General features: G+C 40.9%; 2 protein-coding genes across 5 annotated transcripts in view; both read left to right on the top strand.

Moving 5' to 3' along the window:
- The window catches only part of LOC127583668 (uncharacterized), a 95,213-nt gene extending 1,288 nt beyond the window's left edge, over positions 1–93,925 (top strand). Inside the window, exons 1-39 of one of the 3 annotated variants that reach the window (XM_052039892.1) lie at positions 1–24; positions 843–939; positions 3,552–3,603; positions 4,151–4,313; positions 5,967–6,054; positions 6,143–6,199; positions 6,753–6,876; positions 13,585–13,667; positions 14,929–15,023; positions 18,375–18,437; positions 19,052–19,106; positions 19,343–19,508; positions 20,772–20,808; positions 20,978–21,158; positions 29,479–29,855; positions 33,207–33,315; positions 41,088–41,207; positions 44,511–44,591; positions 45,670–45,791; positions 46,900–47,026; positions 53,986–54,111; positions 55,529–55,630; positions 55,926–56,012; positions 56,887–56,954; positions 60,001–60,089; positions 61,167–61,204; positions 62,079–62,120; positions 64,633–64,679; positions 65,493–65,652; positions 67,440–67,502; positions 72,674–72,823; positions 77,737–77,876; positions 82,343–82,399; positions 82,569–82,665; positions 84,702–84,805; positions 86,446–86,533; positions 87,739–88,490; positions 89,472–89,598; positions 90,414–93,925. The exon at positions 1–24 is cut by the window's left edge and continues 9 nt beyond it. In XM_052039892.1, coding sequence (XP_051895852.1) covers positions 859–939; positions 3,552–3,603; positions 4,151–4,313; positions 5,967–6,054; positions 6,143–6,199; positions 6,753–6,876; positions 13,585–13,667; positions 14,929–15,023; positions 18,375–18,437; positions 19,052–19,106; positions 19,343–19,508; positions 20,772–20,808; positions 20,978–21,158; positions 29,479–29,855; positions 33,207–33,315; positions 41,088–41,207; positions 44,511–44,591; positions 45,670–45,791; positions 46,900–47,026; positions 53,986–54,111; positions 55,529–55,630; positions 55,926–56,012; positions 56,887–56,954; positions 60,001–60,089; positions 61,167–61,204; positions 62,079–62,120; positions 64,633–64,679; positions 65,493–65,652; positions 67,440–67,502; positions 72,674–72,823; positions 77,737–77,876; positions 82,343–82,399; positions 82,569–82,665; positions 84,702–84,805; positions 86,446–86,533; positions 87,739–88,490; positions 89,472–89,598; positions 90,414–90,626 — 4,731 coding nt within the window. In that variant the 5' untranslated portion in view covers positions 1–24; positions 843–858 and the 3' untranslated portion in view covers positions 90,627–93,925. Of the gene's footprint in view, positions 25–782; positions 940–3,551; positions 3,604–4,150; positions 4,314–5,966; positions 6,055–6,142; positions 6,200–6,752; positions 6,877–13,584; positions 13,668–14,928; positions 15,024–18,374; positions 18,438–19,051; positions 19,107–19,342; positions 19,509–20,771; positions 20,809–20,977; positions 21,159–29,478; positions 29,856–33,206; positions 33,316–41,087; positions 41,208–44,510; positions 44,592–45,669; positions 45,792–46,899; positions 47,027–53,985; positions 54,112–55,528; positions 55,631–55,925; positions 56,013–56,886; positions 56,955–60,000; positions 60,090–61,166; positions 61,205–62,078; positions 62,121–64,632; positions 64,680–65,492; positions 65,653–67,439; positions 67,503–72,673; positions 72,824–77,736; positions 77,877–82,342; positions 82,400–82,568; positions 82,666–84,701; positions 84,806–86,445; positions 86,534–87,738; positions 88,491–89,471; positions 89,599–90,413 lie in introns of all 3 variants that reach the window. The other 2 variants (XR_007958286.1, XM_052039891.1) reach the window with 2 other exon arrangements.
- Positions 93,926–108,399: 14,474 nt separating this feature from the next.
- Positions 108,400–237,662, top strand: snx19b (sorting nexin 19b). 2 transcript variants are annotated; one of them, XM_052039801.1, is made up of 12 exons: positions 108,400–110,178; positions 114,057–114,195; positions 115,229–115,329; positions 116,646–116,762; positions 117,848–117,978; positions 118,698–118,791; positions 132,196–132,382; positions 138,670–138,802; positions 209,668–209,852; positions 220,494–220,581; positions 233,114–233,238; positions 234,398–237,662. In XM_052039801.1, exons 1-11 carry the CDS (start codon positions 108,502–108,504, stop codon positions 233,235–233,237), a joined length of 2,976 nt encoding a protein of 991 aa, XP_051895761.1. In that variant the 5' UTR covers positions 108,400–108,501; the 3' UTR covers position 233,238; positions 234,398–237,662. The 2 variants fall into 2 exon arrangements, with proteins under 2 accessions (XP_051895761.1, XP_051895762.1); XM_052039802.1 differs by lacking the exons at positions 209,668–209,852; positions 220,494–220,581; positions 233,114–233,238; positions 234,398–237,662 and adding an exon at positions 167,149–167,229.
- The last annotated feature ends 50,696 nt before the right edge of the window (positions 237,663–288,358 follow it).

Here is a 288,358-nt window from a genome sequence, read left to right as displayed (position 1 = left end):
CCACACTGTCTGATCCTTTCGATGGTGTGTTAGATTGACGTACCATTTGTTGTATCGGGTGGATGTAAAAGGTATGGCACCATGTGTGAACATGAGTTCTCTGTGGTTCCCTGGTCAATATTTATTCCTCAGTCAGCACCAATAAACCAGATTATTTTAGCTTGCTCCACTGCATTGTGAACAGTGACTATACTTCAAAAGGTACTTCATAGCTTTAATGCACTTCTGGATGATCTGAGAAGTGAAAGATACAGCATGACTTCTAGTCTTTTGAAAGTTGCTCAGCACTTTAAAAGTAAGGAACAAAAGGTACTTTTTCCAGAGGTGGTGAGGTTAGGATCGGTGAGGGGAGTGGAGAAGTCAAGGCACTTAATGTCACGTCATCAATTGAAAATGAAAAGGTTAGGAGAGGGTAAAAGGCCAGAAGGGGGTGTTAGAGGGAGTGAAATCGACTATCCCTCTGCCTCCACCAATGCTTTGTGACCCACGAAGTTCCTCTTGCAGATTTTTTTCTTTAAGAGTAACATTCACATACTGCTATTTATTATAAAATCCCATAAATCCCATGGCATGTGGACGTGCACCCACACACAGGGTGAAGTTTATTTTGAGAGGGGTGGCACTTTTCGTTTCATGCTGTTACTTGCATCTTATTTTTGTTTACATTTCAACTGCATGTTAATTTTCAGAAAGTGCATACCTAGCCCAATGAAAATATGTGGGAGGTTTAATTATTTTCATCACCAGCTGAAATTGGTGATTATCTACTTTTGTTTTGTCAGGAGAAAGTTGGTTGCCAGAAGGTGTTGGAAAATATTAAATGTCTAATTTTAATACTCCAGTTCCTTAATTGCAATTATGATTCCTGAGATTTGGGACAGTGATGGTGGTTCTACTTCTGATTCAAGTGATTTACCAAATATAGTTTCCTCTGATGAGGTAAGTAATTATGAAAGAATAGTTTTCCTGATAAAAGTACATTACATTTGACACTTCCTTTTGGTCACTATTTGAATCTTACTACATTTGTGACTCCTTACTTCATTGTCATTATGCACTAATACTTTAAGAAAAACAAAGTTCCAACTGTGAAGATCTTCAAATCTCTATGTGATCATCATCTTTTTCTAAACAACCTGCAGACAACAGAAGATTGTTAATATCTGGGTTTGTGATTTCAGTGAATATGACATCAGCTTTACACTGAGTTTTTGCTGGTCAGTGTACTAAAATGTATTATGGCCATCTAATATAGGATTCGAATGTCAATGTTCCACTAAATGCATGGTTGAGAGTGGCACTGTTTTGGAAACGGGTATCCGGCTAGTGTTTGGAAAAAAGCCAGGCCAAGAAATTTGATAACATTTCAATGCTTCAGTCACTGTTACTTGGATCTTAATTTCAACGTGCTGCATGTTTCCACTGGTTAATGAAAGAGTTAGGTTCCTAAAGAACCTCTTGTTCAAATGATCTGGATGACAGAATTGATGGCTTTTTGGCCAAGTTTGCGGGTGATACAAAGATAGGTGGAGGGGCAGGTAATATTGAGGAAACAGGGAGTCTGCAGAAGGACTTGGACAGGTTGGGAAAATGGACAAAGAAGTGGCAGATGGAACACAGTGTAGGGAAGTGTATGGTCATGCACTTCAGTAGAAGGAATAAAGGTGTAGACTATTTTCTAAACGGGGAGTGAATTCAGAAATCAGAGGTGTAAGGGGACTTGGGAGTCCGAGTGCAGGATTCCCTAAAGGTTAACTTGCAGGTTGAGTCGGTAGTAAGGAAGGCAAATGCAATGTTAGCATTCATTTTGAGAGGACTGGAATATGAAAGCAAGGATGTAATGCTGAGACTTTATAAGGTGTTGGTCAGACCACACTTGGAGTATTGTGAGCAGATTTGGGCCCCATATGTAAGGAAGGATGTGCTGGCATGAAAAGGTTAACATATGAGGAGCGTTTGATGGCTCTGGGCCTGTACTCACTGGAGTTTAGAAGGATGAGGGGGATCTCATTGAAACCTACCGAATATTGAAAGGCCTGGATAGAGTGGATGTGGAGAGGATGTTTCCAGTGATAGGAGAGTCTAGGACCAGAGGGCACAGCCTCAGAATAGAAGGGTGTCCCTTTAGAATGGAGGTAAGGAGGAATTTCTTTAGCCAGAAGGTGGTGAACATGTGGAATTCATTGCCACATACGGCTGTGGAGGCCAAGTCATTTGGCATATCTAAAGCGGAGGTTGATAGGTTTTTGATTAGTAAGGGTGTCAAAGGTTATAGGGATAAGGCAGGAGAATGGGGTTGAATGGCCCAATTCTACTCCTGTGTCTTGTGGTCTAAAAATTTGCATAGCAGCAGGTACAGTAATCCCATCATTTTTGTGGGGATGTCAGTTGTCCTGGATGGTGAAAAAAGCCAGAAGCTGGTCAACCTCCTCTTGGTAAGGATCCAATAAATCAGAAGCAAACCATGTTTGTTTTGACACGTTGAAACACAAATGTTTCACCCAATGGCTGTTATTGTCAGATGGAAGTGGGCAGATGCTTAATAGAGTTTTGTTTTCTATTTTAGAAATTTTGTTTATTTCATTGAGTTCTTCCCATTAACCTGATCAAAAAGACTGTTAAATGTTGCTGGCGTTCATGGAGCTGTGTTTGAAAGAGTCTCCAAATGTGTTCCCTATCTTTCATTGTAGCAAACAAATCCTTTAAGTGACAGATTTATTATAGTGAAGATTTGTTGATGGTCACTATTCAGGTGAAACCTGCACTAACACAAACACAGACACTGCTATGGAACATAACAGGAGTAGCACATTTTTTAATTTGTATGTCATTTTTTGTCAATGGGCTATTCCATTTGAAATGTCAAAAATAAAAATTTGTTCCAGTCATTGTGGTGATCCAATATATTCACTTCAATTCATTGAGGTTGCAAGTAACATGGGTTAGTTCAATTTGAGTTTCCACATCCTTGATGGTTGAATGCTGCTTTGTTTTCTGGAATTTTTATTTAGTGAAAATAACTGAGTGACTAGAAAATATCAAATACCTACATTCATTGTTATAGTACACATATACTACATTGTTTTCTAAATAAATATAAGTAAGAGCAAGACACTGTGTAATGGCATTCAAACACACTTCTGTGCTGTACTATGTTCTAAGCCTGCTGTACTTTCGGTAAGCTGATTTGCAACAGTTTTACATAGCTACCATGTTCTGCACTGTTTTCTTACTGCCCATGAATCTGTTGAATCTCAATCTTAAGTTTATCTGTTGACTGAGCATTCACAACCATCTTAGGTAGAGAATTCCAAAATTTCATAATGCTTCAAGTTGAGAAATCTCTGCTTATCTCTGTCCTTGATGGCTTGCTGCTCATCCTAGAACTAGTTTCTTTAGCTACAGAAGCAGACAATTTACTTTAAAAATTCCTGATTGCAAAGCGGGTTCTAACTTTAGTCCTATCTTGCTGCATAAATTGATCTTCTTTGATGTGGAATGGAAAAGTCACAAATAGATTTGCTTGAATTCTTATTGCATTGTGATTGCAGGAACTGAAACTATGGTTTCCTCCATATAAAGCACCACAGTTAAGCTATGAAGGTAAGACAACTCTGGGAGGTGTGTCAGAATACCAGCAATGACAAAGCTGCAAAAGTTAGCTCCTTTCCCCTGCTGTGCTTTTCTCTCTGTTCCATTCCTTGAGCTAAGCTTGCAACTTCCCTCTTAAGAGTGACAATTGAGAATGTACGGAAGAAAAGTTGTGAGCTTAGCAAAGTTTTGTAAGACGCAATACTATACTTCTGAGTGTCCTTCTGAATGGGGGGCTTTACAATTGTAAAAATTAATGATGTGGCTATGTTGATTTTGGTTAGACATTTCAAATATGGAGTAAAATTCATGGGTTCTGCATATCTGTCATGCACGGTACTTAAATTATTTGACACAGGTAATGTAACAGTTGTGTGAAAAAGTCATGAAACTAACCATGTACTGTAATAGCTTGAAAAGGCTGTTAACAAAGGCAGCACAGGGGAAAAATATGGCTTTTCACATTTGGCTTGATTCCACTGAACTTGTGTTACTAATCAATTAGATTGGGGGTATCCAGTTGCAGTTTACTTTCTAAGGTGCATGTTCTTGCTTCCAGTTCTGATCCCTAAGCGATGGTGTTACCTGAGGACATCTGTTTTGAAGAGATACTGCCACATTATAAAGGTCCAGCTCCTGAGCCCTATTCTTTTTGGTAGGCCTTACACAGACGAACTGTGCAGGAACTGGGCTGTTCAAGCAGAGCTCATCCAACATGAGGAGTAAGTTTTGCAGTAAATATGGCAGCTTTGCAAACTATACAACAAATCAAGCCATTTAAACTTCCGTTGTAGTAGTCTAATTTCAAGGTTAGCATTCCATGAGACCCTTTTGTATCTGAATTATAATGCATGATTGTTATTTTTCAGTGAAAAATTCTATTTATTTGGAAGTCAAATAATCTAAATGACCAAACTAAAAATGACCAAACCAGGTTTAGAAAGGGAATTGTTCCCATTTGGGCTTTACAAATCATCTTCAATGCCCTGTGTCATCCTTCATCTCTGCCCACATTGACATCCCTCATTGTCTGGTCTTGGGAAAGGAGAATGAGAATTTTCTAAAAAAAAATTGTGAAGTGCCTGAGCCCTTTGAGCTTGGGCATAACTGAAGTTATGCAGTGGGCAAACGAATAAAATAGTTATAGAACATAGAACAGTACAGCACTGGACATGCCATTCGGCCCATGATGTTGTGCTGATCTTGTATCATCTATATCCCTCCATTCCCTTCATATTCATCTGTCTATCTGAAAGCCTCTTAAACTTCACCAAACTGCCTGCTTCCGCTATTACCCCTGGTAACTGATTCCAGGCACCACCACTGCGTAGAAAAAAAAAACTTGCCCCTCAAGTCGCTTATAACCTACCCTCCTTCCTCCCCTGCCCCAACTTTAAAAGTATGTCCTCTGGTGTTTGACATTTCTACCCTGAAGAAAAGATTCTGAAGTTCTGAAGAAAGTTGTTGGCATCCTGCATTTGCCCCAATGTACCACATTCAAATAAATGCACTAGAATTGCAAGGCAGTCGAGTACGATGATGTAAACGCAATTACTACAGATGCTGAAAATATAAATTAAAACAGATGGAAATACTTAGCAACATATAGTGGAGAGGGAATATTTCTGCTCTAACCTTTCATCAGACCAATGACCTTTAATTTCTGTGTAAAACTTGCCTATTCTTTTGCATGTTTGCATCTTTTTTTTAAAGCCTGCAGTTGAATCTAACTTGCAGCTAAGATGCTGCTAAATTTGAGTCTATAGCAGTGAGGAACTGCTTGCTTGGGAGGTACTAGAGGGCTTTGGAACCACTTATCCATCGTGGGGTTCACCACTCCTTGGGAGGAAGAGTGAGGAAACAGTTAAAGTTATTAGCATTAAATCTATGTTGTACTGTGCTTTGTGAATACTGCTTTCTGCTGATGGATTTTACTCTTAAAAAGGCTATGACATTTCAAAATGCTTTCATAGATACAGGAACATTATATTTAAAAAAAAATGCTTTGGTTACTTTTCTAATTGCCATGTTTTCATATACAATTGTTTTCATATGTTTTCATATGTGTTCTATTGTTTAGTGGTAATATTATTTATTTTGATGAACCTGAATTCAGCCACAGAAAAGATCAAGAATCAGTGGGTATCTGGATGATTATGCTGATCTTTGTGATAATTTTGACTGGTGTAAAACAAGTGCTGATTTAATATTCATTTACTTGCTGGCTTTGCCAATGCATCCATTGGTAAGAAGGCTTAATATCAGTTTATTATTCCTGTCAATACATCTGATGCACTTAATTATATCACTGTGCTATATTCAGTTTTCTAAGTTTCTTCTGTAGGTGCTGAGCTCATGAAGCTTTTTTTTTGTAGTTATGGTGAACTCCAGGACTTTGACCTCAAAACACTGAAGATCATAGATCTTTTGGAATCTGCACACAGAGCTCTACTTGTTTATGCTGTAAGTATCTAAAGGTTGGCCAAGTGGTATCACTTTTGCTGCTCTTCTAATTCGTGACCTGTCATTTAATTTTCAAATCATTTTGCAGTTGAAGCGACCACTGCTGATCCAGTTTGTTCGTGTTGTTAATGAAAGCCTCGTTCAGGTAAAACCAAGCTATTTTCCAGTTTTGCCAAACTTTTTTTTTAAGCATGAGATGAACTACATATTTAAGAATGTTCTTGAGTAAAATTGGTTGGCAGGTAGAACAGTTAACACTTGGACGAGCAGAATACCCTCCATCAGGCTAGCCACAGTCTCCAGATGTCGCCTCAGAGCCGATTATTGTAATTAGACCTGAGCCCATTTTCTGGGGAGAAGGATACTTCTCATTACTTTCTCCCTCTGTAATGTGTAACTTTTCTGGCTATTCATCACAAAACTTAAAAAAAAAAATCTTCATTCCTGTGGAATGGAGAAACGTGGGTGCTGTGGAATATAAAAGGTTCTTTCATCCAGAGGCTAACATAACTAAAAATAGTATTTTATGTCAGCATTCTATCCAAATTGAGAGAGCTGACTAGTAGTGTACAGTGTATTGAATGAAACAATGTGTGCTTAACATTTTTAAAATGAAAGCTGATTCTCTTGTGCCTCATTATCTTATGGAGAAAGGCTGAGCATTTTCATTCAGAAGTTAAAGATGGTCTTATTTTCAGTGTTCCACTTTGGAAGAGGCAATAAGTGTGGTAAAGCAGCAAATGATTTTTCGAGATGCCTGGGAAATGACTGTGGGAAATAAAAAGCAAGTGGCTACGGTCCTCGCACTTACTGGCCTTCATTGTGAGTACTGCTTGATATCACGTTTGTGTCTGAAGAATTCTGAACTCTGTTTGAAAATTCTAATTGGAAGCATGTGTATTGCTGCAAATGAGGATTTTTTTTTAAACCCAGAAGGATTTTTGCAGTGCTTAGAATTTTTGTTGAAAAAATATTTAATTTAGGTTGCTAATAATTTGAATTAAATGTTGGTTGGCAAGAAAGCATTGGTGCAACGATCTTCCCTCGTGTTGAGCGTAACCTTGTGGATTGTGTGGTATGTTTATGTTTACTGCAGCTGTATTTAACACTTGCTGTGTTATGCATTTTGTGTCTCATGACAGGTTTAGTATTTGTACAGGAGGTTTCAGTTTTGTCAGCCATTGGTTATTCTTCTCTTCATAGCTGCAATTTGGAGGAAAGTTTAGAGGGAGGCAATGAGCTGAGGAAGTGAATGTTTTATAAAATTTGGGCGTATATACAGTAATCAAGGAAATTTTGTTTGCGGATGCATTACATCCCTTTTGATTACTATTTCATGAGACAGGCAAGCTAGTGGAGACAGCTGGCAGATTAAAGCAGGAAAGGATAGAGCAACAAATAACAGGCCCTGGAATGGACAATGCACGAGTGAATGATCAGAAAGTGCCAGCAAATCCCAAAGCACCAAGTAAGTAGGCAAATTAGTGAGACATGGCTTGAGGCTGGCTGGTCTCCAGAGATAGGGAATGATGCATTGATTTTGAAAGGTGGGGATAGGGGGAAAAAACAGATAGCAAACAGTGAACTGTAGTTGGTTTGGAAGCTGACTGGAGAGCACATTGACACGTTGGAAAATAAGAGGAGTGAATTGTAGCAACTTGCAGGCTGATGAAGAATAGACTCTTGGAGGACCATAAAGTGTTCCTGCACAACACACAGTTTAATGAGAGTCATAAAAACTTATGGCAGAAATGAAAGCCATTCAACCCCTTGTATTCATGCTGACACATACAGTCTCATCCCATTACCCAGCCTGTGGTACGTAGTCTTCTTGCTAAAGTTTCTGCCTCTACTTTTGTTCTAGGCAGAGCTTCAGATCATTATCAATTTTAGAAAATTCTCTTCAGCTCCTTTCTAATTCTTATAGCAATTATTTCAAATCTATGTCTCCTTGTTATTGACTGCTCTGCTAATATCCAGTTAAACAGCTTTAAATATCCTGAGGGAAATGTCAAATGATCAGTGAGAACACCTTAGAAATGGGAAGGCTTTTTTATTGTTGGTTCATTACTCGGAATGTGAGAGTCACTGAGAAGCATTATTGCCTATCCTAAAATATCCTTGAGGAGTAGTGAGCTGTTGTCTTGAACCACTGTAGTCCTTCTGGTCAAGGTGCTTCTATAATTCTGTTCCAAAGGACATTCCAGGATTTGGACCTAGTGATGATAGAAATGTATTGCTACTCTGTTGTTAGGGGAGCATGCAACTTGCAGGGGGACCTGCAGATGGTGCTGTTCCTATGCATATGCTGCCCTTGTCCTGTTTGATGGTAGAGGCCATAAGATTGGTTCTATTGGAATAGCTTAAGGCATGTTCCACAGCCTCTCACAAAGAACCTTAATGTGCTTTTAACTGCCCCTGTTAACCCATCTGGACTCACCCTATCAGAGAGAATCCCTTTGTTGTACACATCCCTCCCCCATCTACTACTAAGTACCAGAGATACAAGAGACTGCAGATGCTGAAACCTGGAGTAACACCCAAAGCGCTGGAGGAACTCAATGGGTCAGGCAGCATCTATGGACAGTCGATGTTTCGGGCCGAGACCCTTCATCTGGACTTGGCTTTGTGTCCATTTCTTTGTGTGTTGTTTCGACCAAACACTAATTTGTTTTTCTCCCTTTCCCAGTCCTGATGAAGATTCCCAGACTTGAAGAATTAATTGTTTCTCTTTCCACAGATGCTATCTGACTGTTGAGCGTTTTCAGCACTTTTTGTTTCTTTTTCCTGGATTGTCAGCATCTGTAGTTTTTTGATTTTCTGATTGGGTAGTAATTAGCCCAGTTGGATTTGTTCAGCCTTTTGTGAACCGCACATACCTGGGTAATTTTTCCACATTGTTGCTTAGATGCTAGTGTTGTGACTACTGAAACAGCTTGGCCAGGGGCATGGTTAAATCTCTTGGGCAATTCGTCAACACTGTAGCTAGGTTAGCATTGCATTCCACAGACTTTGTTAGATGCAGTGCCCTCAGACTTCCCTTGATATCACACAGAGCAAATTAGTTTGCCTGCTGGGCAGCCCACTCCTCTTCAGCACCTTCAGACCTGTATGGGAACAACAACTTACCTCACAGGCCAGCTGAATCCACTCTAGGTATTCCAAATCTGCCCTGAAGAAATAGCTAACCTTCCAGTCCATATGCATCTACTCCAGGTCTGTCCTTAAGCAGTCACTTGCCTTCCATTCAAGGTGGCTTCACTCCAGGACTTCCAGACACAGCCACTTACCTCAGAAGCGTGGTAAGAGGGCTGGGCTGTAGGTGAGGCTGAAACAGTGTGGATTCAACACCTTCCCCCCCCCCCCCCCCCCCCCCCCCCCCGCCCCCAAGCTGATATCCAGGCCATTGAGAACAAAGTTGATGAACTAAGGGCAAGACTGACCTACCAAAGAGAATTGAGAGACTGCTGTGTGCTATGTCTTACTGAAACTTGGCTTACACCTGCTCTACGTGACTGTGTCATACAACCTGAGGGCTTCTCAGTTCACCGGATGGGCAGTACAGTATCTTTGGGCGAGGTCTGCTTCTTAATCAACCACTTGTTGTGCTTGGACGTGATGGTTCTGACGAGTTCTTGCTCACCCAGCTTGGAATGTCTAACAGTGAAGTGTTGCCCATACTACCTGCCACGGGAGTTCACTTCAGCTATCCTGATGGCAGTCGACATCCCACCTCAGAGGGATGTGAAGCCTGCACTCAATGAACTATGCTCTGTGGTCAACAGCCTTGAAATGGGATACCCTGAGGCCCTCTCATCGTTGCAGGTGACTTCAACCAGGCCAACTTCAAGAGTGTGTTACCAGAATAGTACCAGCATGTCTCCTCTCCCACCAGGGGCTCAAACACCCTTGACCATTGCAATACAATCATCAAAGATGCCTACTGAGCCACTCCCCACTCTCACTGGTGAGTCAGACCACCAGGCTGTGCTCCTTCTCCCTGCATACAAACAGAGCTGAAATGGGAGGATCCAATACAGAAAGTCATACAGTGCTGGTCTGAGGAAATAGATGAGCTTCTACATGACTGATTTGAGTCTATGTTCGAAGATTCAGCTGCTAGCTTGGATAAGTATGTCACCACCATCACAGACTATCAGCAAGTATGTTGAGGTCTGTATACCAAAGAGGACAATCCAGGTGTTCCCAAACTGGAAACCATGAACCAGGAGATCCACTCCGTGCTGAAGTCCAGGACTGCAGCATTCAAATTAGGTAACCCTGACCTACACAAGACATTGAGATACAACCTCTGTTAAAGCTATCAGATGCCAAGAGACAATGCCAGTCCAAAATCAAGTCTCAGACCAGCCGTCAGTTGTGGCAGGGCTACAAAACAAAGTCTGGCAACAGCACATCCCTTCCTGATTAACTTAATGCATTCTATGCACATTTTGAACAGAAGGGAATTGGTATGTTACCACCCATCCAGCCTCCAATGCACCTGAACCCGTAGTCACTGTTGAGGATGTAAGATCAGACTTCTGGAGAGTGAACCCACGGAAAGCATCAGGCCCGATGGTGTCCCTGGCCGTGTCTTCAGATCCTGTGCAGATCAGCTGGTGGGTGTATTTACAGACATTTTTAACCTCTCCCTGCTTCAATCTCAGGTTCCCACCTACTTTAAAAAGACCACTATCATCCCAGTACCTAAGAAAAACAAGGTAATGTGCCTTAATGACTACTGCTTGGTTGCTCTGACATCCACCATCATGAAGTGCTTTGAGAGGCTGGTCTTGGCATGCATTAACTCCAGCCTCCCAGACAACCTCTAACCATTGCAATTCAAACACAGCCAAAACAGACCTACAGCAGATGCCATCTCCCTGGCCCTACACTCTGAAGCATCTGGACACTAAAGACATAGATGTTAGACTATTGTTTATTGACTACAGTACTATAATTCCAAGCAAACTCATCACCAAACTCCGAGACCTGGGACTGAACACCTCCTTTTGCGACTGGATCCTTGACTTCCTGACCAGCAGAATACAATCAGTAAGAATAGGCAGCAATACCTCCGGTACAATTATTCTCAACACTGGTGTCCCACGAGGCTGCGTCCTCAGCCCTCTACTCTACTTCCTATACACTCATGACTGAGTGGCCAGATTCTGCTCTAACTCCATCTGCAAGTTTGCAGATAATACCACCGCAGTGGGCCGTATTGTAAATAACAATGAGTCAGAGTACAGGAAGGAGATAGCTTAGTAACATGATGTCATGACAACAACCTTTCCCTCAATGTCAGCAAAACAAAATAGCTAGTCTTTGACTAAAGGAAGGAGGGTGGTACGTATGCACCTGTCTACATCAACGGTGCTGAGGTCGAGAGCATTGAGAGCTTCAAGTTTCTAGGAGTGAACATCACCAATAGCCTGTCCTGGTCCAACCACATAGATGCCACGGTCAAGAAAGCTCACCAACGCCTCTACTTCCTCAGGAGACTAAAGTGATTTGGTATGTCCCCTTTGCCACTCACCAATTTTTATCGATGCCCCATAGAAAGCATCCTACTGGATGCATGACAGCTTGGTATGGCAGCTGCTCTGCCTGTGACTACAAGAAACTGCAGAGAGTTGTGGACACAGTTCAGCACATCGTGGAAACCAGTCTCCCCTCCATAGATTCTGTCTACACTTCTCACTGCCTCAGTAAAGCAGCCAGCATAATCAAAGACCCCACCCACCCACCCCAGACATTCTCTCTCCTCCCCTCTCCCATTGGGCAGAAGATACAAAAGCTTGAAATCATGAACTACCAGGCTCAAGGACAGCTTCTATCCTGCTATAAGACTGTTGAACGGTTCCCTAGTACAATAAGATGGAATCTTGACCTCACAGTCTACCTCGTTATGATCTTGCATCTTATTGTCTACCTGCCCTTCGCTTTCTCTGTAGCTGTGATGCTTTATTCTGCATTCTGTATTGTTTTACCTTGTACTACCTCAATGCAATGTTGTAATGAATTGATCTGCAAGACAAGTTTTTCACTGTACATCAGTACAAGTGACAATAAAAAAAAATTCCAATTTTAAATTGGCTAATGACTGGCTTCTGTAATGGGTTGTGGGGAGGAATCACAGGAAGAGGCAGAGATGAACCATCTAAGTATGAATCCTGCTTGAATGTGGTCATGGATGTTTAATCCTTATAACTAGCATCCTCTATTAGCTAGTTAATTGTCCACACTATTCATGAATGTGGTTCCTTATTGCAGCATCACCAGTTTGGCATTTTACTTTGGATATGTTTGTTGCTGTTTATGCATGCCCTTCTGTACTCTGTGAACTCGAATTGATCTCGGCTCTGTCTCAGAATTCTGAGACCATCCCATTTAACACTGCGGTGCTTGAGGAGGCGTACATTTGACTCCAGACCCACAGGAATGGGGGTCAAACAACCCTTTTTAATAATTTCCCTTTCGTATTTACTTGTGTGATCTGTTCCCTCAGTATGTTAATGATTTCATGGGAAATCTGATTCAAGGAGTTGAATTTCAGGGTCGGACATAAAGTGAAGGCAGGGCCCTGGAGGATGTTGTAGAACAGAGAGACATGTACATAGTTCCCTAAAAGTGATGACACAGGTAGGAGTGGTGAAGAAGGGGTATGGCATGTTGCCGTCATCGGTCAGGGTTATTGAATACAAGAGTGGGATGTCATGTTACAGCTGTGCATGTTGTTGGTGAGACCGCACTGGGAGTATTGTGTGCAGTTCTGGTTGGCATGCTTTAGGAAGGATGTGATTAAGCTAGAGAGGCTGCAGAAAAGATTCGCATGGATATTGTTTTAGGGTTAGAGTAAGGAGAGACTGGATAGGCTGGGACTTTTTTTTTCTGGAGCAAAGGGGGTTGAGGGGTGACCTTGCAGGGTTTTATAAAATCATGAGGCGCATAGATAAGGTAAATGATCGCACTTTTTACTAGGGTAGAGAAGTCTAAAGACATAGATTGAAGGTGGGAGGGGAAAGATTTAAGGGGGATCTGAGGAGCAAGTTTTTCCACACAGAAGGTAGTAGGTTTATGGAGTGAGCTGCCAGAGTAAGTGGTAGAGGTGGGTACAGTTACAACATTTATAAAACATTTGGGCAGGTGCATGGATAGGAAAGGTTTAGTGGGATATGGGACAAATGCAGGTTGGCATAGAGGGCCTGTTTCTGTGCTGTATAACTATGATTCTTGAATTGCTGAGTCCAATTGTTCAGGGGAGCTGAGTTAACCAAGAGTGAAATACAAGATTGATATAACTTCTGGGATTATGGATTGGGTCCTGAGTGATTGTAATTTAATTCCTTCACGTGGTTGAAATTGTTAAGTTTATCATGGACAAAACTACCAGACTCTCAACGAAAGCAATTGAACACAAACACCATATAAATGTTATCTGCAGTTGGTTATATTTAAATAATTTGAGGAACATAATAGTTAAAGCTCCTGATGCGAAAATATCATTTCTATTTTTTGTTGTAGATTTCAATCTCATAAAGCAGTATTCTATCGATCAGAATAATCTGTTTGAGCACTTTGAAGATCAGTGTTTTCAGGAAGAGCAGGTAAGAGATTCAACTGATCTGTGTAAATATAACAAATTTAGCCATACTTTTAAGATGTTGTAATTTTAGAAATGTATAATTTATTAATTATATTTCTAGTGCTACTATTGGCAATATAAAAATCAATTTTGAATGAAGTTATATTTTGTAAAAGAATTTGCTCAAGAAACAGCAAAACTTATTTGCATTAACTGATTGCTTTGAAATGCAACAAATCTGTTGATAAGTTCAGTGGGTTTTGGCCGACAGTGAAGTTAAATTTCCCCCTTGCAAGTTCTATTTTGTTTACATGAGAATCAGATCTACCTCATGGTTGAAGTGAAACAAAAATCCGCAAAGCTACACAATGTGTTTTTAGCAGTACTTGGAGAATTTCATCCCTTTTGAACTACTGCTGTGGTAACTTGGTTTATTGTTATCACATGTACCAAGGTATGGTGAAAAACTTGTTTTGCATGCTGTTCATACAGACCATTTCATCACATCAGTACATTGAGGTAGTACAAGGGAAAAGCAATAACAGAATGCAGAATGAAATGTTATAGTTACAGAGAAAGTGCAGTGCATGTAGACAGTAAGATGCAAAGTCATAACAAGGTAGATTGTGAGGTCAAGAGTCCATCTTATTGTACTAGGGGACCGTTCAGTTGTCTTATAACAGCAGGATAGAAGCTGTCTGTGAGCCTGGTTGTACATGCTTTCAGGCTTTTGTATCTTCTGACTGATGGAGAAAAGAGAATGTCCAGGGTGGGAGGGGTCTTTGATTATGTTGGCTGCTTTTCTGAGACAGCGAGAAGTGTAGACAGAGTCCGTGGAGAGGAGGCTGGTTTCCGTGATGTGCTGAGCTGTGTCCACAACTCTCTGCAGCTTCTTGAGGTCACGAGCAAAGCAGTTGCCATACCAAGCCATGATGCATAGGATGCTTTCTATGGTGCATTGATTAAAAATTAGTGCAGGTCAAAGGGGACATGCCAATTTTTTTTTTAGCTTCCTGGGGAAGTAGAGGTGTGGTGAGCTTTCTTGGCCATAGCGTCTACATGCTTGGACAGGCTATTGGTGATGTTCACTCCTGCAAACTCTGATTTGTTGCAATGTTATGCTGGCTGTATCTGTCGTGATTGTACATAGGATTTTTCTACAAACTTGGTTCACTATGAGGTGGGGTAGCTCTATAGAATTCCTAATGATTTTCTGTTTGGATTTGAAAATTAACTGTAAAATTGAAGTTTGTATGATCTTTAATTTTTCTTCTTACGATCAGCAAGCAAAAATATTTCATGAACTTTGGGAAGCAGATTTGAAAAAGCAACATTATGAACCAGCGGTGAAGTCATTGAATGAAGCGATAAAAGTTTGGTAAGAATTTTGATGCTGAGGTTCCATGAATGGTGTCACACTAGTGAATGAGACAAATGAATTACAATGGTTGTACTGTACATGTATTTTGTTATCTTGTGAATTAGGAGTAGTGTACTGGACCCTGTTCTGCTACCTAATAGGATCATGGTTGATCTGACTGTGACCCTCAACTCCACATTACCACCTACCAGCGGTCACCTTTGACTCCCTTGCTTACAAAGAATATCTGCCTCTGCCTTGAAAATATTCAAAGACTCTGCTTTCAGTTCCCTTTGAGGAAGAGTTCCAAATACTCAACCTTCTGAGAATAAATTTCACCTCATCTTTGTCATAAATGATGCCATATTTTTAAACAGTGACTCTAAGTTGTAGATTTTCCCACAAGATGAAAATATTCTCTCCACATCTACCCTGTCAAGACCCCTTGAGGCCCCTTCAGTTAAGTCCCACACTCTTGTAAATGCCAGCAGATACAAGCTTGGGTCTTTCCAACCTTTCCTCCTAACTTAAATGCAGCAGAAAAATTTCAATCTCTCCAGCTGTTGGTTTCTGTATGGTATTTTTGGCAATGTGTGCAAAAGTAAATGAAAAATTTCAGTTAGAGAAAGTGACTGGTTGTGATTTAATCAAGTGGTGTGTCTATGGAGGATTTGATCATAGTGCATTTTAATCTTTTTCTGTGCTGCCTGACTAATAACAAAAAAACTGAGATATCACAAAGTTCCTTCAATCCAACTATCACAACTTTCAGTTCCCCGGCCCTGACCGCCTCATTTTCACTATGGACGTCGAGTCCCTGTACACTTCCATCCCTCATCAGGAGGCCCTTCAGGCTCTCCGCTTCTTTCTCAACAACAGACCCAACCAGTTCCCCTCCACCCCCACCCTCCTCCATCTGGCAGAACTGGTACTCACCCTTAACAACTTCTCTTTCAGCTCCTCCCACTTCCTCCAAACCAAAGGTGTAGCTATGGGCACTTGCATGGGCCCCAGCTATTCCTGCCTTTTCATCGGCTATGTGGAACAGGCCATGCTCCAAGCCTACACCCATAATGCTCCCCAACTCTTTCTCTGCTACATTGATGACTGCATTGGGGCTGCTTCCTGCACCCATGCTGAGCTCATCAATTTCATCAACTTTGCCTCCAACTTCCACCCTGCCCTCAAATTTACTTGGTCCATCTCTGACACCTCTCTGCCTTCATCTCTGGAGACAGATTAACCACGGACATCTTTCACAAACCTACTGACTCCCTCAGTTACCTGGACTACACCCCTTCCCACCCTGTCACTTGCAAGGATGCTATCCCCTTCTCCCAGTTCTCCCACCTCCTCTGCGTCTGTTCCCATGATGTCCTCATTTTTTCAGTAAACGGGGTTTCCCTTCCACCACCATCAATCCAGCCCTCACCCGCATCTCCTTCATTTCCCGCACATCTGCCCTCACCCCAGTTCTACCCCCCCTCCCCCCCCGACATAACTGGGACAGAGTTCCCCTTGTCCTCACTTACCACCCCACGAGCCTCCACATCCAACACATCTTTCTCCACAACTTCCTCCAGCTCCAACAAGATTCCACCACCAAGCACATCTTCCCCTCCGCCCCTCTCTCCGCTTTCCGCAGTGATCCCTCTCTCCGACTCCCTTGTCCACTCGACCCTCCCCACTGACAGCCCTCCCAGCAGTTATCCCTGCAACTACAATAAGTGTTACACCTGTCACGACACCACCTCCATCATCACCATTCAGGGTCCTAGACAGTCCTTCCAGGTGAGGCACCGCTTCTCCTGTGAATCCGAGGGTGTCATTTATTGCATCCGGTGCTCCTGGTGCGGCCTCTACATCGGTGAGACCCGACGCAGATTGGGTGACCAACTCGTCGAGTGCCTTCACTCCGTTCGCTGCAAAAGCAAGGATCTCCCGGTGGCCAGCTACTTCAATTCCACATCCCAACTTCAGTTCCACATCCCACTCTCATACAGACATGTCTATCCACGGCCTTCTCTACTGCCACGTTGAGGCCAGATGCAGGTTGGAGGAACAACACCTCACATTCCGTCTTGGTACTGTCCAACCTGATGGCCTCCACATCAATTTCTCTAGCTTCCAGTCACTCCTCCCCTCTCTTCCCCCCCCCCCTCTCTTCCCCCCCCCCTCTCTTTCCCCCCCCCCTCTCTTTCCCCCCCCCTCTCTTTCCCCCCCCTCTCTTTCCCCCCCCTCTCTTTCCCCCCCCCTCTCTTTCCCCCCCCTCTCTTTCCCCCCCCTCTCTTTCCCCCCCCTCTCTTTCCCCCCCCCTCTCTTTCCCCCCCCCTCTCTTTCCCCCCCCTCTCTTTCCCCCCCCCCCTCTCTTTCCCCCCCCTCTCTTTCCCCCCCCTCTCTTTCCCCCCCCCTCTCTTTCCCCCCCCTCTCTTTCCCCCCCCCCTCTTTCCCCCCCCCTCTTTCCCCCCCCCCTCTCTTTCCCCCCCCCTCTCTTTCCCCCCCCCTCTCTTTCCCCCCCCCTCTCTTTCCCCCCCCCTCTCTTTCCCCCCCCCCCTCTCTTTCCCCCCCCCTCTCTTTCCCCCCCCCCTCTCTTTCCCCCCCCCCTCTCTTTCCCCCCCCCCCTCTCTTTCCCCCCCCCCTTTGTTTTCCCTCATTCCTGAGGCCCCCTCACCCCTTCCCTTTCTTCTCATGACCTGCCCATCTATTCCCCACCTCCTTCCCTTTTATTCCACGGTCTACTGTCCTCTCCTACCTGATTCCTACTTCAGCACTTTGCCTATCACCTCTCAACTTCTTACATCACTTCCTGTTATCACCCTTCCCCCACCCACCTACCTTACCCATCTTACCTGGACTTACCTATCACCTGCCAGCTTGCACTCCTCCCCCTCCCCCGACCTTCTTATTCTGGTTTCTGCCCTCTTCCTTTCCAGTCCCGATGAAGGATCTTGACCCTAAACGTCGACTATTTATTTCCCTCCATAGATGCTGAGTTCCTCCAGCATTTTGTGCGTGTTGTTCCAGCTTCCACCATCTGCAGAATCTCTTGCATCACAAAGTTCTGCAGGTCTTTCTGTTGTGTGAGATTTTCCCAATCCTGCACAAACTTCTTGTGTATATTTGTGATAATTTGAACCTTTTAAAACAATTTCATAAGGCATATAAAAGCTAGGATTATCTATTAGAACATTATTAGGATTATCTATTAGAACATTATTAGAGAGAGAATATAAAATTTTGCTCCTATTTTCTTGCATTCATCATTCTTGTACTGTTTTATTGTTAACAGAAATTCTTAAGAGTTATGATTTTGATACAACTTGTGAAATGTTTCTGTACCAAGAACTGATTTGCATACTTTTTCCGCAGTGCATTCAATCATTTGCTGTATGAGAAAAGATCTTATTGCTATTTGCAATTATGTCAATACAAGTAAGCCTGTGCTCTTTTGTCGACATTCTTTCTTTACTAAAATGTAATTCCAGATTACGTACAACTTTTGGAAAAACCTGTTATTTGAAATGTAATGGCAGATAACTTTCCTCTTAATATGAGGGATGGGAAGTAGTATCAGGGGCATTCTCTGAAGTCAAGTTGGTTTTGTCCAGTAGGTTGATGATAAAGGATTAAGCAATGCACTTTAAGGTATAGGACTGTCGGGGAATGTATGATTGTTCATTTCTAGTTTGGACTAGAGTAAGTTTAGAACCAGCCTTGTAATCATACAATTTGGGAACATTTGGTTAAGCTTGTTTCGACACTTGTTAACATCTGGCTAATTTTACATAGAACTGCCTGTGTATTTCTCTTTAAGAAATAAAACATTCCCATTTATAGATGAAAGGGACTCTTCTGTTATCTTGTTTTGGGATTTCCTTGTTCAGAGAATTCAAAAATGTTCTATCATTAGTTTCCTTGAGTAAAAATATATATAGTGGTATGCTGTCTCAAAATGTAGAAGATTTGTTAATTTTAATACTTGTCATTATGATCATCATTACAATGTTGTCCATATAGTTCACATTGTGCTGCCTTTTGTTTTACAGAAAAGCATGGAGTGATGCAAAACGGTGCATTGTCCTGAAACCTCATTCCATAGAGGTAGGTATAACTTGGTAGTTAAACTTTACTGAGAGTTTTACTTGCTAGCAATGTCTGTTCAAATATCAGTAATGACTGTTTTTCTATCTTGTGTGATTCCAAATATTTTTAAACTGTGTAAGAATGTGGAACAAAATTTTAGAAGGATCTCACAGGAGAGTTTGCTCACCTCCACATTTGATACTAGATGACATTAACTTCAGTTCTTTTTTTAAAATGTTTTTCCCCTCTTTTAGGGCCATTATCTATTTGCTGGAGCACAGTGTGGAAAAGGATGGTATGCACGTGCTTTGAAGGCTAATTCCTTGGCTATTCAAGCATGTCAGAGGAAGGCGCTGAATGTAAAAGGTTTGACAGAACAGCGAGAACTCATTCAAACTGAACAATTACTTTCTACAAAAGGTTAGTCCCTATTCTTGTACTTGATGTATTTGCATGCTGCAGCAGTGCTAAAGAAATAGTAGTGCTCCATTTTAGAACAAAATTTACATTGAAATGACTATTGAACACCTTGGGGAAGGAACTTTAAATGTTCAAATTGTGAATTGATTTTGTGATGAAAATGTTTAATATTGGCTTGAAATATCGTGTAGCATTTACTGAAACTTGTAATATTCTTTCATGTTAAAAGTTCACTGGATATGGTCAAATTGTGCCATTGTTAAAAAAATTAAATGTCTTAGATGAATTAAAAAATTATCATTGTGCAACTTCTATGCAAGTATATTCCCTATAATGCATGTGAATGGCAGTGTGAGCCCACCATTTAAACTGTCCAATGTGGCACGATTGGCAGAACTCTCACCTCTGAATCATAAACCGGGATTTGGTGTATTTTTGTACCTTGAGGTACTGAAGTATCGGTTGATGCTCAAGTGTCATACTGAGACATTGTTGGATGGTAGGAATAGGCATCATTTGGGTGAGATGTTAAAATGGGACTTTGTCTGCTCCCTCAGATGGACATAAATGATTCTGTGGGCCTATCTCAAAGAAGAGTGGGAGAATTATCCCTTGTGTCCAGGAAGTGTTTCCCCTCTCGATCAACAATTCTAACACAGAATAACTGGATATTACTGCTTTACTGTTTGTATGCACTTGCTGTGAGCAAATTGCCTGCTGCATTTCCTACATTACATCAGTGACAGCACTTCAAAACAAAAGCACTTCATTGTAAACTGTTTCAGGATGTTTGGAAAGGAACATGAACAACACTATGTAAAGGCAGTGCATTCTTTCTTCCTGTTTGTCAAAATCATGGTATTCTGCATCAGTGTAATAGACTGCAACAAATCTAAAGAAAACAATTGTTGCTGTATCAGCTTCCAATCAACAGTAAAGCTTAAGGAATCATTACTGGTGACATCAAATGAAAACCTATTTTCCATAACCTAGTTATTGATGCTTGTTTGTATTGTGGCAGAAATAATTAGGTCTCTGCATATGTGACTCCTGAAATGCTATAGTTTATTCAAGAAGAAATAAACAGTAAGCTCTAGTTTTTACAAGTTTTTATTGTGATGGGGTGAGTAATGTTATCTCCAGTATAATTAATTACTAAGGACAAAGTCATTACACCATTTTTGAGAACTGAAGTTTTAACGCAAGTTTTATTAAAACTACTTAAGTGTGTTCTAATTCCAATTATTTTCTGTTTGTGTTCAGAGAAACAAATTGGGAAATGGAAGAGCGACAACACCAGGTAAAACATTTTAAAATCAATGTTTTCTGATTTCAGTTAATCAAATGTTGTCCCAAGTTTTTAAAAAAATTAGGTTGAAAAATGATGCTTCATTGTTTGGCCAAATGTTGGAAAGAACTTATCAAAATGGTTATACATCTAATGTTGGGAAAACTGTGTTCATGTACAGTTTGAAAGAAAGCTCTGATTCTGAGAGTTCTGCAGTTGAAGAGGATGACGAAGAGGGAGATGATGAATCTAGCGAAGATGAAGTGATCCCTTCAGTAGAAGTTGTGGATGTTTGGTTGGAAAAGACTAACGATAATGTACAGGCTGAGCAGGAGCAAAATGACCAATCTCTGCATTTTGATGTAAGTTCACAATTTATCCCCGATGTCTTGTTTAATTTGATGAAGTCAGTTCATCGTCATGAAATTTTATCTTAGTTATTTTAGTCAGGCTACTAGTTGATGTGTAATTTTAGTCATTACAGCTATATTCTACAGAAATTAGTGTTTGCAAAACAGACAATAATGAGGAGTTATTTAGCTCAGTAACTGAAATGTGCAATAGGACTGTAGGAGAGAAACCATGATATTTCATTAATTGGTCACAACTTGTTAATTTGAACTGTGATATTCATCTGTTCTATCTTGTGGTTATCTGTTGTGCCTTCTTGCTGATTGGAGGGTTGTTCTCAATGTATAGTGCTCTGCAGAATAAAGATATAAAACTAATGAAGGTATTCACTACATTTGTGCAGCCACCTTTCATTCTGGGATATTTGTATGTACAAACCTAATTTGAAATACTTTCTGAAATGCAGTGCCACCTTGAATCACAAGTTACTAAAAGTTAGTGCTAAGGTCCGGACCAATAACCTGAAGATATGACATAGGAATTTGAACTGTGCATCAATATTTGCTTTTTACTGCAGTTACTGAAGATGCATTTGCAGGGATTTCTAAATGGTTTTGCCAATAACCGCAGAAGTTATCCTGCATTAATGAGATTTTGTGCTGTTGGTTACAAAAGAAACTAACTCAGTTTCCTTAGTTTTATAGTAAGGAGACTTTATGTAACTTACAGATGGAATAAAGTGGATTTGTTGTGGTGTGAATGTGGTGAAATGATAATCTTTTGAAGGAAACTGTCGTTAATCAAATAGAAAGTTAAATGTAATGTCACTGGAAAACTTTTGATGTATTATTTTAGAAAGACCCTGAAGTTCCTCGGTTATCATTGTCGTACCTTTTGCCCATGTTGGCATTTGTGAAGAAAGTGTTTCCTCACTTGCATCTTAAATTAGTTTTGCCCAATTATATATGATTATAAAATTGTTTCTCGGTCATCCCCTTTCAATGGGGTCAGTTTTGCCTGATTCCCATCCCCTATTCAGTTTGCAGTACTCTAAAATGAATACCATTTAATCCTTGTTTTGAACCTTTCAAATATGCCAAAATACAAGTAATTAAAACAAAGTATTCATTACAGTACTATAACTTGGTGAATTTTCAGAGGTGAAACATCAATTAAAGTCAATAGCTTAGATGTAATGATTTTCTAGCCAAAATGTTAATGTCATGTCTGGAGAGGTAATTTGACTGATACTGCTTTTATCATATGACCATTAAACAGATTCATTGTTTCCAGCAAAGAGGCTGGTCCACTAGGAGTGCATTGCAGAGGCTAGTGTGTTAACGTTATTTTCTCATTAGAAGTTGAATAGTCAAGAAATGGTGTGCTGCATGAACCCAAATTTGTGAGAGTAGGCTGCTTGTCAAGAACATGAAGTCAAAATTACCTCTGTTTGAGTGGGTGATTATTCAAGAGTATGTCATGCTAAAATAGTTCACTTCATCGGGAGATCTACCTTCTCAGTTAGTCTAGCCAAAATATTTCTCTCAGGAATATTTTGCTCCAAATATACATAAGCTGGATACTGGAGTGAATGTTTAACCAAGGTTTAACTGTGTTTAACCAAGGTTTAACTGTGTTTAACCAAGGTTTAACTGTGTTTAACCTGTGAAATCTGCTGAACTTTGCTTTTACCTATTTATTTCAGTGCAGAAAAAAGATGCCAATAATGTAAATGCAATGGACTTATAAATTTGAATTAATTTTTCACTTGTGTACTGTGCGCTATGCAACTTTATATGTAAAAGAATCCCAAGAAATTATAAACACATTCTTAAATTGTTTCTGAATTTGGTTTACTGTAGGAACATCACAATTAAGCTATCTCACAGCCTGTCTTCTTGTCTGTGCTTTTAGAAACATAGAAAAACTACAGCACAATTCAGGCCCTACGGCCCACAAAGCTATGCCGAACATGTCCCTACCCTAGAAATTACTAGGCTTACCCATAACCCTCTATTTTACTCAGCTCCATGTACCTATCTAACAGTCTCTTGAAAGACCCTATCGTATCCGCCTCCACCACCATTTCCGGCAGCCCGTTCCACACACTCACCACTCTCTGAGTAAAAAAACTTACCCCGACATCTCCTCTATACCTACTCCCCAGCACCTTAAACCTATGTCCTCTTGTGGCCACCATTTCAGCCCTGGGGAAAAGCCTCTGACTATCTACCTGATCAATACCTCTCATCATCTTATACACCTCTATCAGGTCCCCCCTCATCCTCCGTCTCTCCAAGGAGAAAAGGCCGAGTTCCCTCAGCCTGCTTTCATAAGGCATGCTCTGCATTCCAGGCAGCATCCTTGTAGATCTTCTCTGTACCCACTCTATGGCTTCCTGTAGTGAGGCGACCAGAACTGAGCACAATACTCCAAGTGGGGTCTGACCAGGGACCTATATAACTGCAACAATACCTCTCGGCTCCTAAATTCAATTCCCCAATTGATGAAGGACAAATACACCATGTGCCGCCTTAACCACAGAGTCAACCTGCGCAGCCGCTTTGAGTGTCCTATGGACTCGGACCCCAAGATCCCTCTGATCCTCCACACTGCCAAGAGTCCTACCATTAATACTATATTCTGCCAACATATTTCACCTACCAAAATGAACCACTTCACACTTATCTGGGTTGAACTGCATCTGCCACTTCTCAGGCCAACTTTGCATCCTACCTATGTCCCTCTGTAACCTCTGACAGCCCTCCAAACTATCCACCACACCCCCAACCTTCGTGTCATCTGCAAACTTACCGACCCACCCCTCCACTTCCTCATCCAGGTTGTTTATAAAAATCACAAAGAGCAAGGGTCCCAGTACAGACCCCTGAGGTACACCACTGGTCACTGACCTCCACTCGGAATATGACCCTTCAACAACCACTCTTTGCCTTCTGTGGGCCAGCCAGTTCTGGATCCACACTGCAATGTCCCCTTGGATCCCATGTCTCCTCACCTTCTTCTCCATAAGCCTTGCATGGGGTACCTTATCAAACACCTTGCTGAAATCCATATACACTACATCTACTGCTCTCCCTTCATCGATGTGATTAGTCACATCCCCAAAAAATTCAATCAGGCTCGTAAGGCAGGACCTGCCCTTGACAAAGCCATGCTGACTATTCCTAATCATATTATACCTCTCCAAATGTTCATAAATCCTGCCTCTCAGGATCTTCTCCATCAGCTTACCAACCACTGAGGTAAGACTCACCAGTCTATAATTCCCTGGGCTATCCCTACTCCCCTTGAATAAGGGAACAACATCTGCAACCCTCCAATCTTCCGGAACTCTCCCGTCTCCATCGACGACGCAAAGATCATCGTCAGAGGCTCCACATTCTCCTCCCTTGCCTCCCACAGCAACCTGGGGTACATCTCATCTGGTCCCAGCGACTTACCTAACTTGATGCTTTCCAAAAGTTTCAGCACCACCTCTTTTCTACTATCTACATGCTCAAGCTTTTCAGGCCGCTGCATGTCCCCACTACGATCCCCTAGATCGTTTTTACGTAGTGAATACTGACGTATTCATTAAGTTCCTCCGCTATTTCTTCCGGATCCATACACACTTTCCCACTGCTGCACTTGGTAGGCCCTATCCTTTCGCATCTCATCCTCTTACTCTTCACATACTTGTAGAACGCCTTGGGGTTTTCCTTAATCCTGCCTGCCAAGGCCTTCTCATGTCCTATTCTGGCTCTCTTAATCTCTTTCTTAAGTTCCTTCCTTTTAGCCTTGTACTCTTCCAAATCTCTAACATTACCTAGCTCTCTGTACCTTTTGTATGCTTTTCTTTTCCTTTTGACTAGATTTATTATAGCCTTCGTACACCATGGTTCCTGTATCCTCTCGTGACTCCCCCGTCTCATCAGAACATGCCTATGCAGAACTCCACACAAACACCCCCTGAATATTTGCCACATATCTTCCGTTTTTCCCAGGGAACATCTGTTCCCAATTTAATCTTCCAATTTCCTGCCTGAGAGCCTCATAATTCTCTTTACTCCAAGCAAAGACCTTTCTAGTCTGTCTGTTCCTATCTCTCTCCAGTGCTAACGTAAAGGGGAGAGAATTATGATCACTATCACCAAAATGTTCACCCACTGAGAGATCTGACACCTGACCAGGTTCATTTCCCAATATCAAATCAAGCACAGCCTCTCCTCTTGTAGGTCTATCTACATATTGTGTCAAAAACCCTTCCTGAACACACCTAACAAACTCCACCCCATCTAAACCCCTCACTGTCTGGAGATGCCAGTCGATGTTTGGGAAATTAAAATCCCCCATCACAACAACTCTGTTATTCTCACACCTTTCTAGGATTTGCTTCCCTATCTGCTCCTCAATAACCCTGTTACTATTGGGCAGCCTATATAAAAAAAACACCCAGTAAAGTTATCGGCCCCTTCCTGTTCCTAACCTCCACCCACAGCGACTCCATAGACAATCCCTCCACAATGTCCACCTTTTCTGCAGCCATGACTATCTCTGATCAACAGTGCCACTGCCCCACCTCTTTTGCCTCCCTCCCTGTCCTTCCTGAAACATCTAAAACCCGGCACTTGAATCAACCATTCCAGCCCTGGACCACCCAAGTCTCTGTAATGGCCACCACATCATAGCTGCAAGTATCGATCCAAGCTCTAAGCTCATCTGCCTTGTTCACAATACTACTTGCGTGAAAATAGACACATCTCAAGCCTGTCTGAACACTTCCCTTCTCTATCACCTGCCTATGGTACTTACTCCTAGCTTCCTCTATTTGAGAGCCAACCACCTCTTCCCCAGTCTCTGCAGTATGGATCCCACCCCCCAACAATTCTAGTTTAAACTCTGCCCCGTTGCCTTAGCAAACCTCCCTGCCAGTATGTTGGTCCCCCTGGAATTCAAGTGCAACCTGTCCTCTTTGAACAGGTCATACCTGCCCCAAAAGAGGCCCTTATTTCTTTTTGTCTTCTAATTGGCTCGGTATCTGCTTATTTTCATCTTGTGGCTATTCTACGTTGAGTTATATAAATTCCCATTGCAGCTTTTGTGCTAATAATGCGACAACAAAAGCAAAATTCTGCAGATGGTGGTAATCTGAAATAAAAAAAACTAGAAAATGATGGAAATACTAAGTTGGTCTGATAATGTCTATGGAGAGAGAGAAACAATTTTTCAAGCAAAAAAAATTAGATGAACATTTTTGTGGCTATGAACAGAAGGGGGAAGGAGAGAACACGTACATTCAAAAGCAAGTAAGGGACGATGGATGATATGCAAGGTCAAAAAGGGTGGTTATAAGGGAACAAAAGATCAGTCTGGGGTAGATATGAATAGTGAAGCTGACACAATATAAGTTGCCAGAGGAAAATATTTTGAATGATGGAAATCTGAAATACAACTGGAATTCTGAAATTGTTGAACTAACTGTTGACTTAAGAACGTAGTATCATATTATTTATCATGTTATTATTTTTCTTGTAAGAAGTCTTGTTCTTGTCAAAAGCCTTTTTAAAAGGGGTTTGAAATTCACACTTCACTCTGTATTTTACAGTTTAAAAACAAAAGAATCCGTGACCACGTAAATTAACTATGAAGCTTCTTTATTATTTTCTGTTGTGGAGCAAGAGAATTAATTCTCAGATCAAACAGAGACTTATACATCTGATCAATCTTTTACCCTGGAGGCAGACAAAGGCCTAATGAACTTATCCACACAATCCCCATGCATTCTCTCTGCACAAAATGCTTTGTACACATTTAGGGATGAGATATATAGCATCTTTGCCAATGTACTGATGTTCAGTTTCACCTTAACCAATCCAAGACAAGAAATTGCTTCTGACATCACTGGCCCTGCAAGATCATCGTATTCTTCCCAGACTTCTGCCTTCGACTGCGATCTGGTGGTCTCATGCTTCAGGTATCACTTTATTCATTTAGGAATAAGCCAGTTATCTCCAGAGACTGATCTTGTCTCTCACTTCTTGCTCTGTCAATTAACTTTTCCCTTTATCTATATTTATATGGGACAATGTTTCCTCCCAATATTTTGTTATTACATATTTTTGTCTATGTGCCTCCCGGTTTCCTGGGGGGTCGAGGGGGCGGGTGCTAACCTTGCTATCATTGAGACTGCTGGAGCTCGCTCCCTCATCTCTTAACACACTAAGACCACTTAGTGTTATGATGGGTTATCTCTAAAGGGACATTCCAATGGGCTGCTTGTTTCTGAGCTTGTTAGTTCAGTAATGTAAACCATTTCTGACTTATTTGATGGGGTAGGGATACTGTGACCTTTGACATGCTTTATAAAATATACAGTATGCAAGTAGATCCTATCACGTGAATATTTCATCCCAAGTTGGTATTCTAGCAGGACTCGACGGGCTAGAAATGGAGTTGATGCTCTGGCTGGAGTGTCTGAAACCAGCAATCTGTCTCAAAATAAATGCTCAACCATTCATGACAGATAATATTTCTTCACCCAGAGGGTAGTGAATCTTTGAAATTGTCTACCCAGAAAGGCTCTGAAAGCTCAGTCACTTGAGATTTTTAGATATTTAAGTAATCCAATGAATATGGGGATAGTGCAGGAAAGTGATGCTGATGCAAACAATCAGCCACAATTTATTGAGTGGTGGAAGATGTGAGGGGCTAAACGGCTTACTCCTGCTTCTGTTTCTTGTATCTAATTCCATCTTCAAAACGAGTTTGTCCTAACAAACTTTGTTGAAGGGAACATGTATGTTCCAGATGTGTCACTTCTAGAGGAGTTTGTGTTCCTCACCCACCTTACTTAAATCCAGATTAATGGATAACCAAATAAATATACAAAATGATACGTTGGTGAGGCGTGGACTGGGTAGGGCGTAGATTCAATCCTGATCTTCTGTTGAGTTAGCAGCTCTTGGTTTTGGGATAGCTGCCCTTTGTACAATATTTCAGTGACCTGCTGCATATCCATCTTAATCCAAGTCAGTCAGTCCAGTAAAGTTAAATGCTTCCAAACTGAGGTCTGTTCATGAAAAGAAGACCCCTATCTGACAGCATTTACTTTCCAAAGACGTTTCAGAAGGATTCAGTTGTTGTCTGATCTTTCCATTTGTCATTGCTTTTTCTCCTCGCCTTGGTCTGTGTCACTGTTGGTAATCACTTAATGAATGTGCATGCTGCTGTAACAGGAGCCACTTCATTGCATAAACCCCTGTCTATGCAGCATTAACACTCAAGCAGATCTTTGACTATTATGTATTCCAGTGCTGATCAATTTTTTCATTTTTCATAAATTCTTTATGAACGTAAAAAATAGTTCGTGCATGAAATCACCAATCAAATGTTGCCTCACTATTAAACAAGTGTTGATAAGTCTTAAACCATTTACTTAAATCAGCCACCCTGAGTTGAGGTTGGTTACAGATACTCCCTGACATATGAGTGTCTGACATACGAACAATAGGTCACTTTGTGCTTCAATAGTTTGTAAGTGTGAGGGTTTGTGTTGGAGTTTCAACATGTAGAAATTTTAAAGAAAAAGGTTAGCAAATGAATTGCAACAGTGAGTGAAATCCCACCTGTGACAGATTGTACTTAGTTGAGGCCACTGATAAGTGACCTTGGGTGCTGGTTTAGTGAAGCTGAAAACTGTCCTTAAAAACAAGCCCATCTGTAGGCTGGAGCATAAGAAAGATAACTCATTCGTATGTTTGGGAGTGGCTGTATTTTCAAACTACTTGTGCTGCAAGCCGACTTTTATGATGAGATGCAGGTTAAGGCATCATAAAACTCCAGAACTGGGAAAGAAAGGGGCTACAGATGCTGCAAGTACTGTTAAACCAACTACTTCCTTCATGTGAACCTTCATGGTGGTAAAAGGTGACACAAAGTCCTATTGAGTTGCTAGGAAAGGGTCATGAATTTTGCCTTGTTTTCAGTGCCTGTATCTATAGATTGTTTATTTTTAAAGAAGAGTGATGTTTGCAATTGTTGACTAGTTATAGAACTGTACCAAGCTCCACAGAGTAGAGAAAAGAGGAAAATGCAAAAGAATAAAGGTTTATATTAAGTTGATATATTTTAATGTTCTTTAGCAAGGGTATGATGCTGGAGGAATAGGTCAAATGGCCCCAATCTGATCTGTAAACTGCTATAATTATTGGATAAAATATTTTGCATGCACTTTATGTCAGCATTGCATAATATATGCTTTCAAGTTAAAGATAAATTGAATTACATATTTTTAAAGCTATTCTTCAAATAACTTTTAATTTTATTTTTCAGATTCCTTTCTTATCAATGAACTTCAAAGCTAGTAGCTCTGACTCTGAAAATGATAGTTTTGACAGATTGAACCAGGGTCATGGGTCAAAGATGTTATCTGGAGGAGGTACTTCTGATTCAGAGTCAGACTCCAGTTTGAAAGAAGAACAAAGAGATTTTGCAGTTCCACATAATTCCGTGGAATCTGACAACCAGGAAAAAGGTTTACCTGCAGCTGAAACAAAAACTCCACCTTTCCCATGTACAGACTCTGGAAAAAATGCTTCTGCTCCCTCTACAGATACTGGAACAACCTCATCATCATCTCCCACTGATCCTGGAAAGAACATGAACTCCCTCTCTGTATCTTCTGGAGCACATCAATCACTTTTTGAAAGGTAGGGTATTCAAAGTCAGCATGTTTTAAGAACTCTCTGGCTTCCAGGTTTAAATCTCTGTTCCTTTTGGAAGTGATTGTGTCAACATTTTGATTGCTCCATTCAATACCCACCAATTTTTGTACATAATTTGTTCATCAGACATCCGAGCCTAGACTTGTTTTAACCAAGTTGTAGTTCCAGTGAATACGCAACAAAATCGCGACTGAATGGAGAAGCCTGTGGAACAAAATTAATTCACTTCTGCTGTTTTAATCATAATCCAGGTGAGCTCTAAACTAGCTCCACTTGGCAACTTGTTTTTTTTTAGAATCAAGAGATTCAATTTTCCTAGAGAAAGAGAGCAATGAAGCAGGCCCTTCGGATCCTGGGTCCATGCCAACCATCACCTGCGTATTTTCACTAATCTTATTTTAATCCTGTTTTTCTTAATTCTGTTCTCCTCCATTCTCATCAGCTCCAGTCCTGTCTCCCTACCCTGCACCCCCCCCCCACCCCCAAGATCCCACCATTCGACTGCACACTGGGGGAGTTTACAGAAGCCAATTGATCTATTAACTGTCTTTGGGTTGTGGGAGGGAACTGGAGAAGCTTGAAGTCCATGGTCACAGGGAGAATGTGCAAACTCCATACAGATAGCACCCAATGTCAGGATTGGACCTGGTCTCTGGTGCTGTGAGACACTTGCTGGCTGCAAGCACTCTGCTGCCTGAATTATGATGCTTCCAATATCACAAACCATCCACAAGGAGTTATTATATTAGTAGCCCGTAATGGGTCCCTTTATGAACCACTGGGGTGGCAGCCCATGACCCTGGTATATAAAGTAGAACTTGGGGAATCAAGAACTTATTTCCAGGGTTGGGGAATCGAGAATTGGAGGGCTTAGATTTAAGGTGAGAGGGGAGAAAATTAGTATGGACCCAAGGAGCAACATCTTCACCTAGAGGGTGGTCCTTATATGGAATGAGCTGCAAGGGGCAGTGGTTGAGGCAGGTACATTAACAACATTTAAAAAGCACATGGATTGGAAAGGTCTAGAGAGATGTGGGCAAATGGGACTTGCTTAGATGGGCATCTTGGTTGGCACGGACCAGTTGAGCCAAGGGGTCTGTTTCTGTGCTGTATGATTCTGATGCAGTGATGTTGAATTTAGGACACTGCCAACAGTAATAGAAATAAATGTCACCCATTTACCAGCACTGACACATTTTCAATTGATGTGACTTTGTTTCACAGTCTTTTGAGTTTCTTCTGGAAACAATACTTCTGGGTACTGAAATCATGACAAATGATAAAACTCTAAATATTACATTACCATTGGACATTACCTGTCACGTTGCTTGCTGCAGGTTTTGTTGAATGGTTATTGAAGTTCTTAGTTCTTTGAAATGTAATTGCTGCATGTTTCTCCTGCCTATGCTTTTATTGAAAGTAACAGCTTCTGGCATCCTGCAAAATATAATTTAGATTCAATCATGGAGTATGTTTTTGTCCTATTTGATGTTCTAAGGCACTTAGCGTTTATCTTAATTTAAATAACTATAAATCTTCATATTTATATACTCTCAAATTTAATCCTATTAAATATTGCACTATAATTAAAAGGGGGAAAGAGTATTTATATGCTACAAAACTAGAAATGTTGGAAAAACGCAGCCAGTCAAGCAGCATCTGTGCAAAGATTTTTTCTTTACATGGATGCTGCTTGACTGGCTGGTTTCTTTCAGATTCCAGCATCTGCGGTTTCATTTTTTTGCCAGTATTTATATGCTGCCCTTCACAGCCTCGGGCCACCCCAGTGTAGATTTGAATTGTCCTAATGCGGGGTTTGGACCTGAAACTTCGACAGTTCCTTTCCTCCCACAGATGCTGCTCAACCCACTAAGTTCCTCCAGCAGATTGTTGCTCCAGATTCCAGCATCTGCAGTCTCTTGTGTCTAGATTGAATTGTTGTTCCTTTTGTAATTTTATAAGTTGTAACATAAATGCATGTCTCTTTCTGCTAGAGTAATCTCTGGTATTGGGCAAATAGTTCTACTCTGAAGGTGTAAAGAATGATTTTGCCTGCTGCTTTGTACTGAATTAGCAAATTATTGACTGATTTCTATTCTTTTCAGAATCAGATTTATTATCACTGACTTATATGACGTGAAATTGTTGTTTTGTGGCAGCAGTATAGTGCAAAGACATTAAAAATGATTATAAATGATAAAAATAGTACAAAAAAAAGGAATAATGTGGTAGTGTTCATGGGTTCGTGCTCAGAAATCTGATGGCAGAGGGGAAGAAGCTGCTTCTGAATCGTTGAGTGTGGGTCTTCAGGCTCTTTTGTGTTGCATTACACCCTCATTCAGTGGCATGGCGGTGCATTGTAGCAGCCTGTTAATGTGCTGGCTGAGATCAGAACCTGGAGGTGAAGTGTGACTTTCCTGGCTTGAATGGTTGGGTTGCAACCAAAGAATGCATTTATATGGAGCTTTTCATGTTCCAGTCAAGGCATCCCAAAACAAACCACAAGTGCCAAGTAAATACTACTTAAATGAAACAGCCAGCTCTCTCAAAACAGAAACTGATAATGATGAGCTAATTTCTTCTTTAGTAGTACGAAGTGAGTAGTGAGTATTGGCAAGAACCCTGGGAGTTAACTCCCCGTTGTTCAGTGAAATAATTTCTTTTGCTATCTACCAGCTGAGAGCACAGACAGGACCTTGGTTCAACACCTTGTCCAAAGACGACAACACTGGCAGTGTTTCACGCTACCCACCTCTTCCCACCAGTGCTCTTTTATGCTCGAGCCTCATGAACTAGGACCATGTGTGCTACCCATCAATCCATGAATGATCCTGTCGTGATGTTCCTGATGATCCTGAATACAGTTGAGAGCAGGAGTGAATGCATGAGGATAAACTTGCAGAGATGTAAAATTTGGTTGTAACGTGCTCTGCAAGTAACTTATGGCAGATGCTGGGAAGGTATAAAAGCAGAAAATGCTGGAAATGCTCAGCAGGTCAACTGGCACGAATGGAGAGAGAAACAGCTTTTGTTTCAGGTCAATGCTCTTTCATTAGATTTGTTTCTTTAAATAGTTGTAAATTGAGGTTTGTATTTTATGTAAGTGATGGAGAATCTGTGTTTGTTGCATTCTGCTTTTTATTTAAAACGGAGGTATCTAGAAATAAGCTGTAACTGTTAAAGTGTAACACTCCTGTATCTTAAGTATATTTATCTTATTAACAGCATTTGTGAATTTTTTAAAATTTTCTTTTAATAAGTTGCACTTCCATTGTGTGCTAATGAAGGTAATTTTGATTTACAACAAATGTGACAAACATTTAAATTTTATTACAGTGGTCTAATGCTCAAGGAAATAGAACAAGTAAGCAGTGAGAGCAAGCAGCATATATCTTATAACACCACAGAACAGCGGGAAAAACACGAATTAGAAATGACTTCAAAGGTAGGAACAGTTTAAAATTGCAATGCTTTGCAAGAATATCTGCAATTATTTATCATTTATATTCGCAAGACACAGTTGGGCTAATGTTCAGAGCTTAGACTAATTTTCGAGAGTTATGAGTTTGAATCCCACCGTGGTAGCTGAATTAATTCAAGCAGTTAAATACATCTGAAAGTAAAAAAAATTGTATTAGTAATGTAAATTTGGTAAAGAAACAGATCGCTTATCTTATCTTATTTGTTCATTGTGTTCTTGTGTGAAGGAAATCTGTCATCCTTGCCTTGTCCTTGTACAACTCCAGATGAATCTTACCTGCTTCCTCAATGGTAAATTGGGAGTAAGCAATTAATGCCAGCAACATCCACACTCTGCAAATCATGAAATGAAAGGATTATTTGAGGCTCCATGTTAGTAGTGATCTTGAGTTGATCTCCAATTTGTAAAAAAAAAATTTAACCTCAAATTTTCTGTTATAAAAGGAGCAAATAGTGACTGCAAGCTTCTTGCAGCCAATCTGTTTTATGTGGATTGACTTGTAAAGCGTAAAGTTTCTTGCACAACAGAAAAGAATGCAGGCTAATAAATTCTTGTTGAGATTTGCATTTGTGTTCCAAATCTACACTGAAGCCTAATATGAGAAAGCACTCAGTAGAATAGAAAGATCAGAAATGTGAAATATATTTTCTACGACATTTAAATCTTATTTTAGAGGCCTTGGATATGGTCAACATAGGATAAAATATCTTTATTAGTCACATGTATATCGAAACACACAGTGAAATGCATCTTTTGCATAGGGTGTTCTGGGGGCAGCCCACAAGTGTTGCCACGCTTCCGGCGCCAACATAGCATGCCCACAACTTCCTAACCAGTACGTCTTTGGAATGTGGGAGGAGACCCACGCAGACACGGCGACAATGTACAAACTCCTTACAGGCAGCGGCCAGATTTGAACCCGGGTCGCTGGCACTGTAAAGCATTAAGCTAACTGCTACAAACTGTTGGAATCTTGGGTTGCCTATTGTTAGTTTTAGCAGTGAAGTTATTCAGTAAGAAACTAGTACATAAGTTTTCAGAATCCACACACAGTAAAAGCTCTGATATCCAGCACACAACAGACTGGATGGATGCCTGTTAATCTATGCCATTTAAATCGATGTCGGCTCACTGCCCCTCGCCATGTCTCTCTTGGTCCAGCTGCTGGAGAGTGCCGATTAGTGATGTGGCAGATAACTAATCTTTTTCTTGGTGTACTGCAAATCAAAAAATTGCAGATGCTGGAAATTGAAATAAAAACAGAAAATGCTGGAAACAGTCAGGAGGTGTAGAAAGAGAAAATGAGTTAACATTTCAGGTTGAAGACCCTTTATCAGCACTGGGAAAGCAATTGGTGGAGAGACAGAAAGGACAACCCCCTCTCACCTTAAATGAGTGCTCTCTAGTATTAGACATTTTGACCCTGAGGGAAAAAGGTACTGGTTGTATACTCTATGCATCTCATAATCATATAAACCTTAATCAGATCTTCCCTCAGCCTCTGCCGCTCCAGAGAAAACAATCTAAGTTTGTCCAACCTCTCCTTATAGCACATGCCCTCAAATCCAGGCAGCAGTCTGGTTTAAAAACTCTTCTGCCCCTTTCCAAAGCCTCCATGGAACACCACTAGTCATAGACTTCCAGGCAGAATAAGTCCCATCGACCACTACCCTCTGTCTTCTATGGGCAAGCAAATTCTGAATCCAAATGGCCAATATACTGTAGATCCCATGCATCTTGATCATCTGGATGAGCCTTTCATGAGAGACCTTGTCAAATGCCTTACTAAAATCCACGTAGACAACATCCTCAACTCTACCTTCGTCAATCACCGTTTTCACCTCCTCGAAAAACTTAATTAAGTTAGTAAGACACAATTTGCCCTGCACAAAGCCATGATACCTACTGATATTGAGACAGAAATCCAGAAAGAGAAGGGAAGGAGAGAGTCAAAAATAGATCACATGAAATCGAGACCAGGCTGGAATTTTTTTTTCATTTACTCCTGCAAGCAAACTCAAAATTTTAAATTTTGTTGAATAGTAAGTATCTCAGCTCCCTCTGTTTTACCTTATGAAGATGTCATCAGAGGTAATTTTGTCCTTCCAATATCACTGGAAAAAAATCCGTTGGCGAACAACCAAAATAAAATAAAAGAACATTAAGATAAAAATGGAACATTAAGAAGGAAAGAGTTTCTGGAAAGCTAATGCCATACAATTTTTACTTTAAACTTTGCTATGACAATGTAAGAATTTTTAAAACTTCCTTTTATTGAAAGGGAAAATAACTGGCATCACTTGAAATTCAATATCTACTTAGCACCATTCAGCCCTAATGCCAGTTCACAGAGCAATCCCATTCTTTCACAATTTTTCCCTGTAATCTATTCACCCCACATTCCCAATAAGTCTACCATCCACCTACACACCCGGGACACTTTATAGCAGATAATGAACCAACCAAACTGAACGCTTTGCAATGTGGGAGGACCTGGGGAAACCCACTCATTCACAGGGAGAGTGTGCAAACTCCACACAGGAGGTTAGGATTGAACCCGGGTCGCTGGAGCTATGAGGCAGCAGCTCTACTAGCTGTGCCTTTGGCAGTATTGAGATTTTCAAGTTTAGTATGTGAGCAGGAAGCAGCATTAATACATTTGCCAATGCACTGGAAAAATAGTTGATGGAGCTGGCCTGAAAAGGGCTAAAAGATGCACATCACAAAACGAAAGGCATAGGTTGAACCTTACAAGTTCCTGTAGCTACACCTTTTGATCTCAAGAAAGTGAATGGAGTTGAAGGAGAAGTCATTTTAAATTCCACTGTTATAAATTAAAGCTGGAGCAGTTAGAATGATCTAAGCAGTGGAATTTTTTTAATAAACTCTGAAAATTGACACATCATAGCAGACAGTGTGGTGGGATCTCTGAATTTAAATTATTTGTTTTAATATTAGAACTACCGCTGATTGTTTCCAATAACCAGAATGCCTGATATTAATTGTGAAGGTAATGCTCCATTTTATCTTATAACTAATTATAAGTATTGAATATATATTCCAGTGGACACTAGCCACTTCTGAAGCCCCTCCAAGTTTTTATGATTTCATGGGATCTGCCCATCACCAGGAAATCCAGCATTTGTTGCCCATCCCGAATTGCTTTTGAAGTTATTGTGAGCCATTAATTTTGAACCTCTGCAACACCTGGTGTAGTATCAGTATTCCCACAAGTACCAGAATTTTGAACAAGTCGTACAAAAATATATCTGAAGGTAAGGAAACCCAAAAGGGGGTTCCTCTATCATATCAAATATCACATTTTTAATTTCTGTATGGTGAGAGACTCAGCAACGATTGCTGGCTGTTCAGCTTGCTACCACAGTGAAGGCTCTGGGCTGAGGAGAGCCATACAGCCTAGCAAAGAGGGGGAGACGCGGCTTGCATTGCTTCCAACAAGTGATGATGAAAAAACCATAGAATCTGGGTGGTCATGGAGGAAGATGCATTCCCCATACTTGTTGTGCTGGCCAGGATGGAAGCCCAAGCCTCACATCTTAATGAGTGAAAGTTGTGGTGGTAGGGGGATGGTTTTGTAACTGACTGAACTAGAGGTGGAGGCAGAAACCCTTGCCACTTTAAAAGGTAGCTGGATCAACACAGCAGGAAAATGGGATTAACTAAAAGTCCATTTTGTCTAGTATGGACTCAGTGGGCTGAATGGTTGCTTCTGGTGCTGTAATTCTGACTTATGGACAATTACAAATGTGATGCTTTGTCGAAAAAAAAATTGTAAATATTTGGCAATGCTTAATGATATCTGAGGCATTTTAAACCACCAGCAGCTGTAACTCATTTACAATGACAAGAAATCCAAATGTGTTATTCTTACAAGATTAATCTGATGAGTGAGAACACTTACAATGCATTATAAAGTTACTCATTCTCAAAACTAATTTTAAAGTTTAGCTTACTTACGGATGGTGATGAGCAGGTTCTTCTTAATTCATCTGTTTGAATGTTGGAGCAGACTGTATTTATAATGGAACTCCACCTACACCCTGATATTTCAGGCAACACGCAAGTTCAAAAAAATGCATATCTGGAAAATGAATTAAAAATTTGAAGTGATGCCAATTAGTTTTCCCATTCATTAGGAGCAAGTTTCATATTCTTGTAATTTCATATTGAAGTTTAAAGTAATAATTGTATAGTATTAGCTTTCCAAAAAGTAAGCTTTCCTCCTTAATGTTCTATTTTTATCTTGGTGTTTTATCTTTAAATTTTAGTTGTTTGTCAATGTGTTTTTTCCCCAGTGATATTGAAAAGACAAAATTCTCTCTGATGAAATTGGACTGCTATAACTTTGTTATTTAAATAATAAAAAAAATCTATGGCTACAAATTTATTTCTGGCGTACAGTGCCTAATTATTCTACGTAGTGTCATGAACCAGCAACAAAAGAAACACACTGAGTCATAATTCAGTGTTTAAAAACTATTTTATTAATCACTACTTATAATAATATGAAAAATAGAAGTAAAAATGTTAGTATGTTAGAAATTCAAAAATGTTAAACCTTGAACATTAACCCCAAAAACTAAACTCTTCGTGTGTGTGTGTGTGTGTGTGTGGCAAAGTCCCAAACTCCAAGTCCAACGAATGGTTCTTAAAGTTCAGTTCCGCAAGCCATAAGGTGAAACATGAGCAAAGGCTTCCTCAACAACCACCGTTGTCTGAAGATAAGACGTAGATGTAGAGAACATAGGGAGAGTAATTACGAAATCCAAATGTTCCACGATGGAACCCAAACGACACTTCATTGTGTCACAAACCAGCAACAAAAGAAACACACTGAGCATGATTTAGTGTTAAAAACTATTTTATTAATCACTACTTATGATAATACGTAAAATAAAAGTAAAAAAAAATGTTAGTATGTTAGAATTCAAGAATGTTAAACCTCGAACGTTAACCCCAAAACTAAACTCTTCGTGTGTGTGTGTGACAAAGTCCAAAACTCCCAGTTCCTGAATGGTTCTTAAAGTTCAGTTCCGCAAGCCATAAGGTGAAACATGAGCAAGGGCTTCTTCAACAACCACCGTTGTCTGAAGATAAGACGTAGATGTAGAAAAACATAGAGAGAGTACATATGAAATCCAAATGTTCCACGATGGAACCCAAACGACACTTCAGTGTTTACTCGGTAGTGACTTCCTCACCCCGAAAAGCATCCGAACCGTGGTCGTCCACACACAAATACCTGTTTCCTTCTACAGGTCAGCAACAAAGTGAACTCCACCGGATTACTTCCAACTTCCATACATGGATTTCAGTGGCAAACACAGTTATTGTTTCTCATCCATCGATAGAGAAAACAAGCAGGCTGGTGTCTCTCTCCCTTCTCTCTCTCTCTCCTTCTTCTTCTGACTTCTTCAACAACGTCATTACGTCCTTTATCTTCTATTGACGTAAGCACGCCCCACACACACATACACACACACTCTCTATCTTAAAGGGACTTTCACTGAGTCCATAACAATTGTTTACTCGGTAGTGACTTACTCACCCCGAAAAGCATCTGAATCGTGGTCGTCCACACAAATACCTGTTTCCTTCTACAGGTCAGCAACAAAGTGAACTCCACCGGATTATTTCCAATTTCCATACATGGAGTTCAATGGTAGACACAGTTATTGTTTCTCATCTATCGATAGAGAAACTAGGTCTCTCCCTCTCTCCCTCTCTCCCTCCCTCCCCCACCCTCCCCCTCTCTCTCTCCCCCTCTCTCTCTCTCTCTCCCTCCCTCCCTCCCCCCCCTCTCTCCCTCCCTCCCCCTCTCTCTCTCTCTCCCTCCCTCTCTCTCTCTCCCTCCCTCCCTCTCTCTCTCTCCCTCCCTCCCTCCCTCCGACTGACCTCTCCAACAATGTCATTACGTCCTTTATCTTCTATTGACGTAAGCACGCCACACACACACACACACACACACACACACACACACACACACACACACACACACACACACACACTATCTTAAAGGGACTTTCACCGAGTCCGTAACAGTAGTCATGGCAATGCATTATATTCTGACCCTGGGATTTGTTTAATGGTGATTGCGAATGGTTTTGTTAGCTCCGTAGAGAAGTCTCCAGGTTGAAGAAAGCCATATAATCAAGAAAAGAATGAGGCAGACAGCGACTTGCATCAAATCCAATATAAAGTGATAGAAACAGTCGGATCTAGGTGGTCTGTCAACCCACAGAAGGGGTGCTTTATAATGCATTTATTGGTGCTAGGATGAATCGATATTTAGGTGGTGGAATTTTGTGATGAAGATCAGAGATTAGCTGTGTAAAGAAGTCAAACAGTACATTCCCAAAATTACTTTAACTCTGACTTGAAAATTTCAGTTGTTTTTATTTTCCCACTGGTCTATGGCAAATAAGAGCAAGAACATAGTTTAACAAAAACAATGGCAAGCATTTTAAATTATCTGAAACGTGTTCCAGACATTCTGATGTAATGAATTGCTTAAAATTGCAGGATAGTTGACTTTTGCTTGACCCATACTAATTTAATGGATTGTTTAGTCTCTTGCTTGTGCATGAGTTGGTTACATCTTCTTTCCTGTGTTCGGATTCAAATACATGATGTCTGTTCTAGGTAGAGAACTAATTTTGACTGTCAGCTTGTTGGGAAGTTGCATCAAGAATGGAGTATTTTGATGGATAGTAACCAACCTTTGTTTGCTAATTTACCAGAACATTAAACATACCTGAAATCACAACCTGTTCTTGATGAGTGCTGCACCTGACTTCTCTATTTCAGATTCTTGGAAAAGAGGCTGGGACAAAGAAATCCAACAAAACCTCCTGGTTCAATCTTTTCTGAAATTAATAGAAACTATTCTTTTTAAATATAGAAGTGTTATAATTTCCTTTATTTTCCAGGAAAAGCATGTTGACTAGCATCATTGCATATTAGACTAAATACTCAAAATAATTAAGTGATCTCAGGAACCATGAGTTTGTGAATTTCACTGATGTTTTACAATCTTCCTGCAAGTATATCTTAATACTGGGAGCTATTGATTATAATTTTCACAGTGGATTGTCTAGGAAATCCTCAAAAGCATTTTTGTCATCTTCATCCAGTAGGTACAATGAACAGGGCAGTTATCCTCAAACTTCTATTTTTGATCACTTACAAGATTATCTTAAATGCCTCAAATTATCCTGCAAGAGGTTACTTGTGTATAAAATGAAGTTTTGAATTTGATTTATCTACTGGACCTAGTGTTGTGCAGAAAAATATCTGGTTCTGTGAACTTTTTTTTGTAGCCTTTTTTTAAGGTTACCAACATATCACTGACTTTTTCAGCACAGGTACATGATACATCACTCTGCTTTGAGGTTTTGTTAATGTAAAGATTAGAAACAAAAGTTTAATATTGGAAAAATTGTAAAATTGCTCCTTTTATAAAAGATAAGCTTATTTCTTTAAATTTTTACAATATATCGTGTTGTTTAGTATTCAAAATGCATTTAGTTTTCAAACTCATTTGAGCAATATTGTTTTGTATTTAACATTATGCTGTTTTATTTGAATCATGCCTTCTGTGACAATGTAAAACAGAAATTTTCTTGAAGACAAAGTGAGAAAGGAATAATCTCATTATTAGGTCAGGTTTACACTTTAACCAGTTTACATTACTGATGAATTTCTTTGTGTTGCAGGTAGAAGAAAGTTTGCTGAAATGCAAATTGAAAGAAGCTTCTGAGGCACTGATGGCGTCTAATTTTAGAAATGCTCAGGAAAACTATTTGCATGCCCTTAACTTAATAAAAGAGAAGAAAGTAAGTTTCATTGTCAGAAAATTAAGGGATATTTCATGATTTGATTTTGTTTAGTCAATGCAGTCCTTCAGATGAATCCTCATCTTTTTCATTGGTTAAAAAACCTGGAAAAGTTCATTATTTAAAACTCATTTTCTGATCAGTGACATGCATTTAAAAATGAGTTAAAAAAAAGTTAGTAAGTAACATATACTTGCCTTTATTGGGAATCATTCACTATCAGTCTGGAAATTGTTTAAGTGAAACTTACTCTGTCCGAAGCTAAGTGAAAAGACTTAACACATCTCAAATTTTCCACATTGTGATTTCCTCAATGAACAAATCTATAGTGCTGCTGTATATGAACTCTTGAGTTTAATGAGATTAACATGGTATTTTTATATCACATTACATGACAAAGTAGCAGATCTTTTGAGGTGTTCTACTTTTTGTTATATTAGAACTTAATTGCTTTCATATAGACACCAAAGTTATTTTATCTTTATCTTTCTTCGTATGGGTTCCGGTGTGCACTTCCAGAATTTTACAAATCCTAATTGTTTCCTACATGCAGCCAAGTGTGGCTTTAAGATATTAAAGTTCAATCGTCCATGACTTTTGTTATTTTTCTAATATTTGTAGTGTTGAAATGGCTCTTTTATTTCGTGGTTTTCCATTGAAGTTAAGTTTTCAGTCTAGACTGACACGATGGAAAGAAATCCCTATTTTTCTTAACAATGATTGGGTCACATGCTTCTGATAGTTGCAAGGAAGGAAGGTCTTCTGTGGTCAAAAAAAATCCGAAATATTGTCTGAACTGTTTATTCCCATGACATCCTCTTTGGAATTTAATTTAAAAGTTGTGAAATGTGCAGAGAAATAACCAAATGAAGTTTCAGAAGGTACATGCAAATGTCTCAATTTATTGCCATTTTATTGATATTATTTAATCTTGGGATATTGCTCAGATAAGCATGTTGTACTGTTACAGTACCTCCAGGTTATTTTGATTGCTTTTCATTCTGGCTGTATCACTGTGCTTTCTCTTTTCAGCTCTTTCCACCACCATCTACGTGTGATTATACTTACAGTCCTTGAGTATTTGATTAATTTGTGCATTTGTTTCCAAGTCCCATTATTTAGCAGGATAGTCTATATACAAAAGTGGTACCGAAATTGAATGGGGAAAAGTGCTATATGTGTTTGTGGAGAAGGAAATGAATGGAATTGAAAAGGGAGAACACTGAGAAATGTTACAACCAGAATAAAAACAAAAAGACTTCTGCTGGAGGGATGTGTATTTCTGTTGGGAGAAATTCAGATTAGTGGCAAGCCATAGGTTGATAGTGTTCTGGTATTTTACTTATGCTGTTGGATCCTTGAAGGCCAGAGTCTGGAGCAGTGGGTGGGGGCAGGCGGGGTGATCATTGATCACCATGGAGTAGAATGAGGAATGTGCAGGCTTGGAGAAAGGAATTCAAGTCTGAGAGATGAGCAGTAGGATAAGAAGTACAAGAAACTTTAGCTGAGCTGCACTGTAACCTCAGCAGTCTATTCAATCTCAAGTTGATTTTCCAAATGTCTTCTCTATAAGATTGTCACATTCACCTCCATAATGTTACTCATCTCCACCCCTACAATCAATCTGAAATCCTCGTCGTTATCTGTGCCACCAATACACCTGTATTCTCTTGGTCTGACTTTCATCCTTCTCCGTCTATAAAGTTTGGCTCTTTGAAAACAAGCTTATACCCTTTGTTGGGTTAAGTCCTCCATCAATTCCTACTGGGTTATCTATCCTGCCCTTGTAAACCTATATTAATTCCTAGTTCTCAACCTCATTTAAATACCTTTGTGGTTTGAACTCTAACTACCTAGTAACTACACCCCACACTACGTTCCCCATATCTTTGTTTTTGACTTGGGGGTTGAATGTTTCCTGTTATGTTCTGGATCCTGATAGTTAATATTTATCATCAATATTGAGTGAGTGAGGATAGAACAGCATAGTTTCAGTGGAATATGCTGCAAGACCAGACCTGCAGTGCCGGAGATGAATAAAACATGGCCTCATTGTGGGGGGGTGGGGGTGGGAACAGAATTTTCAGGGAGTAGGTAGTGTGGACAAATCCTGGAGGAGTTGCACATTCAGCTTTAAAGGTTCCCAGGCTGAGAACTGCAGGGAAAGAGTTGCTACATGTTGCTGTATAAAAATAAATGTGCCTTGGTTAACAGTCAGAAATGTATGAAGTTTATTGCAAATGTTATAGATGATTTTTATTGCAGAATTTTAGAAGTATTCAGAGAAAGTAAATATTCATTATTTTTTTGGGGAGATAATATGTGACTTAACAAAAATCTTTGGCTGCTGTGACCCTTTTTTTGAGGTGGTTAACTGAAATATTTGAAATGATTTTTCATTTTGGAATTCTGTAGCCTTTTTGATATTTTTCAGTTAATGGTATGCATTCTATCCCTCTCGTGCACAAATGCTTTCATTTTGAGCATGTCTTGTGCTTTGACATAACAGTGAACCTTTTCCAGGAATAAGGGAAAAGATCTGGCTACAATCTGAACGATGCTGTTGGACACCTCTGATTCCACCATGTCATTCCAATATAACTGTACATTGCGCCACTTCTTTGGTTGAAGGGAATATGTTTCTGCTGTTTAATTAACTATAGGAACAAATTAATAAACTAAAGTCTGAACTGGTAGCCTGCAGCCCAATGGTATGAATGTTGAATTTTTTAATGTCAGGTAACCCACCCCCTTTCCTTTCCCACTCACATTTATACATCCAGGTCCTCTCTCTCTTTGTTCACCTTATAATCCTTTTGCCCTCATTACCAATACTTTTCATCCACCCCCACTGGTTCCATCTGCCAATCATCCCTCCCTTATCTGATTCCACCTATCACCTACCAGTCTCCATCTCTATCCTCCCCCTCTCCACTGCCTCCCAATGCCACCTGCCAATTTTTTTTCCTTGTCTGTTTCCACATCACCAAGTGTCTCTGTCTCAATAATCCCCTCTCCTGGGCTCCATCTACCCATCATTTCTCCCCTCACCCCACCCCAGTCTGCTTCCACCAGGCCTGCCAGCCTCTGTCTCTCTTCTGTACTGATTCTTTTCCTTCTACACTCTCAGTCCGGATGCAGTGTCTTGACCTGAAATATTGACCATTCCTTTGTCTCCTTAACCTTGAGGTCTTCCAGCTGTTTGTTTTTGCTTCAGATTGCAGCATCTGCAGTCTTTTATGTCTCTGAACTGGATATTAGATGTTAGCCTGTTCATTAATTGTATTTGATATTCCATTCTAGGTATACAACTTGACTACTATGGAGTACATACTTATTGAGTATGCCTGCGGATTGGCCTTTTTAGGAAATAATCTAATTCAGGTATGAACATTTATTCTTTGCTGAAAGTGGGATGGGTCCGATCAGTAAACCCTTTGGCTAGAAATTAAACTGAAAATTGATTTCCTTTGTTGAAGTTAAACTTTACCTGAACCCATCACTTTAGCAACATGCCAGAGCAGGGCACCGATCACATTTGTTGGAAGAAACAGGAATGGATAAAATTGGTGAGAGAGGAGCTGCTGCTGCTTGGCAATACAGAACTGGATTCTAGATTGAAAGATGAAGCAGATAGCAAACCAAAAATTCAGCTTACACTTGACTGGCATAGAGTTAAGTTGTTGTAATGCAATTCCTAGAAATGAGTTTGAGCTACTTGCATACATGAAATTCAGATTAGATCAAGCTGTATTGTATGCTATAAATTTATTGATGTAAGCACCAACTTCCCCTCTGTCTAGCGACCTACAGCACATTTCTAGAGCATCATTAAACAATATAAAGATTTAGTGAATGGAATTCTTTCCCTAAACCCCTCTTGGCTCCCCTTGCTTCCTTAAGGACTTCTTAAAGCCTTATCTTTTTGACCAAGTTCTTGGCCATCCACCCCAATACTTATGTGCATTGTATAAAATTTTGTTTGCTATTCCTGCAGTAAAATTCCCTGGGGTTGTTTTGCTGTTAGAGGTGCTTTTTAAGGTATTAAATCGATAAAACTATCTGCAGTAGAATGTTAGATAGTTGAGAAATTTCCATGATAAATAACTTCTTGTTTTATGATATATATTTAATCTGGAAGTAATTACTGAACCTCAGATTTATTTCAGATTTGCTCCTATGTTGGTTTTATTTCTCATTTTTTTTTACTGCTGGGCACCAGAAGAAAAATATGCCCAGCTTGCTTGGCAAAGAAATAATATAGTTAGAATTGCTACATTGATAAATAGTTTTTGTGTGAGTTTAAATCACTGGATAAAAATTATACTTTAAGGCAGCATCAGAAAAGTATTGTAAGTAAAATAATATAGGTTAAGCTACATTGCCGCCTTAAAACAAAGAATATGTTATGAAATTGAAAGCGAGACATTTGTTTTTATCCTGAATTTATTGATGGTCTTAGGATGTTTTAGAAGCTGAACGGCACTTTAAGAAAATTATTGACGAGTTCAGGGATGACGATTCCAGTCACTTCGGCTGCCTTTCATATTATGGTCTAAGCCGGGTCCACCTCAAATGGAACAGGTATGTGCTTTCATTATGGAAAGTAACCATTTCAGTTAGTGGAGGATGATTTGTTTCATTTAACTTGTTTATCCATTTTATGAAATCATTATTGCCTATATTAAGCTGTGAACATTTTTTCTTTTAAGTTTTGTCTAGTGCAGGCAAATATTAAAATTTGGCTCCCCTTGTAGTTCTACATTTCATTACCTAATGGCTCATTGAACAAATGTATCATTAAAGATATTCATAACTCTTGGTGAGCAACACAAACTAATGGATCACTTTTTCTTTACTGCAGATGTTTAAAGATGGTTGTATATAATTATTGTTGTTGACTTTCCACTAATTATATTCATTTTAATCCTGAATGCACCTTAACCAAGAACAAAACTAAATTTTGTGAATCTATTCAAAGGTTCCTTTCCAATGGGAAAGGTATAGAACTTGGACATTTTGACAGTTTTTGAAATACATGGTGGGGGAATCATGTGTATTTCCAAATGCATAAAGAGTCAAATCAAGAGTGTTGTTATTGAGTATTACAAAATATTAATCGGGGGGGAGGGGGGAGGTGTCCCTGTTAATCATGCTATCTATGCGCATCAAGGAATTGGAAGTCCAGTCAGTCTAGACTGAATATAAAGGTTTCCATTTCTTTCCCTTGTAACTTTAATTGGAGAAATTTCACTCTGAAGGTAGGCACCAGTGATGAAATTCACCACTGCTCCAGTGTGCCAGCACAACTTTCATTTGGTTGAGGAAAAGTATTTGATTATGGTCTACAGACAGCAGTGATCCCCATCTTCCGATACATGATGGAGATCCGCACAACTTAACATTACACAATACTCAATAATAATGCTCTAGATTTGACTTTTTATGCATTCTGCATCTGATTAGATGATCCAAATTTCTACCTAATTCACTTATTTCTGTTTGGCTCTTTCATGTCGGGAGCTGACAATAAATTTAGCAAAGTGGTCTGCAGACAGCTTATGCCTCCATTGATTTTAGGATTATCCAAAATATTGGAGAAACATTGAGTTTGTATTTTTGTCACAGAGGAACAGGAATATTTGGATGTTTCTCTTTTGTCACATTTAAATTCACATTGTATTTATTTTAGATATAAAGAAGCAAGATCATCTATAGAGAAGTCTTTGAAGCTGGTCGAGAATAATTTAGTCCCAGGGCTTCAGACTTGGCCGGGCACAGATACAGCAATTGAAGAAACCAGGGATGGTGTACTGAAAGTAAGGGATCTCAGTGTGTGTTAGGCTAGTTGCTCAATCATTTGTTGATCATTGCTTTGAAACTATACTGAATGGTTTTTACCTATGATAGTGTTACGTGGGGTTATAAAATGTTATGGAACTTGAAACGAAAACTGCAGATGCTGGAAATCTGGAAGAAAAACAGAATATGCCGGAAAAATTCAGGAAGTCAGACAGCATCTGTGAAAAGAGAAACAGTCAACGTTTTGGGTCTGCAACTGACAAAGTGTTGCAGACCAGAAGCATTGACCACATCTCCTTCCATAGATGCTGTTTGACCTGCTGAATTTTTCCAGCATATTCTGTTTTTTCTCCCCAAGAAAAAAATGATCCCTTTTTTTTATTTTTGTTGTTGCCCTTTGTGGCATATAAATAATTGCAATCTGAGCTGTTGCATATTTATATTCAGTAAGTGAAAGGTTAATTTATTAAATAATCTTGCATCCTTAAAATGTTGAATGAAATTGAATTTTTGAATTATAATTGAAGTTTTTGATAATGACAGGATACATGGTGTTTCTGTACTGAGTTGAGAAAAAGTTATTGGATAATTGTTAATTTGAGGAGGATTACTGAGAAAATGACCAAGATAGAATGATATTTGATATAACTGGAAGTGATTACATCTGTTCACTATAATATTTACACATGCTACATTTAAAGAAATTCCCAGACAATATTTAATGGGTGGGAATGTCTGGAAAGCTGTATCTTTGACATACTGGGTTAAAAAGCAGCTGGGAATTAAAAACTTGTGCTGTCCGAACGATATGGGATTCTAAAACACAAAATTTCCATTGAAGGAAAACCCCCTGTAGGAGAGTGAGAAATGAATTCATCCAGACTGGACATTAACAAAAAAATTACATCTATATAATTACTACAAGTGACTTTTGCTTTAGATAGAATTTAAAAAAAATCAAGTTCCTAGAAGGTAGCATGTGCTCTATGCATTGTGGTGGAGGAAAAAATGGTAGACTCAATATATTCACTTTAGATTTGTGTTTATTGGGAGAGGCACCTGTCAATCTCAGTCAAGGAAAAACAGTGGATAGCGACCAGGAGTCCAAATATCCTGAGACCAATTGCAATACCCTGCCCTCATTCTAAGCATGTTCCAATATTCTCAGTGGGATTTCAAACACTTTTGGGCAAAGTCCTATGGACACAAGTGAATTCACATGATGATCAGGAAAGTTAAAGCTACTTGTTACAGGCAAACTTTTTTACACATCAAGTATCATGTAACTCAAGGCCCTGAGGATAAAACCTATGACTAAATTTCTCTTTAGGGAGCTACTACTGAATAGGCATGCTAGAGCAGAACTCTGAGGAATTTGCAGTTACTCCACTGTTATGGACTCAGTGAAAGTCCCTTTAAGATAGAGAGTGTGTGTGTATGTGTGTGTGGGGCGTGCTTACGTCAATAGAAGATAAAAGACGTAATGACGTTGTTGAAGAGGTCAGAAGAAGAAGAAAGAGAGAGAGAGAAGGGAGAGAGACACCAGCCTGCTTGTTTTCTCTATCGATGGATGAGAAACAATAACTGTGTTTGCCACTGAAATCCATGTATGGAAGTTGGAAGTAATCCGGTGGAGTTCACTTTGTTGCTGACCTGTAGAAGGAAACAGGTATTTGTGTGTGGACGACCACGGTTCGGATGCTTTTCGGGGTGAGGAAGTCACTACCGAGTAAACACTGGAGTGTCGTTTGGGTTCCATCGTGGAACATTTGGATTTCGTATGTACTCTCTCTATGTTTTTCTACATCTACATCTTATCTTCAGACAACGGTGGTTGTTGAAGAAGCCCTTGCTCATGTTTCACCTTATGGCTTGCGGAACTGAACTTTAAGAACCATTCCGGAACTGGGAGTTTTGGACTTTGTCACACACACACACACGAAGAGTTTAGTTTTGGGGTTAACGTTCGAGGTTTAACATTCTTGAATTCTAACATACTAACATTTTTACTTTTATTTTACGTATTATCATAAGTAGTGATTAATAAAATAGTTTTTAACACTAAATCATGCTCAGTGTGTTTCTTTTGTTGCTGGTTCGTGACAAAATTGGGGGCTCGTCCGGGATAGTTCCCAAGGTTAACGAGTGTCGTCTGGGATTGTACCCCAGATTGACGAGATTTGTTCGGGATTCAATCCAAAGATTTTGAGGGAGGTCTGATAAATTCTTTTTAATTGGCTTGTGTGTGTGGAAACCAGCAGCAATGGATATTAAGGCATTTTTGGAGTCACCAACCCAAAAGGGATTGGAGGTGGCGAAAAAGGATGATCTGATAAAGATTGCTACAAGGCTAAACCTTACAGAAGTAAAGCAGTCTATGAGAAAGGCAGATATTCAGAGACTGATAGCTGGCCATTATGTGGAAAAGAAGGTGTTTGAGAAGGAAGTGTTAAAACAGTTTCCTGGCAGTGAAATAGCAATTTCTGAGGCACAGGTGCAGCTGGCAAAGATAGAGGCTGAACGAGAGCAAACCCAGTTAAAGATAGAAGCTGAACGAGAACAAACCCAGTTAAAGATAGAAGCTGAACGAGAACAAAAGAAATTAGAGGCCGAACAAGAGGAAAAGAGATTAGAGGCTGAACGAGAGCAAAATAAATTAGAGGCCGAACAAAAGATAACTCAGATGAAGTTAGAGGCTGAACGGGAACGGGAACTAATTCGGTTAAAGTTTGAGGCAGAGGAGAAGGAAAAACAGAGGCAGCATGAGTTACAAATGAAGCGTAGGAGTTCGGAATCTGATTCTGATGATGGTTTTTCAGCCAGCAGGGAGGTTCGATTAGTCCCTCCGTTTGAAGAAGATCAGGTTGATCAGTATTTCCAACATTTTGAAAAGGTTGCTGTGAGTTCAAACTGGCCAAGGAAAGGATGGGCTCTTATGGTACAGAGTGTGATTAAAGGTAAAGCTCAAAAAGCTTATTCTGCTTTGTCTGTTGAGGATGCAGCTGATTATACCAAGGTAAAACAAGCTATTTTGAAGGCCTATGAATTGGTCCCTGAGGCTTATAGACAAAAATTCAGAGACTTGAGGAAATCTGCAGATCAGACTTATATGGAATTTGCCAATGGAAAGAGAATATGTTTTGAACGATGGTGCCTGGCTAAAAATGTAGATGGGGATTACGATAAATTGACAGAATTGATACTAGTGGAAGACTTTAAAAGATGTGTTCCAGCTGAATTAACAACATATTTAAATGAAAAGGCAGTGGAAACTTTACAAGAAACTGCTAGGTTGGCAGATGATTATGCTTTAACCCATAAATCCAAATGGGGACAACCTAAAACCTTTCAAAAGAGTTACAAAGACAATCCAGGGAAACCGGAGAGTAAATTGGGAGGTAATCAAAAAGGAAAAGATGAAAAGAAGCCAGGGCTGGAGAAACCTGTTGAGCGTACTTGTTATTACTGTAGGAAACCTGGCCACGTGATATCTAATTGTGCCCTTTTGAAGAAAAAGAAGGAAGCTGGGCCCAATGCTTGTTTTCAGGCAATTAAAAATCAAAAAGGTTCAGGAGATGCTGTTAAAGATCAGTCCTTGCAAGAGGGAAAAGCGGAAAAGTTGGAGGAGGTGAGAAAGGAATTCCGTTCGTATGTATCAGAGGGTTTTGTTTCACTGAATGATGAGTCACCCCAGGTGCCAGTGAAAATTCTTAGAGATACTGGGGCTAGTCAATCTCTCTTGCTGGACAGTGTTTTAAATTTTGGTGAAGAAAGTGACACTGGTGAAGTAAATCTAGTACGAGGCGTTACAGGTGAGACCATGTCTGTCCCTTTTCACAGGGTGATTTTAAAGTCAAAAACAAGAACAGAAGGCTGTTAAACTGGAGTTTAATTTTGCAAGAGTTTGATCTCATGATAACTCACATTAAAGGCAAAGATAATGTGATTGCTGATTGTCTTTCCCGATGTTAAATGGGAAACATGTATCTGTACTAATCTGATAGTCTGTAGTTGTGTAGCATGATAATTATTAACATTACTAACTGTATGCGCGGTTGAATTTTTCTTGGGAAAAATTTTTTTTAGGTGGGAGGTGTTATGGACTCAGTGAAAGTCCCTTTAAGATAGAGAGTGTGTGTGTATGTGTGTGTGGGGCGTGCTTACGTCAATAGAAGATAAAAGACGTAATGACGTTGTTGAAGAGGTCAGAAGAAGAAGAAAGAGAGAGAGAGAAGGGAGAGAGACACCAGCCTGCTTGTTTTCTCTATCGATGGATGAGAAACAATAACTGTGTTTGCCACTGAAATCCATGTATGGAAGTTGGAAGTAATCCGGTGGAGTTCACTTTGTTGCTGACCTGTAGAAGGAAACAGGTATTTGTGTGTGGACGACCACGGTTCGGATGCTTTTCGGGGTGAGGAAGTCACTACCGAGTAAACACTGGAGTGTCGTTTGGGTTCCATCGTGGAACATTTGGATTTCGTATGTACTCTCTCTATGTTTTTCTACATCTACATCTTATCTTCAGACAACGGTGGTTGTTGAAGAAGCCCTTGCTCATGTTTCACCTTATGGCTTGCGGAACTGAACTTTAAGAACCATTCCGGAACTGGGAGTTTTGGACTTTGTCACACACACACACACGAAGAGTTTAGTTTTGGGGTTAACGTTCGAGGTTTAACATTCTTGAATTCTAACATACTAACATTTTTACTTTTATTTTACGTATTATCATAAGTAGTGATTAATAAAATAGTTTTTAACACTAAATCATGCTCAGTGTGTTTCTTTTGTTGCTGGTTCGTGACACCACCCTATCCCTTGTGCAACATCTGGTTCAAGATTTATTGAATCCTCTATATAGACATGTTCATTGCTTGTTTACACAAGCTACATTTGAAAAATTCCTCAACAAATATCAAAAGGATGGGACAGTCTAAGAAGCAGTTTTTTTCATTTATGGTGCTATCACTTTCTTAAAAAAAACTACTGCTTCGTTTTTCACTTCCAGAGGAGTGAAGGTTCAGTGGTTACTTAATACCACAGAGGACTATCAGACCAAAAATACACCAGTTAATCAAGGTCAAAGAATGAAGGGTTAGAGATCAAGGAGAAGAATGAATTGCTAGTTGGTTTCTGGAGAGAAAATGAGAGTAACAGGAGCCTCTGGCAATAAAATGAGTGGTATCCCACAAGGTTCAGTACTAGGACTATTACTGTTGACAATTTCTATCAATGATTTAGAATAACAGCCATAATTTCTAAGTTTTTGGATCGTATGTAATTGGATGGGGTGGAGGGAATAATCAATACTGAGAATTGCAGCATATTAAAGGAAGACATGCATAAACTTGCAAAATGGGAAAATAACTGTGAATGAAATTCAACACTGAAAAATGCAAAATAATGCAATTTGTAGGAAGAATAGGAAGGTCATTTTTAATTGAAATTGAAAGTTTAGATGGGTTAGATAAACAAAGTAATCTCAGAATACACATATACCAATCACTTAAAGTCTGTGCCACAAGTTACCATGACCATAACAAGTGCAAACCAACTACTTTAGTTTATTTCTAGAGGCATGGAATTGAAAAGCTAGGTAAGTCTGGAGTATTGAATGTCATTTGGAGTACTTAGAGTACTGTGAATAGTTCTGGTTGCCATATTATAGAAAGGATATAGAGAACACTGGAGAGAATGCAGAGAAAATTAGTAAGAATGGTACCAGAAATGCAAAGATATACATATCAGGAAAGGGTGAACATACTAGTTCTCTGAGAGAAGAGGGCTGTAAGTCACATAGTAAGAGGTCTTTAAAATGATGAAAGGCATTGATAGAATGAAATCAAAGAGATCCTTTCCACTAGTAGGGAAGACCATAACTAAACACTATCAATACATAATACTCACCAAGAAACCGTGTATGGAATTCAAAGTATCTTTTGTTTTACCCAAACAGTGAAGAGAAATGTGGAACTTGCTACTCCAGGGAGTGGTTAGATAAATTTTAATGGAAGCTGGGCAAGCATATGAGGGAAAAGGGAATAGAGGGGTTTACTGATAGTTTTAGATGAGAAAAGAGTGGAGGAGGCTTGACTTGAACATAAACTAGCATGGACTTAAGCCAAATGGCCCTCATCTGCATATTTCCCATATAAAGTCAAGAAATAGATATTCAAATTTAATTGCTTTTATTAATGAGCATTAAATGGGGTAGCACCAGTTTATAAAAATTCACTCACCCAATTTGCATAGATGTTTGAGCTGTGGGTAAAATTGCTGCATTGATGGGATACCCAGTCAGTCACCCGAAGCAAACATTGGGACTACTGTCTTTTAAGGATACATTTATTTCCGTTAAGAGGAATAAGCCAGCAACACTACCTTCTTGCTCTAATCATATCTTCCCCTCCCAGGACCTCCCTTTGAGATATTGCCAATGAGCCAGGTGGTTCAACATGTCAAAAAGTATCATATCTAGGAGACACAGTAGACATCAGTTAATGTTGATGAGGCTTGTTGACCACTTCCAGGCTTTCTGGTTAGGTCCCAGGTGCACCACTAGCTAGACCATAACAAACTTTCATCCCAGAGTCTATTCTACACAGCTACTACATGTCACAACCAAGTTTGCCCTGCTATGGTGGAATAACTCAAGTACAGTTATGAGGCTGGTCTGAATTGTGTCATTGACATTAGAGTGTAACTTGGAGAACCAAGCTGGCATTTGTCTGGGGGATAAAAAAGTTTTCCTCCTAAAAGCAATTCTGTTCAGTTAAATGTTTCACACAGGAAGTAAATCCCAGCCAGTGCCTATGGAAGTCAGGTAATCTTACTGTGTTTAATCAAAAACAAATGTACAGTGAAGAACCCTAAGCAGAAATGTCTTCTTGTAACAAGACAATTACTGTTTACAGTATGGGTTCAGTTTGAGTTGTTTTGGAGTTAACTTATTTTATTGTATTTTATAACCTAGCACCTGTTGAACTCACTTCTTAAAGAGTGTTTGTGTCCACCAAGGCCTGATGCTGTCTGCCATTATCGATTCTGTTGTACGCATAACAGCAAACGTGACATTTATAGGTCTGATCCTGACTTCAAGGTAGGGTAATTTGTAAGCTGACAAATATATGGGATAAATTAATATCCATTTGAATTGTCGTAAAGTAAGGTTTGCAGAGAGGGTGGGGGAAGGATGCAGAGGTCAAAGGGTATATCTCTGACAGGGTGAGGCCAAGGTTGCCATGGGGATAAGTATTGGTGGTCATCCAGTCAATGAGTTAGTGGGGGCAGTTAGAGGGGAGTAGATGAATAAAGGGTATGGGGTCAGGGTAGTTAGAGGGAGAATACACACACAAGCAATGTGAGAAGGTGTGAAATGCAGTGCTAAAGGACATTCTCAGCAGGTCAGGTTACGCTAATGGAGAGAGGAAGGCCAGTATCACTTATGGATGACTTGCAGCAGAAATAGCCATTTCTGATACAGATAGTGAAAGCAAATTACCTTAAGATGTAGAATTGAATGTTGAGTCCTCAAAGCTGCCACATGTCCAGATGGTAGATGAGGCATCTTTCCTTGAACTTGTGTTGAGCAACGGTGCAGGAAGCTACAGGCAGATCAGAGTGGGATAGAGAATTAAAGTGGCAGCAGTGGGGAGCTCTACAGAACAAATGAGATTGTGAGGATATCTAATTGAGATATTAAAAATCAAAAGGGTCAAGAAACAAGGGACATGATTGGCAAGAAAACAAAGTGGTTTTAAAAAAAAGTGTTTGTAAATGCAGCAGTTGGTTAGGATCTGGAATGCACTGGCACTTGTGGTTGGTTTTGGAGGCAGATTTAACTGTTGCAGTCAGGAGGAGGCTGGATAAATCTCTCTGCACAGATGCTGCCTGACCAGACAAGTATTTCAAGAACTTTCTGTTTTTATGTCTAATTTATTGTGAATTATCTTTATACAAGGGTAAATTTAAGGTTGGTTCTTTCTCCAGTGATTGTATAGTTTGTTTGCATCTGGAACTTTCATGTTACTAAGAAAAATTAGAGATTTTTGTTTTCATGAAAATAAGCACAAACAGTGAAATTGATTTCAATAGTTACACACAATAAGTGTGAAAAAACATTTTTATTTTATTTAGCATTATACACAAGGCTAAATGTTGCTGTTAATAGGCCTGCACTTCAGGCTTATTAACAGGAACATCCTCTGAAAATTTGCCACTTTGTAATGGTTGAGTACAGTCATTCATTTAGTTCATTTTTGTATTTTACACTGATACTATTTAGCCTTAAAATATAGAATTACAGTATAAAAATGCTATTTAAGAGTAAGGAGATGACATAGTTCAGCAAGACATTCAAAGGTTTATATATAGAATACTTGTGTATGACGTGTAGTAATTATTTTTTGAGCATTTCTCATGCAAATAGCAATTCCCATTTCCCCGTAGGTGCCAGACAGCTGAGAGTTTACCGTACATAATTATAAAAATTAAAGATGCTCTTTCTGTTTCCACAGGGGTTTGTCCGAGTTCACTGCAGCTATGATTGCCATATTGAATACCATTTATACTGCTGGAAACGTTGCAAAATTAAAGAGTTCCAAGATAAAATAGAAAAAGTTAGTATTATGTTGTCTTTTGTAATATTTTTCTGTTTGGAAGCAGTATTCTGTAGGACTCAAATGCAAAATCATGTATTGCAAACAGTCGAATTATGTAATTATTTTCTACAAAGGTACTAGACTGAAAGCAATGGTTAGAAAGGCCTGGGAATCTGGGGGTACAACCAGACTTCAGGTCTGTGCAGTTTGGTTGATGACTGATATTCTTATTTCCTGCATGGACTCATGATAAAAGTAAAGGCATGTTATGTATTTTTCACTTTTAAAACTGATTTTGTGTGGAATGTTGCAGGATATTCTGGGTTTAGACTGCCTCACACCTGACTGCATGGGATATATCCTGAAGTTTGACATTTTTCAGGACTCACGGCAAAAGACAGTGAGTTTACTTTGAATATTTGCTGTTACTGTAAAACAGAATTTGAAATTTTATAATTCAGTCAAATCAGTGGAAAATGATGCCATGGAATGGAGAGAAGTGTTACTGCCAGAGATGAGGTTCAGTAGCTTAGTGATTATGTTAAATTGAGACATGAGACTGCAGATGTTGGAATCTGGAGCAACAAACAAACTGCTCAAGGAGCTAAGTGGATCAGGCAGCATCTGCGGAGGGAGATGGACAGTCGACATTTTGGGGTCGAGACCCTTCATCTGGGCTATAACTGTAGACCAGTCCAGATGAAGGATCTCAACCCGAAATGTAGGAGTCTATTTTCCCTCCACAGATGCTGCCTGACCTGTTGAGTTCCTCCAGTAGGTTGTACAATACTGAATTGATGAATTAAGTGTTCAAATCCCACCACAGCAGTGGGCAAAGTTAAATTCAGTTAATTATGTACCTGGGGAAAGAAAAGCATGAATAGTTGCAATAAGACTACAAGATTCCTTGCTTCATCTTGCCTTCAGTGATTCCATATCCACAAGGTCTTGTATTTGATTCTGAACTACCACTGAGCTGTCCACTTATTTTGAGGGCAATTTGCGGTGCTGATTTTGCCAATAATGTCCACACTTCAAAAGAAAACTCCTTCCCTGTAAACCTCACTGCTTTAAAGAGTGCAGTCAGTTTATAAGATTTGGTCTCTACACAACTTGGCAGGGGGCTTTATAGAAGGTTGAGATATAATGCTCCTTTTAGTAAGTCCCTGATTTTTCAGTCTCATGAATTCTGCATAAAGTTTTTAGATTTAGTCTGATGACTCTATTGTAGGATAAGTTGGTAATGTTTACACACTCTTTCTACCTTGTTGCAGATTGAAAGTTCCAAATCAAAAGAGAGTAAAAGTAGCAGGAACACAGCAACCAAGCAGTCTGGTAACATGTAAGTTCAGTTATTAGCGTGTTTTATTTCCATTGAAAGTACGTATTCAGAATACAATATTTATTTGTAAATTAAGGAAATATAAATAAGTAGGGGATAGAAAAATAGAGGACATGGTCTGGTTAGCTATATTTGTGGGCTTGTACTGCTGCTGCCTACCTGATGGTTGTACAGCATTGGAGGCCCAGATCAGCATGTCCCAAACATTTTTTGGTTCTTATGAGTGTTGATTTATTTTTGAAGATAAGAGGGTTTTCCCCCCCACAACGTTGTGTAAAGTGTATAGGAGTGGTTAATCTCATTGCACAGCTGGGGATAATTGGGTCATGGTGGTTTACATCCTCACACTGAGTCATTCTGCTATTGCAGAGCAGCTTCTCCCTCTAGCATAGGGTCACAAATTCGGTTTCTGTGCTTTGGGCACTGAGCTGGATTTGTACAAGTTACATTAATGCAGCAAATAACGATAAGCAACTTTTGCATTTCTTCGCATCTGCAAAGGGAGAAATCTAGAAGGTGCAATGACCCAGTTGTGCCTGTTTTCCAAATTGTGTTCTTACCTCAGACACTTCATGGAATCCAGTGAGAGAGCTCGATGTGGCAGTTGCCCACCACTCACACTGGGGAATATGCACTAACTCTGTATCAGATTGGATCTGGCATTGAGGCATTTGCTGCTTGATTTCAGTGGAGGAAAATGGCTTCTACGGTCTAAAGTAAATAAATTCTTTCAAACATAAATATGCACAACCCATTTATGTTTTTGTTTTAGGTTAAGCTGTTTTTAATATTTTGAATAGGATTTAATTTTTTTTTAAGTGTTTCTAAATGTGAGAGAACTTTATATTCTCTTCAGCCACAGGCAGTGTCCCAGAGGACTGAAGAATAGTCATTATTCATTTGTTTAAGAAGGGCAATTGGGATAATCCTACAAATTATAGGCCAGTGAGCCTTAGATCAATGGTAGGGAAATTAATGGAGAAGATTGTTAGGGATAGGATCTACTCACATTTGAAAAACATTGGACTTATTAGAGAGAGTGTCAGCATGGCTTTGTGCAGGGGAAGTCATGTCTTACAAATTTGATTGAGTTTTTAGAGAGGTGATATAGGTAGGGCAGTGGATGTTGCCTACATGGACTTCAGTGAAGCTTTTGACAAGGTCCCTCACGGTAAATTCAGAAGATTTAAGGCACACGGAATCCATGGAGGCTTAGTAGGTTGGATTCAAAATGGCTTGGCTAAAGCAGAGAGACCATAGTAGTGGTGGAGGGGAGCTCTGTGACCAGTGGTGTTCCACAGGGATCTGTGCTAGGACTCTTGCTTGTGATGTATATAAATAATTTGGAAGAAAATGTAGGTGGGATAATTAGCAAGTTTGCAGATGACACAAACATTGGTGAAGTTGTGGATAGTGAAGAAGGTTGTCAAAGGATACAGCAGGATACTGATCAGTTGAAAATGTGGTAGATGGAGTTTAATCCAGACAAGTGTGAGGTGTTGCAGTTCGGGAGGTCAGTTGTAAGAGCAGAGAATGTAGTTATGGCAAGACCCTTAACAACATTGATGCACAGAGAGATCTTGGGGTGTAAGTCCACAGCTCCCTGAAAGGGGCAACACAAGTGGGTAAGATGTTAAAGGTGGTGTTCGGCATGGTTGCCTTCATTGCTTGGGGCACTGAGTTTAAAAGCTGGCAAGTCATGTTGCAGCTGCATAGAACTTTGGTTAGGCCACATTTGGAGTATTGTGTGCAGTTTTGGTCGTCGAGTTACAGGAAGGCCGTGGAGGTTTTGGAAAGGGTACATAAGAGGTTCACCGGGATATTGCCAGAGAGTATTAGCTATGAGGACAGGTTGGACAATTTTGGATTGTTTTCACTGGAGTTCCAGAGGCTGAGGGGAAACCTGATAGAAGTTTATAAAATTATGAGTGGAATAGATTGTCAGTCTTTTTCTCTGCATGGAACTGCCAAATGCTAGAGGGCATAGCTTTAAGGTTAGACAAAGTTTAAAGGAGATTTACGAGGCAATTTTTTTTACGCAAAGTGGTGGGTGCCGCCAGGGAAGGTTGTGGAAGCAGATATGATAACAATGTTTAAGAGGCATTTAGACAGGTACATGAACAAGCAGGGAATGGAGGGTAATAGACCATGTCCAGGCAAATGGGGTTAGTTTAAATTGGCATTGTGGTTGTTATGGACTTCGTGGGCTGAAGGGCCTGTTCTTGTGCTGTACTGTTCCATGTCAGTAACATTCAGAAATATTCACAGTGATTGGATTATTGGCCGAGGCAAGGGCTTCAGTTGTCTTCAGTTGTATTCGTTATTTGTGGGTGGCCTCGACCGGCGTCACAAAGCCTTGGTTTAATTGATGCAGTATGTCCAAGATAGGTTGATACTTCCTTTGGACAATACTAATTCTGTGGGCGTCAGTACCCTGGGACAGCAGCTGTTTCGGAGTCATTCATCTTGTGATTAAAGACTTGATCTTTGTAGGCAGGACCAAAGAGGAATTTTGGGGAGGGTAGTTCTGAAAGATTTCGTGTGTACGAGTTCTCTAGCATGTGAAAGCACAAAATAAACAAAATCAAAATTAGCCCATCAAGTCTGTTGCAAAATGAAATTATGTTTTTATTTAATTTGAAGGGAAGTAATTATTAAAATCATTTTAATTTAAAACAGTACACAAAATCACGATGCCATTCTCAGTGATTCAACCAATTGCTCTTCACAAAAGACCAAATAGTGCATCAGCTATGGAGTTGCCCCTTGCCTATCATGTATTGTGCAGAGACGGTGTACATTTCTGCTTTAAACATCTCATTATGAATTGAAATTGCTGTTCTATAGTATTTGATTTGAAACTGTTGAATATCCCAACATCACATTTTGTATTTGGGAAAACTCATTTTAAGTGCAACAGTGTTTAACTGCAATACCCACAATTAAGGAGCCAATGCATGCAGAATTAGTGCTAGAGGATTTTTTTATTTTGAAATGTTTTTCAAGCTATGGTCCAGATTGTTATGACTTGTGTTTCTTTAATTAGTTTTAGCTTGAAGAAGATTGCCAGAAAAAAAGAAAAAAAGCACCAAAATCCAGTAAAGGTGTCATCAAACATCCACCAGGACCAAATTGGTGAGCAGTTTATTAGCAGTTATGTATGTAAGCAATCCTCTTAAATATTTTGTGTTATCACCCTGTATTGACCCTTTATGGCTCAGAATTTATTTTGTCATGAGGGTTATGGGATTTACAGCAAAGTCACATGAATGAAAAAGCCTTGTTTGACTGAAACCATACAAGAACGAAATTTGTTGTTTGAAATGTTAGTATACGAATTGGGGGAAAAGGTAGAAGTGCAGGGTTGTCTCTATTTAGTTAGGATTTGGGCAGTGGGTTCCTTGTCATTCCTGAGAGAGTTCAGTGTTTGCCTGATGTGGTACATTTAAAACTATAAATTTTATAATTAGAGAAGCAATTACAGATTGCTGTCACTGGTCATTAAGGTCTCAGATTTAAGATATTCACCAAAAGGCAGGTAAAAATAATGAGGCCATTCTTTGACTTCTGTCCATTGTTGGCACCATTTAATCACCAGTAAAGAGTGATATGCACAGGTCAGATGCCTTATTCTTTGCCAGATGTGAATGAGTAAGACATTGGCTGATTCCTACCAAGCAAGCTAGTAGGTCAGGCTAGGAAAAGTAGAACTTCGGAAAGCGGGATTGAATGAACTGACAGCAAGCCAGGGTTTTTCTCTTGTGGGGGGGAGGGGGGGGGGTGGTGTTTAGTGGAGTACTCTAGCAGTCATTGAGAATAAAAATTAAACATTTGCTTAGCTGCTTTTTGTGTGACCTTCAGTGGTTCCATTAAGATGCAGCTTAAGCAACTCAAATTGCACTGAGTTTATGTTTTTTGTGTTTTTCTGTTATTATCAACTTGTGATTCAAAACAAAAGCTCTTTCAGTAGCCTTAATCAGAATGGCTTTGATCAGCAATTTGGGTTATGTTTCAGTCTTGTGTCATATAAATTATAAAACTTGTAAATTATGTGTTTATAATTTCAAACAAAATGTCAGCAAGTTTAAAATGAAGCTAGACCAAAGGAAAAGTAATGTTGCTTTGACCTTTAATATCTAGGCTCTTAAGGGAAAAAAAAGGGCGGGCAATATTCGCCTGATAACTTTTGGGAATTTTTTCTTTTTAATATAGATACCCCAAACAAAAAGTCTGATCAGAGTGAACTGAAGGTAAAGTAATATTGAGTTAAAGCTGGATTTTTCTCCCTTTTTCCTTTGCCTATTTCAGAGTAAAAGTTTAAACAGCTGGAGAAATGGTTTGCTATTTTGGTCACTCACACATCCTGTATAAAATTTATTTGTAAGCGTTAAGCTTAAATTGACTCAGTAAATGTTCATTCCTCCTTTCCATCCCACTGAGTTGCATCTCCCTCCCTAATAGCAGCTATTGCTTACTGTCAGGTAGTTTTAATTTCTGGAAGAAAATAATTTCAGTGTCATGCCAGGCTCAAAATTCATAAAGTTGGGATGTAGTGAAACTGGAGACATAGGCTGGGGCTGAGGTCAAAGTAAGTTCAAGACAATTCTGTGGAAGCCGCATTTCAGTGAACGTGTGGTTAATGCGTAGAACCAGTTCCCATTGGAAACGTTGGAAGCAGAATGTATCAGTTCATTGAAGTTCAATTTGTAAAACGTGCTGAAGGAATGTGCCACTGAATGTTACTTCTGTCCCTTGTGGAATATCAGTTATTCCAAATGCATCAGAAGGAGGATTGTTCATAATGAACAGGCAAAGCCCATGTTATATTTCATGTTCTAATCCTTGAGCATCGGATTGTTCATTTAAAGCATTGAATATAAATTTGTTTTGAAAGAATGTTATACATGTGAATGGATAAATATGAAAGGCTTTGGTTCTAGCTCTCCATATTCTAAAGATGGAAATAACACCTGCAGTTCTTCACACTCTCTTGCTTTACAACTTAAGAGCACTTACTGATGCAAGTTTAGATGACAACACATGTTCTGTGAAAATCTTGTTCAATCATTAATATTCTAGATTTGGTTGTCTTCCGAATGTGTTATTTTTGTGACTCTTGAACAGGATGAAACATTTGGAGCCAGAAGGAAGGAAGGCAGAAACAAGGTATTTTAAAAGTTTTCTTGCATGTTAGACTAAACATATTTAAGGTTCCTTCATTCCAAAAATTAATTTGATTGTGAAATGTATTAATCAATTTCCTCAGCATATTATTCCTGTTCAGTTGAATTATTGATACCCACAAGAACAGCCTGATTGATGTATAAACCCACCTGGTTCACTGATCTCCATGTGAGGATGTCTGATATCCTTGTCTTGTCTTGCCCATTGTGTGACTCCAGACCTTTGTGGTTGTCTCTTAGGAGCCTTCTGAAATGGCCCAAGTTGTGCCATCACCACTACGCCTTCAATGCCTTGGCGGTTCAAGTACTTGTCTAGATGCTTCTTAAATATCGTGAGAGTATCTGCCTTCACCCCTTCAGGCAGTGCATTCCAGATTCCAACCACCCTCTGTGTGGGGGGAAAATCCCTTTCAGATCTCGTCTCTCCTCTTCAATAGTTTGCAGGAGTTGGAGATGTAGGGGGACCTAGATGTCCTACTGCATGGATCACAAAAGGCTGGCTGTTTATGTTTCATAATTATTTTTTCTTGTGCTCACCATTTTACATTACATTACTTCTCTCAGGTTGCCTTTCCTTTAAATTATTATTCAGAAACTCTGCAATTGTATGCACTTTTCTTTGCTTATTTTCCGCATCACTGTTCTCAGTTCCCTTCATTTCTCACCTTGTCTTGCATTTCCTGCCTCTGTTCATTTCATTCCCCCATATTCTCCATCTCTCATTGCTGCATCTCTTTCAATTTCTCCTACATGTTACTGGCAGCAATTATTCCATTAAAAATTTCCAATCCAGCTAATGATACCTGACATTTGCCTGCTGGGAGTTCAATGAAGTTTTCTGCTCAATGTAACAACAGTTAATTCATCAAGAGATGCTTTAAAGTTAAATTGGCACCACCTGTGCTAGTGGCATATTTATTAGATTAACAATGAGGTGTTAAAGGCTCAGTCTCAATGATGGAAACAGTTGTGCAGCATGGAAGCAGGCCCTTTGGCTCAACTCATCCATGCTGACCAATTTGCCTAAGTTTGGCCCTTATCCATGTACCTGTCTGAATGTTTTTTAAATGTTGTAATTGTACCTGCCTCTACCACTTCCTCTGACAGCTTGTTATACATACCACAACCCTCATTGTGTAAAAGTTGCCCCTCAGGTCTCCTTTAATTCTTTCCCCTCACCTTAAATCAATGCCCTCTAGTTTTAGACTCCTGTACCCTGGGAAAAAGACTGACTGTTCACCTTATCTATGCCACTCATGATTTTACATAGCTCTGTAAGGTCACCCCTCAGCCTCCCAAGCTCCAGGGAAAAAAGCCTCAGTCCCAGAATCTCTTCTGCACCCATCTACAGGAAGCTTAATGATATCCTTCCTATAGCTAGGTAGTGGTTGTAACATGACATCCCAACTGCTGTATCGGTAGCCTGACTGATAAAAGTAAGGGTGCTAAATGCTGCCTTCACCACCCTGTCTCGCCCCCTTCAGGGAACTATGTTAATTCTGTCCCTCGGTCCCTTTTCTACAACACACTCTCCAGGCCCTACTGTTTACTGTGCAAGTCTTTCCCTGGTTAAAATTCCCAACATCAGATCACAACATGTGGACTGGCAGATGCACAGTTAAGTATGGAAATGAGAGGTTGCCGATGGTGTTTTGTGTGCTGACTTTTCTGGTGTAATCAGTGAATTATTAAGAACAATTATTTGCAACCTTGCTGTACAAAAACTAGAAATCTTGAACATTAAGTGAGCTTTATTTGAGCATTTAATATTGAACTAAGCCATACTTACTGTTCAATGATCTTCCCAGCCCTAAAACAAAATCTAATCTTAAAATATATATTGTCATTCCCCACAATAATTTCAAAACTCCACCTACTGCAACTTTTTTTTTTGAACTTTTTTTTAAAACTTTTTTTTAATGTGCATGATGTCAGTTTCTTGCATAATCTCACAGAATTTACTGATCTCTTCCTCTGTAAAATGATGAAAAAGTTAATCAAAAATTACTGCTCTTCCAATACTCTTCATAAGTATTCTTCTGTGTGATGAGTTTCTCAGCCTGGTTGATGACCACTTTCTCTGCACAGTGGTAATTTAGAACTGACACCTGCCAGCAATAGACAATAAGAAAGGTGAAATACAGGTCTCAAAGGTCACCAGATTTTTGTGTGCTGTAGTGTGCTTTGCTGGCAGCAAAATATGGGCTGTTGGATTTGGCAACTTTACGATCAATGCCCCAGTTCACATGAAGGAATGTGGGGGAAAAAATTGGAGTTCCAGGAATGATTGTTGAGAGCTTTACTGCACAGTAATATTTGAAAAGCCAGAGGTGTTCAACAAACTTTGTGTGAACTTGAATAAGATTCTCGATGTTGCCAAGTGTAACCAGCTGTCTTTGTGTAAAAATAAAAATTCTTCAGTATCCTAATTATTGATAAGCTGTTGATTAGAATCTATTCTAATTTTTATTTGCACCTTTTTCCCCACCAATCAGAAAAATATAGGACCTTCAAATGAATGGATAAAAAATGATAAAAGCGGGTAAGAATTTTATTGTTGTTAAAGGAACTATAGATATTTATTACAATAGGTAACTGTGTGAGCAGTGAAGTTGCAAAATAAGCCAGCGAGCTGGTATTTTTTTGGCATGGTGTTCCAACATAAGTTGACAATGGTATCATCACATGCTGTTCTGACATTTGCCTAAAAGCGAATGGGCTGAACTGGCATGAATTTAACTCACTGCCTATACCTTCTGTCCACCCACACTTACCTGTGGTGGATGATGCCAACTTGCGCTCAGCTGGGGTACCCCTGAGGGCCTCCCTGCATCTGACCGTAAGCACATCACGTATTTGAACCCAAATGCGTGGAACTGCTGACCATCTGTCAGCGTGATTCCACCCTGTTAAATTCGCAATGCTGATACCCTTCACTAAGTATAGAAATAAAGAATGTTGCACATTACTTCCAATTCCCATTCTTTAATTAGCAGTGTTAACTATTATAAAGATATTTCACAAATGTTGTGAGGGCAATATAATTGAAACTGACAATTTCAAGTTGGCAGGCAGCTTCTAGATTCAAGATTGAACTCTGAGTTCAATCTTGAATTACTCCAGCATTACTCCACCTGTGTGTAATCTAGAATAAACTAAGCTAACATTTACTGGGAACTGACTGCTGAAGTAATAGTAATCCTTACCTGAAGTACTTTGAGATGTCTGTGGATATCTTGTTATTTCCTCATTGGGCAAATTCTCATTTCTTGGTTAGGTTATTTGTACCGGGTCATTCATTAAATTTATGGTTGTCTGCAGTATGAGCTAAGTAGCAAAAAATATTATTTTTCAGGTATTTGGAAGAGGCAACAGTGAAAGTGCATGAAAGCAGTTACATGGATTCTAGAATGGCAGATTATTACCAATGGTCAGCAAAAGAGGAAAAGATGGAAAACTTGTTTGCCAACACTTACATTGATGATGATCTTCAGGATCAGCATTCCTCGCTTAATGTGAGTTCATATTCCAATAAAAAGATTAAATACAAAGCTAAACCAAATGGGATATCACAACACACACCAGGAATGTGCTGTCTGCTGAGCTGGACAGATCAGTTTGCTGTAAACTTACTGCATTCTCCTTTGTTAGAGGAAAGAGAAAGGAATAATTTAAATGGACAGACAAAAAGTAGTTTGCCACCCAACTCCTTAGTAACAAAAAAAAATAGTGAAGCCCAGTGAATATACAGATGTGAAAGCCAGTGAAGAGAGGTTGGGTCTGGTGATTCAAATCTGAAAGTCAGCAGAAGACCCAATGAGCACAGTGTTGATTGTAAGGTAAATGAATTATGTTCCTTATAATTAATTTTTGCATTTGCTGTTGTCTTTTGTTGATTTGGTACATAGTAACAGAAGTTGGCTGTTTATCTCTCACGTATGATTCCCCCATTCACTTTCACCAATTTGTGACTGAACTCCTTATACCTATTTTTTTCCTCCATGTCCATTAATACATTTGGTTAGTAATAATTCATCCATGTCAGATTTACCGCTAACAATGAACCCAGGATCAATTGGTGTTTGTGGAACAAAGTTTCAAATTTTAACCATCCTCTGTATGTTGAAGTTCATCCTGTAAAGCCTGGTCTGACTTTTAAATTATGCTCGAGTCCTTTCTAACTAAAGTAATTTTAAAGTTACTTTTAGTAAAGTAAGTTTTAAAGTTTAAATCCTCCTTTGTCAAATAGTGAATAGTGCCATAATGTGATCTTCTTAGATACAATATTTTGTATTGGATTTTAAATATGTTGATCAGAGCATAAACAAGCAATAAGCTTTGTAACATTATTCCCATTCAGCTCTGGTGTGATTGTGTTTGTGCCAAAATGGAATCAAATTGGTGCTGAAAATATCCAGTATTCTGTACAGCTGCCCATGCTGTGGTTTCTTCTTGTCTGAAAGAAAAAAGTTGAGTTTGATATTTCCTCCATGAAATTAATGATTCTGTCTACAAGAATGTCCTGAGTCTGTTAACCCTTGTTGTTTATGGCTGCATTTCATTCAAGATTAGCTTCTCCTGAAACACAGCAGCCATCTGACTTGAGCACAAGCATGATGTCCTATTAAGCCAACAGGATACCTTGCTGGCTTAATCATTATCAATGGATTTTTTTACCAAATTTTAAGGCATTTTCATCCACCTGAACTGTCATGATTTCTGACTGGAAAAACTGAGCAGAAACATGCACTACTCCTTTTATTATTGCACAGCATTTAACTTACTGGTGGATGGTAATTTGAATTCATACAGTTTTCTGCAATAACCAAAATGCTGTAAAACAACATGAGATGCAGCAGAGTTTTGTGCTTTTCCTCTATTTGTTGCCAGAGCTGTGGTAAATTAATTATTTTAATGTAGAGAGGAAAATACCACATTCACAAACCAGGCAGGGTTAAGCTGTGTAGCCCATCAAGCTTGATAGGTGTTTGAAAAGATTATGGAACATTCATTTTCCCTCCTGATTAATGTATTCTCTTTATGTCCAAAAACTATTTTCATACAGTAAAAGTCATAATTTAACAACATTTTGGTGAAAAGTTGATAATAATTGAACATGAGCATTTCAAACTATTAATTTGTGTCTGGGAAACCATATTGTTCAGAACAGAAATACCCATATTATTTCCAACACTTGTGCTACATACCTCAAACACTACATTGCAGCTCATGCAGTCTGTTCCCATTGCTGTATAACTTACAGAAGATGTATTGATTCCTTTTTTCTTTATTCCTTTCATAGAACGCAAAGACTTGTGATGCAGCAACACTCACTGATCCAATAAAACCCTTTGAAAGCAAAGAGGTAAAATTAGAAACTTTAGGTACATCTTTCATTTCAGAAGATTTTGCATGTTAGTAACCAAGAAGTTAAAATTCTATTCTTGATGAAATGCAAAAATAATTTTTTGAATGGAGTTGAGTTTAGAATGATGACATTATTTGCAATATTTAAACCCTCATATTTACTGTAATCAAAAGGCAATAAAAACTGTAGATGCTGTAAATCTAAAATAAAAATAGAAAATGGTGGTAAACAGAGTTCTGATGATAGGCCATCAACCTGAAACACTCACTGTTTCTTTGTCCACTGATGCTGCCTGACAGGCTGAGTATCTAGGGCAATTTCTGTATTTATTTCTGAGATCTACAGTCTCAGCCTTATTCTCTACATTATCTTATTTCTCTAGGACTGTATAAAAGAAAAATATATAAACATTGAGTCTAAATGAAAAGGAGTTTTAGAAAGACTACAGAAATAATAGACTAGATAGCTTCAGTAAATTTCTGTGGTTTAATAATGGATATAGTTTTTCATCAACGCTGAATAAAGTTTACAATTACAGTCAAATCATGAATAATGTACAAGTTATATATCTGGTAGCATAATGAAGGCAATTTTTGTTGATGATGAGAGAGTTTATCTTGCGTGTGCTCTCTCATAGAGCAGTACAGCACTGGAACAGGCCCTTTGGACCCATGATGTTGTGCTGAACTAATTAAATTAGTAATCAAATGCCCAACTAAACTAATCCCTTCTGCCTACACAATGTCCATGTCCTTCCGTTTCCTGCACATTCATGTGCCTATCTAAGAGCCTCTTTAACACCCAGATTTGTATCTGATTCCACCACCATCCCAGGCAGTGCATTCCAGGCACCCACCACTCTGTGTAATAAAAAAAAACTGGCCTCACACATCTCCTTTGAACTTACCCCCTCTCGTCTTAAATGGATGCCCTCTGGTTTTAGGCATTTCCACCCTGGGAAAAAAGTACTGGCTGTCTAATTTATCTATGCCCCTCATAATCTTATAAACATCTATCAGGTCCCCTCAGCCTCTGCCACTTCAGAGAAAATAACCCAAGTTTGTCAAACTTCTCCTTAAATATATGTCCCCTTATTCAGGCATCATCTTGGTAAACCTCTTGCATCCTCTCCAAAGCCTCAATATCCATCTGAAAATGGGGCGACCAGAACTGAATGCAATACTCCAGATGCAGACTAATGAGAGTTTTATAAAGCTGCAATATAACCTCCCGATTCCTGAACTCAGTTCCTCGACTAATAGAGGCAAGCATGCCATGTGCCTTCTTTACCACCCTGTCAAGTCACTTTCAGGGAGCTATGGACTTGGACCCCAAGATCCCTCTGCACATCAGTACTGTTAAGGGTCTTGCCATTAACAGTGTACTGTCACTTTACACTTGAACTCCCAAAGTGCAGCACTTCACATTTGGCCGGGTTAAACTCCATCCCTGTCTGCAACTGATCTTAATCCGGTGTATCCTTGATCTGCATCTTAATCTATGGATGAGCTTCCCATGCAGGACCTTGTCAAGAGCCTTACTAAATTCCATGTAGACAACACCCATAGCTCTACCTTCATCAATCACCTTCGTCACCTCCTCAAAAAAAACTCAATCAAGTTAGTAAAACATGACTTGCCCCACACAAAGCCATGTGACTCTCCCCAATTAGGCCATGGTTTTCCAAATGCTCTTAAATCCTATCCCTGAGAATTCTCTCCAGTAACTTCCCAACCATTGATGTAAGACCCACCAGTCTATAGTTTCCAGGATAATCCCTATTTCCCTTCTTGAATAATGGAACAACATTAGCTACTCACCAATCCTCTGGGACCTCGCCTGTGGCTAAAGAGGACACGAAGGTATTGGTCAAGGCTCCAGAAATCTCATCTCTTGCTTCTCTCAATAACCTGGGGTATATCCCATCAGGCCCTGGGGACTTATCCATGTTAATTATCCACCTTAAAAAGTTTTTAATTGGGGGAGGGCTAATTATGATGGTATTAGGCAGGAATTTGGGAGAGTAAATTGGGAACAGATGTTTTCAGGGAAATGCACATCAAGAATGTGGAGGTTGTTCAGGGAACGGTTGTATGGAGTTCTCTATAGGTTTGTCCCACTGAGATGGAAAGGATGGTAGAGTGAAGGAACCATGGTTGACAAAAGAGGTGGGACATTTAATCAGGAGGAAGAAGGAAGCATACTTAAGGTTTAGGAAGCAAACATCAGACAAGGCTCTTGAGAATTAGCCAAGTAGCTCGGAAAGAGCTTAAAAAGGGACTCAGGAGAGCTAGAAGGGGACCTGAGAAGGCCTTGGTGAGTAGGATTAAGGAAAACCCCAATGCATTCTACACATGTGACGAACAGCAGGATGACAAGAGTGAGGGTAGGACTGCTCGGGGATAAAGAGGGAAATGAGCCTGGAGTTGGGGAGGCCCTTAATTAATACTTTGCTTCAATGCTCACTGTGTAGAGTGACTTTGAATGTGAGGTGAGCATAGAACAGGCTAATGTGCTGGAGCACGTTGAGGTTAAGAAAGAGGTAACGTTGGAGCTTCTGAAAACCGTTAAGATAGATAATTCCCCGGGGTTGGATGGGATATACCCCAGGTTACTACAGAATGCGAGGGAAGAGATTGCTGGGCTGTTGCCGGTGCAGATGACACGGAGATTGAAGGTGTTGTGAATAGTGTCGAAGATTGTCATAGGTTACAATGGGATATAGACAGGATGTAGAGTTGGACGGACAAATGGCAGATGGAGTTCAATCTGGAAGAGTGTGAAGTGATACACTTTGGAAGATCGAACTTGAAGGCGTAGTACAAGGTGAATGGTAGGATTCTTAACAGTGTTGAAGAACTTGTGGTTCAAGTCCATAGATCCCTCAAAGTTGCCACGCAAGTTGATAGGGTGGTTAAGAAGGCATATGGTGTGTTGGCCTTCATTAGTCGAGGGATTGAGTTCAAGAGCTGCGAGCTAATGTTGCAGCTCTGTAAAACTCTGGTTAGACCAGACTTATGAGTATCGTGTTCAGTTCTGGTTACCTCATTATAGAAAATATATGGAAGCTTTAGAGAGAGTGCAGAGGAGATTCCAGAATGCTGCCGGGTTTAGAGAACATGTCTTATGAGGAAAGGCTGAGCGAGCTAGGGCTTTTCTCTTTGGAGCGATGCAGGATGAGAGGCGATTTGATAGAGGTGTATAAGATTGAGGGGCATAGAGTGGACAGCCAGCACCTTTTCCCCAGGGCAGAAATCGCTAATAGCAGAGGACATCAGTTTAAGGTGAGAGGAGGAAAGTTTAGGGGAGATGTCAGAGGTAGGTTTTTCCACACACAGTGCCTGGAACACACTGCCGGGGGTGGTGGTAGAGGCTGATACAATAAGGACATTTAAAAGAGTCTTAGATAGGCACATGGATGTAAGAAAAATGGAGGGTTATGAGCTGTGTAGGAGGGAAGGGTTAGATTGATCATGAAGTAGGTTTATATAGGTTGGCACAACATCTTGGGCCGAAGGGCCGTACTGTGCTGTACTGTTCTATGTTCTTTAAGAGATGCAACACTACCACCTCCTTTACCTTGAAATGCCCTAGCAAATTAGCACGCTTCACGCCGATGTCACTATCCTCCACGTCCTTCTCCTTCGAAAATACTGCTGCAAAGTACTCATTTAGGACCTCACCCACATACTCCGCCTCCAAGCATGTGTTCCCTCCTTTATCCTTGAGTGGCTCTATCCTAGTCATACTCTTGCTCTTGATGTATGTATAGAATGCTTTGGGATTCTCTTTAATCCTTCTTGCCAAGGACTTTTCATGGCCCTTCCTGGCTTTCCTAATTCCCTTCTTGAGTTCTTTTCTGGCTTCTTTATCATCCTCAAGGATCTGTTTGATTTTAGCTTCCTAAACCTTACATACGTTTCCATTTTCTTCTTGACTAAATTCACCACCTCTCTCAACATCCAAGGTTCCCTTCCCTTGCTATCCTTGTCCTTCTTACTGGAACATACCTGTCCTGTACTCTGCAGTTGGTCTTTAAACACCCTCCGCATGTCAGATGTGGACTTGCCCAAAAACAGCCATTCCGAATTAACTCTCCTTAGTTCCTGCCTAATGTTCTCATAATTTGCCCTGCTCCACTTTAATACTCTCCTGCAACGTCCATGCTTATCCTTATCTATAGCAATCTTAAACTTAGAGTTGCGATCACTGTTTCCTAACTATTCTCCCACTGAAAGGTCAGTCACCTGGCCAGGCTCATTATCCAACACCAGGTCTAGTACGGCCCCTCTTGTTGGACTATCTACACGTTGATTTAAGGAACTCTCCTTGATGCACCTAACAAATTCTGTGCCATCTAAACCTCTTGCACTAAGGAGGTCCCAGTTTATTTTGGGGAAATTGAAGTCACCCACTACAACAACCCTGTTGTTCTTGCACCTTTCCCTAATCTGCCTGCATATCTGTTCCTCAATGTCCTGGTGGCTTTTGGAGGGAGTCTGTAGTATAATTCCATCAGAGTGATTGCTCCTTTCTTATTTTTGAGTTCTACCCATATAAACCCAGTTGATGAGCCCTCCATTACGTCCACTCTGAGTGCAGCTGTGATATTGCCCCTGATTAATAGTGCAACTCCCCACCTCACTCTTTACCTTCTTTATATTTTCTAAAACATCAAAACCCTGGAAGATTAAGCATCCATTCCTGTCCCTCTCTCAACCAAGTCTCTGTTATGCCCACTACATTATAGTTCCATGTACTGATCCATGCTCTAAGTTCATCACCCTTGCCCATAACACTCGTAGTATTAACATACATTCACAATTCAACCAGTCTGTCCCATCGTGTCTATTACCTCGCTCCTGCCTGTTCTTCCTTACAGATTGACTGGTCGTGACATCCACCTTTCTCTCAATCCCTCCACTTTCTGACTTGGTGCTCTGGTTACCATCCCCCTGCCAATCTAGTAGCACAAGCAAACCATCCGGCCAGGCTTCACTCTCTGCCCCACCCCTCCCTCCACACTTCCCACCGTCCCCCGCCCACCCCCACCCCCACCCCCACCCCCACCCCCTATGCACGCACAATAGTATGTTTAATTGACCACTTCACGTGAATTGTTCCAAACAAAATGCTAACTGTATATTTTGTTGTTGTTTAATTTACAGAAAACCTTTATGATTCTATACCATGACAAAGCTCAACTTTTGAAGAGCTATGAGAAGTCTCAAAATTTGTATGATCAACTTTGTTCTGCTACTCAGGATGAAATCAAAACCTTCAAGGAAAAACATGAACAGCTTTTGTTCATTGAGAAGGTAGTGTTATCTTTGTTCTGAAACTTAATGCTATAATAAAGTTAACTGTTTCAAGAGCAATGTTTTAAGAATAAAAATTAGACATCCCAGTATTTAGTAGAAGCACGTGACTACAGTATATCATTTTGCACAGATTCTGGAATGCCACTTTAAAGCTATGAATGCTCTTCTCATGATCCAAATGAACACTGGGGATGTGGGACTGGAATTTTCCAGTTGGAGTTCTGTTTATGTCTAGTGTGATTAAAGCACTTTAGACAGACTTCAATGGACTTCAAGATTGCCTTATTAGGAGACTAACAGTGCAGATTTGAACACTGTAGATCAGCAAGTTGTACTGTTACTGGAGTGGAGTGCTTCACAAATGATATTTAGGTGGAGTGCATAAAAGGTGTGTAGGATAGCAAAAAATCAGTATTCAGATGGGCTGCAAAAAACTAGCAGCTTTCACAAGGCAAAAGGTACAGTGATTTCCAAAGATAAAATAACTAATTAAATTGTGATTTTTGGAGTCAATAAAGTTGAACATTGAACACATGAGCAATTAATGGATATGAATGTATTGAGACAAGGTCATTTAGCAGCCTTGATTAACAACTGTAAGTGGATTGGTAATTAAAATATGAATTCCTGAATCTGTAAATGATACTTTTCTTTCATCTGAATATAATGGAGACAGAGGAATTGACAGAATGGAATGGAGTTCTTACAGGAGGCAAGGTGGGAGGATGTATTATCGAGGTAGCTGTGGGAATCTATGGGACTATAATGGATGTCGGTGGCTAGCCTATCTCCTGAGATGGAGAGGTCCAGAAAGGGAAGAAAGAGTCTCTTGCATGTGATCTGATGATAAGACATTCTGCACAAGTCTTCCTTCTTCCTAAACAATGCCTTCCCCTCTACCATAGTGGGCAGGGTCTATCTATTGCCCACATCTCTGCTCTCATACCACCTCCTCCTGGGCAGAACAAGAACAAATCATTCACCAGCTCCAACAAGATTCCACCACCAATTACACATTTCCCTTCACTCCCCTTTCAGAATTTCGTAGGGATTGCTTCCTTTCCAACTCCTTTGTCTGCTCTTCTGTCCCTGTCCACCACTCCACATTGTATGGCACTTTCCCACGCAAATGCGGAAGGTGCAACATTGCCATATCGTGTGTAATTCTGGTCACCACACTATAGAAAGGATATGGTAGCACTGGAAAGAGTGCAGAAGAGATTCACCAGGGCATTGCCTGGAATGGATGGCTTTAGTTACAAGGAGAGATTGGATAGGCTGGGATTGTTCAGTGGTGTGCAGGAGGCTGATGGGTGACCTTATCGAGGTTTGTAAAATGATGAAGAGCATAGATAGGATAAGTAGTCTTTTTCCAAGGGTAGGGGAGTCTGAAACAGAGGACACAGGTTTAAGGTGAGGGAAATACTTAAAGGAAATCCAAGGGGTGTTTTCACAAAGAGGATGGTGGGTGTATGGAACAAGCAGAAAGAGGAGGTGCTAGAGGCAGGTACAGTCACAACGTTCAAAAAGCATTTGGACAGGTACGTAGACAGGAATTAAGGATACGTGGACCAAATGCAGGAAAATGGGATTCATGTAGAAAGGCATCTTTGTCAGCATCGAAGAGTCGGGCTGAAGGGCCCATTTCTGTGCTGTATGACGCTGTGACCTGTCCTCTTACCCCTTCCCTTCTCAGTATTGAGGGTCTCATGTTCTTTCCAGGCGAAGCAGCGATTTCCTTGCACTTTTTCCAGTCCAGTGTACTGCATTTGGTGTTCACACTGTGGCCTCCTCTACACTGGAGAAACCAAACGCAGGTTGGGTGATTGCTTTGTGGAGCTCCTGCGCTCAGTTCTCAAGAATGACCCTCCAATTGCCTGTCACTTTAACTCATTATCCACTCTCACTCCGGATTCACTGACTGCGGCCTCTTGAGCTGTTACAAGCCCCAATGCAAGCTCAAGGAACAACACCTCACCTTCCATCTAGGCACATAGTAGCCTTCTGGACTTGATATTGAATTCTCTAACTTTAGACAACATGGTCCTCATTTCTATCTGTATAACAGCCATTTCTGCCTGCTATCGTTTTCTCTTTTGTGTATAGTCCAGTGTGTGTGACATATCCCAATATACACAGCCATAGTAGCTTAGTCTGATCCCACCTGCCACATGACTTCACACTGTCAAAGATTTCCCTTTGTTCCATTGCTCTCTCCTACCTTTGCTGCTAACTGGACCAACTTGTCTCCCTCTTTCTCACAATCTGTCGAGGCAGAGGGATGGTCAACATTTCAGGTCAATACCCTGCATCAGGACTGAGAGTGTAGGTAGGCAGTATAAAGAGGAGAGAGGGAGGAGTGAGACAGGGCCTGGTGGGTGACAAGAGAAACCAGGTTGATGATGGGCAGATGGAGCCAGGTAGGGGAGGGAGAAGGTAGAGACAGAGGCTGGAAGATTCTGGTGGGGTGGGGGGGGGTAACAAATCCAGGTGAGGGGGAGGGGAAGGTGAACAGAGGGAAACTGAACCTGGATGGGCCATTAGGAATAGGAAAGCGATGTCCATTTCCACTCCCATCAGTCCAATTAGGTTCATCTTTTCCTTTTCCTCCCCCCGCCACCCACCATTATCTAGATTTGTCACCCTCCTCACCTGGTTCTGTCTGCCTGTCATCTGCCCCTGGATTTCTTCTCCCTCTGCCTACCTTCCTATCCCCTCCCTTGCGTTTCACCTATCACTCACCTGCCTGTGTCTTAAAACTCCTCCCTCCGCCTCCCCCACATAACTCCATCTGCCACCTCACCTGGTTTCACGTACCTGTCTCACCCATCCTCCCACATCTTTATACGAGCTATCTTCCCTCTACACTCATTCCTGATGCAGGGTCTCAACCCAAAACATCATCCCTTGACCTACTGATTTCTTCCAACAATTTGTTTTTTGCTTCAGCAACTGGACGTTCCGGTGTCTCCCTCTTCCTCAGGTCTGATGAGCAGTCCCTCAGTTGCTTTTCTTTCCACAGCTCCTGCCTGACCTGCTGACTTTTTCCAGTATTTTCTATTATTTAAGAAAACAGGTAAATTGGTTTGTTGTTGTCACAAGTACTGAGGTACAGTGAAAAACTTTGTTTTGCATGCCATCCATTACAGATCATTTCATCACATCAATATGTCAAGGTAGTACAAGGGAAAAGCAACAAAAGAATGCAGAATAAAGTGTTACAGTTACAGAGAAAATACTGCAGGTAGACAATAAGGTGCAAGGCCATAACAGGGTAGATTGTGAGGTCAAGAGTCCATCTTATTGTACTAGGGGACCGTTCAGTAGTCTTATAACCGTGGGATAGAAGCTGTCCTTGAGCCTGGTGGTACAGGTTTTTGTATCTTCTGCCCAATGGGAGGGTAGGGAAGAGAGAATGTCTGGGATGGGAGGGGTCTTTGATTATGTTGGATGCTTTACTGAAGCAGCGAGAAGTATAGACAGAGTCTATGGAGGGGAGGGTGGTTTCCGTGATGAACTGAGCTGTGTCCGCAACTCTCTTTCTTGCAGTTTCAGGCAGAGCAGTTGCCATACCAAGATTCTTTCTATGATGCACGTATAAAAATTGGTGAGGGTCAAAAGGGACATGCAGAATTACTTCAGCCTCCTGAGGAAGTAGAGACGCTGGTGAGCTTTCTTGGCCATGGTGTCTGTGGTTGGACCAAGACAGTCTATTGGTGATGTTCACTTCTAGGAACTAGAAGCTCTCAACCCTCTTGACCTCAGCACAGTTGATGTAGGCAGGAGCATGTACACCACCCCCCATTCCTGAAGTCAATGGCCAGCCCTTTTGTTTTGTTAACATTGAGGGAAAGGTTATTGTCATGATAACGTGCCACTAGGCTCTGCATCTCCTTCCGACTCATTGTTATTTGAGATTTGGCCTGCTGTGATGGTATCATCTGCAAACTTGTAAATGGAGTTAGAGAAGAATCTGGCCATGCAGTAATGAGTGTATAGGGAATGGAGTAGGAGGCTGAGGTCACAGCCTTGTGGGGCACCAGTGTTGAGGATAATCATGGCATAGTTTTGCTGCCTGTCCTCACTGATTTGCAGTCTGTTGGTCAGGAAGTCAAGGATCCAGTTGCAAAGGGAGGTGTTGAGACCCAGGTCTAGGAGTTTGGTGATGAGTTTGCTTGGAATTATGGTATAAAAGACTAAGCTGTAGTCAATAAATAATAGTCTGACGTCAGTATCCTTACTGTCCAGATGCTTCAGAGATAAGTGTAGGGCCAGGGAGATGGCATCTGCCATGGACCTGTTTCGGTGGCAGGCAAATTGCAGGGTTGAGGTTGCCTGGGAGGCTGGAGTTAATGTGTGCTGTGACCAGCCTCTCGGACCACTTCATGATGGTGGGTGTCAGAGCCATTGGGTGGTAGTCATGAAGGCATGTTACCTGGTTTTTCTTTGGTACCAGGATGATAGTGGTCTTGAAGCAGGTGGGAACATCAGATTGAAGCAGGAAGAGGTTAAAAATGTCTGCAAATATCCCTGCCAGCTGATCTGCGCAGGATCTGAGGACACAGCCGGGCATCACTCTCTGGAACACTGATCTAACGTCTGCAATGGTGACTAGAGGGATTTCCAGCATCTGCAGTCTTTTAAAAAAATTACTGAACGTTTTTGCAATGTGGAAGGAAGCCAGAGCAACCAGGGGAAACAAATGTGGTCATAGATACCAGGGGTCTGAATCGAATTCAGGTCACTGGATCTGTGAGACCACTGTACTCCTGTACCTCCAAAGACATCAGGAACAATTTCTAAGCTAATATTAAAGTTTTGGAGGATAAATGTTATATATTGTTGTAAAATGAGAATGGATACAGAACACAAAATAAAGTTTTCTTGCTTTCTAACCATCTTTGTAATAGAAACTGAGGGATGAGCTCACAACAGTAAAGGCACAGCTAGGGTCTGTAAAAGAGAAACTGCATGATAAGAGAGAATATCAATCGCAAGAACTCGGTACCTTACAAGAAGAACTTAAATCAGTGAAGAATAATTTAGAAAGGTATGATACCAATGTTCATTTCTCCAAGTTATAAAGTTGGGCAATAAATGAGGATAAATTGTTTAAAAAGTTAGGTTGCAATTTCAGATTGCTTGTTAAGATGAGCTCCAGTGTATAATCCTGGCCTCGTTCGTCCTCCCAAAATCCATCACCTCATATTTTTCAGGATTAACTTCCATTTTACCAACTCATCAATATCATTCTGTAGCCGAAGTCAGTCTTCCTTGCTATCCACAACATCACCAATTTTCTTATCATCTGCAGACTAAAATCATACCTCCAATATTCACATCCGTATTGTTAATACAGGTTGAAACTCTAGTCTGGCATCCTTGGGACCTAACTGATGCTGGACCACAGAAACTACCCCCCGATCATCATCCTCTGAGCAGGAGAACTGTTCTTAAGGTAGACACTCCCTGGGTTACAGGAGGCTTCCAAGAATGTCCATAACCCAAAGTTTCCATAAGTCAGAAATGATATCAGCAAGGTCACTGTCGGCTAAGATCGCAGAAGTTGCACTGGTAGGTTAATTAGCTACAGATTAGTACAGATCATAGTTAATTTTAGATTGTAATTAGAATTGGTTAATTACTATTCTGTACTACAGATTCAAAACATTCCAGACCATGGGAGTTGCCAGATCAGACAATTGCAACCTGTGTATATGACAAACGGCAAGGGTCCCAACACTGAATCCTGCAGTACTTCAAAGGCTTCCAGTTGTGAAAACAACCCTCAACCATTACCCTTTGCCTCCTATTACCATGCCAATTTCAGATCCAGTTTGCCAAATTGCCATGGATTCTGTAGGTTCTTATCTTTTGGATCATTTTCCCATGTGGAACATTGTTGAAGGCCTTACTAAAGTCTATGTTGATTAACTACATTACCCTCTTTGAAAATTCGTCGCACAGAACATTTCTTTAATAAAACCATGCTGACTATTCTTCCTTCATCGCTGGCTCTTCATATACAGATTAATCCTGTCTCTCAGAATATTTTCCAGTAATTTCCTTTCCGCTGATGTCAGATTCATTGCGTCATAATTTGAATAAAGGTTCCACACTTGAAGTCCTCCAGTCAAGTGGCACATCTTCTGTGGCCAGAGAACATTTGAGAATTTCTGTCAAAACTGCAGCAACCTTCTCCCTTGCCTCCCAGAAGCAGCCTGGGATACATTTCATCAGACCCTGGGATTTATCCACCTTAACTCCATGAATGCATCTACACCTACTCCTTTGTAAAGGCATTTTTTTCTAGAACTTCATTGTTCCCCATCCTGAATTCTGCGTAGTGAATATAGATGAGAAATACTAATTTAAGACATCACCTACGTCCTCTGTCTCCACACTCAGATTGCCACTTGAACCCCAGTGAACCCTGCTCTTTCCCTTGTTACCCACTTGCCCTTAATATAAAATGCTTTGAGATTTTGCTTAATCTTGCCTATCAGTGGCATTTCCTGCCTCCTCTTTGCCCTCCTAATTATTTTTTTCATGTACTCCCCTGCACTTTAGCTCCTTGCTCATTTTGGTTCTCTAAACCTGCCATAAACTCCTTCCACTTTAGCCAACACATGGCATCCAGGGCTCCTTGGTACCTTGGCCTTGCTCTTCATTGTTTCATCAGTAAATTGGCCCTGAACGTTGACTATTCCATTGTTGAATTACTCCTATGAATTGCATGTAGATCTGCAAATCACTGCTCCCAGTCCACTTTGGCCATATCTTATTGTATTGCAGTTGTCCTTCCCCTAAATTCAGGACCTTAATTTCCAGTCTATTATTGTCCTTCTCTGTGACAACCTTAAAGCTCAAGTTATATTCATTATCCTCCAGTGTGATCTCCAGCTGGCACTCCCACCATTTGCCTGGCTGCTTTCTTTAAGATTAACTCTGGATCACTCTTTCTCTTGGGGACCATCTATGTGCTGTCTCAAAAAACTCTTCTGGATGCACTTTAATAATTACACCCCTCTAAGCCTTTCACACTACATCAATTCCAGTTAATGGGGAAGCTGAAACCATGTGCTATTATTACCTTGTTGTTCCTGCACTTATTTGATTTGCCTAGAAATCTGCTCCTCTGTCTCTCACTGACTCTTTGAAGGCCTGTGAAGCAAAACTATGTTCTAACAACATGACTATGTTTCTAAGTTCTTTCCGTAGGGCCACATTTAAGAAACCTTTCAGGATGTCCTTCTTTGTCCTTCTACTGCAGAGTTAATATTGCACTGCCATCTCTTTCACATCCCACCCCCCACCCCCCACCATCCACCTAAAGATTCTATACCCTGGACTGTTGAGTGGCCAGCCTGCCCATCTTTCAACCACTCAACTACTTTTTCATGACAGCAACAATATCATTCTTCTGTGCTAATCAATACCCTCAGTTCATTTGCCTTACTCGTCAGACTCTCTGTGCTTAACATCCAGCCTTACATTTCTCTCATGTGCTGCATCAAGACTGTATGCTCCATTTAGTGACTTAACCAAGTTTTCTTTCTATATTTGTTTGTTCTTCATTCCTTCGTGAGCTCCTACTCTGAGTCCCATTCCCTCGCCAAAGTAATTGTCCTCGCCAACAGCACGAGTAACTATCCCCACCTCCCCTTTTGTCTTGGAACATCTCTTCATTCACCTAATTTGTTCTACTATTCCATTATTCACCAGCTCTAACGCCAGAAATAATCCAGAGATTGCAACCTCAATCTCGCTCTTTGATCTGCTACCTAACTCCCTGAATTCAAGTTGGACCAATGTGAACCACAGTCTGTTTACCCTATCTTGTTAGAATATCCTGCAACAGTTCTGTGATTTCCTTGACCTCGGTACCAGGGAGGTTTGACACCATTCCCAGATTCTTGTATCTGGCCACAGAAGCACCATTCTATTCCCCCTCATTATCGAGTCACTTGCCACTACTTCCCTTGGATTCACAGAGTTATACAGCATGGAACCTGGCTCATTGGCCCAACTCATCCATGCTGACCAAGGTGCCTACCTGAGCAGTCCCATTTGCCTGTGTTTGGCCTATATCTCTCTGAACCTTTCCTATCCACGAACCTGTCTGAATGTCTTTTAAATGTTATAATTGTACCCGCCTCTACCACTTCATCTGTATACCCACCACCGTCTGTATGGAAAAACTTGCCCTTCAGGTCCCCTTTAAATACTTACCCTCTCACAAACTTATACCCTCTAGTTTTTGAATCCCCTATTCTGGGAAAAAGACTGTGCTCTTCATGATTTATTAACGTCTAAGTTCACCCAAAGCCTCCTTCATTCCAGGGGAACATGTCCCAGCCTATCCAGTCTCCCCTTATAACTCAAGCCCTCCAGTCCCTTTCTAAGTTAATCACATGCTTCCTTTTAGCAGGGTAACCAGAACTGCACACAATGCTCCAAGTGCAGTCTAACCAACATCATCTACAGTTGTAAGATGACATCCCAACTATTGTACTCAGTGCCCCAAGCATGCCAGACGCCTTACTTATCACTTTGTCTACCTGCGGTGCCACTTTAAGGAAGCTATGTACTTGTACCCCTCAGTGTCTCTGTTCTACAACACCCCTAGGGCCGTGCAAGTCCTCTGGTTTAACTTCCCAAAATGCATCATTTCATACTTGTCTGAGTTAAATTCCATCTACCATTCCTTTGCCCACTTTCTCAGTTGATCTGTATCCTGTTGTAACCTTAGACAACCTTCTTCACTGTCCACTATACCACCAATTTTGGTATCTTCCGCAGATTTACCAACCATGCCACCTATATTCTCATCCAGGTCATTAGTATATATGACAAACAATAGGGTACCCAGCCTCGATCCCTACAGAACACTACAGGTCACAGGCCTCCAATGTGAAAAACAATCCTCTACTACCACCCTCTGTCTCCTTCTTCCAAGCCAATTTTGTATCTAACTGGCAAGCTCACCCTGCATCCCATTTGATGTAACCTTCTGGACCAGCCTACCGTGTGCGACTTTGCTCCCCCATTTTACATCTGAGTCAGCCACAATGTCGTGAACTTGGAGCAACATGGACAACCAGTTCCTGAATGGAAGCACTCTGGGGCTTCCCTGACCATGTGACCCGAGACCTCTCCTCACCCACTCCCTCTGACTTACCATAGATGGGGGACGTCAGCACCTATATATAAAGTGCTTTCCAGGCGACTCTCAATCTCGTGGGTGCCTCCAGCAGGCATGCAAGCTCCTATTCCCATCACTCGGTTTGTTCAGATTGGTGACTCTTCCTGGAGATGTGGCCATACAGACAACAAGGAGCATCTGGCATTTCCCCACATGCTGCAGACCATACAACACATGGGACTGTGCTCCCCAACCAAGCATTTAAATTAAAGAGAGACCCTTTAATGAAAATATAATCCGATGTAAAAGCAATATGAAAGATTGAAGATGTGACAGTATTTAGAAAACTTAAGTGTGAATTTCATTTTCAGGAACAAGAAAACTATACATGAAATCGATGGAGAAGTTAAGAAAATAAAAGGAAGGAGGTATTCTTGCTACACTCTAATTGTTTTAAGTTTTTAATGTTGAAAATGATGCAAAATGCTTAAATATATTAATCTAAATTGAGCCATTTTTGAGCCGTAATGTACCTGATATATGGCTGCAGCTAACCCTTCCGAGATTTTCCTCATCAAAATAATTATTGGATTTCAGAGAAAAACAGACCAGTGACAAGAAGAAATTGCAGAAAATGTGTGGCACCACAAAAGGAAATTGCAAAGAGTCAGCAACCAGACTCCTGTCTGTCCAGGTATTTATTACTGGGAAAGATTACACACATGGCACTAAGTGCATACTTGCAGAACTTACAAAAGCAATTGAGCAAAACCTGTTTGTTACATTAGAGAATCTAGTTAATATCATATACTTACGAAGAGTGTGGAACATTTATAGTTTATAGATTGTGAATAGTTTAACTCTATTTTCAACTAATTTCCAATTAACATTTGGATGTTGTGCTGCTTGAAGAGCTGACCTCAGATATGCTAATCAATTTCTTACAGAATGTCATTTTTCTTTCTGTAATTACCATGATCATAGAACAGTACAGAACAGTAGAAACCCTTCGGCCCACAATGTTGTGCCGACCCATATAAATCTACTCCACGATCAATCTAACCCTTCCCTCCTACACAGCCCATAACCCTCCATTTTTCTTACATCCATGTGCCTATCTAAGACTTTTTTAAATGTCATGATTGTATCAGCCTCTACCACCACCCCCGGCAGTGCATTCCAGGCACCCACCACTCTATTCTTTTTATAAAAACTACTTTTGACATCTCCCCTAACGTTTCCTCCACTCGCCTTAAATGTATGTCCTCTGGTATTGGCCATTGCCGCCCTGGGAACAAGGTGCTAGCTGTATGCTCCTTATCTATGCCTCTCATAATCTTGTACACCTCTATCAAGTTGCCTCTCATCCTGCATCGTTCCAGAGAGAAAAGCCCTAGTTCACTGAACCTTTCCTCGTAAGACATGTTCTCTAATCCAGGCAACATCCTGGTAAATCTCCTCTGTACCCTCTCTAGAGCTTCCACATCCTTCCTATAATGAGGTGACCAGAACTGAACACAATACTCTCAGGGTGGTCTAACCAGAATTTTATAGAGCTGCAACATTACCTCATGGCTCTTGAACTCAATCCCCCAACTAATGAAGGCCAACACACATTCCTTCTTAACCACCCTATCGGCTTGCGCAGCAACTTTGAGGGATCTATGGACTTGGACCCCAATATCCCTCTGTTCCTCCACACTGATAAGAATCCTGCCATTAACCTTGTACTCTGCCTTCAAGTTCAATCTTCCAAAGTGTATCACTTGTTCAACAAATCACCTCTGATTATAGCTTTGTTTTTTAAATGTTGCTCCTTAATCTTTCTAATTCCTCAAGTCCCAGGTATTTCAGCAGCTACTCCTGGGCCGCCTCCAATCCTACCCGAAGTACATTGTCAAGGTACTTAGAGGAGTGGCCTGGTAGCAGACACGGCTAACTTTTTTGAGTCTTTGCATTGGATTGTGGCCCTCAGAAAGCAATAATGTGGGATCTCAGTCCTTCCCAAGGTGCACTTATAGGTTGGGTATGTTGCACTATCAGATCACAGATTTTTGGGGTCACTACAATATTGCATAAATCAGTATGTGACTCTGCTTCCACCACTCTTTGTCCGAAAAAGGTTCCCTTCAGATTCCCTCTAAGTCTCTTGCCCCTTACCCTAAATCCATGTCTTCCTGCAGTCCCTGCTATCTATACCCCTCATAATTTTATACCTCAGTCATGTCCCCACTTAACCTCCTCCACTCCAGGGAGAACAGACCCAACCTTTCCCGTCTCTCCTCACAACTGAACCACTACATCCCAACCACATCCTGGTGAATCTCCTCTGCACCTCCTCCGATGCTATTGCATCCTTCCTATAGAACTGCACACAGTACTTCAGCTGAGGTCTGACCAATGTTTTATAAAGTTAGAGCATAAGCTTTATTTCCAGAATACATGAGGGAATTGTTATGTTCCAATATAACTGATACTATAACTTCACTTCTTCAAAATGGATTTACATTCCTCTACTTTGTTGTTATAATATTCATTCTGAATGCAGTATTTGTTCATTCATGGTATTTGCCACAGAAGGTTCAACATTTTTGATGTATAAATTGATATCTGTCTGGATAAATATGGATAGATAATTGAAGAATAAAATCAGTTTTTTGCTGGTGTAGTGTTTAAAAACTAAAAGTGGTAACATTGACATTTGTATACTTTTAAATTTTCTTGCTACAGTCTCAAATTCAGGAATGGAAGAAATACACAAAGTTGTATTTTCTCAATCGCCTGCATCAGGAGGCTGTTGAGAATGTGAAGTTTTACACTGCACAGAAAGCTCGGTAAGTTTCAGTGCACATTTCACTGCTTGCACTGTACTTGTTTTTAAAATGGTAATCAGCAGATTTTTCTGTTCTATCGCTTTAGTGCTGTTTGTTGTGGTTTAGAATTGAAAACATCATTCAGAGCTTGAGAAAACAATCCAAGGAAAAATCTTTGAGGAAAATAATCACACTATGGCGATGTGCCTCAATGGGTGTTCTCAACCTCCTTACACTAACCTCTGTCCTGCATCACTCTTGCTGAAATGGCAATGATTCTGATCCATATGTAAAACAAATATTAGGCTGACATTATGACCTTGTGATAGCCTAAAGCACTTTACAGCCAATGAAGTATTTTTGAATTGCAGTTATTGCTGCAGTGTAGTAAATGTGGCAAGTTCAGTGATGTAATAATGACTGCATTGACTGTAATAGTGACTAATGACTCCACCTGAGGGTGTTCGTTGAGAAACAAATATTGCCCAAGACACCAGTATTCACCTTGCTGCTATAAAAATAACACCAGGGATATTTTGTGTCCACCTGCACTATATGACCTCAAAGACTGCAGCACTCCCTGTGTTGGAGCGGCTGCTTTCCCTTTACAGTAACTTAATCCCTAAATGGAAGTCAAATAAAGGCATTTATACTTTGTTCAGCAGTTCTGCGATCGCAACTTTTAAATAGAGCTTTTAAATAAAATTAAATGTGATCTGTTCAAATATTTACAATGTGTATTGATGCGGATGAAAACAGAAGATGCTTGAAACAGCCGGTCAGACACCACAGATGTTGCCTGCCCTGAGTGTATCCAGCGTTTTCTGTTAATATTTCAGATCTCCAGTATCTGCAGTTTTAGTTTTCAATTAATACTGTTAAGGTATTTTAAATGGCCATGTACATAGCATAACTTAGCTACTTTTCAAGAAAGATAGAGTATATCTATCTAAATGATTCAGCCAAATCACCCTAGATCTGCTACTTTGAACTTGCTAGCTGCACTAATCTGTGAGGGATACAGAGGGCAGGCCAAGATGACTTCAGCATCTGAGACCTGATCTGCAAAGCAGCAGCTAGTCTTGGGTGGGTCTTGAGGTTACTGTCAAAGATCTCCTGAAAATAAGTGTAATTAAAAATACATTAAAGGACTAGAAATTAATACAAAGACATTAGGATTAGGTAAAAAGAATCAATGCTGCTTATGCCAGTCATCCTTGAAATAAAGCTGAGGGACCTGATGCACTTTGTAACTGGTCCTGCTCTTCAGTAAGTCAGCACTGTGCTGCTGGACCTGGTGGTGAGTCCAAAGCACAGGCAGAAAAATAGAGACAAGCTGAAAATGAGCAGATTATAACTGGCAGTTTGCTATGGTGAAGTACAGCATGGTGCATTGTATTATTTTGGCTCTAGTGGACATATATTGCTCGCATGTTTTTTTCACAGCAGAACTATCCAGTTTAAAGTAGTAGGCATACAGCATTGGACTGTCTTGTGTAACTGTTTGTTAGCCAAGAAACCCAAGTAACAATAGGCCAGTACCTGCAGCAAGAATAATACTCCTTCCCTTTTGTAAAATGTTATGACCATTAGGTCCTTAAGATGATTGGAATACCTCATTCTTACTCAATTGTAAAATGTATCTTAATTCATTTTTAAAGGAACGCAAATTCGCCAGAAGTCATCGCTAGCCAGGACATGTGGGAAAAAAGAATGAAAGGAATTCAAGGACAAATTACTCTGATCAATGTGAGCTGCTTTTTTTTCATTTTTTAACATTCTCAGTTTTACCACATCAATGAAAAATTGTGTGTTTCCCTCCATCTTCTGTAAAAACGTCATTGCCAGATCTGTAAATATTGGTATAAATTGAACTATTTGTCCCAGGAGAAAGAAAATCTTCATTAATTCTTTAAGGTTCTTGCAGAAAAATTAAATAAAGACTTAGTATGTAAAAATTAACATTCTGTTAATTTATTAACGATGCTTTGTGAAGTATATTTGGTGAGTTTTTCCATTGATGTTTGTATTTTAGAGTTAATAATTGATTAGATAATGGTAACCTGATAGAGGTTTATAAAATCATGAGGGGCATAGATAAGGTGGATGGTCACAATCTTCTTCCCAGGGTAGGGGAGTCTAAAACTAGAGGGCACAAGTTTAAGGTGAGAGGGGATAAATTTAATAGGGACCTGAGAAGCAAGTTTTTCCACACAAGAGGGTGGTGGATATATGGAACAAGCTGCTAGAGGAAGTGGTAGAGGCAGGTACAGTTACAATGTTTAAAAGACATTTGAACAGATTCAAGGTTTAGATGAATAAGGGCTAAACGCAGTCAAAGTGGGACTAGTTCAGGAAGGCACCTTGATCGGCATGGATGAGTTGGGCCGAAGGGCCTTTTTCTGTGCTGTGTAACTCTATGACTTTGATCTTTGGGCCTTTTTTTGCCTTCTTTTTTTTGTCCTCCAGATACCAACTGATCCTTGTGTGAAAAATATACCTTAGATGTCCCCCACAATTCTCCCAAAGGCCCACTGAGCCCACCCCCCCCTCCCCCACCATCAGTATTACCTCTTTAATTCCTTTATCTTTGTGCTTAGCAGAAGTCAGTGCTAATTTCGCCACTTTCCTTTTCAACCCAGCCATCACTTTTCAACAAATCCACCTTTTCCAGATTAAGTCTCTGCATAATGGTCCCCTCTGCCATCAGATTTCTGAACGGTCCATGAACACTACCTCGTTTTCCCTCTTGTGCACTATTTATTTGTTTTTGTAACATAGTAATTTTTATGTCTTTGTCTTGCACTATACTGTTGCCACAAAACAACAAATTTCATGACAGATGTCGGTGATGATAAACCTGATTCTGAGTTACCCCGTCACGTGTCTAGAATTGAAATGTACCAAAAGATGTGCATTTGACAGGAGGTTACTGATAACTATATTTTGTTTAGGCTGCCTCTTGGCCCCAGGAGACAGGAGAATATACTGATGCCGTACCTTACACTGATTCCTCTAAATTGATGCCATCACAGTTCAGAGCTGTAAACAATTTTACAAATCATCGGAGACTGTCACCATCTCCTACAAGGATTGAAATGGGTAAGAATGTTGGATTAACTGGAACTTCTACCTCTGCTGAGGCTGTATGGTTTTCACAAGGATCCAGAACTCGTGGCATTGATGCAGAAACGTTACCGAGGACAGGAAAAGATGCCTACATACCATCTGCTTGGCCACCCAATTACTCAAACCCTCCAGCAATGCAACCTATTCCATCCACTGATCGCAGCCGGTCTGACCTTGAACTAGAATTTACGATGTTTACTGACCAAAATAAGTCATTTCCTGATGGGTCTCTTCAGCTTGCTGCCGGCGGTTTGGAAATGTCGACTCCTTCAACTGAAGCAAAACCAGTAAAAATCCCAGATATTTCCCTTTCTGGGCTACGGACATCATGTGTTCCTGGAAATTTACAAAACAACTTATTTGAGCATTATGGTGCCCAAATGAAATCCTTTAACAACCACTTCAATCATTTGCCATCTGCACAGCCAATTATACACTCTAATAACGACTTCCAGGCTTTACAGACTCAAAGGCCATTTGGTTTAGCCAGTGGTAACAGTTCACAAACCGATGAGCCACGTTCATCCTATCACACTGTAATGGAACAACTTTTCTTCAAGTTTCCTACAATAAGCAAGTAAGTTGTTTTTTGTTTGACAAGCCTTAAAAAAAAGTCCTTGCCTAGTGTTGAAAAGCAAGTTTTCCCCGAGAGGCAAAGAATCTGATCTCTGCTTTGAACCTTTCCACTTCTAACTAGTGGAAATGCTCCCACTGTGTCTGGGAGGTGTAATCTATTGACATTAAGATGAGCAACGTTTTATGTATTCATTCCCAAGATGCGACATTGGCAAGACCAAAATTTATTGCCCATGAGAAGTTGGTGGGGAGCTGCCAACTTGAACTGCAGAAGTCCTTCTGATAAAGATGTTCCTACAGTGCTGTAGGATAGGGGTCTCCAGAGTTTTGACCCTACAAAGACGAAGGAACAGTGATGTGACTTGGTGGGAAATCTGGAGGTGATGGTGTTCCCCTGCACCTGTATATTGATGCGGGTTTGTGGAAGTCAGATTGAGTGATAACGAGCAGGTCCACCCCATAAATCTGCAGGAATGTGCCCATGATATCAGCCTTTTCTGTTTGGATGCAAGTTCTAGGTTGTCCCAGTAATTGGCTTTGAAACAACAGTAGCAGGATTTTATAATTAGGGTGGCTGTCAGCTAAAGAATGTGCTGAGTTGAGAAACAATAAGGAAAAAAAACGTTATTTTTGGCTTTTGGTGTCAAGATATCCTTTAGTGTGGTTCATTTGTATCTTGTTAACCTGACAATAATCTCAGCAATTGCTAATAAATCGATTTTTCATTCCCCAAAAAATGATTAATGAAAAATACAGAAATCGCTGCTTGGTACAGTTTCCTCCTGTTTGTTTACTGCATGTGCTCAGGAACTATGAAGCACATGGAAGGACAAAGGGAATACGGTACCTTCCGAGGTCTCTTGATTCATTTGGGATGCACAATACATGCTCAATGATTTTCTCACTAGGCTTAAAATTACTTTTTATAGCTTTCACCTTGCCGGGCTGCAATTGGATTAGTTGTACCTGTTTTATGTTACAGAGCGAGATTGCACTCGTTCATTAATAAGGTGAAGGAGGAAAATGGTGGCACTCTCTCAAATCTGTCTGTTGACGAGCTGGTGAGACAAGTCTCTTATTGTGTTCACCAGGGCACCCATCCAGAAATGGTAAGTACCATATTCACTGCATTCCCAATCACATCATATAATTTTAATTCTACAATGCACAAAAGAACAATATCAAGTATGATATAGTAATTATCTAACAAGACATCTGCAAAATATAGTTTAAATTCTGTCCTCTTGTTGCATCTGCTTCCTTTTCCCTTTTGAGCCACTTGATTACTAAACCACCCTTGTCTGTGACTTTGATCTTAACTGCAATTAATGTGCAAATGCAGCTGCACTGTACATTTGTTTCTCTTTATCTTTTCCACTGCTGCAGAACATTAATTTCCCTCACATAGAACAGAAAGAGTATTTAAAACAACCTGTGTGTGAGTAGGACACCATGCTGGTTGGATCACCTGTTAAATATATTTTGTGGTCAGATCCACTTATTTTTGAGATGGCCACTTAGCACCAATGTGATCCTCTCTGTATCATGTTTCTCAGATTTTCAATGTTGTATTAAAATACTATTGTGTCAAATTGTAGAATAAAGGTCACTTTTTCAGTCCAGGCATTGCATAATAACTTAAAATTTCTGAGTTGAATTTTTAAAAGTGGGCTGCTTTGTGGCTATGAATTCTGTAGTTGTCTGATTGCATTTATAGATTTTTTGGGTGTTTTGTTAATTTTGAAACGGCACCCAACAGGAAGGAGAGAGGACCAACCTGAGCTTGGAAGTAGTAACTTTTGATGAAGCTGCTTTAAAAGCCTTCATTCTATGGTTGCCACAGCTGAGCTAGCGTTATTGTCACAGGGTGCATTTAAAATTGTAAACAAAATAAATTAACTTTTGCATTTTATCTGTCTTTCAGACATATGCGTCTCCAACAGATCCTTTATCGTTTGCACCTATAAGTTACGAAAATCTTTTCTTCCCCAGTCATCACACTCTGCATTCTGATCAGTCGCGAACATTACCAGACAGGTTCAGTGGCCTTGTGCCAGTGAATGCAGATGCTTCGGCATTTGAGTCATTACCTCTTGGTGATTTATTGGAATTGGAAGGCTTTTTCGATCAATTGTAGAACTGTAGGATCAAATTCACAATTTAGGTGTGACTTTTGTACATTTATGTGAATGTAGTTGGCTAGCAAGTGATGTTACTTTCTTAAAATTATCAATGTGGCTAAGCACAAACTCCAGAGCTTTTCCCAGGTCTGGTTTTTTTCACCAGTACACATTATTAATTAAGTATTGATTTGCTGTCAAGCATAGTACTGATTTTCTTTGAATTGTAATTGAATTGTTCCTCTCTGTAAATCCTGTTATGTGACTGTCCATGCAGAAGTAGCATCATTGGCTCCACCAAATCCTGATTCACCCATAAACCCTTTGGGGATGTTCTTGCAGTGAAATCCATTCATCAGTGTTTTGAGATGCTAATGAACCCAGAACTTCCCCCGCTAAGACAACTATGTGAGATAATGGTCAAAGCATCATACAAACTGGTCTTCTCTTGAGAATGTGAAAGAACCATTTCACAGACTTGTAGCAAAAGACAAAATTAAGATGGTGATTGGTTGGTGAGTTACGGGGTGAGTGTGGAATATTCAAATTGTCACAATTGTGATCTTTGTATCATTTTTGATGGTTTAGGGCAAATTTTAGCAACTTGCCAGAACTGCAAAATATAATTTCATCTTGTATGTTCTTCTGGCTAACTCTCAGCACGTCACTCTGGCACTCACTCAGAGGAACTTATAAACATTGTCTGCAGCTCCGTGCAGCTTCCCTTCACTTTAAATATGTACGGTTCTCTTCAGCTCTGAATAACTGTGACCATAATTTATTTCACCAATCACTTGGAGGATTCTGTTCCCTTTCTATAGGGGACTTGTCCTGCCTGTGGCTTTTTGCAAGTTGCTTTTAGTCCAAAAATCACACCTGTAACAATTTGATGCGACACCCGCCCCCCCCCCCCCCGCCCCCATTTGTACCATCTTTATCTCTTTTTGCTGCAAATCCATGAAATGGTTCCTTCTTGTTCCCACCATCCTCTCAAGGGAAGGTCATCTTGTTTGATATTTTATGATAGTTTTAAGAGGGGAAGTAATGGGCTCACTAGCATTTTGAAACGCAGGTGAATTGAGTTCACTGCAACTGTTTGAGCAAGAACATCTCCCAAGGCTTTGGGGGTGAATGAGGATTTGGTGGAACTGAAGGATGCTACTTCCCCATGGACAGCCAGACAACAGGGGTTCATTTTCTTCAGCTCAGCATGTGCAAATACTCAGCAGATCAAGCAGTATCTGTGGGGACAGAAGCAGAGTTAATGTTTCAGGTTGAAGACCTTTCATCAGAATTCAATGACAGTTTTGGTGATCTGATGGAAAGTCTTAACTTTATTTTGGGCAAGTCTTGTTTTTAGACAATGTATATGATTCCAAGTAGTTATTTCCAAGTCTGACTTTTTACAAACTGCTTTAATTCTTTAAATTATCCAGCATTCTGACATCAGAATCACTTAAGTGCAATATTGACTCAAAGGCTGAAGATTTGTCCTTCAAGTAAAATCCCATAACTTCAAGGTATCCAGTACATAAAATCAGAGACGGGATTTCCTTTCCTCACATCCCCTCTATGGTAAGCTGCAAGCTCTCCTGTGCATTCACCATCCTGTGAGAATTCAGGCAAATGTTGCAAATACAATCTACTAAACATTTACAGTCCCTCTGACACAGAAACTGGGTTGTGCCTTAACAGTATCAAAGGCCTTGGATTGAGAGGAACAACAGCCAGATTGCTCCTTTGTTTCCTTGCACCCTTAATAATTATGCTCTGCAGAATTAGAATATTCTCACTACAACCCAGCTTCATGGCAATAATACTCATTTGTTTCGCATTCCATGCAATAGCCATTGGCACTACTTTGTCTGTTATTTATGTTAAGACTCATAGTAATATTGACCCATTTGTGATTGGAACTCATTTCTTGGCACTACATCATTTAGCTGGATTGCTAATCTTTGAGACGAGCACTTTTCTTTCTTTTTAACACTCATGGGGATCTTCCCACAATTTAGCAGGTTAGGTAAAAGCAGCCAATATTTAGGGATCCAATTTCTTGATTCCATGTGATTTTAATTTATCTGGGACACTATCTTTTTAAAAACCTTCCAAAGTTGCTTTTATTTCACCATCAATTAGGTGTTGGGAGACAGGGATTAAATTTGTCAATTAATGGAGCAACAAACTATCTGCTGGAGGAACTCAACGGGTTGAGCAGCGTCTGTTGGGGGGGGAGGAATTGTCAACATTTCGGGTCAAATGACAGTAAGTTATGAAATGGTCAGTGGGCAATCAGACTCGAGGCCCCTGTCCACCCCTCCTTCCTTGCTTGCACTTTTCTGATCTTGTAATCCTTCCTTCTTTTGGACACTATTCTTAGAATACATTAAAATTGGGTCTAAATACTCTGCTTTCTAGTTTCTGGATTACTTGTTAATTTTCATATATCACTGATCCCTTCATTGTCACTATTAGTAATTAAATATCATTGTAGATACTTATTTGGTATAAAGTCTTCCTATTGGTATTTTCCTGGGCGGCTAAATTGTTTGCTTGGTTAATCAATGGAAGTAATTGGATTGGAGAAGTCATTCTTTTATCCCAATCTATTTTGGATATATTGCATGTGTTTTGATTACAGTAGCATTATCTGATGAGCTCTTAAAGATTCTACAAGAACCTCCAGGAGAACAATAAATGATATCAGGATTATCACCTAGTTCATTACCACTTGTATCGCTTTGAGTCCCACACTGCTCGAAGTCCTGATGCAGGGTTTCGACCTGAAGCATCAACCTATTCCTTTTGCCTCCATGGATGCTGCTCAACTCGCTGCGTTTTTCCTTCCAGATTCCAGCATCTGCACTTCCTCTTGTCTTCAAGCATTGCTAATAGCACCGGCCTCCGGGGAGTTGGTATTGGTTAATTCCTTCTTAAACATCAGGCGGCCGATCAAACGTGGCATTATCCCACTTGGAATTCCTTTTCTCATTATTTTGGCAGCTGATATGTGAAAGAAGTCTGACTATCATGAAATACTGTTGATTTCTGACTCCCAAGATAACACATTCCTGCACTGCACAGTTGATTGTTAGAAACCCGAAAGACACACCCAGCATATACAGTGACATTAAACATCTATGTTAGAAAAAAACCACAGACTCAGCCCATCAGGTATTTATTTTACTGTTGTGTTCAAGGTGTGTGTGTGATCTTACCAGGACTTTACAACATTCATTAATGATGAAATGACTGCTTGTATACATTGGTTTGAAAATGCTACAGATCTGAAATAAAAACAAAATGTAAGCAAAAATGCTGTAATTTCAATGACTCCAAAGGGACACTCTTTTCAGAGATGTATTTTATTCTACCACCCAACAATGAAGAGATGGTTTGGGTAACTTGGCCAGTTGCTGCCAGTTATTTCAATACTAGGCAGCTTTGTGGGGAACGAGGGCCTAAATGGGAAGTTTGTAACCAAGCCCGAAATCACTGTTTGGACAGAGAAAAAACTACTGTCCCTTCCTCTATTGCAAGAGAGTAACTCTTGTAAATATTGACAATAGAAGATTAATGTGAAGGGGAAAAAGTGAATAAAATGCAAGATTAAGGAAAGAAGAATACACTGAAGTCACCAGCATTGAGTGACTGCGAGAAAGGCTCCTTTTAACTGAGTGTGTCTGCAAGTAGTGAAAAATCTGAATGGGGTGCTTCATGTGAAGCCTATATCTTAAGTTAAAATGAAGAAAAGCTTAGGTAGATTTTATCAATCCTAACCATACAGGCTTGTGAGCAAGATAGGAAGCTGAGCTTGTGATAATGGATAGCAATGTTCTAACCCACTGGTTTTAATTGTGAGTTTGTGGTGAAGATTTCCTCAGTTGAAAAACTATTAAATACATTCTCAAAATTGAAATTTAGTTTATAGCATTTCAAAAAACCTCTGTTTTGGCAAACATTTCAAGTAGAATAATAACTTTAAACCTTTAAGAAAAGTCCTCAAAATATCTGGATTTAAATTATCTCTTGCTTCGGAGTGATTCAGTGATGGGGACAGATGTGAACTGCAGGGTTAATTTAATGCAAAACAGCTGAGTATCTGAACATCTAATTTAGTTTGAAACTTGCTCTGTGAAATTTTTAAAAATCCTGTAATTTTTCCCACTTGTGTGGCTGATGCAATTCCAAGTACAAATGACCCAGTGCCTTTTGGGATCATTAATTATTCCAACTACCACACCCAGCTGGAAAGTTAATGGGTGGAACACATTATCATCTTCAGGAAAGTATGGCTAATTTGGATATAATGTACACCGAGCCAATGGTTAGTTGTAATCAGAATAGATGAGGTTTAACTAAATTCAATTCATGACAACATGCTTCATTATTATCACTAAATTTCCAGAGAAGCAAAACAGTTAAAGACAGGAGACTGCAGCTGCTAGAATCTGGAGCAAAAAGCAAACTGCTGGAGGAACTCAGCAGGTCGAGCAGCATCTGTGGAGGCAGAGAGATGGTTAACATTTTGGGTCAAGTCCCTACACAGGACTGAGGGTGTGGAGGGTAGATAGCTAGTATGAGGAGGTGAGAGGGAGGGGTGAGACAGGGTCTGGTAGATGATGAGTGGAACCAGGTGAAGTAGGGGAGAAGGGACAGGTAGAGCTGGAAGCTGATGGGTGGAAACATTTGGGGAGAGGGGATAGGAAGGGTAAACCATGGGAGAAGGAACCTAGGTGTGTGGGTGATGGGCAGATGGGACCAGGTGGGGAAGGGTCATGAATCTAGGTTGAGAGGGGTGGGTATGGAAAAGGTGAACAAAGGAAGAGAGAACCTCAGTGGACCAGGAGTGAGGAAGGAACACTATGTGTGGGTTACATGAAATTGGAAAATTTGATGTCCATGCCATTGGGTTGTAGGCTCTCCAAATGGTTGCCCAGTCTACAGTTGGTCTCACTGATGGCCACATCGAGCACACCTGTTGAGGTAGACAAGGTTGGAGGAGGTGCATGTGAATCTCTGCTTCACGTGGACGTGCTGGGATAAGTATTGCGCCTTCTACGGTTGCAGGGGAAAGTGGGTGGGGAGGAGTGAGTGGACCAGTGAGTCATGGAGAGCGTGGTCTCTGTGGAAAGCAGAAAGTGGAAAGACGGGAAGATGCGACTGGTGCTGAGGTCCCGTGGCAGGTGGCGAAAAGGATGATGTGCTAAATATGGAGTCTAATGGGATGAAAGGTGATGGCCTAGGGAACTTTTATCTCTGGGGGTGTGAGAGCAGAGGTCTGGGAAACACAAGAAATGTGAGAGAGGGCTCCAACAATTACAGCAGTGGGGAAGCCATAAAGGAGACATTTCAGAAGTCCTGGAAAGGAAAGTTTCATCTTGAGAACAGATGTGGCAGAGTCAGAGAAACTGGAAGGAAGGGATGATGAGGTGGGTTCGTAGTAGATTCAGCATGTCCCCGTTGACCCTCACCAATTTCTATAGATGCACCATAGAAAGTATCCTATTCAGATGCATCACAGCTTGTTACGGCAACTGCTCTGCCCAAGACCGCAAGAAATTGCAGAGAGTTGTGGACACAGCTCAGTCCATCACAAAAACCAGCTTCCCCTCCATGGACTCTGTCTACACTTCCCACTGCCTTGGAAAAGCAGCCAATGTAATCAAAGACCCCCTCCCACCCTGGACATTCTCTCTTCTCCCTTCTTCCATCAGGCAGAAGATACAAAAGCTTGAAAACACGCACCACCAGGCTTAAGGGAAGCTTCTATACCGCTGTTATAAGACTCTTGAATGGACCTCTTTTATGTCCTCACAATCTACATTGTCATGGCCCTATCTACCTGCACTGCACTTTCTCTGTAACTGGAACACTATATTCTGCTTTCTGTTATTGCTTTTCCCTTGTACTACCTCAAAGTACTTATGTTTTGAAGTGATCTGTACGGATGGCACGCAAAACAAAGTTTTTCACTGTATCTTGGAACATGTGACAATAATAAACCGATATCGATGGATAGTTCGTCTTCTGAGACGGAGACAGAGAGATCCAGAAAAGGGAGTGTTGTGTCAGAAATGGTCCAAGTGAATTTGACAGCAGGGTGTAAGTTGGTAGCAACTTGATGTGTTCTGCTCAAGTGCAGATAATGTGGTGAAAGAATAGTTGGGGAGTGGTGCCAGAGTAGGTTTAGAACAAGGAATGTCGGAATGAAGCGATGGAAGAGGAGCTCGACATCGTGCCAGGCCCAGAGGTTGCTGAGGTGCAGGGATACGAAGGTGAGGCTTCTGAGGACAGACCGCTCGGCATCAGAGATGGGCAGTTTCACCTGGAACCAGGTGGGTAGGTGTGTGGGTGACAGGTAGATGGAACCAGGTGGGGGAGGGTGGAAAATGTGAATAAAGGGCGAGAGATCCTGGGTGGACAGGTGGACTGGGAAAGGAACACGAGGGGAGTGGGTTACCTGAAATTGCAAAATTCAGTGTTCATGCCATTGAGATGTAGGCTACATGTAGAACAGGAGGTGCTGTTCTTCTAGTCTGTGTTTGGCCTCACCATGGCAGTGAAGGTCGATGACAGGTTGGTGTAGAAGGGGAAGGGAAGTTGAAGCTGGGCTGGGTTGGTGGTCAGTGAGGCGTGAACACCCTGCTCCTTTGTAAACTCACATCTGACCATCCAGGTGCTGGAACTGCAGTTCCGCAGCTTTATCTCAACTCACGGATTTCCCTGCAGTCAGTAAGCATCTCCCCTTTGGGACGGTGGCTGCCTTTGTGGCATGAGATCTGCTCACTTCAGCCCTGAACACACGAGTGGTTTTAATGTGACGTGTGCAACCAAATGCACAGGTGCATACAGTCTGCGCCAAGCTCCCCTCCCACGCTCCCTGCTCCCAGCCCCAGCTCAGGTTTTCAGATGTGATCGTAGAGTTGTAGAGAGATACAGCTCTGAAACAGGCCCTTTGGCCCACTGAGTCTGCACCTAACACCCATTTCACACATCCTATATTAATCCCTTTTTTTAATTCTCCCCACATTCTCATCAACTCCCCCCGGATTCTCCCCTCTCTACACACTAAGGGCAATTTTACAGCAGCTAATTAACCTTCCAGCCCACACATCTTTGAGAACCTGGTGGAAACCCATGGAAATTTACTTTTCATTCATTTAACTTTAAAAATGCTGTGAGTGGCTTTCAAAATGCTCAGAGAGACCAACTTTTTCCTTCATGGGAAGTCTCAAACGGCTTCTGAAAACAACGTGTGCAAATTCCTTTCAGCAAAACATGGTCACATACAGATATTTTTGTGAAGATGCAAATTTAAAGTTTATGTTCAGATTGCTACTAAACAATAACCCTTTCATGGTTTCCTAATTTATATCCAGTATTTTTATTTGCTAGAAATCATATTGAATTCCTTCACGAATTGCAGTCTGTGATTCTTGATCACACCGACATCTCCTGATCTAACGTATCCCAAAGTAAAATGCTGCAGATGCTGAACATCTGAAATAAAGACAGGAATTGCTGGGAACCCTCAGCAGCTCAGGCAGCATTGAGGGAGAGAGAAACGGATAATGTTTCAGATCGATGACCTTTTAATTGGTGGTGTCATCTTTACAGCAGATCAGAATTAAAGATACTGACATTATGTCTGTGTAGTTTAAACCAATTTCATATGTAGGTGAAAGGATATTAGTCCATTTGGTACAGTCTACTGTCTAGAACATATCCCATGGGGGGAAGAATATTCACCCAGTCTCTGTGGTTTTCCTGTTTGAATATTTGTTTTCTGAGATGATGAAGGCTGCAGAAAATTTTGCAATTCAATGTTTAAGCTGAGAATTACTGCTGATGAGAACCAAAAGTGTTTTTCGGTATTACCCCTGCTTAGACTGACGACAATGTTATGCTGGCAGTAACCTGACCCACTGCATCTATCAGGCATGATTGACGCACTGAGCCGTGAGATTCACATTTAATACTTTTAGATGTGGAGGCAATTTTGATCTGCCCTGTAGATGCGGTCTCGACCCGAAATGTTGACCATCCCTCTGCCTCCACAGATGCTGCCTGACCCGCTGAGCCCCCCCAGCAATTTGTTCTTTCATTTTGATCTGCTCCAATTGTGCAAAACCAGTTTATAAAAAGTGCCTCCCATGAAAAATCTGTCCAGATAGCTGACCCACAGTACAACTGGCCAGTTCTAATGCAGAGAACGCGAGTTACCTGTAGTGGAGTTCAGTATCAAGTCTGGAAGGCTGTGATGTGTCCAGTAGGTGTCTTGTCCCACAAGCTTACACTGGGTCTTGTTATAACAAAGCAGGAGGCCACAGACAGATTGGTGAAAGTGGGGTGGAGAATTAAAACAGGAGGCAACCAGGCACTCTGAGTCACGCCACAAACCAGTCACCCAATCTGTGTTTGGTTTCTCCAGTGTCAGAGAGACTACAGTGTGAACACTGAATGCCATACACTGGATTGGATGACCATAGAACATAGAACATTACAGCACAGTACAGGCCCTTCGGCCCACAATGTTGTGCTGACATTTTATCCTGCTCTAAGATCTATATAACCCTTCCCTTCCACATAGCCCTCCATTTCTCTATCATTCGTGTGGCTATTCTAAGAGTCTCTTAAATGTCCCTAATGTATCTGCCCCCACCACCTCTGCCGGCAGTGTGTTCCACGCACCCACCACTCTCTGTGTAAATAACTTAGTTCTGACATCCCCATTATATCTTCCTCCAATCACTTTAAAATTATGTCCCCTCGTGTTAGCCATTGTCGCCCTGGGAAAAAGTCTCTGACTGTCCACTCGATCTATGCCTCTTATCATCTTGTGCACCTCTATCAAATCACCTCTCATCCTCCTTCTCTCCAAAGAGAAAAGCCCGAGCTCACTCAACCTATCCTCATAAGACATGGTAAATCTCCTCTGCACCCTCTCTAAAGCTTCCACATCCTTCCTATAATGAGGCCACCAGAACTGGACACAATGAAGTGCAAATGAATCATTGCTTCAGCTGGAAGGAATGTTGGATACAGATTAGCTTTTTCAGTCTTCCCTGCAAAGTAGATAACCTCACATTTCCTCACATTAAACTTCACCTGCCAACTTCATGCCACTCATCGACCTCTCTACACCCCTTTGTAGGATCCCTGTGTCTTCCTCACAACTGCTAACCCACCTATCTTCCCATCATCAATGAATCTGGCAACGGTACTCATCCCTTCATCCAAATCATTCATATCGATCACAGACAGTTTGTGCGGCCTGACACCGGCTCACTATTTCCGGCCCATTCAGCTCACAGAACAGCCACATCAATGAAGATGACAGGAACTGCACGGCTGCAGAAAGGTGTATGTGACCAAGCGGATGGTGAGTAGACAAATGTTGGGCATGAGGCAGCTTGACGATGATCCAGACCACTGGCGCGAGAAGGACTGGTGCGGACTCCGGAGATGGCTGCCGAAGGACTTTAAAGGGAATGTTGATACAGCTTGTATTTTGACGTAGGCCTGCCTGTGGTGTTAGACCATGCAACAAAACAAGGTGTTGGACAAGACTTATTCCAACTATTAGTCTCCAGATTGCCTTCCATAAATGTTTAAGAAAATGAAATTAGTCTTCTGTCTTTCCAACATGAGGGAGTTTTTGGGCAGGCAGATATTCCTTCCCTCTGTCCATTTCCCTCCATAGATGCTGCCTGACCCACTGGCTTCCTCCAGCACTTTGTGTGTTGTTCCCTCTGAGAAACAGTTCACTCCAGTTATTCCTTTTCCAATGCAGTTGCTTATCTCAACACACTTCATTCATTCAGGGATTGCGATCAGCTTGTGAGATACTGAGAGAGATACACACACAGACAATATCACAGCAACAAAATTCAAAGTCAAGGGTTCAAATCCCACCATGAGATTTGGGAAAGTTAAATTATTAAAGAAAATATGAAATAAAGAGCAGTCTCAGTTACAATCGGATAATAAAATATCTCAACCATCTCACCGATATCCTTCAGGTGAATAAGTCTTGTGACCTTGCCCAGTCCGGACTGTAATTGACGCCAAACGAAACCGGTTGGCTCTTTAACTGCCCTCTGAAATGGCCCAGGAAGCCACTCAGTGCAAGGGCAGCTGGGGATGGTCTTATAGTGACACCCATACCCAATGGATACGTTCAAAATATTTAGATGAGAATTTACTGCAACAAGGGATGTTTTATACTTACCCATGATGTAGGTAGAATCTCAAGGAACACAACATAAACAAGTAATTGTGGAAACTCAAAATGGATATATCAGATTTTTAGGAAAAATTTATACTTTCCTGGTGAAGCCTTGGTACAGAGCAATCTGATTGGATTGAGTATCTGGAAAGGAATTTATACCATGGTCTTTCCTGCTCATTCCATACAGTAGATCAAGGAGTGACTGTGGAATATCATCCTTATGTCAGTGGAGGGAAAGTTTATTGGAGGGGATTCTGAGAGACAGGGTTTATTTGCATTTGGAAAGGCAAGAACTGACTAGGGATAGTCAGCATAGCTTTGTCCGTGGGAATGTGTGTCCCATAAATTTGACTGAGATTTTTTGCTGAGGTGACCCAGAGAATTGACAAGGGCAGGGTGGTAGACATTGTCTACATGGACTTTAATAAGGCCTTTGATAAGATCCCAGATGGTAGGCTGATCTGGAAGATTAGAACACATGGGATGCAGGGTGAGCCAGCCAACTGGATACAAAATTGGCTTGGTGGAAGCAGTCAGAGGGTGGTAGTGAAGGGGTGTTTTTCAAATTGGAGGCCTGTGACCAGTGGTGTGTCGCAGGGATCAGTGCTGGGTCCACTGTCGGTTGTCATCTATATCAATGTTTTGGGTGAGAATGTGGATGGCTTGGTTACTAAGTTTGCAGATGACATCGAAATTGGTGGTGTAATGGAGAGTGAAGAAGGTTGCCCGAGGTTACAGTGGGAAAGATGGGAAAGTGGGCAAGGGAGTGGCAGATGGAATTTAACTCAGACAAGTGCAGTGATGCACTTTGCGAAATTAACCCAGGACAGCACATACACAGTGAATGGTCGGGTCCTGGGGAGCGTCGTTGAACAGAGAAATCTTGGGGTATAACTACACAATTCCGTGAAAGTGGCAACACAGCTAGACTGGGTGGTGAAGAAGGTGTTGGGCTGTTTGCCTTCACTGGCTGAGGCACTTTGTACAAGAGTTGAGATGTCATGTTACAGTTGTGCAGACCTTTGGTTAGGCTGCACTTGAGGTATCGTGTGCAGTTATGGTGCGATCAAGCTACAGAGGGAGCACGAAAGATTCACAGGGATGTTGCCTGGATTGGAGGGCTTGAGTTATAAGGAGAGACTGGACAGGCTGGGACTGTTTTCTGTGGAGTGGAGGAGGCTGAGATGTGACATGATCAAGGTCTATAAATTTATGAGAGGCATAGATAGGATAGATAACCAGAGTCTGTTACCCATGGTAGGAATGTCTAAAACTAGAGGGCACGGGTTTAAGGTGAGAGGGAGGAGAACGGTAACAAGGTGCAGTTATTTAGATGAAGAGATAGTTGAATTACAGGAAGAAGTGGATAGAGATTGGGATGAAAACAAGAAATTTAGCCAGCAGAGAGAAGAGACTGGAGACAAGTAGAAAATAAGAGGCTCAAGTAAGATATAAGGGTATGAGTAAGGTATTGAGTATAAGAGTAAGGAAGTCACGTTGTTTATATAAAACTTCAGATTGGCCGCACTTGGAGTACTGTGTGCAATTCTGGTCGGCCCATTACAGGAAGGAATGTGGAGGCTTTGGAGAGGGTGCAGAAGAGGTTCACCAGGATGCTGCCTGGATTAGAGCACAGGAACTATAAGGAGAGGTTGGACAAACTTGGGTTGTTTTCTCTGGAGCATCGGAGGCTGAGGGGAGACCTGAAAAAAGTTTATAAGATTATGAGAGGCATAGGTAGGGTAGACGGTCAGAATCTTTTTCCCAGGATAAAAGTGTCAACTACTAGAGGACATGCATCTAAGGTGAGTGGGGGAAAGTTTAAAGGGGATGTGTGGGGCCCATTTTTTACACAGAGAGCGGTGGGTGCCTGGAATGGGCTGTGGTTGTAGAGGTGGAAGCAGATACGACAGTGGCCTTTAAGATGCTGTTGGACCCATGAATACGCAGGGAATGGAGGGATATGGATCTACAGGCAGAAGTGATTTAGTTTAATTTGGCCTCGTGTTCAGCACAGACGTGGTGGACCGAAGGGCCTATTCCTTTACTATAATATTCTAAGTAGTTGAATTACAATGTAGGTGTGGTCATGTGTGCAAAGCACTGGATGAAAGGGAAGAATCAGGTACTTAGGAAGTGCAGAGATCTAAAGGCAGTGCTGCAAGAGCAGAAGTTGGAACATGTTCTGATCAATCAGAATGCAAGGGAGAGACTGAATATCTGCAGCAGAAGTGGCAGAGACAGAGGTGTAACTCGCACTGTGGTGGCTGCAGAGGCAGGGAATTCTGAAGTCACCGGCTCAAAAGTGATGAGGCAGAGCAAGGAGTCAGGTGCTGGGGTCGCCTGGTGATGTTGCCTTACGATGAAACTTTGAATCCCTCACATTTAAGGGAAACCCATGAAGATCTTGGAATTCTCGGACGGGGAGCAGAAGTGTAAGTCGTCTTTTGTGTTTCGAATATAGTTGCAATGCAGGGTTTTAATGAGTAGGAGACATGTCTGCCTTTTAGTTTAGATGGGGCAGTATGGATGGATTATGCAAGATAGTTAGCAGTCCCCAGCCAAGGTGATTTGGGATGACACTAAACAGCACCGTATGGGGAAGAGATCCCATTAAAATCATGGCACAAAGTGATCAGAGCTGGAGGAAAATCCAGAACTGTTCGCTTGTGTCCTGTTTACAATGGGGAAGGGTTAGACTGAGACCAAATAACTGAAGACAGTTCATATTTAGGACCCAGTGAATCACAATTTGTATCAGAAGTGTGGCTGAGGGGACCAAATGCCAGATTTCCAAGTTTGCTGATGATACTCAAGTGGGTGGGATCGTGAATATGGAGGAGGGTCAAGCCTCAAGGGTACATGGACAAGCCAAGTGAGTGGGAACATGACAGATGGAATATAATGTGGAGAAATGTGAGGTCACCCACTTCGGTGAACATAATAGAAAAGCAGAGTATTTATTAAATGGTGAGATACTGAGTAATGTTGATGTTCAGAAGGACTTGGGTGTGCTTGTACACAAGTCACCATAGGCCAACGTACAGGGCCAGTAGGCAAGTAGAAAGGCAAATAGTATGTTGCTCTTTATAACGTAAGAGTTTGGTTACAGGAGTAGGGAAGTCTTACTGCAATTGTATTGGACCTTTGTGAAACCGCAACTGGAGAAATGCATCGAGTTTTGGTGTCCTTGCCTCAGGAGGGATTTACTTGCCATAAAGGGAGAGCAGGAAAGCTTCACTAGGGTCTAGAAGAATGAGAGAAGATCCCATTGAAACATACAAAGTGAGTGGACAGGAGAATCTAGGGGCACCCACTGAGAATATAGGATAGGTTTTTAGGACTGAGAGCGGGAGAAGTTTCTTCACTCAGAGACTGGTGACTGTTTAGAATTCATTACCTCAGAGGTTTGGTCGCTGAGTTCATTCGAAACAGAGATGGATAGATTTCTGGATTTTGTGAATCAAAGGACATGGGGATACTGCAGGAAAATGGCATGAGGTCATTGATGAGCCGCAGTCTTGAGGCAGAGTGGGGCAGGCTGGAAGGGCCTGCTCCTGTCTCTGATGTTAAGGAACTCTGGGACTGGTGGTCTCAGGATCCAAGAGACTGATTAACCTAAATTTTGGAAAAGCTGGTCAGTCAGGCTGGGGTTAGATGCAACCCCAGCAGGGAGGAGATGGAGAGGAACCCAGGCCGACACCACTCGTGCCCCCTGAGCAATGATGGGGTTGTAACTGAAGGTATCACAGCCCTCAGCCCACTAGGTTTGACAGCAGCAGAAGTGAAGGGAGAAGGGGAGAAGTGGGAACATCTGGCAGACACAGTGAGGATCACGTACAGCGATTCATACAAAGGTCCACAGAGATCTAATTGGTTTATCAGTGAATGCTGTGTTTGGAGGGTTTGCAGGAAGTATGCTGCCTGGCACAGTTAGAAACCTGTTCCTATACAAGTGGGGCAACTGAAGACAGAATGAGTGTACATATAAGTGCCAAAGAAGTATTGGGATTAGTGTATGGAAGCCAAAGTTTTGTGATAGATCTGGTCAATGTTTGCGAATGGGAGGCCAGTGAAAGGCAGTGTGTTCTGTTGGTGGAGCAAGAAAGGGTGGGTGTGGTTTCAAAACAGGGGGTGTTTAATTGGGAGGCATTAGTGACAAGAGATCCCAAGTGGAGTCAAGCCCTCTGGAGCAGAATAGGGAACAAACTGGGCATGTCCCTGATGACACTCACCAATTTTTACAGATGTATCACAGGAAGCATCCTACCCGGATGACTCATGGCTTGGCACAGCAACTGCTCTGCCCAAGGCAGCAAGAAATTATAGAGATTTGTGAACACAGCCCAGTACATCACAAAAACCAGCCTCCCCTCCATTGACTCTGTCTACTCTTCCCACTGCCTTGGGAAAACAGCCAACGTAATCAAAGACCCCACCCACCCCAGACATCTTTCTTCTCTCCTCTCCCTTTAGGCAGAACATACAAAAGCTTGAGAACACTCACTACCAGGCTCAAGGACAGCTTCTATTCCACTGTTATAAAACTCTTGAATGGATCTCTTGTACAATAAAGATGAATTCTTGAGTCATTGATGCAATCATGAAGAAGGCTTGTCAGTGGCTCTACTTCATTAGGAGTTTGAGGAGATTCAGTACGTCACCAAATCTTTTACAAATTTCTATAGATGTACAGTGGAGAGCATTCTGACGGGTTCCATCACAGCCTGGTATGGAAGCTCCAATGTGCAGGATCGAAAGAGGCTGCAGAGGGTTGTAGAATCAGCCAACTCCAACATGGGCACAACCCTCTCCACCATTGAGGATTTCTTCAAGAGATGGTGCCTCAAGAAGACAGCATCCATCACCACCCAGGACATTCCCTCTTCTCGTTACTACCACTGGGGAGGAGGTACAGGAGCCTGAAGACCCATCCCCAATGATTTAGGAACAGCTTCTTCCCCTCCGCCATCAGATTTCTGAACGGTCCATGAACCCATGAACACTACCTCATTATTCCATTTTTTTGCACTATTTATTTATTTTTGTAATTTATAGATTTTTATGTCTTGCACTATACTGCTGCCGCAAAACAACAAACTTCACATCATACGTCAGTGATAATAAACCTGATTCTGAACCCACCTCGGCAGCTGAGGAACTTAAATTCTGTTAGAAATCTAGAATTTAAAGGAAATCTGTCTGTCTATTGGATTGTGATTAAGAACCTATCACTGATCTGCTGTCCTTCTGGTTTACCCCTTCTGGTCTCCAGGTGACTCCAAACCCACAGTAATGTGGTTCGCTCTGAAGTGACAAGCTGCTCTATTCATCCTGAAACAAACGGCCTTGGGTTAAACCTGCAGCCCGGCCTGAGAGTGAGGTTGGAGATTCAATCTCACAGCCACAAGAAGGTGCGAGGCTGAGGACACTGAAGGAGACCGGATATCCTTCCCTCTAAGGTGGCACGGTAGCATAGCGGTTATCACGACGCTATTACAGCGCCAGCGATCGGGGTTCGATTCCCGTCGCTGTCTGTAAGGAATTTGTACATTGTCCCGTGTCTGCGTGGGTTTCCACCGGGTGCTCTGGTTTCCTCCCACATTCGAAGGACGTACGGGTAGGTTAATTTGGGGGTTTAAAATGGGCGGCGTGGACTCGTTGGGCCGAAAGGGCCTGTTACCATGCTGTAAATAAAATAAAATTTAAATTTAAAGTAAAATTTAAAATTTAAATTTAAAAGAAACCATTGCTCAGTTTAGGAGTTGTGCTATTAACCCTGCAGTCTGTTGGAAAGAGACCACACCCACACATTGTGTCGGCTGTTTAACACGAAGGATGCTGCAGATCTTGACTCAGTCAATGCACGTGCACTAACCAGTAGCAGCCACTGTGTGGTGAACTGGAGCAAGGGATTCAGTGAACATATCTCCTCTCTGTAATCCAACAAGTCTCTCTTGCTGCTGTGGTCGTGCACCAGCCAGGAATTGTACCCAGCACCTCAATGCCACATCGAACAAGCTGGGATTCAATGCTTCATCTTCCTATTACACTGAGTTGGAAGCGAAATATGCACTTGAGGAGAGGGGACTGGGAGCATTTGAACTTGAAAGAATTTGTTCCATGATTTATACTTGCTTATGTATAATGCACTTATTGATCACCTGATGGTCCCTGCCCATTAGTCCCTCTGTATACACCTATTTGACGGGGAAGGAATGGAAGGGTTTGGTGATCGTATGAGATAAAGTGTGAGAGCATAGACCAGTTGGGCTGAATGGCCTGTTTCTAAGCTGAAAAATGTTCATCATTCTCTAGTGCAACCAGGAGAAAGGAAATCTGACTACAGCTAATTCCTTGAACATGGTTGTTATCTTTATTAGAGCTTGGCCATCCAACTGTGTATCGGTTTGCGTCAGGTTGGATATCAAACCTGTTCCAATTCCTCAAGCAGGCTGAAAATGTGGACTCTGTTTCTATCTCCACAGATGCTGCCTAACCTGCTGAGCATGTCCAGCAATTTCTGTTTTTAGTTCTAATCTACATGTTCCTGTCCTGTACATTTTCTACCTGCTCTGAGTGAGAACACTCATCAGTGGTGAACCTAGAGGGGTTTAGCTCCCTGGGATTGTGCGAGTGAGAACCCCTTTCACCTTCTCTGTAATTTAAAATCACCTATTTAATCTCTCTCTGATGCAGGGACTGATGCAGAGTCTCGACCTGAAACATCAACCATCCTTTTACCTCCACAGATGTTGCCTGACCCGTTGACTTTCTTCAGCAGTTTGTTTTTTTTGGCTCACAGAATTATTAAATGTCTACCAGAAAGTATTTTCCGAGAGGTTTCTGGGTCTCAGCAGATGACTGGCCGAATCATTCGCATCCCTGACACCAGACTTCCCAAAGCCGATGTTCTACCCATAGAACGAGATGACCAGGTGGGCAGAGGAAAACATTCAAGGATGTTCTGAGGGTCTCCTTGGAATTCCTGCAACATTCCCACTGGCTCCTGGACATCTCAGACCTACCACTGCCCAAAGTGGAGAAGGGGCATTCGAGATGGTGCAGAGAACCCTGGAGCTCATGCGTTAGGAGCACAGAGGAACCTAGCCCAGAATGGGAGCAACACACCACCTCATGATCTCCCACCTCATGATCTCCCACCTCATGATCTCCCACCACATGATCTCCCACCTCATGATCTCCCACCACATGATCTCCCACCTCATGATCTCCCACCACATGATCTCCCACCTCATGATCTCCCACCACATGATCTCCCACCACATGATCTCCCACCTCATGATCTCCCACCTGTCCCACTCAGGTAGAGTGGGCGGTTTCCACATTGGCTTCATCTAAGGACAGAATGGTCCTCCAAGCCTGCTGGTGGCGCTGCGGACGAGGTCCTCCAGGGCCGCGGGTGTCGCTGGTGACGAGGTCCTCCAGGGCCGCGGGTGGCGCTGCGGACGAGGTCCTCCAGGGCCGCGGGTGTCGCTGCGGACGAGGTCCTCCAGGGCCGCGGGTGGCGCTGCGGACGAGGTCCTCCAGCGGGCTGTCAGCCGCCGGCCGACATTAGGCGTGAGGGGCCTCCGTCTCCCCAGCGCCGGGCGGCCGGGCTGCAGCCGCGGTCGGCGGGCCCCTGTGGCGGAGGCGCGATGCCGGGGGCGGGGGCGACGCCGGGCCGGGGCCGGGGCGACCTGCCGCTGGCGCACGGGAAGTGGCTGGGCCTCGGGCTCCTGCTGCTGGCCTGCCTCCTGCTCCAGCTGCTGCTCAACATCTGGCTGCTGTGTGCCTGGGTGCTGCTGCTGCTGCTGGGCGGCTGGCTGGGCTCGCAGCTGGTGCTCAGTCCCACCAGCCTGGTGCACCTGGAGAGGTTCGTCAGCCTGGAGCCCTGGCCGACCCAGGCGGACTGCAGGGCGCTGCTGGCCCGGGAGATCGAGGGCACCATCAGCAAGATCATCAGGGACTTCGTCCGCTGCTGGTACCAGACCGTGAGCCAGGAGCCAGAGTTTGTGGACGAGGTGCAGAAAGCAATGCGTGCCATGGCTGTGGAGCTGCAGCGGAGGATGGAGGGAGTGGACAGGAAGGCACTGGCACGGAGGGTGCTCCTGTTATGCGGCCGCCACCTGGAGGTTTACATGAGGGCAAAGAGGACAACGAGCGAGAAGGTGGCCCGCCAGCGAGGGCAGGACATTCACTCCGTGTGGAAAGCGTATTGCAAACTGAGCGAGCCCCACGTTGCCCTTCAGAGCTCTGCAACTGAAGCGAATTATGCACGGGGCATTGTTGATTTGCTCTTGCATGTGTTGGTGCCCTTTCCCAATCTGGAAACTAGGACAGGGAGGTTTGTTGTGAGGGAGCTCATCATGTGCAACGTGCTTCTACCCCTCATTAGAAAAATGTCAGACCCAGATTGGATAAATGGTATAATAATAGATATATTCACAAAGTCGGGCAAGAAGACTGTCGATGTGATGGAGCAGCCTTTGCATCTGGAAGTGCCAACTTCCTTACACTTGAAACCCCAAAAGGAGGCAATTGATGAAAAACTACCAACTCCTAAAGCTGCTGATTCTCTCAGTAATGATGTTGTTGATAGTTTGGAACCTAATATGGAGGAGACTAGTGCATCAGTAGATGGAAGTGTGATTAAATCAAGTGGTAAAGTTGATAGATCTTCAGAAAATATCACCAGTCGGTCTGATCACCAAAGACCAGATAAATTAAACCTTTTCTATTCATGTGAGGAATTCGAACCTGAATCTCCCCATGCTGCTGTGAGAAAAGATTCCACTGAATCTTTAATATTTTTGATGGCTGATGAACTGGCTGTGGACAGGTTGTCTCCAACAGAATTAACTAATGCTTCAGATGGGGCAGAAGATGCAAGCAGTGATGAACTTATCATTGGAGAATCCACACTTTCAGATGCAGATGCTACCTTGCCATCATTTGGCCAAAATCCAGTTTCTCTGAGGCCTGAGCATGTTCTTGATGATAATGATGGGAAAGAAGAGCCTTTAGCTAAATTAGCAAACTCCACATCTGCTCTGGCCCATGAGACAATCCGAATTCTTTCCAGACAACAATCATTTCAGGACAAGGAATCTATTCTAGCAGATGGTTCAACTTGCAACTCCTTAGAAGTTGCCCCTGCAGGACCTGTACATACATTGTCCCCTACTTCAGTGAATGTGCCCACTTACAGCTTTGAACCAATTTGCAGTCCAGATACACCAGTGGTAATTCACAATCTGAGAATCAGTGGAACAATCACAGCAAAAGAACACAGAGGAGGTGGATTTCACCCTTACACTCTATATACCATTAAGGCAAGTCTCTGTCGATGATGCAACAAATCACTACTGTATACCATGTTGCTGGGTTTTGAGAGTTGGTGACTCCTGTCATAACTCTCCGAGTTTAAAGTAGTTGTGTTACTGGACAAGTAATTTCCTTTTATTCATTTACGTGATGTTCGTGTCACTAGTAAAGCCAGCATTTAGCATCTATGAATAATTTCCATTAAGCAGATCGTGGTGAACAGTCACCTTGAAGGTGACAAAGAGATAGAAATGGATTATATCAATGGCCAAAGATAATGGAGTCTGATATGGAAAATGTGGAATTGTCCATCATGGCAGGAGAAATGAAAAAGCAGCGTGTTATCTAATTTTGAGAGATTGCAGAGGTCTGGGATGCAGAAGGGTCTGGGTGCCCTAGGACACGATTCACAAAATGCCAGTCGGCAGCTACAGCAGATAATTAAGAAAGCTTACAGAATGTTATGATTTTTTACTAGGGGAATTGAACACAAAAGTAAAGAGATAGAGCTTATTTAAGGAAGGATGCAAATAAGTTGGATACACAAAAGACTGCAAGATGCTGGAATCTTGAGCAACAAAGACACTGGAGGAACTCAGTGGGTCAAGCAGATCTGTGGAGGGAAACGGACAGTCAACTTTTCAGGTCGAGACCCTTCAACTGGACCTGAAACGTTGACTATCCATTTTCTTCTAGTGATGCTGTCTGACCTGCTGAGTCCCTCCATCATCTTGTTATTAAGCTGGAAGCAGTTCCGGGAACCTTTACTTGTCTAGTACCTGAATTGGATGGGTTATATTTTGAGGAAAGGCTGGTTTCTGCTGGAGCTTAGGTCCTGAACCATGTAAGATTCTGAGAGTTCTTGACAGGGTGGATATACAGACGATGTTTGCTCATGTGGGAGAATATGAAACTAAGAGTCATTGTTGAAAAATTAGGGTTCACCTATTTAAGACAGAGATGAGGTGATTTTTTTCTCTCAGAAGATCGCAAGTCTTTGGAACTCTCTTCAAAGGGTGGTGGAACACTCAGTTTGGATAAAAGGCATTTAGGAGATTTAATCAAGATATAAGTTAAGGCATATGAAATATTAAATGGTATAACAAGTAAACAGAAAGTCACTTTGTTTAGAAAGGAGGATTCAGATTGCAAAGACTTCAGTGACTCTAGGGCAACAGTAACAGAATTAAATAAATAGACCAAGCTAGATAAAGAAGAGAGACAGGAGACTGCAGGTGCTGGAAATCTGGAGCAAAACAACAGCTGGAGGAACCTGTGGGTCAGGCAGCATCTGTGGAGGGAAGTGGACAGTTGGTGTTTGGGGTCGAGACCCTTCATCAGGACTGGCTAAATAGAATATTTACGAGACTATCATTAACACCCACATCACATTATCAGGACAGGAAAAGTAAATCAACCTAATGTAAATATATTGATAGAAAGATTTCCTCTTTCGTTTTGTGGCTCTGTAGCATAGATTTTAAAAGTAATGGAGATTTTAAAACAAGGGGTTTTAAGTGAAATATTACATAAGTTGAAAAAGATGCCTGTTGTTTTTAATCAGAATCAGATTTACTATCACTGACATACGATGCGAAATTTGTTGTTTTGTGGCAGTAGCACAGTGCAAAGACATCAAAATCTATAAATCGCAAAAATAAATAAATAAATAAATAGATAAATAAATAGTGCATTAAAAAAGGAATAACGTGGTAGTGTTCATGGGTCCATGGATCGTTCAGAAATCTGATGGCGGAGGGGAAGAAGCTGTTCCTGAATCGTTGAGTTTGGGTCTTCAGGCTCCTGTACCTCCTCCCTGATGGTAGTAACAAGAAGAGGGCATGTCCTGGATGGTGAGGGCACTTAGTGATGGATGCCGCCTTCTTGAGGCACCACTTCTTGCAGGTGTCCTTGATGGTGTGGAGGGTTGTGCCCGTGATGGAGCTGGCTGAGTCTATAACCCTCTGCAGCCTCTTGCCATCCTGTGCATTGGAGGCTGCGTATCAGGCTGTGATGCAACCAGTCAGGATGCTCTCCATTGTACATCTGTAGAAATTTGGAAGATTCTTTGGCAACGTACCAAATCTCCTCAAACTCCTAATGAAGTAGAGCTGGTGGCATGCCTTCTTCATGATTGTATCAATGTGTTGGACCCAGGATAGATCCTCTGTGATGTTGACACCCAGGAACTTGAAGCTGCTCACCCTTTCCACCGCTGATCCCTTAGTAACATCCTAAAGACATAGTAGTATTAGCCAATATGTGTACATTTAGCACCAAATCAGTGGTTTTGAAAGTAGTTCAAAAAAGGTCCCCTTAATATTTGAAAGTTCAGAATAGATCCAGAAATAGAGCAACGGATCTTCTCTAAATTTAGATATGACATAACATCCCGTAACCATTGAGCATGAGTAGGGGGAATAGTTTCCTTCCATTTAAGCAACACAGCCCTCCTGGCTATAAGAGAAATGAAGGCCAATATGTGTAAGGTGTAAGTCGGAAGTCTCCAGAATTATATCTTTTTCTCCAACGATCCCGAATAATGCAGTTAAAGGATTTGGCTTAAAATTTATTTTAAAAAGTATGGAAAAAGTTTGAAATACCTCTATCCAGAATTTTTCCAAACTTGGACATGACCAAAACACATGGATTAAGGAAGCCTCTCCATTATTGCATTTGTCACAATAAGGAGATATATCTGAATAGAAACGCGATAACTTGTCTATGGACCACTTTAAATTGAAGGAGGGAGTGACGTGCACATAATGATGAAGTATTAACCAGTTTAAAAACTTGATTCAAGTTTCCTCAGAAATTGAAATCTGCAGATCACGATCCCAAGCGTTTTTAATTTTGTTTAAAGGGACCTTATTCATTCCTGATAATCTACCATAAATCTTAGATATTGAAGCATCATAGAAAGGCTTTAAATTAAAAATTACATCTAATAAGTTCTTATCAGGACATAGGGAAGGTATATACTTGAGATTGGAGAAAATCTCTAATTTGCAAATATCGAAAAAGTAAGTTTTTGGCAATTATATTTAGTTGCCAATTGTTCAAACGTTAAGAAATTTCCTCCAACAAACAGATCCTGAAAATGAGTAATACCCAATCTATCCCATTCTTTAAAAACTATATCAGTCATAGAAGGTTTAAAGAAAAAATTAGCAAAAATGGGACTAGACAAAGAATTGACCCCTTAATGAAGACTGGTGTGTGTTCTCCCGACTTCCCCTTCCTGAAGTCCACAATCAGTTCCTTGGTCTTGCTGACGTTGAGTGTGAGGTGGTTGTTGTGACACCACTCAATCAGCTGATCTATCTCTCTCCTGTACGCCTCCTCATCGCCATCTAAGATTCTACCAACAACAGTGTTGTCTTTGGTGAATTTATAGATGGTGTTTGAGCTGTGCTGAGCCACACAGTCATGAGTGTAGAGGGAGTAGAGCAGTGGGTTAAGCACGCATCCTTGAGGTGCACCTGTGTTGACTGTCAGGAGGAGATGTTACTACCGATCCGCACTGACTGTGGTCGCCTGATAAGGAAGTCGAGGATCCATTTGCATTGTGACATTTAACAAAGGGAAAAGAAATTCAGTCCAAAAAAGCACATTCCTCTAGTTTTGGGAATTAGCCAATTTATTAACGTTGCGTTATTAAGGTTTCATTATATTTTTAGAATTTTTCAAAATATTGGCAGCATACATTTACCTGTATTTACAGAGAATAAAATGGATTAAGTGCAGAGATGCTAAAGATTTGCAGAAACTTTGCACGTATTAAATATTCAAAAGGTTTGGTGTTAAAATTGTTTTTTGAAGGCTGTACATTTTGTAGTGATGTCACTTGCTTTGCACTGACAGACAGATTTACATCTGTTCACAGTATGAAACTGCACTGGATACAGACAACCGTGGGACTCTCCAGCAGGTGGCCTATCATACTGTTAATCGACGGTACAGTGAATTCCTGAATTTGCAAACCAGGCTAGAGGAAAAGGCAGAGCTTCGTAAGCTCATCAAAAGTAAGAAACATGACGATGTTACAGGATGTCTGAATGGGCTGCTGGAGGGAGGGAAGGGAAGGGAAGATTTTCCATATTCCATATTCCCTTACAACATGGAAAGAGGCCATTTGACCCATTGAGTTCATGCTGTTCATGGGGAATCTTGTTCCCCCACTCATTTTTCTTGTAACTTATTCACAAGATCACAAGACAAGGGAGCAGAAGTAGGCCATTCAGCCCATCGAGTCTGCTCCAAAGAAAAGGGGGAAAAAAGAAAAGGAATGAGAAATGGGGGGGGGGGATCTATAATAACCCCAATTTCCGGCCTTATCTCTATATCCCTTGATACCTTGACTAATTAGATATCTATCTATCTATCTATCTCCTCCTTAAATGCCTCCAGTGATCTAGCCTCCACTGCTGTACGTGGACATTCTCCGGACATTCCCATCAGCTGTTTCCAGATTCTACCATCGATCGACACCAGGACAATTTTCAGTTAACCTGCTAAGATGACACAAAGCTTTATTTCTCATCTTCTAATTTCTATGCAAAAGATTTGTTCAAGAAACACTTTATTGCATTTAAATTGTGACGTCCTGAAAAGTGCTATAGAAATACAAATCTGACTTTCTTTTCTGTAATGTTCTCTTTGTGTGGATATTTTTGGGTTTAAGCAATGAGGTTTTGATGTTTTTTGATTTTATTGGCTAACATAAATATTATAGTTCTCTGGAGACACGAGACTGCAGATGCTGGAATCTGGAGCAAAAAACAACTTGCTGGAAGAACTTAGTGGGTCAGGCAGCATCTATTGGAGGCAAAGGCATACAATGCAGGGTTCTGATGCAGGGACTCGACCTGAAACGTCGACTGTCCCTCTACCTCCATAAATGCTCTCTGACCCGCTGAGTTCCTCCAGCAACTTGTTTTTTTTTGCTTATAATAGTTCTAAGATTCATCTTCAACTACAGTTTGCAAAATTATTAAAATTATTTTCAATGGAATTTGATTTAGTGTTTCCCAGTAACAGATGTTTGTTGGTTTCCAGATGTAAAAGGACCAAAGAAGCTCTTTCCTGATCTCCCATTTGGAAATATGGATAGTGATAAAGTTGAGGCTCGAAAAAGCCTCCTTGAGACATTTCTGAAGGTAGGAACGAACTAATGCGCAGTAATGTTTCATCCCTGTGTGGGAGATGGTTCTAACTGGTCAGTCAGTCTCTATACAAGCCTTATACCCAATCTTTCATGAGAATTCTTCACGCAGAGTATGTTTCATGGGGTCTGAGTCTAACTGAAGTAATACAGGAATAGGATTTACCTGCTGCTCTGATGCATGAGAAATTGCACAGAGGTTCCAAATTGGGATCCAGGAACACTTTAAAATGTCCATTCTAAACCAGCTCATGAGCGAGTTTGGCTGAGTATTCATTGCCTCCAAATATATCACTGGAATCTGGCCTGTGCATTGTATTACACAAAGAAGAGTAATAATGAGAGATAACTTCTCTTTAAACTTTTATATTGGACTCCATTAACAGGAAGATAGTCTCTCTGAAGTCAACAAGCGAGGGAATTGATGTATAAATTAAATCTTTCTGCAGTTATATAGGACTTTGGTTAGATAACGTCAAGAATATAATGTGCATGTTTCCTTAACTGGTAGGGCGCAGAAAAGCTTTATCAGATCAACTCCTGGGATGAGAGGGTTATCATGTGAGTAGAGATTAAATAGATGGGCCTATATTGTTTTGAGGTCAGAAGAATGAGAGGTGGCTTCATTGAAGTGTATCACGGTCTTAGAGGGTTTGACAATTACATGTACTGAGAGAGAGTTCCTCATGGCTGGAGTCTAGAACTTAAAGATGAGGAAAAACTTCATTTTGAGGACATTAAATCTTTGGAATTCTCCACTTTACATTCCCCAAAAGATGCTCAGTTATTAACTAAAGTCAAGACAGTGGTCAATATATTTCTGAGCAATAAGGACAACAGAGAGAAACAAATAAAACTGCAGATGATAAAATCTGAGGTGAAAACGGAAATGCTGGTAGAACTCAGCTAATCATGCAGCATCTGTGGAAAGAGAAACATTAGCTGGTTTTTCTTTCCACAGATGCTGCTTGACTGGCTGAGTTCTTCCAGTATTATGCTTTTTGTTTCAGGAAAACTAGAGATATGGAAGACGGTGGAAAAGTGGATTTGTTGGGGTATCGAACTATGATATTGAATGGCAGAGCAGGCTGCGGGTGGGGGTGCAGTTCCTGCTTCTACTTCTGTATTTGCTTACAGCTCCCAGGTGTAATTAAATAGCTTATCATAGTTGACTTCTGTGAACATTAAGTTTTGGAATTGAAACTTAAAGAAAGATTATATTTTCCAATTCTGAGAGCTAATTTGAATCATCATTATTTTGTTTCCATTGTGGTGTATTTAAGGAAATAACATTCTCATCTTCTAATGCAGCAACTGTGTGCCATTCCTGAAAGTGCTTACTCTGAGGAGATGCAGGAGTTCCTGGCCCTAAACACCGATGCCAGAATTGCTTTTGTGAAGAAGTCCTTTGTTTCCAGGATTGACAAGGTAGCGTTGTTCATACTATTTGGGAAAGTTTTTATTGATCAGCTCCTGTTTAGGAGCTGCTGTTATTTAGTGACCGCTACACATATTCTTTTAACTAAAAGCTGGGAGTTAAGAGTCTAAATGTGCTTGCTTTTTCTGCTGGGTTCATAGTGATCTGTTGCTGATGTCCTGTTAGCAGGTCAGTTCTTCTTTGACTTCTGTGTGTTGGTAGCATAGAATCAAGATCAAGAGCAGTGCGGTAGCACACCTCCAGTGACCTAGGTTTGATCCAGATATCTGGTGCGCTCTAGCGCTTTTCTCCATGTGACTCTCTGGTTTCCACCGGATGCCCCAGTTCTCTCCCACTTGCCAAAGTTGTGCTGGTTTTAGTCAGCCCAAGTGTAGGCGGGCGGTTGGAGAGTCAGAAGTGGGTAAGACTAGGTTACAGGGAAATAAGTGAGGGAATGGGATTGCTGTGAGAGCTAGCATAGATTTGATGGACTGAATGGCATCCTACGTCATATTAAAATAGCAAGAGTGTTGGAAGTCAAATGCTGCTTCGGCTCTGGATTTACCAGTGAGTCGAGGTGAAGTGTTGATGACCAGGCTTGAATGCAAGCAGTCCTCCCAGATTTACACTGAGAATGGCAGACATATGTATTAGAACCTCATTTAAATGTCATCACTGACATTCATTAGTTTTATTTTACTTTATTTTAATGTTTTTAATGAACTCCTAGTGTTTTAGGGTGCTTTTACGTAAATTTATTTTTAAAAAAAATTCCATTTGAATTGCCTCTGAATATTTCTTATTATCAGATAACTAAGAACTGTCCAAAGGCCATTGACAGTCTGCCAAAAGACCATCAGGGCAGTCCAGAGATGGAGCGTCAGGATCTGTCACCCGAAGCCTAGTTGCTGCTTGGGTATGACTGCATCTCATGGGTTGGCTGCTGTAGCTTGATCAGTCCTGCAGGACTACACAAAGTAAAGGTGGCTATAGAAAAACCAACAGCATTAGGGATTCATGCCAGTGATGAATTTTAATGACATTGATCAGACCAGTTGCAAGGAGATTGTGTTAACATGGGCTGCCTTTCCTACAGATTGTCGTTAGTGCAATTGTGGATACATTGAAGACAGCATTCCCTCGAACAGAACCTCAGAGTCCTACTGAAGAATTGGGAGAGTGCGAAGCAGATGGAAAGTCTCAAGGGGATGGAAAGAAAGCTACCAAGTAAGTATCTGTAAAACATGCTAAAGGCCTTTTGTCTATGAAATCTTTTGTTCTTCCAAGTGGCTGTGATTTTTTTGTCTCTTATTGTTCCTATAAAAACATAAACAGAAGATGTTCTGCTTTACTATTTGAGGTATAAGTGAATTTTCATTTGCCACTTAACAATCTCCAAGGACCAAACAAACAAATTTTATCTGTTTGGATTGTAATTTTCTCATAAATATTTGAAAACATAAATTCTGTTTTTGCTATTTCAGTTTGTGTTAATCTTGTGTGCATGTTCTAATCTTTATTTTGTGCTCTGTAGAATGTTTAAAAAGTTGGTTATGAATTGTCTGTGAAGGGAAATGGACAGCTGACGTTTCGGGTCAAACCTCTGCTGCCCAGATGAAGGGTCTTGATCTGAAATGTCGACTGTCCATTTCCCTCCATAGATGCTGCCTGACCTGCTGAGTTCCTCCAGCGTTTTGTGTGTTGCTCCAGATTCCAGTATCTGCAGTCTCTGGTGTCTTTAGTTTTGAATTGTGCTTTTTATTTCCTGGTTAATTGTGACTTTTCTGCAGTGAGATTCATTTCCTGTCCCACTTGATATCAAGTTGAACACCAGGCTGCCCCTAGAAAGGAAGGCTGCTGTCAACAGATATCAGACAGGGAAAGTCCAGGCCACAGAAATCGATGCTTTGCTAGCAGTTGAAGTATGTTGACTTTATTTCTTTCAGATCTCGTCTAAGGTTTGCCTCCAGTAAGATTGCTCCGGCTCTGAGTGTTGGAGACATTCAAGCAAAAATCACGTACTGTTACAATGAAAATGCTGTAAGTCTCCAGTTTTCTTGTTTTATTCCTGCAATAAAAGCTAAAGTGAAAGTCATTCATTATCACCATGTACAGTCCATTGTAAGATCTGACCAAAAGTAATATTCTTAGTCCTTTCTGGTATATATTTCATTTCCCAATAATGTTCTCACTAGGATTCTGAATATACTTCAAACACATGATGTATATTTTTGTCTTGATTACCCTCTGGCTTGAAGGCCAGTCAGGCAGTTTAGTGAAAAGTATGCTAGACTTATTATAGCTGGAGAGACTCAAGTTGCCAATCATGTAGTCTGTGCTGACCCTCAAACATTGAGCTGAAAGGTTAGTCACGTCCCTATTATGTTGCAGTATTTTTGTTTTGCTTATTTGCTTTTTATTCCCAGTAATTTTAGGAACTGAATTAGCTGACAAGACCAGCATTTATTACTCAACCATAATTAACCATGACAAGGTGGTGGTGAGCTGCTTCCTTGAGTTGCTATCAGCCTTCCATGGGGAGGGATTTCCAGGATCTAATCCCTGCAGGGGTGAAGAACCATTGATATATTCCCAACTTGGAATGGAGCCTGCAGGAAATGGTGTTCCCATGTGCTTGCTTCCCCTGTTCTTTTTGGTGCGAGGGGTTGAGGGTTTGAGCAGTGCATCTCAGAGATGAGTGACTGCAGTGTATTTTGCAGATGGTGCACACTGAAGCCTCTATGCACCGGTAGTGGAGTGAATGAATGGTTTTGGGTGGTTGATGGGATGCCAATCAAATGGGCTGCTTTGTTCTGGATGGTGTCAAGGTTCTTGAGAGTTTTTGGTGTTGCACTCATCCAGGCAAGCTGAGAACATTCCATCACTCTCAAATAGATAGTGGAAAGGCCTTGGGGTTTGAGGACCTGAGTCACTTGCTCCAGGTACTCAGTCTCTGACCTATGATGTAGCTACAGTATTTGTGTAATTGGTTCAGTTGAATTTCTGGTCAATGGTAACCACCTATTGATGGTAGGTAATGCTATTGAATATCAAGGGTAGGTGCTTAGACTCTCCCTTGTTCAAGATGGTCATTGCCTGGCACTTCTGTGGCAAGAATGTTGCTTGTCTCTTATCAGCCTCTGCCCAAATGTTGTCTCGGTCTTGCTGTACGCAGGTAAGGACAGCTTCATTTCAAAAGGAATTAAGCATGGAATTGAACGTTGCTCAATCATCAGCTAATATCCCATTTCTGACCTTGTCATTGAAGGAAGATCACTGATGGAGCAGCTGAAGGTGGTTGGGCCCAGAACACTGTGCTGAGGAGCTTCTATACTGATGTCCTGGAGCTGGGATGATTGACCACAACCATCTTCCTTTATGTATGACTCCAGCCATGCGAGTGTTTTCCTTTTGCCTGTTGACTTCAGTTTTGCCAGGGCACCTTGATGCAACACTAGGTCAAATACTGCCTTGGTGATGGGGCAGTCATTCTCACATCACCTTTAGAATTGTGCTCTTTGGCCTGTTTTTGGGTGAAGGCTATGATGTGGTCTGGAGCTGAGTAGGTCTGGTGAAACCCAAACTGGGCCTTGGTGAGTAAGTACTGCTCGATAGCACTGTTGAAAATAGGTTCCATTTGTTTACTGATGACTGGCTGGACAATAATTAGCAAGGTTGGGTTTGTCCTGCTTTTTGTGAACAGGGACATACCTGGGCAACCTTCCATATTGTCAGTAGCTGTTAGAGTTGTAGCTGTACTGGAACACCTTGGCTAAAGGTGCAGCTAGTTCTGGTCTTCAGTATTACAGTTAGGATGTTGTCTGGTCTTGTAGCCATTGTTGTATTCAGTATTCTCTGATGTTTCTTGATATCATGTGGATCATCATGATATAATGAATCAAATTGAATGAAGACTGACTTCTGTCATGGTGGGAATCTCAGGAGGAAGCTGAAATGAATCTGTCACTTGTGGCTGAATACAATTGCAAATAATTTATCTTTTGAACACTCATATCTAGCACCCGCCATCATTGAGGATGGTGATGCTCTTGGTACCTTCCTTTCCTGTTAGCTGCTTATACGATTCACATGCACCTCCTCCAACCTTGCCTAATGCATTCGATGCTCTTGATGTGGCCTCCCCTACGTCGGTGAGACCAAGCGTAGATTGGGCACTCTGTGTGCAACGGCCATCTTGAGCTCCCAGTTGCTTGCCATTTCAACTTCCCATTCACACGCCAGCCTGTCTGTCTTCGACCTTCTTTACTGCCAGGGTGAGGCCAGGTACAAACTAGAAGAACAACACCTTATATTCCACCCCAGGTATTCTACAACCCAATGGTGTGAACACTGAATTTTCCAATTTCAGGCAAGCTACACAACCTATGCTCCTTTCTTTCTCTTTCTAATCCAGCCAGGTTTTCTCACCCCCATTTTTCCAAACCCCAGCCCCCATCATACACTTTCATTCCCCTTCTCCACCTGGCTCCATCTGCCCATCGTCTCCCCCTCACCTGGTTCCACCTATCACTTGCCAGTCTCTGCCTCACTGCTGCCTCTCACCTCTTTATATTAGTTGTCTCCCCTCTGCACCCAGTCTTGATGCAGGGTTTCGACCCACAATATCAACCATCCCTTTGCCTCCACAGATGCTGCCTGAGCCGCTGAGTTTTCCAGCAGTTTGCTTTTTGCTCTAGATCCCAGCATCTGCCGTCTTTTGTGTCTCCATCTTAAGTGGCCACCACCACTCGCCACTGGATGCGATAGGGCTACAGTCAAACCTGATCAACTTGGTTGTGAAATTCCTTAGCTCTGTCTATTGTTTAATTCTTTCCTGGTCTATCAAGTCAAAGAAATAATAATCCAAAAAAATGTTTCCAAACTCAACGTGTAGTTAGTATAAAAAGATTAATGGGAAGCGGACATCACTGATAATGCTAGCATTTATTGCTTATCCTTACCCTGAGGAAGGCTGTGGTGATACACCTTGAACTACCGCAGTTAGTATGTTAAAAATGCTGCCACTTTGTTGTTGGGTACAATATTGCAGGATTTAGACTCATTGATGAGAAGGAAGCAGCAACATGGTTCAAAGTCTGTAACTCTCTGCCTTCCTAGGTCTCCATTCTCCTTTAAAGTTTTCCTTCCAAACTACTTCTACAATCACTCTTTTGGTCATCTGTCCCTTTGTCTCCTTAAAGAACTGTCAACTTTTGTTTGGTTAATGCAATTTTTTCTTGATTGTCTCACAAAATCTGCTAGCTTTGAAGACAATTTGAAAGTGAGGGTGGAGGGGTTGTGTGTGAGGTTGAAGAGAAAATAAGTTGTGCACTGTCTTTGTACTCTAGTGCAAGCATGAAGTAAGGACAGAGGAGAGCAATGTTGTTTGATGTGATACAGTCATACTCTTGGAGCCCAGCTTGTTTACTGGAGCTTCCAACCCTAAAGATATTTGATTATTTATTGAAAAGCAAAAATGAAGTATAACAAACATTTTATTTGCTGTGTTCAATTAACACAAAACAAATCATAACCTTATGTGAGCTCCCACATATTCTTTCTATATCTGTCTCTCTTTTTTCAACATCTCACTTCTCTTTTCTCCCCCAACACGCCCGTCTACTCCTGTCTTTCCCACCATCACATCCCTTTCTCCTTTCACCCCTTTTCTTTCTCACCGAGCCTCTCTCCCCTGCCCCTCTCTCCCTAGTTCTCTTTCTCTCTCCCAACTCACACCCTTTTTCATACTCCCTCTCTCTCCTGACCCTTTTACCTGCTTCTCCAAACTATCATCCCTCATCTTCTCCTTTTTCTTGCAGATTGAATGGCCAAACTGTCAGTCACTGCATTTAGAGGTGAGGTGCCTGACTGCCTTCTCTCAGGGTGGGTGTCCAACAGTATTGTAGTCCTGTGGAAGGTGGTGGTGGTGAAGGGAATCTGACATTAATCTTGCCCGCTCTCTAGTGCAGGGTTTTAAATAAATGGAGTAATAAGATGCAAGTTTGTCTCTAATTTCTCCTTCCAGTGTTTGCAGTAAAATTCCAATAATCCTGGATGGTATGTTGCCTCCCAGGTGTCTTGGATCAAGTCCACAGCATTCTTAAGGGGGAGGGAGAGCAGCCAGATGTCATGGTCCACAATGGTACCAACAACATTGATAGGAAAAGGGATGAGGTCCTGAAGAGGGAATATAGGGAGTTAGGAAGGAAGCTAAAAAGCAGGACCTCAAGGTTGGTAATCTCTGGATTGTTGCCTGTGCCACGCACCATTGAGGGTAAGAATAAGAAGATCTGGCAGATGAATACATGGCTGAAGAGTTGGTGCAGAGGGCAGGGTTTCAGATTTGTGGATCACTGGGATCTCTTCTGGGGAAGGTATGACCTGTACAAAAGGGACAGGTTACACATGAACTTGAGAGGGACCAGTGCCCTTGCAGGCAGGTTTGCCAGAGTTGTTGGTGAGGGTTTAAACTAAGTTGACTGGGGGATGGGAACCAGAGTGTTAGGTCAGATGATGGAGCAGTTGGTGTAAAGGTAGATGCATTATGTGGAGAGATTGTTGGGAAGGATAGACAGTGGATAGGTCATAAACACAGTCAGTTGGATGGGTTGCAATGTCATTGATGCAAAAAGTATTAAGAATAAGGGTGATGAACTCAGAGCATGGATCAGTACGTGGAATTATGATGATGTGGCCATTACAGAGACTTTGCTGTTGCAAGGGCAGGAATGGCTGCTTGATGTTCCGGGGCTTAGATGTTTCAAAAGGGATGGGGGGGGCGGGGGAGGGAGTGGCATTGCTAATCAGGGACAGTATCACAGCTGCAGAAAGGGAGAACGTTGGGGAGGGATCACCTACTGAGTCAGTGTGGGTGAAAGTCAGAAACAGGAAGGGAGCGACCACTCCATTGGGAGTATTCTATAATAAGCCCCCCCCCCCCCCCAATAGCCACCAGGACACTAAGGAGCAGATCGGGAGGCAGATTTTGGAAAGGTGCAAAGATAACAGGGTTGTTATCATGGGAAACTTCAACTTCCCTAATATTGGTTGGCACCTCCTTAGTGCAAAAGGTTTAGATGGGGCAGAATTTGTTTGGTGTGTCCGGGAAGGATTCCTGGCACAGTATGTGGACTGGCTGACTAGAGGAGAGGCCGTATTGGTTCTCGTACTAGGCAATGAACCTTATCAGGTGACAGACCTCTCAGTGGGCAAACATTTCTGAGATAAGTGACCACAACTCCCTGACCTTTCACATGGCCATGAATAGGGACATGAGCAGACGATATAGGAAAGTCTTTAACTGGGGGAGGGCTAATTACAACAGTATTAGGCAGGATCTTGGGAGTGTAAATTGGGAACAGATGTTCTCAGGGAAATGCACAGAAGATATGTGGAGGCTGTTTAGGGAACACTTGCATGGGGTTCTGGATAGGTTTGTCCCACTGAGACAGGGAAAGGATGGTAGGGAAAGGAACCATTGTTGACAAGAGAGGTGAAATATTTAGTCAAGAGGAAGAAGGAAGCATATTTAAGCTTTAGAAAGCAAAAATCAGGCAGGGCTCTTGAGAATTAAGGTAGCCAGGAAGGAGTAAGAAGGGGACATGAGAAGTCCTTGGCGAGTAGAATTAAGGAAAACCCCAAGGCGTTCTACATGTAGTGGTTAGTATCCCCGCCTGTCACGTGGGAGACTGGGGTTCAATTCCCCTCTGGGGAGGAACGAATTCTTTGAGGGCAGGCACGGTAGCGTAGCGCTATTACAGCACCAGCAACCCAGGTTCAATTCCCACCACTGTCTGTAAGGAGTTTGTATGTTCTCCCTGTGTGTCTGCATGGGTTTCCTCTGGGTGCTCCAGTTTCCCCCCCACACTCCAAAGACATACAGGTTAGGAAGTTGTGGGCATGCAATGTTGGCACCGGAAGCATGGCGACGCTTGCGGGCTGCCCCCAGAACACTCTACACAAAAAGATGCATTTCACTGTGTGTTTCGATGTATGTGATTGATTAAGAAATCTTAATCTTAATGTGTGTGAGGAACAGGAGGATGACTAGAGTGAGGGTAGGATCACTCAGGGATAAAGGGGGAAACATGTGCCTGGAGAAGGTGGAGATAGGTGATATCCTTAATGAATACTTTGCTTCAGTGTTCACTAGGGAGAGGGACTTTGACGAATGTGAGATCAGCGTAGAACAGGCTCATGTGCTGAAGCATGTTGAGGTTAAAAAGAGGTAGTGTTGGAGCTTCTGAAAAATATTAGAATAGATAACTCCCCAGGACTGGACGGGATATACTCCATGTTACTACAGGAGGCAAGGGAAGCGACTGCTGGGGCACTGACGATGATATTTGCATCTACCCTGACCACAGGAATGGTATTGGAGGATGGCTAATGTTGTTCCCTTGTTCTAGAAAGGTAATAAGGATAATCCTAGGAATTTTAGACCAGTGAGTCATGTCAGTGGTGGGCAAGCCATTGGAGAGGATTCTTAGGGACAGAATTTATAAGCATTTAGAGAAGCATAGTCTTATTAGGGATAGTCAGCATGGCTTTGTGAGGGGCAGGTCATGCCTTATGAATGTAATTGAGATTTTCAACAAGGTGACAAAACAAATAGATGAAGGTAGAGCAGTGGAATGTGGTGTATATGGACTTTAGTAAAGCATTTGACAAGGTTCCTCATGGTAAGCTCATCCAGAAAGTCATGAGGCATGGAATCCATGGAGGCTCGGCTGTGTGGATTCAGAATTGGCTTGCACAGAAGGTGGTGGTAGATGGAGAGTATTCTGCCTAGAGGTCAGTGACTGGTGGTGTTGCGCAGGGATCTGTTCTGGGACCCCTACTCTGTGACTTTTATAAATGACTTGGATGAGAAAGTGGAGGGATGAGTTTAGAAGCTTGCAGATGACATGAAGGTTGGAGGTGTTGTGGATAGTGTAGAAGGTTGTCTTAGTTTATAACAGGATATAGACAGGATGCAGAGTTGGGCAGAGAAGTGGCAGATGGAGTTCAATCTGGTAAAGTGTGAAGTGACACACTTTGGAAGAATGAAAATGAAGATGGAGTACAAGGTCAATAGCAGGATTCTGAGCAGTGTGGAGGAACAGAGAGATCTTGGGGTCCAAGTCCATAGATCCCTCAAAGTTGCTGTGCAAGTTGATAGGGTTGTTAAGAAGGTGTATGGTGTGCTGGCCTTCATTAGTCAGGGCATTGAGTTCAAGAGCCGTGAAGTAATGTTGCAGCTCTATAAAACTCTGGTTAGACCGCACTGAGAATATTGTGTTCAGTTCTGGTCACCTCATTATAGGAAGGAATTGGAAGCTTGAGAGAGTGCAGAGGAGATTTACCAGGATGCTGCCTGGATTAGAGAACATGTCTTATGAGGAAAGGTTGAGCGAGCTAGGGCTTTTCTCTTTGCAGCAATGCAGGATGAGAGGTGACTTGATAAAGGTGTATAAGATTATGAGGGACATAGACAGAGTGGACAGCCAGCACCTTTTCCCCAGGGTGGTAATAGCCAATTCCAGAGGACATCCATTTAAGGTCAGGGGAGGAACATTCAGGGGAGATGTTAGAGGTAGGTTCTTTATACAGAGAGTGGTGGGTGCCAGGGGTGATGGTAGAGGCTGATACAATAGGGACATTTAAAAGGCTCTTAGATAGGCACATGGATGCAAGAAAGAGAGGGGGTAATGGCTGTGCAGGAGAGAAGGGTTGATTGATCATGGAGGTGTTCACATAGATCAGCACAACATCATGGGCTGAAGGGCCCATACTGTTGTATGTTGTAATCCAGCATGTCGAGGATTATGGTGGTGATAGACTGGCAGATTTTCTGGACCATTGGATAATATTCCTACTAATAATCCAACACACACCATGTTTTTTTTTTGTAAACCCAGTTTTGACCTTTGAAGCTGTTTAGTCTGTTATCCAAAAAAGTTAGATTGTTAAGTGAAGTTGACTAAGGAGTTGTGAACTTGGTATATACAAGAAATATTTTCTGGTGAATTTGCTAAGTTCAAAGGGAGTGGGAACAGAGTCTCAGTAATTTTAAAGGGAGTGTAGGAAACAGGGCCCCAGTGAGTTCAAGAGAGTAAGGGAAACAGGGCCCCTGTGTGTTTCAGAGGAGCATGGGAAACTTAGCCCCAGTGAGTATAAAGAGGGGATGGGAAACAGGGCCCGGTGGTCTAATGGGACCATAGGATATGGGTCTGTTATGAGACAAGTTTGAGGTCTCAAAAGTAAAGGACTCCAAACACAGTCTGGCAAGGAAGGATTTTATTTAGAAAGACAAACACAGGAAAAGGTCACGAGGGCAACACATGCACTGGTGATAGCACACATGGGGAAAAAAATCACAACAGGTAAAATACACACACACAACAAACTGGGTACAAACAATCAAGGAAAAACACTATGCTACCCACCACCCCATGATTCAGTGCAGGCACAGCTACACACCACCAGGAATCCTAACTTAAGATGCTTCTAAACCTGTCAAGGTGCACAGCTTACCAGTGGTCTCTCCAGCATTGTTGCATAATTCCTCCAGGACAACAAAGAGGCAGAACCACCACATGGGGCACTCTTTATAGTGCTGGAGGGCTTGGGGGTGGCCCAGCACAGGTAATTCGAACAGGCCAATGGCCCGAGGCCAGGTACAAAGGTGCTTAGCAAAGGCCAATCATCAGGTGTGCCCTGATGGGTGGGGGTGGAGCCAGGCCTTGATTGACAGCAGTGTGGTTTTCAACCAGGTGCTGGGTCATGCTGTCATGTGACAGCCTCGGCCCTCCACAACACAGGGTCCTTGGTGTGTTTCAACAGAGTGTGAAAAATGGGGCCGCTGTGAGTTTGAAGGGAGTACAGTATGTGGCACCACAAAGATTTTGAAGGGATGTGGGAAATGTGTCCCTGGTGAGCTTAAAGGGAATAAGGAAAATGGGGCCCGGTGAGTTTATAGGGAAGCATCTCCCATTGACCCAGATGCCACAACTTCAGGGTTTCTGAATAATCAGACAGCAAATACAATATTATCGTGAAAATATAGCCAGTATTAAATTCCCAAATTCCCAAAATGGCTCAAGTCAACTTTCCTTCAAGAAGGGAGGCAAAAGTTTGTGTTGAGGTAATCTGCATTCTTCTTTCGTTCCTCCCCATGGGCAGTGACCTGGGAGAAGTGTCTGCTCTGTAGGTATCAATGGTACTTTTAGCTTCAGACATCGATGAGTTAACTTAAAAGAGACATTTTCATCTCATGGCTTTTGCAGAAAATGAACTGTAAATTATATCACTACATTTCCAGAAAGTATTTTATAAGTCTGGAATTATAGAGGCTGAAAAACGTCACTCTTATTAAACAAGCACATTACCAAAGAGCAGTAAGTATAAACTTTTCTTGATGACTATCACATACACACGAGTGTTCCGCTGAATTGGCTTTTTGAGTTTGTTACAAGTGCAAGAGTAGGTTTTATGCTCATTAGTTCAAAGAGATGTTGGTAATTTTTACAATGGCTGTATACTTGTAGGGTTATGAGTGTCATAGAATCATACAAGTTTATGGCACAGAATGAGGCCATTTGGCCCAATATGTCACACCAGCCAAAATTGAATTTCTTAGATTATTTCCACTCCCAGCTTTCAATCTGTAGCCTTGTAATGCATGACGGAAAGTACATATTTGGTCAAAATTGAGGCTTGGGTCCAGTGTTGTTTATGGTTTAATTTGCAAAATATAAAAAAATTCAGAAAGGAGTAATTGTAAGGGGTGATATTTCAGAGGAAACAAATAGTCAGGTGTATTTTTTCAGACATTGCAGTGCTACTTTATTGAATAATCCAGTGTTTCCTGCTTGGATAATTGAACAGTCTGGGTTACAGGTGGTGACTGACTTTGAATAGTTTGCTTCATCTGTATTCCAACTTAACTTCTGTTGCTTCATTTCTTGTGGTATTAAGTATCTCATTTTCACAAGTTGGCTCATGTGACAAAATCTGTTTGGTTTGCATTCAGAACAAATAAAGTTTTATTTGGAACCGGAAAAGTCTTCCAGTGTTTTTTGCCTGTCCTGGTGATGCTATTAATACAATATTTTTATCTACAACATGCCTAATGGAAATTCCATACGTCATTTGCATTGAACTTTTGGTAACGTAAATTACTGATCGGGTTTGTTTGTTTGCTTTGAGTGATTTTGATCTGAAGTGCATGTCGTTCTTTGGTGCCTTATGATTATGTATGGGGTTGTGAAGGTAGGGATACTGTTCAGTGACTCATTGTAAAAAATGATGACAGCAGGCACTGCATTGCAGAGGGGTGGTCAATTGTACTGCAGCTAAAATTAACTTCAAGCCTTCCAAAAGGAGGATAGTGATTACAGCACATTGTAAAAAAAGAGGTACAAATGGCTCATGATGAGTTACAGGTGCTGCTTATATGCTTCCTTTAATTTTAAAAATAAGGAATCACAGGTGCCTCTGTGGATAGAGTCATTGAGAGAGACAGCATGGAAACAGGCCCTTCAGCCCACTGAGTCCACACCAACCATCAACCAATTATTTACACTAATCCTACCCAACATTTTATTTTCCTCCGATTCTACCATTTACCTACATAATTTACAGTGGCTGAGCGACCCTCGTGTTTCTAGGAAGTGGGAGGAAACCAGGGCACCCAGAGGAAACCCACACAGTCACAGGGAGAACGTGCAAACTCCACACAAGCTGCAGCAGAGGTCAGGATTGAACCTGTGTCTCTGGAGCTGTGAGGCAGTGACTCCACTAGCTTTGCCACTGTGCTGCACACCGTCTTCCCTCCCCCCCTTCCCACTCCCACTCTTCCCCCATCAAACATAGAACAGCCCAGCACAGGGAAAGGCCCTTTGGCCCACCAGTCTGTGCTGACCACGATGCCAATCTAATTAATCCCATCTGCTTGCACATGGTCCTTAGCCATTTATTTCTTGACCATGTGTCTCTCTATGGTGTCTGCTTCTACCACCTCCCCTGGCAATGCAATCCAGACTCCTAACAACTTTCTCCTTCTCACCTTAAACCTTTTCCCTCCAGTATTTGACATTTCTACCCTGGGAGAAAGACTCGGAATGAATTATGCTCTCACAATTTTTTACACTTCTATTGGGTCGCCCCTCAGCCTCAGACACTCCAGTGAAAATGATCCAAGTTTGTCCAACCTCTCCTTATAGCTGATACTCTCTAATCCAGGCACTATTTCTTCTGTATCCTCTACAAAGCCTCCACATCCTTCCTGTGATGTGGCAACCAGAACTCTACACTGTACTCCAGATGTGGCCTAACCAAAGTTTTGTACAGCTGCAACGTGACTTCCCAACTTTTATACTCAATGCTCTGACTGATGAAGGCAAGCAATCTCACTCTCGATCAGCTCTTGAATTTCCTCTATGATCTCCTCTATTCACAGTGGTGGAGGAGCCTGGGTGAAAAGCCTTTGTGCAGGGATTATAATGTTGGGTCTGCTTCACTGCACACAATGCCTTGGGTCCCATACACAATGGAATAATACATGGGGGTCATGTGCAATTCTGGTGCAAGCTCCTGGTGTGGCACCTCCTTAACACTGCCTTTCTTTCACCTTGTTCTTTTTTAGAATGGCTTGTTCTTTGGAAGAAAACCTACTAAACAGTGGATGTGTAGCTATTTTGTGTGGTTGTTGTTTGTCAGAAATTTGGCTTTGCAAGATGGGAAGAAGAGTGAGGATCATTTCTTTGTCTCCGAACAAGGCTCAGTAGAATTTCAGTGATTTTACGTGAATATATACTTGTATTGTTGAATAGTTTCAGATGGTTAGTATAAAGTTCAAGATTCAATTCAGACTGTTCAACTGTTAACTGAATCCTTCTTATCAGTGAGCTGCCTTGTTGTCACTCTTTGCACTCATCTCAGTGGTGGAATTTTTAGTTATATCTCTCCTAATGGAATAACTCATTCCATATAAGCTATTTTGTGTTTCTAAAAAAGTAAATGAAGTGCAGTTTTTTTATGGATAACCTGAGACCATACTGCAGTAGAATATGAAACTACACTGCTGCAGCATTCCACGGTTTTACACTGGGAATTGAAGGTGGATGCAATTTGATTGGAATTCATAAATTGTACAGGTTGGCTCATAGCATTTTTATCTCTAAACCAGAAGGCTGAGAAATCATGTACGTTGCAGGAGTCATACACGGAATTTGGGATGAAATTTTAGGATGTGTTTAATCTGTTTAGGTTATAAGTGAATTCTCGGGGTAAAGTAAGAGTGATTGCCTTTGACATCAAGGTAGCAGTTGACTGATTATAGCATCAAGAAGCCTTGGTAAAACAGAAGTCAATGCGCATCAAGGGGAAAATAATTGTTGAAGTTATACCTTATACAAAGAAAGATGGTTGTGGTTGTCATTGAATGTCAAGAACAGTTCGTTCGACTGTCTTGCCTGGCATGATAGTTCTTTGCCATTTATCAACCAATTCCTGAATCTTTTCTAGTCTAGCTGCGTGCAGGCATGGAATGGTTCATTCTCTGAGGAGTTATGAATGGAATTGAACACTGTGCATTCATCTTTGACTTCCCCACCATCCACATCCTGGGGATCACTGTGGACCAGCCAAGTAAAATCTTTAGTTACAAGAGCAGGTCAGAGGCTGAAAGACACATCTCCTGACACTCCAAAGCCTTTCCACAATCTATAAGGCGTGAGTGAAGACTATGATGGAACATTCTCCATTTGCCTAGATGAGTGCATCCAGGACAAAGCAGACTTCTTGATTAGCACCTAAACATTCATCTGTCTATCAATTTCGTTTGTTTACCTGTGCACCACAATCAGTCTTAACAATTCTAATTGACCTAGCAACCACAGCCTTGTGAGAAAAAAGGAGAGTTCTAGTTTTCTTCTACTATTTTGTGGTAATATGGTTCTTAATTTCATGTCTCAATGGACTAGCTCTAATGTTGTTTTCATTTTGTGGAGTAAGTTATACAGTGAGTTTGGGAAATATAATAGAGCAGATTATATATTTTTAAAACTGAAATCTATATTTTAACAAAGATGGCATTACAAATATTTTTCAGAACAAAGAAATTCTTTCGGGAAGGGAATATTCAGCAAAGTGAAGTAGTTAGAAGTGGCATTTCTCTTATTTTACAATATATTCTACTTAAATGAGCAATAAAGCTGAATTAAGAAACCTAATTTGCATTGTTCTCCCCGCCCCCCCCATCCCCATAAATTTAAAACACCTTGTATCTAGTAAGTCACCCTAACTGTATATAGAGACAAGCTGGTAAGTTGTTAAAATTATTGGACACATTGCATATTTTTCAGATGATATATTAAATTAACTTTTGGTAGAAAGTTATGTTGTTGAGTGATTTTGCCAGAACTTGATCTTGTTACTACATAACTGTTTGGTTTTACTCAGTTATCGGAAGGTCTTTGTGTAGCAGGCATGGAGGACTTTATCTTGGAACAAGAAAAGCTATTGGGAAGAACACAACTGAATTTGAAGGGAAGAGTGTCCAAAGGGGATGCAGTTAAAGAATATGGTTACTTAGACAAGAGACTGCAAAGCAGTGAGCCATCTTATTCCAACCAGCAACTGAATTCTGGTAAGCATTTGACCCTGACTACTCACTGGTATTGTTTTACATTGACTCAACAACAATTGTTAAATAGCACCTTTAAGGTAGCAAGTCATCCAAAGACAATTCCTACAAGCATTATGACACTGAGATACATGAACAAATGTTAGTGTGGATGATCAAAAACCAGACAAAGAGATGGGCTTTAAGAAGCATCTTGAATGTGGTAAGAGAGGTAAAGAGGTGGAGATGTTTATGGAGGGAATGCCATCATTTATGGCCTCCCTGCCTGGTTTCCTGCACTGTTTCAACAAAACTCAATATAAGCACAAGGAGAATTCTTCATCTTCTGTTTACGAATGTTGTGGTCTTGGGATGCAATGTTGAACAGCTCAAAAAAACAAGCTTTCCTGTTTGTATCAGCAGTGACATTAAGATCTCCACTTGAAACATTCACTCAATATTTTTTCACTTTATTAATGATACCTGATCTGCTTGGTATTTTCAAGATTCTCTTTGGTCCAAATATTTTCCAGAAACTTGGAGATGCAGGAGGTTCTGCAGTTGCTGGAATCTGGAGCAACACACATAAAATGCTGGAAGAACTCAGCGGGTCAGGCAGCATCTACCGAGGCAAATAAACAGTCAATGTTACAGGTTGAGACCCTTCATCAGCCCTCCACAGATGCTGCCTGACTTGCTGAGTTCCTCCAGCATTTTGTGTGTGTTGATTCTCCAGCAACTGCTCTGTTCTGCATCTCACAGTTCCAACTTATTCTTTTGATTTTTTTTCCTCTAACTGCTCAATTAACTGGAAGGGTCTAAAGCATTGTGTCACTTGGACAGTCTTGGTCTCCACCCTATCACAACCATTCTCTTTGGTTTCTTGACCCCACCCCCATTTTATGACTTAACAAGTTTGTTTCCCATTTTTCCATTTCTGATGAAGAATATATCCCAAATGAAAAACACATGTAGTAACTGGCTTTCTAAAGCCCTTCTATAGAGTTGTTTTGAATACTTAAGTTTTGCGATTACATTATTCTTATAATGGTTTTGGCTTTGCACTGACGCTGATTATTTAGTATGATAAAATTGCCAAACTAACACTTTGACATTGATGACCAGTGCTTTGCTTGCCTTGATTGGGGTCAAATCTGGAACCTGCTATTTCCCTGAATGTAGCAACACAAGTAGATAGGGTGGTGAAGAAGGCATGCTTGCCCTTTATAGGTCAGAACACAAGAGTATAAAAGTTGGGAGACTATAATGCAACTTTGCAAAACATTGGTTAGACTGCACTTGTTTCTGGTTGCCACAATCTAGGAAGGAAGTGGTTGCGCTAGAGAGAGTGCAGAGGAGATTCACCACAATATTGCCTGGATTGAAGGACTTCAGTTATGGAGAGAGATAGGATAGGTTGGGTTTGCGTTCCCTGGAGCAAAGGAAGCTGAGATGTGACCTGACAGAGGTATACAACATTATAGGAGGCATCGTAGTGTAGATGGTCAGAATCTTCTGGTGGTTGGGGTATCAAAAACAAGAGGGCATAGGTGTAAGGAGAAGGGAGCTTTAAAGAGTATTTGAAGGGAAATTTGAAGAGTGATTGATATCTGGAACTTGCTACCAGAGGAGGTGGTGAAGTCATATACAACACTACGTTTAGAAAGGTAGTTAAATAGGCAAGGCATAGAAGGATACAAATCGAATGTGGGCAAACAGGATTAGTGTGGATGGACAAAAAGGCATGGATGTAGTGGGCTGAAGGGCTTGTTTCTGCTCTGTATAACTCTATGACTCTTTTTTCTATATTGTATCCAGAAATCCAGTTCTGCACTCACCAACATGTGAATCATTAAAATTAATTGGGGAAAGTAAAGAGTCCCATTGTGCGTATGTCTTCCAGAAGTCTGGGTGTTCCTTGGTTTTGAGGTTAAATATGCGACAGCTGATTAATAAGAAAAACATTGTGTGTAAATATTGTATGATTCATTCTTAACAATCTCTTTTGTTTGCTACATGAAGTGCCAACACATTCTTTCCTCTCCTGCTGCATTGTTGAGAAGGAGTTTGTTTTTTTGTGTACGTTGCTGCACATGCCCCATAACTGACTTTAACAAAACAGTCTTTGATTCCGAGTCACGGAGTTGTATGTTACAGACACAGGCCCTTTGGCCCACCACCTCCATGCTGACTTTATTGCCCATTTACACTAATCCCATTTGTCTGCAGTAGATCTATATCCTTCTCTAGCTAATTTAATTACCTGTCTAAATATCTCTTAAATGTATTGATTGTATCTGACTCCACCACCTCCTCTGGCAGCGCATTCCCGATATCAACCATTCTCTGTGTAAAAAAAACATTACCCCTCAGATCCTCTTTGAAACCCTGACCTCTCACCTTAAACCTATACCATCTTGTTTTTGATACCCCTACCATGGGAAGAAGATTCTGTCTAGCCTATCTATGCCTCTTATAATTTTATAGAGTATCAGGTCACCCCTCAGCCTCCTTCAATCCCTCACATTGCTTCTTTAACATTAAGTAATGGAACACATTTTAATCCAAGTGCTTTTATAAGGCCATTGCCAACACAAGTAGAAAATACTTAAAGTACTTGTTTCCTGAGACTAGTTTGAAACCACATCAGGGTATTGATTGTTGTCGGTCAGTTTTGTGTTTTCTAAAACCTCAGCAGACAACCATTTAACATCTGAATTCACTTCCATTAAGTCTATAGTTTGGCAGAATATCCACTTTGTAATTGAGCATGACTAAAGGTAGGCATAAATTCTTACAGTTAATGTGTCCAGAGACAATTCTGTTTTTGCACAAAATCAAAATGACCCATGTTGGACTTGATCCTCTTTGATATCTTGAAGCTTTACCACAGAATGAAAGCCTCGCAAAGGTCATTCAGCTTCCCTTCACTCCATTACATCGTGGCTAATCAATAGCTTAATTCCATTTGTTTGCCACAGCTCTGCAACCATCAGTAACTTAACTTTCCAAAATGTATTAATTCCATTTTTAATTAACCACTAGCCTCATTCGCTTTTTGAGGGAAGGAGCTCCGAATTTCTATTGCCTGTGTTTGTGAACTAGTTCTGTCATTGTTATGACATATTGTTCTGGACTCCCCCACCAGAGCGAATAATTTTTCCCTACCCTAACAAAGCCTTCTAACAACAGTTTTCTGTGTTGTTTTAGTGACTCACAATTTTCTGTTATAATGACCTGATACAGTTTTTCCAAGCTAGAAGAAAGTTCTTGGGGTCAGAGAATATCAGAAACGATGATACCAATCTAAACTGTGAGCAGTGACTCTGTGAGTAGCATTCTTGCCTCTGGGTTAGAAGGCTGTGGATTGAACAACATAATTTAGGCTGACATTCTGGTGCATTGCTAAGGATGTGAAGTGCTGGTTGAGGTGTCAACTTTCAAATGGAACTTTAAACCAAGGCTCTGTTTGTTGTAGATGGATGTTGAAGATCTTCTGGAACTGTTTCAAAGAAGAGCAAGGAGATATCTTATGTACCCTGGCTGTTTTATTAATGCCTCAGTTTTCATCACTTTATCTAGCAGTTGCCACATTGCTATTTGTAGGAGGTAGCTACGTGCAAATTGGCTGTCACTTCTAGATTTGAGCAGTGAGTTGGCTTCAATTATACTTTATTGGTCTTGGAGCTCGAAAAAGACATAAAAATCACGCCGTAAAAGGCTCGTAGTCTTTTTTGTTTGTTGCCTTAAGGAATCCCCTTAATGCACAAATCTCCACTAGGTGGAAGTATTGCACCGTCTTTACCAAACTTGGTGTTGACACACAATGATCTAATTAAAGCCTGTCCACAAATATTTCTTCCTCCTCTGTCCAAATGTTATTTATTATACAGGGAGTTTAATAAATACATTTTCTTCCAAAGCTAGAGAAAGATTGAAATTGCTCATCGAATGTTGAAAAGGTTGTGTTTTAACACTTTTCTGTCTCCCCTCCCCAAAAAAAAGTAACTAGGTTCTATCCCTCCTTAGGATGTTACTGCCTGCAAAAGCATTCGGAATTAAGAGTTTGCCTGACAAAATCTTCTCGAAGTTTTCTCCCATTTTCATTTTTTGGTGATTCATTTATAGAGTTTATGAACCCCCAAGAGGAGTTTGGAGTTCGCAGATGACTGCTGCTTTAAAATTTATTATAAGTATAAGAGGTAGTAGGAACTTGGTAATAAAACACCACTTTTATGCCGGCTACTCCCAGTCAATATGTTTAGTTTGTTACTAGTCAGTTTAAATTGTAATGCTGCTGTCAGAAAGCAACCAGATTAATGAAAATGAAGCATTTTAAACTAAGGGGAATTTGCTCTTTTAATTCATTGGTTATAAGCTTATTATTGCATGTTTTATTTGAACAATGTGTTTATTATTTTATCTAAAGTTAGCTTTAGGAAAACTCTACAGAAGAAACATGTTTTCTACAGTACTTCATCTTAACCTCAGGATATTCCAAATGGTTTTATAATGGGCTGGATTATATTGGATCCAGTTTATCATTTGCCCACATTATCTTGAGCCACATGCAGAGAGCTGACTGCGTCCTCAGAAGAAGCTGAATGTGCTGCAAGTGGTGGTGAAACCTCAGGAGGTGGTTCCTTTCTCTACGCTCTCACATTGACCTGCTGGCCTTTTGCGGCTGTCTAAGTTTTTTGACATTTTTTTGAAATGTCCCTGATGGAGACATTTATAAGTAATTCAAATAGACTGAAGTAATTAAAAAAATAAAACTTACCAAATTAAAGAAAGTTAAAAACTTTAAAATAATAGAAATTCATTAAAATGTTAAACCAAAGTAAAATAAAGAAAAAATAAACCACTAACCTACAGTTAATCTTTTTTGGTCAAGGTATGTAACCCAATTAAAACGAATGGGATTGTGCTGTTTATGCCAGCCATCCCAGATGTAAAGCTGAAAGATCAGATGCAAAGCGCACCAGCATCTGAATTCAGCTCATCTTTGACTTCCGCTTTTTAAAGAGCAGGTGTGAAGTTGGAGATGAGCTGACCTATGAAGAGAGCATCTGCAGTGGTTCTTTATGGAACCCCCAACCAGAGGTAAGTATACTTCGGCCCAATGAATGGATCACTTCTGAAAGGTCCCACATTTAGCTCATTAATAATTAACTGGAGACTATGCTGTGAGCGATGATGGAATGTTTGTCAGGACAGGGCGCACAAAATGACAGCTGCTTTTAAAATTTATCAAACAAAAGTCAGAGAAAATAGGAATTTGGTAGCAAAAAGCTACTTTTATGCTCATCTCCAACTTCACGCCTACTCTTTAAAAAGCGGAAGTCAAAGATGAGCTGAATTCAGATGCTGGTGCGCTTTGCATCTGATCTTTCAGTCAATGATCTTTTATATCTGTTTAATATTCCATCTGAAAGCTGTAATCTGCAGTAGGAATCAGCGTAGGATCTATGCTCAGGCCCACAGTGGGATTTGACTCTCAAACTTCTGAATCAGAAGCAAGAATACTTCAACCTGAGCCATAGATCACTCTACAAAGAGTACCTTGATATAAAAGGAATTTTGATATAAACACCTGACAGTGTAAACCATACTTCTATAACTTTTCTAACATCCATTCTGGATGAGCATCCATAAAGTATATTCCAAGTGCAGCTCTATGACTGTTGTATTTTTGCTATCTCCATCTGACATCAAGTCTTGGGTTAGCCAGGAGATCCTCCAGCTCACAAGAAAAGGAAAGCTATTCAAAGTTTTGTACACAAAAAATTTTCTTTGAATCCTTGTCTGTTTATTCATGCTAAACCCAACTCGGCATCTGCTTGAGTTTGAGATTGTGTCAAAGTCAGAAATTGGGAAAAATCTGTCATTAACTTTCTTTCTAGAATGTTGTTCTTCTGCCCCTCCATCCGTTCTGTGCTGTTGAATTCCTCATGATAACTGGCATATCAAGTCCCAATTTTGGGATGTATTAATTCTGTGGCCATGGCACTCAGTCACCATATTACATCCTTAGTAAATTCTGACTACAAAATTATTAGAAACTGAAGATGCTGGAATCCAGAGCGACAATCTGCAGGAGGAATTCTCAGTGCTGCTCAACTCTGAGTTCCTCCAGCAGATTGATTGTTCCTACAAAAGTATAAAATGTGCCTATTATATGTAGGCTTTGAAATACTTCTTAAGGCTCACATTATGGTGAAGATCTTCAAATTTTGGACTTTTTATTAAAGATGGTAATTATTTATTCTGATCTTCTAAAGTGCATTTGTTTTTATTTCCACTTCTGACAGACGGTTCTGAAACAGTCTTGGCAGATATAGCACTTGATCTTCTCTGCTTATTGATGAAAGAGCACTGGAGCTGGCTGTGTACTGAGAACATGCAAAAGCTCATCCGGCTGCTAAGTGGGACCCTGATAGAGAGGTCAGTGAGTTGTTATGCACAATTGATTCATACACAAAAGACAGTTATTTATGACGCTGAAGTGTGCAGTTTTGAAAGATTTACTTTGTGATGTACGTTGCACGTATATCAGAAGTTCCATGCCACAACCTGTTGACCTGATGCTTAGCTAAGTAAATCAAGGCTATTGTCTCAGTAACTCACAGGTAAAACGCTTTGACAGTTGTGTGCCCAAAATACTTGTGATTAAATAAATTAAACCAATTAGTGACTTTTGAAAAGAATTCCTGAACAGAAATGATGGCGAATAGTAGAGTGACAAAATAAAAGACACTCATGCAATTCCGTCAGTGTACTACCACTGTCTGAACTGAGTATGAGAATTAGGAATTTTGCAGAAGATATTTTAAGTTGAATAAATTCAACTTCCCCAAAATTGGCAGGAATTGATATTTAGTCCAGACAATTGTCTTGCAAGTATTCAAACACCAATAAAAATTGAGAGCAATATGAGGTTAATGATATCTTTCAACTATATTCTAATGAAGATGCAGATTACATGAACAAGTGGAAATACTTTTAGAGAGAGAAAGGATTGAGGCAAAGTTAAGTATATTTTCCTCCAAGCATGAAGCTAAAATGTGATCAAATTATCAGAAAAAATGGTTGTTTTTAAAATGTATGCATTTATTTAAGATCCTTTTTGTGATTTTTAATTCAAAACCACAGAAAAAATGTTTTTTTTTCTAAAGCTAGCCAGGGTGTCTCTTAACAACTAACTTGGTCCTTAGAAATGGTGGTTAAATAAAATGCTCTATTTACAGCAAATACACCGTGGAAGTTCATGTTTATTGAAAATACTGTCATAATATATCTTTTACACATACTATTGCTAACTATTATTAATTGTGAGAATTTGCGGGCCTCAGTAACACGAGTGGTTAATGAGGTACAGAGAGTAATTGAGAACATGAACTGAAGTAACACAAAGAAGGTTTTCTTTGATTTGAGTATATTCCAGTTTCTATGGGTGGACTTGCTACTAAATATATGTTGTGGTGCCTCATCTCTACATGAAGTCCTCTGTGAAAGTGTAAGCACCGTACGAGGTTGGCGGACCAATATGAGATTAGACAAGAAATATGCAGAAGTGGTGCTGATCCCCTGACCATTTTGCCTAAAGACCAGTGACTGGGAGTGCTGGCTTATTGTGTAAGTGAAAGTTGGCCACTGCTGAGGTTAGAGTTTGGATCCAACTTTTGTAATCTGTGTTGTGGTGCAGAAATGTCAAAAGCAAATTTTAACTGGATATTATTGCACTGTGGTGTAAAATATATTTCTTAATATTGGTTTCATATATTGAATACATGCTTTGAGTGAAGAACCATTTTCAAACATCTGGTATAAATCCATTTAATTTAATAAAAATGTTAATAGGTTCTGGATTCTATAGTTTAAACCTTGGGATTTAGTTTCCATGTTTAATTTTCCTTTTCTCTTGTGACAGATTGTTTAGAGCTAGAAATTGTTGACTAGAAATTCAATAACATAATGTTGTATTTCAAGGTATTATCCAAGTGAAATTGATCTCTTTTTTCCAAAGTGAAATGCAGTAGCAACCATTTCTGGGTTATTTTGCATCACTTTGGAAATTTGACCAGGTGTTTCCTGGCGTCAGTCACCCTCCCACCCCAAACACTATTTCCACATCCATAACAATCCTTATGTAACATTGATGGAGAACTTGGACCACATTGCCTTGGGAAGCCGGTCTTTGGGCAGTCTCGAGGCAAGATTGTCTTCCCAGTGCTGCGCTGGATTAGGTTTCTAGCTGGGTCATAACCACTCCACCAACACTCCTTGATGCGACTGACTGCAATAATCTGTGGATCCCACAATCCCACCATAAAAGTTTTGGACCCGGATTTCCCTTTGGTCCAACGGCCTGCTCCCCAGAGTGCGGGCAGTCATACCTGTGGCTGCCAGGCTTTCCAGCCTCGCCTTGAAAAGAATATTTTCGGTGCTGCCAGAGGTTGTGGGCCTTGGGAATTGGCGGATTTCAGCGGAGATTCTGCGATCAAAATGGTCATTGGTGCCCTCCTGCTGTGTACATACACTCATTGGGATGCTTAAGAATTTCTACTTCTGATTCTTTAAAATTTAAAGGATTTTTCATCAATTGGCATATCAATATTTCAAAAAATAATTTGCAATAGATAGTTGCAACAGCTGCCATGTTGTAAAGTCTTGAAATTATACAATTAATATAGATGATGTATCGGTTTTTCAAAGCTTATTACATTTCCTAGCCTCATTGTTGGATGACTTCATGATATGTAATATTCTGATCTTGTTCACCCCTTATTTGAGGCCCCATATTGCAATTGGCTGATATGATAACCTTACTGACTGCTCCTTGAGAAATTTCCTTGCAATCAAATCTAAGGAAGGAAAAGAGGAGTTCTTTAATAGCTGAAGGAGGAGTGTTAATTCAAAGCACCCTATCATTCTAAATTCAATGTCTTATTCATCTGTTTTTGATGTACTGGATATTGCCTTCAAAAGAATGGAATCACAATGAAAATTCATGTCTAAGCTCTAGGAGGTGATATAAACAGTTTATACCTGTTGAACTCTCTTCAAGACTCATACCCTGAGCATTTATCACTTAAAACACAGGAAGAATTTCAATATCTGTGTGTTTATTGGTTCAAAGGAAATAAGGTGCCACCTCCACTGTAGAGCAGTGCTTTTGATCTTTCAGTGTCAGCAGTGCCTCAATGGGCAGCACTCTTGATTCTAGGTCAGAAAGTTGAGTTCAAATTTCATTCCAAAGACTTAACCACAAAAATCTAGGCTGAAACTTTAGTGAGTGCTTAAAGGGTCACTGCTGGAGCATCATTTTAATCTTCTCTCACTTCGTCACTTCTGCAGACAGCCAGAACTGATGAAGTTTGCTGCCTGTGTGTTTTTAGGATAAGCCTAGGTTCTTTTCTGAATGGGAAAATTAGAATAATGAAAGCTATGCTTCAGACATCGTTAAATGTTAATTCAGTGTAAAGTACCCATATTCCTGAGCATTCTCCTACATTATACCTGCATTACCTGAACACTCCACTTTAAGATGCCCTTCTTTTAAGATAAGATAAGATATCTTTATTAGTCACATGTACATCGAAACACACAGTGAAAGGCACCTACTGTGTAGAGCGTTCTGGGGGCAGCCTGCAAGTGTCGCCACACTTCTGGCGCCAACATAGCATGCCCACAACTTCCTAACCTGTACGTCTTTGGAATGTGGGAAGAAACCGGAGCACCCGGAGGAAACCCACACAGACACGGGGAGAATGTACAAACTCCTTACAGACAGTGGCTGGATTTGAACCCAGGACACTGGCGCTGTAAAGCGTTACGCTAACCGCTACACTACTTTGCTTCCCAGAAGTGCCAGCTTCTCTGTAGCACTTGCTGAAGTGCACTGGGTGGTAGAAACAAGGAACATGATGTGCCACAACATAAGACAAAGTTGCAGCGTGGGTTGTTCCCCAGAAACCCAGAAGCAGAAGCAAGTGCAGGCACTCCGGGCCATGTCCAAAAGTTACACTCACAGACGTGGCCAGACCAGAAGTTTAGTCTGGATCAGACCCTCTGCAGGACAGAGCATCTCTGCCACTGCCTGTACTTGAGAAATATTTCACAAGCTGAAAAGCTCTTCTGGCTTGTGAAATATAGACATTATTAGAAATGCTGGTCTTTTTTAATTGGCTTTATTCCAGTGCATGCCTTTGATATATACAATCATTTTTGCTCTTCATCCTTTTGAACATATTTTGCATCACACAGCTGAATGCTCACATCTTTCAAAATTCATGAGGGTCAAGTGCCTCGTTAGATTCCTTAAGAGTGCAGGAGATAACTATTGCATTAACTGTTCGTTAACTAGCTGATACATTTGTATAACAAAATAAATAGAAACAGGAGTGGGCCATTTGACCCCCTGTATCTGCCTTGCCATTTCATAAGATTGTGGCTGATTTTTTACCTCAGTGTGCTTTCCCACACAAACCCATATCCCTTGATTTCCTTAAGAATAAAAATCCATCAATAAAAGATACTGTGAATAAAATAACATTCTGCATAATCAGTACTTAGAAATACTGCTTTGTTTTATTATGCAGTTGCATATAGTTGAAATGGTCACAGAATCACTTTTCTCTTAGCACAAGTATGCAGGTACTCAGATTCCAAAATAATTTTTTTTTTGTCATTCAACATTATTTTTCCAACTGTTGAGTGAGGTACCAGCCCGAACAAGAGGAGACTGGTTAAGTAGAAATAGAGCAGATCATTATTTAGCAAAACTGTTGAGTTTTTATTATGTTATAATAATCCTTGGAGAAATATGAAGATTATTTAAAAAAATGATATGATTACTGTTTCTCAAAAGAAATATTCTGGAATTTTAGGAAATCCTACTACTGAAATTTTCAATTACATAATTATTTATTGCATAGCTTTTCTAAATATGACGCATGTCTAATGCCTATTGAATTTCCAGAGGTTAAAGTCATTGGTATTGGATACTCGATACTCTCCCTACACTTATTTAAATTACTTGATGAGGCTACCTTGCAATTTTATCATATTTATAGAGGATTGTAAAATACTAAGGTTGAGGTAATCTAAATGGTATTGGTTTATTATTGTCACTTGTACCGAGGTACAGTGAAAAACTTGTCTTGCATACTGATCGTACAGATCAATTCATTACACAGTGCAGTTACATTGAGTTAGTACAGAGTGCATTAGGGTAGTACGGGTAAAAACAATAACAGTACAGAGTAAAGTGTCACAGCTACAGAGAAAGTGCAGGGTCGCAACAAGGTGCAGGGTCGCAACAAGGTGCAGGGTCACAACAAGGTAGATCGTGAGGTCAGAGTCCATCTCATTGTATAAGGGAACCGTTCAATAGTCTTATCACAGTGAGGTAGAAGCTATCCTTAAGTCTGGTAGTACGTGCCCTCAGGCTCCTGTATCTTCTACCTGATGGAAGAGGAGAGAAGAGAGAATGACCCAGGTGGGTGGGGTCTTTGATTATGCTGGCTGCTTTGGCAAGGCAGCGAGAGGTAAAGACAAAGTCTAAGGAGGGGAGGCTGGTTTCCTTGACGCGCTGGGCTGTGTCCACAACTCTCTGCAGTTTCGTGCAGTTAAACAATATAAATTAAGGTTATAATGTAGCTAAAAATCCAAAAAAATACATCATGTCTGTTTTATTACTTGAGATCACATTTACAAATTGATTAAGGAAACCCAGCTGTACTTGTTTTAATGTTTTGTTTTACATTTTCTACCAGTAGATGCTGCCACTTTGTCTGGTGGTGTGTGGTGACTTTAGCACAAGCCTAGAGCTAGTGTAGCAATTAGCACAACACTATTACAGTGCCAGCGGCCCGGGTTCAATTCCGGCTGCTGTCTGTAAGGAGTTTGTACGTTCTCCCCGTGTCTGCGTGGGTTTCCTCTGGGTGCTCCGGTTTCCTCCCACATTCCAAAGACATACGGGTTAGGAAGTTGTGGGCATGCTTTGTTGGTGCCGGAAGTGTGGCGACACTTGCGGGCTGCCCCCAGAACACTCTACGCAAAAGATACATTTCACTGTGTGTTTCAATGTACATGCAACTAATAAAGATATCTTATCTTAAATAAAAATGTTTGATTTAGGGCTGATAAAGCTGTTAATACTTCGGATAGTTGTCTTCAATCTGGGAAGTAATCTGTATCAGTGAGCCCCATGATATATTGTGAGCTGTGATAAAGGACCATACGATTTCATTGAAAAAACTCCTGATAGTTCCTTGATTAACAACCTAAGTCTCATCATTGTGTTGTTTCTAATTTTTAAATCAACAGAAAACATGTAGATATGTGGCTGTGTTTATATGTCATGTGATTTCTCAGGCTTATTTTCAATGGAGCATCCTTTCAAAGCGGAGTCCTTGAATTGTGAATCCTTTGGTGAGCCATACCACCATCTCTCACTTCAAGGCACATCTCTAGAAAGAGAAGAGAAATGAGTTATCAGACAGAAAGCAAAGATTGGGAATGAACTGATCCTTCTCAGAATGGCAGGCTGTGACTAGTGGAGTACTTTGGGGCTTGGGGCCATGGGAAAATCTGTTCACAGTCTAAATCAACAGGTTGGCTGAAATTGTCACATTTCCACGTTTGCTGATGATACTAAGTTAGACAGGATTGTAAGTAAGGAGGAAGATGTAAAGAGCTCTAGGGAGATATGGGCAAGAATATGGCAGATGGAAAAAATGTGGAAAATTGTGAAGTCATTCATCTTAGTGAACATAGCAAAAAAGAAAAGTATTTGTTAAATGGTGAGAGATTAGGTTGTGTTGATATTCAAAGAAACCTGGGTGTGCTTATACACAATTTACTGAGGAACAACACTGAGATGCAGCAGGCGATTAGGAGGCAATTGATATGTTAGCATTTATAATGAGGGGGTTTGATTACAGGTATAAGGAAATCTTATTGCAGTTGTATAACTTAGTGAGACCATACCTGGACCATTGTGTGTACTTCTGTTTTCCTTGCCTAAGAAAGGATGTACTTGGCACAGAGAAACTGTGGTGAAGATTCACTAGGCTGGTTCTGGGGATGGTGGGAATGCTATATGAGGACAGGCTGAGCGGACTACCACTTCTCTAATGTTTGGAAGAATGAGAGGGAACCTCATTGAAACACAAAATTCGTACAGCCCTTGACAGGCTGGATGTAGGGAGGATGTTTCACCTGGCTGAGGAGACTGGAACCAGGAGGTACAGTTTGAGAATAAGATAGGCCATTCTGTGAACAATTTCTATGCTCAAAGGCTAGTAAACCTTTGGATTCCCCTACGCAGGAGAGTGGTGAAGGCTCAGTGTTCATTCACTTCCACTTTAAGCCCTTGTTCTTCTTGGTCCTCTTCATATCCCTAACTTACCCTAACTTGGAAATATATCGGTAGTTTTAGAAAATACTGCTGAAGCAGTAAATCAACCATGATCTTGACGAATGGTGGAGCAGACTCGATGTGTGGATAGCCTACTCTTGTTTCTGTTAGGATAATTCAAGATGTATCTTAACACAACAAATTTGAAAGAACTGATGTAAAATTTCTGAAACGGATTTAGTGGGTGAAGAATGAGGTAAAGAAGGAAGAAACAAGAATATAAAAACATTATGAATGCAATGATTTTGAAATAAAAGCAGAAGAGGAATCAACCCGAAACATTAAGTCTGTTTTATGAACAAACAAGAATAGATGGTCCCAAACCCTCAGCTGGGACCTAATCTTTCACATCCAATCTCCACCTTTTTTCATATTGTTCCTGCTCTTATTTTCTTAATATGCTTATTTGAAAAAATGAGTGAGAGGATTTACTTTGTTTTCCCTTCAGGCAGCTTTTCATCCTCTCAAGATGGCACAATGATTGATTCTATTCTCAACTCTTCAACAAATTAGTCAGTCCATGGCCGGGTGCAGCAACATTCAGGCATGGGCTGATAAGTGACAAGTAACTTTTGCACCAAGAGTGCCAGGCAATAATCATTTTCAAAAGACAGAGTGCAACCACCTTCCTTTGACATTCAGTGGCATTACCAACATCCTGTGGATCCCCATTGACCAGTATCCCAACTGTACTTGCTACATAATTACTGTGGCTACAAGAACAGGTCAGAATTTGTTTTTCCTGTAGTGGGTGAGTCACCTCCTGGCAGTCCAAAGCCTTTCCACTGTCTACAATGGACAGATCAGAGTTTAAATGGAATACTCCTGTTTTGCCTGGCTTACTGCAACTCCCAACAATACTCATGAAGCTTGGCACCATTTATTGCAAGTTACCCCTAGGAAGGTTGTGGTGAACCACGTACAACTTGGCTTGACAGGCCTTTTCAGACCATTCAAGCCCTCTTGAGTTGTACCCTATTCACCACCCAAAATATTTAATTTCCTCCATCAATGACACACGATAGCTGTGGTACCATTCAAAAAAATACACATCAGTTGCTTGTCTAGGCTCCACCAGGAAGAACAAGGGCTTCAGGTAGAAGGGAAACCACCTCAGTGTGTTCGTCTCCAAGATGCACAGCATCCTAACTTGGAACCATTTCATTGGTTCTTCATCGTGGCTAGGTCTAAGTCTTGGAACGCCCTCCCCAGTGACCTGTCAGAGTACCTACATCAGAATGGCAGGTGCAGTTCAAGGTGGTGGTTCAACACTGCCTTAAGTTCAGTTTGAGATGGACAATAAATGTTGGTTTTGCCAGCAATACCTAGATCCCAAAAAATGAGTAAAAATATTTCCTGCAAGGAGAAGGATTTGAATGATATGAATTGGCAAAAAGCCGCTTAGCTTTAGCCATGTCAATGAATGTATGTATGATTAGAGAAACAGAATTTTCTTTTATTGTAGGTGGAAACAACTGATTGAAGAAAGCCAAAGTAGATGAGTCTTAAATTTTTATTTGAAGAAGAATAATAAACCTTGAGAAATTTGTAAGACATTGCCATACCACGTTTGAGATGAAGGTGTGGATGATGGTCATAAGGAAAGTTTTTGAGTTTATTGATTTTTTTTGTGATACAGCTACATTCTTGGAATGGTGCTGCCTGCATTCATATAGCTGACTTCCTTCTGTCAGGGAATCTTTCCTACTTTTGGTGGGAAGCAAAAGGCTTTTCTCAGCTATAGTTCTTCAAAGTAATATAGTAAGATTAAAAAAAATCAAAAAACTGCAAATTCTGGGCATTGCTCATGCCTGCAGTTCCTGTGCAATGCGGTAGTGATGCTGGATACAAAAACATGGCTTGTAGTCTCAGACACTCAACTTGAAAGCCAGATACCAAAATTGGCCTGACTGTGTTTTCTATTGCTCTAAAAATAACCTTAGCAGTCTCAATTAACAGCACCAGAAGTAAGTATGATTTTTATCTTAGTCATTGAATTACAACTTGGAGGATAATTATAAACTATTTCATTGATACAGGAATCAGAATGGCTTGCTAGGAAACATAGTTGAAAAAGTAAAAGTAGCCTATTCCTGGTTTTCACCCACATTAAATTAGAAGATCAAAATGGCAGAGGAACAATGTAACTGTATGTTGCTATACAACATTAAAATTTCACCTTAATAAGAATAAGCCCATCTTTTCAAAATGAAGAGGTGAAGTTTCTCCTGCAGCATGAACTTAAACCTGTGGGTATCAGCTGCAATCACTGTGTAGCACCCTTGTCTTCGATTCAAGGTGTGGGTTCAGAGACTTGAACACAGAATCAAAAAAACTGAGGAAGTACTGCACTTGAATGAGACATTAAACCTGGTGGAAGGGAAGTAGCTGTTCCTGAATCTGGTGGTGTGGGACTTCGGGATTCTGTACCCCCTGCCTTATGGTAGATGTGAGAAGACGGCATGGCCGGATAGTTGGGGTCTTTGATGATAGATGCTGCATTTTTGAGGCAGTGCCTCATGTAGATCCCTTCGATGATGGAAAGGGATGTGCCAGTAGTGTATTGGGCTGAGTCCACCACTCTCTGCAGCTTCTTATGTTCCTGTGCAATCGAATTGCTCTACCAGATCATGATGTAACCAGTGAGGATACTTCCAACAGTACAGCTGTAGAAGTTTGTTAGAGTGTTTGGTGATATGCCGAACCTCCTTAATCTTCTAATAAAGTAGAGATTCTGGTGTGCCTTCCTTGTGATTGCGTCTATGTGCTGGGCCCAGGACAGGTCATCTGATATGTTAATGCCCAGGAATTTAAAGCTGCTGACCCTCTCCACTGCTGATTCCCCCAATGTAAACTGGCGTATGGGCTCCTGAATGCTGACTCATCGCCACCCATGATTTGTCCAACAATAGTGGTGTGGTCGGTGAATTTGTATATGGCATTGGAGGTATGATTGACCAGATACCAGTGAGGAAAATGTCCAAACTCTGGTACATGCTGACAGGAGCAATGAAAAATTTACCTGCTGCAGCATCACAGGCACATAGCATCATATAAGCAGTATTCACAAGAACAATATGAACATAAATTATACACAAGTTATACAAGAAAAATAAACACAATTAGAACAAAAAAAAGTCCATTTTAGTGCAAAATGATCAAAGTGGTCATAGTTTTGCTAAACTGTAGTCGTGGTTAGGGTTTTGCTGGTTGGTTCAAGAACCAAATGGTTGAAGGGAATTAGCTGTTCTTGAATCTGTCATGAGTTTAAGTGAATCAATTTCCGGAAACATTATAACTAACCAGGGAGACTTGCACCTATGTGGCTACAACAAAGCCCGATATAAGATCGAGGACAACATCTCACATTCTGACTAGGTAAACTCTAGCTCTCAGGACTCAAACATTGAATTTAATAGTTTCAGATAACCATCCTTTCTGCTTGCGTTGGAACTGGCCAGTTGTCATGAAGAGTCATTAACCTATAACAATAACTCCATGTCTTGCTCCACTGTTGCTGCCTGACTTGTTTACGTAACTCACCATTGGTGTAATCGATGCTTTGTTCAATTTAGCAGCATATGTGACTGCATTTTGAGTAATGTGAAAAATCTAAATTTTGAACAAATTTGCCTTCCTGACTGAAAATATTACATTTGGATGCAGTAGAGTAAGGGCTGTACATTTTCTTCAGTTAACTTGTAAACATAGAAAATTATGGTGATGCAGGCAATGAACACTTGATAGCTAGAGGTGAAAGTTAACTATGTAAGCATGGTTTTCTCAAATGGGCACAGCAGGAATTAAAAGGTTGGTGTCAGTACCGGCTCTGTACAGTACGTGCAGTACTGGCACCAATAAAATGTTTGCTCACTGGGCATACAGTTTTCTTCCAAAATGTAATAAATAAAAGATTTTAAATGATCACATATTCTGTTTAAGTCCTTACATAAAAGACCCAAAAAGCTCATTTTAAGTTACCTACCTTCTTCAAAGGATGTGATTGCCTGGAATCTTTCCTGAAAGTTTTAACGCTGACCAGCTGATGGGATTGATTTGGGAAGGTAGTTCATTTAGAAAGGAGGACTTACTCCATCCTCCCATGCACTCCTGCCCTATACCTCGATACTGCCACATGGGTGGTGACATCTTCTCGAGGCCAAACGGGAGCCTCAGAAATATATTGTCTAGTATTTTATGGTACAGTTAGATATTCCATAATAATTTAATTAAGAATCATCCTATTGTTGAATCCAGCATTGAGGCCATAATATGAAGACATTTTTAATTTCTATCTGTTTCCTTGCATTGTCAGAGCAGCAAAAATACTCTTCTAGGACCGGTAGCTGGTATATATGTAGTGGCTTTAACCCAGTAACCTGGCATACAGAAGTATAATCACATAACATTTGATATCGAGACACATTGGAATATCGGGACTGATAACTAAATTCAGAAAGGTCGATTTTAGAAAGCATCTTAAACGAGAAAGAAGAGATAGGTTTATGGGGGAATTTTAGAACTTAGGGCCTTGACAACTGAGTTACCGGCTTCCAGTGGTAGAGCTCTTAAATTTGGGGATGTTCATAAGGCCAGAATTGGAGGAGTATTGGGCCGTGGGAGTTCCCAGTGATAAGCAAGGGCGAGACCATGGAGAGCTAAGAAAATAAGATAAAGAATTTTAAGGTCGAGGTGTGACTCAACTGGGAGACAGTGCAGGTCAGAAACCACAGGGGTGATGGGTGAACAGGACTTCGTGTGGTTCAGGCCACCAGCAGTAGAGATGTGCATGAGATTAGGTCCAGGGACCTGGGTTTGATCCATAGGTGTTGTCTATATGGAGTGTTCAGCAGAAGGACTGCATTGGTTCGGAAAATATCTCACCACCACCCTCTCAAGGACACTCAGAGATGGGCAATAAGTGCCAGATTGTCGGCGATGCACAGATCTCAGAAAATGAACTAAAAACATACCCCAAGGCATATTGCTTCACACTTGTGTTGTAGGATATTAATTTGCCTTGAGTATTTCAGTTTACTGACCTCATCATTTAGCAACATACTTGCCTCTGCTTACTTTATTGAGGTTATTGAACTTCTGATATTGTACATGATCCTTCAGATCACAGAGTTCTCACTCAAAGCCACATAATACCTTCCAAATGAGCAACATTGCTGTATGGAATAGTTTGTTCCTTGGTAATCCCAAGAGTGGCATTCTTCCATCTCCATATTGGGACAGTACTACTACACATCACCCCAGGAGCAACTTGGGTGTTTGCCTTTCCTCTTCTGCTATAGCAGGCATTTGACTTATTCTAAGAGGTGCATCTAACCCTTTAAGCTTGCAACCTTTTATATGACGACTTTTTGGACCAATGCTTTACACGTTCTGCACCCTTCTATCCCTCACCACTCAGCACATCTGGTCTTAGGCTGATGAGGATTTCACTAGTCTCATGGACAGTCGGAAGTCTGTTAGGGTTGGTCACATACAATCTAAGCAGGCTTAAATCACAGGAAAGGAGAGATGAAGGTTTGAAATTCAAGCACAATGTCTTAATGTTCCTAGTACTTTTTCTTTATATCTTTTTCATGGAACATATAGAGATTAAAAAGGAGGAGGTACTTGATGCTTTACAGCGAATAAAGGTAGATAAGTCCCCAGGGCCTGACAAGATATTTCCTCGGACCTTGAGAGAGAGGGTAGTGTAGAAATTGCAGAGGCCCTGGCAGATATATTTAAAATGTCCTTAGCCACAGGTGCGGTGCCAGAGGACTGGAGGATAGCTGATGTTGTTCCATTGTTTAAGAAAGGCTCGAAGATTAAACCAGGTAATTACAGGCCAGTGAGCCTGACATCAGTAGTGGGTAAGTTATTGGAAGGTGTTCTGAGAGATAGGACATATAAGTATTCGGACAGTCAAGGGTTGATTAAGGATAGCCAGCATGGCTTTGTGCATGGTAGAACGTGTTTAACGAATCTTGTGGAGTTTTTTGAGGAGGTCACTAAGAAAGTAGATGAAGGTAAGGCTGTGGATGTTGTCTACATGGACTTTAGTAAGGCCTTTGACAAGGTCCCACATGGGAGATTAGTTCAGAAGGTTCAGTCAATGGGTATCCATGGAAAGGTTGTAAACTGGATTTGAAATTGGCTGAGTGGGAGAAGACAGAGAGTGGTTGTGGATGGTTGTTTCTCAGATTGGAGGCCTGTGACTAGTGGTGTGCCTCAGGGATCTGTGTTGGGGCCATTGTTGTTTGTTGTATATATCAATGATCTAGAAGATAATGTGGTAAATTGGATTAGTAAATTTGTGGATGACACTAAGATTGGAGGTGTAGTGGACAGTGAGGAAGGCTTTCAAAGCTTGCAGAGGGATCTGGACCAAATGGAAAAATGGTCCAGAAAATGGCAGATGGAATTTAATGCAGACAAGTGTGAGGTGTTGCATTTTGGAAGGACAAATCAAGGGAGGACATACACAGTAAATGGTAGGGCACTGAGGAGTGCGGAGGAACAAAGGGATCTGGGAGTTCAGATACATAATTCCTTGAAAGTAGAGTCACAGGTAGACAGGGTTGTAAAAAAGGCTTTTGGCATCCTGGCATTTATAAATCAAAGTATTGAGTATAGGAATTGGAATGTTTTGGTGAGGTTGTATAAGTCAATGGTGAGACTAAGTTTAGAATATTGTGTGCAGTTCTGGTCGCCGAACTACAGGAAGGATGTCAGTAAGATTGAAAGAGTGCAGAGGAGATTTACAAGAATGTTGCCGGGTCTTCAGGAATTGAGTTACAGGGAAAGATTGAGCATGTTAGGACTTTATTCCTTGGAGCGGAGAAGAATGAGGGGAGATATGATAAAGGTTTATAAAATGATGAGGGGCATAGAGCTAATGCAAGTAGGCTCTTTCCACCTAGATTAGAAGAGATAAGTACGAGAGGACATGGCTTTAGGGTGAAAGGGGAAAGGTTTAGGGGGAACATTAGAGGGAACTTCTTCACTCAAAGAGTGGTGGGAGTGTGGAATGGGCTGCCATCTGATGTGGTAAATGCGGGCTTGCTCTTAAGTTTTAAGAGTAAATTGGATAGATACATGAACGAGAGAGGTCTGGAGGGGTATGGGCTAGGGGCAGGTAAATGGGACTAGCAGAATAATGTTTCGGCACAGACTAGAAGGGCCAAATGGCCTGTTTTTCTGTGCTGTAGTTTTCCATGGTTCTATGGTTATATATGTTTCCTCAACAGGGACATTATGTTGCACTTGGAACATTATGTTTCAGTGTACAAGATGTTGGTGAGACTGCACTTGGAGTATTGTGTACAGTTTTGGTCGCCCTGTTATAGGAAATACATCATTAAACTGGAAAGGGTGCAGAGAGGATTTACAAAGATGCTGCCAGGACTTGAGGGAGTGAGTTACAGGGAGAGATTGGACAAGGTAGGACTTTATTCCTTGGAATGTAGGAGATTGAGAGTGACCTGATGGATGTGCATAAAATCATGAGAGGTGTAGACAGGGTGAATGCACACCTCTCAGTCCTTTTCCCAGGAAAGGGGAACTAAAAGCTAGAAGGCAAAGGTTTAAGGTGAGAGGTGAAAGATTTAAAAGGGACCTGAGGGGCAACTTCTTCATGCAAAGGGTGGTGTGTATTATGAAATGAGCTTCCAGAGAAAGTGGTTGAAGCAAGTACAATAACAGCATTTAAAAGACATTTGGATAAGTACATGGATTGGAGGTGTTTAGAGGGATATTAGCCAAATGGCAGGCAAATGGGACTAGCTTGGTGGGCTGAAGGGCCTGTTTCCATGCTGGTTTACTCTAAGACTACAACAGATATATCTGAAGTTGCTGTGAAACCTAGCATCAGAACCTTCCAAAACTAACCTTTAAGTTCATATTTGATCTGGAACATTGGAAAATTTTTGTTTGAGTCTTCCATTGAGGGAAATAAATTTTCCATAAAGAATGATGGTTTTGGAATTGGTTGATGAAAGGAATCACCAATTTAAAAATTTGCTGTTGTCTTGCATAGAAACGTCCCCTTAGACATGAGAATTCAGCATTAGTTTTGTGATAATTTTAATAAGGAAAGTTTTTGAAATTGCTCCATCAGCTTTGGTGTGTTGTGCACATGCTGAACCTGGCAGCATTGCAACTGGAAGCCCAGATGTAAAGGAGGAAAAAGCTTGAATTTCTGTTACGTGTTTCATGTCTTTGGGACTTCCCAAAACGCTTCACAGCCAGTGACTGACTTTGACTTTTAGAGTCTAGACACTGCTATTTACCAATTGTGAGGAGTGACCAAATAGTACAGCAATATCAAGTGTGAAATGGCCAGTTAATCTCTTTTGGAAGTGTTGATTGAGCAATAACTGTTGGCCAGTACACAGTGAGAACTCAGTGCTATTCCAAGTCCTTTGCAAGAGGTTGAATTTGAAAGAAGAAAACATTAATGAAGATAATAATGCTATAATTATGTAGGGTGATTTAATCACCCTATCCATCATGTGGTTTTGATTGAGAAAGATCATATTTAATATCAGGACAAGTTCAATGACCTCAATAAACTTACTAACGACAAATATGCTGTTAAACAAAGACATAAGAGACTGCAGATGCTGGAATCTGGAGCAAAAAACAAACATCTCCAAGAACTCGGCAGGTCAAGCAGCATCCATGAAGGCAAAAGGATAGTTGATGTTTCAGATTGAGACCCTGCAGCAGGGCTGAGAGTGTAGGGGAAGATAGCCAGTACATACAGCATAAAAGAAAGGGACTGTTGATACCGAGGCTGGTAGGTGAAAGGTGAAAACAAAGGAAAAGGAAAAAAATAATAGAGCAGATGGAGCCAGGTGGGGTGAGGGAGGGGAGGGTGATGGTACTGACAGAGGCTGGGTGGTGATTAGTGGAACCAGATAAAGGAGGGATGATAGGCAGATAGTGGAGAGGATAGGAAAGATGAACCAAAGGAGGAGAAACCCGGGGAGATAGGTACATGGGTGATAGGCAAAAGGAACCAGCTGGGAGAGGGAGGTGAGTCTGGGTTACAAGGGGGAGAAGGATGGATAAAGTGAACAAAGGGAGAGAGATCCTGGTGGATTGGTGGGAATGGGAAAGGAACACAGGGGTCTTAAAAATGCACAATATTTTGTTGACTGTCTTTCCCCAGGTTTATGTAACAGAAGCATTATACATTTATAAATTTTTGCATTCACATGTTTTGAAGTCCATGAATTTAGGAGAAGGGAAAGCGTACTTTTGGAGGCATGTTTTCCCAATTGAAAAGCACACAGATATACCCCATTCAACCTGTATTAGACCCTTTTAAAGCTAATGGAAGAGTCTGTTAAGTTAAAAATATTTTTTTCCAGTTGCATCAAATTCCAAAATCAATGAATATAAGTTTAAGATAAAGATAATTAATGTAAGTAAGTAATTAAAGACAAATTGGAGGAGAGATGCTTCCTCAGTGCGTAATTCAAAGTGCACAACGTGGTAGAGACACCTGTAGAACACCTGCGTCAGTCCACAGGGGTGACCCTGAGTTTCCTTTTGCCTGCCACTTTAATTCCTCATCCCATTCCCACTCGGTCTGTGGCGTCCTGTACTGTCAAAGTGAGGCCCAATACAAGTTTGAGGAACAACACCTCATTTTCCACCTGGGCGTGTTTCAGACTTCCAGACTCAATGTTGAATTATACGACTTCAGGGTACCTTGATTTATTGGTCTGTATTAGTCACCCATCTGTAATATTACGTCAACTTGTTTTTTTTTCCTTTCTTTTTTTCCCTCTCTCTGGGAGTGGAGGACATTTCCAGCCTGGCTTCCTGGACTTGTTCTCTGGCTTTGCATTTCTCCACTCTCACATTCTTTTGTCTGGGTTCTTTTGTCTATGTGCTCACCCTCTAACTGCTCTCAGTCACTTACTGACCAGATCACCTTGTTTACAGTGTATCCCCAATGGTCACCCCAGTTTTACCCTTTCAGAGACATCTCCCTCCACTACCCTCCCTGCAGCTATAGAAGCTTCTGTTGTCTCCTTTTTCAGTTCTGACGAAGCATCTCCAGCCTGAAGTGTTGACTCTGGTAGATGTGGCCTGGCCTGCTGAGTATTTCCAGCATTTCCTTTTTTTGTTTTAGATTACCAGCATCTGCAGTTTTTTTTATTTTCGTGGTAGTGACAATACTTTGTACTCTGCTTTAAAAACCTGGTTCCACTGAAGTCACTAGAACTCTATTTCAGAATGCAGATTCTGTGAGATTCTAGCCCAATTTCTTTGGCATAAATCTGAACTACGAAAGAGGTCTTTAAAATATTACAGAAAGGAAATAGCCACAATTTCTCCTTTCTGAAAAGATCGAGGTGGTTTGTTGGAAATTTAATTGCCAAGCTGGATGGTGTGATGGTCTTCTGGCTAGATATATTAAGATCATAATGGTGGAAATTAAACTGTTACATTAATTCTTAATCTTGCAATCTATGCTGTTCCTACTGTGCTACTGAATTACCCTTTATTATTTCATTTTGCATAATGTCTACGTTTTATTATTTTTAACCTGGAGGCTAATTGGTGTTAGAAATCTGGTCAGAATCCAAATAATTATTCTTGCAAGTAACATCCTCCAGGGATTTTCAAAATCCATGGATTTGAAATTGGTTTTTTGAAGGGTTACAGTATTTTCTGGTTAACTTTTCATTCAAATTGGCAGAAAAAGTCATGAAGCTAGTCTTCATTTTAATATTTTAGCAATTAAACTAATTTGGTTGTATTTAGTGTTGCTCACAATTATTTTAATACCCTCAGTAAAACATTATGTGGAATTCTGAGAATTTAACTAGGCAGCATTTCAAAATATTCGGGTTAACGGCAAAATATTATTCTGTGGTCACTTATTGACCTGTCAAGCTTCAAATATTTTTCTGATTATTGACAAAATTAAGTTAAACATTTCCTTATGTTTTAATAGTATTAAACATGCTAATGCCTAGCACTAACAGCACCTCAATAGCCACAGTTCAATAGTAAATATTCCAGTCCATTGTTTTTGCCAATTGTTAACTTGCATCTAGAATCTTAAGATCGCATATGTTACCAATCAGTTACATTCAGACATAACTGAAGGTAAGATTGAATGAATTAACGGTACTATATGATATTTACATGTGCGATGTTTGTACAAGAAATATGTGGTTTGAGCAGGAAAGTGGACTTGATGTAAGGATCAGCCATAATCCTATTAAATGGTGGGCAGCCTCCAGGGTCCCTTTGGCTTACTTTTTCTGCTATTTATTGTGTTCTTACAATTTTTGTAATAGTTTGAAAATGTGCTAAACCTTACCCTCTTGCAGAGTTCCTAGAGGTGCACATTGCACAGAAATAAAGGCTTCCAGGAGCTGTATTCATTCTGGGTTTTGCTTTATATTATGAGAAAATCCATGTTTCTCCTGCACAGTTATGGAAAGAGACTAATAATGGTGATGCTGATAGAAGATGAACTCTCCCTATGATAAATCATTGATGCTTTAATGGTATATTGTTATGATTGCTAACAATCTGAAACCAATGTCTCTGGATTGGTGCTACATTCTTGATATTGAATCTCAGTGAACTGCACTCACTAGCACTATGACTGTCATTCCATTATTAATTTTAGGTGTGAATCAAATGTTGCATGTTCTTGCTGCAACGATTTCAGTACACATTTTGTACCATGCTATTGGTATTGGTTTATTATTGTCACTTGTACTGAGGTACAGTGAAAAACTTGTCTTGCATACCAATCGTACAGGTCAATTCATTACACAGTGCAGATACATTGAGTTAGTACAGAATGCATTGATGTAGTACAGGTAAAAACGATAACAGCACAGAATAAAGTGTCACAGCTGCAGAGAAAGTGCAGTGCAATAAGGTGCAAGGTCACAACAAGGTAGATCGTGAGTTCGGAGTCCATCTCAGTGTATAAGGGAACCGTTTAATAGTCTTATCACAGTGGGGTAGAAGCTGTCCTTAAGCCTGGTGGTACGTGCCCTCAGGCTCCTGTATCTTCCACCTGAGGAGAGGAGAGACAATGACCTGGGTGGGTGGGGTCTTTGATTATGCTGGCTGCTTCGGCAAGGTAAAGACAGAGTCCAAGGAAGGGAGGCTGGTGTCCGTGACTCGCTGGGCTGTGTCCACAACTCTCTGCAGTTTCTTGCAGTCCTGGGCAGAGCAGTTGCCCAGGCCGTGATGCATCCAGATAGGATGCTTTCTATGGTGCAGTGATAAAAGTTGGTGAGTGTCAAAGGGGACAAACCAAATTTCTTTAGCCTCCTAAGGAAGTAGAGGCGCTGGTGATCTTTCTTGGCCGTGGCATCTACGTGATTTGACCAGGACAGACTGTCGGTGATGTTCACTCCCAGGAACTTGAAGTCAAGGTGTGATGTAGCCCAATGATATTAAACAAACTGCAATTTTTGTGCTGCATTGACTTGAGCCATTGAATTGTGTGAAGTTGGCTGCTCCCAAAATGGCCGCTCCGCTTATACTTGCCTTACCTTTATTTGCTTCCAATCGTATGTTGGAATAAAGATTGTTGAGGATGGTGTTTGACCAGAGGAGACTGAGCTGAGGAGCTGCTGCAGTGATTGGGATGAATGACCTCCAACAACCACCACCTTTCTGTGAGGTGGGACTTCAGTCTTGCAATGTTTTCCCCCTCATGCCCACTAACCAACTTTACCAGGGTTCCTTAATGCCATGGTTGGTCAAATGTTGTCTGAATGTCAAGGACACATACTCTCACTTCACTTCTAGAATTAAACTCTTTGGTCCAAATTAGGACAAAGACCTTAATGAGGTCTGAACCACAGTGACCCTGGCATAGCCCAAACTAGGCATTGGTGAGCAGGTGAGTAAATTCTAATGTAATTACTTTGATAATGGCACCTTTTATCACTTTGCTGTTGATTGAAATAGATCAACTGGGCAGTAATTAGCCAGATGGGATTTATCCTGTACTTTCATGTAATTAAATGTCATACTCTGCAGAACTAAAAGATGCCAATGGCAATACTGAGAATCTTTGTAGTCCTCGAGTAACATATGGTCGCACTGTTTTTGTGTATGCATGTATTTTAAATGAGGAAATGTCATCAGTGGAGGATAAATGTCTTATCACTTCTTGTCATAATGTTAAGACGGGAAGACTCTGTTCCAGCGAACTTTCATTTGGGTATCACACTTTTTAATGTACAGCAAATTAAATATTTGGAATTGCAATTTGACTGTAGGCTTTTAAAGCACTGATTAATTGAACACTGATTAGGCCACTGTTAGATTTGTTTACTATTTTAAAAGAATGAGGCTCAGAAATTGGTTTTCACTTGACTTTGGGTGTGCACTGCTGTTAGAATATAAGACATAGAAATAGGATTAAGCAAGTTGGTTCTTTGCACCTGCTCTGCGTTCAATAATATCTTGGAACATCTAACAACTCAATGCCACTTCCCTACAAATCCCTGCCTGGTATAACCTCAGCCATCTTGGGTTGATAATCCCAAATATTCACTAGAAATTTCTTATCTCAGTCTTGAAAGGCTGACCCTTATTTTGAGACCATCATCCCTACATCTACCTTGTCAAGCTCTGCAAAAACAATGTTTTTGATCCTTGAAAACCCTGGAGAATAAAAGGTGCAATCTACTTGACCTTTCCTCAGAGGACAAGCGACCTCCTCCCACCCCCCCCCCCCCCCACACACCCCCCCACCTCCCCAGGAATCAGTATGGTGAATATTTGCCTCCCTGTCTTGCAAATATATCCTCTTTTAGGTAGGAAGACCAGACCTGTAGGCAATCCAACTGATGCGGTCTCACTGGGGCTCTGCATCATTGCAGTAATATGTTTTTACTCTTGTACTCAAATACCCTTGATGTATGGGCCAGCATATCACAATGTAGTGTCATACTTCCAACATTTTGAGACTTTGTCCTACAATGAGTCTTACTCTGTTTCCTCCTCAACTAGGACAGATTGCAAGTTTGTTTGGGTGGAACCAAACCTCTGCCTCATTGGACATCCTAAAGCACTTTTAGACATGTTGTAGTGGGAACTGGGGAACAAAAATGTCACACTTGTAGAATTAAAGATTTTATTGTAGCACAGTATTGGGCAAGTGTGGGCAAGTGAAATGAGATTCACACTGAGAATATGTCTCCATTGATACCGGCCTTCATTTTCTCTGCAATCCATTCCTACCGGGGGTTAATCCAGCTCTTTTAATGTTCCAAAGAAGGATTCTACACTCACTATCTGCTTCATAAATGATTGCTTGTATGAATCTGCATTCACAGCACCGAAGAAGTATTTATATACTGTAAGCACTGAAACATTATGACATAAAAGACTATGGGCGAAGTTCTGGAAAATCAGATCAGTATAAGTAGGTACTTGATGGCTAGCATGGACACAGTTGACCAATGGGTCCTTAAGTCTATCCCACTGTTATAAGACTCTTGAACGGACCTCTTGTACGTTAAAGGTCAACTCTTGACCTCACACTCCACCTCGTCAGGGCCTTTACACCTTATTGTCTCCATGCACTGCACTTTCTCTGGAACTGTAACTAACTGTAACACTATTCACTGCATTCTGTTATTGCTTTTCCCTTGTACTACCTCATCGTACTTATGTTTTGAAATGATCTGCACGGATGGCTTGCAAAACTAAATTTTTACTGTACCTCAGTACATGTGACAGTAATCAACCAAATATGCAAATATGCTTTAAATCCAACAAGACTAATCCTTGTTCAGTTGTCTTTTTCACAATATGTTTCTATGAAGCCAGCAATACAGCTCAGCTTTTATTAAATCTGGTAAGAATATTTGAAATCGCCTGTGCTCATGAGCTGGGGATCGGAATTATTCGCGTGATCCACGTTTGTTGATTTTCTATTTCCTGTTTTGACATTTAGCCACACTAAGTTACATGTGGTGTCGATTAATGCAAGTGTTGCAGGTAATGTTTTCCAGTAATATAATTTGCTGTATAATTCCAGGAACTGCCTGGGCCAACTTAACCCTGCCCTAAAGGGAATGTCTAATGCATTCTGTCTTCTGTTATCTTTGTACATAATTTGTTGAAATTAACACCCCCTTGTTTATTCCATGATAAACATTGGCGTCATTGTACTATACACAGACTCACAAGGTTGTTTAGGGCATCCACTTCTCTGCCAGTTAATTCATATTCAATAGTTTCTCCCGTGTTCTTTATTTATTAAGAGGAATATCACTATGGAAAGAAATGTTACATTAGAGACTGTCACAGAGTAAAAAGCATCAGGACTTCAGGCAGTACTTAACGCTGTCCAAATTATTATTTGTACATTTATAGAGAATGATAACTGCTTTTTTTTTCCTGCAGTTGTTTCATAATACTTACTGCATGATTTTACATTGAATGTTATAGAGTAGTAATATCTTTTTATTAGACAGTGTGTCATCATTATTTTAAGCTTTGTAAAAATATTGTTTTTATCAGTTCCTCTGTTTGTTGCGAATTGTTTATTTTCTTTCTTTGGTAAATTTTAATACCTAAACTCTGCAATTAAATGTGATTTTTGCAGGCAATCACTAGTCTGATACTTTTATGAATCACAATCGAAAAGATGGGCCAAAGGCTTGAATGTATCGACGATCATAACAGAACAAGCATTTCCTGCAAAAATTTGCTGTGTGTTACACTGTTGCTCCTTTATAAACATATTAACGAGTGTGTCTAACTGTCCTCAACATGTGGTTGCAAGTGTGAACAATGCAGGCCAATAGGATTACCGTAAATAGACATTACAGTCAGCATAGATGAATTGGGCTGAAGGGCCTGTTTCTGTGCTGTACTGCTCTATAAATATTATTGATTATTACTGACTCATTGGCTGCACAACATTCCATGTTACACACTAAGCTTCTTGATCCAGCTTTTTTCACATACCCAGAATTAAACTAATAGAAATAACTATGAGAGATTTTCTTCCATTAAGTCACCTTCCATACTGGCATGTTGTTCACAGGACTTTTCTTTCCTGTGCCATTAACAGTAGCTTTTCAGAGTTTGGTTTATCATTTCAGCTCCCTCATCATTCTCAAACAGGTCACTCCGTGCATTTAATTGCCATGTTTATTCTGAAATACATTTTTGTAATGTTAAGGTACTCTTTTATCACACTTTACATATTTAGGGACTTGATTTAAGAGTTAAATATCTGACAATGTAACATCTCATCATATTGTTGTTTAAAATATTAACAATATTTTGACTTTGGTGCTAGCTACTGGGGATGGCTGATCAATTGTAATTGAAGAATGGTGTGAAGGCCATTCAGTCCAGCATGGAGCTTGGAGTCAGATGCCTTCAGCAAGAATGCATGACTCACAATTATCAAAATTATCCAAAATAATAAACAGCAATTCCAATCCTAAGGTATTGTGGAGAACTTTACAAAGAAGCTGGAAAATAAATCCTGAAGTATTTCTTTAGGCAAACACAAACTTTCCTTCTGGATCCCTGTTATGTGACAATGTCACCAAAATATCAAGTCATCGCACAAATAACAGGATGCCTCTGGTGTGCCTAACTCTGTCCTCAACATGTGGTTGCAAGTGTGAACATCAGGCGAGATATTCACAAGCAAGTTTTAGACTGCTGATAAACTCAAACTTTTTTATTGTGCTAAAGGTTGGACATAAAACAATCTTAAAAAGGACAAATAGGATAGAGATGCTACAAACAAAAGGGAAGGTTCTGTCGATCAAATTGAGGGTGTGATGTTTGGATTAAAAGTAAAAAGGGCTCAGAGAGGGGACAACTTGCAAGGAACAAAGGCATAACATCCTGAGTGATAGCTGTGGTGAGTTCTGTAAAAATCATGTAGAGTTGAAGGATGAGTAATATTTAGGGTTAAAGGGTAGCTTGTAATGGAACTGCAAACAGGATAGACCACCTCTGTATAGATAGACAACCTCTGTATGGATAGACAGATAGATACCAGGGGTTACAGCTGTGTAAGGTACCAGCAAAAAGAGGTCATGTTAGAGTTTGACAGTTCATAATATCATATCTTTGATAATTTCATGTAACATGATATGCCATATTATTTTCAGTGTTTATTTTATTCATGGCATTTGGTTGAGTTTTAATAAAATTTGTTGGAAGCATAATTTTGGCTATTGGTCAGTTAGTTTCAGAATTCAGACAATAGAGTCAAAGACTAAAGATAATAATCATAGCTTTAGTTAAAAAATCACTGAAGAATTGTATGGAGTTAGAATTGTATAAACTTTCCCTCACTTAAATTAGCAAGAGATTACGTAAGAATTTGATGATAGGGGGGTACATTCCCTATACCCCAGAACCATCCACAAATCTATCCCTTTACTTTAATCTAATGATATTAATCTTGTTAAGCTTTACTTCACATACAAAACTTAAACAATCATAAGTAGAATACTTATATTGCCAGGGACACCAGAAGACCGATCAGTTGGGCAGTGCGTAGGGTGTGGCTCTTTGATTGACAGTCACTTAAAGTTGCCTTCCTGGTTAATCAGCCACAAATATTTTTTTCCTTGCAATGATCTTTATACCCATTAGGTATATTAGTCTCTGTTCAGCATCTTTTTCACTTGTTGAGAGCTGTGCTGAAATTGTTCTCACTTCCTCTCATGATTCAACACCAGTTCATCAGCAAAGATTTCCACAAGGCTCACCAGCTGCATGTGTTCTCTGTTCAAGAAATGGCCCACCTGTTTCCTCTATTAAGATCAGCTTCAATCCTTTTCTGTTAGGGACAACTCACAAAGTACAGCATTCAGCAAAGGTAATTCTAAAACCCTGTTGGCTTCCTTGAAGCATTTGGTCAGCTTCTAAGATTGGTCATATTGCAACAATTTTGAGGCCTTCCAGTGGGTCTTAAAAGTGTGTCTTTCAATTTCCATCTTTAATAACATGTTTATTTTTGTAGTGTGGGAAGCATGCTTCACTTTAGAGCAATATTTTGGTACCCCAATCTTAGGGTCAGAAGTTAATTTACTGCCCTTGGAATCTTACAGATCAAGAAAATAAAAAGTTTTTCTTCCTGTCTCCTGCGGCTGTTATCTTCCAGCTGGGATACATTTGTTACTGCTGATCTCTGGTGCTTTGCCCAAGTGGCCATCAGTCTTATGTGAGCCTTGCTGGCAGCAGCACTACAGTGAATCCTGATCCTATCCTAACTTGGCATTCCAACAGCGACTGCTGGGTAATGAGCAGTAATCAGAAAGCTGGCTGTTTCTCTGCACTCAATGCAGAGCTGCTGCTCCTGAATGAGGCTACAATAAACTAACTTAACACACACCAGGGATTAAACCAGAAATTTTCCCAATTTGTACATTTCTACAATTTCCTGAATTATCTTGCTTATATACTAAGGAAATTAAAGGATATGGGGAATGCGTAGGAAAGAGGACTTGAGGCAGATGATCAGCCATGACCTTACTAAATAGTAGACCAGGCTCAAGGAGCCAAGTGGCCTATTTCTACATCTGTTTATTACATTGTTGTATCATTAGCATTCTTATCAGAGGTAAAACATGTTCGGTTGTAATCCTCCCTGGCTCTGTAATAAATTGCCATAGTTATTTGCAGAAATGGGATTAATGATTTGAAGAACATTAACTGATTTGAATTAAATTTGTTACATTTTGCTTTCTGGTTCCTGCTTTATATGAATGAACTTCAGGGAGTATTGATCAGAGACAAAGACAGACGACAGAATGTATAAAACTTCATTCATTTCACAATGTGTCTGAGAGTCATTGGATTATTTTTGCTGCAGGGAAAAAAAATACCTTTGGGTAGAAATTGAGATGCATCATGTATTTTTTTAAGTGCTCTGTCACGCAATATTGATTTTACTTAGAGTGAATTGCTTAAATATAGTAAAAAGGACTACAACAATGAGATGAGGATATAATGGCAAATTGGTTTATTATTGTCACCTGTACTGAGATACAGTGAAAAACTTTGTTTTGCATGCCATCCATATAGATCATTTCATTACCAACAGTTCATTGTGGTAGTACAAGGGAAAACAATAATAGAATGCAGAACAAAGTGTTATAGTTGCAGAGAAAGTGCAGTGCAGGCAGAAAATAAGGTGCAAGGCCATAACGAGGTAGACTGCGAGGTCAAGAGTCCATTCAATTGATTATAACAGCGGGATAGAAGCTGTCCTTGAGCCTGGTGGTACGTGCTTTCAGACTTTTGTATCTGCTTGATGGTAGGGGGGAGAAGAGAGAATGTCCGGGGTGGGTGGTGTCTTTGATTATGTTGGCTGCTTTCCTGAGGCAGTGAGAAGTATAGACAGAGTCCATGGAGGGGAGGCCGGTTTCTTTGATGTGCTGGGCTGTGTCCACAACTCTGCAGTTTCTTGCGGTCTTGGGCAGAGCAGTTGCCGTTTCAAGCCGTGATGCATCCAGATAGGATGCCTTCTATGGTGCATATTGGTGAGGGTCAAAGGGGACATGCCAAATTTCTTTAGCCTCCCGAGGAAGTAGAGGCACTGGTGAGCTTTCTTGGCCTTGCTGTCTACATGGTTGGACCAGGACAGGCTGTTGGTGATGTTCACTCCTAGAAACTTGTACTTGAAAAGCTGTCCATTCTGACAATAATGTATTACACACAGCATCTGCTTGTCTAATTTGGCATTGCTGAAGGTATTTAAAAGCTCATTATTATTTGTTCAGTCACTTATTACATTCTACTTTGTTTTGTCTTCCTTTTGTATTACCTAGATGCACATGTATGGAATGATCTGTCTGGATAGCATGCAGAAAAAAAACCTTTTCACTGTATCTCGGTATATGTGACAGTCATTTACCAATTACCTTTCTAATTTTTGCACTTCAGTGTGATGTGTTGCCATCTCTGCCTCACTGCCATCCTTCACCTTACAGTGACATGGGGCACCCACAGTGCAGGACTTGATCAGTGCAGAGAGGGTTTGTTTACACAGAGGTTTACCATGTCTTTCCTCCCCTGCATTTTCCCACACCTCCCTGGCAGCTTTTTATGCAGCTGGTCATTATTAAGACCTGGCGACCTTCCCTGTGATCAGCACAGCAGTTGAGAGCTTTTCAAGCTGCTGGCTTCAGGGTAAGGGCATCTAGGCACTTACTGTGGCTTTCGAGGCAAATACCATGGTGCTCTTTCAAAGAACTTTTCATCAAGTTTAAGGATATTTTTTTAGGACTATGGAACTGGTACCAGTGTTGCATGCAGTGATGCTTTAGCAGACTCAAATAGATCTAATCTAATTTTTAGGCACCCATTTTAACTGTATGAAAATAGAATTTGACAGCAGCACAAAGGCACGATTCAACCAAATGGTTTTTATACATATGTTTTTCATAACAATGAGTTATTCTTGCGTAAAAAAAACTAAATAAATCAGGATAGGTACTGTACCCTTGAATGCACTTTAGCAATAATCACAAGTAGACTATACTGTGCTTTACCAGGATCTCAGGATTTGTATTGCTTTTACCAAAATACTTGCATAAAGAAAGCAGTATGTTCAGTATTAATCTCCAGTTGTTGACAAAAATGCTGTTTGTAGTTCCAGGGCCTGGGTTCGATCCAGACTTTGGATGTTGTCTGTGGGAGTTTGCATATTCTCCCCGTGACTGTATGGATTTCTGCCAGGTGCTCTGGTTTCCTCCCATGTTCCCAAAGATACGCTGGCAGGTTAATTGGTGCTGTAAATTAACCCTTAGTTAGGAGAATGGCAAAAAATTCAATGGGGAGTTAATGGGCAGACTTGGAAGGGAATGGAACTGATGGGATTGCTCAACTGGGAGCCAGCATGCTCTGGATGGGCTGAGTAGCCTCCTTCCAAATCCTATTAAGTGAGTAAGTGAAGTATTTTTAAAATGATGTGTCACTGAAAAGGTATGAGTGTTCAGAGGGACTTAGGTGGTCTTGTACATGAACCACTGAAAGTTTACTTGTAGGTTCAGCAAACAATTTGGAAGGCAAACTGTCTGCTGCTCTTTATTGCAAGATGACTTCAGATGAAGACTAAAGATACCTTGCAACATTTATACAGACCAAGAATTTTGTATATATGTCTGTTCTCCCTACCTGAGGAAAGATATACTTGTAATTCAGAGAGATCAACAAATGTTCACCAAATTGATTCCTGGGTTGGTGGGTTTGTTATAGGAGGGGAGATCAAGCAAACTGCTCTTATACTCTTTAAGTAAAAGGTGATTTCATTGAAGGATACAGTTTTTTTTATGGGGGTTGACAGTTAATGCAGAGATGATGTTTCCTCCAGCAGGAATGTCTTAAAACCAGGGGTCCCTGTCTCAAAGTAAGGGATTGGCTTTTCAAGACAGACGAGAAGGAATTTCTTCACCCACAGGTTAGTGAATCATAAGAGACTCAGAGGTTCAGTTGCTGAGTATGTTCAAGTCAGAGAGCGATAGTTTTTAGATACTAGGGGATTTAAGGGATACATGGTTAATGCAGGAAAATTGCTCTGAGGTAGAAAATTAGCCACAGTCTAATTGAATGGCACAGTAGGCATGAGGGGTCAAATGGCCTACTGCTATTTCTTCTTAAATATTCACTTTCAGGACCTGGATACTGTTGGCAAGGCCAGTACTTATTGCCAACAGTGTCCAGGTCCTGAAAGTGAATATTTAAGAAGAAATTCTCTCATTGCCCCTGAGAAGGTAATGGTGCAATGCCTTCTTGAACTGATATATCTCTTTTGGCGAAGTTACTCCCATGGTGTTCTGGGGCAGAGAACTCCAGGATTCACACCCAATAATGAAGAAGGACTGGAAGTCAGGATGGTGTTTGACTGCTTTGAAGTAAGTCTGCAGGATACCCAGCCACACAGGGCCGAGGTATGGATGATGGTTTCTTTGGATGAGGTGACTTGAAATGCCTCTGAGCACTAAAATAAGAAGTTTCCTCATACAGAGCTTATTGAATCTTTGTAATTCTCTGCCCGAGATAGCTGGGAGTCTCAGTTGTTGAGTGTATTCAAGACAGAGGTTGATAAAATTTTAGATATTGAGGGAATCAAGGGATTGGCACAGGAAGGGCGCACTGAGAGGAAAAATAGCCATAAGCTTATTGAATGGCAGAGCAGGCATGCTTCTAATTCTTATGTATATATAAACAGCAGCAGATTAAGGAGGAGATTAAAATGGATTTGGTGAATTCCAGTCTGTGTACAGAGGGGGAAAGTAGGATTGAATTAAGAAGTGAGGGCAACAATAGTTGGGAGACAAAAGTATAAAAAGAGTTTAAATTTGGTGTTCCTAAAATAATCAAATAAATTCACGACTTCGAGGTTGGAGACTGCACTCTTATAATTGTTTGCCTTTTATGGGAGAGCTTGATTGTCAGTCTGATAAATGATCCCATTGGTGAGGACATTGGTGATGATGACAACTTGCTGTGTTAAATTTAATGGAAAATTAATGTGAAATTGCTATAATATCATGAAAAATAATAAGATTAAGTACAAAATGATGTTTTCATAAAGCTAATGAGAGACTGGTGCAAATTAGTCAAAAACATGGTGAGATCCAACTCATGGGATATCTCTAAGTCACAAATGGCAGATAGATTTGTGCATTGATATAATTTTGTTCAGCAAAATCTGGCCCATTTTCATATTCTTAAATGCTATGTTATTATTTGACTGTGGTTGAATTTAACAGAGAGGATGAAGCTGTCGAATTCAAGTTCTTGGGTTGGGAGATACCATGTTAATTAGGAGTTACGAGGGTGCTTGGTAAGCAGGATACATGTGGCAATTTTGAACTTGTCAGAATTTATATTCAGTTTACGTACTCCAGATCGTAAATGCTTTGTTCCCATTATTTGTGTTTCCCTGTATATTAGCACCTTGTAAAGTTGCCCCCTGGTAATTGTTGCCACTTAATTTTGTTAAAACATGAATAAATTGACCAAGTAATGTGGAATTGTGGTCTCTTGATACATTCATGCTCTGTGCTTTTTCCCACTGCACTGAATGTAATGTTAATTTCATGGACATCAAACCTTAAGAAATAAAATGGAGCATTTCAAACACTGAAAACTAGAGATTAAATTAGGAAAACACATGTTACTTTGTCAATGCTTTGAAGACAAAGGACAGTTCAGTATTTCTAGGAAGACTCTTTTCTAGAATTTGACTGCTTGAAATCTGATTATAATTTTGACACATTTTATTACTTGATTAAGCAGTAAGTGACCATTTGTAGCTCTGCTGTACTAATACAAGTGTATCTCCTTCTAGATCAGTACTTTATAATTTGGAGGAAAATGTTGAATTTTGAAAAGGATATCCTTGCTGTAGAATGCAGTTATTAAATGGAATGGATTGAATTAGTAAAGGTTATTGAGATGAAAGCTTTATTTGTTTGTGAGAATATTAACTGAAGCAAGTTAGGGCAAACCTGGTCTTCTTCTTATTTCTGTGGTTATTAATCCATGGAACAAAAATGTTTGTGGTTGAACACTGATTGACAATATCTCTCAGAGAGGCCATAAAGATGGTTTGTAAAATAAATATTTCAGTGCATAGGTCATTTTGAGGGGAATGGTGCTGCACTTGTGCAGTGCTCTGTAATTTCTCCTGAGCATTAATAATAATAGTTACTATGATTAGTATGTGCAGAATTGATTTATAAAAACAAAATTCTAAGACATTGCAATGTTAGAAAAAATAGGTAATGATAATGCAACTATTGATTTCTGGATTAACTGAATTCTTGGAGTTAAAACTTTAATTTTTGTGCAAATCTGCCTGAGAGCCGACAATATGCTCCATCTTCACCTGATTTGCTCCTTAGACTCCCAATAAGATGTGAACATCCCTAGGATTGTCTTTCCCATCCATAGCCCACAATCCTTGAGAAATGAAGAACTTTAAAAAAAAGTCACACGCTATTTTGACTTGCAAATGTATCATTGTTCTTTCATTATCGTTGAGTCAATCCTGCATCTTCCGTCAACTCAAAAGTACTTGTATTTCACAGACTGGAATGATTCCACCACTTTCTCAAAGGAAATTAGCAATGGGCATGAAATGTGGACCTTGATGCAATGCCTATGAGTGAATTAAAAAAAAATCTCATTATCTTAGTGTAAATTATCAGGCTATGACTCAAAAATAGCTTTTTTAAAATTATGGTAACCTTTAACAAAATGGGAAAACATTCCTTTAAAACCAATGGGTTCACAAAGTTGATGAAAAATTAAACTAGTTGGAATTAATAACCTTCTAGATGGAGCTCGCGTTGGTAATTTTCACCTCAGAACCCCATGAGCCCCATCTGTTTTGTCTTCCGTAACATAATTTTTGAAGGAAAATTTTTGAAGGGAAATGTACTATGGAGATGTGGTCGATGTTCAGGGATCTTATGCAGGATGTTAGGGATAATGTCCCGGTGAGGCAGAGAAGGAATGGCAGGGTGAAGGAACCGTGGGTGACGAGAGAGGTGGAACGACTAGTTAGGGAGAAGAAGGTAGCATACATAAGGTATTAGCAGCAAGGTTCAGACAGGGCCCATGAGGAATATAGAGTAGCAAGGAAGGAACTTAAGAAAGGGCTGAGGAGAGCTAGAAGGGGACATGAAAAGGCATTGGCTAGTAGGGTTAAGGAAAATCCCAAGGCCTTTTTCACGTACGTGAAGGGTAGGAGGATGGCTAGGGTAAAGGTAGGTCCGATTAAAGACAAAGGTGGGAGAATGTGCCTGGAGGTGGCGGAAGTGGGAGAAGTTCTCAATGAATACTTCTCTTCGGTATTCACCAAGGAGACGGGTCTTGATGAAGCGGAAGGGAGTGCTGGTAAGGGTAATGTTCTCGAGGTTGTAGATATCAAGACAGAGGATGTGTTGAAGTTGTTAAATAATATCAAGACAGATAAATCTCTGGGGCCTGACGGGATATTCCCCAGGCTGCTTCGAGAGGCGAGGGAGGAGATTGTTGAACTGCTGGTAAGGATCTTTGAGTCCTCGTTGTCCACGGGGATGGTGCCGGAGGATTGGAGGGTGGCGAATGTTGTCCCCTTGTTCAAAAAAGGTAGTAGGGATAGTCCGGGGAATTACAGACCGGTGAGTCTCACGTCTGTGGTGGGTAAGCTGTTAGAAAGGATTCTAAGGGATAGGATCTATGAACACCTGGAGACTCATGGACTGATTAGGGACAGCCTGCATGGCTTTGTGAAGGGAAGATCTTGCCTCACAAGCCTGATAGAGTTCTTTGAGGAGGTGATGAGGAAGATTGATGAGGGTAGTGCAGTGGATGTGATCTATATGGATTTTAGTAAGGCGTTTGATAAGGTTCCTCATGGTAGGCTTCTTCAGAAGGTCAGAGGCCAAGGGATCCAGGGAAGCTTGGCTGTGTGGATTAGGAATTGGCTTGCCTGTAGAAAGCAGAGGGTTGTGGTGGAGGGAGTGCCCTCGGATTGGAGGGCAGTGACTAGTGGTGTCCCTCAGGGATCGGTTCTGGGACCTCTACTTTTTGTGATATTTATAGATGACTTAGGTGAGGGGGTGGAAGGCTGGGTTAGTAAGTTTGCAGATGACACTAAGATCAGCGGTGTTGTGGATAGTGTGGAGGACTGTCGGAGCTTACAGAGGGATATTGATAGGATGCAGAGCTGGGCTGACAAGTGGCAGATGGAGTTCAATCCAGAGAAGTGTGAGGTAGTACACTTTGGAAGGACAAACTCCAGGGCAGAGTACAAGGTAAATGGTAAGGTACTTGGCAGTGTAGAGGAGTAGAGGGATCTGGGGGTTCATATTCACAGTTCACTGAAAGTTGCCTCACAGGTGGATAGAGCAGTTAAGAAGGCCTATGGGATGTTAGCTTTCATAAGTCGTGGGATTGAGTTTAAGAGCCGCGAAGTGATGATGCAGCTTTACAAAACTCTAGTTAGACCACACTTAGAGTACTGTGTTCAGTTCTGGTCGCCGCATTATTGGAAGGATGTGGAGGCATTAGAGAGGGTGCAGAGGAGATTTACCAGGATGCTGCCTGGATTAGAGTGTATGGAATATGAGGAGAGGCTTAAGGTACTAGGGCTTTATTCACTGGAAAGGAGGAGGATGAGAGGAGACATGATAGAGGTATATAAAATATTGAGAGGAATAGATAGACAGTCAGCGCCTCCTTCCCAGGGCACCAATGCTCACGACAAGAGGGCATGGCTTTAAGGTTATGGGTGGGAGGTTCAGGGGAGATGTCAGGGGGAGGTTTTTCACCCAGAGAGTGGTTGGTGCATGGAATGCACTGCCTGGTGTGGTGATGGAGGCAGATACATTGGACAGGTTCAAGAGTTTGTTGGAATGTGCGATAGAGGGATATGCGGGAGGAAAGGGTTAGATAGTGTGAGGGTGGTTTGATGGACGGCACAACATGGTGGGCCGATGGGCCTGTTTTGTGCTGTATGGTTCTATGGTTTATAAACAACGTTATTATTCATATCTTAGACAAACCCTCCTGACTTAGTTATAAATACTGGGCCAGGTAACACTGGACCAGGATCACTGTACTTACCCAGGGCAGATGCAGACGGCCACCCTCACTGGCCTTCCACCTCCTCAGGTCAAGGAGCAAGCTCTGAGCGATGACTGGGCCAGTTGGTGCTGTACTGCTGTGAAATGCCCCTGACACAGTTACACAGCAGCAGAGCCAGGGATGAGGCTTTGACAGCTATGAAAGCTGTAAGGGATTTTTATAGAGACATTTAAAAACAATTGAAATGGAAGTAAGTAATTCTAAAAAAAAGTAAATATTTTTCTTAAAATAAAGTTAATTAAAGCACATAATTAAAAACACTGACTCAATCAAAGGAGTGGAAAAGAATCATCCCTCTTTTCCTCTTAATTTTCTCATGGTTTTACTGGCAAACATAGTTAAAAGATCACTGACTGGAAACAGTTTCTTTCTCCAGAGATGCTGTCTAACCTGCTGAATAATTACAGGATTTTTTTTCTGTTTTTATTTCAGGTCATTTGCATATGCAGAGTTTAGCTTTGTAATTCTGTTCTTAAAGTTGGGCATAGTGGGCCCTCGTGCTTTTCCCTTCATCTCAAACTTATGGCAAACCTAAACTGCATATATTAGCTCGGATTTAAGTTGCCAGCTGTAACTTAATATACTGTTTTAGCAGTGGCCCCAACCCTTTTAATTGGTAATTGGTTTATTATTGTCACATACCAAGGTACAATGAAAAACTTTGTTTTGCATGTCATCCCTACAGATCATTTCATCGCATCAATGCATTGAGATAATACAAAGGAAAACAGTAACAGAATTCAGAATAAAGTGTTACAGTTACAGAGAAAGTGCAGTGCAGGCAGACAATAAGGTGCAAGGCCATAATGAGGTAGATTGTGAAATCAAGAGTCCGTCTTATCGTACTAGGGAACCAGTCTTATAACAGCAGGATAGAAACTGTCCTTTCTTCTGGTGGTACATGCTTTCAGGCTTTTGTATCTTCTGCCCGATGAGAGGGGGAGAAGGGAGAATGTCCGGCGTGGGAGAGCTCTTTGATTATGTTGGCTGTTTTACCGAGGCAGTGAGAAGTATAGACAGAGTCTATGGAGGGGAGGCTGGTTTTCGTGATGTGCTGGGCTGTGTCCACAGCTCTCTGCAGTTTCTTGTGGTCTTGGGCAGAGCAGTTGCCGTACCAAGCCATGATGCATCCGGATAGAATGCTTTCTATGGTGCATCTGTAAAAAGCTCTACTTAGAATAAACAGATTTTAACATATTAAAATACCAGAATGTTACATAGATGTGGTTAATGTTAATCTTATGAAGTCACTAACAGTAATTTCAACCCTTTTGTTTATCAGCATCCATTTATTAGATACTGTGGCCTTAAAAATATCCAACAAATGTAATTCAGTCTAAATAGTTTAGTGATAACAGGCTTTCATTGTAAATCCCAGACAAATTAGCTTGTCTTGTTAAAGTTGCAAATGGGTGGAAATTGATTACCTAATACTGAAGATGTTTAATTGTTTACATGATTCAGCATTTATACTGATTCCGGTATTTACATAGAGGTTTTGTGGCTTTGGTTTTCAAACTGGGGAGACGTCATCCCCTTGGGCAGGGGTGCAGGGTGAAAAATGGGCATTAACTTCAATATTGAATATTACGTTTAATATTATTCAAGCTACAAGTTATTAAACAGATGGTGATACAATGGTAACAGCATTAGACATTTTATTGGAACTCACCTTGGTCATTAATTATAAAATGGTCATATTTTTGGAAAGAATTTTTTTTATATTGTAAAGTAAATATCTTGCTGAAAGGCTGGTCCAGAACATGCTTGTCCCTCCTTTTCAAATGTTAATGCTGTTTTCAGTTTGGATGCTGAGCAGGATTATTTTAGTTAAGTCAGTTCCCGAAACAATAGTCTTGACATTTCATTGTGTTTTGATATTTCAGCAGGATGATGATAAGGTGCTAAACAAATGCAAATATTCCTTCTTCACATGCATTTTTTAGTTTCTTTCTAGATTGGTATTAAAAATTTGGGAGAAATTATGCTCAATTATGTGTACTTTTTATTCTAATTGCCTTAACTGGCACATTTTGTGCAATAAGATCTACAATATATTTATCACAAAACTAATTGCATAGTTTGTTCCATTTTCTTTGTGAATTGATTACAAAAATGTAGTATGAAAGAACACAGATTCTGTACACGGGCAAACAATATTGTATTATAGAATGGGATGCCCTTCCTAATAGGGACAGTAGGTTACCCTGACAGCGACCTCCAGAACTACAGGGTACAGGCACCCTTGGCAGGTGGTAGCCTGCAAGGCCTCTATAAGGGCATGAGTGCAGTCTCTGATTGCCTGTTCTTAGGGGAAGTCTGCAGTGTAGCCTGATTCCTGCAATGTGATCTGCCAGCCTCTGTGGAAGAATTAAATGAAGCCTAGTATTGTGGAATAGAGAGTGTCGATGAGCTCTGTAATGCAGCAAACTGTGAGATATATTATATATCATCAGGTTCAGGCTGGAATTATCCTGAGGCAAGGAAGTTGAGAGTGAGAGTGATGGTTGTAGTGGGGGGGTGTATTTTGCATGCCCATGTCATTTATTAAGAGGAGTGTTAGGTCTGAAGTGGCCATTGATTGCAGCAAAGTGTTTGAAGATGTAAGAAAGTGTCAGTGTTAAGTGTGAACAGTGCACAGAGAAAACTGCGAGTGTGCACTGTGATGTGCAGCAATCTGATTATAAACGCAGGTTTATTGTGACTGACTTTTTTGATACTGATCTTGCGGCTTCAGCACTTGTAAAAGCTTGTTCTTCTGTAAATGAATGCTGAGTCCAAAAGCAAAAATCTGCAGATGTTGGAAATCTCAAATATAAACAAAAAGGCTGGGACTACTCTGTAGCTCAGGCAGCATCTGTGTAGGTTGAAACAGAGTTAATGATTCAGAAGAAAGAACATCGACCTGAAATATTAACTCTTGTTTCTCTTTCCACAGCTGCCTGACCTGCTGAGTATTTCTTGCATTTTCGGTTGTTATTCAGACCAATGTGGTTGAAAATCTCACTGATAACTTTTGGGCACTGCACTGCAGTTGACATCTGTTTGATACCAGAAAAAATGATCCATAGAACAAAAAATAGCTCATATAGTGTTTGCAAAATTGCTTTAATGCTGCCTAACATGATTTCCAGCTTGTAGCACCTTTTTTTCTCGATGTTGTGCAGACAAAATTTTAGCCTGTAATGTCTCATTTCTGCATGAACTGGATGTCCGACAACACAGACAGTGGATGGGAGATGGCTTGAAGCAGAACCGAATGTTGTCAGTGTACATGTAGATCTGATGCTGAATTTTTGGATGATGTTGCTTAGGGTGATTATGTAGCTAAAAAATAGGTGGTTTCCAAGAATACATCCTGAGAGGACTCTAGAGGTAATAGCGTGGCAACACAGAGAAAAATTATTGCATACAATAAGGACCTTCCCCTGCTCAGTTACTCCTTAGACCAGTGCCACTTAGAATTTTAACTGTGCCTTGTAAGCTGTGAGATAGCTGGTGTTTAATAATGTGGTTTCTCATAATTTCATCAAGAGTGCTGTGTAGATAATTTGGGAAGGTAGATAAGACAGATTCAGTTGGTTTTATTTGTTTGAGCTAACTATAGGAGTGGTGGTATGTTTTTAATTCAATTGATCTGAATTTGTGAGAGTTGACAGGAACATTTAATCCAACTTCTTTAAAAATACACTTGGCAACAATTTGTTGGCCAATTGAGGATTAAACAAAAGTTTTTTCATAACTTAGCTGTCAAATGTGTCTGATTTAATCCTATCACTTTTTTGATAGAATATATTTAGCAGGGAAAATATTTAATTTCTTTAGACAATGTGGCCACAAAAATTATTTACAAATGGATCCAAAATCTCTTAATGCTTCCTGAGTAGTTGGTTTTATATTTTCTTTACCATTATTCAGTGTTTTTATGTGTTTGTCATGATTCTTTAGTTTGAGCTGGAACAGAAGGAAACAGTTGATCAAGTATGTAAATTCAGTACTCACATTTTATTATGAAATAAAATGTTAGTATTGAGGAAACTGGGTCATTATGTGTGTTTCTCATGTTGTGTCCATTACCTTGCTCACGTCATTTTAATCTCTGACAGACTAAACACGATATGTAAGAAACTTGTTCGCCCTACATCAAAATGTTTTCATTCAAGAGCTTGTACTACTTATTCCTTTATTATCATGAGTGAATTTTTTCAGCTATTCTTTATTGAAAATAAGCTGCAACTATGTTGACAGCAAAAATTACTTCAGCTGCTTCACTGTGGTTATCCATTTTAGGATATCTTATCAATGAAGTTATTTAACTGACTGTTCTGGAGAGAATTGGCTGTCCAGCAGTCATTTACTTGTTGTTCTTGGGTGGAATGAGGAGAAAACAATAGTGCTTGATATTTAAAGGACCAACATTAATGGTTCACAGTGGACTATCCCAGAATAATGAGTGTACTCTGTGTTGACTGCAGCATTGGGAACTACATCCATCAAAACTTGCAATGTTCTCACATTCAGTACCTCCAAATCTTAACCTTACATTAATATAGGTTGCAAGAGCTCTGTGTGTAATGCTCACTTCACAGTCCAACATACTGCTTTCTCTTGCTTAGAGTGAGGCTGTGAAATGATCCTAAGGAAAAATGTGTTTGGCAGTCTCAACAGTTACAGATCCATAGGATTTAACTTGCCAAACTTAATGAACCTGAAAGACTGACTGATATGAGAAGTGCATAAAGATGTATATGGAGCAGAGGAGAAAGCTCTTTGATTGGGATTGAGACACATTTGGAGTAAAAGAGAGCATCTCAAAAATTGCTGCACCTGGGGTTTCCGCAATCCTACATACCAAGAAAGACAAAGTCTTCCATACCTTTCCAAAAGTGGCTATAAATTTACTCATTGAATAAATGAATATGCAATTCCAATCCCACAACAACATGGTAGACTTTTATCAGCACTCTAAGAGATAGAATTGTACAGCATAGAAGCAGGTCATTCGGCTCAACTCATCCGTGCCAACCAGTGGGTACTCTCCTGTATCAATCCCATCACCCAGTAGTTCGTCCATTGCCCTCTATGCCTAAGCATTTCATATGCTCATCTAAACACTCCTTATATGCTGTCAAGCTCATAATAAACCCAACCAAGCTCAGGCTTGAACCTCTGGTGCTGTGAAGCAGCACCTCTATTACCTGCAACACTGCGCCAAGGATCAATGGAGAAAATAAACAGAGCATTTGCAAAGGTGCAATTATAGGTGAGCTGATGGCATTGCAAGCACCTTTTAGGCAGGCCATATTGTTGCAAAACATTCAGAATTTCAATTTTTAACCTTGAGATTCAAGAAATTTGACAACGTAGCTCTGCAGATATGACAATTCAATTAGCAAGTCCTTGTATTTTGCTAATTATATTTTTGTTAAAATCTGCTTTCAAGTTGTACCAGTGTCTGGCACCTCAGGCACCAAAACATGTTCAGTAACAGTGGGAAAATTACAGTCTTGCTTGTAATCTAAACAAGGAAACCAACCAGAACACGAACCTGTGGTATTTCTGGTTTGCCTCATTAAATATGTAGGGTGGTGTCCTGGAGGGATCCATACCACTTGCTTTTCTCTGTCCAGAAAGTTTCACTGGCAAGCAGGCAGGCTGTGATGTTCGGAAGGGGAGGAGGAGGATGTTCTGATGGAGCAGAAGGTGAAGATTTTCAATTATTTTAGGAGACTTTTACTGAACCAGATGCTATTGAGCTGCAATTAAGGATACTTGAAGACAAAGTTAATTGCTGCTGGCTGAGGTTCTTCTCTGCATCACTGGCAGTGGTGGACTTCATCAGCTGCCTCAGTGTACTGCGGCTGCACTGATTGCCCCCTGGTGTTGTAAAGTTGAAATTGGCCTGTTCTCTGGAAACCGGCACACTGGCATTATTTAATGCTGGGAGGACAAACAGTGACAACCAAGGAAAAGTTTCACTGGCATTGGTAGGGAGGGGATTCTTGCAGCATTCTGCTGCCTCATTTGCCTTCAGCTCTTGCAACTACACTGCTTGCTTCTGGGTAGTAAAACTCCAAATATTACTAACAACATGACACAGTTTACTTCATAAGTTGTGAATTCATTCACTGGCATTTTTAATTTTTCTGTACCGCATTTCTGCTTTGCTGTGTTGCTTATGCTCTTTTTTCAAATGCTAATATTGGAAAGTTCAGTTTGTTTGAGCAGAAAATGACTTAATTCTCCAAAATGGAGAAAAGATTTTCTCTCCTGCTGCCAGCAGATGGCACAGTCATACCACTGGAGAAAGAGAAGATCTCGATCTCTCGAAACCTGGAAGAAATTGTATTGAGCAATTTTTCAACTATGAAACCAGTGAGATTAAATATACCACCCAGGATAATGCTGTTTTCCCTTCTTATTGTATTATGATAATTGTAATTTCATTGAGGATTTACAATTAAAGCAAGCTAACTTTTTCATGGGATTTATGGGTAACTAGTGGGAATATACAGCAATATCACACCATTTGATGGACCTGTAGATAAGCTACTTGTAAAGAAGGGCAATTTTAACAGCTCATGCAATCGGTCTTCACTGTGGAGGACATCATCAATATACCGGTTAGTCAGGGGTCTCACGGAATGGAACTGAGTTCAGTTAAGATTACTAGAGAGTAGGTGCTAGGAAAACTAAATGGGCTAAAGACTGATAAGTCTTCTGGACCGGATGAGGTGCATCCCCGGGTTCTGAAGGAGGTGGCTTTAGAGATAGCGGAGGCATTGGTGATAATTTTCCAGGAAGCGATAGACTCCGGCATGGTTCCTGAGGACTGGAGGGTCGCAAATGTAGTTCCGCTGTATAAGAAGGATGGGAGGCAGCATAAAGGAAATTACAGACCTATTAGTCTGACATCAGCGGTGGGAAAGTTATTGGCATCGATCCTCAAGGATGGGGTTATGGAATACCTAGAGGTGCAAGGCAAGATAGGTCCTAGCCAACATGGTTTTGTGAAGGGAAGATCCTGCCTGACCAACCTATTGGAGTTTTTTGAACAAAACACAGGTAGGGTGGATAAGGGAGAGGCGGTAGATGTTGTGTATTTAGACTTTCAAAAGGCCTTCGACAAGGTGCCGCATAAGAGACTGATTAATAAGATGAGAGGTCATAGAATTACAGGTAGGATAACAGAATGGGTGGAGCATTGGCTGGTTGGCAAGAAGCAAAGGGTGGGAATAAAAGGATCTTGTTCTGGTTGGCTACCGGTTACTAGTGGTGTTCCGCAGGGGTCGGTGTTGGGGCCGCTTCTTTTTACCTTGTACATTAACCATTTGGATGATGGAGTAAATGGTTTTGTGGCTAAGTTTGCAGATGACACCAAGGTAGGTGGAGGAGTAGGGAGTATTGAGGAGACAGGAAGGTTGCAGGGAGACCTGGATAGTTTAGGAGATTGGGCAAGGAAATGGCAGACGAGATTCAATGTTGAGAAATGTGCAGTTGTACACTTGGAAACAGAAATAAACGGGCAGATTATTATCTAGAAGGAGAGAAAATTCAAAGTACAGAAGTACAAAGGGACTTGGGGGTACTTGGGCAGGATGCCTTAAAGGTTAACCACCAGGTCGGATCGGTGGTAAAGAAAGCGAATGCTATGTTGGCATTCATTTCGAGAGGTATAGTGTATAAAAGTAAGGAAGTGTTGATGAGGCTCTACGGGGCACTAGTGAGGCCTCATTTGGAATACTGTGCACAGTTTTGGGCCCCATATCTTAGGAAAGATGTGCTGATGTTGGAGAGGGTTCAGAGGAAATTTACGAGGATGATTCCCAGAATGAAAGGGCTTACGTATGATGAGCGTTTGTCGGCTCTTGGACTGTACTCACTGGAGTACAGAAGAATGAGAGAGGACCTCATGGAGACATTTAAAATGTTGAAAGGACTGGACAGAGTAGATGTGGCTAGGCTGTTTCCCTTGGTGGGTGAGTCCAGGACCAGAGGGCACAATCTTAGAATTAGAGGGTACAGGTTTAAAACAGAGATGAGGAGAAATTTCTTTAGCCAGAGGGTGGTGAATTTGTGGAATTCCTTGCCAGGTACAGCAGTGGAGGCCAGATCATTGGAGGCGTTTAAGGAAGAGATAGACATATATCTAAATGGTCGGGGTGTCAAGGGATATGGGGATAAGGCCGGAAATTGGGGTTAGAATCCTGTGTTTTTTTTTCACCTGCCCCCCCCCCAATTTCTCATTTCTTTTTTTTCCCTTTTCCTTGGAGCAGACTCGATGGGCCGAATGGCCTACTTCTGCTCCCTTGTCTTGTGATCTTGTGATGCAATTATAATTGAATTCTAATGCATGGACATTGTAAGTTGTCCTTGTTTTTTGTTAAATTTCTTAACAAATGGCCACCTCGTTATTCTTGCATCAAAATACATGTCAGTCAACTAGCATTATATTAACAAAATCTGCTCTCTTTTGGTACTAAAAATGTTTTATCTAGATCTAAAACTTCAAATAGTTAGATTTAAATTATGAAAGGTTGTAAATATACAAGACCTTTACAATGCTGTATAGAAATGTGCTCTCTGTTATCTGCATTAAGCATGTAACGTAGTAATGTATGTGCTTCTGAAATTCAAGAACCACATTTCAGAACATCACATGCAGGGATGCAGTGCATAGAACATGGGATGAACTTCACCCCAGCATATTTCACTTATATTATGTGTGCAAAGCAAGTTGTCTTCCTGAAATAAATCTCTTGCTTCTGGTTAGGTGGCACTGTTGTAAACAAGTTACTTTATGGCTTTATGTGCTGCACTAAGTAGACAGATATAATTAATCCTCCTGATATTTTAAGAAATATTTTACCAAAAGGACATATGTTGGTAGCAGTATGAGTCAAATCTATTTAATTGAAATGTAATGCTATTTATGATTTACAGTTGTGAGAAAAGATGAACTCTGAGATTGGATATTGCTGGAATCTTGAGCCTGCAATTGGCAACATGATCTGGCATGTGTAATATTAGCTCAAAGTCAACTGAATATATACTGGCCTCAAGTTTTAGCTGACATGAAGTCATCAGTTAATACAGCACAGTCATGCTCCTTAACATCAGGCATACTTTTTTCAGCAGATAACTGGACCCACAGGCCACTGTCGGTTTCTTCCCAGGGAGAGTTACTGCAGGAACAGTTCTGCCATGAGGCTGTTTCTATTAATCTTGTGTGTATTTTTAGTCTTGGTGCTGCTCAAGTAATCCCTTGACCGAAAATGGTATTGTTCTGTGAAGGAGGTACCTGATGTCATTTGTTGTATGTTGGAGGGACCCCAGCCAATAGGGCAATATAAGCAACATATAATGTCTGAATACTTCAGATTTCTTTCAGTTTAAAAAGAAGGGCTTCTTGGTGGAAGGCCAAGAATTGTATTCAACTGTGGGTCTCTTTAAAGCTGAATTCTTACTTGCTGGGCGTGCATTGTTTTGCTTTTATTTGCATCAGCTCTGACATCTATTGCTTTAGACCACTACAAGGTGAACCCAATCCACTACTTCTGTCAATAAGCAACATTTAAGCATTTCTGGCCTCTTAAGGAGTGGAAAATAATTTCTTTCACTCTTATAATTTTTAGTTGACATTTGGCTGCAAGGATGGTAGTTTCAGAAAACTCTTAACTCCATTCCAGTTTCAGGCAGATGAGATTACATTTGTCTCCCTTATATCCATTTGACTGGCACAAAAGAAGCATTTAGATTTGGATGATGTGCTTCCTAAGTAGCATTATGTTGTGTTTCGGTTTTGACAAGAGCCTTGTTTTTTTATAAGGTCATTAAGAGTTCATAGCAACATGATACTCCTAAAGTGAAGTTCATCTGAAATTGATGCCACATTAATTCACCTGAAGTTTGAGCAGAGTCCCACCTCCTGCTGATCAATGGTAGTGAACTCTGCCGACTGATTTACAAGAAAGAAAGGTGGAATATCCTAAGTAGTTTGACAGAACATACTCATAACTCATAAAATTATGTGTGTTGGATTCATCATGGAATTCTAGGTGTGTCAGACACTTTGCTTTGTATAATGTTCAAAAGACTTCAGAAATATTTGGATATGTATATAAACTAGAGCAAATGCAACAACATTTAAAAACTGTGGGGTTACTTGAATGTTCCAACGTAATGGAAGTTCATTTTATAAAGCCCTATTTGGTTGCCATGAATAAGATGCAAGCTTGTGAACAGGATTAAAACCTTTTGTTTAACTTATAGCCTTTTATTCTGAGTTTTTAAGTTCAGTCACAGAATGTAAATGTTGGCAAGGCTTAAGTTTACTACCCATACTTACCTACTCAGGGAAGGTGGTTGTGGCCTAACTTGAGTTTGTGAATGGATTGATAAGTAGGCCAAGATTTTACAGTAGTAAAGCTACCAGTGTTTGGCATTGTTATCCTGAGAAACTGCTAGCAATCCTGTGATTTCCACAGGCTCATTGTTTGATACCAAAAACCCAAAGTTCCTAACAAAAATTCAGTCATTGTTTACTGGGGCCACTGTTTACAACCTTTCCCAGCCAATCAATTACTTGAAGTTATGTAATTAATAGTGTTCTACAACATAATTACTGGCTAGCAATCTCTGTCGTAAAAACAATGTCACGTATTTTGTTTATTCTTCACATTATTTCATATGAAGTCTGAACAACGTACATGCATAAGATTATTAGCGCTATTGACCAAGAAGGAAATTCCAGGAAATTAAATTATCTCAAAATATAAGTGCTTAGAAATTTTTCCTGTGCGAATATTACTAATTACACAATGGCATATCATTGTGTATGCACATTCTGCTCTGCTCCAGCATTTAGTTCCATTGACTTCATTTGTTGCTGCTTATTATTTCTTGTGTTGACCTAGCATATTTTGTTTCTGACAGTTTAAGGTAAATGCAAGTTAGATTGTTAGCATCAATAATGCTATCTTTGCATTATTACTGACATTGCAGTGCACCCATGAATCAGAAAGTGAGGTTCCACACATTTACTACTTTACTTTCTATTGTGTGGATGCAACTTTCATTACCTGGCTTAAATTCTCGATTCACTGCCATGTTTTCTGTTGAGAGTTCATTTGTGCTTGATGCTGTGCCTGGGATTTTCCTCTGTAAACTGGGCCACCAGATGAAAGCAGGAAAGGAAATCATCTGGTGGCCCAGTGGATGAAAAGGAATTTGAATCTGAACTACCCACTCCCTTCCCCATCTCCTGGCTTTGTCTAAACGTTTAAGCTCTGGTCTATCTACCAAGATTCCTTCAGTGAGGTAGAACCTTTCAAGCTGCTGATTTGTTTAAGTGAATTGTGAATGTTATGATATGATCAGCCAGGTAGGCAATGGAACTGTAGTGTGAGACTGCCCTGACCTATTCTCCACTTGTGCAGAGTGGTTCACTACCGTCATTGCACTGCTTTATGAAAGAGGTGTTTTTATATTTGAGATTGCAGTTAATTTTTTATTTTTCTTCTAATTAATCTCCCTGCAGGGAATACAAATGGAACTTTCCTGCTGGGTAACTGAAGAGTGCTTTTATTTATTTTCTGAATGCTGAAAATTGCACAACCAATGATTTAATGGTTCTTGGAGAGAGTGTTCTGTTCGTGCTGCAAGTAAAAAACAACTATTAAAGGTCATTCTTATTTAAATTCAATGGATTACTATAAATATGTTTTCTCTAATGTTTCCACTATCGTGTATGACAGCTTGTTGCTCAATTTTTTTCTGTTCGCTCACAACCTTGAAAACAGCTGGGAAAAGTACTTCAGTGAAACTACTTGTACAATTGGTAGTCCAGCGCTCTAACATAAAGTTTACTTCAGCACTGCAGATGATTTAGATTAGATAAGATTAGATTAGTTTATTGTCATATATGTCAGGGTGCAATGAAATTGCTTGTTGACATGAAGCTCAACAATGAGTAAAATGACGAGTGCAAAATAGCAGAATGGTGGAAAGATTGTAGTGCAAACTGAAGTCGTGCAAAAAGAAATGCTAAAGTGACAATAACAGAATAACTGAGAGAGGTAGAATTTAGAGTAAGAGAATGTGCAGCACCTCCGGGAGGGGGGTGTGAAAGAGGTGATTGGTTCAGAAGTCTGACAGCAGTGGGGAAGAAGCAGTTCTTCAGTCTGGTCATCTGGGCTTTCAAGCTCCTGTATCTTCTCCCAGAAGGCAGAAGAGAGAAAAAGGAATGGCCAAGGTGGCAGACATCCTTGATATTATTAGCCTTCTGAAGCAATGCACTGTGAAGATGGACTGGACAGAAGGAAGTGACAAGCCTGGGAAGGACTGGCCAGTGTTTACCACTCTTTGCAGGTTTTGTCGGTCAAGAGCAGAGCAGTTGTCATACCAGGCTGAGGTGCAGCCCGTCAGAATACTTTCTATAACACATTTACAGAAGTTTGAGAGAATCCTCGTGGACATGCTGAATCTTCTCTAACACCTCAGAAAGTGAATATGCTGATGCACTTTCTTGGTCACTGCATCAATGTGAAGGGGCAAGCTGAGGTTGCTGGTGGTATGGATGCCAAGGAACTTGAAACTGTTGACCATCTCTACAGCAGCTCCATTGACAAGGACAGGGTTGTGTTCACTCCCCCACCCGCTTCCTCATGTCTTTCATCCTGCTGATGTTAAGGGCTAAGTTGCTGTTCTGACACCGTGACACAATATTCGCAAACTTTTTCCTGTACTCCATCTCATCATTGTTGTTGATCCAGCCGATAACAGTATTGTCATCAGCGAACTTGAAGATCCGGTTGATGCTGTACCTGGCCACATAGTCAAGAGTGTACAGAGAGTAGAGCAGGGACTGAGCACACAATCCTGGGGAGCACCAGTGTTGAAGGTCAGAGTAGATGAAATGGTGTGACCAATTCTAACTGACTCAGTCCTGAAGAAGGGTCCTGACCTGAAATGTTGACCGCCTGCTTTTCTCCATGGATGCTGCTTGGCCTGCTGAGTTCCTCCAGCATCATCGTGTTTTTCACTTAGATTCCAGCATCTGCAGTCCTTTGTTTCTCTAACTAACTGAGATCTGCTGGTCAGGAAATCTAGAAGCCAGTTACAGATGGGGGCCCCAAGACCAAGGTCCAGGAGTTTAGAGATGAGCTTATATGGTATTATGGTGTTGAAGGCTGACCTGTCGTCAATAAATAGCATCCTGATATAAGTATTATTGTCGAGGTGATCCAGAGCTGAATGTAGTATAAGGGAGATGGCGTCCTCCATAGACCTATTTTCACTGTGTCACAAACCAGCAACAAAAGAAACACACTGAGCATGATTCAGTGTTAAAAACTATTTTATTAATCACTACTTATGATAATACGTAAAATAAAAGTTTAAAAAAAAATGTTAGTATGTTAGAATTCAAGAATGTTAAACCTCGAACGTTAACCCCAAAACTAAACTCGTCGTGTGTGTGTGTGACAAAGTCCAAAACTCCCAGTTCCGGAATGGTTCTTAAAGTTCAGTTCCGCAAGCCATAAGGTGAAACATGAGCAAGGGCTTCTTCAACAACCACCGTTGTCTGAAGATAAGATGTAGATGTAGAAAAACATAGAGAGAGTACATACGAAATCCAAATGTTCCACGATGGAACCCAAACGACACTTCAGTGTTTACTCGGTAGTGACTTCCTCACCCCGAAAAGCATCCGAACCGTGGTCGTCCACACACAAATACCTGTTTCCTTCTACAGGTCAGCAACAAAGTGAACTCCACCGGATTACTTCCAACTTCCATACATGGATTTCAGTGGCAAACACAGTTATTGTTTCTCATCCATCGATAGAGAAAACAAGCAGGCTGGTGTCTCTCTCCCTTCTCTCTCTCTCTTTCTTCTTCTTCTTCTGACTTCTTCAACAACGTCATTACGTCCTTTATCTTCTATTGACGTAAGCACGCCCCACACACACATACACACACACTCTCTATCTTAAAGGGACTTTCACTGAGTCCGTAACAACTGTATGCAGTTGCAAGGAGTCCAGATTGTCTTGGAGACTGGTGCTGATGTGGGCTATTACTAATCTTTCAAACCACTTCGTTATGGTAAATGTTAGAGCAACTGGTCGGTAGTTATTAAGCAGGACACTTTACTTTCCTTGGGGACTGGAATGATGGAGGTTTTCTTGAAGCATCTGGGGAGAGAAGACTGTTGAAGTGAGAGGTTGAGGATGTCAGTGAAGACAGTGGCCAGTTGGTTGGCGCGTGATTTCAGAACCTGCCCAGGGATACCATCTGAGCCGGCCCCTCCCCATCCCAATAAATAGCTAAGAAATGTCACAAAGGATTTTCTTGTCAATTGCCTGGGGACCCAAATATTCCGGGTCATCAGTGTGTGTGGAGGCTGGTCGTGTGGCCTCCACTCCGTGTCGATGAGCAGAGTGGAGCTCACCAGCGGCCCAGGCTGATAAATTCAGTCACCATTTGGCTGGTCGGCTTGTGAACAGCATGAGGCACACACAATGTCCACAAACTATCAACAAGTCATGGGCAGACATCCCGTCAGATGAGCTGGCCCATTAATATATGAAATAAAGGTGAAGTGACAGAGGATTAACCAATCGCTAACATTAGAGCTGAATTTAAGAAACTTTTCCAAAGAACTACAGACTTGTGAACTTAATATGGGGTAGAAAAAAATAATTGAATCCCTGCAAAGGAGAAGCAGAAAATCATTTGAAAACATTTAAAAAGAACATTTGGAGAAGATTTAATTAATCTCATTGATTGACTTATCAGGGAGGGTAGGTAAGGGTAGTTAAGTAATATGTTGACACATAATACGGTCAGAACACTTGGAATGGATAACTGACTAACTGTTCTAAGATTTTTCAATTCTGATAAATGATTGTCGACCTGAATTATTAATTCTGTTTCTATTTCCACAGATCCTGCTTGACCTGCTGAATACTTTCAGCATTTTGTTATTGTTATCAGAGGCAAATAGGCCATTTATAGTGGCTGGATTGCTGTATAACTGAAATTATAGTCAATTTGGAGATTAAAGCTGGAATCATTCTTTCCTATATGACTTAGGTGGCCTCTGGATTGCCTTTTTTCCCATCATCCATTATAGGACCAAGATAATGTACGTAGGAGGGAACAACACAGATGCAGATTTGCAGGAAAGTTGCAACGTGTTAGCCTATCTTTATGTCCGTTCCAACATTTGATTGGCAGTCATTTTTCCATTGTCTTTCAAACTAATTTTTATTAAGCATGTAATTAAAATCATAATAAAATGGTACTTGTCATGTCCTGGCGTAAAGGAACTTCACTGCATGTTATGTATTAAAGCCATAGTTTTTTTTAAGTTTTGGCAAAAGGAAAGAAAACTGTTTGCAAAATTAGATGTTTTTCCCAGTGCTAACAATAAAAATGTCATTTATGTGGTAAATTATTTATCAGTGATGTTTTTACTTGGAGAATTATGGCTGAGGCTGTGCTTGATCTTGTGTCCTAGAGAATTTAATAAAGCATCTTACTCTCCCATTGACAGGCTACACTCCTCTGATTTAGGTCTCTTATTTGCTTCAGTCCCTGAGGTACCATTTGCATTAATCACTACCGATCTAGTGCGTGAGGTGCTCCAAAGACAAGATCAATGATAATTTTTAATAATGCAGATGTCAGTGGGAAGGAGTGGGTTGGTTGTCATCACTAGAATTCATAAGAGCATGCATGTTCATCATGAAAGATGTTTCTGTAATAGGATTTCACAATGTTGCAGTTATTGAAAGTGATAGCTTTATACTGAGAAAGCAGTGGATCATTTGCTAAGTGTTTAAACATTTGAGTACTATTAATATGAAAGAGTGTTGCTGGATGTAGTTCAAATGTTCTAGGAAAACTAAACACTTCATTTGACTTACAGCTTGTACTTAATAATAATAAACTTCAGATGGCAGTAGAGCATCACAGTTGTGCATCACCTTTTCAATATAATTTTATTTTGTTTCTTCTGTTGAGCAGCAGCTTTAGAGTGAAAGAATGAATATTTGAGTTAGCTTTTATTTGATACTCAGCTTGATTAGCTCAAATTCGCTGGACTAGCAAGAGGGAACTAGCAGTTGTTCCTGTTCTTGATCACATATCCCATGAAAACAAACTGCTCAGACCAGGTACTAAAAAACTTTCAATTCACATGGAATCATGTCTCAGTACCTGCCAGCTCTTTCAAAATTTGAGGGTAAAATTTAGAGGATCCCTATATAAATGCTGCTTGACTCCCACTGATTCCATAAACCAAAATGGCATAATTTCTGTAATTTTCTTTTAAGAAAAAGCATTGAAATAGTATTTTCTTGAAGGAAGAATGCATCTTATTACTTTGATTGTGCTGATGCTAATGCACATCGTTAGACTATGGTGTTACCAGCCAGCATGGCACTTGTTCTGGCTGTGGTTAGGTGGAAGGCTGCAGCAAGTTATTTCAGTAGAGACTGAGCTGCTAAGATGGCCAGGGTTGCCATGTGCATAGTCTTCATGCATTGCACCACATCCTTCCTTTCTTCACATTTATATTGGGACCAGGATCCAGTATAGCCTTATTTTCACGTGACTGCTAGAATTATTATTAATACATGAATATTTTTAAACCAAGTAATAAAAGTGTATAGCTCATTTCTTTTAAGTCATGGATTTGATAAGGAAAACAATCAAATGTTTAATTAAAATTTCATGTGGACAAGAATTTAGAAAATTTAGGCCTGGCATCTGCAGTACCGTGTATAGCTCTCTCATCTCTGTATGAAAAGGTTGTGGATTCAAATCTCGCTGCAGGGACTTGAGCACAAAAACTTAGGCTTCATTGCGGTACTGAGAATCCATTGTACTATCCAATGTGCTGTCTTTTGGATGTTCTGCCTGAAATCTCGGTTACATATAGAAGATCTCATTGCAATTTTTCGAAGAATAGTAAAATAAGAAAATGCGGGAGCTGCTGAGCAGGTCTGGTAGGGCCGATGAAGAGAGAAGTGACCTTTCACCAGAATTAGAAATAATTGGAAATCAAACATGTTACGGAGAAGGAGGAGGAGTGGAGAGAATGTCTGTGGAGATCAAGACACTAGTGCGATCTGGGAGAGGTGGTCAAGGTTCTTCATGGCGCACACATTCCCATTGTCATTTCCACCTCTGCACCTTAAAACATATTTGCTTCATAACCTTTCCTAGTTCTGGTGAAGGGTTTTTCTCCACAGATACTGTCTGACCTGCTGAGTATTTCCAGCTTTCTGTATTTTTATTTGAGATTTCTAGCATCTGGAGCTTTTCAAGTTCTCCCCAGTGTCCACACCAATATTTATCTCTTGATAAGATAAGATATCTTTATTAGTCACGTGTACATCAAAACACACAGTGAAATACATCTTTTGCGTAGAGTGTTCCGGGGGACAGCCCACAAGTGTCGTCACGCTTTCGGCGCCAACATAGCATGCCCACAGCTTCCTAACCCATACACCTTTGGAATGTGGGAGGAAACCAGAGCACCTGGAGGAAACCCACGCAGACACGGGGAGAACATAGAAACTCCTTACAGACAGCGGCTGGAACTGAACCCGGGTCGCTGGTGCTGTGATAGCATTACGCTAACTGCTACACCACCATGCCTGCCAGCATCATTATAATCAGCATCATAAAACAGATCAATTGTTTGTGAGAGTTTGTTGTGCACAAATTCGCAGCCGTATTTCCTGTGTAGCAACAGTGGTTACACTTTAAAAGTACTTTGGCTATAGAATGTGTTATGGTTGTATAGACATGCAAATCTTTCATTTTTCACATTTTTGTTATAAAGAATGTCTGGAAATACAAATGTCAGGTGAAATTAGGGATGCTAAATGTAGGATCAATTCCAAAGTATTTTCCCTCCTATTGGAATTTTTTCTTCCTCAGTGATGGAAAGAATATTTGAGGGTCCATAAATTGTTACTTCATATGTTGTTTCACAACAAATATTTAGCTGGTAACTTTGCTTTAAGTCAGAATTGAAGAAAACGGCAGGCAACAGCCTTTTACTCTCTATAGGGCTGTGTGAAAAGATTAAACTGTTGTTTCACATTCTCAGTCTGTTCTCCGTGCTTTCTCAGCTTTAACGTGGTTAGTTCCTGGCAAGTCATAATCCAAAGAACTGTAAGTCTGGGCAAAAATTAATATTAGAAAACAAGTGAAGAACGATCTTGCACCAGTTTAACAATTTAATGCCTGTCAGGTGTCCAGGGAACTATTGTTAACATTGACTTAAGCCCTGCAGGGAGTAAGCCACACATGATTTACTTCCTGCTGGGAACAGGGTGAAATGGAATATTGCTGAGATCCACTATAGACCTATTGAGGTTCTAATATGCCGTCTTTAAAACTACAGCCCCCTGCTATAAATAAAGCACAAAAGGATGATAAAGCATAGCATATAGATTAACGATTCCAAGGTTGTTCCAAATCCCCAAAATGACAAGTTATTATTTTTTTCCACTAAAGACTTCAACTCTCTGTATCCAAGAGTTAGCTTCACTATCCAAACAGTAAATTTAATGGACTTGGCTAGTAATTGAGACAGTTGTATTTTTTTAATAAAAGGCAGAATAATCCTAAAATTCTTTGAGTAGCTCATGGAAAAAGATTATTGCAGATTATAATCTTAGAACTTCTCTGAACTTTAAAAGTGTAATGCATGTATACATGCTATAAGAGTAACCCAGTTGATTCTACTGTGAAATGGACATATGTTTCACTGATGTTTCAAATATTTCTTCAAAGTCTTCTGATGTCTTTTTTGAGGGAAATGAGATCAAAATACGATGATTATCAGCTTTGCTAATCAGAGAGTATGGTGGCATCAATTACTTGATGTATCAACACACGCATTTGAATTCCACCATGGCAGCTGGGGAACTTAAGTTCAAGTAATTGAATAAATCTAGAATATAAATATATTACCAGTAACAGAGGCCTTAAAACAACGAGAGTGTCATTAAAAACCTATCTGATTCACTGATGTTCCTCTTGTGACTCCAGACTTTCAGCATGCTGGTTGACGTTAAACTGCTTCCATCCGTGGTTCAGAAAGTCATGAACAATTAGGGATAGACAGTAAGTGCCAGGATGGATAAATAAACATAGGAAAGTGCGATAATGGAACACTGACCTGATGGAAAGTCATCAACCTGTCATTAACTGTTTTTTCTGTTCACTGTTACTGCCTGACTGGTTGAGTATTTCCAACATTTTCTGGTCTTATTTCAAATTTTCAGTACCCACAGTATTTTGTTGCTGTGTTACACCCCTGTGAATGACAGTTGCTGCAGCCATGCCGGACAAGGTGTTGATGTCACTTATTCTCTTCCTACCTTCATTTCCTTGTTAACTTCTTTTCATGATTCATTCAGCTGTTAAATGCACTGGTTAAACTGTGAAAGTGTAGAACACACTTCAAAGCATCCTTATGCTAACAAAACAAGTACAGAAGCCTGGAGACACAAGAGACTGCAGGTGCTGGAATCTGGAGCAACAAACAATCTACTGGAGGAACTCAGTGGGTCAGGCGGCATCTGTGGGGGGAAGAAGTGGTATAGAAGTCCAACAGTAAAAGGTTGTTACATTCATACGTTGGTTATTCAGCTGTTTAAACTCTTTAGCTATCTATGTTTGATCTATACCTCAAGCCCATTTACAGCAGTTAAAAGTCAAATAGAGGTGAGGCCTTGGAAGGATTCAAAAGCAAATATGAAAATATTAGAATTGATATATTGCTTAGCCAGGAGCTGATGTAGGTCAACAAACATAGTATCCAACCTATTAAACTGTCTTTATCATTCAAAAGATTTCAAGTAGTTCACTCAACATCCTTCTCAACTCAGTACAAACTAAATTCATGCTACCTGTCCTTGTAATACTTTAATCCTTGGAATTGTTCTGATGCATTGACTGCATCCCCTCCATGGGAAGTGTGGAAATAATTTAAGAAAGAATTGTCATACTTTAAATTGTAGTTATTGACCTTAAAGATTGTTATGTAGAAAGCTTGCTCAAAATTCTTCTCATCAATGTGTTATCTCTAATATTTTCATTCCGTTGGCAAGTTTGGAGGTTATTTTTCAAATGCCTGTTATCTTGCTAATGTTTATCTCAGTATTTAGAGTTTTTGACTTTACAAGTATTAGGAAATAATTCAGTTAATCTGGGTGCATGGGATCAAAAACTTCTACTGATTAACTGAAGTTGTTTTGATTGCCAAAATATGGCTATAAGTGAAGCTGTAATAAGTAAATCAAACATAGAAATTGAACCACATATAACAGCCCAAATTATACATGCATAACATTTTAAAGGTAGTAGATGCAAGAAGAACTGGGAACTCAGAAATTGTTTGCAAACACTCTACTAGCACAGGCATATTGGGCGTGGAGAGGACTGCAGCCAGCTGTAGTTGTCAGATGATAAAAATGAATAATTGCTAACCTCGATTAATGAGCTTCTTATCTCATAGTTTTGGTTATTCTGCACCACGTCTGTCTTACAGTGGTTTCATTGTACCATAATACAGCCACTGCAGTTATCCCCACTTAACTGGGGGAATAGAATTGAGCCGAGATCAATTTCATTTGTACCTCTGTTCACTATGGTTTCCACCCCTTTTAACCAGAAGTCAGATGAAATGGTGAAAGTCAAGTTCAAGACATTTCTCAAGAAAATGGAAAAGGAATAGACTGTATAACAGCCTGAATTCTTACTTCACACTCGTACGGTTACAGATTTGAGCACTGGTAGCCATGTCTGTTTGAGTGCTTACTTTCTCCTCCTACAACTACAAGTTTGATTGCCAACACTGAAGTCTAGTTAAGTTTTGTACATCAGATTTCACTGTTAACCCCAGTGTTCACAGCTTGAGCACCGGTGTTCATGGATAAAGGGAAGAACCTGTGTGTGCTGCACCCATCCAAGTAGGTCTGCTTTCAAGTTTGAAGGAGCATTACCAATAGCTGACATGGAGAAATGTGCAACACACACATCCATCTGAACCTAATGTATCAGAAGGAAACATAGGATCAGTGAATAGTGTAATGGGAAACAAAACTCATTAGAGCAGAAGGAAACATAACTTGAATAAGGTAGAGGCAGCACCACTCATGATTGGAAGCCCCTCTGTTGCCAGAGCAAAGTAAATTCTTCCATTGCATTTTTTAGTGAAAGACCAGCAGTGTTCTAGGGAAGTGTCAAAATGCCCTCTTCATTTCCACCAGTAACACGGACATATCGTAAAGACGCTTACAGAGCCATTGTTGATTGTCTTAAATAATAACATAGCAACAGTAGTAACAACTGGCAGTAACTGTGTTATTCCTCATGGGTGTTACTGCCAGAATTCCAGAAGGGAAAAACAGAAGTGAAAGAGACAAATTGTTGCTGTCTGTAAAAACACAGCTTCAATTCATGATAAACTGCAGTAATCTGAAGTCCTTGCAGGAAAAAAGTCCGAAAATAGAAGAGGACAATAAATTATGTAAATAATATAAATAAAAGATATTGGCCTTAAAGGAACTGTAAATGTTCATCTGCAAAGACTGACGTGGATCCAGTGAAAATTATAGTTTATCTTCACATTTTTCTTGGGAAAGGGGAACAGAGGAGAAACTCATCTCTGTCCAAAACTGACCCCACTAATCCTTCAGGGCCAATTCCTAAATCATCCTCTATTGAAATTGCTAGACATCCCAAGTTTCTTGACATGTTGCAGAGATACTGCTGGAATACCTATCCAATTATATGTTTTGTTATTAGAATATAGCTTCTTTAACAATGCCAGTAAAGCACTTACAAATATTTTTGCTGGCGCTATTGAGGACTGCAATCAGACCTACTTCAATGCTGAGAACGTTTCAAGTGTGATGAAGGATGAGTCTGTGTACAATGACTCATCTACATGTGTAGGGCTGATAACCTTCTTCTAACTGATGAGCAAATCATTCAATGGTTGTTTGACCCTAGTCTTTTTTAACTTGTTTGGACTGTTTTGTAATATTAGGTTGATAACTGTATTAAGACTTCAACCAGAAAGTAAAGAAGGTCATGAGAATGGTGAAATTTATTTGAGGCTCATTACTCAGAATGCTCAGGGCAAAAGTCAGGGAAGCCCTATTTTACTACCTGTGATATCAACAACAGTGCATACTTTGGTTCACATTACAATTAGAACATATGTCAAAGTAAAAACTTGCATTAAGAATGTGGTGAACTTGAGTGAAGCATTGCACAATGGGAAGTAATGATATTGCTGAGCGAAATTCATCTTTCTTTGCTTTTTTGTACATCAGTTTAACCTTTACAATATCAGTGTGATGCAAGCTAAATCTTTCAAATACATAAACAATGTTTCCTAGAATCAATTAAACCAGAGCAGTTAATAGAATCACTAATTCTTTTACATGGAGATCATCACAGATTGGGAACAGATTGACAAGACAAGCAGGAATCAGTTGCTGGGAAGCAAAAACATGACAATACAGAATAATCTCCATGTATAGTGAGCAAGCTAAGACGTGCAACTGTAAGCAGTTCCAGTAACCAAAGCTTGATTTATCCCTCCTGGAGATTGTTTTCAGATACCTGTAACATTTATTATTGTTCTTAAATTGCATATTCACAGCCATTATGCCAAGTAACAAGCTTTGGAAGAACTTCTAAGAACTTATGAGGCATTTCGTAGAGAGTAATAATTCACAATAAAATTTTAACCTACCATTGTGTTCCTAAAACTGGACCTTGTTTTATGACTCCTATGCACCATTGCTGAACCATTCCAACATTTTGTCAGGATGTTTAGAACTGAGAAGTGCTCTCTCATAATGTTATCACGCTGATTCTAGGGCATAGTGTTTTGGATGGTTGTCACTACTGTCTTATCACCCTATTCTAGCACAGGATTTGCAACATATTATCTTAATCCACAACTATATTTTGAGGTGTGCACAACCAGAGGGCCAGAACTCCCATGGATATAGTGGCAGCGATTAACAGGAAATTTCTCTCCCACTGCCTGCATTGACTTTCAGAATAATTTTGGGTGTTCATTCGTTCTTCTTCATGAATCAAACTAACAGAAATGTTCCATGGGAATGCACAACTACAGCTGCTCTGACTCATCTGGTGGTGATATCCCACAATAATCCAAGTGCCTTCATTCTTTTCTTTATCACTGTTTGAAGTGTCTCCATGGGATAACCACTTCTATACTTTCCATCTGATGCCCAATATGGGTTAGTTCTGGGCAGGGCATCCAGTACTATTCAACAGGCATGCCCACAACTCTGGATCTTGGCTTTCCCCGATGCACCTAAGTTTAAGATTCTTCTTGACCAGAATATTTTGAAGGACTCTAGCTTGTGACCTTTTTTCCAGCACCATGAGCCATGTAAAAATATGCTGAGCGTAAGACTGTTGGACATCCTTAGACTTGTTTTATGCACACTTGTGGCCTGTGCATACCTCATATTCCCTGTCCTGTGAGCTCCCAGACAGAACTAAGCACTGCTTTATAACTTTCAGTGTACCTAGTTTTGCATAATAATAATTACAAAATGCAGATGCTGGAAGTCTGAAATAAAATAAAAAATGCTGAAAACACCTAACAGGTCAGATTGAAAAAAGAAAGGAAAAAGAGAAAAGCAGTTCATAACTAGTTTGATTTCTCTCTTTCCTAGTCTTGATGAAGGGACTTGAAATGTTAACCCTGCTTCTCTTTCCACAGAATGCTGCCTGACCTAATTAGTGTTTCAAGCCTTTTCTATTTTTATTTGTTTTACTTTGTGAAGTTTCTGGTTAATAATGACCCCAAAGATGTTAGTGGAAGGAGACTTAACAGTGTAAGTGACACTGAACTTCAAAAGGACTTGGTTAAAGTCCCTATTGTTGAAGGTGGTCATTGCTCAGCATGTGTGATATGCAAATTTTCCCCATACCACCCCCCCCCCCCCCCCAAGTCCTGAATGCTGTCTAAGTCATGCTGAACGTGGCAAGGTCTGCTTCGATACCCGAGGAGTTGTAGTGAAACTAAACATTCTGCAATTTTCACTGCCTAACTCTACCAATGATCACATGAAGGAAAGAACACAGGTGCTGTGGTGAAGATGGCTGAGTCTAGGACACAGCCTTGAGGGACTCCTTCAAGGATGGTTCCAACAATCACCAGTATCTTAATTTGTATGGGTAAGGCTCCAGCTAATTTGTTTCATTAATGCTGTTTGATGCCACTTTCAGTCGACTGTTGCCTTGAAGTAAAGGCCAATCACTGTCATCTCACTTTTTGGAATTCAACTCTACATGTGGTGTTCATTTATATCATTGTCAAATCCCCAATAAAGTCCCATAAAACCAGTATGTTTCAATTTACAGCATTGTTAAATGTCTACTTTTATGGTAAAGCTGCTTAAAAAATACGAAGAGTTAGGTCTACAGAAGCTATAAGTTAAACTCCAAAACATCTGATTAACCAGATGAAACACCAGTGCATTTGAATGTAGTAGGTTTGATGCTTTAGCTCAGTTTAAAACTATTCTACTTGCGTTTCAAACTCTATTCAGGGCATAGTGTTAGACTTTTCAAACGATTAAGCAATGTATCGTGATGCTGCCAAGCTTTCAAAGTAATAAGCATGTTTTTCGTGTTCAATAAAAGTCTTGGCTGCAGAACAGTTTGTTTCCATGCATGCAATAAATGTGTTTGTAGAGTAAATTCAGCCATTTAAGCAATTAAACTATATTATTTTATTGGAGAGGTTTAGAATAATAGTTGATGATTTCAGTGTGGAGCTGCTGTATATCTGTGATCTTAAGTGTGTTTACATTTTGGAAAGTACTCTTTGCCTTAGGAGACACAAGAGACTGTAGATGCTGGCATATTAGAGCAAAAACAAACTGCCGGAGGAACTCAATGGGTCAAGCAGCATCTTTGGAGTCAAAGGGATGGTCATCAGGACTGAGAGTGTAGAGGGAAGATAGCGATTGTACGGGGGTGAGAGGGAGGAGTGTGACAGGGGCTGGTGAGTGATAGGTGGAACCAGGTGAGGTGGGGGATAATGGGCAGATGGAGGGGGGGGGTGCAGTTTAGAGACAGAGACTGATGATGTGGAACCAAATAGGGGAGGGATGATGGGCAGCTGGAGCCAGATGGAGGAGGGGATAAGGAGGATACGCCAAGGGAGAAGAAACCCAGGTAGACAAGTATGAGGGTGATGGGCAGATGGGAATGGGAAAGGGGGAGAGAATCTGGGTGGCTGGTAGGAGTGGGAAAGGAACACGAGGGTGTGGGTAACCTGAAATTGGAAAATTTAGTATTCATAGCATTGGGTTGTCGGCTACCCAAGCGAAACATGAGGTGCCTTAGTCTTGGTTCTTGCAGTACAGTTTCGGAACTCAAGCTTGAGTCTGCTCTGCCATTTAATGAGATCAAGGTAAAACTTCTATGTGAACTCCACTTCCCTGACCTGTCCTGTGATCCCCTTAGATCCCCAAAATCTATTGATCTCACTGACTGAGCATTTAAAGCTCTTCAGGATATTTGTGTTACAGGACTGTAAGGGCAAGAAATCCCCAGATATTTGCCAAGGCTGCAGAGCAGCAATATTCAGCAATTACCTTGTGGATTCTCCGGCATAGAAAAGGGAAAGGAAAAATGCTGGATTTTCAATTTTAATTGCTTCGAGCAGCTTTTATGTTTTGTCATCCCTACTGGAAAATGCACTTGTTTGAGGGCCAGATAAGGACAGTTTGGACATGAGAGAGGTAGCTGAGCAACTTGTTGCAAATCAAACCATGAACTATTGACAGTTTGCAAATGGGACTAGAGTGACATTAACTTTCCACCAGAAAACTCACTCTCTGCAGGAAAGAAATCAAAGCAGGAGAAGTTATTAGAAAGAAACAAAGATTTGCATTTAATTAGGTTTTCACAGTCACAGGCCATAAAGTATTTTATAGTCCATGAAGTACTGTTCTAAAGGGAACTTGTTTCTTTGGCAAATGCAATTTCACCAAGATTTTTCTTCTGATCTCAAGAAGATTCCCCAAAAAGCTTGCTCTGGTGGACACATTTACATACATAATGATTATCTGTGAATTTTTCTTCAGTTTTTGACAGTCAGAGGTCTAGGGAGAACTAGTTTAGCCAGTTTTGTTAAAGGGTCTTCAGCTTGAAATGTTACCTCTGGTGTTTTGTCCATAAATGCTGCCTGACCTTCTGAATATTCCCAGCACTTTATGCTTTTATTTCAGCCATTTCAAAGTGCTTATTAAGCCTGGTGGCCAAATCTGAGTCAAGGGCATAAAGAGAATAAAATGGGCAAATAAATGATGCTGTGCTTTGGATAATCAATATTTCAGCTTCTTTTGAACCTGTGCAAACACACAAGTATACTGTCACCCAGTTAGTGTAAACCTGCGTTTTTACTTCAGATCGTTTTGAGGTTAAAATGGAAAATTGGGCAAAACAGTATGTAAGCAATATATGGTGAGTCCAATGTCAGAATTTGATGTTAATGGGTTTTGGGAAAGTGATCACAAAACAAAAATATTATACAATTTTCAGAACATCAAGTAATTAAATCAATGTTTCGTGCATCAAGGATTTTCAAAATACAACAGGTTAATCAGATAGCTCAGGCGTTTAACTTAGTGTTGCATTCACCATTATTTATCTCCTTATTTAAACTTTCTCGGCCACATTCTCCACAAGTTAAAGGCATGCTGGTTGGCAGTGTGGTACAACAGGTAGTGCAGCGTAGCCTGCTGATTGGCACAGTAAGTAGTGCTGCCTCATAGCTCCAGTGACTTGGATTCAATCCTGATATCTGATGCTATCTGTGTGCAGTTTCCATGTTCTCTTTGTGACTGTATGGGTTTCTCCCAGGTGCTCTGGTTCTGTCCCTGCACATCACATATCGGTCCATAAAATGGCAATGCAAACTACTCCTAATCTAGGTTTGTGATAGGAGAATGAGAGGAGAAATTACTGAACATGAGAGAGAGAAATTGCAAGGAAATAAATGGGGGAATGGGATTCATGGGATTGCTCTGAGAGCCAGCATGGATTTGATGTGCTAAATGGCCTCCTGTTGTGTATGAAAGTAGGAGATTTGAGACAATCAATGAGCAGTAAGTTCTCCCAACAGAAGTAATGCCAGTACCCTACTACAAAGTGCACAGTGATTTTATTATTAAAGAAAATATGTATTAATTGTAGAACCTGGCTGCACAGATTTATTGAAGACCCTTTGTTGTATTACTTATTAGACCTTGTGGAAGACATTTCAAGATAACAATGGTGCTTATGATATTAGTGGCTTTTGAACAGTTGGAAGTATCTTGGCACTTAATTGTACAAAACCAAATAAATTTCTGTTTAGCTCACACTACCATCATTTGTATTCTTTTATTCTTCTGATCGTGTTAACTGATGAATGTTTTTATTTGTATTCTCATACATCACATGAAGGTGATGGAGGTGCAGAACAACTAGGTCATGTTTGTGGAGTGGAACTCTGAAAACCACGTTGAGGCCTGAGGGGCAGACCTTGTGCAACTTCTGAAATAAGGAAGTCCACCAAAACATTTGTTTGAATCATAATGCTAAAATTTAATAATCCTTTTGGAGGATTGTTGTAACAACCATATAAAAGTTGACATTTGCTGCCTACTTCCTAATCAAGTATAATAGGGTGTTTCAGTGATGTAATTTTTTAGTCAATAACCAGTCACGTTGAATGGCTGGACTTCAGGATGTAGTCTGCAGGTTGCTTAAAGAATTAAAGAGCAATTGACGTAAAGTCTGTACAGTCTCTGCCTTCAGAAATCAGTATAACATTAGCCAGCCCATGGTATTGCTGTTGAAATGCACTGTTTCATGTGCTTTAAATTCTGCCTTTCTTTCTCTGGGAATGACTGAATAATAAAAAAAACTACATAGTAATAAATAAATATCTGTTGAATACCACTGTTTTTGGCAATGACAAGGAGACATACTGTATGAGAAAACACCAGAGCAAGATCTTAAAATTCTAGCATAAATATAAAATAACTACACTGATATAAAGTATTTAAATCTTTGACTTGATAAAGCTGCAATGGTGAAATCTACTGTTTCAGTTTCAATGGAAGTTGTACTACAACCACTTAAAAACACATCCAGCAATGCCACTAATTCTTACTTGCTAGAGAGGTGTACTGTGTGGAAGAATGTAAGAGGCATCCATTTCCTCTGACTTACGAAGAGCAATGCTTGCGAAATTCTATAGTGAAATAAATATCAGGTATAATGAAAACAGCAATAATTCTGTATTGTTTTAGTTGACAATCAGTTTGTGACGTGTTAATAAGCCACGTTGCTTATACATAAGTTTACATGTCTACATTGTTAGTGAAAAAAAATTAAGTGGGTTCTTTCTGCTCCTTGGTTTCGGGTTGAGGTTCAAGTTAAGTGCAGTCATTCTTCTTCAGCTACAGAAGAAGAATGAATGAGTCTGACCAGAAGAATTCAGATTCAGGAGTAAATGGAAGAAATAGCAAAATAAACAAGTGTGCTATCACTTCAAATCGTAATGTTCAATTTGGACAATTTCACATCCAAACTAATGCAGTTGTTGGTGAGATCCTACATTGCGAGTAGATACACATTAGCCACAATTAACTAGCTAAGAAACTTAACTTGAAATATACTGTATAAGATTCATTGAAAATTAACTTGAAGTATGCTGTATACAATTCATTGACAAAGCAACAGAAGGTAAAATTTCCAAAAAGAAACCTCTAGATTAAATTATGACAGGTAACATTGAAATTTAAGTGCTTTTCTACTAGCATGCATGTTTTTAGCTTGACTCATTTTTACTCATTTGTCTTGTGCATGTTCTGAGAGATGATGGTATTGAGGATTGTAACATGTTTATGTTTGGCAACTGTGACATCAAACACCCTGCTCCATCTCTCTGAAAAAGTGTTTCACATTCCTCCTACTTACCACAATGCATTTTTCTATTTCCATTCCAACCACCCAGTGGTAGCAGTCCAACAATATTTGAGTCCAATTGAGTACAAGAAATTGGTTCAAACTATCAAAGCATATTTCGTTTTGGATCTTTACAACCAACAAGCTTAGTGAACCTTCATTGCATTAAATGGGGTTTGTGGATTTGATTGCAACAGGTAAAAGCCCAATGTGGTACATTAATGCCCTTTAAATGGACAACACTGTTACTTTGGTGGAACATGACATGGTTGTTGATGGAAGATCTTTGAACTGTCCACCACTAGTGCTAGCAGCTGGCACTAGATCACCTTGTGATTTTCACTAAATGTGGCACCTTGGTGCATTTGCTGTACCATCCTTAAAGCTAAAACAGACATTTCTCATATGGAAAATAGTGATCCTTTAAGGTAAATTGAGGACCATAAAATCGTGTTGAAGAAAAGATTGTAACTAAACAAGACAAATTGACAACTGACATACGCTCTTAAGTTTAGTAAAGTGTATGTCAGTTTAGTGGAAAAATACTTTTTAGCTTGACATTGCTGCCAAAAATGTAAGCTCTTGTTGCGACATCTCGAAAATGAATTAATTGGCCAGTTTCCTCATTAGTGTTTGCACAATGGTTTACACGTATCTCATACAATATAAAAAGGAGGCCATTTGGCCAATGGACTCGTTTGCTCATTTAATTTCCTGTAATCTCTTCTCGTAATTCTCCTGACTTCCCAGCTTTCCACCTACACTAGGGATAATTTACAATTAACGTGTCAACCAGTACGTCTTTGGGATGAAAGGAGAGTACCCGAGGAAACCCAAGGGGTCACATAGAGAACATGCAAATTCCACACTGATAGCACTCAAAGTCAAAACTGGATCACTGGAGCTGTGTGGCAGCACCACTAATTGCTGTGCCACTGACCAGTGAGTGGTTAAACGTTTCAGTTGTTATTTTTGCTTCATTTCAATCAAGGCCTTTTGTTTTGTTCGTGTTCAGCATAATCATGTCTTTAAGGTTATTTTTAAAAAAAGTCAACAGATGGTTCAGTTTTCAGTCTTTGTAAAATGCAATTAATCTGAAATTAGTAATAACAACTGGTGGATATTCAAAGGTAAAATTAAAATTTATTACTGTCTACCAAGTCATCCCCACACCTGGCACATTGTGCTGGTAAAACTGCTGCCTCACAGCTCCGGTGATCCAGGTTCAATCCTGACTTCTGGTGCTCTCTGTCTGAAGTTTGCATGTTCTTGCAACTGGAGTGAGTTTCCTCTAACATTCCAGAAACATGCAGGTTGGTAGGTTCATCGGTCGTTGTAAATTGCCCCTAGTGTCTAGATGAGTGGTATGATCTGCGCACAGTTAAAAGGAATATGGGTAAAATAAAAAATGGGTTTAGAGTAGCGTTGGTGTAGATTCAGTACTTGGTGGTAGGTGCAGACAGTGTACCAAAGGATCACTTTCCATGCTGTTTGACCTTATGGTTCTGTGACAGTGTAAAACAACTGGGATTGATAGGTGGTCTATATGCACACCTGAAAGAGACACAAATGTCATCCTTAGAACAAAATGAATGAAAGTTTAAAATCTGCATGGCTCACATTTATTAGTGGCATGGAATTGTAGCAGGGAAATGAAAATAAAAAATGATTTTTTTCAATTGGCGCTCCGGTTGTGTTTTTAAATTTGTTGCAAAAACAAATTGCTGGAAGAACTCAGTGGGTCAAGCAGCATCTGTGGAGGCAGAGGGAAGATTGATGTTTTGGGTCGAGACCCTGCAGCGGGCCTAGTTGCAAAGCATGTGCAGCATCTCATTGTATTTTTGTATTCTATAATGGATAGAGATAAAACATTAAAATCAGTTTCTGTAAATAGAATGTTTATTTCTGTTAATACCATTGCAAGCTGTGTCAGGCAAAATTACTTCCTTGGCCCCTTCGTATTAATGAGACGTTACCTAGTTATGCCAGACCATGCATGCTTGGTTTCGGAAATACGGCATTAGATTCATGTGAGTAGATTCTGAAATATTACAGGGGTGGACAAGAATGTGAATTGGTGGAATGAATATCTCCTTATTTAGAACTGTTGTTAAAAACATAGCACATGCCTTATATGGATTTTGAAAAGTAATACCATTGTATCCTGTACCAGACCTATCTGGAATGATGGAAGTTATCTACTGCTTACTTTGAAACTGAGCCTGAACTGATCTTGTGTATGTTTGCAAGGGACTTTTCTTGGGGTAGGCCATTTGGTCCCTCCTGCCTTCAGTAAGATCAACATCATTTTCATGCATTAACCTCAAATCCCTTGATTCTCTTAGAATCGAAAATCTATTCTTTGGTTTGTGGAAGAATTTTCTCCTCGTCTCAGTTGGCCATCTGGTTACCTAATGAAATATAGGTATGATGTTGAAGTGGATTCTGATAAATATTCACTCCTCACCCTTCAACTCCAGTGTTGAAGAAGTTGCACTTGTTCGGGACTTCACGTTCTTTTTGGGGAGGGTATACTGAACTGAATTTGTGAAGTTGTCCTGGCAATTTAGATCTTGCTGTGGACAAGCAGGGGTGAAAGATTTAGTGCTACTGTGTTACAGTTCCCCTTGGTTCTCCTTGCTCATATTGAGCATGGTCTGTGGCAGAAGCAGCTCTGCCCAGAAATTGGTTTGCATTGTGTTATTATTTTGTGCACTCTGCGATTCAACAAATGTAATAACCAAAGATAAACGAAAATTGGGAATTTCATGCTAATTGCTGAAAATTCTTGAATGCCCCTCTGATTGAACACTGCTGACGTAGAGTGAATCCTCCTCTGGACATCACGTTAGGTTTTTTCTCCCACACATCCATGGCTGGGGTTGTTTGTATGGAAGCAGGGTTTTGCAGTGCAGGTGAGTCTGTTACGGTGTCACTTAAAAGGCACAAAAACAGAAATGCTGGATGAACTCTGAATACTCCCTTGTTATCCTCTCTGTCCGACGACTGCTGACCTTCCAAGCTGCCAGCCTCCTGACTACTGACCTGCCGGCACCCAACCTACCTGACGATGGATCTGCTGACCACCCCAGTCTCAACCACCGTTGTCAATAAGCTGGTTGACCCAACCACCCTCAGGGCCTCCAGGCCCAAAACCCACCTTTCCTCTCTCAGAACATCTCAGTCCAATTATTCTTTATCCCTTCCAGCCCCTTGTAATCCAGCTTGTTGATCCCTCCCACTGCCTCTAGCACGTTGTGAAATGTCATTCCCTCTTTCCCATGTGTAACAGGAGTAAAGGCAGTTCAAGTTTACCAAAAAGCCAAGTCCTTTGTGGTGTTTCTTACAGACATGATAGCTATGTAAATATTTCATTTTTTACAACATCACACTAAAGTCTTAGTTGGCACTGTTATCCGGGAAGATCCAGTAAAGTATCTCAGGTCAATGTTATTTATTAACGTGGCTGTAGGAGTGTAATAAGGCATTAATAACAGTTATCAGCATGCAGCTTTCAGTGATGTCATTCTGTGGTTGTTTGCCTCTGCCACAAGCACTTAAAGTAATTGATAACATTTCTAAGAAAACAATACAGCAGAGAGGAAGGGAAAGGGAAGGAATGTGACCTCTATAAATGTCAAGCCTGAATACAACTTTCACAACAGTTGAAACCTTTGGACAATAGGGAACATGGACTTAACAATATCTAATGAAGTCATTATAAGAATGGAGATTACTGTTTACAGAATGGAAACACCAATCAGAGAATACTCACAGAATTCAAGTCATTTTGGAAATGTCAAACGCTGTTGTTTCTACACCATCCCCTGCAGACTGTTGGTCTCTACACCATCCCCTGCAGATTGTTGGTCTCTACACCGTCCCCTGCAGACTGTTGGTTTCTGCACCATCGCCTGCAGATTGTTGGTCTCTACACCATCGCCTGCAGACTGTTGGTCTCTACACCATCCCCTGCAGACTGTTGGTCTCTACACCATCCCCTGCAGACTGTTGGATCTACACCATCGCCTGCAGATTGTTGGTCTCTACACCATCACCTGCAGAGGTAGCAGACAGTCAATGAAGGGATAGAATGATACCAGAAAACTTACTTTGGTTCGTAATTCTGATTAGGTGAAAGCTGTGGCTAACTTATCCAACAGTCTCATACTTGAGAAATTTCTGGCAAACAGGTTGATTGTTGACATTTTGGGGCACAAAGTCAGTAGTTGTGTCCATATCATGTGAAACTGTTAATCCATGATCTTAATTAGTGCTAAGGTTTAATGTAACATGGCAATTCCCTCATCACTTTTAAATAAAAGTGATTATTTTAAACTAGAAATAGACAAGAACTATGCAGTACAGTACTGGAGTTGATGGGCTGTGGGGGTTTGGCGTCGGAAGTTGGTTGGTGTCTGTAATGTGTTTGTTGAAGACACATGACATTTTGCTGGGATTCTAGCCACAGAAAATTTCATTGGTGCAGAAGGTCCAAAGTGTTGAGCTCTATCTAACTGGCCTTATATGCTTTTCTTCACACCCTCCAGCAGTGAATTGTGGGGTTGAGGAGCCTAGAGACCAGAGGTAAGGTTGGGATTAGGAGTGGGGCTTGGAACTGGGAAACAAAGGTTTCTGATCTGGCCCTGAACTCTATGAGTGGTCTAGTATTGGAGTGCAATAGGCTTGACAATGGCAATCAGCAGTGTGAAAGTTCTGAACATCCTCCTTCACACACGCAAATATAAGAGTCCTGATCTTCTTTGCTGTTACAGAGGTAAAGGCTGAAGATTCTGCCAGCTTTTTGCTGGAATTTCAGGTCAGTGGTAATCACTGAACAAATTTCTCTATTATTAACAAAAAATATGGATCAGATTTTTTTTTGTTAAGCTGCCTTCTCACAGATTGAAATTTGTAATTTTAAAAGAGTGGCTGTACTTCCGGAAATACATGCACTAAGTCTGCAGTTTTGTGGTGCCTGCATGTTGGCTCTGTTTCTGAAATTCAGTTCCATTGACATAAGTGGAACAAATTTCAGAAATGGAGTACGGTATATCCATGTACTGAACGAAAATCTATTTCTACTCAGGTTTTTATTTCACTGTTTCTTTCAACAGTTTAGATTTTATTATGTAACCCTGCATTCAGTGATTTTTTTTCCCTTAAATCCACTAAAACCAACCCAAGTTCTCCACTTGTAAATCTAGTCAGTTCCATAATATGAACAGCTTTTGGTATTTTAGTAGATAACTTTGTAAATATATTTAGCCTGTATCTGAACTTTGTTGTCGATAAAATTATATTAATGTGGCGTGCACACCAGTTAACTGAGTTGGTGATGCAAGTACTTTAGGAATCCACAGTTACATGGATTGCACACATCACTATGACATCCTGCAGCTGAAATGAGCAGTGAGTGCTGAGACTTTTTCATTCTATTGCCAAAACATTTGTGGTGAGTACAGTTAGACTTTTTGGCTTTGTGCGCTTACTAGTTTAAGGAGGAAGTCTTCAATCAAAAATAGTGAGCAATAAGTTAATTTTGCTGTCAGAATTTAAACTTGAAGCCCTGGTCTAATGAACATTAATATTTCTACACCAAGTAATTGGGTGGATGTTGAATTTTTAATCAGTTTATTTGGATCATTTTTGTGGGAACCTGTAGGGCACCATCAGAAATTTCTCATAATTAGTTTTAATTTAAATTCTGATATTGTTGAACTTCAAGACATAATTTTGCATTGAATAAAATTGATCTTTATGCAATTGGTTTTGAGAATCATTACTGACCACGATATAAAAACAATACATTATTTTTCAAAAGCTCCTTAGATCATTCCGATGTCAGTTTAATATAAATTACATGAGATCAAGTTCTCGTGTGAACGTAGATCCCCTTTTTTTATATGACATTTTTATTTCTTGCTTTCTTCCTTAGTAACTTATTTTTTTCTAGAATGGACTGTTTATTGAAAAAACAAGATCCTTATTCAATGCCACGTCCATAATGGTATTGCCATTACATAGCAGAGGTTTGGTAATTATTTTAGGTTTAGTCACCTTCATATTGAAATTATAGCTCATTTGCGTGATGACAATGTGAGAAATCCATCTTCAGAAAGGAAAGGCAGAGTTTGGCTTTTATATAACAATTCATTAGGTCCCTTAAATGGAATGAAAACAGACAAGAGCAATGGGTGCTCTTGTATGCAGATAGTCTAATCATGTCCTAGACCCTTTGGTTGGCTTAGTGAGACTATCTAAAATTGTTGTACAATACAGATTATGAAAATCAGATCTGGTCTTCACTCTGCTGAGTTAGTTGAAAAATATTCCTGATTACTACACATGAATGCGTCCTGTCACTGAGCATACATAGTGGATGATGGTAGAGGACAGAATTGTTGCAGCTGTACTGAAGTGTCTGTCCTGCTGGAAGTCACTGCAACTCTACATTTGGATGTAGCATCTGTAGAAAAAAAGGGTTGATGGCTGCTAATTTCCCTGTTCCTTTACTGTCATTTTACTTAATTCAATAACATTTACAGATCTTAGTAATCTGGATCCTAAGGTCCATAGAGTTATACAGCACGGAAACTGGCCTTCAGCCTAACTGATCCACGCTGACCAAATCTAATCACATTTGTTGCCTGTGCTTTAGCAATAGTGTCTTTCTATAATGTGAAATTCATGTTGATGTAGTAGGATTGAGTTGCTTTATATCCTGAAAAAATAGCTAATAGTATTGAACTATAGATATTGTCATAGAATCTTTATTTCAATGTACACTTCAAAGGTTTTGTAAACTTCTGTTGGTAAATTAAATTCATTATTATGCTCAGAATTATTTTAAATGTTTAGGAAAAATAGGCTTCAAAATTCATTAATGCCATAAATTTAAAATGCACAGTTTGGTTACAGAATGACACTGTGTAAAGAAAAATATTGAATGCCTAGAAATAAAGGCTGTTCATGATTATATTAAAATTAAATGGAAAACATTCTGTGGGAGTAATGCTTATTACGTGTGGGGTTGTTCGAAATATCTTGCTATATCCTTTCAAAATGTAATCAGGTTGCGTTATACATTTCTCTTTCAACACAATTAAATTACACCAAAAAATTTGATACTCCAGCAATCACATGCTGTTCGCAAGTGGTATTTACGGGCTTTTACAGTGCTTTGTCAAAGCCTATTCTCACTTTCTCAGCCCGTCTCTGACTTGTCCCTTCCCTTTCTCAACTTTTCTATCTCGCCTTAGGGTATAGGTAGGTGACCAAAATCCATTGCATGTCTACAGGCTCCTATAGCTATCTTGGTTGCACCTCCTTCGATTCTATAAGGACTCTATTCCATGCTCCCAATTTCCCTGGTTGAAACATATTTATTCTGATGACAACATCTCCACATCACTGCTTCCGAGGTGTCTTCCTTTTTTTCTCAACAGTGGTTTCCCCACCACCATACTCTCAGCCATCTCTCTTCCATTTGCTGCACTTCTGTTCTCACCCCTTTTGTTCCACCCTGAATTAGATACTCCACTCCACCAGCATCCAAAAGTTCTGACAGAAGTTTGGACTTGAAGCATTAACTCTTTATCTCTCTATCCACAGATGCTGCCTGACCTACTGTGTATTTCCAGCATTTTCTGTTTATGTTTCAGATTTCTCTCAGGTGTAGTTTTTTTTCAGTTACTTGAGTTGATTGATAAGTATTGCCATATTTTTCTAAAATATCTTCATCCCCTTCTCTGTGAACAACTGAAAACAGAGAATAAAGCTTTCAGATTCCTGCAGATTATAGGCTTCCCTGACAATTTTATCACCTGATAGTTTCCTGATCTAAACTTGCTGCCTTCATTCCAATAAGTTGTATTTCATTATTGTGCAACTGTTGTATGGTCACCAGGTGCCCATCACAGCCACTGGCTTGGCTGCTTTTAAATTGCAGACTCTCTGCTGTATGCCTAATATATGTTCTCTATGAAGTTCAATACATTACCTTGCTAACCTAGATAGGAAGGAGAAGCACTTCACACTGATAGAACTTGCTTTATTCTGTGATGTTGGATTGTTTAACCTGCAGATAGTGATATCTGCCAGAAGTCTTTTTGTTCAGTTTTATTTCTGATTGGGATAATTGAGCAGATCTTATTGTGATGCCTATGGTATATGATTACATATTTCCTCATTACAGGTGGCTTGAAGTTCAGATTATTAACCTGACAAGCACTCAGTACTGGGTTGTGTACCTCAAGCTTTTACAGGAGGCAATCTGGCCTGGAGGAGCTTTACCTAAATGGCCAAAGCCTGCTAGAACTCAAGAACAGAAAATCCAGACCCGGGAACTGGCCTTACAATGCCTCATGAAGATGTTACCAGGTTAATATATTTTTAATTTTAATAATTGCAAGAGTTAAATTCATTGTTGTCTCACACTAAAGAATGAATTTCCCATGCTTGCTCTGTGTAAGAGTCAATATATGTATAAGAGTCAATTAATATGTCCTGAAGGCAAAATTGAATATGTTCATACAGGTGAAAGAAAAGATGACTGCAGGAGTCAGCAACCTATAGAACGAGATATTTTTGACTAAAGTTGAAAAAAATGCAGCACCTTAAGAACCAGAATACATTTTAACCCCAATTTCCCCAACTAAATAACAGGACAAAGACGTAGTATCTTCTAGATCAACAGTGCATATATTTTTCGTGGAGATGGCCAAATTTACAAACCAAACCATTTCCAGGTGCCACTCAGAAGAAACTGGTTTCAACTGTATGTATTCAGATTCAGATTCAGATTAGTTTATTGTCATTTATACCAGGGTGCAATGAAATTCCTTGGTCACATGAAGCTCACTGTGTAAACAGTATACATGGTAATATTAAATACAACAATAAGTACAGCAACGAGTGCAAAAACAACAGAATAGTGCAAAGACTAGTGTCCAAACTGAGACAGTGCAAAAAGGAATGCTAAAGTGACAATAACAGAAGAAGTAGAATTATGGGGTTTGAGATGGTGGCAGCACCACCGGGAAGGGGATGTGAAAGAGGTGATTGGTTCAGAAGTCTGATAGCCATGGGGAAGAAGCTGTTCTTGAGTCTGGCCGTCCAGGTACTGACGTTTTTGGTCTTGTTTGAACACTCAAATGCCATGGTTCTCATTACTCACTGTCTCCTCACTGTTCCACTCACAACCCTCTGCTGCTGTTCTGCTGCCTCCACAGTGCCCCCTTGCTGACTCCCCTCTTACAGTCCTGCAGCTCCATTTGCTGCTCCATTCGCCAGATCTCTTTTCCACCTTGTCAATAATCTCAATGTCTCCTATAAAACAAAAAAACCTGCAGACATGCTGGGTGGGCATAATTTTCTCTCTTACTTCAGACTTCTAGCATCTGCAGTATTTAGGTTTTCAACACCTCTCATTGAGTTTCCTTCTGATTGGTAAAGAGAAAAGGTTTTTATTTGAATATTCCTATTGAAAGTTAGCCACTGCTGGCACCCTATGGAAGTCCTGACATGGAGGAAAATTCTGAAGGCAAAATTCCAAATCTTTAAGCAGAATACACAAAAGCTGATGAAAAGAAAACTGCACATACTGGAAATCTGAAATAAAAACACAAATGCTGGAAATATTCAGCAGGCCAGGAAGCATCTGTAGAAAGAGTTTGTGTTAAAGGTTGAAGAACCTTCATCAAAACTGGGAAAGAGATGTCAGAGCCTATAGATTTATGATGAGAGGGGAAAAGTTTAAAGAGCATCTGAAGAGCAAGTTTTTCCACACAGAAGGTGGTGGGTATATGGAACGAGCTGCCAGAGGAATTGGTAGAGGCAAGTATAATTACAACATTGAAAAACCATTTGGACAGGTACATGGATAGGAAAGGTTTAGAGGGATATGGGCCAAATGCAGGCAAATGGGATTAGCTTAGATCAGCATTTTGGTCGGCATGGACAAGTTGGGCAGAAGCGCCTGTTCCTATGCTGTATACCTGTATGAATCTTGAAATGATTTTTCATTTGAAAACCATTTTTCACTGTAGCCCATCTTTTAACTCATTGATAATGAAACGTTTGATTAACTGTAATGTACTTCTGTTTATCCACTGCTTCGATGACTTGGGTAGGTATGAATATTTGCTCAGATTGATAACTTTATGGTCGTAGTTGGCTTGGGAGACTTTTGATGTAATTGTGGAGTTGTTGTTGATTAACAATAGAGTCTAAGTAGAGACACAGAACATTAACCAAGTGCTTCAAAAATTACTCCCTCGCCTGTCTCTTCATACATTTGAGTTTATAATAATGGCAAACTTTCATCAGCATAACAAAATATTTGCAGAAGTGTAGAGAAAACAATACATTTAGCACTTTATTAAATAAAAAAACTCCATATTTAACAATACTGAAGATGTTGCTTGATACTCAATTGCCACTGTTAATAGAACATTGCAACCATCTCTCCACTTGTACAGAAAATTGTCAAAGATAACATCCAGATGTAGCAATTAATTGATAGAGCTCCTTTCTTGAGAACGTTTAGCATGTTGCCCAAGTATAAATTGAGTTGAATAAATATATTACGCCTGTCTTGTTGGGACAATGTAAAGCAATTGTACTGCAATCTTCAAAATGTTAATTAGTTATGAATTCTATTACAGTTTGACCTAGTGTTCTGTTTTTGGCTGCTTTGTTAACTCTGCATCCCATCTATTAAAACAACTGCCAAGATGCACTTTTATGGTTAACTTAATATCTCTTCTCTGGTTTCTAGTTGTGGAAACCATTTATACTTTAACATCAGGAATATGGTCTGCCTCATTTAGCTGACCATAACTTTTACAATTAGACCAAACATTACTTGAGTTCCAAGCACTCAAGTTTTGGAAGGCTTGCCTTTCTTAAACTCGTACAATAAATCACTTTATAATCATAAAAGTGCATGCTTTTTGTAACATTTTTAAGGTATTTTTTTCAAGGTTTGAAGGGCTTATATACAAATGATTGAACGTGAATAAATTAGTTCTCACTTTTTGTTATCCAACGATACCACGTTATCCAGACTTGTCAATGTAATTTGCCTCTTAAATGATGCATTTTTATTTGCTAAATCAATAGAAGGTAAATGCTTGCATAGACGTAGAACCTTTAGGTGGAAGCCTTGGTTCAATGGTAGAGTCCTAGCCTCTGAATACATGGGTCCATGTTGTACTCCAGAACACCAAATCCAGGCTGACCCCTCACTGGAGTACCAAGGGAGTGCCGCAGGTAATGTCTTTTGGATGAGATGTTAAACAAAACCCCCTATCCGGCATAGAGATGAAGACCCTACTGCAATTTGAAGAAGAGTTGGAGAATTTTCTCAACATTTATCTCTCTAACATTAGAACATAGTCACATTTTCACTGCTTGTTTGGGGAACTGTATGTTAATTAATTTTTTTCTTCACCCCATTCTCCTTCTTTCTGTTTTTCTGTTTTGCTTTCTTGATGTCTAATCCCCAGCATGTCTCATAGAGTTTCACACCAACTGTTATTTTGAAGTGCAATCAAAGTGCATAGATAAAGCGTGTGGGGCGGTACGGTAATGTAGCGGTTAGCGTAACGCTATTACAGCACCAGCGACCTGGGTTCAATTCCGGCCGCTGTCTGTAAGGAGTTTGTACATTCTTCCCGTGCCTGTGTGGGTTTCCTCCGGGTGCTCCGGTCTCCACCCACATTCCAAAGACGTACGGGTTAGTTGCTGTGGGCATGCTATGTTGGCACTGGAAGAGTGGTGACACTTGCGGGCTGCGCCAGCGCGTTCTTAGTAATGCAAAAAGATGCATTTCACTGTATGTTTCGATGTACATGTGACTAATAAATAAATATCTTATATCTTACCTTAATTTACAGACTAGTTCCTACACGTAACAATTACATTAACAGTCAGCCAGCCGGTTTTGATTGTATTGGTTGAGGATTAAATTGTCTGTCATTTAAACTAGGTATTTCTGAATGGAATATTTTTCAGCTTTTAGAAAATAATTTGGTGAACTACAAGGCAGGCCAGGGCTCTCACTCTGTCTGAAATGACTCTAATGGACTGACTAAGCAATAATATTGACTTGGGTCTGTGGAGATGGTTGTCAAATACATTCCATATCCTTCCTAATAGCAGTTACTTACTGCAATTAGAATTATTTTTGTTAAAAATCTTTTCAGGAGTTTAGACAAACTGACAAAAAATAACATAGAAGTCTTAAATTTGAATTTAAACAGATAATTCTAGAATTGCACACAGTAGCTGCCTTTCCTTTTCATTTACATTGATTGTAATTCCAGTATTTCCTGATTTGGTTTTCCTTGCATTGGTCCTTGATGAAAGCTTTTGGTTATTACACTAATACATGTCCCCAACACTTCGAATGTTTAGATTCACTTCTGCAAATTATTACTTTGATCCCAGACTTGAAAATTTAGCCATGATTCAACAGTAGCAATCTTTCACCTCAGTTATCAAATGATGTCACTTACAATCCTTTATCTGATGCCAAAGTAAATGTTTTTATGAAACGTCTATTACTGAGCACACTTGCCAAAGTGTTGGCATCTCTGTAATATTAATGCATTTTCTAAAGTCTGCTTTTATTTCGCTGCACGCTTGGCAATTTATTTGCCATGCTGAGCACTTGATAGACAATTGGCAATTTGATGACAGATTTTGTGTTTGCCGGTTTCTAAAACATTATACTTATAAATTCCTATCTCCCCATTTACAAAAAGTAGTTGAAGGTGATTGATTGGATGTAGTATGTTCTGTTTTCTCAGAAGGAAAACTGTAGAATAGCATCTGCCTAACCAACTACACTGAGGAAGAAAAAGTGCAAGTCTTTGAAATAACAGAAAGAGCTTAGTAGAACCTTCACAGCTGATAATCTTGTGAGACTTAATAATTCACTTAAAATCAACAACATTGTTAACATACGCCTGTCAACTCCCACACATATTGATGTAAATTTTGATTCATTTTTCTCCTTGAGAGAAACAGTTCAGTTTGCATCAATGAGTTTATTAACTGCCATATTTTTATTTTATCGTCAAGATCTGATTTCTGGCTTTTCCTTGCAGTTACCAGTACTAGGTCTGGTACACTACTGCATTAAAGCACCATCCATTTTTCATCGACTTTGTTTGCAGTGTGCTAGTGTCAACTGATTTCACCAGCAAGTACAGGACCATCTTGAAGGTCATTAAAATCAAAGGTGACTAACTTGGACTGAGGAGCTTTCTCTAGCTGTATATTTTTAACTGATTTGATATCATACCTTTGTTAACCAACTGAAAATGTTAGTCTTAAGTAACACAGGGGTTGTTTGTTTTACATGAGATATATTCTAAAGTTAAATCTATCAACTTCAACTTCACTGATCAATAGGGAATATGTACACTGAGGCATAATATTTTGCAATGGCACTCTGCACAATTAAAGTTAATAGAATGTTTCCCAGCGGAAAACCTGGGGGCATAACACTTTGGTGATCATATTTTTCTATTTCTTAAGTCCTAAAATGAAATAAGACCTTTAGGGTCCTTTTTAAAATGTCAGCTTAGGATTTGTCTTTCATATCTGAAGAGGAAAGCTGAGACTTCCTATATCACAGGATGATGCCATTTCCTATAAAACAAAAAAAATTTCTGTACATTATAGGATTCTTTTTGTCATAGAACATAGAACAGTACAGCACAGTACGGGCCCTTCAGCCCACAATGTTGTGCCAAACTATATGAACACCTACTCCATGATCAATCTAACCCTTCTCTCCTGCACAACGCATAACCCTCCATTTTTCTTACTTCCATGTGCCTATCTAAGAGCCTTTTAAATGTCCCTATTGTATCAGCCTCTACAACCACCCCCAGCAGTGCGTTCCAGGCACCCACCATTCTCAGTGTAAATAGAACCTACCTTTGACATCTCTCCTGAATGTTCCTCCTCTGCCCTTAACCAGATGTCCTCTGGTATTGGCTATTACCATCCTGGGGAAAAGGTGGTGGCTATCCACACTATCTATGCCCCTCATAATCTTCTACACCTCTATCAAGTCGCCTCTCATCCTGTGTCACTCCAAAGAGAAAAGCCCTAGCTCGCTCAACCTTTCCTCATGTCATGTTCTCAAATCCAGGCAGCATCCTGGTAAATCTCCTCTGCACCCTCTCTAAAGCTTCCACATCCTTCCTATAATGAGGTGACTGGAACTGAACACAATACTCCTAAAGTGTGGTCTAACCAGAGTTTTATAGAGCTGCAACATTACCTCGCGGCTCTTGAACTCAATGCCCCGACTAATGACGGCCAGCACGCCATACACCTTCTTAACCACCCTATCAACTTGCACAGCAACTTTGAGGGATCTATGGACTTGGACCCCAAGATCTCTCTCTTCCTCCACACTGCTCAGAATCTTGCCATTAACCTTGTACTCCACCTTCATGTTCGTTCATTCAAAGTGTATCACTTCATACTTTTCTGGATTGAACTCCATCTGCTAGTTCTACGCCCAACTCTGTATCATGTCTATATCCTGTTGTAACCTACGACAACCTTCTACACTGTTCACAACCCCTCCAACCTTAATGTCAACTGCAAACTTACTAACCTATCCCTCCACTTCCTCATCCATGCCATTTTAAAAGTCACAAAGAGCAGGGGTCCCAGAACAGATCCCTGCAGAATACTACTGGTCACCGACCTCCAGGCAGACTACTCTCCATCTACTACCACCCTCTGCCTTCTGTGGGCAAGCCAATTCCAAATCCATGCAGCCAAGTCTCCACGGATCCCATGCCTCATGACTTTCTGGATGAGCCTACCATGGGGAGCCTTGTCAAACACTTTACTGAAGTCCATATACACCACATCCGCCGCTCTACCTTCATCTATTTCTTTTGTTACCTCATTGAAAAACTCAATTAGGCTTGTGAGGCACGACCTGCCCCTCACAAAGCCATGCTGACTATCCCTAATAAGACTATGCTTCTCCAAATGCTCACAAATCCTGTCCCTAAGAATCCTCTCCAATAGCTTGCCCACCACTGACGTAAGACTCACCGGTCTATAATTCCCAGGATTATCCTTATTACCGTTCTTGAACAAGGGAACAACATTAGCCATCCTCCAATCCTCTGGTACCACTCCTGTGGCCAGGGTGGATGCAAATATCGTTGTCAACACCCCAGTAATCTCTTCCCTCACCTCCCGTAGTAACCTGGGGTATATCCCGTACGGTCCCAGAGCGTTATCTATTCTAATGTTTTTCAGAAGCTCCAACACTACCTCTTTCTTAACCTCAACATGCTCCTGCACATTAGCCTGTTCTGTGCTGATCCTCACATTTGCCAAAGTCCCTCTCCCTAGTGAACACTGAAACAAAGTATTCATTAAGGACCTCCCCTACCTCCTCTGCCTCCAGGCACATGTTTCCCCCTTTATCCCTGAGCAGTCCTACCCTCACTCTAGTCATCCTCCCCTTCCTCACATACATGTAGAATGCCTTGGGGTTTTCCTTAATCCTACTCACCAAGGCCTTCTCATGTCCTCTTCTAGCTCTCCTCAGTCCCTTCCTAGCTACCTTATAATTCTCAAGAGCCCTGCCGTACTTTTGCTTCCTAAACCTTACGTATGCTTCCTTCTTCCTCTTGACTAAATATTTCACCTCCCTTGTCAACCTTGGTTCCTTTACCCTACTATCCTTTCCCTGTCTCTGGGACGAACCTATCCAGAACCCAATGCAAGTGTTCCCTAAACAGCCTCCACATTTCTTCTGTGCATTTCCCTGAGAACATCTGTTCCCAATTTACACTCCCAAGGTCCTGCGTAATACCGTCGTAATTAGCCCTCCCCCAATTAAAAACTTTCCCATATCATCCGTTCCTATCCCTGTCCATGGCCTTGGCTCATGTATAGTTATATGCCATTCTGAAAATCCATCAAGGTGAAAAGGTTCATCTACTTCATAATAAAGGAAAATTTAAGCTACTGCAGATTTAACTAATTTGATGGAGTGACTTTAGGAACTGAGGTAATACACTAGCTTGTTTCTGGTCCGACTGTGACGTTTATTTCTATTTTTATAGCTCTTGTATTTTTTAAGTTAAATGTTTTTTGTATGATCCTTGAGGGATGCTGGCAAATGTGTATGGTGAGCCAATAAACCTTATGACTTACTCTACCATCCGATCTGAAGGGTCAGTGTGATACTGTGACAGCAGTCAAGCTTCTGAGCCATAAAATTACACGTGCAGAGCCACTCTGGGAACTGAACATCTAGTCCTGCCTCTTGGATGAGAAGTTAAAGTAGGGGCTGATCAGCCTGATACATGGTATCTCATGAGCCCTGTTAGAAGGAGAGCAGGGGACATTGTTTGACACCCTAATTATTAGTTACCTGTTTAACAACACATCCAAAATCTGATCAGTTATTCATTTCATTTTTAAAGTGTTTTTATCTTTGTTACTTTTACAGTCTTTTAATTTTTCCAACAGTTTGATTAATCTATAATTTTAATTGGCTTTGAATGTTTCTGATTACATGTTTCTAAATGTCTGACAAAGGTTTTTTGACCAGTTTGTCAGCTGGTTATACTGGGATTGCAGTTTAGATAGCATTTCTGTGGCTAGTGTTGGTTCTGGTTCTGCCATGTTGCGGGATTTATGTCAGAAATCCCTATAATCCACAGAACCTTGCGATGGCCATAGGATCATGTTGTCTCTGCAAGGAAATTCTTATTGATGATAAATGTGGGCTTAGTAGATAGATGAGGGGCAAATGCTGGCAGCTTATCACTTCCAGGGATTTTCTAGGATTTTATTTCTTGCTTCTTGAAGGAGTTGAATTTTAATTATTGCACCTGCTTCTTGATTGTCTTTTACCAAAAATATAAAATATTTTTAAAGAGATAAAATATTTCTGCTCCACCTTGGAAAGGTAAGGATACTCATGTGTACATAGAGCATTGGGAATCATGACTCAGCAAGATTTGGATGGTTCTCTGCTTATTCCAGTCATGATCCTTGAGTTATTGATGCAGAGATTTAAATTTTACTTGAGGGTGGTGCATTCATGTATGAACAATTTATTTTATGCATTTACAGAACTTGGACATCAGTGGTGAGGTCAGTGTTTATTATCCAATCTCATTTTCCTTTGGAAAAGTGGTGGTGCACTGCCATCTTAAACTGCTGCAGTAAGTGAGTGAGGGTTTGCCCACAGTGCTGTTGGGTGGACGTTCCAGGGTCTTGATCAGGACGTTGTGTGACTTGGTGGAGGACTTGGAAGTGGTCCTGTGCAGTACTCCCTTGACTTTCATGGCTTTAGGAGTTGACAATGATGCCTTGATGAGTTGCAGCAGTGCTTTTAGTAAATAATAAATACTACGCTCATGGTACACCAGTAGTGGATGGATTGAATATTTAAGGTGGTTGTTGGGGTGCCCATCAAGGACCTCTTTGTCTTGGATGTGAACTTCTTGAGTGTTGCTGGAGCTGCACTCATCTTGGCAATGGAAAGTATTCCATCATATTCTTGACACGTTAGAAGAACTTCGGGGAGGCAGGAGACATATTACTGCCACAGAATACCCAGCCTCAGATGTGATTTTGTGATCACACAATTAGGTGGCTGAGCCATTTAACATGTGACCCCAGGGATGATATCTGGGAGGCACAATGGTGCAGCAAGTAGTGCTGCTGGCTTACAGCTCCAGTGACCTGGGTTCAGTCCTGACCTCCCGCTTTTGTGCAGTTTGCACCTTCTTCCTCTGACCATGTGGATTTTACTCAGCTGCTACTGGTTCTTTCCACATCCCAAAGACATGTTGGTCGGTATGTTATTTGGCTGATGTAGGTATGTGGGGAGCTGATGGGCCTGTGTGATAAGTGGAGAGATGGGACTGATGGGATTGCTTTGAGAGCTGGCATTGACTCAGAAGTAAAGAATGGCCTTCTTTATTATAAGGAAATATCAATGTGATAGTGTGGGAATTAGTGACTGGAATCCATTGGTTTTCAATGGATAGTTGCTCTGTGATTGGACTTGGTTATTGCATGTCATTTGAGGGACATCCCATGATATCCAAGACTTACTACTTGGGGAAAAGGCTGCTACACTATCGAAGAACACTTCTTTGAAGCCAAAGTAGCTTAAATAAGAATTCAGTATGAACATTGAATTTTGGGTAACCTTTCCCTCCTCCCCCTCCCCTCCTGATCCTCCTCTGGTCCTCCCAATTTTTGTCCCCTTTCCCAGCCCCCATCATCGATCTTCGAGTCACTCCCGCTCCTGGTTCCACCCACCCATCACCCACAGCACCACCCACCCATCACCCACAGCACCACCCACCCATCACCCACAGCACCACCCACCCATCACCCACAGCACCACCCCCCTGCCCCCACCACCACCCCCCTGCCCCCACCACCACCCCCCTGCCCCCACCACCACCTCTCCTATCTGGTTCTGGTTCTGGTTCTGGTTCCATCTGCTTTTCACCTCTCACCTAATGGTTCCCATTCTCACCTTTACTTATCCAGAGTCCAGCAGTGGCAGCCCTTTGTGTTCCTGCCTATCTCCCTCCAGCAGCCGTCTCCAACCTTCACCCTCCCCTCCCCGACCTCGCTCCGTCTGCCTCTCATTTTTTTTCTCTCTCTGTCTGCCTCCATCTATCATCCACCTGCCACTGTCTCCCAACTCCACCCCTTCCCCTCTCCTACCAGGTGCAACCTGCCCGTCATCTTTCACCCCTCCTCCATCTACCTCGGACTTCTGTCTCACCATTCCCCCTCTCCTCTTTATACCGGCCACCTCCCCTCTCCACTCTCAGCCCTGACGCAGGGTTTCGACCCGAAACATCGACAATTCCTTTCTCTCCATAGATGCTCCTTGACTCATTGGGCTCCTCCAGCAGATTGTTTGTTGCTCCAGCTTAAATAATGACTAGTTTTATAGCTTTTGATTAAACACATTTTTTATTTTGACAGCTCTGATTCCTGAAGTTCTTGGTGAGGAGGGTTATGAAAAAAGTTGGCAGCTAGTGCTGGAATCTCTGCAAGATCCTATGATAAACAGGTGGGTCCAACACAGAACTCTAGATTTGCCATGTTCACTTCTGTACTTAGATACAAGTTGGCACGCAGAAAATCCACTTGGAATGACCTACAATGCTTCAGCTTCGTGAAGAGAAAGATTCTTAGATTGGTATGTTTAGTGAACATGTTTGAAATATTTATCTCATATTTATCTACATTGAGCTGCATCTGCCTTGCACTTGTTCACCCATCTAACTTGTTTCTGACATCTAACATTGGAGCCTCTTTGCATCCTCCTCATAGCTCACATTTAACATGATGTATTTTTATATGTTTGAATTAATGGTTAACTGATTAGTTTATCCCAAGGTGATATTTTTCTTCAGGCACCGAAATTCTACTGTAAAGGAAGGTGGTTTAAAGACCAGTATTGGTCTTTACAGAAATATACAAGAATGTTTGGTTTGAAGCTCTAGATATCAATGCTGGAGGCAAGATCAAACAAATCACAAAGTCACGTTTGCCAAATTATATAGTTCTTATTGAAATCACAACTGATTAAAGTGGTTTAAAAAGAATTATTTTTAATTCTAAATAACACAACTCAAAAACAAAGTGAGTGACTATGTTAGGAACATCTTCAAGCTGCTGAGAGTCTGATGGTTCAGAGAAAAAGTCTTGCTGGTTGAGTGCCGCATCCTCCAAAATTGTTAAAGTCTTTCACAAAGTTTTAGATGACAATAACCATAGGAGAAAGAAAGAGGATGGTTTCCATATGGGAAGGTTGCTTTTCCAAATATTCTCTGAGCAGACAGGTCCAAGAGGATACTTGATAGTGTTTCATTAGAGTAGAGAGAGGCTGTCATTGGATAAGGTTACTCTACAGAGAATATTCAGATGATCCATTTAGCCTCATCACAAGTCACCTACATTTAAGTCAAAATACAAGGCCATACTAGTATCCTACCTAGCAATAATAAGTGCCTAACCTGTTCAAATTACATTCCTTCATGTGCTACCATTAACTTAAAAAAAAGAACCCTATTGTCTTGATAAAACTTGGAAAAATATCTCCCCCGTTAGGAGCAATGCAAATTAGAAAATTATTTTTCCATATGGCTCCAATCTTTATGAAATTTACAGTATTTTATTATGATATTGAGATTTTAAATGTGTTTACTTTCATGTTAATTTGTCGATCTTTGAAAATGCTTATTTTTTGATTTGTATTTTCAGAGCTTCTGTATATCATGCAGCCAGTATGAGGTAGATATCATTAGACTTAATATCCCATAAAATTGGAAATTTTGTTTCTCAGTCAGACATGCAAAATATAATGTCAGTTGTTTCCACAGATATATTTTCACATTTAGCAGGATGAATTAAAAATGCATTGAATAAGGTCTTTTATTGTCTGGTTCCACTGTCTGTCCAGTGGTGGAAAGTGAGGGGGAGAGAGAAAGAGAGAGAGTGAGATTGCATTTCACATTCTTGTGATGTGACAGCACCCACTTGCAAATTTCCCTTAGGGAATGAAATCTGCCGTTCTTATCCCAGGTGACCTATAAATAATTGCAGATCATGGCAAAGTAGTTAACTGTGTTCTGAAATGGACTAGCAAGCTGTTAAACTCGGGGATAATTAGGAAACTGCAATAAATCTGGTCTCACTAGTGATGCCTAATTCCTCCACGTAAATAAAGAAAACTAATAACAGAGAATACTGGAAGTACTCAGCTGGTCAGGCAGCACCTTTGGAGAGAGAACACAGTTCATGTTCAGGCTAATGATTTTTCATCTGACCCAATGAAAGATGATCAACCTGAAACATTAACTCTGTTCTGCTCTCTGTGGGTTCTGCCTGACTTGGTGAATATTCCCACTATTTTATTTCTGGTTTCCAGCATCTACAGGTTTTTCCTCAATAAATACCAACAGATTTTAGAACCAGTCGAACACTTTTGAAGTACAGTCACTGTTGCAATGTAATAAATATTATTGTTGACATAATGTGGATTGTGCAACACATAAATAAATCCACTCAAGATACCTCCATTATTTGTTGAGTTGTGCTCACAAAATAAAAGAGTATCAGAGAATTGCAAAATATTGGCCAATTTCTCTTCTAACAGTCACAGATGGGATGATTCAGTAAACCTATGTACAGTTTATTTTCATCCATTTAATAACGCATGACATAATTGATGCTTCTCAACTTCTCTATTACCTAATTTCCAAGTGTGAATATGGTAGCAATATACCTCCTGGCATTCCATCTAAAACCTACCCACTGCTCTTTGAACAAATAGAATTGGTTATAATTTTCTTCAAATTAGGCAAAGTGAGTACTGAATTTGTCTACTGAGTAAAACAGCAAGCAGCCACCAGGAAGACTCAAGTTAATTGCTAGTGATCCTTCTAGGAACAATAAAATTAAGGGTTTGTTTGCTTTATGGTTTCATCTGTGTAATTATTAACTTCTTACTCATAATCCTCTTATTTTTACTAATGGCTTCTCCAGATCTGCTTAGCTGACTATGCAGGCACATAAACTGAGCAAGTGTTGTCAGATTTCCTACCTTTCCAAGGCAACAAACTTCCCACCAGCTTTGCAAATGCACAGTCACTCTCCAGTAGAGTGTATCGAAGCGTGACAGTCAAAATGTTTTACATTTCTCACTGGCGATCTCGGAAGGATGTTCTCATTGCTTTCTACAGTGAAGGATTAAGGTGAAAATTGACTGCAGAATCTCTCAGTACAGAAGTCTTGAGAAAGCCCAGTCTCAGCTGTAATTAGAATTCAATCGATATCAAATTGTATGAAATTACTGTATGTAAGTTGAACCAAATGTTTGGTAGCAATGTTGTCTACTTTGCCAATCTTCATGAGACCAAATGAAATCTGCACTTAATTTTATTTTGTAGTATTCTTGGCTACCAGTAGGTGCTATTAGCACTATGGAGGCATCTCATGGGACAGGAAAATAAGAGAAGAAGCCTTGCTTTGTAGCTCAGTATTGGAAAGCTGTGTAGGATATATTTTTCAAGTGACCCATAGCTCATAAAACATTTTTAAAAATCTCATGCATTTGAAAGGACCTGGAGCCGTTTACTTGTCACTTTTTATTGGAAAACCTTTGTATATATTATGTTAAAAAATTTAATTAGAACTAAGTATTTGATATAGTGGACACATTTTCCACATGCTGGATTGCATTTAAGCAAGCCAGTATAACCATGAATAAGATTATGTTGCTTTAAATAGTGCACTTCTTGGGCAGGATCTGGCTGCAGGCATTAGATTTTTAGGGTTCCCTCAAAAAATTGTTAGGAAAAGCATACCAAATATATGTTTTCATTGCCAAATCTGGTTCAATATTTTGAGAGTTGAATATAGTTCAGTTCCCACAATCCCCACTTTATGCTTTTCCAAACAACATTAACAAATATTTAGTCCAAGAATTTTGTCTTTATTGGTAGCAGGATCCCAGGTTAAATCCTGATCCACTCTATCCCAAAGCTGTCGTGGTCCACAGTTCCACTTTATTCTTTGCTATATTTTTCTTTTCTTTAAAATCTCAAAGGTCGCAGATGTCATCACCCTTGAATTCCAATGCCCCTCCTGACCTTTCTCTTTCTTTACTTTCCTCTGACTCCATGTCTCCCATCAGCACCACTCCTTACCACGTTTTCACCATCTCTTCTGATTTTCTGAGCAGTCTGACCAATGTTTAGTGCAGCTGCAAGACGGCATCCCAACTCTTGTACTCAGTGCCTCGGCATAAGAAGGCAAGCATGCTGAATGCCTTCTTCGCTACCCTTTCTGCATGCGTGGCCATTTTCAGGGAGCTTTGAACTTGCACTGCAAGGTCCTGCTGTAGATAACACTACTGAGGTCCCTACCTTTTATTGTGTATGTTCTGTTAATATTTGACATCCCAAAATGCATTACCTCACACTTGCCTGGACTAAACTCCATCTGCCAACACTCTGCCCAACGTTCCAACTGATCTATGTCCCTCTGTATCCTTTCAGAAACATCTTTGCTATATACTACACTGATTTTTGTGTTGTCAGCAGACTTATTAATCAGTCCATCTATATTCTCATCTAAGTCGTTTATGTATATAATAAACAATGGTCCCAGCACCAATCCCTACAGTGCACCACGAGTTACAGATTTCTGATTAGAAAAACACCCCTCAAACACTACCCTCTGCTTCCTATTGCCAAGCCAGTTTTGGACCCAGTTTGCCAACACTCCTTGGATCCCTTACGCCCTAATCTTCTGGACCAGTTTACTATGTGGGACTTTGTCAAAAGCCATGCTAATGTCACTGCCCTGCCTTCATTAATTTTCTTGGTTACTTCAAAAAAACTCAATCAGGTTTGTGAGTCAGGATTTCCCTACACAAAATCATGTTGCCTCCCAGTCAGTCCCTGCCTTTCCAAGTGAACATAAATCCTATCCCTTCAGATTTTTTTTCCAGTAATTTCCCTCCTGTTGATGTAAGGCTTACCAGCCTGTAGTTTTCTGGCTTATCCCTCTGCCCCTTTTGAATAAGGGAACAACGTGAGCTATCCTCCAGTTTTCTGTTCCCTCACCCGTGCTAACGAAGATGCAAAAATCTCTCTCAGAGCCTCAGCAAACTCCTACCTTGCTTCCATAGATCCCATCAGGCCCTGGGGATTTATCCACCTTAATGCGTGCCAATACCTCTAACACTGACATAGGCATGTTCCAAAATACCAGTGTACCCCTCCCTTAACTCTCCACCCCCCACATCCTTCTCCCTGGTGAATACTGATGAGAAGTATTCAGCCTGGATCCTGCTCACATCCCCTGGCTCCTCATGTAGATTTCCCTTTTGGTTCCTGATGGGACCTACAATTTCCCCAGTTACCCTCTTCCTTCTAATACACTTAAGTTTATGGGATTCTTCTTAATTCTGCTTGTCAAGGGCATTTCGTGTCCTCTTTTTACCCTCCTGATTTCTTTCTTCTCTCCCAAAACCCCTATAAACTTCAAAGGACTCTCTCAGTAGCAAAAGCCAATATCTGACATGTGTTTCCTTCCTGTTTCTGATCAATTTCCTTTGTTAACCATGGTTCTCTGATCTTACCATCTTTGTTTCTTACCCTTACAGGTAAGACTCTGAGCCTTTACTACTTGCCTTTAAGCAACACCCACTTATTGGATGTTGTTTTTCCTTCTAGAAGCTGCTCCTAATCTACTTTTGCCAGGTCCTGCCTTATAGTGTTGAAATCAACCCTCCCCCAATTTAAGGCCCTAACCCAAGGACTAACCTTATCTTTTTCTCTATTACCTTGAAACTTATTGAACTATGGTCGCTGTTTCCAAAGGCTTCCTTCACAGACACTTCCACCACTTGCCCACCCTCAATCCCTAAGGAAAGGTTGAGTTCAGCACCTTCCCAAGTAGAATTCTGCATACTGCTTTAAAAACAGCTCTTGAATGCGTTTCAGGAATTCCATCCCATCTAAGCCCCTTACACTGAGGCACGCCCAGTCAATATTGGGAAAGTTAAAATTCCCCCACTACTACAACCCTATTGTTATTACACCCTACTGTGATTTACAACAAATTTGTTCTTCTAATCCCCACTGACTATTGGGAGACCTATAATATAACTCCATCAAAGTGACCATGCCTTTCTTATATCTAAGTTCTCCCAGTATAGCCTCATTGGCTGATCCCTCCACGAAATCCTCCCTGAGTACTGCCGTAATACTGTCCCTGATTAGCAGGGCAACACTCCCTCCCTTTCTCACACCTGAAACTTCTCTACCCTGGAACATTGAGCTGCTAGTCCTGCCTTCCCCTCAATCATGTTTCCGTGATTGCAACAACATCAAAATCTCATGTGCTGATCCATGCCTTCAACTCATCTGTCTTAGTTAAGTCTATCAGCACTCTCATGCTTCCCCACCTGTCTCTGTTGCTCTGCCCACTAGACTGGAGACAGATTTAGAAAGAGAAAGGAAGAGTCAGAGATGCATCAGATTGGGGGGCTACTGGGCACCTGCATTCAGTCCTCAGGAGCAACTCAGAATTCCCTGATTCTGCCACTTCAATTCTCTATTCCATTTCTATTCTGACCTATTTGTCTGTCCTCTTGCACTATTATAATAAGGCTTGGGTATATTGCAGCCTTCTGACTTGATGGAAGACTTTACAACTGTGCTATCAGGAGAGGCTGGACAAACTTGGGCTCTTTTTCTCTGGAGCAGCAGAGGCTGAGGGGTGATCTGTTGGAGGTGTATAAAATTATGAGGGGCATAGATAAGGTGGACAAGCAATATCTTTTTCCCCATTATTGAGCGATCTATTACCAGAGGGCGTACATTTAAGGTGAGGGGGGTAGGTTCAGAACAGACGTGAGGGGTACATTTTTTACTGAGAGAGTGGTGGATGCCTGGAATGCATTGCTTGATAGGTTGGTGGAGGCAAATTCATTGTGGGCTTTCAAGAAGGGCTTGGGTGGGCACATGAATGAGAGGAAAATAGAGGGATATGGGCATTCTGTAGGCAGGAGGGAATAGCTATGTCGGCACAATATTGTGGGCCGAAGGGCCTGTTCTGTGCTGTATTGTTCTATGTTCTTAGAGGAACTCACTTCCGCTGCTTCAAGCAGGACTGGCCATTTCTGCCCTGAGTCATTGATCTGTGATATTGGCTCAGTTTCTCTCTCTCCATCAGCACAGCCTGACCTGCTGACCATGCCTATAGCCCTGTGTTTCACAACTGTTGTATTCCACTTGACACATGTTCCCAGACAATGTAAGCATGTTTCTGCATCTTTTTGGTTAAAACATTGACATTCACAATCAATAGAAGAAATATTATTTGTTCCAGAGTTTCTTGCTGGGACGAAGTAGTAAACTGAAGAGCTTCTGAAAGCTCTAATAGTGTGTTGGCCACTGCTGGTGCATGGAAATAATGTTGAGTATTCTCCTGAGGTGCATGCTTTTATCACTTCTTCAACTTGTTATACAGAATAAGTAATGGACAAAATAATACTGAACATAAAGAGCATAAAATATATTCCAGATAGAACTGGGACAGCTTGGAAGTGGCAAACAATGAAACCATCTCTGGGCAAAATATTTAATACGCATAGTTTAAACCATTCTCTTGAAAGAACCAGGTGTCTTTATAATTTAGTTGCTTGTCTTTCACCTTCATTTTATGCAGCAAATTGAATTCAACAGTTCATTATTTGTTAGCAGTAAAAGTTTCGTGTGGAATCTTTACAGTGCATTTTTTTCTGCTTTGGAAGCTGAAAAAGGGCTTTACCAATGTTTTTATGGAAATCCTTCTTACAGATGTATTGATACTCAGCAACTTAAATAGTCCATTTGCACTCTCCCCTATACCTTTTATTTTTAAAGGTAGTGTGTCTTTTCTGAGGTTCCTGATTTCTGCCAGGGTAATTTTTGATCCAGTCACACGACCGTGGGCTACATGTGTGTGGTTGCATTGATTCCCCATCCACAGCCTGGCTGAGATTGAGCGTAAAGCCAACTTGTTTTATTCCATAAATATTGGTGCCAAGGCACCCTGCCTTTTAAATCTTTTAGAATGATAACCTCTCGCAAGATAAATTGCCTTTGACTGTTGAGCCTTCACTATAACTGATGTTGACACACCAGCTTGCTTGCTTCTAATTAATTTCATATTTTCAAGCTTAGTTCCCTAGTTGATTCCATCCCTTTCATTGAACCAGACTGATTGGAACCTTGGTGTCATTTCTGACCCTGACGAGCCTCAGGCCATTTATCTCTGCCATCACAAAGACCGCTGATATAATACCGCCTGACTTTACCTCAACCAAAGGTCATCTGCGACTGATCCATGCTTTCCTTGCCAAGACTTGACTGTTCTCACGCCCTGGCTGGCCTCCCTCGTTCCAATCTATGTAAACTTAAAATAACCCAAGACACCGCCACCCATGCCCTAATCCAATTCACCCATCATCCCTGCGCTTGCTGACCTACTTTGACTCCCTTTTAAACAACATGTTGATGTTAAAATTTGCTTCTTTGCTTTAAAGTCTCTTCATGTTCTTGCTTCTCCCTATCATTGTAATCTTTTTCAGTTCTTTAACCTGTTAGTCATTTGATTATCATTGATGACCCTGTCTTCAGCTGACAGGGACCTACGCTCTGGAATTCCCTCTCTAACCTCCCCTGCAACTCAACTTCTCTTTAAGACGTTCCTCAACTCCTCGTTTGGTCAAACTTTGGTTTCAAATTCATTTATAAAGCTACGGTGAAATGCCTCAGGACATCTTGCTGTGCAATGACCCTTTCTTAAAATTAATTGTAGAGATGTGGTTGGTAAGGTTGCCATTCATTAGCATTCATTGCCTTTCTGAAGATGGTGGTCAACTGTCTTCTGGTGAAGGTAGTTTCACAATGCTGTGGGATAGGAATTTCTAAGACTTAAATCCTGTGATGCTGAAGAAAGTGGCATATTTCAGGTCAGAGTGGTATGCAGCTTGGAGAGGTGTGTGAACCGCAGGTGGTAGTAATTCAATGTGCCTTCTGCCATTGGTGGTAGAGTTGGTCAGCTTTCAGAGTGGACAAAGCATGTGTGTTTTATAGATGACACACAGTGTAGCCACCATGTGCTGGTGGTAAATGAAATTAATATTTAAGATAATGGATGTGTGCCAGTCAAGTGGGGAGTTTTTTCCCGAATGGTGTCAGGCTTTTGCATGTTCTTAGAGCTGCATTGGTCTTGGCACACTCCCTGATTTGTGCCTTGTAGATGGGGGAAAGGTGTTGGGTGTCAGGACATGAGGATGCCCAGCCTCTGACCTGCTCTTGTAACCACAGTATTTATGTGACTGGTCCTGTTGAGTTTCTGGTCCCCAGAATGTTGCTGGAAGGGGTGTTGGTGATAGTAATTCCCTTAAATATCAAAGGTAGATGTTCTTTCTTGTGGAAAATGGTCACAGCATTGTGCAAATGTTTCTTGCCACTTATTAGTTGATAATATTGAATAGGGCGTGCTGCATGCAAGGGTGGACTGTTTCTGAGAAGTTTCAAAAGGAGTTGAACATTATGATTTCCCCACTCCTAATCTTATGGTGAAGAAAGGTTCATTGTTAAAACAATGGAAGATGACAAGGACACTGCCCTGAGGAACTCTTGCAGAGTTGTCCTTGGCCTCCAACAATCACAATAATGTTTCTTTGTTTAAGGTATAGCTCCAAGTATTGGAGTGTTTTCTCCTTGTTGCCCATTGACTTCAGCTTTATTAGGGCCTCTTGATACCACATTTTGTGAGATGTTGGTTGATCAAGAGCAGTCACCCTCACCTCATCTCTGGAATTCAGCTGTTTGATCCATGTTTAGACCAAGGTTGTGATGAGGCCTGCAGGTAGTGGTTCTTGCAAAACCTCAAACTGGGCACTAGTGAGCAGGTTATTAGCGAGTTTTTCTCTTGTTGAACAGCCCCTTGGGATCGAGGATGACTTGCTTCCACTCTGGTTCTGTGGGCTATGAGTTGACACCTCTGGGGCAGGAGGTGCTTTGGGCTGGATAGATGATTTGTGAGGTGGCCCATTCCTTCCATAATTTCTGCAGCACTCTGTGTGTTCATCGCCCAGGGAATCCCAATGGTCAGTGGGAATGTTGCCATCTTTCAAGAAGGCCATGAGCACATCCGTGAATCTTCCCTTCTGTCTGCCTGATACTCTGTGACTGGGCTTGGAATAAGGCATCGGTTTTCGAAGTCTGCTGTGGGCAATTGCTACCTGAAAGCGTGTTGATGACATCATCCATCATTTTAGACTGAGAGTAAACTGGTTGGGTGGTAATTAGCCAGACTGGATTTGTCTTGATTTTTGTGAACAGGATTACTTGTGTATCTTTCTGTATTGTTGGTTTGATATCTGTTTATAAATAAGTCAATGGAAGATGTAGTGGCTTTTCCACATAAGTAAATGGTATATGTGTATATCGATTGTGTTCATGTTTAAAGTCATTTTAAAAGGTTATTGAATCATATCCACTGCCTCCTGGAAAGCAATCCAAATGCCAATTAAATTGGAGTTGGACGTCATTTACAGCAAGTATTTGGCACAAGATTCCAGTCGCCGTATTGCATTTTAATCAAAAATACCTAAAGCTTTTATTTGGACTAAAATTGAAATTCAGCTCCATTCAAATAACTGTCAAGATTTCATGCACACCTCAGCCCCCAGTCTAACTGTACCATATGGTGTAAAGCTGCCTTTTGTTCCTAACCCTTTGAGGACATTGTGTACAGCATTCAGAAATAATGATGGTTGTTTCTTTTTATTTTTTTGAAAGTCCTCAAAGACGAACACGTTTCAAGAGTCTCTATGGGTATTGCTGGATTTTTAAAATTTTGACTCAGTGCCTGAGGAACATCTCAAATGCTGTTAAAATGTACTACAGTGGGTTAGAATGCTTTTTTCATCTTTAACCACAACCTAGACTCACTGGATCCAAAGTGAAGGAACACAGATGAATGAATGTGACAACCGACTGTGTAACCATTCACCATCAGTTGAATGCTTAAGTGCTGTGGGCAGCACAATGTACAACCGTTGGTGCTGCTGCCTCACAGCTCCAGACACCCAGGTACATGTCTGACCTTGGGTGCTGTCTGTGCAGAGTTTGTACATTTTTACACTGACCAGGTGGGTTTCACAGTAGTGTAGATGGGCAGGCACGGTAGTGTAGTGGTTAGTGTGACGCTATTACAGTGCGAGCAACCCGGGTTCAATTCCGGCCGCTGTCTGTAAGGAGTTTGTATGTTCTCCCCATGTCTGCGTGGGTTTCCTCCACATCCTCTGGTTTCCTTCCACATTCCAAAGACGTACGGGTTAGGAAGTTGTGGGCATGCTGTGTTGGTGCCGGAAGCGTGGCGAAACTTGCGGGCTGCCCCCAGAACACTGCGCAGAGGATGCATTTCACTGTGTGTTTCGATGTATTAGCAACTGTATATTGCCCCTAGTGAGTGCCAGGAGAATTGTTGGGGGAGGGGAATTGATGGGCATGTGAAAGAAATAAGTGGGTGAATGGACTGATGGGAGTATTCTGAGAGCTAGCATGGATTCAGTAGGTGAATGGTCTCCTATGTCATGAGAAAATAAGAAATATGAGTTCTGACACAACTACATCTAGTGCAGTTGGACCCTACCATTGTCTGCCAAGACTTCTCGCTTGTATTTCCCTAGTTTCTCCATCTCCCCTCAGGCCTTCTCCAAACACATCTTCACCATCCTGTTCCCTAGACTTCTAAATAAACCACTGACCACCTGACTTCCCCTCCTCCTCACTATGTTGGCTAATATCGTTTGTGGTTCTAGCTCCTTGGGCACCCTTCAGCTCTGTTTCAGATCTCCTATCATCAGTCCTTTTCTCAAGAAACCAGCCCTGAAGTCTCAGCCCTTGCAAACTGATTTTTCATTTCCAAATTTCCCTTCTCTTCAGAATTATTAAACAAGTTTTAATCAACCAAATTCATGCTTGTCTTACCTGGATCTCCTTGTATGAATCCTTCAATCAGATATTTGTTGTCGCTGCGGTATTGGAATGGCCCTGATTAAAATCACTAATGACATCTTAAGTGACTGCATAGTCTATCCCTCCTTGTGTACTACATGTGTAAAGTAGTAATCCATCCCTTCTGGACCTGTCTGCGGTCTATGACATGACAGACCTCATCATCCACCTCCAATGCCTCTCCACCATTGCAGCCGGAAGGGATTGCAATCACTTGCCTCCACTAATGTAACCGGTCACATTGCTTTCACTAGCAATGGCTTTTTCTCCTGAGCCTGTGTCATTGGCTCTGGGTATCCCACATGGATCTATCCTTACCCCACCTCATTTTCTCAATTAATTAATTCTGAATGTTTTTTTTAATTAATGATTGATTTATGCATTTTGATAATGTAAACATCTGTTTCTCGGGAAATATAAATATACCTCGCTAATGATGAATGGACCAAATATCTTTACTATTAGGCTTTTGGCAAGGCTGGCATTTATCCCCTATCCCCCATTGCCCCTGAGAAGGCAGGAGTGAGCCGCTGCAGTCCAAGTTTTCATACAGTGAAATGGCTTGTGGGGCCATTTTAGAGGACAGCTGTGTGTCAACATTGCTGTGTGTCTGGAGTCACATGTAGTTCAGACTGGGTAAAAACAGTAGACTCTCAAAGGAACAGTAATCAACATACATATTTCATTCCAGTGGAAATAGACAATTTGGACAAATTTAATTACTGGGTGCCCCAGCTCTGAGCTTCATATGTATTAGATATTTGCTTATAGATGTCAATTTACAAAATTTTCAAGATTTTCCAACCATTTCAATGGACACTCACATGGCCCATGAATTCGACAACTTGTCTTCACACTCAAGTGCACGTTACCTGTAACTCTGTCTTTACAACACTACTTCACAATACTTACCGTGAAACCTTTCTTGAGAATCTCTATCTTCCTTTAAGATCATGTTGCTCTATTTTTGCTGTAACTCTGCAATCTTTGAACATTCTCTATTTATAGACATCTGGTATACTGCATTTGGGATCTACTGCTAGAGTTCCTAATCCCTGAAGCTTCTAGCGAGGAGTTCCAAAAGTCTCTGTTAACCTTGGCTTCAGGAAGCTCAGAGAAAGTACTGGGATGAGGTAAGTGGCTGATCTGTAGAATATTCTCATTGGCATTTTCTTCTGTGAAAATGCCTGGCAATGCCTGGCATCCACCTACTTTGACTGTCATGAAGATTTACTGTCTTCAGTCCTCCTTTATGATAAAGCATCCAATCCTGAAAACTCCTTTTGTAGTTACTAGTCTAGCTAAGTGCACCAAGTCAAATTTATCATCATGTGCACAAGTACGGTGAGGTACAGGTACAACTAAAAACTTGCTTACAGCAACATCACAGGCACATAGGTACAGACAACACACAGAATATAAATTATACACAACTTTATACAAAGCAGTGAAGAAAAAGACGGCAAAACAAGACACTAGTGCAAAAACACTATTAGAAAGAAGTCCATGGTAGTGCAAGAGGTCCGTAGTATTCTATTGCTGAGGTAGGATTAGGTTTGTGCAGGTCGGTTTATGAACCTGATGGTTTTAAGAAAGTAGCTATGCCTGACCTGAACCTAGTGGCATGGGACTTCAGGCTTCTGTACCTCCTGCTGGATGGTAGGAGCTGGAGAGAGGTTACATTTTGCAGGCTTCATGCAGGAGAACACTTGTATACTCACCACTTCCAAGTATCGTCATCTTATGAATCAAGAAAGACATCCAGTATGATTCTCCTTAACTTTAGGTGACTAATACAGCAAGAGCCACTTAAAGGAAAAGCTGCCTGCCTTCCACTCTGGTTTGTTCCATTGTGTAATAAATTCCAACTGTCTATTCTACTTTTTAAAATTTCCTCAGTCTAGTAGTTTAGAAGTGGCATATCAACAATTGCATCAGCCATGAACCTATTGGTACAAAATTCAGTTGTACCTGCGAGCCAGGGTTGCAGTCACGTTCCAATCCTGAAATAAGTGATTTTTGTTCTTGCATAACACTGAAACAAAGGTACTAATCATCTGAATTTCCAGGCCAACATCTCCACCTTAAAGGCTATTTAAGTTTAAAGACTGTGAAATTTATCCAGAATTGTAAAGTGGTATTTATTTATTAACAGCTGAAACACCACCTTAAAGGCTATTTAAGTTTAAAGACTGTGAAATTTATCCAGAATTGTAAAGTGGTATTTATTTATTAACAGCTGAAACAAGGTTTACCACAGGATTCACTTATAGCTTTTTCTCTCTTGTTTAGCCAAGAACCATCTCCACCCATCGACTGAATATAAGGGAAATGTGTCTCAAGAACATCACTGGGACGTTAATCATCTTTTTGCCCAAGTGGGTGCAAGATAAATGCTTAGCCTAAATTCTGTAGATTTCAGCTTCAGATTCATAGTAAAATGGCAGCCCTAAATAATCAGTTATTTATTGAAAACGTAATGCATGTTAGAAATTATCTTGCATTGTGTCCAGCTTTGTTGATTGGAGGTGATCTGAATGGGATATTTTACATTGTATTGGCCCTCTTCAGTGGAGAGAATGTGTACAAGGAAACCAAGATAATTGTAATGTTCAATAGGCAATACTACTGAAACCAGCATTTCTCATAAAAGTGAGTTTTAAATGGCTTTAGATTCATTAGATGCCAACGCCTCTGAGGTAGGTTTATACAGCAGGTTTCTATACCATTCCTTCTCGCAATTCTTCCATATTAATGACTAAGCTGCTTTATAATGTTTGTACTGCCAAGGCCAGTCTCCACAAATGCACTAATTAAATAATATTTATTCAAACATTCCTAAAACATAAATACTAGCAGTGATTAGCACAATGTGCACTTACTGTTTAGCACTTTTTGGGCACCAAGTCCATGAAATTCTTCCGAATTGTTTCATTTCAGCTTGTATGGATCTTACAAATGTGGAGGAGTATCTTTTTTCATGTTAGATGGGTCTTCCTCTGCACTTTCAGCAGAGGGACAGCTTTGAGGAATTTCTCAGGCAAAGAACGTTAAAAAAGGCAAGCTGCATTCCATCCTTGGTACAGCATTGTGCCTGAGAGCCAGTCCTTGTGTATATCACAATATGGCCTTGGATATAACAGAGGACATCAAAATTAATTTTATTCCATTCAAGGCATGGTTGGAAAAAGAGCTTTGTTCATGAACAGCCTATTTAATTGCTATATATTTTCTAATTTGTTGACTTGCTTGAGTGATATGCATGTTGGACTGTCAGGAAAAGCTGCAGTATGAGAAGTACTGCTTTGTAATTTTGACTAGATGTGAGTTTGATGTTAAATGACACTGCTGGAAATGCTCAGCAACACAAGCAACATCTGTGGAGAAAGGAACAGGTAACGCTTAGTTCAATGGCCTTTCTTCAGAGAATGACCTACTGAGTATCTCCAGCATTTAATTTTTTCATTTTACATTTCCAGCAATTGCAGTACTCTGTGTTTCTGTGAATTTGATATTTATAGCTTCTAAAAATGAGATTTTTTATTTTCAGTCTCACTTATAATGTTGATGAAGGTTAATTATTTGTAAACTCGTATTGCAGATTTTTTCATTCCACAGTTGGCATTCATAACTAATGCAGCATGAAATGTGCTTCCTGTCTGGATGAAATAGAGTGCTTTCACTATTTGGTCTTGACTCTCTTTTCCATCTCTTCCTCTGTACATCTGCTGTGCAGTGAGCTGTTGTTTGTTGCTTATTTCATTAAATATTTATTTTAAAGTTAGCACCTTGAAGATAGAAGTAAGTGTCCAAATGTGTCAAATCATTCTGCATTCGATTTTAACCGTTGTCTTTGAGCCTGTAAAGGTCTGTCTTGTGTAGACAAAGAATGAAATAGTGAACAGCATCAAAGCACAAATGCAGGGTTAAACCATTCACTGAATTCTCTGGGAGCCATTCTCTCCTATCTTGCTGAGCCTGCTGTTTGCTTTAGAAATAGAACAGACTTTGAGAATGCTGTTTGGTTTGGTAGAGCAATCAAACAGGTATGGAGCTAAACCACCATCTCCAGCTAGCTCCATCTGGGATCTTAAGTACTTGTGTTAAAATCAGGGAGTGTTATCATTGTGTAGAAATGTAAGTTCCAATTTGTGGAAAGTTTAAACAAATACTAACTCTCCCAAAACAAAAAAAATAGAGCCTTCCTTCCTCCTTCACACTAACACCCCGGCAGACACAACTGGGACTCCCATGCACAATAAATCCATGCACTCATACTCAGGAAATTCAAGTTGACCCAGTATTCCTCAGCTTCTCACCTGCTCCCTTTCCTTTTCCTAACTCCCAGCCTTTGTTTCCACGGTCCATGTAGTGTCAAATTCAGTCTCTTAAATTTCCTGAGCTGGAGGATTAATTATTATAAAAAGACTAAATGTCTAAATCTCTCTTTCAGGGAGCAACCTTTTCTCAGCTATTGAGGGAGTACAAGAGTTGTTACTCCTTCTATATGAAGTCCCTAAAGCTGATCTCAACTACAGGTAGTTTCATATGTCAGTGAAGCTAATCATAAGCTTTGTAAGATTAATGTAAAATGCAGCAAGAACCAGACGTAATTAAGCCAAGAGTAGGATTGGCCCAAAGAAAATATATCATTGCTTGTTGTATTCTCTTTACCTTCCTCATCTTTTGTTTTGTGTTTGTGGAATAAACAGTGAATTTGTCAATTGCATCTGATTTTTGGAACATTAACACCCATGCACTGGGTTTAAGAGTATTGTATAGTTTTGTGGACATGCTTAAAGAGAAGAAAATTAGATCAGGCTTCAAGGTAGCTATAAATAGAGTTCAAGACTTGATGCTGTTGCTGAAGTGTATGCTGTTGATGAGAAGCTGAAGTACTTTATAGTGGAGCCCACTGGCTTGATCCCGGTTGAACATAATGGAAATCCATAGTGGCAGACACACAAGGTGCTATTTTAAGCATTCCTGTTTTTCCAAAGTGACACTTCAGTTAGGCGCCACTGTTTTGCATCAGAATATTATTGAGTAACCATGGATATAGTGTATGTTTGCATAAATAATGCAGTGCATGCTCAATTATAATTACTATTTGTCTCAAACGTTAAGTGTTCAGTGAGAGTTCCCAGTTGTAAAACTCAAGCCTGCTGCTTCTAAGAATTGTGAACTTGTCAAATATACAACGTCATCTTCCCACTAGCCTTCCAGTAATGGAGCCAGTTTTAACCATTCCCCCAAGGTGAGGACCAGTAAGTCACACTTTCATTATGCACTCTGTCCAGTGAAGTCAATTGGAAGGAAAATGGTACAGAGTGGTGCACAGGGGATCACCCTACTGCTGGCTGTTACCATTGCTGGTGGCAACATTTAAAATCAGCTGGGCTGGTTCTGCTCAAAGTTTGTATTGTACTTAACACTGACAATGTACTGATATATGGAGAACTATGTGGTCAGGTTTTGTAAAAGAGTTATAGTTTATGATGTTGATTGTGCACTAATGTTCTATAGAATAAAGCTTTGAAGATGAGTGTAACTGTCAGATCCTCTGGTCAGTTTTATTCTCAACCTTTGTTTAAGGTCATCACTGCTTCAGTACCACTGCAAAAAGGGTTTCCAGGCAAAAGAAATGGTCCACCATTTTTTTTTCATGTTTCAGAACAACTTCCAATAAGTGTTTTGGATTGGAGAAAATCATCTACATCTTCAGGAGTTTTTTTTTATCTGTATTTCAAGAAGCAGGACACGATGGAGACTTGAATTATCTTTCATTCACAATTCAACTCTAGGGCTTTAAGCATTTAAAAGTATGGATGTCTGGATTTACTTTGCAACTTACTGTTCTGCAGGATAGGAGAGTTGTTGTCGAGGCTATTCCTCAGTACCCTTGAAGTGAGTCTAGACCATTTCAGACAGGAGTTCAGAACCAGCTGTTTTGCTGTGGTTCTGAAGTCACCAATAGGCGAGGGCAGCAGATTTGCTTCCTAAAGGAATTTTGCGGTAACTAAATTAGAACATAGAACAGTACAGCACTGGAACAGGTCCTTTGGCTCACGATGTTGTGCCGAACTAATTAAATTAGTAATCAAATGCCCAACTGAAGTAGTCACTTCTGCCTACACAATGTCCATGTCCATCCATTTCCTGCACATTCATGTGCCTGTCTAAGAGCCTCTTGGAACACCTTTATCATATTTGCCTCCACCCCCACCCCTGACAGTGCATTCCAGGCACCCACCATTCTCTATGTAAAAGAACTTGTCCCGCACATCTCCTCTGAACTTACCCCCTCAGCTTAAATGCATGCCCTCTAGCATTAAAAATTTCAACCCAGGGAAAAAGGTACCGGCTGTCCATCTATGCCTTCAATAATCTTATAAACCTCTATCAGATCTCCCCTCAGCCTCCGCCGCTCCAGAGAGAACAACCCAAGTTTGTCCAACCGTTCCTTATAGCACATGCCCTCTAATCCAGGCAGCATCCTGGTGAACCTCTTCTGCACCCTCTCCAAAGCCTTCAAATCCTTCCTGTAATGGGGCGACCAGAACTGAATGCAGTACTCCAGATGCGGCTTAACTAGAGTATTATAAAGCTGCAGCACAACTTCCTGACTCTTGAACTAATAAAGGCAAACATGCCAAACGCCGCCTTTACCATCCTATCAACGTGCATAGCCACTTTCAGGGAGCTATGGACTTGGACCCCAAGATCCCTCTGCACATCAACACTGTTAAGAGTCTTGTCATTAGCAATATTCTGTCTCTTTACATTTGATCTCCCAAAGTGCAACACTTCACATTTGGCCGGGTTAAACTCCATCTGCCATTTCTCTGTCCATATCTGCAATTGATCTATATCCCACTGTATCCTTTGCCAGTCTTCTACACTATCCACACCACCACCAATCTTTGTATCATCTGCAAACTTTCTAGCTCACCCATCTACGTTTTCATCCAGGTCATTTACATACATCACAAACAGCAGAGGTCCCAGTACGGATCCTGCGGAACACCACTAGTCACAGACCTCCAGCTAGAATAAGTCCCATCGACCACTACCCTCTGTCTTCTATGGACAAGCCAGTTCTGAATCCAAACAGCCAATTCACCGTGGATCCCATGCATCTTAATCTTCTGGATGAGCCTCCCATGAGGCACCTTGTCAAACGCCTTACTAAAATCCATGTAGAAAAATCCATGTAGACAACGTCTACGGCTCTGCCTTCATCAATCACCCTCGTCACCTCCTCAAAAAACTTGAAATCAAGTTAGTAAGACATGACTTGCCTCACACAAAGCCATGCTGACTGTCCCTAATTAGACCATGGTTTTCCAAATGCTCACAAATCCTATCCCTAAGAATCATCTTCAGTAACTTCCCTACCAGTGACTTGAGACTCACTGTTCTATAGTTTCCAGGATTATCCCTATTTCCCTTCTTGAATAATGGAACAACATTAGCTCCTTGCCAGTCCTCCTGGGACCTCGCCTGTGGCTAGAGAGGACACGAAGACCTTGGTCAAGGCTCCAGCAATCTCATCTCTTGCCTTCCTCAATAACCAGGGGTATATCTCATCAGACCCTGGGGACTTATCCACCTTAATGTTCTTTAAGAGACCAAACACTTCCTCCATCGTTATCTGGAAATGCCCTCGCATATTAGCACGCTCCACACTATCCTCCATGGCCTTCTCCTTGGTAAATACTGATGCAAAATACTCATTTAGTTGAGATGAAAGGTCTGATTGAGGAGGCTAGACCTCTGTTCTCTGGCTTTTAGTAGAATGAAAGGTGATCTCATTGAGATACACAAAATACTTGAGGGCCCAACAGGGTAGATGTGGGAATGATATTTCCACTGGCCGAACAGTCTCTCGACAGCTTTACTTCTGTTAAAGACTTTTTAAAATGTTTTCTCAAATAGATCAAAATAAAAAAAATACCTCCTTAAAATGCTAGCTTATAACTAAAGTAAAGAAATCACTTTTTCTTCACATGTTTTATGACCCCACTCAACTGCATTCAGTTGTGACTCACTAACCCCTCCATCTGCAATGCTAAGGGCTGGGTGCTGGAGACTGAAAGCTTATTGCATGTCTTGATTAAACTGTCCTGGTCCAACCACATTGATGCCATGGTCAAGAAAGCTCAGCAGTGCCCCTGCTTCCTCAGGAAGCTAAAGAAACTGGGCATGTCCCCTTTGACCCTCACCAATTTTTACTGATGCACCATAGAAAGCATCCTATCCAGATGCATCACGGCTTGGCATGGCAACTGCTCTGCCTGTGACCGCAAGAAACCGCAGAGAGTTGTGGACACAGCTCAGCACGTCACGGAAACCAGCCTCCCCTCCATGGACTCTGTCTACACTTCTTGCTGCTTCAGTAAAGCAGCCAACATAATCAAAGATCCCATCCACCCGGGACATTCTCTCTTCTCCCCTCTCCCATTGGGCAGAAAGTACAAAACCCTGAAGTCACGTACCACCAGGCTCAAGGGCAGTTTCTATCCCACTGTCATAAGACTATTGAATGGTTTCCTACTATGATAAGATGGACTTCTGACCTCACAATCTACCTCGTTATGACCTTGGACTTTATTGTCTACCTGCACTGTACTTTCTCTATATTGTAACACTTTGCTCTCTGTTATTTTCCCGTGTACTACCTCAATGCACTGTTGTGATGAATTGATCTGTATGGACGGTATGCAAGACAAGTTTTACACTGTACCTCGGTACATGTGACAATAATAAACCAATTTACCAACTTTTTTTAATAATCAAAAGTACTTGATTTTGCTGAACACTAATAAAAACTGATAACAAAAAACAGCCATAAATGAAACAAAATTAAAGTTTAAGCTCTAAGTGTGTTGAATATTTTTACATGGGTAAACAACTATTTATTTAATGGCATGGGAATCACTGGCAAGGCCACCATTTATTTCCCTTCTTTATATGTCCTTGAGATTGTGGTGGTGAGCTGACAGTTGATCTGTGTACAGCCGGCTGGTTTAGAGCTGAGTTAATGCTCGGAAGTGTTTAGAGACTGGAGAGTGATTATCAGAAATAAGTGGGGGAGAATTTGAAGCCTTCTTTCATCTATGGTGGTTTAATGTTGCCTCTTCGAGATGCTGCACGTGACCAGCACTTTACAGAACCCATGTTGCAACAGCAAAGAATATATCAACAGGTAAGAAGTGATTGCAAATTGTATACAGAAGCTCTGATATTGCAGATCTTGTGTGACATTCTGATAATATGATGTTCATTATTGGTTTACTACATTAGATGGTGTGGAGAGAATACATGACAAAGAAATGTGTGACTGTCCTAATTCCAAGCATTCTAACTTTGAGCATTCAATGTCTAAAGTCTAAAATTAGTGTCCAAATTTGGGTCTGATGTTTTTGGATAGTTGCAACATAGATCTTTGTATCTCTGACTTATTGGCTTTGAAGTCTGACTGGATTATTGGTCTCTTACATAACAATTGGATGGTTGAGCCTAGTTCCACCATAGTTTATTTCTTGTTAAGATCTTCCCCTTGTGAGCCAACCTCCAACTCCTTTTGCCACAAATGATAAAAACAGTTCAACCTTAAAACAGCATCTTTCTTTCCAGTATAACTATTTCAAAAGTGATGGATTGGATTTGCAAAGTTATACGTCAACAGTACTTGCAGTATGTAATGTCAATGTGTTAACCCGATTTTGAAGTTCCCCTTCTGTCTGTTGGAAGATCACACAGTGCCACAGTTTACTTCAAACGCGTTTATTTAGCAATATATTGCTGGGGAGAAATCTCTTTACTCTCGATAGCTGCGGAGTTCTCCGAAGTACAAAGGAGTAAGCAGTTATTTATACAAACATTTAATTAGCCAGGCTCCACAGTTCTGGGTTGAGCAGGAAACGGACAAAGGGCTACTGCAGATGGACAAAGAGCAGCCTCACACCCCAGGTTCAGCTAATCATTTTGCAATCGGGTGAGACAAAGGCAGGTATCACCTTCATTGTTTGAGACTGCCTTCCCATTTCCCATTAAGATTGACTATCATCTCCATAGTCAAACATAATGGGAATCCAATTAAGTTCCAGACACAGCAATTACCACACAGCACCCAGCCCAGGAAAGCAGTGGTGTGGCTGTTCTGGCCTGAAGGACACTTTTTAAATCAGTATTTCAAGCAGCCATAATTCTCATCCGTTTTATGATATGAATACAGTTATAGTTTATTAATCCTACACCTCCTCAAATGGATACAATCAAAAGTTTTCTCAGTATTATAGAGAACACTCCAAAGCATATCATTAAGGCTGGTACAATAAGCAATATTCAAATATTAATTAAAGGTGTTCACAGCTGCCAGCTGAATTGCTGCGTTTTTTTTTATCACTATGAAGTTATTCCCATTTTTAAAACCTCATTATTTATGTTCTGATCTTTCTGGCATATTTATATTAATTTCCTTCCTCTGAAAAATGTTTACTGTCTTGATACACTCCAGCAATTTGCTCACAAAATTGTCCTTTCCATAACCAATTGTAAAGTAAAATTTTTAGCACAAATTGGAAAGAGTTTGGCATCTGTTTAGCCTTTTCTCTTATGCAACCTTATATGTACACATTAATTTCACATACGTCAATTGTATTATAACTGGACATGAGAGGGAAGCATTTTATACACACAGGAAAAGTGAAAAGCATATTTCTGTAATGTTATACACTCTTTAATGTCTCCCAAAGGATACAAGGGAATATGAGAATACTGGCTCTACAAACATTAAGAAAGCCAACACTCCTGTGGTTTGAATCTGCACACGAGTGTAAGGGAGTGTAGTGCTAATGTTACTAAATGAATAATCCAGAGGCCAGGACTAATAGACCTGGGAATGTGAGTTCATATCCCAGCATGGCATTTTGGGAATTTAAAATAGTCTTAAAATTCTGGAGATTAAATAAAAGCAACATCAGTAAAGTAGTGGTCATGAAGTTATCAGACTATTGTGAAAAAACAACTTGGTTTACTAATGTCCTTTACAAAAGTACTTCCTCTGTTGGGGGAGTTCAGAAAACGGAAACGTAACAAGCACAAGGCCATGTGGGGTAATGTTAACATTTAAGAGGTGTACTGGAAATCTAGAAAGTTCGAGTCTTTTTCACAGGGTAGAAACGTTAAATACTAGAGGGCACAGATTTAAGATGAGAGGGGGAAAGTTTAAAGAAAATCTATAAGGCAGGTTTTTTACACAGAGGATGGTAGGTACCTGGAACTTACTGCCAGTGGAGCTGGTGGCAGGGAATGGAGGGATACGGACCATGTACAGGCAGATGGGATTAGTTTGGATTAGAATCATGGTCAGCACAGACATTGTCGGCCGAAGGGCTGGTCCCTGCACTGTACTTTTCTGTGTTCTAGAATCAGCAGAGTCAGCTGCTTTAAATTCCTGAGCATTAATATATCACATGGCCTGTCCTGAGTCTAGCACATAGATGCAATCACAAGGAAGGTGCCCCAGTGTTTTTACTTTGTAAGGATGTTAAGGAGGTTCGATTTGTTACCAAATACTCCAACAAACTTCGACAGATGTACTGTTGAAAGTGTGCTGACTGGTTGCATCATGGTCTGGTACAGCAATCTGAATGGGCAAGAACATAAGCTGCAGTGAGTAGTGGACGATCCAACACATCACGGGCACATTCCTGCCCACCATCGGTAGTATCTACAGGAGGCGCTGCCTCAAGAAGGCAACATCCATCATCAAAGATCCCCACCACCCAGGCCAAACCATCTTCTCACAGCTACCATCGGGCAGGAGGTACAGAAGCCTGAAGTCCCACATCACCAGGTTCAGGAACAGTCACTTCCCTTCAACCATTTGGTTCTTGAACCAACTGACACAACCCTAATCACTACAGTTTAGCAACATTATGACCACTTTGATCACTTTGCACTCAAATGGACTTTATTTTTGTTCTAATTGTGTGCTTTCTTGTAAAAATTCCGTATAATTTATGTTTAATTTGTGTTTTTCTTGTGAATGCTGCTTCTTTGATGCTATGTGCCATGGTCTAATTGAACAGTGGTACAGAGTTGAAGGACATCACGGGTTCTGATGTTCCTGAAGAAATTGTCCTCCTTGTCCTGTCTGGTCATCCTGTGTCCTGTTGACTGACATACATCACAAGTTTGCAGATGATACCACCGTAGTAAGCCGTATCTCAAATAATGATGAGTCGGAGTACAAGAAGGAGATAGATAGCTTAGTGACATGGTGTCATGGTACAGGAGCCTGAGGGCACGTACCACCAGGCTCAAGGACAGCTTCTATCCCACTGTGATAAGACTATTGAACGGTTCCCTTATACGTTGAGATGGACTGTTGACCTCACAATCTACCTTGTTGTGACCTTGCACCTTATTGTCTACCTGCAATGTACTTTCCTGCAGCTGCAACACTTTACTCTGTACTCTGTTATTGTTTTTTTTTACCTGTACTACCTCAATGCACACTACTAACTCAATGTACCTCGGTACAAGTGACAATAATAAAGCAATACCAATCAAAATCCTATCAGTGATTCAGGACAGTGGCCCACCACTATCTTAGAACAATAAGGGATAGACCATGCATGATGGTCTCGCTTGTGATGTCGACATTCCACGAAAGAACCAAAACCCAGCATATAAATTCTGCACGGGGCTTGGTCAGTGGAGAAAAAAAAGCTCCTGATATTTGACAATTAGACTATTACATCTTGTTTTACATAGTGCAAATATAAAATATGGCCAGCTAAGAATGCGAAGTGTTTACTACCATATGCTAGCATTTAAGGAGATAGGTCAAGCCTTGCAGATTTTTTGACATTTAATAGCAAGGGAACATTTTTTTACTCAAAAGTGACTGAGTTGGAATGTAGGAATGTTAGCAGATGCTTTAGATCAGCTTTTTTCGTCTCCTTATAAACCGGACATTTTACTTCAATTAATTCAGACCACAGGTGTCAGTTGGATTTCATGATTATCAGGGGACTCTTTAGTCTGAAGCTTTCTGCATCTAGCAATGGCACTGATAGAAGCAGGCTGCTCGAGCCAAGCAAACAATCCAGAAGTGATTTACTTAATAAGGCCTGTGTGACATTCCATTTGGGATTTTTAAAAAAACGTGCACTTTGTGTTGTAGTAAAATGAAGTTCGTCATGGTTTGGCTTGTAAATCTCTTTTGAGTTGTGTCTTGTGACTGGGCTGAAAACTCTGTGTGCGAGAGCTGGGGTTGATGGAAATCCTCAATGTCAGGCTTTGAACTATAAACGAGAGGTTGTAGAAGGTCCCATAAACACTGGGTTTGTTTATGCCGCTTGATAAGCAGCAAGATACTGTTGTTTGAATGCATTTTTATTTTGTATAACTTTTCACATAGAAAAGAAATCCATGCCAATCTGATTCCAAAATTGTCACGCGAGTTAAATTTTCCCAAGAAATGTCACGTGCCACAGAAGCAAGTTACCGCCACTGTGACCTATTCAGTCATGTTAGACAATAGGTAGCATAGTGAGGATCTGGTTAGAGGAGGCTGCCACTGGTATAATGGCCCTTACATTAGCAGTTCTGCAAAATCCATGAGGGAACATTTACTAAAGATACAAAGAAAATACCGGGAATATTCAACAGGTCGGGTAGTAACTATGGAACGAGAAATTCAGAGGTGACATTTCAAGTCAATGATTTTTCATCAAAACTGGGAAAGGTTAGAGATAAAACTTGCGTGGAACGGGAGAATGGGAGGAAGGAACGGGTCTGTGATGGGTGGAATGCAGAACGAGGTTAATTGGTGAAACAGATGATGGAGCAAGTCAAAGGAGGAACAGCAGGAGGCTGGAGGTGGAAGTGGGAAGAGGGGGTGTAAATGGGAACAGAAGGATCATTAGCCAAAATTGTTGAGATCAGTTTTGGATCCAGAAGCTGTAATGCACTCATTTGCTGTTTGTCTTGAGCTGCAGGAGGTCAGGGTCAGAAGCAGGATAGAAAACTGAAGCGACAAGCAGAATGTCCTGTACACCACCTGGAATGGACGACCTGTCGAAGCAGTCCAATATTCCACTGATTCCATTCATGAGAAACTGGAAAGAGCTAATTGTTCTTTTTGCTTTTCCTTATTAGAAAGGAAAATAGTTTTATAATTGCATAATTAGGCTTCCCACCGCCACCCCCCCACCCCCATACCTTCAGAGAAAACATGTTTGTACACACAACTGGGGATTATGGCAAAAATTCCACTAAAGTTACCTTGCAACTTTCTGTTAGATCCCTGCTGTTTAATAAAATTTGGCTTGCTTCAAAAATATAACAGTTTCTGTGGATGAAGTGCATCTTATTATAACCATTGATAGAGTTTTTTTCTGGATAATTGATGGATTTCCAGATTAGTTTCTCACTGCAGAAATGGAACACACACTTATAATTTCTGAAAATCTGTTTAGATTCAGGATATTTTACTTGGATATAGATCTAAGTTGAAAAGGGAAAACGAACACCTTCACTCTCTTTGGTGTCAACATATTCTGGATGGGACTAAACCTCTCACAACCCAAACCAGAATCAGGAAGAAACTACATTGGTTAAATCCAATGATCTTGCTACTGTATTGTGCAGATTATCTTGGATTCTTATAAAAATATTATTTAAACAGTTGCAGTGGGTACTTGTATTATCAGGACCTACATGTTGTCCTATAATTGCATCTTACTTTCCTTTACAGTCAAATGATGTAACCCACGATTCAAGTGGAATTTCAAGAGAGATTCACGCATCTTGTACCTCCAACAGCACTTCTACAATTGTGTAAACACCCACAACTTTACACAGTACTTTAAAGAGAGGAAGGAAAGTAAATAAAAATGAATCACTGATCCATGATATCAGAATTAGGAGAGATCATCAAAAGAATACGAATTTAAACATGCCGAAAAGGCAGTGGGAATCCATGGAGGGAGGAGCCGGACAGGAAGGCAAGGATGTTTGAATCAATTGTGCTAACAGTGGGGTAAGGCTGAGGAATGATATCAAGAGCCTAGAGAAGTGGGGTTGCTAAAGATTTTTTTTTACTTTTCCCTAAGATGACAATATGCAGGTTATTGACATTCACAGAATGAAATCTCCAACCTGAAAATGAGTGTAGTTTGCAGGAATATATTGTCCCCAAACAGTGAGGCCAAGATTTGTGTAGGAATCAGATGGCACTGTAACCAAGTCTGCTGCAGATACACATTTGGATCATTGTGAATCTGTAACGTTTCTATTAGTTTGCCAACCTCAGATAGATCTTTGTCACCCCAGCATGGGAAATGTTCACTTTTGAATACATCAAGGACACTTTTCAAGTATAAATAGAACTCACGTTAATTTTGTACAAAGAATGGATATGATTTAAGTTTGTGGGTTTATGCTGTACTTACACATTAACCAGATAGTAGAGTTGCAAGTTTACAGTTCGTGACTTTGAGTGTCACTCAAGGGGGTCAGTGTAACACCTGTACTGTCAGCACACAGCCGAGCCACTGGTGTAATGTGTACAGCCACCTTCACTCATCATGGGTCAGCCTCATACCACGTATCTGTCAGGTTGATGAACCTGTCCATGAGCCTAACTGTAGTGGAAATAATTAAATACCTAAAGAGGGGAACGAATATCTTCAGATTATTACCTGGAATAATTGTATAATTAAGAGGAGGTGACACTCACAGATAATTCATTTCCAGGAATTAATGTGCATCAAAAATTGGGGTTAAGTGTCTGACCTTACTGAAATCAGTCCCGTGGTGTTTCAGGTGATGATGTCTATTTATATGTTGTTTTTAATGCACTGGTTGTCTTAAGGCACCTTGCAGGAGTGTTGGTGTGCAAATATTGGTGTGCTGAACAACATATGGTATTGAGGCAGTTGGCCAGAAGCTTGGTCATATACGTAGGTGTGTCATAAAGAAGGAAGAAGAGGGAGCGAAGTGAAAGGGTTTTAGGAAGGAATCCCAGTGGCCCACACAACTGCCAAGAGTGGGACGTGTACATTCAGAGATGATCATGAGGCCACTTTTGGAGGAACACAGGGATATCAGATGGTTTTAGGACTGGAGGTGATCTCCGGTGACTTTGGGAAGTCGGTCATGGAGGGATTTGAAAAGAAGGATTATAATTTTTAAGGTTGAAGAATCACTTCACAACATGCCTATGAAAGTCAGCAGGCACAATGAGTGAACGGAATGGTGCAAATCACCACATAAGCAACAGAAGTTTGAGTAACCATAAGATATAGGGAGGAACATAGGACATTTGGCCCATCAAGTCTGCTCTGCCATTCAATCATGGCTGATTTTTTTTGACCTCATTCTACTGCCTTCTCCCTGTAACCCTTAACTACTTTACTAATAAAGAACCTATCGATCTCTGTCTTGTAATCTCTGTCTTGTTCATCTATGACTCCTGATAAAGGGTCTCGGCCCAAAATGTTGACTCTTCATTTCCCTCTGTAGATGCTGCCTGACCTGCTGAGTTCCTCCACCATTTTGTGTGTGTTGCTGCAGAAAACAAAGGAATGTTCTTGCCTGATTTTTTGACTTTAAAGCATACACTTCTTCCTCGATGGGTTTCTTCAGTTTTGCCAGTGATGGGGTGCATTCCAGGATAACTCAGTAGTCAGTGAATACCAACTCACTTAAGAGTGGTTCACCAACTCACCAAGCCATCCTAGACCGGAGAATGGAAATCTTGTTGCTGGCCAATCACATGTGTTTCTGGATTTGGGTGATACCAGACCATCTGTCAATCACTTTGGACCTTATCCTGATGTGGCTCCACCCAGATGTTTTCCTCTGCTCACCAGAGCGTGGAGGAAACCTAATCCAAGCGTGACTTGTCTGTGTTCAGTTTGAGATTTCAACAAAGAATTTTACAAAGTATTATTTTACTTTTCCAAATTTTTTTAACACTTTGAACAGAAGTACTGCAGGTTTGCCTTACCCTTGGAGCTTGGTGTTCGTAATTTCCCTTTTGTAATTGAATGGCACAGTTTAAAAATTTGGGTAGATTTTTGTTCTTCTTAAATTCATGCAACGATTGCAGGAACGGTTCCATGTCTGCAATGTACTGTCTGAGCTGCATCAGTGATGATGATAACAATCTCTTTGTTTTTATTTCCACATTGATATCACGTCTGCTTAACCAATGATTTCAAACTGCATGAAACAGAAAATGCTGGAAGTTCTTGGCAGGTCAGGAAGCATCCACAGAGAAAGAAACAGAGGTTACTGCCAATGAATTTGAATCAGAATCAGATTTATTATCAATGACTCATATGATGTGAAATTTGTTTTGCGGCAGGAGTACAGTGCAAAAACATAAAATTACTATGGGCAAATTAACATAAAATGACCCAAAATGCTAACTCGATTCTTCTCTTCACAGATGCTGCCTGACCTGCTGAATATTTCCTGCATTTTCTGCTTTATTTCAGATATTCTCCATCTGCATTATTTTGTTTTTCAAATGCTTGGTCAACAGCAGCTCAATTTGGCTGCAGTTCCGTATTCAGATGGTGCACAATCCTCCCCAAGCAATAGTCCTGAAGAAAGATTTTATCTTATCATTTTCTTGCTGCAATATGCAGAAGTTTTCTTCCAACCTTGTTCTGGGACACTATCCAAAACATTGAAATCTCAGTTCGAACTAAATCTGAATTGGAGAAAAATCAGGTTTATGTCACTCTATGATGTTCTAGCAAATAATTCCCTAAATATAATGGCATTACAATACCAGGACAGTAGAGTAATATTTCTGCATCAATATAAAATAGTTATACATGGAAATTACAGTAAATGCTCTGCTCATGCTTCATTCAATTTTAATATAAAAAATTGCGACAGGTTGAGAACTTCCTGCCTGGCTGACGACACCCATTGTTTTCTGATGCAATGATACATGGAGGAGCCCACATGTATGTGCTGGGCGCTATCACATGATGTGTCCAATGGGGGGCAGTGTACATGCACCTGTCTACGTCAATGGTGCTGAGGTCGAAAGGATTGAGAGCTTCAAGTTCCTGGGTGTGAACATCACCTGTCCTGGTCAAATCACGTAGCTGCCACGGTCAAGAAAGCTCGCCAGCGCCTCTACTTCCTCAGGAGGCTAAAGAAATTTGATTTGTCCCCTTTGACTCTCACCAACTTTTACCCATGCACCATAGGAAGCATCCTATCTGGATGTATCACAGCTTGGTATGGCAACTGCTCTGCCCAGGACCGCAAGAAACTGCAGAGAGTTGTGGACACAGCCCAGCGCATCACGGACACCAGCCTCCCCTCCTTGGACTCTGTCTTTACCTCTCGTCGTCTTGGTGAAGCAGCCAGCATAATCAAAGACCCCACCCACCTGGGACATTCTCTCTCCTCTCCTCTTACATCGGGTAGAAGATACAGGAGCCTGAGGGCACGTACCACCAGACTTAAGGACAGCTTCTACTCCACTGTGATAAGACTATTGAACGGTTCCCTTATACAATGAGATGGACTATGACCTCACGATCTACCTTGTCGTGACCTCGCACCTTATTGCACTGCACTTTCTCTGTAGCTGTGACACTTTACTCTGTACTGTTATTGTTTTTACCTGTACTACATCAATGCACTTTGTACTAACTCAATGTAACTGCACTGTGTAATGAATTGACCTGTACGATTGGTTTGTAAGACAAGCTTTTCACTGTACCTCGGTACAAGTGACAATAATAAACCAATACCAATACCAATGTGATGTGCATCTGGATGTCCATGGGCCACTAATGGGCCACTGCTTCACTGTGACTTAATGTGGACCTGCCTGAATTGTTTCCTAATTCTCTGTGGAAGCCTCAGGCCTCACAGTCTTTGGTCCCCGTTCCAATGAAACCAAACATAGTTTGGAGGAACAGCCACATGGCTGGCGGTGAGAGGGGCCCCACCAGTCAGATCCTTCCTGTATCACTCTCTGCGCATGCTGCCTTCAGGACGACTGCATTGGGGAGGAGATGGTCGCCCACCTCTTTGCAGACTGTGAATTTGATAGTGTGGAGAAGGATGCAAGGGTCCTTGTCACACTTCATCCCAAGCAGCTGCGTAACAGAGGACTCACTGATCTATGGGCTGTTCCTGGGGACACAGAGATGGGCATCAACTGCTGCTGGAAGATCAACAACTCAGTGAGAGACTCTGTTTGATCTGCTGGAAACTTGCTAGTCTTCCAGCACAGTGAGATGTCCGTGAGGGAATGCTGCCGACTATCCCAATATCTTTCCAATCCCAATCCTTCCAAAATACTGACCCCCCTCTTGACTCACTTATCAATCCCTCCCAAATGCTGTTGTTGAAATATGATTGAAACCAAGCATAAAATAATAATAAACAGAGCTGTGAAGTAGAAGGAATGCTGAAGTGTGGTGATGTGGAATTGGAGTTGATGCTATGATGTGCAATCAATTCTGATACAGGATGATTAGACTGAGCTACAACTTACTCCAAAGTGTTTGGAGTTGTTTACTCCAGGTACACCATAATGCATGTGATTTATCTCTGTATTTTACCAGGCAAATAAGCTACACTTGCTTCTGCTTCTCATTCCCCTGAATGTACATCTGGGTGGCTGAAAATGTACGTCTTGAAGAGTCAACACAGAGTGGAGCAGACTCGCTGTGGGATGATGGGGTCAATTATGACTCAGTACAGACAACTTGCATATGTCTTGGCTACACAGCAGTTTGGAAGCACGCACATAATCTGATACAAAATGTACTAAACTTGTAGACAGGTCTCAACCTTGCATTTAGATCATCCTTCCCCAGACATTTTAGCAATTAAATATGTTGTCATTTTCTTTGCTACTGCCAAAGAAATGTATCTGTCTGTGAAATCACATTGCTCAGCAATCTGGCTTAAACTCACAGTCCAGAGAACATCTTTAAGCTAAATAGTGGGCCCATGGAGCCTCATTCATAACACTGATTAACTGCATTAATCCATTATCACAGTTCCTCTTTTTCTTTTTTAATATTAGCCATAATTTGATAAAGGAAGGGGCAGTACTTTGAAATGCATTCTCTAATATAATCCACTTGATTGTACAGCCCCTGTGGACGTTATCTGTACTGTATAATTTATGTTTTTTGCTTTTTTATGACAAGCTAATTTTCATTCCTCAAGCAAGATCATTACAAAATATTTTCTGGTCTTTATCATGTTGCTGTTTGTGGGAGCTTGCTATGTACACACTGGCTGCTATCTATCCTTCCTTACATCTTCAATGTGTTTTATTGGTTTTGGGTGTCTTAAGGCTTTGAAAAATAGAAGGCTTTCACCTTAGTTGACTGCACCTGTCATGGACACAGGGCAAATCAACATCCAGTCACTGTTGCATTCAATGACTTAGCTTCGTATTTGTAAAACACAAGTGGCCATCACTAATGGGAGGACTAAAAGTTGGGAATGTTCAGCAGGCTAGGTTTGGAAGAATGCAGCTTTGTTGAAGGTTGTGTGGCTGGAGATCAAAGAGAAGTTGGAAAAAAGAGAAAATGTAATGATCAAGGGGTTGCTGAACCAGGAGTCAGCGTAGATCAGCAAACACAAGGTGATGGGGACAGGGTTGGTGTGTGGGCAGCAGAGTAGCCTCAGGTTGACAGGGAGCAGAAGGTGAGAGCCTGTCCACAACATGCTGAATAATCAGATTGGAGGTAACAAAGGCCTGAGGATGCTTCAGCAGCTGATGACTTGAGACAGGAGTGGAATCCGGCGATGTTACAGATGTGCAAATGGATGACCTTGGTGGCAGTGGGCACATGTTGGGGTCATTGAGACTGGTCCTTAATTGTTTGATTTACCTTTACCAAACTTTGCCTCAAAATTCAGTCCTGGCCATAGGGCCAAACCTGATAAACTCACGTGTCCCTGCATCGTATCTGCCTTGAAGCCACGGCATGGATTTTGGAGGTAGAGTGCGGTGTGCATTCGGTTGTGTTACTGCAGGGACTGTGCTACTGGCTGGGGGTGACTCCAGGTTTGGGATTGTTGGCCCTGTGATGTCTCCTGAGCAATACAAAGCAAAAGACCTATTGTTTCATTTTCCTCCAAGTACATCCATTGGTTATTGCATAGAATGTATAGCGCAGAAACAGGCCATTCAGCCCAACCCTCCAGGCTGACCTCAAGGATCCCCCTTGCCCTCTTCATCAAATCCTCAGCAAATTCTCCCCATCATCTTCATTCATGGTCCCCTGAAGTGCCCTGTGCTATTGACCTCACCCACTCTGTGAGAGTCCTTCTTGCTACAATCAACATCAAGCCCTTTCTCTTGGGTTCACTGGTGACTGGGGACCATTTGTGACTCTTGGTTTTAATTGTTCTCATAAGTGAAGAAAGTTTCTTTGCATCTCTGTTATCAGAGTCTTGTCTAATTCTCTGTGAGGTTCCCCCTTCATTTTCCCCTCTTCCAGTGAAATGAGTCCCTGGTGTTGTTACCCCATGTGTGGGTGGCACGCTGCCCTCTGCCTTATTGCCCGGGGACACTGTGTTTTGCTCAGGCAAGGAGGAGATTTACAGAGTTGTGTTGAGTATTTGCTGAACTTGGCTGGAAAAATGTTCAGATACAAGCAGATGGAACAGTCTCACGTTCGAAACTTGGACTTGGCACAAGTAATCATCTGCATCCTTTCAAAAATTTCTGTTAAATAGTTGGCATTGATGTAACTAGAGGGCAGCAGAACCTGGTGCAGAATGGCTGGTTCTGATAGCAGATCCCCTCTGAAGCCTTGTACCTGACACAGAGCACTGACCTGATGCCAACTTGGCTGCAGATTTGTTCCACGTCTTGTGGAATCTGCACCATGGGCAGAAAATAGTTGGAACCAATCAATGAATTCGCTGTTCAGTTGGTTGTTCGGAAGGAGAAGTGAAAGGGAATGTGTTTAATGGTAACCACATAGTGAAATGAAAAATCAGACAAAAGTTCAACAAGGAAGACGGGTCGCAGTTATTGCACAGATCTCAGCAGTCTGACAGCACTGGAGGGTGGTTGCAGGGGTTACGGTGGGCTTCCCGATGACCAGTAATAAAATAATGAATTATACAAGGCTGAAAACTTTAAGGCAAAGTGACACTACATTCGGTGAATGTGGCAGCTTTCTCTCCTCCAGCTGCATCTGACGTGGACACTTTTCCCACAGTACTTCTACAATGGTTTCCCTTTTCTCCATCGGTGGCTTCCCCTCCACTGTCGTTGTCAGCCTCTGTTCCATTTCCTGGTCGTCATTTCTCAGAGCAGTGATGGGGTTTCCCTTGCCTTCACCTTCCACCCAACCAGTGTCCACGTTCATGGATCAATGTCTGTCGTCTCCAGTGCCTCCAGGACACACCTTCCCTTCCTCTGTCCCTTCAACACGCCCCAGGGATCCTTTCCTCTGGGATGATCTGGTTCAGTCTTCCATTTCTAAGGCTTGGATGTGAATGTTGGAGGTGAGATTGGTAAGTATGCGAAAGACACAAAAATTAGTGGTGTGGATAGTGAGGAGGGTTGTCTCGGGCTACAGCAGGATATAGATCAGATGGAAAGTTGGGTGGACCATTGGCAGATGGAATTTAATCCTGACAAGTGCGAGGTGATGTATTTTGGGAAATCAAATAAGGGTAGAGCATCTGCAGTAAATGGGAGGCAGTGAGGAATTTGTTGAACAGAGGGATCTTGGGGTTCAAGCCCATAGTTCTCTGAAAGTGATAACACAGGGTGATAGGGTGGTGAAGAAGGCATATGGCATGCTTGCCTTCCTAGTTCAGGACATAGACCGTGAGAATTGGGACATTATGTTGCAACCTTACAAAACGCTGGTTAGACTGCACTTGGAGTATTGTGTGCGGCCCGGTTGCCACACTATAGGGAGGATGTAATTGCGCTGGAGGGAGTGCAGAGGAGATTCACCAGAATGTTGCCTGGAATGAAGGACATTAGTTATGGAGAGAGATTGGAGAGGTTGGGCTTGTTTTCCCTGGAGAGAAGGAGGCTGAGGGGTGACCTGATAGAGGTGTATAAGATTATGAGAGGCATAGATGGGGTGGATAGTCAAAATCTTTTTCCAGTAGTAAGGGTTTCAAAAACAAGAGGCAGAGGTTTAAGGTGGGAGGAGGGGGTTTTAAAGGAGATTTGAAGGGTAAATTTTTTACACGGAGAGTGATTGATATTTGGAACTCGCTGCCAGAGGAGGTGATGGAATCAGATACAAGCACCACGTTTATGAGGCATTTAGACAGACCCTTGAATGGGCAAAGCACAGAATGATATGGATCTAATACAGACAAATGGGATTAGTGGGATGGGTCAAAGGGTTGGCATGGATGTGGTGGGCCGAAGGGCCTGTTTCTGCACCGTACAACTCTGTGACTCTAACACTGAAAGCTCAGGCTGGGGATACAAGGGGTTTGCAGAGAATGGTTGCCGAAGCTGGAGTTTTCTTCTTGGAGGTTGTGGGGAATTTGAGGAGATGAACAAGATCATGAAATAAAAGCGAACATTGTTGGAGCTACTCAGCAGGTCAGGCAGCATCTGTGAAGAGAGAAATGGGGCTAATGTTTCAGGTCAATGACCTTTCATTGGAACAACCCATGCTCAAGATGTCAGGAAGGCAGCAAACAGAAGCTGTTCCCATCAGCTGGTGATAGAGATTTAAATTAGAGCAGAGATGCAGGGGAGAGAAGTTTTTACGCAGTGAGTGGTAATGATCTGGAGCTTGCTGTCTATGAGGGAGGATGAAGCAGAGATGATTAACGATTTCAAAAGGAAGTTGGATTAGCATTTGAGGGAATTAAACTTGGAGGGCTACGGAGGAAGATGGTTGAAAGGGACTACAAGATTGTTGTACTGAGACCCGGAAGGAACGAAGGGCCAAATGGCCTTTTGTGCTGTTATGACTCCATGTACATTCAACAAGATTTGGTGCAGCCAGCCTGACATAAATTATTTTCTTTATTGTGTTAACATTTTATACTTTTTCTTTCAGTTACTCTTCACACTGACTTACCCAAAACCCACCTCCTCTGGCTGGACATGAACCTGACATTGACCGTGTGTCCAGAGAGTGTCTCTGATGTGTTGAGTTGCCACAAGAAGCCTGACAAGCGGGTTATCAGACAACTCGGTACCAAGCCACATGCAAGTGAACAAAAGCTTGATTAACCTGGGACATGTTTAGCAGTGACCTGGAGGATGGCAGCGAGGGGAGACGGTTGTGGAGTGGGGGGGGGGGGATCTTCAGAGCTTTGCACCCAGGCAGCTGTGAGCACAGAGGACGGTGTAGATGAGGGAGAGGACCGAATGAGAAGAGTGCAGCGACTTTGGAGGGTTTTGGGGCTGGAGAAAGAGTAGGAGCGAGCCATTGGTTCCTGGTTGTTCAGACCAGACTGCAGTCTAATCTCCAAATAGGAAACCTAAGGCCAACTATTGCAGTTTGTTGCATCTATTCTAACACCAAATCTCTTCTAAACAACAACGGCCACGTAAAACTCATCTTCAGCTCAACCCCTGTAAGACAAGACTGTTCTCCTGCCTAGTTGCACTGGGGGAAAAGATTGAGTAACAATCTGATGACCGAGATATCGTTATCGGTCAGCAGGGCTGCTGATCATAGACCAGATATCTCAGCAGCATCAAATGTAAACTTGTGCTTCCTGACGTTATTGGTGATGTTACAAAGTGGTGCCATGTGAATTCTTTGGATGATTTATGTTGCTGCTATCTAACAAGGGAATGTGTGTTGTTTGATGTTAACGGATCAGCCAGGCAGCTCAAATTCAATTGTGCAGTCATGCTCAGAATATTTAAAGATATTACCAGGACAAATCTCTCTCTGGCCACCAGCCCATGGTGGTGCTGTACGTACCTTCACGCATTCCCGTGTATTGACATCAACCACATCTGAAAGGGAACATTATTGGACATTGATTCTTTCACATTGGTTTAGCACCAGCGACCAGAGGTGCTTTTTCTTCTATTATAGTTATGAAGTACAGCAAAGCCTTTGAATGGGCCAAAACAAAATAACAAAATATTCAGAAGTCTATTTACATGGTTTATAAAAACACAAGGACAATGCTTTTGGAAAGATTTCAAGCTATTTGAATCTACTTTTGCTTTTACATTTTTGAAGGGAAATTATCTTACACCACGTCAGGCTCTCACATCTATTCAATGGATTAAGTTTGTGTGTAATGAATACTTTCTTCTCAACCAATCTCTCCTAACAAGCTGAACAAAGAAAACTCAACCCAGACCTGATGAAGGTCTCGGCCCGAAATGTCGACAGTCCATTTCCCTCCTTAGATGCTGCCTGACCTGCTGAGTTCCTCCAGCATTTTGTGTGCGTTGTTTCAACCTGAGTTATTGGATGGGATCAGACTGGTGCTCACATCTCAGTCTTCAGCCATTGAAGCCAATGTCACCTATTCTTTAGGTGCTAACTGGTAAGTGAGTACATTTCAGAGGGTAGGGTAGGGTGCAAGGTTTGTGTGGGGCCAAGTTTCAGGGTATTGATGACTAAAGGTCCTTCTGTGGTCGGTTCTTCCAACTGTTTCATTGTCAATGATTTGACATCTACACCAGTACAGCTTATCTTTCATGTCTCAGACTCCATTGAGGATGAAACTGTTTTCAGTTGGTGTGATCGATCAATATCTCCTTCCAATTCTTGAAGTTCTGTCTAATCTGCTGGGTGAAGTAAAACAGCTGGACTCCTTCATCTTGTAAACTGTAAGTGTGCAACCTTGGACACAGCTGCAGCTCCGATGTCTAAGGTGGCATCAATGGCCAAAGGACATGAGAAACAGGACTAGGCCATTCAGCCCCTCATTCCTCCTCTGCTGTTCAATCAGATCATGGCTGATCTTTTACCCCAGTGTCACTTTCCTGCACTAACTTCATTTTTCTTGTTTCTCTTAATATCAAGAAATCTACCTATCTCTGACTTGAAAACACTCAAGAACTGAGCCTCCTTGGTGCCCTTTGGGGGGAGAAATCCAAAGATTCAGTCCCTCTGGATTAAAAACAATTCTTCTCACCTCAGTCTTGAATAAGCAATACCTAATTTTGAGACTGAGACACCTGGTTCTAGACCTCTCACCCAGGGGAAACATCATCTTTGTATCTGATGTGTCAAGCCCAGTAGGAATTTTCTAGGTTTCAATGGGATCACCACTGGTCTTTTCATAGCACTCAGTCTATCACAGGTATGTCCTTTCACAGGTCAGGAGATCAGACCTGGACACAACATTCCAGTGCAGTCCCATATATTAGTAGTAAGACATCTTTACTTTTGTGTTCAAGTCCTTCTGCAATGAAGGCCAACATACCATTTCCCTTCTGCAGTGCTTGCTGGACCTAATCATTAACCTTCAGCAGTTTGTGAGTGACTCAGAGTGAGATCTGGATAATACAGATAAAAGCTTTGTCTTTAATGCGTGAATGAGAACCAGCTGGACATTTGATTCCATTGATTGAAATTTTCTTCATTGATTTAAGTTTTATCCACACAACCATCATTCCTGTTTGCATGATTAAATATCTTTGTGGCTCTCTCTCTCTCTCACTCTCTCTCTGTCATGAGATCTCCCTTGTATTGATACAGTCCATAATTTCTGGCTGCTCTACAATAATTCTCCATGCTGGCCTCAATCGCCAACCTACGGAAATTGGCTTTCACTACAAGGTGTGAGATTAATGATATCTTTGCAACTGGGAAACTCAGTCTTTGTTTTAAAATTTTTAATAAATTCTCTGCAGTTCTCATCAGTAAGTTCCTTCCAGGTTGCTCTCAACTCAGTTTCCTTTTCCAATGGAATCCATGTGTAAATTGTGAATTCCTTCTCCATCTTCCCTTTGATTGGAAGTTTATTGGGGTGACTGTGAATAAACATAAACAAAGGTGGTGAGAGCTGAGGGTTAAATGGAAATATTGGTTATGATGAATGAGAAAATCCACTGGGCTAAAATGCGATTGTGCTTTGGAAGTATTCTGTTCCCAATTACTGGAATTTAGCACAAGAAGAAATCAATTTCTTGGCTGTTTACCAAGAACACATTAGTTTGTGGCAAGCAGACAGCAGTCAGATCTTTCCAGCACATAACTGTGATAATTTTTTGCATGGAGCCAAGCCACTGCTGTTAACTGTCACAGAAAGGGTCAGAAATTGGTGGGAATTGTCGCCCAACACCAGCTGTGCTCCTCTTCACAGCTGTTGCCTCCAACCATCCAATGAAGCAAACAACAGTCAGACGGGGCGATGTAACAAACCAAGCAAACACATTGGAGAAATGTCAGTTGGAATCTGTGGCCACAGAAGAGCAACACTTTGCTCTTAACTCCTTGTCCACCATTGGGGGATCGGCGGTGGAGAGAGCCAGCAGCTTTAAATTCTGGGGCGTTAACATATCGGACGACCTGTCCTGGGCCCAGCACATAGATGCAACCACAAGGAAGGTGTGCCAGCGTCTTTCTTCAGAGGTTAGGGAGGTTCAGCTTGTCACTGAACACTCTAACAAACTTCTGCAGATGTACTGTTGAAAGTATCCTGACTGGTTGCATCATGGTCTGGTATGGCAATTTGAAAGTGTAGGAACGTAAGCGACTGCAGAGAGTCATGGACTCAGCACAATATATCGCAGGCACATCCCCCACCATTGGTAGTATCTACAGGGGGCGCTGCCTCAAGGAGGCAAAATCCATCATCAAAGATCCCCGCCATCTGGGCCATGCTATCTTCTCGCAGCTACCATTGGGCAGGAGGTACAGAAGCCTGAAGTCTCCACACCACCAGGTTCAAGAACAGCTACTGCCCTTCAACCATTCGGTTCTTGAACCAACCAGAAAAATTCTAATCACTACAGTTTAGCAACACTATGACCACTTTGATCACTTTGCAATAAAGTGGACTTTGCTTTCTTTTGTTCCAATTGTGTTCTTTCTTATAAAATTTGTGTATAATTTATGTTTAATTTATGTTTTTCTTGTGAATGCTGCTTATCTGATGCTATGTACCTGTGATGCTGCTGGAAGTAAGTTTTTCATCGCCCCTGTGCACACATGGACTTGTGCATGTGACAATAAACTCAACTTTAACTCTGATTTCAAAGCAACTGAATACCTGGGTATTGGCTTAAACCCAGCTGCAATTTACTGCGCCTCGATCCATCCAGAGACATTGACATTCTGGAAGCTGCCTTTATATTTCCCTCTTAATTGGGTAATTTTCATAAAGGAGTCTTTTGGTCTATTAAAGGACAATACCACTTTTTAAAATCCTCCAACTGATAACTAGGAATAAGGTCCAGATTGAAGTGCATTTTTTACAAAAAAGAGTTGTAAGAAATGACCAGAAAAGTAGCTTGAGAAACATTTCAGGCTGTCTCTGGCCGCTTACTTCAGGCATTCACTCAAGCTGTTGGTTCACAAGAATGAACACAATTACCTTTTGGCAGACAAGGTTGTTGCATCAACTAATTGTCAAGGGACTATATCAGTTAAGAAGGAGATAATAATGAAGTAACAGACAGGCAGCCTGTAATACTGAGGGAAATACCTGATAGTTGGTATTGAAGAGGAAAACTGGTGTCAATGGAAAAATCTAATACATGATTTGATTTTTAATTTGTTCCAATTCAGTTTCCATGGAAATGTAAATCCATCACATGCAGTTCATAGCTCTGTGACACAGGGTATGGGTTGAATGATTTATTTGGTTCTGCAGCTTGCCATTGCTGAATTTGAAATAATTCATGTTACTTTTATTTTGCTGATAGCAGCTTGGGGCCAGAATGGCAGGAAACTAGAAAGCACAAAAACTAATCAATAGGTAATAGAGAACGTAGAACATAGAACAGCACAGCACAGGAACAGGCCCTTCAGCCCACCATGTCTGTGCCGACCATGATGCCAAATTAAACTAATCCCTTCTGCCTGCACGTGATCCATATCCCTCCATTCCCTGCATGTTCACGTGCCGATCTAAAAGCCTCTTGAACGCCACTTACCTGCTTCCACTATCACCCACGTTAGCACATTCCAGGCACCTACCACTCTCTGTGTAAAAAACTTACGCTTTAAGCTTTCCCCCTCTCACCTTAAAGTGATGCCCTCTGGTTATCAATATTTCTGCCCTGGGAAAAGAATTCTGGCTGTCTACCCTATCTCTGCCTCTCATAATTTTATAATTGTATAAATTTTGTACAGGCTCTCTCCCCTCTTTCAGTGCAGATAAAGGGTCTTGACCCGAAATGTCGACTGTCTGTTTCCCTCCACAGATGCTGCCCGACCCGCTGAGTTCCTCCAGTTGTTTTTTGGCTGTTGACTCTAAGTAATCATCAAAACTTTGTTGGTCAACCATTCGGTAAATAACAAAGTAAGTTGATTTGAGAACTTGAGAGAAATAACCAGTCAGAATAACCCTGGTGATGTAAAATACCCATTCATAATCCTACTACTTAATTTTAAAAATGGCTAACTATTTTAGTGTTGATATTTGAGTTGCCACATAGAGTGTTTGAATATCCAAGTTAGGCCACTTAGATTAACATTGTCCTGGGGAAATGTGAGAATCTATTCTTAAAGACGTTATAACGGAACACCTAGAAAAATTCAAGGTAATCAGGCAGTCAGCACGGTTTTGTGAAAGGGAATCATGTTTGAATATTTTATTTAAATTCTTTGAAGAAGCAACACCTGCTGTGGAGACATGAGCAGTGGTAGGTACGTATAAACACTTACAGTGAAGGAGGGAACATACTGGTGTGGATGGAAGATGTCTGGCTAACAGGAAGCAGAGAGTAGGCATTGCTAGGGATTATTCTGGAGTTATGAAACTATGGAAAACAGGCAATAATCAAAATGAGAACCACTCTTCAGGAAATTGGTAAAATGGTTTATTGTTGTCACATGTACCGAGGCACAGTGAAAAACCTGTCTTGCATACCATTCATACAGATCAATTCATTACAACAGTGCATTGAGGTAGTAAGAGGTGAAACAATAACAGAATGCAGAAAATAAAACCTGTTCACAATACAACTTCAAACTGATACTTTAAGGACATCAAAACCAATCATTGGGTGTGGGACAATCTGATTCTGCATCACTGTAACTACACAGGGGAAGACACAAACTTTGCGTTAATTGGCGCTCACTGAAACCTTCATGATGAGATCAGGGAAGCACTTAGGTGACCATCTCCTGTACTAACACATTCTGAAAGGCATATCCCTGTCACTTAATGCACAGTTCAGGACTTGTCTACCTTGTCACTTACCATTCTGGCTATTTGTACATCCAGAGAGCCATCCCTCAGCACTGTAACAAGAGGGTATATTTCAGGTGTTTATAGAGTTTGTGCTCAGAAGCTCCCAGACCAGCCACAAGTATTTGAATATTAAAAGGGTTCTGCTAGTTGGGATGTGCCCCCATTGTAAGTATGTAATTCTGCAAAGTTCTGTGTCTTCACTCAAAATGTTAATGTTAAGTAGGTGGTTATAGCCATTGAAATTGTCGTTGATCATTGATTGTTGTCTTCATGTTTAAAAAGTATAAAACATTGTGTTGGGAGAGGAGAACTAGATTCTCTCCAGAAGATCTGTGTTGAATAAAGACCTTTTATATCTTCCAGCTACAGCTTCTGTGTGCCTTAGTTCAGCAGTCACAACAGGCATTAACGGGTCTTTCCCTGGTTGAGAAGATATAATGAGTGGTGTGTGTGGGGACGGGTGCTAAGGACACAACTTGTTACAATTGATATGAGTGACTTGGATGAAGTCACCAGTGGTACAGCTGCTAAACTTGCTGATGACACAAAATAGATGGGAAAGTAAGATGTGAAGAAGGCTTAGCATGTTACAAAGGTTTATGGGTAGGTTAAGTCACACACGCAAGAAGTCAGTGATAGTGTGGGAGACAATGGCCTGATGAAAGGTAGGTTAAGTGAATGGACATAGATCTGACTAATGGAGTATATGGTGGAAAATGGGAATTTGTCCATTTTGGAAATAAACGTGAAAAAAAGGAGCATATTATTTAAATGGTGAGAGGATGCAGAGGAGTCTGGATGTCCTAATGCACGACTTTAAAAGGTATGGCAAGTCATTGGAAAGCTTGTTGAATGTTAGTGCTTACTGTGAGAGGAATTGAATACAAAAGTTATGTTTCGTTACACTGGGCACCGGTGAGACCACATATGGACTGTGTGCTGTGTTGGTCTCCTTACTTATTCAAGGATGTGAATGCTTTGGAAGCAGTTCAGAGAAGGTTGACTGGATTGATACCTGGAATGAAGGGAAGGTTGGGCAGACTAATCTTGTATCAACTGGAGTTTAGAAGAGTGGGGGGTGGGGGGACTTGACTGAAACATAAAGATGTTCAGCCCACTCTCTTCAGAGAAAAATTAGATGGGGCAAAAAAATTCTGGCAGCATCTGTGGGGGGAAAGAACTGCTGATGTTTCTGACGCAGGGCTTCGACCTGAAACATCGACAGTTCCTCTCCCCCCACAGATGCTGCTCGACCCGCTGAGTTCCTCCAGCAGATTGTTCATTGCTTCAGATTCCACCAGCTGCTGCCTCCTGTGTCTCCAAAACCAGCCAGAGTTGTATATGTTTATGAATCAGTTAATGAACAGGACCGTTCTAATGGAAACTGACACCCAGTTTCTAAAATTGGCTCAGTGGCATGCTCCCTTCTGAAGGATAGCTATTCAAACCTGAGTCCATTGGCCTTGGAGTTTATTTTCATCCACAGCTTAAACAATTCAATCTTCCCAATTACTTTGGATGGGAATCGGGAAAGTGAAAGGGCAGTTGCAGGTGCCGGGGTGGAGGTGGGGATGAGGTTCGTGGGTGGGCATTGGAAAGGGGGTCAGGGTGAGGGGTGGCTGCTGGTGAGCACTGGTGGTGACATCTCTGGTCACCAGTCAGGGGGCTGGGGAAGGGGTGGTTTCCATCAGTTGGGAGCTCATGGCCAGTTGTGGAGGGAAGGTGGGACAAGACCAGTCAATGGGCCGGGGTAGCAGGCTCACCCCTGTTCTCATTTCCTTCCCCTTTCCATTCATTGCGGAATATCGCTTCAAGATTAGAAAGGAGGGAATGATGTAAAATGACCCTTTCTGTTATATTTTTAATATGAATATATAAATAGGTCATGTACTTATGTGATATAGGAGATGGGAGATTTCTTTATTAGCCATTCATACATCGAAACACAGTGAAATGCATCTTTTGAGTAGAGTGCTCTGGGGGCAGCCCACAAGTGTCGCCACGCTTCCGGCGCCAGCATAGCATGCCCACAACTTCCTAACCCGTACGTCTTTGGAATGTGGGAGGAAACCTGAGTACCCGGAGGAAACCCACGCAGACACAGGGAGAACGTACAAACTCCTTACAGACGGTGGCCGGAATTGAACCCATGTCTCTGACGCTATAATAGCGTTATGCTAACTGCTGCACTACCGTGCCTATAACAATGACATCATATGTGTGATGTAAAACATTTTAGTTGCTGTTATTCTGTGAAAAATACACACACGTTCTGAAAATCCTGCCATCTTCTAGAGGTTATTCTAATGAGAACTTAGCACAACACTGCCTCACAGGTCACCTCCTAACGCATTATAGTTGGTCCCTAGGAAAATAAAAGGAACCAATGAATACCTGCTTTGGGCTAAAAATATAGAAAGTCTTCTATCCAACCAGTGACGGTTATTGATTGGCAGTGAATTGGTGCAGCGGTTAGTACTGCTGCTGTATCACATCACGAGGGATCCAGGTTCAATCCTGACCTCGGGTGCTGCCTGTGTGGAGTTTGCACGCTCTCCCTGTCACTGCGTGGGTTTCCCCTGGATGCTCCAGTTTCCTCCCACATCCCAAAGGTGTGCAGGTTGGTAGGTTAATTGGCTGCTGTAAATTATACCCAGTGTCGGTGGGTGGGGAGTTGAAGGCTATGTGTGAGAGTGGGTTACAGGGAAATAAATGGGAGGGTGTGGTTGATGGGATTGCTCTGTGAAATCTGAGGTGGACTTGATGGGCTGAATATCCTCCTTTTGTGTAATAAGGAATATGAAAAAACATGAGAATACTTACCACAGGGCCTCATGCGTCCGGGTTTGGGACAGAAGGCAGCAGGGGTATTGGCTGGTCCTGTGTACATGGGCAGCACGTAGCAGCAGTCAGACGAAGAGGAGCTGCCCACCTCATCTGCAGCTTGGCCGGAGACACTGACCACAGGAGAGCGACAGACACAGGAGCGCAGCACGCAGCGGCACAGGAAACAGGACAAAGTGCCGGGTCACGCCCAGGACAGCCAGACGCAGACCAGAGGTATACAGTTGAGCATGTGAGTCACTCACTGCCCACTCCTTTCTAATCTGTACATCTTTGGAATGTGGGAGGAAACCGGAGCACCTGGAGGAAACCGGGTGAAATGTTCTTTCTGGCCAACAATATTCTTCAGGTAGAAGATGAGAACACACCAGCATTGCACACTCTTGTCGTTGGCTGTGAGTCATAGTGTCCTACAGCATGTAAACAGGCCCTTTGGCCCAACTGGTCCATGCTGACCAAGATGCCCATCTAAGCTATTTGTACCTGCATCTCCCCGTTGCCAGTCACTTCAACTCCCCCTCCCACACTATCACTGATATGTCAGTCCTCGGCTTCCTCCACTGCCGGGAGAATTCCAAGCGCAAACTGGAGGAACGGCACCTCATTTTCCATCTTGGAACCTTGCAGCCTAACGGCATGAACGTTGAATTCTCCCACTTTAAGTAATTCCCCCCACTTCCCCACATCACCAACCCCCCCCCCAATACTTCTTCTCGTCTTCCCTATCCTTGCCTCTTTTTTTTCTTTTCTCTCCTTACCTTTGACCCATTCTCCAGCGGATCTGCTCTCCCCTCCTGCCCATCACTATCTCTTACCTGCATCTACCTATCACCACCTTGTGCCCACCCCGCCTCCCCTCTTTTGTCCACCTATCACTGCTCTGCTTTTCCCTCCTATATATTGGGCTTCCCCTTTTCCTATCTTCAGTCCTGAAGAAGGGTCCTGACCCGAAACGTTGACCACCTGCTTTTCTCCACGGATGCTGCCTGGCCTGCTGAGTTCCTCCAGCATCATTGTGTTTTTCATCCTAATTGTCTGCATTTGGCTGATATCCCTCTAAACCTTCCCTGTCCATGTACCTGTCCAAGTGTCTTTTAAATATTATTAATGTACCTCCCTCAACCACTCATTCCATATACGGACCACTCTCTAGGTGAAAAAGTTGTCCCTCACGTTCCTATTAAACCTCTCCCCTCTCACCTTAAGCCTATGCCCTCTAGTTCTTGACTCCCCAACCCTGGGAAAAAGACGGACTGCATTCACCCTATCTGTGTCCCTCTTGATTTTATACATATCTACATGCTGCATGCTTGCACAAAAATCCAGAGAGGTTCTCTTCACCGAGGAGGGATGGAAGCTTGGGGTTTGTTTCATCCCACAGCTGTCTGAGATTGCAGAGAGCTGTAAACACGGCTCAAGGAATCAGACCACGAGAGAAACAGCTGAGGCATCAGACATCGGATCACAGTTGTGTTTGAATGCTTACATTTTTTCTTTCACCCCTGACCCTCCAGCTCCTAATGATGCAGCTGGAAGATGTGTACAGGTTCTGAAAGAAGCCTGAAAGAGACAGATTTTCCAGGGTTCTTCCAGTTTGAGGATGAGTCATCAGTTAGTCAATTTGTTTAAGTGTTGAGCAATGCTGCAGTCCACCATTGGCCAGCAGAGCTGTTGAAGTGTTGTACACTCTGAACACACCGGGGTTTGGTACAGCCTAGCTTGGAGCAGAAAGTGGAGAGGCCACGGATGAAATTTAAGAAAAGCCATAACACTTCAGTGGGAAGAGGCAAAAGGAGGCAATCAGTGGGTGAGGGTGCAGAGTGTGTGACATTTTAATATAAGTGAGATTGTACAAGTCTGCAGACCAACTCGATATTTGTATGACTTGGTCAGGAGGTACAGGAACCTGAAGACCCACACCTCAAGGTTCAACAACACTTCTTCCCCACTGCCGTCAGGTTCTTGAACTGACCTGAAAATCCCTAATTCTACCCTCAACTTCCCTCAACTGTTGTTATGTCTGTTTTTGTTTATTTTGTTGTGCAAGTTATGAATAATTTATGTTAATTCGTGTTTGTCACATTTGTACTGTACTGTGCTGCTGCTGCAAAAAGCTAATTTTCATGGCATTTATTCCCTGGGTATGTCTGCCCATGACAATAAACTTGGACTTGAAAGGGTGCACGGTGCAACACAATGACATTGTCATACATGTGACATGAGCACGTGTATTGTTTGTTGTTAGTCTGCAAAATAGTGTTCTGAATCTCTTAGTTTCTCCTGGACTGTATTATCGATGGAACTTTCCAGAACTACATGCTGGATTGCAGAACACCCTCCAGATACATGACACCCTCTCAGGGGATAAACTCTTCAGTGCACTGGATTCCGTCTCAGTGAACTGTTGAAGAATGTGTTCCCATCAGAGTTCCTACATCACAATAAATACCATTTCTTTACATAATGCTTTCCTTGAAGAATTGTTTTAACCTATTTGGGGGCTTGTGTTGCTATTCGGAAGTGTGGGAATAGAACATATTGATCATCAGTGACAATGTTGTGAGGTGGAAGAGGACGTTCAAGTTTCATGAATCATTTGAATTGCCATCTTTAGTTCTGAAATGGTTCAGCACTGGAATTAATTCAAAAACATTCACTCTGAAATGTGACGATCAAATTGAACTTTTACTATTTTTTGATTATGTTGGAATTACTGTTGTTCTATTTTCCACTAGTATTCTTAAACGTTGGTGTCGGGGCAATAATTTGAATAGTCACCTATCCCTTCTACCCTCTTGGCTGTGAGTTTCTGGAGGCTCAGAAAGCTGTCAGTACCTCCCCACCACCTCACGTTTATGGGTAGTCTGAAATTCCTCTATAAGAACAATATTTGTTAAGCTAGATCCACAGTGAATAGAATCAAAGTTCACGGTAGTAATCAGACGGATGTTAGTCATTTCACACATGGTGTCAGGTGCTGTTGCCATTGTCTACAGTCCAGTCACCCTCGGCAGATGGCACTTTTTAAAGAAGTTGAAAATTAAATAGATCCAAGAATTTTTATTACAGCTAGACTAAAAGCCTCAGTATGTTGTAAATTTAATTGTAATTTAAAAAAATGCACTTTAAGACACCAATTTATGTCCTCTCCTTTATCCAGGTAATAAGCTGTCTACACAACCAACCTGCTCCATTGATCATACCAGCTGAAAAATTATATTTGGGCAGATTTTCCGCATCAGTCATTGCTCAAAGTTAACCGCAAATATATCTTACAATGTGTGGCAATTTTTATTTGGGCAGATTTTCTGCAACAGTCATTGCTCAAAGTTAACCGCAAATATATCTTACAATGTGTGGCAATTTTTATTTGGGCAGATTTTCTGCAACAGTCATTGCTCAAAGTTAACCGCAAATATATCTTACAATGTGTGGCAATTTTTAAACAATTGCTTGAGCTATTTGTTGGTGGAAAGAATCCCATTTCTGGAAAATTTGACCTTAGTCATTTCACGAATCTCTATTCATTTTGAGACTGTCGAATACATGTGCAGAATGTTGGGAACAGGGGAAGCCAGACGTGGATAGTTACATTGGCAGCTGGACTGGCAACTCCTGAAGCTTTCACAAGATGCTTTGTAATGTTTGAAGAGAAACAACTCACTGACCCAGTTTACTAACTTTTCAATTGAGTGTACAAAACATCAGCATGCAGTTAACATGTAACAGTTGCACACAATGCCTTGAAAGATTTTTGGGTTCATTGATAATTTTCTGCATCTGAACAGTGATCTTAGAGACTCTCCTTGTTCCTCATTACATTAAGACACTATGACTTAGAGAGCCTGCTGATATGAAAGATATGTCAATGCCAGGGTCACTGGAGTCTAAATTGGCATCAATCTCACTACTGAGTCATAATGTTGTGGGTTGAAATCCCACTCTAGAGATGTGAGCATCAAAATCTAGACTGATCAATGAAATATTGAGGAGCTAAATGTTGGAGGCATTATTCAGAAGCGACGTTACACCAGGAGTCTTAATTTCTTGGGATGGATGTGAATTTTCTTAACTATTTTGAAGAACCGACTGCAAGAAAGTGCTGTGGCCAACATTTATCCCTCAATTATCATCCCTAACGTAGATTTTTTTTGGTGATTTACTCTAATCTGTTTCTGGGAGTTTGCTATGCACAACTTGCTGTTGTGTCTCCGATATTACACACTTCAATAATACCTCATTGCCTGTAAAGTATTTTGCGATATCAAGAATGTTTTGAGTGTCTCCAGCTGTAATTGTAATCGGCTTATTATTGTCACATGTACCGAGATACAGTGAAAAGCTTTTGTTTGCACGCCATCCAGACAGATCGTTCCATACATAAGTACGTCGAGGTAGTACAAAAGGAAACAAAAAACAGAATGCAGAAAAAAATGCAGATACAGAGGAAGTGCAGTGCAGGTAAACCAATAAAGTGCAAGGGCCATGACGAGGTAGATTGAGAGATCAAGTGTTCATCTTTATCGTATCAGATGTCCGTTCAAGAGTCTTATAACCGCAGGATAGATGGTGTCCTTGTGCCTTACTGTTTCCATGGAGCGGGACCTGGGGCTGGGCAATTTGGAATGAATGAGCGTGGGGTTGAAGCTGAGGCCATAGGTCTGGTCGTTGTAAGGTCAGGGATTGGGATGGTGGCAGGGAACACTGATTTGAGGAGCAGTTGATTTTCAATCAGCTATTTCAGCTGCAAATGTGTGTGCATGTGTGTGCACATGTTTTGCATCTTACCTTTCCTACGATGATGTTGGGCTCTTTTTGGACCTAGGAGCATTGTATTCTGAAAACAATTACCTCATTTCTTTAAATTCTCTTGACCCTTGGTTTGAACTTCCTGTCTGTGCATTATCCATGTTGATCCTCAAACCATTATTAAACTGCTAATTTGGCCTCGAGGAACAAGGTTAAAGAAGATCACTTGTCAGGCCAGAAAGTGCAATGAGCTGTTTTTGTTTTGACTGCTTTTACTGAAGGAAGTGATTTCTTCCAATGCAGAGTTCTTTGAGATTCCTCCAGTCCTGTCCCAGCAGCTGTTGCTAAATGTAAGCCTTCTGCTGACTCTTTGAACAGCTTGGGCCATCCTTCACGAACCAACACACAAATGCTTCTGTTGAAGATCACTGGAGCTGAACCTGAGGATGACTTTAGTGATGCCCTTCTCTCCCTCGCTGCTGCTTTGTTAATCTGTCCACGTGAAATGCCTGCTGGATAAACTGGCTCAACATGGAAATTCTAAAGATTGTACAATAAACAAATTCACACAAAATGCTGGAGAGACTCAGCAGGTCAGGCAGCATCTATGGAGAGAAATAAACAGTCAATGTTTTGGGTCGAGACTCTTCATGAGGACTCTTGTCTTCATCAGGAGTCCTGCTGAAGGGTCTCGACCCCAAAACGTCGACTGTTTATTTCCCTCCACAGATGCTGCTTGACCTGCTGAGTTCCTCCAGCACTTTGTGTGTGTTGCTCCAGATGCCAGCATCTGCAGAATCTCTCATGTTACAATAAACAAGTTAATCTTATTTGCCTGACAACATCTACTCGACAATGTTCTTCCAATGCTAGCTGCAGATAATCAGAGATATTTTTGAGTTTTTAAACTGTGGATGTATGTTATCCAGAGCAAGTCGTTTATAAACTTGGATAATGTATTTCTAATCTAAAGTAATTCTTTCTTTCGTGCTGACCCAGGCATTTTGTGATTCATTTGTCCACATTTGGAAGGCCTTGTGTTTCAGGATTCGGGCTGAGATTATGAGTCTACCTACTAACTCTAATTTTCAAAATCTCAGGTGACAGCAACTCAAAAATGATCAAATTCATCAGCCACAATGGAAAACAGTTGGCAAAGGAGTTTTTAATAGATTAGTACGGTCAGTCAAGAAATGAAAAATGAACAGGAATTGCTCCTTGGTTCTTGTGCCAAGTTGATTATTTTGAGTGGCAGGCTCCAACACGCTTCAGAACAAAATTATTTCCTGATGTGAAGTGGTATAGATGGTTTTAAAGTGATTAATATTTGATGTAACCCAATGCTGATTATGCTTCATTTTTAACATGCTGCCTTAGCCATAACCAGTTTGTTTGCTTTACTTGGGCAATGGTAGAGATGTGACAAAATTTCTTTGAATAAATTGTATTAAATTTCAATGGCATTCAGTTAGACAGAGTGTCTCTGGGTGAAGAATAACTTTTATGATGTAAGTCGTTCATTCACGTCAACTTTTCTGACTGGTATCTGTTTGAAGACTGAATGTAAAGAAGCTGCTATAATCGATCTCTTTAACAGTGTTGCCTAACGTTTCAGGGCAGCTTTCGGTCCAGGAGTTTTCCCATTTTATCTCTTTGCCATCCAGGGACATTATTTTGGATCAGTGAGCAGCCAGAAGGAAATCATCACCCGGGACACCTCATTTACCCTCTCACCACCTAATTTAAGCCAGAGGTCCTGGAGGAGAGATCATATTAACTCATGTTCAGCAGATTTATGGAAGATTACTGGATTATGTCATGGCTTTGAACTAAGGCCTCAACAAAATACACATTGGAGCTCCTTTTGAGACCTCTCCATGGTCCCACTGATCATATTCACCATGATCTTATATGATGTGCTAATTTAAGTGCGGAGAATGTTTTCTCATGCAGCTAATGTCAAGGCTGTAAGTTATTTTGTCCGTGAGGGAAAGTGGCAGCACAGAGGTTCTGCTAACTCTTGCTTCTTCCCCTTTGAGCAGTGACACAAGACCAGTGAAACGTTGACACCCACAAGCTGTGGTGTCCTTGGCCGGAGGAATTCAGCTCATTGACTGCTCTCTCACATTCCTGCTCTCTCCTAACCCTTGCAGGAATGCACTGAGAGGGAGGTTAACTGGACAAAGTTTATTGGGTTGCAGTGAAGCAACTTTAAATAATTTTCCATCAAATGGCACAGATTCACTGTTGATCAGTAAACACTGAAATCACTTACTTTGGCACTGTCTTGTAGTTGTTGGTTGTATTTGAATCTCCTTTTAAGGCCATGGCACTTTAAATGTCATGCCTTGGGAATGAAAAATGTTACATTTTCTTTGTGTTGTAATGATTGGATCCAGAAGTCCTCTGTAAAGCGAACCAAAAGGCCACATCAGCAAATTTGCTGCCGACAGCAGTGATCTTGTTGTTCAGACGTGTTGAATCTGGAGCTTGTGTTGAATGCATAAACCATGGTTAAAGTGCTCCTTGTAAAAGCATATATGTGTGTTTCAATGTGTGTACACAAACATAATACTCTCTCACTGGGTCTGACTTTAGGTCCAATGGATCAATAACCATTTCCTTTCACTCTTCCTGAGGGTTTAGTAAAGCTAAGTTGAATTCTGCCACCTCATTTCCTGAATTGATTTGCCTTTGAATGATCCTTTTAAAACATTGTCCAGAAACTCCGTCACTTGGTGGAGGTTGGAGAGATTAAATGTGCATTACACTCCCTGCCAACGAAAGTGAGAAGGGACTTGTTTGAAACCCATGTACACCACTTAAGAGAACATAAGAACATAAGAAATAGGAGCAGGAGGAGGCCATCTGGCCCGTTGAGCCTGCTCCCCCATTCAATAAGATCATGGCTGATCTGGCCGTGGACTCAGATCCACCTACCTGCCTTTTCCCCATAACCCTTAATTCCCCGACTATGCAAAAAATTATCTGTGTCTTAAATATATTTAATGAGGTAGCCTTTACTGCTTCCCTGGGCAGAGAATTCCACAGATTCACTAGTCTCTGGGGAAAGCAGTTTCTCCTCATCTCCGTCCTAAATCTATTCCCCTGAATCTTGAGGCCATGTCCCCTAGTTCTATAGAGGGAAGGTATGGGTTGGTAGATCCCCTGTGTTTCATCTACAGGTAGTGTAGCACCTGGAGGGAGATATTGATGCTGCCCATTCCTGTAGAGTGGTGATAGGGAACTGGCAGCTCACTCTCCTGATTTCTCCATCCATTGGCCTCATGATTGGAGGATTCCAATGTCCCTTCACTGAAAGACTGTTTTCCAATAGAAAGCCACCAACCGGGTCTGTTCCACCTATCCAGTGAGACAAATTGGCCGTACATGTTAAAGTAATGGGGAAAATGTGATAAAGAGATCAAGTCAACTGGGCAACTGCTTCCTTTGTCTTATTTTGTTTTACTAATTTATTCCCTGCAGAAATAAGGCAGATGTTCACATTGTTCATTTTCTGGTTGAAGCACTGAGATTGCAGATGAAGCCCTGAAAGCTTTTCCAGTCAGTGTGGCTCATCAGCCAGGACTAGGTTTGTCTTCAGAACCAAGGTGGTCAGAACAAAGCAAATGGACTGACGTGGTTCCTGCTACCATACTGAAAGAAACACCCATCGTATTGCTAATGAGGAAGCTGTAGGGCTTGGTTAAAGACGGCACGAAAGTATGTTCCCAGCTCTGCATGATTTAGTGACCGAAACAAGCTCTTATTCATGAGGTAGGTGTGTGTGTTCATTGTTTGGTTGGGATGCAGGGGACTATTGATGGCAGATTGTATGGTGAGTCGTGTTGCTCACCTGCCATAAAGAATGAGCATCTGGTATGTTCAAAAGTGAAGGTCCAATCCCCTGTTTGTCGATTGTCTAACTAGCTAACTACCTTGCAAGCTGAGATCTCTGGAGTCTAAGTGACTGCAGTACATCCTACCTTCAGAAGACCGAGCTGGTAACCCAGTCTGAGATCAGGGGTGCTGCTACTGATTGGCTGGCTGACATGACTTGAGAGAGGAGGTCTGGTATGGGAGCTGTGAATGTTCCATAGAGACAAGGTAACTCCACAAGCCAGAACTCTAGTGGGTCGACGCTCCAAGATGAACAAGCTGCAGTTTGTTTGTTGGTGGTTGTGGTCCATCAGAATCACATCACACAGGGTTTGGGTCTCCAAACCAGGCTTCAGTCAACTTGGATCTGATCTCTTTTACAAATATAGATTTTTAATGGTTCAGAAATGGTTATTTGTTCTCAGATTATTGGTAACATTCAGGCACTCAGTACCTACCCCATATAATAGTTGGGTGGGAGGGAGTGGGTTGGAGGTGGGAGTAAGGGGTTGGATGACTTGGGGATGAAAGGAAATAGTGTGACCAGTGATACATTGCTGAAGGTCACCCTTCCCAACAATAAAACAATACCTTTTACAGCCAAACTACTTCATCCTCAGCCTGAAAACCGCTGAAACTGACTTATGTGAGCTACATGTTGCAGTGGAAGAATGGTGCTTGGTAAGTGCAAGGCAACAGAAATAGAGGAGAGTGGACTAGGTGGGCGTGTGTGATGAATGAAGCAGCAGGGTATCTCGGCAGCAGCGTCAGGAGAAGGACGGTCATGGAGAGAGCTCATCCACTGGGTTGGCAGGAGTTGGCCCCTCTGGGATATGTGTGGGTTGCAACATTGTGGAGAGTCTGGAGATGCCGTCTAGAGCAACCTTTGTGTTTGATCTTGGTGAGCTGCTTCATCTTTTCACCCTTTCCCCAAGCAGAGATCCTGCACCCACATGCAACACTGACTCAATCCTACTTGACCACCCAGTAAGTTAGAATGCACCATTGCCTCTGGTTGCTGATAACGAGAGCAGCCCTTTACATCAGGAGCATTTCTTGGAAGATAAAAAGCATTCGTAGGAGCAGCTTCGAGCTTTAGAGAAACTGCAAATCACAGCAGTGAGGATCACCGAATAACCAGCAGTGTTCCACCAATCATTTGTTTCATGGGACTGGGTGCTGTCAGCATCAATGGAGATCTGAAGATGGGCCAGTAATCAATCAGGGAACGTGGAAACACTGTGCTCTCACTGATCCTGAAGATGAGATCTGCCATCCTGTAACTTGAGAAGAACAAATCAGAGGCTGTGCATTGCATGATGTTTATCGAGGAAAAAACTTTTTGAAATAGTCCAATGTGAACCTCAGAAATATATCTCACAATTATATTAGCAACACCAGATTGCAACTAATTTGTTTATTCTGGAACATTTTATATTTGAACAAATAGTTCCCATCAAAGTGTTAGGAATCTTGACTGAGATGGTGGAATTCTTGACTTTGGGAGTAGAAAGTCAGGAGTGTTATACACTGCTGGGTCACAGTGTTATACACTGCTGGGTCAGAGTGTTATACACTGCTGGGTCAGAGTGTTATACACTGCTGGGTCAGGGTGTTATACACTGCTGGGTCAGGGTGTTATACACTGCTGGGTCACAGTGTTATACACTGCTAGGTCACAGTGTTATACACTGCTGGGTCAGGGTGTTATACACTGCTGGGTCACAGTGTTATACACTGCTGGGTCAGGGTGTTATACACTGCTGGACCAGAGTGTTATACACTGCTGGACCAGAGTGTTATACACTGCTGGGTCAAAGTGTTATACACTGCTGGGTCACAGTGTTATACACTGCTGGGTCACGGTGTTATACATTGCTGGGTCAGGGTGTTATACACTGCTGGGTCACAGTGTGATACACTGCTGGGTCACAGTTTTATACACTGCTGGACCAGAGTGTTATACACTGCTGGGTCAAAGTGTTATACACTGCTGGGTCAGAGTGTTATGTCCTCTCAGCAAATAGTTTTCCTTCGTTTCGGACTGAAGATGTCCGCATGGTGATGAGATATAAACCATCAAACTACATGTTGAGTGCAGGAGTCTTCTCCAGCATGTTGGACGTTGGAGAGCAGAATCCAAATCTCACCACTGTGATATTCTCTGATGAGAGCTGAAGAGTAAGAGCTTAAACTTGTCTGCCTACCCTCTCATTCCTGTGGTGTTATTGTTAATGTCTGTGCCCAGTCCCTGTCTTTAGAAGGAGAAATGGGTGCCTGGAAATTGTGCTCCTCTCTCCTGTAGTTGTGTATGAACTATCTCCCTCTCAACTCACCAAATCACTTTGGGCAACTGGGCAAACTTCCCTTAAGTGAAGTGTTTTGATGTTGTACACTGATTTCATGCTTTATGTAACTCCGGCCTGGAAGATGGTCAGTTTGTAAAGAACCGTCCTCACTGCGGCCATGATCAGTGGCAGATAAAGCTGTTCTGGAGCTGAGGGAAAGCACGACGGGGGAGCAGGATACCGTGATCCCCTGTGTGTCAGGTGACTGCCTGACCTGATTGACTGCCACACTGAGAGAAACCCCAAACCACTGAGACATCTGGATAGAAGAAGGGGTTCTGGTGAATTATTTGACATAATGACGGCCAATATAAGGTGAGGCTGGGAGGAGCTGTGTGCGCCACACCGACATGACAGTGCAGACCCTTTAGTTGCCATACCACTCCTGAGCTCTGTGTGATGTACTCTTGGTGTTCCTGTGAAGGGAGTGGGTTGAGCACTAAAGCTCCGATTTTTGCTGGCATTACAGGAACTGTGTGTGGTGTGACCGTGACCTCATTGGGTGCACAACCCAGGCCAGGAAAACTTCAGCATAAATCGTGCACAGAAGCGCCCAGACCAATTTCCTGATGTCCGCGATTTTGCCTGGAAGTGACTTAATCCAGGTGATCTAAGCTAATGCATGATTTGTGCATTAAAAAATCCACAGGCAGGTCCAATTTTAGCTTAATTTGTTTTAACTCTTCAGACCTGTTCAGACGATGCTGCCTCCTTCATCTCTGTGTTAACATCTGCCTACATCAGTGGCAAAGTTCTCAGCATCTGTGTTACTCCATCAGATTACCTTTCCCGTAAATCCCACACAAGGGGATTAAAGTGGTTCATATTCTCGAATTACTCCAGTGGCCCAGAGATCTCTCAGAAGGTTAAGCTGCATAGAATCTTGACGGGGCAGCTTACAAGTAAAAGACTACCCGGGGGAAGCAGAATTGATCTTGATCTGAATGGACTGCCTCATATAGACCGAAAACACAAAACTAGAGGAGAGTTTTAATGCTGACAAGTATGAAGAGCTTCAGCAGATGAATTAAAAACCCATTTTACGCAGTTTATTTACTGAACAGCAACTAAAGTTATAATGCCTGATTGGGTGGGGCCAGTCTGGATGTATATAAAATGTCCTTATCAATTAACTGATATCTTAAAGGACAGGCAGATGTAGCTGCCACTTGTAGACACCGCAGTGGTCATATGGTTTTGGTTCTAGACTAATGATCAGCAGACAGCAGTTGGAACATTTAAATTAAACTAATCGAGTAATCTGGAATGAAAAAAAATAAAGCTATTGGTCATGCCAAATTGTTATAAGAGCTCTTTTTATTCCATAATGTTCTTTAGTAAAGGATATCTGCATCCTTACTTGCTCTGGCCCATTATGAGACAAAACACCTTGGGCAATGTAATCGGTCCTTAACCTCTCTCTGAAATGGCCTCAGACTTTGTTCAGTTCAAGGGGGATCAAGGACGGGCAATGCACGCATTGCATTGGTGAAGATGGATAAAATCATGATCACCATTACAACAGAGTTGAAATTATTTTGTAACTTATTATTAATGCATTATGACAGAAGTGGTGGGATAAATACTCGGGTCATTCACTGCTTGGGGATCCATGATTACAGTAAATTTCTGCATTTAAAAGAAATTACTTTTTAAGCATTTCCTTATGTGTGCTTTGCTTAAATAGCATTTGCTGCGCCAAACTGCAACTTAATTCATTCTCCTCAATCTGCAAATGTTCTAACTTCAACACACTTTACTTCTAATGGTTTGATATTTCATGAAATATAAGAATCCCAAACTTTGTTTCCAAATAAACATTTCATACATTCTTCTGGGGGCAAAATGGATTTTATTCTAGTTTCCGTGAGTAAATGTGTGAAATGCATGGAATCCAAAAAGTACGAAGCGTACATATCTTGGACCAACATGTTCAGTTAAAACGTGGCAGGAAGGAACTTCTCAGTTCTACGTTCTTTTTGGAATAACTACAGCAATGCCATTATTCACTATAATATAAATCAATGGTGTTACTTCCCGTAGTTGACTCTTATTGCCTAGTAAACACGCAGCAACTTCATCACAGATACGCAGGGAAGATATGGTGTGGAATGTTATGGTCAGATATCTCATATGATGCAAGCACAAAAGGCCGAAAACTAACATGTAAAGAGCCCTAAAAATGGAATAAAACTGTTGTGAAATTCCATAGTTTATATGGAGAGATAAGGAGCCAGCAGTCTCATGCAGATGCAGATGACAGCTGTGATCCATCCAAGTTTTTGCCTGATGTTTTCTGATTCCTTCTGAGCACTGAGATGAGTTTGCTGAGTCGTAATCAGTCCCAGCTTTAACTCAATTGTGTGTAACATTTTATAAATGTGCAATTCCATACCATGTTTACCATTTGGAATTGGAACATTAAGGGTTTTATTTGACACAAATTGTCAGATTTTAAACAGTCAGCATTGCAAGCCAGCCTCAGTGACGTCACTCTGTTTATTTTTTCACAGGATTTGGGCCTCGCCAGCTAAGGTCAGTAGTTTTGCCCATCTAACATTGCCTGGGTCATTTCAGAGGGAGGTCAAGAATCATTCACATTGCTGTGGGTCCTTCTCTTACTGAACCAGGCAGATGTTAATAGTAATCTGTTCGTTGAATTATATGGGCTTCTAGTTCCAGATTTATTTAATTATATAAATTAACATTTCCCAGCTACCTTGGTGGGGTTCAAAGTCATATTTCTGGATCAGTAGTTCGGGCCTCAGGACCAGTAACTAGTTTCAAATTGATTAGGTTAATCACTGTCCTTGAACACAAGGTGACACTTCAGGTTACCTTGCTTCACTTACAGTGTTTGCATTCCAGTCTTCAGCAGAAAAAAAAGGAGTGGAGGAAGAGCAGGGCAAAGCTCTTGAGAACACAACTCCAGTGGCAAAGGTGGGTGGTGATCCAGCCAGTGACTAGCTGTGGTCTTAGAAATGTACTGAAGCACCAGGGACATCAAGTGCAAACGCATCAAAAATAAAATTGTTCATCTAATGAATAAATATATTAAAATAATCAACGGAGGTAAAGCAGAGATGGGGAAGAACACTGTGTCATTGAGTTACAAAGACCAGAGGAACTCCATTCAGCCCTACAACTGTACAGGGTCTTTGACTGAGACTTCAGTTTCTTCCTCTTCCTTACTCATTCTCCATAACCCTTCACATTCTCCCTTTCCAAGTATTTGCACAACTAAAATTTCCTGCTTCCCTCAACTTTTCACATCACAATAACTTGCTACTTTTTTTACATGAGTCCTTTGTCCTTGATCAATATTTGGTGAGTTTCATCTTCAAACTGATCAATAACGTGTATGAGGTTGTTATATTTACAGAGTGGGGTATGGAAAAAAAATTATAAGCCCTTACTCTAGTCAATTGATGTGGCCAGGTTGGGACTGGATTGGTGTCGTCATTGTGGGTTGGGTTGGGACTGCTTTGGTCAGATCAGGTTCAGGTTAGGTTTTCACTGGTGTGGAGGGTGCAGATTGGTGATGTCAGATCAGGTTCAGATCAAGTCTGGATTGGTGTAGTTAGCTTAGGTTTGGATTGGCTTGGTCAGTTCAGGTTAGGACTGGAGTATTCAGTTTGGGTTCTTGCACAGACATTCAGTAAGAAACTTGCTCTTGGACACAACAAGCTGGCATAAATCATGTACAATATTGTTGTACCTCTGTGTTGTACTTCGATTTACAAAATTTGGCTGTATTGACCTTAATGGAAGTGAGCTTTAGAAGCAGAGGACAAAGTCCATCTTTACAACATTGCAGGTTTGCTGCACGCAACTGACAATAGATTATTAATCCTGTTACATGTCAGATTCCCTTTCGTCAGTAGCCAATACTGTTATAGTGAGGAAGTAACATGTCACTCCTTTACTTGGTTTAGAACCACACATCATCCTTGCCCTGATCATCTCGTCTCTCTTCCCTGCTCAGAGTCAGAAGCAAAACAGAATGAGACATTTTCTCACCAATGCTCTAAATCCTGAGGCTCTGTTTCACACGATGTGTGACTTGCCATAAATGTCAGAACCATTGAATGGAATGAGTGTGGATTGGAGACTCAAATAAGTTACAAAGAATTTTCAGGACAGAATAACCAGTAGGGAACTGTCAGAAAGGATATTGGCCTAGAACAGAGAGAGCTGAAATAAACAGATGTCTTTCAGATTTCTGTGCTATGTTTATACATCAATATATTCATCCCTTTAATTACCTGGGGTTGTTGCTGCAGATTGGTGAGAGGAGCCACAGATACCTTCCCGATAATTCCTACTGTTTGTCCCATCTTCCCCTCAGGATAATTTCCAGAAGTACTGAGACTGGGAATGTGATCATTTCTGCTTCTAGATCCTGTTCATATAAAGCAGGCTTGTCAGCAGCTGTGGTTTAGGATTCAGCAAATGTCCAGCCATGGCACGGAACACATTTCTTGATAGCTCTTTTGCCCCTACCTGCATTATTAATGCCAGGCTATTGTAATATAAAAGCAAAAATTCAACAAATTTAAGCTTTATTGAGGATAGGAACAAAATAAGGCACATTGTCTCCCAGAACATAAGATTAGAAATTGAATGAGCAGACTCTCAGCTCCCTTTCATTTATTCCTCCCCATTTCTGGCCTCTTATACATCCCTGATTTTAATCATTTAACCATTGACCTTCAGCTGCTTGGCCCTGAAGTTCTAGAATTCTTTCTCTAAACCTCTGCTCTGCTAACTCTCTCTGCTTCTTTAAGAGATACTTTAAAATTCACTTTGACTGAGATTTTGGCTAGTTCTCCTTTTGTGTCTCAATGTAAGGCATTGAATAATTGCTCCTGTGAAATATCTTTGGACATTTTACCATGTTAAAGATGCTTTATAAATACAACTTGCTGTTTCTTTTAACTCCAAACCTTGCAAGGTATCCTTGGGTTTGTACCTGAAATGAGGACTTCTATAAGGTAACATGCAGTGTACACACTGAGTCTATGGCTGTAGTTCCATTGAGTAATAAATGGAATCCTTATACTGATGTGTCATATTCTGTTAAATCAGGGAATAACACAACAGTTATGTATTTCTCATTTTCTGATGGATCTGTCTTAAACCTCGGACTTGGTATTATCAATGAGACAAAACAACAGAAATTTCAAGAGGTACCACCTGAAGAGAATTTGTTGGACCCAGCCAGTTGTATTCTCTGTCAGTCATCTGTTCCTGTTTTGGGATCTCCTTTCAAAGCCAAGCCTCTGTCTTTTCCCCCAGTTAGATGTTAAAGGTTCCACAATGAGATTTTGATTAGGAGAATGACCCTTGATGTTCTGGCCAATATTTATTCCTCAATCAGTACATAGAAAGCAGATTATCTGAGCACTATTTTATTGCTGTTTGTGGAATCTTGCCATGTACAAAATGGTTGCTGCATTTCCCACATTACAACCATACTTGCACTTTGAAAGAAGAGATTCATTGGCTGCAAAATGTTTTGGAAGCTCCTGAGGGGAGCAAATTCATGGTTTTCTTTCCTTTTGTTGAAGAAGGTGGCTTGAAAGACCAAAATGGTTGTTCCAGCATCAGAATCACATTGTTCCTTTCTGCATCAATGGGAGGTCTTATAGTGAGTTTAGATTCCTCCATACGGACATGGAGTTATTTGGGGCTCAGCGCTGTTCATTGGATGGATAGAGAGGAAGACGAGTTTTGGGATCTATAGTGCTTCCAGATTCTTCAGAATATTTGACTAGTGATTAGAGTGAATCACCCGCCCTCACTGTATGTTGTAACAAACAAGCCAGTTTTGGTGACCTATAACACCAAACATGAAGTTTAATTTATCTCAATAGATGTAAGTTTCTTTTGCTGCAACTCCTCACTTTCCAAATATCCTTCGGCACTACACAAGTTGGTCAACATGCCAGGTTAATTCCTCCACTTTGCAGTTCTATCTGGTTCCAAACAAGGTCTCAAGCAAATAATAGGTTTCTAGTGAGAAGATCTCAGAGCAAGGTCCTTCACAAAACCAGACAGTGACCGTGGGACAAACTCATCTGATGTGCTGCTGAATCCCACCAGCAAAGCAGAACAGTCTGAGGGAAGGTTGATGTTCCAAGCTGAGGAACAATGAACCTTGATGATTTTAGGCCCTCACCATGTGCCTGGTGTGTAGAAATCGCCTATCAGCTTCTGCTCACTGACCTAACTGCCTTCCAGTAGGCAATACCTTGATTTAAAAATTCTCAGGTCTTGCTCTTCTTTCAGTCCTTCTGAGTTTACTCCACTTTTCCAATTCCCTTGAGCTTCCCTGATTTTAATTGCTTTTCCATTGGCGGCTGTGCCTTCAGTTGGCAAGGGCCTATGCTCTGGAATTCCTTCTCTGCCTCTCTACCTCTCTCTGCTTCTTAAAGATGCTCCTTGAAACATGCACTTTGACCAACAAAAAAAAACTCAAGCACAATTTACTGCAATGTGATGACTTGTGATGATTGGCTATATTCCAAATGTTTCCCGAAAAGATGAGCATTGGAGTTGGGCAGAAGTAATTGCAAACTTGGCACCAGGAAGAAAGAGTGCAGTCCGTGATTCAGAACAAATTATTGGTAAAACAGCAAAGACTGAGTGTCACCATTTGATGACCACGTTTGATCTTTCTCACAGATGGAGCTAGTGAAGGGTGAAGACAGTCAGGTGGCAGGTTATGTCACAAAGGTTCAGAGCAGAATCTACTAACTGCCAAGGATTGAAGTTTTACCTAGGTTTAGGGAGATTAGCAGATGAACAGCACTGGATTGCCAAGAGTCGAACTGTGGAAACAGTTAACCCCTTGTTTAAAACAGGCTGGCTGATTCAATTTACTAAAACTACTGACTTTATCCATAGCAATGCAAATTGCCTCCTATTGAAACACCACAAAAGGAGCTGGAGGAACTCAGTGGGTCAGGCAGTATCTGTGGAGGGAAATGGACAGTTGACGTTTGGGGTCGAGACCCTTCGTCAGTCCTGAAAAATCGACTGTCCATTCCCCTCCATAGATGCTGCCTGAGCCGCTGAGTTTCTCTAGCTCCTTGGTGTGTTGCTCCAGATTTCCAGCATCTGCAGTCTCTTGAGACACCGATGGAAACATGTTGTTCTTGTCTTTGTTATATTGCTGTTTGAAATTTGATTGCTCACAAATTGCAGAAACTGGCAGCAACTGAAAAGATATTCAAGAAACAAGTTAATCTATTCCATTACTCTGATTTAGAAAGATTGATTCCAATGTGAAGTCTTGTACCAGATTTCAGCTTTTGCTGAAGATTTCAAACGTGTCACATCTCCCACCACTGAGATAACATGCTTCTTCTTTACGTTTCCTGTCAAGGTGGGCAATTGCACCTTTTTTCACAATATACTCCATTTGCCAAATCTTTGTCAACTCACCCATCTCTATCTTGGTATTGGAATTGGTTTATTATTGTCGCTTGTACTGAGGTACAGTGAAAAACTTGTCTTGCATACCGTTCATACAGATCAATTCATTACACAGTGCAGATACATTGAGTTAGTAAAGAGTGCATTGAGGTAGTACAGGTAAAAAAAACAATAACAGAGTACAGAGTAAAGTGTCACAGCTACAGGGAAGTGCATTGCAGGTAGACAATAAGGTGCAAGGTCATAACAAGGTAGATTGTGAGGTCAAGACTCCATCTCAACGTATAAGGGAACCATTCAGTAGTCTTATCACAGTGAGGTAGAAGCTGTCCTTGAGCCTGGTAGTACGCGCCCTCAGGCTCCTGTATCTTCTGCCTGATGGGAGAGGAGAGAAGAGAGAAAGATCCGGGTGGGTGGGGTCTCTGATTATGTTCACAACTTGCCTTCCTACCTACCTTTGCATCCTCAGGAAATTTAGCAATCTGGTTCCTCACATGTTATCATGAGATAAGTTGAAGTCTGGAACAAGCATGTTGAGTGTAGCCTATTGAGTTAAGAAACCCAGAGCAGAGCAACTTTACTGTACTGATCATTGTTTTTGTTAATGTCAGGGTCTGATGGGAAGTTAAGGATAAAGTGATTGCTTTGTAGCCTGAAGAAATAATTAGAGATCAGTTCAGTGCTCTGACAGATTCTAAGAAACCAACTTTTAGGCAGGTAGAGAGATGCCAAAAACAGCAAATGGGTCCTGACAGAGGAGCATTACCAGTTTGAGACATCAATAAGTTTTCTGTGTAATGTTTCCTGTTTTATGTTACTTCATACGTTTCATAATAAACACAGATACGAATGTCGAGGAAATATTTACTTATTATGCTGCAGAGGTTTAACATAGCAATTATCATCTGTTCCTGATATCGTGTAGTTTCCCTGTTTTCTGTTAGACTGAGGATTCACTGAGAATCACATGAAGGTTAACATGTAAACTTGGGTCAATTGTTGAATGTTGGACAAGTAGAAAACATTTTTAAAAATTGTGTGTCTCTTGTAAGGGACAAGAGACGTGGAGTGGAATTTTGGTATGAGCATGGATAGAGGACGAGCTGTATGGAAAGGCATGGCTATCACAAGACATGATGGGTTTTCTGGAAGTTGGAGTAAGTTTATTTCATATTTCATTATTAAAAACTTCTCAAGCAATTTTCTCCCTTGAGGACTTCCAGCAGTTCAATTGCAACTTCCATGTGTTTGAAATGAAGGTTAATCAAAGTAGAATGAAGTGGGGAGTGCAAGGTGACGTTATAATGTCCCTCTTGGTGCTAATTTGTTGGTTCATGAAGTAGACACACAAACAGATGAATTAGTAAGTGGCTGGAAGTTAACACCAGAGACTAAAGGATGAGTTCGAAACATCCCTGTGGGAAACATTCACCAAGTGTCTTTCCCCCCATTAAGTGATACAGAGGTCACATTACTGGTGTGAATTATCATCTGTTCATGTAATCTTACTTGATACCAGCTCTGGAGAGCTTATTTACACCACAGCTTCTATCACTGACTATATAGGTGCCAGAAGTAAAAACTATTGTTTGGTCAGCATTTCTATGTCCAGCACAGCCTTGGATAGATGGGGGTAGTCAATGGGACATTCTTGCTTCAAGTTGCTGACAAATGTCTGCCACTTTATGTACAAGTGTCTACAAAATGCTCTACAAAATTATTTTTGGATATTACGGACTGCAGATTGAAGTGGAAGTAAAGGAAATACTCTATATAGAGCCACAAAATAATTCACCATCTCTATACTTTTCACTAGGGTCCCAATGGAGGTTGCTCAGCTGTTATCAGAGATGCCTCAATCTCGACTGAGAGAAACTGCCTTAGTTTAGAATGTGCCTCCTGCTCATTAAATATTTGCCTTCGTATCAGGAACTCAACGGGTCGAGCAGCATCTGTGGGAGGAAAGGAATTGTCGAGGGTTCAGGTCAAAACCCTGTATCAGGATTGAGTGGAGAGGGGAACTGACCGGTATAAAGTGGAGAAGGGGAGTGCTGAGAAAGGAGTCCTAGGTAACTGGTGGACTGAGGATACTGTCTCTGGCACTGAGTCTGGCTCTGTGGCTCAGAAGTGGGGGGTGGGTGGTGAAGAGGAATGCAGTAGTGATAGGGAATTCATTGGTTAGAGGAACAGATAGGAGATTCTGTGGATGAGAACGAGCCTCCCGGATGGTATATTTCCTCCCAGGTGCCTGGATCAGAGACATCTTGGATTGAGTCCACAATATTCTTAGGGTGAGCAACCAGTAGTTGTGGTCCACATTGGTACCAATGACATTGGCAGGAAGGGTGATGAGGTCCTGTGAAGTAAATTCAGGGAGTTAAGTGCTAAATTAAAAGACAGGACAGTTTAACACATGACTATGGATAGTGCAGGAGGGAGGGCTTCAGATTTTTCGATCATTGCGGTCTCTTCCAGGGCAGGTGGGACCTGTACAAATGGGATAGTTTGCACCTGAACTGGAGGGGGACCAATATCCTTGCGGGAAGGTTTGCTCATGCTGTTCCAGGGGGTTTAAACTAGAGTTACAGTGGGGTGGGAACCAGCACATGGAGAGGCTGTGGGGAAAGTAGATGTTAAGCCCACAGGCAGAGACGGAAGTCGACTGGTTGATGGGCATGGTGGGACTAATGTTCTGAGATGCGTCTATTTCAATGCAGGGAGTATTGTTGGTAAGGCAGATGAACTTAGAGGATGGATCTGTACATGGAATTATGATGTTGTAGCCATGAGTGAGACCAGGCTGCAGGAGGGGCAGGACTGGCAGCTCAGTGTTCTGAGGTTCCGATATTTTAGTCATGATAGAGTGGGAGATATTACAGGGGGAGGGGTGGCATTACTCATCAGGGAAAATGTCACGGCAGTGCTCAGAGAGGACATACTGGAGGGCTCGTCTACTGAGGCAATGTGGGTGGAACTGAGGAATAAAAAAGGGATGATCATGTTAATGGGACTATATTATAGACCTCCCAAAAGTTAGCGGGACTTAGAGGAACAAATTTGTAGAGAGATAGCAGACAGTTGCAAGAAAAATAAAGTTGTGATAGTAGGTGATATTAACTTTCCATATATTGACTGGGACTCCCAGAATGTAAAGGGATTGGATGGATAGAGTTTGTCAAGTGTGTTCAGGAAAGTTTCCTTAATCAATGTGTAGAGGTCCCAACTAGAGAGAGGACGATACTGGATCTCCTCTTAGGGAACGAGACAGGGCAGGTGACAAAAGTGTGTGTAGGGGAACATTTTGGATCTAGTGATCATAATTATGGAGAAGGATAGGACTGGTCCTCGGGTTCAGATTCTAAACTGGAGGAAGGCCAATTTTGATGGCATCAGAAGGGATCTGGCAGGCGTGGATCGGGATAGGCTGTTTTCTGGCAAAGAGATGCTTGGTAAGTGTGAGGCTTTCAAAAGTGAAATATTGAGGGTACAGAATATGTATGTTCTTGTTAGAATAAAAGACAACGCTAACAGGTTTAAGGAACCTTGGTTATCGAGGGATATTGAGGCCCTGGTAAAGAAAAAGGAGGCACATGTCAGGTATAGGCAGTTAGGATCAAATGAGGCACCTGAGGAGTATAAGAAATGCAAGAGAACACTTTAGGGAAAAATCAGGAGGGCTAAAAGGGAACAGAAGGTTGCTCTGGCAGACAAAGTGAAAGAGAATCCCAAGGGTTTCTACAGCTATATTAAAAGCAAAAGGGTAGCAAGGGACAAAATTGGTCCTCTTGAAGATCAGCGTGGTCATCTATGCATGGAGCCGAAAGAGATGGCGGAGATCTTAAATTAATTTTTTGCATCTGTGTTTACTATGAAGGCAGACGCAGAGACTATAGAACTGAGGCAAAAGAGTAGTGAGGCCTTGGACCGTATCTGGATTACAGAAGAGGAGGTGCTGGCTGTCTTGAGGCGAATTAGGGTGGATAAATCCCTAGTGCCTGAGAAGGTGTCCCCACCGACTTTGTGGGAGGCTAATCCAGAAATTACAGGGGCCCTGGCAGAAATATTTAAAATGTCCTTAGCCACGGGTGAGGTGCAGGAGGACCGGAGGACTGCTAATGTTGTTCCATTGTTCAAGAAAGGGTCTAAGAATAAGCTGGGAAATTATAGGCCGGTGAGCCTGATGTCATTCGTGGGTAAATTATTGGAAGGTATTCTAAGGGACAGGATATATAAGTATTTGGATAGACAGGGCCTGATTAGGGATAGTCAACGTGGCTTTGTGCGTGGTAAGTCATGTCTAACCAATCTTATAGAGTTTTTTGAGGAGGTTACCAAGAAGGTCATTGAGGGAAAGGTGGTGGACGTTGTCTACATGGAGGTTAGCAAGGCCTTTGACAAAGTCCCACATGGGATGCTGCTCCAGAAGGTTAAGTCGCTTGGCAATCAGGATGAAGTAGCCAATTGGATTCAAGATTGGCTTAGCGGGAAATGCCAGAGAGTGGTAGTAGATGGTTGTCTCTCTGACTGGAGGCCTGTGTCCAGTGGTGTGCCACAGGGATCGGTGCTGGGTCTGTTGTTGTTTATCATCTATGTCAATGATTTAGATGATAATGTGGTAAACTGGATCAACAAA

The sequence above is a fragment of the Pristis pectinata genome, chromosome 27 (assembly GCF_009764475.1).
Source record: "Pristis pectinata isolate sPriPec2 chromosome 27, sPriPec2.1.pri, whole genome shotgun sequence".
NCBI lineage: Eukaryota > Metazoa > Chordata > Chondrichthyes > Rhinopristiformes > Pristidae > Pristis > Pristis pectinata.
This window is presented reverse-complemented; position numbering and strand designations above follow the sequence as displayed.

Excerpts from the sequence above, each read along its gene's own strand:
- snx19b (XM_052039801.1), top strand. The coding sequence starts at position 108,502 with ATGCCGGGGGCGGGGGCGACGCCGGGCCGGGGCCGGGGCGACCTGCCG. Across the intron at positions 110,179-114,056 it reads ACACTCTATATACCATTAAG|TATGAAACTGCACTGGATAC; the intron begins GCAAGTCTCTGT and ends ATCTGTTCACAG. Across the intron at positions 118,792-132,195 it reads ACTGTTACAATGAAAATGCT|TTATCGGAAGGTCTTTGTGT; the intron begins GTAAGTCTCCAG and ends GGTTTTACTCAG.